This window comes from Lineus longissimus, chromosome 4 (assembly GCF_910592395.1).
Source record: "Lineus longissimus chromosome 4, tnLinLong1.2, whole genome shotgun sequence".
NCBI classification, from domain to species: Eukaryota; Metazoa; Nemertea; class Pilidiophora; order Heteronemertea; family Lineidae; genus Lineus; species Lineus longissimus.
Window position 1 is genome coordinate 12,687,620 of NC_088311.1, and position 288,358 is coordinate 12,975,977.

At 41.6% G+C, this 288,358-nt stretch overlaps 8 protein-coding genes across 8 annotated transcripts; 5 read left to right on the forward strand and 3 right to left on the reverse strand.

Moving 5' to 3' along the window:
* Positions 1 to 8,501: 8,501 nt before the first annotated feature.
* Positions 8,502 to 10,397, reverse strand: LOC135486738 (piggyBac transposable element-derived protein 4-like). Its single transcript, XM_064769832.1, has one exon. The coding sequence runs from the start codon at positions 10,395 to 10,397 to the stop codon at positions 8,502 to 8,504; it is 1,896 nt and encodes a 631-aa protein (XP_064625902.1).
* Positions 10,398 to 12,217: 1,820 nt separating this feature from the next.
* LOC135486739 (uncharacterized protein K02A2.6-like) lies at positions 12,218 to 13,573 on the forward strand. The gene has a single exon (XM_064769833.1). It carries the CDS (start codon positions 12,218 to 12,220, stop codon positions 13,571 to 13,573), a length of 1,356 nt encoding a protein of 451 aa, XP_064625903.1.
* Positions 13,574 to 22,559: 8,986 nt separating this feature from the next.
* On the forward strand, positions 22,560 to 26,208 carry LOC135487272 (ATP-dependent RNA helicase ddx54-like). The gene is made up of 8 exons (XM_064770806.1): positions 22,560 to 22,746; positions 23,103 to 23,220; positions 23,315 to 23,406; positions 23,718 to 23,835; positions 24,154 to 24,199; positions 24,910 to 25,068; positions 25,249 to 25,404; positions 25,688 to 26,208. Exons 6-8 carry the CDS (start codon positions 24,966 to 24,968, stop codon positions 25,942 to 25,944), a joined length of 516 nt encoding a protein of 171 aa, XP_064626876.1. The 5' UTR covers positions 22,560 to 22,746; positions 23,103 to 23,220; positions 23,315 to 23,406; positions 23,718 to 23,835; positions 24,154 to 24,199; positions 24,910 to 24,965; the 3' UTR covers positions 25,945 to 26,208.
* Positions 26,209 to 28,614: 2,406 nt separating this feature from the next.
* LOC135486340 (uncharacterized) lies at positions 28,615 to 36,405 on the forward strand. Its single transcript, XM_064769055.1, has 6 exons — positions 28,615 to 28,749; positions 29,148 to 29,363; positions 33,344 to 33,444; positions 33,693 to 33,778; positions 34,238 to 34,301; positions 34,531 to 36,405. Exons 1-6 carry the CDS (start codon positions 28,723 to 28,725, stop codon positions 34,934 to 34,936), a joined length of 900 nt encoding a protein of 299 aa, XP_064625125.1. The 5' UTR covers positions 28,615 to 28,722; the 3' UTR covers positions 34,937 to 36,405.
* Positions 36,406 to 36,605: 200 nt separating this feature from the next.
* Positions 36,606 to 59,956, reverse strand: LOC135486557 (uncharacterized). Its single transcript, XM_064769427.1, has 10 exons — positions 59,922 to 59,956; positions 40,394 to 40,614; positions 39,628 to 39,814; positions 39,388 to 39,459; positions 39,135 to 39,206; positions 38,879 to 38,950; positions 38,428 to 38,498; positions 37,783 to 37,862; positions 37,491 to 37,518; positions 36,606 to 36,953 (listed from the first exon to the last, which is right to left on the reverse strand). Exons 3-10 carry the CDS (start codon positions 39,686 to 39,688, stop codon positions 36,798 to 36,800), a joined length of 612 nt encoding a protein of 203 aa, XP_064625497.1. The 5' UTR covers positions 39,689 to 39,814; positions 40,394 to 40,614; positions 59,922 to 59,956; the 3' UTR covers positions 36,606 to 36,797.
* Positions 59,957 to 63,779: 3,823 nt separating this feature from the next.
* LOC135486556 (zinc transporter 7-like) lies at positions 63,780 to 208,244 on the forward strand. Its single transcript, XM_064769425.1, has 10 exons — positions 63,780 to 63,948; positions 69,010 to 69,111; positions 79,817 to 79,930; positions 80,673 to 80,760; positions 81,194 to 81,329; positions 99,411 to 99,524; positions 143,560 to 143,695; positions 148,069 to 148,159; positions 169,424 to 169,573; positions 193,645 to 208,244. The coding sequence occupies exons 1-10, from the start codon at positions 63,875 to 63,877 to the stop codon at positions 193,690 to 193,692; spliced, it is 1,053 nt and encodes a 350-aa protein (XP_064625495.1). The 5' UTR covers positions 63,780 to 63,874; the 3' UTR covers positions 193,693 to 208,244.
* Positions 208,245 to 236,923: 28,679 nt separating this feature from the next.
* LOC135486740 (uncharacterized) lies at positions 236,924 to 238,318 on the reverse strand. Its single transcript, XM_064769835.1, has one exon. It carries the CDS (start codon positions 238,316 to 238,318, stop codon positions 236,924 to 236,926), a length of 1,395 nt encoding a protein of 464 aa, XP_064625905.1.
* A 38,963-nt stretch (positions 238,319 to 277,281) lies between these two features.
* LOC135486741 (N-lysine methyltransferase KMT5A-like) lies at positions 277,282 to 279,763 on the forward strand. Its single transcript, XM_064769836.1, has 3 exons — positions 277,282 to 277,369; positions 278,111 to 278,279; positions 279,667 to 279,763. The coding sequence occupies exons 1-3, from the start codon at positions 277,282 to 277,284 to the stop codon at positions 279,761 to 279,763; spliced, it is 354 nt and encodes a 117-aa protein (XP_064625906.1).
* The last annotated feature ends 8,595 nt before the right edge of the window (positions 279,764 to 288,358 follow it).

Below are 288,358 nucleotides of genomic sequence, written 5' to 3' on the forward strand. Positions count from 1 at the left end.
CCCTTTAACCCACAAATTAATAAAATTCGTGGTAAATTCCCTTTAATATTTTACGCATAGGTCGTCCAGCTAAGGATGCGTAGAGAATTGTAATGGTTGGATCAAAAGTTTTGGGTTCAGTTCGAGACGACACCCAACCTTCCCCTAAAATAAAGTACACGCATGAGCAGTAGCCCCCCCCCCCCACCACCACACACCCACCCAAAAAGAGGAGCATTTGTTGGGAAAAAACAATCCTAAAAATAAAATGCTTACTATTACATTTACAATGGCCTACGTACTAGTGAATAACTAACGATACTGTCGATAGGCCTACTAAGTATACCTTCCATAGCCATAAACTGTTAAAAGTCTCCCCATTATGAGCGTGTTGACTAAAATCAATTTACTTTCCATGAAAATTCAAAACAGACCATAGTGGATACATACAACTTGAGCACCACCTGTGATTCGATTAAATAACCACACTATGAGTAAGTATACACCGCCGCCTGGATGCACTGAAATGACTTCCCTGATCGTGAGTTCCCTATATGTGAGATTTCCCTATGTTTGAGGTCTCCGCGCTCCAGGTACCTGCTTCTCGTTTATTCAGCTGATGATAGTGGCCATTCAAGATGAGATTAATCTGAGGAATCTAGGCAGAATAGCATTGTCTTTTTGTACGTTACAAACATGAGAACTGATTTGTTCATACAGATGCATACACGGATCTACAAAGCAGTAAAAACGAACATACCGGCACTGATGGTGGTTCACAATTGAACCACCAAAAAATGTGTGAGTGCCTGAGAAAAACAACTTGGAAAACGATAGATCAATGTATCGTAGAAATAGAACGGAGATAATTAGCTAGAATGAAGCAAAGCTACCAAGGGCTACAAAAGAGCAATGGCTAAAGCAAAAAAAACTGACAAGAAGAACTTTATGAAGGCCCAAGATTTCAATCTGAAGAGAGTTTAGTCTTGGTTGAATAAGGTATACTCGTGATAAATAAAGGTGTCTCATTCAGGTAATATCATTGATAAGTTTTACAGGCATTTTTGCTGAGTTAAAGGGGGACCGGCTTTAGGCAGGAGCAGAGGGGCTAATTTGGCCACCTTCAGGTGACTAACATACACAGTAAGGGCCCTAGGTCATGTGAGATTTAGCAAAAATTTATTCCTCGTACAAGCGTAAATCACTTCGACGTGCTATGAGATTTGAGAGACTCCTATTGGCGACTTAATGTAACTTTATTTTGCCTGCCTAGTTGCTGCTTATAATATTGTCCCCATAAGGGCAGAAGATGGACAATCTGAATAAGAAGTGGATGACACCCAATCAGTGAATATATTTGACAACACCAATCTAAATTGTCCGGGTTCTATCGAGCAAGTTAAAAAAAAGAAAAAGAAAAAAAAAAGATATTCGAGCAGTAAGAATGGAAAAGCCACTCGTATTGATAATCCTACACATGAGAAAAAAAAACTATCATCTATATCATAATACTATGAGGCGGCTCGATAAAGTGCCATTTGGGGGGTCGTGTATCGTCTCGAAATTTTGCACGTTTGCAGGTGATATGGTATCCTGATGCAACGTTATGTTTATTTTCGGAAATTTACTTCAGCGGAGCAGTAATGAGGGATTTTTAATCTGACACTGTCAATTCTCCTTACCACTCACAGAAGCCAAGTCATTGCTGTTTAGTTATGCAGGAGCTTAATCAATCACCTGCACTCCCTGTGGGGTGACTAACATTACCTTTTGAACGGCTGGCTGTAAGGGGATGATTGGAACAGCCTGTACCTGTTGACCTGCTGAACCAAGGTTAATGCTATTTTCAATCCACGATTGCAGGTCACCTGATCTTCGAGATTTCGCGGGGAAAGAAATTGTAAACAAACGCATGTGTGCAATTCAAATGTAAACAAAAATGTATTTTGGTACTTTTGGTTGCTGGACTTGGGTTTTCCCGCAGTAAGGAGCTGGGGTCAAATTGGTGGTCTATTGTTTATGGGTGCTGTGTTAGCCAGTGCTAGCCCTTGGTTATGAAGGGATTTTCAAATGAAGGTTACCATGGTCTGTTTATGTGCTCACCACAGCTTTCAATACTTGATGTATCTGAAGAGGCACTCTGAACTTGGCATGGCCTTATCAAGGAGATGCCTCACGGTGCTGAACTTCTAGCTTGCCTGTCGACTAAGTGCCTTGCCGGAGATCATGCTACATGTAGGAGGAGCACGCATTTTAAAGTTATAGTAAATGTAGTGATAGTGCAATTGGTCCCAGCCATTTTGAGGTCGACATGTAAAGGCCTATCTGGGTTCTCCTTCTTCTCCGTATAAAAAGGGGCATATTGCTGACTAAGGAACGTGGCATATTATGGTGATTTGGCATTTTGGCCAATGTATTATTGTGTATATAATGTAGGCCTACAGCATTCTTTGTGTAGCCCTTACTCAGGGTCCAAATACACGTACTGGGAATTGTCGCTGCAAGAAAGGAAGGGAGAAACTTATAATTTTGTGACAGAGGTTCCCGAAACTCGGGTTTATTTCCCCAACAAAATGGCTACTGCCTACATCTAGATTAGGCAAGAATAACATAATAACAAACACATTTTTCCACAACAAGGCATCAGTGGAGTCGGAGCCGCCCAGGGACATGGAACAGACCATGGAAATCTAAGGCACAACCAGCAGAAGCCAAACCCCGGAGACTACAAAGTCTGGATTCCCAACCGCCCCTTCTTGTGACATCAATACCCTTGACCCCCAAGTCCAATCCATAGAGGTGACTCCACCTAACACAAGTTGTAGACAAAGACATGTTAATATACAAACATGAAAATAATGGGTTAATCCCACCAACCAGGCCGAAGGAAATTATTCCTAAACTGGCCACACCTTTAAGGAGAAATGGAATGAACAGCATTTTGGTCACAGCCTAACCTAACTCACAGGGTGAAACCATAAAATAAAGGGCGCACCTTAATCGCCCAGCAACTTGGAAACAGAATATAATCTCACACTAGACTATCTGTAGCACAGAAAGGGTTAATCATTACTGGACTCACAAACAGTGACCTCACAAGCTGTTTTTGTAATCAAGTAAGTCCAAAACCTTCACTGCAAGTTATCACACAACCTTGAAACAACCTATAGAAATTTAGGTGATCTTGTCCTATACCTATACACAATGTACATTTGTACATGAACCAAAAGTTCCAAAGTTTACTCAACAGTTTACTCCATTTCAGTCTCTTTGTCTTGAAATCATACTCATTACATTTATCTACACAGCCAGGTCTAAACCATGAAAATACAGAGCATGCTCCGCTCGGAAACAGTGAACAGTTTACTGTTGATATTTTCACATGAACAGTAGACTGTTCACTGTTACTGTGTTATGTTGCCGTCTATTGGCTGTCTAGGTACGCCATTGGCTGCTACGCCATATACCATTTGCCATTACGCCATGGAATTGTTTCTGACGCCCCTCTCAAGATGGCTCCCAATAAATATGTTTATTGACATTGGTTGTCCACGTTAATCTATCGATTATATAGATTCAGATAGCAATCACCAAACATGGTGGCAGCGGTTTAAAGACCCATGAACTCTAGAACAGGTACAATAGTTTAGTTTTGTCAAAAATGGCAAAATTGAGCCCCCCAGAACCGTTTAAATTCGACAAACCATCGCATTCGCAATGGCCCGAGTGGAAAAAGCGTTTCGAGCGCTACCGGTTGGTCGCGAAAGTCAACAAAGAAGACGGCTTAGTGCAGGTTTCTACCCTCATTTATGCCATGGGAAAGGAGGCTGAGAATGTCTTTGAGTCCTTTAAGCTTTCTGAGGAAGATCAGAAGAAAATTGACGTAGTTCTGGGCAAATTTCTGGGCAAATTTCAAATGTCATTCATGAACGTGCTGTGTTCAATCAACGCATACAAAAAGGTGATGAGACTGTAGAATCGTTTGTACGTGCATTGTACGAGATGTCTGAGCACTGTGACTTTGGTACCACTCGAAATGACATGATCAGGGACAGGTTGGTCATCGGTATAAAAGACCGTGAAGTGTCGGAAGTTTTGCAACTAAAAACGAAACTGACACTTGATGATGCAATCGAGACTGCTAGACAGTCTGAGCAGGTGACCACACAGATGGAGCAGCTGACACTTGGTGGAGCCAAGTCGACCGTTAGTGAGGTCAAACGTGGGGCCCGTGGTACCGGTATGCCCCAGGGTGGATTTCGTGGTGGACATCGTCGTGGGAGTCGTGGAAATCGTCATTCGTGGAGAGGCCAGCAACGTAATAATGATCGTGGAAACTACCAAGAGTACGACCCACAGCAAACGTGCGGAAAATGTGGGTATGGTCGCCACAAGTCAACCGAAACGTGTCCAGCACGGGACGCGTTATGTAATCGGTGTCACCAAAAGGGCCACTTCAAGAGTCGATGTAGGTCCAAAACGGTGAAGGAGGTCGTTGTTTCGCAATACGAGCCTGACGAGGAATATTTCTTAGGAAACGTCGGAATTCAAGATTCGAAACCGGGAGATGACTGGACGGTCAATCTCAAAATTCACGGAAAGTCAATCGCGTTCAAAATTGATACAGGCGCTGATGTTTCAATCATAAATAAAGATATTTATGAGTCGCTGAGGCCAAAACCCGCTTTGGTCCAGCCAAATGTTATTCTTGATAGTCCTGGGGGAAAGTTAGATACCCTGGGTACGTTTATCGCGCCTGTTGTGCATTGTGGTGTTCGATATAAGTTCAAAGTTTATGTCGTGTCAGGAGCTTCGAAAAGTTGCCTGATTAGCCGTAGTGTCGCCACTGGTCTTGGTCTAGTTCAGCGAGTCGAGGAAATCAAGGAATCTGTGTTTGGCGCATGTGGTTTGATGAACTGTGACCCTGTGAAAATCAAGATACGCGATGATGCTGAGCCGTATAGCGTCAATTCTGCTAGAAAGATTGCGTTCCCTATACTACCTAAGGTAAAGGCCGAAATTGAGCATGCGGCAGATGTGATTGAGTCTGTCACTGAGCCGACCCCGTGGTGCTGTCCGATTGTTCCTGTACCCAAAAAGGATGGGTCGGTCAGAATTTGTGCAGATTTGAAAAAGTTGAATCAGGCTGTTCAACGTGAACGATATCAACTGCCAACCCTTGATGATGTTATCCACAAGTTGTCAGGAGCAACCGTCTTCACAACTCTTGACGCTTCTAGTGGATACTGGGCGGTGCCTCTTGACAAGGAGAGCCGCCTATTGACCACGTTCATAACTCCGATGGGCAGATTTTGCTTCCGTCGTTTACCGTTTGGTGTCTCCTGTGCTAGTGAGATTTTTCAGCGAATTATGAACGATTTATTAGAGGGAACTGGTGCAATTGTCTGGCAGGACGATATTCTAATTTACGGGAAAACCGTCGAGGAACACGATGCTATGCTAGACGCTGTCATGCAGCGCATTGAGAAATCTGGGTTAAAGCTGAACAAACCCAAATGTAAATTCCGAAAACCAAGCCTGAGATATGTAGGTCACAAATTCGATTCCAGCGGTGTTAGTCCTGACGAGGAAAAAGTGAAAGCGATCGCAGAGTTAGAGCCGCCGAGTGACGTTCCAGGAGTGCGACGTGTCCTCGGAATGATCAATTACCTGGGACGATATATTCCCAATTTAGCGACTGTCATAGCTCCGCTCAATGAGTTGTTACATCACGACAAAGTGTTTCAATGGGGACCGCCCCAGAGCGAAGCGTTCGAAAATGTCAAGGCCCTGATTTGCAGTGCCCCAGTCTTGGCATACTATGACGTCAACAAAGAGACAATTGTGAGCGCTGACGCGAGTAGTTACGGTATTGGAGGAATTCTGATGCAGCGACACGGCACTGAACTCAAACCCGTAGCATTTTGTTCAAGAACGCTCAGCAAGGCTGAGCAAAATTACGCTCAGATTGAAAAAGAGTGTCTCGCGTCGGTGTGGACCTGTGAGAAATTTCGAAGATACTTACAGGGACTTGAATCATTTAGATTAGAAACTGACCATAAGCCTTTGGTACCCCTCATGAACACTCGTGATCTCGATCAAGTACCATTACGTTGTCAGAGACTATTGATGCGTCTCATGCCGTTCAGCTGTCAGGCTGAGCATGTGCCAGGTAAATACCTGGTAGTCGCGGATACGCTGTCGAGACAGCCATTGAAATGCGCAGATATCGGAAGTACCCCTGAACAGGACATTACTTTTTAGCTCACCTCTTAGCAGAGGTGAGCTTATCCCATACCGTGGCGTCCGTCGTCCGTCGTCGTCGTCGTCGTCGTCGTCGTCGTCGTCCGTCGTCGTCCGTCGTCCGTTAGCAGGGCACGTTTCGTAACTGTTAGAGCTATTGAGTTGAAACTTGGTACACATGTACCCTTATGTAATGACACCTTGGAGACCAAGTTTCGGTCCGATTCGTTTCATGGTTTGGCCACCAGGGGGCCAAACGTTAAAAGTGAAAATATGCAATATCTCCCTTAATAGTAGTCGGGAAATTTTGAAAAAAATATGGTAGGTACTTCTAGCAAAGGTGCATCATATATCCTCCGGGTTTTTGATTTGACCTCCTTTTCAAGGTCACAGAGGTCAAATGGTGTAAATTGGCCGTTAGGATGTAACGATGGCACGTTTCTAAACTGCAATGACTATTGATACCAAATTTGGTACACATTTACCCCTTAGTCAGGTGATCTCAGGGACCGAAGTTTGGTCCAATATGATTCACCACTTGACCACCAGGGGGCAAGATCCAAAAACCTTAAAAATGTGATTATTCCTTAACTTCTTGCCCGATTGCCACCAATTTGATATCATGGGTACATCTAACCACCATACAGTATATGTCACACAGGTTTTTAATTTGACCTTCTTGTCAAGGTCACAGAGGTCAAATGGCGTAAATTCGCCGTCAGGCCGTAACTATGGCACGTTTCTTAACTGCAATGACTATTTATCACAAATTAAGTACACATGTACCCCTTGGTCAGGTGATCTCAGGTACCGAAGTTTGGTGCAATCTGATTTGCCGTTTGGCCTCCAGGGAGGGGCCAAATCCTAAATTCTTCAAAATGCCATTATTCCTAGTAATGACTTGCCCGATTGGCACCAATTTTATATCATAGGTACATCTAATTCTAACAACCATTCAATGTGTCACCCGGGTCTTCTTTGATTTGACCTACTTTTCAAGGTCACAGAGGTCGAATGTACTGTAAATTGGCCATTTTGGGGAAATTGTAATTGCTTGGACCTACATCAAACCTAACACTACATGACACAATACCATGCTCTTTATCCATCTTTCCTCCACATGAGGTGAGCACAATGGCCCTGGCCATTTCATAATTGAGAAGGTGCATTATAAGCGGCGTACGAAATACCGAAGCGGAGACAAAATGGCGGCATGTTGTTTACGCTATGTGCAATAATCTTGGAGCTCAATGACACTCAAGTACCCAATTTTCTGCTTAAAAAGTAGTCTGGTAGGCGATATTATCACTAGTTCGTTTTCAGTGGTAGTCATAAGGTCTTTAGGGACTAAATTCAGAAATTAGTTCTTGAATATTTGGCGACATTTCTGTGAAAACGATATCGGAAGTGCATGCTCTGTTCGCGATGACATCGCCGATGTATTTTGAAGTGGAGAATTCCCACAGTATGTGCAGTGAATCGGCATGATTCTGTTCGCCTATTATGTTTTAGTTCTACGATTCTTTCAAGAGTAAAAAGTAGACATTCTAAGCAATACAATAATGTCACTCCCATAAAAATTGATTGGAAATTGAGGGAGCTACGGCATTCTCTTCGGCAACTGGCAGCGCTGGAAAAATACATAGCATACTGTACAGTACCAAATGGTACATTTTAAAAAGCGCTCATTGGACAACGTAGGGAATCACCAGAAATGACGTCATCGCTGGTCTAAATAGAAAACTACGGTGGCGCAGTAGAGCACAAGAAAAGGTTTAGCATTAACTTCGTCATGCAAGCTTCAGCAACAAAACGATTTCTCATGAATGATTTATTTGATCATCATCAGCTTGTTTCCCCTGATAGATAAAAAAATGATTTACAATTTCCATCAAAGTTGTCTATTTTGTGTATAGTCACATGTTATTTAGGGTACCCTGTTATTTAACTGGCAAGGAGCCAAGCAGTTTTGAATATTCGCGGGAAAATATTTCGTACTTGTAAACGAGGCTATGACAATGAGTATCCTCATTCATGGCATAAACTTCATGTTTCGGTAAATATTTTCATACGATGATTTCACCCGAATTGTGGTCAGGATTGAGGAATGAACAGTGGCATAATTATGTCAACCAAAAACATTGGTACCGTAGTGAACGCAAAAGGATATCAAATACCATGGAGCATGCCATTTTCATGCATAATGAACTAAACACCGGGACGATATTAATGATATTAACTCAGCTGAGCGCCAGGCCCTTGGGCCTCTTGTTCTCACTTTACCTCCAGTATTGCACCTTTGAGTGCCAGTCTTTCCAACAGTTCTGATTTCCAGTTCCGATGCACAAGAATTTTTCACAGTATGAACACCAAAAGACAGTCTTTCTCCTTGGAGGCAAGTCCTTGTATGCCCTATTTGGACTTTGGAGTCTAGCCCTTCTGTGCTTCTCACTACACACAACACACCTATTATCCTGAGTAGCATGGGCAGGTCTCTCTACCACATGAAGTCCAACGTTTTGAAAACGCCTTTCCTCGTTCCCTCGTGCTGGCCGAACAGGGACGGGACGAACAAAGTCTCCCACAAGAAGGTTGCATAACTTCTCAACAAACTGCAGAAATGTTTGTGTCCTCATGCCATCCCTTTGATGTGGTCTATAGAATCCAATGAGAACATAAGTATTGTAGGTGGCCCACATGAAAAACTTTATCATTAGGCGGCGAGGCCACTTGTAGTGGCGACGGCTTTTATGAAGTCTCGTCATCTGATCATTTTTGTCCGTCCCACCCATATACTTATTGTACATAACAACAGCTTTGGGGCTTGGCACTGCAACTCTCCTATGCTCTCTTGCATCATACCTTTGAACATGCTCAGGAGGGTCACTAATGAACTGTGATGTTAGAAAGTAAATGGGCCTGCTATCCCGCCATGTGATGCAAGCAACCTCACCATTGTTCTTCATGATTGATTCTCCTCGGGCCATTTGATTTTTTTTCTTGATAATATCCTTTGGAAAGCCTGCCCTGTTTGTTTGTATGGTTCCCACATACCCTATCCCACACTGCCTTTTCAAGTATTGAGCAAGTTCTATCCCTGAATAGTACCTGTCACAATAAACCCTGTAGTTCTGGTCAGTGAATGGCCAAAGGAGACGGACAACAAGATTTCCTGTAACCCCCAAATTGTCAATAGCATTTGCATCATCACGGGCTCCAGTGTAGATTTCAGCATTACAAATGTATCCATTCTCACTGTCACAGACCAAGAATGACTTTATTCCCCACCTGACTGGCTTATCTTTTATGTACTGTCTAATCGACAACGAATTCTTGGTGGGAATCATCCCTTCATCCAGCGAAAGATCCTGCTCTGGTTTGTAGTAGTGTTGGAACTTTTCAAGCACTATATTGAAGATAGGCCTTGTCTTATAAATCTTGTCAGTCTTATCTAATTCAGGATCATCCTCATTTACACAGTGAAGGAATGACCAAATTGCAAGAAATCGATCACGTGTGAAGATCCTGTTGAAACCTGGGGTGATTGTTAGATCATTGTCCTTCTGCCGCCAATAATGTTCATACCTTGTCTTATGCACCAACATCTCAATAACAACCCTGCAACCAAAGAAAGCCTTCATTTCTTCCAGGGTGACAGGGTAATATGACTTTGCATAGTAATGGTCAGGCTTTGTTGCCTTCACACGGTTAGCCTGACGATTAGTTTCATCCACCAAAAGTTGCCACAGTTCTGGGGGCCAAAGTAATGAAAACCAGTCCAGAAAAGAACTTTGATCATCAGTGACATTATCAGGAATGTTCTTAGGCCCACAAGCTTCATTTGGACTAAAATCATCATCAACAAACCCTGTATTATCATCAATCCACAAATAACGAGGAGCTGCAGCACGGTTCCCCCTATTGGCAGCACCTCTGGGACGACCCCCACCTCGACGACCTCTGAGACGGCCCCTATTTTGAGCAGGCTGTGGAGGCTGTGCATTATGTACTACAGGATCGTCAGAATCACTACTACCTGCATTGGCAGCTAAATCTGGCTCAGATTCACTTTCAAAGTCACTTTCATGACGATAGTCAGAGTCAATATCGTCCTCATCATCATCTAAATCTATCATGTCCCTTACCTCCTCTGCAGTCAGCCTCCTACGCGTCATTTTTGGTCAAATTCCACGGAAAAACTTGCAAAATAATCGGAAGATATCACTTGCCGAAGAGCATATGAAAGCTGATCGCGGATTGGCCGAAATCACCGGTTAAAATAGCTTTGTTTACATGATACACGTGGTGGCCGGGAAACCGGCCTGGCGGGATATAGTAGAATAAAGTCATGGCCGGGAAACAGGCCCCGCGGGTTCAAAGGGTTAAAAGGCGGACAATCCCTGTTGCCATGCAAGTGATTAGTTGTGCAGGCTATTGTACACAATAACTCCATTAATTTAGAAACAAGCAAACTTACCATCTACTAAGAGTAGACGCATTTATCTCCATTTGTTGCAACCCAGTGTTGCCCATCACTCTGGGGTTGCCGACGATAACCTCTCTTATCTGTTTGTACTCTCTTGCCACCAGCGTCATTTGTTGGTTGATCTTATTGCCCTTCTTTACTGGAGATGGAAAGAGGTGACACAGCCTGATGACAATGGCTTCCATATAGCGGTTTGCATCTGGTTTCACGGCTGGCGCAGCATTCGGACCAAGGAAAGCTCTGAAAAACAACAAGCGTACATGTAGAATTGGTAAAGTCTGGCCCAACCTGGAAATATTGCTGACACATTTTAGGCTTTCTCTAGGTTGGCAGTGACTCAAAGTTTATTTTTAGCTCACCTCTTAGCAGAGGTGAGCTTATCCCATACCGTGGCGTCCGTCGTCCGTCGTCGTCGTCGTCGTCGTCGTCGTCGTCGTCGTCCGTCGTCCGTTAGCAGGGCACGTTTCGTAACTGTTAGAGCTATTGAGTTAAAACTTGGTACACATGTACCCTTATGTAATGACACCTTGGAGACCAAGTTTCGGTCCGATTCGTTTCATGGTTTGGCCACCAGGGGGCCAAACGTTAAAAGTGAAAATATGCAATATCTCCCCTAATAGTAGTCGGGAAATTTTGAAAAAAATATGGTAGTTACTTCTAGCAAAGGTGCATCATATATCCTCCGGGTTTTTGATTTGCCCTCCTTTTCAAGGTCACAGAGGTCAAATAGTGCAAATTGGCCGTTAGGATGTAACGATGGCACGTTTCTAAACTGCAATGACTATTGATCCCAAATTTGGTGCACATTTACCCCTTAGTCAGGTGATCTCAGGGACCGAAGTTTGGTCCAATATGATTCACCACTTGACCACCAGGGGGCAAAATCCAAAAACCTTAAAAATGTGATTATTCCTTAACTTCTTGCCCGATTGCCACCAATTTGATATCCTGGGTACATCTAACCACCATACAGTATATGTCACACAGGTTTTTAATTTGACCTTCTTTTCAAGGTCACAGAGGTCAAATGGCGTAAATTGGCCGTCAGGCCGTAACTATGGCACGTTTCTTAACTGCAATGACTATTGATCACAAATTAAGTACACATGTACCCCTTGGTCAGGTGGTCTCAGGTACCGAAGTTTGGTGCGATCTGATTTGCTGTTTGGCCTCCAGGGAGGGGGCCAAATCCTAAATTCTTCAAAATGCCATTATTCCTAGTATTACTTGCCCGATTGGCACCAATTTTATATCATAGGTACATCTAATTCTAACAACCATTCAATGTGTCATCCGGGTCTTCTTTGATTTGACCTACTTTTCAAGGTCACAGAGGTCGAATGTACTGTAAATTGGCCATTTTGGGGAAATTGTAATTGCTTGGACCTACATCAAACCTAACACTACATGACACAACACCATGCTCTTTATCCATCTTTCCTCCACATGAGGTGAGCACAATGGCCCTGGCCATTTCATTACGTGAATGCCGTTATCTCCGCAAAACCCATGACTGACCAGCGATTGGTCGAAATTCGCGAGGAAACAGCGCGTGATGAAGAACTGACTGAAGCCATGAAAATCACGCTTGAAGGCTGGCCACAACATAGCCGTAATGTGCCCGCCTCTGTACTTGAACTGTACAATGTTCGACATGGATTGTCGGTGTCCGATGGACTATTGCTCATGGGTGATCGAATCGTTATTCCGCGGAAAATGAGGTCCGATATACTAGCCCGTATTCACGATGGACATCAGGGAGTGAATAAGTGCCGCGAGCGCGCGAATATGTCTGTATTCTGGCCAGGCATAAACTATGACATTCAATGCATAGTGAAGGAATGCGAACATTGCCAGATTCGCAGTCCCACACAAAGACATGAGCCGATGATATCTACGCCTCAGCCAGATCGCCCCTGGCAGAAAATAGCAGCCGATTTCTGCGAAGTCGAGAAAGTGAAATACCTTGTGGTCATAGACTATTACTCGAAGTGGCTTGAGATAATCAAGATGAATGATACCCGAGCCGCTAGTGTGATTGCTAAGTACAAGACTCTGTTTGCTAGGTGGGGCGTGCCGCAAGAACATTTCTCTGATAACGGCCCGCCATTCGATTCAAACGCGTTCAAAGACTTTGCCAATGAATATGGCATAATGCTGACCACAAGTAGCCCGCATAATCCACAGGCCAATGGCCAAGCCGAAAGTGGAGTCGCTATCGCGGAAAGAATTCTGCCCCAGAATGATCCAGTGAAAGCACTGATGGTGTACAGGGCAACACCAGTTGTCTCAACAGGACATAGTCCTAGTCGTCTAATGATGGGACGTGAGATGAGTACAACATTGCCGATACTCTCAAAGACACTAGCACCTCATTGGCCTGATCGCGAAAGACTGTCAGAGAATGTAAAGAACACGCAAATGAACTATGAAAAACAGTACAATAGGAGGCATGGAGTTAGGCCTATGCCTGAACTAATGCCTGGTGATCGGGTCCGAGTCAAGTTGGACAATGAGTCCAAGTGGGGACAGCCCACTACCGTCGTTAGACAGCACGAAACCCCTCGATCATATGTCGTGCAGTCACAGTCAGGAAGGGAGTATCGTCGAAATCGCCGCCATTTACAACTTCTCCCGAAGACAAATGGCAGCAACAGCAAGGACAAAGCTTCGGACTCGTCCGAGTCACAACCAGCCGTACCGGTACATACAAATGTACAGCCAAGTATACAGCCGAATCCAGTACGAGAAACCCCAGCGTCGACTCCGAGTACGAATGCCGAATCGTCAATGTCACAACCAGTGACTACGAGATCCGGGAGGACTGTGAAGCCTCCAGGTTGGCAGAAAGACTTTGCGAAATAGACGCTATAACATTGACATTTTAGGCCTATTATATTTGGGTCATGCAACCGGCTGTGCTGGGTCGAAATACCCGTCGGTTTGCGGCAGGGGACGGGCAGTCTACCCCTAACCTGCAGTGTAGGCTTTGCTTTGGAGAAAGAGTTCTTTTTGTATCTTTCATACTTGTATGTTGTGTGTGTTATTTTTGTGTGCCCGTTGTAATTTCTGAGTTTAAAAGAGTTGATAAGTTTGGTTGAGAGTTAACTGGTTTCAGTTTACCAGTGTGATTTTAGGACTTTTATTATACCAAAAATCTGGTATGTTATGACATTTAGTTTTCAAGCTTAAAAACTTTAAAGGGGAGATGTCTAGGTACGCCATTGGCTGCTACGCCATATACCATTTGCCATTACGCCATGGAATTGTTTCTGACGCCCCTCTCAAGATGGCTCCCAATAAATATGTTTATTGACATTGGTTGTCCACGTTAATCTATCGATTATATAGATTCAGATAGCAATCACCAAACATTAGCAAACCAAATAACCAATATTTTGGTGTCGACCCTCTAGCGAGAAATAATGGAACTTATCGTAAACTAAGCGACCCTCTTCAGCCGTCGATATGCATTTTGCTTCTGAACCTCCTGCGGCTGTTTTTTAAAATATTAAAGGCTAAATATAGTATTCCTATCCGAAATAGATCTTTAATCCAGGTAATCCTCCCATTTAACAAGAAAACAGTGTGTTCAAAATTGGTTGCAGTGCACCCTGCATTTTTCACTGTGAGCGCAAAATACACGTGTAGTTATCAGCAGTTTATATCCTCATTATTTCGTATATTATTTTTCTTAAGAATACAGCTTTTATTTGCACTTTTACCCTATTTTATGTTTTTTTGAGAATTTTAGACGTTGATTTAACGAATGACTACGACATATGTGACCTCGTCTCCAGCCGTTAACCTTCGATTCCTACGCTAGCCGACTTTTGTCGAGATAAGGTGTGTGTGTCTCCGCTAGACTTCACTATCTTGCATTACCGGTACAGTAACTTTATTTGCTACCAGTAGGCCCTACCGTAGAGCTAAATAAAGTCACTTTCTTCGTTATTTCTTTCAAAGTCACAGGAAACTTCCTTGATGAAGAAACTCGTCTGGTTTTATGAAGAACTATATATGTTGTTGCAGAGGCCTTTGCTGCTCATTTGCATACATTCACTCCCACCACCCTGTCGGTTCTCTTTCATGTCTTTAGACACAGGATTTGTGATGCCGCCCAGTCGTTTGCCCTGGCCTACTACTATTATCATTTTTTAGGTGGAAACAGTATTTCTGGTCGCCTAAGTAGGCCTAATGCATTCTGCCGGTAAGTAAGAACTCTATTCTTAAAAACTATCGATGATAAATGCAGCATAAAATTGTTAGGGCCAGTCTATGCCATCATCTGATCATTGGTACCGTGAGTTCAGAAATGCATGGCCTCTGTGTAGTGTGTAGGCCTACATCAGTCTATGCCATCATGGTATACCGTGAAGTTAACAAGAAAATGCATTCATCGTAGAATGCGGGAAAAAAGTCCCAAGTGCTCCGGATTTTCGAGAACCCGCGTCCGGACTTTCCCGAACCAAGGCTCGATGCAATCAAATTACGGCATGCCCATACCAATGTTGGGTAGGCCTAGAAATTATACGTCGGAGGAACGTAACGTCATTTTGCTATCTCTGTTATCCGATCGGCGCTCGATGACGTCATTACGATGACGTAGACTGCGTCACGCGGGCCGGTTCTCGCGCCGTCGCCGTCTCGGAATGACGTCACATTTCCTTAGCAACGGGATTTGGCAAGATCCACCATCTTTGGTAGCCATCTTTCAGATCTCGCTAATTATTTCTGTTATAGGCCTAGTTGATACGAATTTATTTTCCAAGTTTGAAGACACGATTAGATAGGTAATTATTGTTGAAAGTTCGCTACGCGAACTTTTAACAATACTTCTAGGACGACCCGCTACGCCGGCCGTTTCTCGGGGCTGGCGCCATCCAAGATGGCGATTCAAGATGGCTGAAAATCCAAGATGGCGGAAAAGCTCAAAACATATAAAGTCCCACCTATCCGCTATCGCGGATAGGGGGCGCCTTGGGACTTTAAAAAATACATAGGCCTAGGGCCTACAATACATTTCACGCAGGCTTGTGTACAATTTACTTTTTACCTAGGCCCTTCTAGTCGACTGGTAGGCCTAGGCCTATCAGGTCGTCTCTCCCCTTTACGTTTTTGCTCCAATACAGACCTTTTCGCGGCCGGTCAAAGAGCCATAACAAACAGATGGTTTGTGTTTAATTTTGCTCCTGAGTTTCCCCCAATCTCAATGAAATCGAGCCTTGTTAGAAAAATTACACACAAACCATCACCGCATCAGATTGTTATGGCAGCCAGTGGTGCTAATTGCAATACAAACAAGCGGTCGCATGCGCTTTAGCGTAGGGTCCATCTTAAGTAGGTGTGCTAGTTCATTTGAGTGGGGCGTAGTGCCTTCTTATGGTAACTACCTTCCCAAAAGAAACTACCTATTATATTGTATTACTAGAAGTATTACTGATGATTTCTTCATAATTTTCAGTTTTCCAAGATGATTCATCCGATGATTGTGATTCTCTGGATGCAATCTCCAAATTCCTGGAGGAGGATGCTCGTAAAAAAAAGAAACGCCCAAAGAACACCAAGGTATGACCTGCAATGAGTATGACTGTCACTGGTCTCAATCGGGAACAATGCCACTTTCAGAGTGTCTCAACTTTTGTAACTAGAAGACTTGCCTTTTAGTTTTACATGTACATTCACAAACAACACAATCTCCATCTTAGGCCACACTTTTTGGCTCACCGTAGGGGAGTCTATACAATAGCTCTGTGTCCGTCGTCCGGCGTCGTATCCTGTGGCACGTTTCTGAACCACTTGGACCACATACCTGAAACTTTGTACACATCTTGCCCAAGGTCATATGTACCCTGACAATGAATATCGGTCCGTTCTGATTCTTGACTTGGCCACTAGGGGGCTGAAACTCAAAACTTAAAAAGTGTGATATCTCTCTTATTACTGATTTGTTTTTGCTAAAACTTTTATGATGGGTAGCCTACCCCTAGCAAAGATACATAATATATCATAGGGGTTTTTGATTTGACCAACAGAAATTTACATGTAATGGATTATCAAATCTCTGTATTTCAGGTCTCTGATAGTTCTGGATTCGTTAGTGCTCCACACAGGGACATGTATGGGTGTGTGGAGTCTCAGAGCAAGCCGCAAAAAAGAACCCGGTATGCCAACCTCAAAAAAGAACTTGGTATGCAATTTTATTATAATTTGCTATAAAAACAATATTATGATTGCTGTCCTCAATGTTCTTGTGAGTGCAATAGTCTGATTTATTTAAAATTAAGATATTGTTTCTTGACCTTACTCCAGTTTCATGACAATTTACATTACATGTAATAGTTTTTTGATAAGCATGCCATCATATTACTCACAACTGATAAACCGAGTAAGTTCAACTTTGCAATGTTTGCGTTTCTATATTTGTCTTAATTTTCAGGTGTCCTGGAATTTTTGTGCATCATGTCTGAGTCGTGAATTGACCGCCCCTCCCCCCTCCCAAAATAACTTGTATTGTAATTAATCTCTCTTTTCAATATTTTATTTTCAGATCAATCTTCTGTGGAATTTGAAGCAGTTGAAAACTTATCAACCTCAAATGACGTGTACATGAAGGAAAATTCATCTGTATTTGAATGAAATGGCCAGGGCCATTGTGCTCACCTCATGTGGAGGAAAGATGGATAAAGAGCATGGTATTGTGTCATGTAGTGTTAGGTTTGATGTAGGTCCAAGCAATTACAATTTCCCCAAAATGGCCAATTTACAGTACATTCGACCTCTGTGACCTTGAAAAGTAGGTCAAACCAAAGAAGTCCCGGGTGACACATTGAATGGTTGTTAGAATTAGATGTACCTATGATATAAAATCGGGCAAGTCATTACTAGGAATAATGGCATTTTGAAGAATTTAGGATTTGGCTCCCTCCCTGGAGGCCAAACGGCAAATCAGATCGCACCAAACTTCGGTACCTGAGATCACCTGACCAAGTGGTACATGTGTCCTTAATTTGTGATCAATAGTCATTGCAGTTAAGAAACGTGCCATAGTTACGGCCTGATGGCGAATTTACGCCATTTGACCTCTGTGACCTTGACAAGAAGGTCAAATTAAAAAACCTGTGCGACATATACTGTATGGTGGTTAGATGTACCCATGATATCAAATTGGTGGCAATCGGGCAAGAAGTTAAGGAATAATCACATTTTTAAGGTTTTTGGATTTTGCCCCCTGGTGGTCAAGTGGTGAATCATATTGGACCAAACTTCGGTCCCTGAGATCACCTGACTAAGGGGTAAATGTGTACCAAATTTGGTATCAATAGTCATTGCAGTTTAGAAACGTGCCATCGTTACATCCTAACGGCCAATTTACACCATTTGACCTCTGTGACCTTGAAAAGGAGGTCAAATCAAAAACCCGGAGGATATATGATGCACCTTTGCTAGAAGTACCTACCATATTTTTTTCAAAATTTCCCGACTACTATTAAGGGAGATATTGCATATTTTCACTTTTAACGTTTGGCCCCCTGGTGGCCAAACCATGAAACGAATCGGACCGAAACTTGGTCTCCAAGGTGTCATTACATAAGGGTACATGTGTACCAAGTTTCAACTCAATAGCTCTAACAGTTACGAAACGTGCCCTGCTAACGGACGACGGACGACGACGGACGACGACGACGACGACGACGACGACGACGACGACGACGACGGACGACGGACGCCACGGTATGGGATAAGCTCACCTCTGCTAAGAGGTGAGCTAAAAAGGTCTGTATCTCTCTATTTTAGGCCTATTAGACTTAAGTTCAATGCGCCAGCCTACAATGTATTCAATTGCCTGAAAGCTGACATGCATGCATAAAAACCGCAAGTGGCAAATTTTGAAAACACTTTCACAAGGTAGTCTTCAAATTTTGTTTGTAGACCCCTACATGAAATATTAGGCGGCTCTTCAGTAGTTGTTGAAAAAAAAGAAGTCGATTTGGCTGTGGCGTACTTTTCATGGTCACAGACTGACAGAGTTCACCGCAAGTTACAGGTTTTGTCATTATTTGTCCTATAGTCCCTAAAATCTGTATGTAGACATCTTATTAATATTAGGTATCTGTACATGTTGATTTAATAAGGTCAGTGTGGCCTGCTTTTCATTGTCAGAGCGGTCAAATGACATAAATGGCCTTTTAGTGTTGGGCATGTTAAATGATAATAATATTAATAATAATAATGTGAGGGCTTATAGTGCCTTTTTGCATTTAAGCGTCAAGTCACTTCACATGTAATGTGAGGGCCATTTCATTTCATTTTTTCTAAAGAACTTCACGTTACATTTAAAATTTTACAGCAAAACAGGACCTTGAAGATCTTTTGGCTGAAATTGGTGTGGATGAGGAAGAAAGTCCTGCTCCATCTAAGCATTTTCTCTCTCATTCCGAGAGGAAAAAGAGGACCGAGGAAGATTGGACGGAAATGCGGCCACTGTTACTGTCTGAGATCTTTTCAAGGACCGGATCTTTGCATGTTCAGCCCTGCCAGTGCTGTGAAGGTGAAGAGGTTGGAAAGGCTGTGATTGGGTAACTATGTTTTTGAAGCTATTGTAGGTATTGGTATTGTGCTTTGGTACAAAGAGAGGTAATAAGCTACATGTAGGCCCTACTGTCAGTACATGTATGTATGTTAGGTTTAGTCATCAATAAGATATAAATTTCTCTTATTTCAGGTGCAATGAGTGCAATACATCTTTCTGTCAGAACTGTGACATCAAGCTTCATGAGCAGATGAGGTTCTCCTGGCACAATCGTAGGCGGTATGACCAGGGATATCCTCAGCCGATAGAACCCTGTTCTATTTTGGAGTTAATGCCATCTGGTGAATACAGTCTGGTAGAAATTCAAGGTAAATGTTGTTTAACGCCTATGACATGACATTAATTTTGTTTAGCATATGTCATGAATTGACTGTCCCTATGACATGAAAGCTTTCGTCATCATGGTGTGTTAGCTTGTGTCATCACGTTTAATACAGTAGGCCTACATGTCTTAATTTATAATCCATAGCAAAAGCCATTTGAGTGTGGCGAAGATTAATAATAAACAGTGATTGAGCAAGTTCTGATATTGGATGTTGTATGATCTTTGAGGAGTATTATACTTCAGATATACAGCAGAAAGTTCATGAAAATGAGTTTTTCTTCTTCTCAATCAAAGTGGGGGAACAGAGCCTTAAAATCTTGCCAAATAATGGTTATTTTTTATTGATTTAATAACTTAATATCCGTCCCTCATAATTTCAGAGCGTTATATTGAAATGGAAATTCCTAGACAATGTGACCGCTGCCAAAGTGATACCATGACGGTTATTCCTTATGTACCATGTGCCTATATCACTATGAAAGGTAATGCTCAGTTAATATTACTATCGTGTCAAAGATAAGTTTAATACAGGTTGCGGTAAAAGGTTTGATATCAAATTTAATATTTCATCTATATGTTTTCAACATGCTCAATACAAGTTGGTGATTTTACCCTTACTCTTTTTATTGTTTTGTTTAGGGCGAGTCAACATGTTTGTCCCAAAGTTTATGTGTAGTAGATGTCTCACCCATGAAACAGTGACTTTCCAGGATATTATTCGAAATGGCTTTATGCCTGGTTCCTGCCAGGTTTCTTCAGGTACGTGTAGGGGCCTAATGGCACAGTGGCATTGTGGACAATTTGGTTGTGGCGGTGAACGCTGTTTGCTTTTAAAGTCTGTGTTTGTATTGTGGATAGCGTAGATTGGTAGTGAGTGGTTGACTCGTGTCAATATATATACCCACAAGCATGCGAGTCTAACCTTGTGTAACCCCGACACAGAGTCTATAGTTGTAAATAGAGTGATGGTATCATCTTACTTTACAAATGTTAGTTTTATTGTAAAAAATATTGTCGGCTGCAGGTTTTTCCTTTGCCTGAGCACTCATGACATTATAGGGAATCCAGTCATTGCTATTTTCTATGTCTTCCAGGAATGTATATCTTCCACCCGGAAGTTCTCCAGACCTACTACTTCTTGAAAATGGAAAGTCCGCTGTTGTCCAGACGATCATTTGTTTCAAGTTTAGATCAGCTATCTTTACTGAACGGATGTGTAAGTCTTTCAAAAACAATTCAGCAGTTGTACTTCGTATCTATTAATGTCTATGAAATACCCCCCCCCCCTTTTTAACCGATAAAACGGCACAGGAAATGGCTAAAACATTGTACTAGGTTGACATCAGAACCCAGAAGGATACAAGTTCCTTCTCAAGTAAAATACAAGTATGATTTCCTTAATTATCATGGTAATCTCTCATTCAAATATTTAATTTCTTCCTAGAATGGTTCTTGGTTCTTCCACCCCTCCACCCCCTGTACGCATTTTGTACACATTTCATAGACACCCCCTCCCCCCCTCAGTCTTGCATCTAGCAAAGAAGAGATAGTAAGAGTTTCACATAAAACAATACAGGGGAGGATGGTTTCAGTACCCTGAAATACAATTAATGAATTTTGAGCCAGAAGACATGCATTTCGTATGCCCATTTCCAGAAGTTCCAGCTGGTAGGTCTCGGCCTCTGACAGCTGGTCCTGGTTTGATAATCAACTTTGTTATTTTTGTAGCATAAGTCAAAACTTTATTTTACAGAAAAGTTCTGTCTCGCCGCATTCATTCAAGGCAGCTTACAATGAATGGCTCTATTGTCAACATGCTGTTCAACAATTCACCGGCGATGACCCGATGAAATGCCCTGGATGTCATCTTCACACCCACTCGGTCCACCTTGATGGAAACAAGAAATTGTATCGATTCAGAGGTCACAATCAGTAAGTTGATCTAGACAGACACTGTCGTTACTGTTGATTGCAGCATGAATTTTCATTTGAATAAGTTAGTGAAAGGTGGAGATGCAAAAGAAAGGTGAATATTTGGTTTTGACTGTAAACCAGGAAATTTTCGCGGCGTTAAATTTTTTGCGAATGCCAAATGATGATGGATACATTCGCGCCATTTTTTTTTCGCGAGTCAGGGCAGTTATTAAAAATATATATAATTGCCTATTTCACTGATTTTGGATTAGTGCTGTCCTATCAGCTTTGGAGTGCACATGGGTCTCCCACAAGCTAATGGCAAAAACAATTCAAGAGTTGTTAAATTTGTGTTTGTATGCAGTTATGATGTGCTAATTGATTAGTGCATGTACATGTATATATATATATATATATATATATGTATCTAAAGAGCAAGAGATATCCGCAACAGAAGATTATCGCCAATGCGAATGCGAATGTCGCAAAACTATCCTGCACGTGAAATTTTCCTCCTTTACAGTACCTACATTGTAATATCAATACAATTCTATCATGTTTTAGGACCTTAAATGAAAATCATTTTGGAGATGTCTTCATCGCCAATGATGATGATGTGGATGTATTTGTGAAGAAAGTACAGAGCACAACAGCGCAGGTACTGTTGGCTTGTTAAGCAGCATCCAAATTGACTCCCTCGGCAATCCATGGCGATCCTTTTACTACTCTCTTCATGTACTGCCACACTTCGTTTTGCCGATTTGCCAATCAGAGCCCTAGCATCTGATAGTGAATGGTCCTTAGTACTATGAAAAAAGGTCCAGGTCAAATTTTCATTTCATCTTAAATATATATATTTTTCTTACAGTTGGTGGTGGCATCATGTGGGGAAACCCACTGGAAAGCTGCTCGATCATCGAGCAAGCGACAAAAATCGCTGCTCGAAACAGGTCTTGAAGTTGGATGCTGCCGCCATGGTGTCCTCCTGAAAGCGGCGAGATATTTGCATATCCCCTGTATCTTCACTTGAAGTTACACTCAAGTACAGAACTTGAGTTTTTGTGCCAAGACGTGATATGCAAATACTGGCCGTGGATGAAAAACATCATTGCCAACTTTCCGGAGGAGTCTGCCCTGCAGAGTTTGTTGGCGACGAAACCCTTCCTGAGTGTTTTTCATGCGAAGGCTCATGATTGGACCTGCCAGGTATTATAATCTCAAATGTATCTACGTTTATATAAAATGTTGACAAGTTATATTGTGCTTTTTTTGGCTATGCTGGGTGCAATCTCAACGTTGTCGACATTCTAATTCTAAAAGTGATCACTGATGAGGGCAGTTGTTCGTATAATGTTACCATTATTACTTTAAAAAATGATATACTATGATTGCAGGTTTTAGCCGGTTGCGGGTCGCCTCTACAAAAGACCTGTTTACCTGTAATATTAATAAGCCTATGTATGTGCAGTTACATGCCTACATGTGGCACCAGCTAAAACCCAATGCTCAATGCATGTACTGTGCCCAAAAACACATCTTATAATCTACATCTGCTATTTAAGGTTGTTTGGGGAGGAAGATGGCAAGATGGCTCTGCATCTCAGGCTGGGGAGGAAATGGAGCAAGCCAACAGCTACTTGTCTCGTGCAGCCCTTACTACAAAAACAATGGACAAGGCAGGTGAGTATTAGATAAGATCCCATTCCTATTCCTATAAATATTTAGTTAAGAGCTTGTTTTGAGGTGAACCTAAATAATTTTTTATCTGCTTCAGGTAGGGAGGAGCAGCTTACAGCTCATGCTCTCTAATGGAATCGAAAGAAGATCGCATCATTCCACAGGTTTCTCTGCCTCCGTTATAAGAAGGTATGTACAAGCAAATTGCCAACTTGACTGTTGCTTATTATAATATGATTTTGAAGTTCCGAATACCAGTGTTAATGTGATTGCTAATATGACTGTATCCAAAATACTCACAGGCAGCGTAAATTTGGTTGGACAAAATTCTTGGATCTTCTCACTAGAGGAGTTCAGTCTATTTCACTCTACCAAGGATGGGCATTTATATTTATATTGCATTTCTAGCTAGGTGTTCCTTTCGTCCTATAGTATATGTATGGGCAGTGAAGCAAAACTTGTAGAATTACGCTCATTTTATTTCCGACATGTATTTTCAGAGCCATAAGAAAATTCAAGAGTTCGAGGAGGCATTAGTTAAGACCCTTGCTAAGGAGGGTGTTGAGGGTGATGTGAATTTCAAAAGTTGGAAGTTGGAAGTCCAGGAGTTTGCTGAAGGTTCGTCCATATTTACTGTATTTTACACCTATTACTTAAGGTGATAGCTGATATTATCTTTACCTTCCCCTTCTCCTTCCATTACTTGGACGCAGTCATTTTTGACCATTATGCCAAAGGAGGGCAGAATCCACTCAAGCTCCTCCCTGGAATCGAACCCGTGCCATGTTGCGCATGCTAGCCAGCAGTGTTAACCATTCGGCTATGAAACTCCTACCATGGCGAATCGGTGTCTTCATATTTACACCCTTGTTTGATTGATATTCAAAACCTATTCAACTTAGTTTTTATCAATTCATTCATTGTTTTTGATTGCAGAAGTCAAAAAGAAGAAGAGGAAGAAGCCTATCGATTCAAGTGTTGAGTAAGTTTCGCATAGCCCTCTTCGGCCCACAAAGGTCGCCTGAGGCTAAATGTGACCGCACAAGTCGAATATGGTATCAAGTCGTATTGGAAAGCATTGAGAAAAAGCAATATAATTAATAATAAAGAAATGTGTTAAAATGCCGTTAACTTTGTAACCAAATACGATACTAAGGAATGTAAAGAGGCGTCTAACTGAAGTTGGCAAAAACAAATTAACACCCGATTCGACGTGCAGGGTTATGAAAAGTACCGAAAAAATATATTGGGAATCCAGTTGAGCGCAAACTTGAATGCAAAAAAACATTATTTTTTGGCGCTAAAACAATCCAATCATCATGATTTTACCGAACTAGTACAAAAAAACCACTTTTTTTAGATTAAGTAAAAGGCAAAAAAATATTGGGACGGAGACAAATACCAGGGCTAAAAAAATTAATTTGTAATGGCCTCCTTATGCCTATCACATTTTCCCTCAAATTGGTATTTCAGCGAAACCATATTGGAGTCACTTCAGCATGAGCTTGAAGTTCTCTGCAGCAGTGTCAGAGATTTGAAAAATGATATCCGAAAAAGTGGTGGTACGTCAATTGTTGATGTTTAAGCAATCAGGCATGTAGCCTCTAGAATGGCAATCTTTACAGGACACTATGGTAGCGAATGGCAATATGCAATAATACATATGATATTACTTTTCATATCATTCTACAGATTCTGGACGACAGAGAACACATCTTCGTAGTCGCCTTGAAAAGGAACGGAAGAAGATGTGTTTAGTTGTAGATGACTATAACGCCATAGCTACACACACGGTTAAAGCTGATGAAATCACCAGTGAGGATTATATATTTCCATGGAATAGTAGTAGAGGTGAGATATTTGCATAATTGTTCAAATAAATTTTGTTCACAACAAAAACTTTCTTTTTCTAATTTATCTAACTGACGAAGATAAAGTTAGTTAAAACTAAAACACCAGCATCAGTGACAAAAATAGTTTTGGACAGCTTGGCCCTGGTCAAATGTAACACAATCGTTTTCTATTTTTAAGATATTGCCAAGAAGAGGAAAATAGTCGACCTTGTAGAGCATATTGCAAGGCATAAAGAGGAATGTCCGATTCTTCTCAGGGAAATGCAATCGGGGGTACTGTTCTATCGCCAAAAGGTGCGCCTTCTCATGGAAAGACTGTCTAAAAACAGCAACTGTGAGTACATACATGTATACAAAAAATTTAAAGATATTGGAAATCTACCTTGAAAATTACAGGTAAAGCTTTTGTACGGGCTACCCCCAACTGGCTAAAACCCATAGGCACAGTTAAATTGACGATACGTCGAGTAAGTAAAATAAAAAAGAAGCTGGCAGTATAATTAGCTTTCATCCACCAGGTGTCCTATTAATGTTGACTGAAACGCAACGAAGTCTTGGCATTGCTTTGAATAAATAACATGCTAGTTTATATTTATGTATTTATGATCTTATTTCAGCTAATGGTGAGGAGGACGATGACCCAATTAAAGTTGGTAAACGAATGCTTCTCTTGGAGGCCAAAGTTAATGCAGAGGTCCTGCTGCATGACTCAATTAAGGCCTTCAAGAATGTTCTCAACAGGAGTGATATTGAAATGGTTCAAGATTTTGAGGCAGAGGAGGAAGATGATAGGGAATATGAAGATAATGATGAAGAAGATGAAGAGGAAGATGAAGAGGAAGAGGAAGAGGATGAGCTCTGTGGCTCACCTTAGGGGTGCCTGTTTCATTGTAATTAATTGTTGTGTAGTTGTTAAATTGGATGTATACTACTATAGAAAGCTCTGCATGTTGACAGAATATTAGGCTGATGTTGGGTTTTATTCAAGGTCACAGAGGTCAACTCTAAAGTCTCACTGAATAGTTAAGTAGCACATTTTGTTTGTCATTATGTGACCCTCAGGCGAAACCAGAATAACGGCACTCTGAGATAGACTGGTTGTTCATTTTACTCTTGTCTACCTTTTTGGACATGCAAGCACAAATTTCTACTATTTTTGTCTGGTATCACTTTGAGTTATCTTCTGCAAGACTGTTGCCGGGTTTTGTCAAAGAGGGTCACATTAAGGTCTTTAAATTTGGTATGTACATGACTGTATTGTAGAGGTTTGTTCCGACAATGAACGACTCGAGATGAGATCAATTCATGACATAATGATGTGATATAAGCTTCCGGAATCCTGGGCGTTCATAATTATCATCTTATGTCACTGTATGTAATCAATCGGAATGGCGTTTTCTTTAACTCGTTTTGGGGTAGGTTCGAGTCCCGGCTAAACAAAGACAATATTTATTCTCTATTAACAATTCCGTCTCGTAGATTAGTTGGATTCTGGCATGGCAACACCTTGTGACATCATCTTTTAAGAATATTGAAGCTTGCACTTCAGCTAAGTTTTTTTAGATTGATATACACATGTATACAGTTAACCCTTTCCCTGCCAGGTAATTTTTAGAAATTTTAGCCTCAGCTACCCAACTTGGTGCAGAGATGCTATTTTGGCCAAGCAAAATGTGTAAGTTTGGTTGCAGAAATGGGCCTTTGGCAGCGAGAAGGTTGACTGATCAATATATTATATTGGTCTGCGTGAGATGATTATCAGAAATAAACTTAAAATTTTCAATTATTTGTTCGTTCAGTTTTTTTGTTCCAGCCTCCCATTTCTATAACACAAAGGGTGTACAATTGTCCCTGATTGTGAAGCAGGAGTCCAACAAGTAGAGAGAATTGAGTACAGGTACCGCACCAAGAAGTGAATGTCCCAGCTGAGACAAAGAAATCCCTGATAGTGATGGAGGATGAAACAATACTCTTCAAATGAGACAAAAAATACCATAATTGTCATGCAAGGGTCAAATTAGATGGCTATTGGCCCATAATACCGGTGATCTTGTCAAATGAGACAAAAAATACCGTAATTGTCATTCAGGGGTCAAATAAGATGGCTATTGGCCCATAATACAGGTGATCTTGTCAAATGAGACAAAAAATACCATAATTGTCATGCAAGGGTCAAATAAGATGGCTATTGGCCCATAATACAGGTGATCTTGTCAAATGAGACAAAAAATACCATAATTGTCATGCAAGGGTCAAATAAGTAGGCTATTGGCCCATAATACAGGTGATCTTGTCAAATGAGACAAAAAATACCATAATTGTCATGCAAGGGTCAAATAAGATGGCTATTGGCCCATAATACAGGTGATCTTGTCAAATGAGACAAAAAATACCATAATTGTCATGCAAGGGTCAAATAAGTAGGCTATTGGCCCATAATACAGGTGATCTTGTCAAATGAGACAAAAAATACCATAATTGTCATGCAAGGGTCAAATAAGATGGCTATTGGCCCATAATACAGGTGATCTTGTCAAATGAGACAAAAAATACCATAATTGTCATGCAAGGGTCAAATAAGATGGCTATTGGCCCATAATACAGGTGATCTTGTCAAATGAGACAAAAAATACCATAATTGTCATGCAAGGGTCAAATAAGTAGGCTATTGGCCCATAATACAGGTGATCTTGTCAAATGAGACAAAAAATACCTTAATTGTCATTCAGGGGTCAAATAAGATGGCTATTGGCCCACTAATTAATACAAAAAGGGGGTCAAAAATTGAAAATAAGTGATAAACTGTCTTTCACTCCAAAGGCAATAAAAACATGAAGACGTACTTGATTTCAATTTAAAGCTATTATATATGTATTATACATGTAGTATTAGCAATACCCTACAAATAGCGACCGATTAATTCTGTTTTTTGAGCCAAAAACTAAAAACCAATATCAGGTTAAAACACCGTTACCAGAGAGTTAACTTCCTGGATGAAGACAATTACGGCAACTGTCCACGGCAACTATGGAATCGGTCTAAGTTTATATTATTTAAAAAAAACAAAGGCACATGCAGGGCAGAGACCTGTATTCATCCGCGACCGGAAGTGTGGCATAGAGCTTATCAAAATGTCAAGTTGTGGTAAATACATGGCTGGGATGGACCAAAGTGGAATTAATTCTCAATCTGTGGTTGATTCTTAATCTACAGAGTCAGGCCATCACAGAAATATGCTTTTTGATAATATATTTAAGAAAATGTGGTCTCACTGGTCAGTTTAGAACTTGTACTTTGACAGGGCCATATCAATGCGCCAGTGACGTTTTGATGGATATTGTGTACGGAAATCTTTTTTTCTCAGGCAATCGGTATTGGAATTTTTTAAAACTTTATTATGCTATTGGCAAAGGGTTCTTCTTGACACATATAAAATTTTGTGCAGATTGATTGGTCCAATGAGTACTTTTTTTACCAAAACCTATGCACAACAATGTACACGTAATGTACACATGTTTTAATAGAGGACTCTGGCCTGCATGCATTCGCCGTTTACCAAAATCCAAAATTTTTTTAGTCGTTGTCCTCGTTCATCTAAGCATCTGCTTGTTCTCTTTATAAAAGTACGGGTGTATACAGATTCAGGCTTAAGATGTCCCGGAAAGGATATGTGACTCTGGTAATTAATTTGTTTTTTTTTCATATATAGGCTAGGCCTACATACATGATAAACCTCATGACCTATTCGCAATCAGCCCAAATAACATGGCCGACAATGCATTCAATGTACACTGAATGCTTGGCCTGGGCTTGTTGGTTGGGCTCTAAGGATCTATATCGAATTGGTCTATGTTGTAGGCTAGGCAGTATAGCCTATAGCATTGTATTTAATTGTATAGGCTTGTAGGCATGTGATGTCTGTAGGCTAGGATATTAGGCATTCCAGACTAAATTTGACAATTTGAGAGAATACACCTCTCGTGTCGGAATGACAAGAAATTGGTTCCCAATTTAAGCAACACACTCTCTCCTATAAGCGATGTCAACAGGTTTTTTTCAAATTGATTACTTTTGCAGGAAAGAGGTCCAAAAAAAGAGGGTGAATGTAGGGTAGAAGGCTGTCCCCAATATGGTCGCTTGCTGAAGAACTTGGACCAGCATTTGAAGAGGACACATCTCCAACTCTCCCGCAATGCCCATGACGCCCTCTCAGAATGTGTCATTGCTAAGATGAAGCTTAGTAAAACTATGAAAAATCGACAGATAGAGGTGTGCCTTGTTGATGGGTGCAAGGTAAGATCATTGGCATGGTGGGTTAGTGGTTAGGGTTCTACTCTGGACAGATCAGTAGTGTTTTTGTGTCATTGGGCAAGATACTTTACCTTACTAGCATAACTTGCCTCTCTTTACCCAGGAGGAATTGGGCAGGCCTACCTAGCTCAAAAGCTGGCGGAGAAGGCAGAATGTAAATGCTGGTCCTGAGCACTGAATACGCATGCAGCTTGGACATTAGACATTTCCCAGGAAGTTTAGCTTGAATCAGAATAAAGGGGTCCATAGCTAGGGGACGAATTTAGAATGAGAATGTTGTGCAAACCAGATGACTATGAGGATTTGTAGGAACTCACATTTATCTTTTTTCATTTATCTGAGTGGATGTCTGAGTGAGCGCTGGTTAGCTGCTGCTCCTTGGTCTCTTGATAATTTGTGTTTTTTCATCTGGATTGACAGTTTTTAAAGATCTGTTTCTTGGACTAACTGTTTTGTGAATAGACAGTGATTCTAGAGATGTCATTCTTGTTGAGAGGAATAACTCTGGCTTTGTGTTACTGTGTTTGTAAATTCTTGGCCCAAGCAGGGCGGGGACAGTGGCCATATTGCAGTGTGTCTAGCATTATGCATGAACATATACATACAAGTACATACTCAGCCAAACAGCTTCTAGACATGAGGAAATTGAGTACTCGTACTGTGCAATGTGAACAAGCGTCAGTTTCATTATTAAAGGACCTTTCCTTGTTCAGGAGAAACTCAACAAGGCGGAACTGTCGTGGGGGCACTCGGATTGTAAGGAAGATTCCTGTGGTGTGTGGTGGCAGTGCACGTCTGTCTATCAGAAATCGACACCCCGATCTGTTTCTACCGTCTTGGTTAAATTCCACGCTTGACCCCACTGCTCGGGACAGGAACTTAACGTCAGTGACCTTAGATGCAGGCCATGTTCCTAAATCAGATAGCAAGAACTCCATCGCAAAGTGCTTGATGGTAAATGCGCAGTCCGCTCGAAATAAGACCACTGAGATACTTGAACTTATTAACGAGAATCAGCTTGATATTCTCTTTATTACCGAGACATGGATTGTGGCAAACCAAACAGACGACCCCATCCTTGCTGCTTTAACACCACCAGGTTACATCTTTCTCAACTTCCCGCGATCAACAGCTGGCGGGGGCTTGGGAATTATCCACCGTCAGAACATAAGCGTAAAATCTGCGAAAGTTGGGCAGTATCAGACCCTGGAATTGATAGAGCTGTCAATTTCCAATAAAACCAAGGTTTTGTTGGTCTATCGCCCTCCTCCGAGCAAAAAGAACAAGCTCAATTTTGGTGGGTTCATGCGGGAAATGGCTGAGTTACTTGACTCGTATGCAACTGAGACCGCCCCTCTAACCATAATGGGGGACATCAACGTTAAAGTGAATCGAAAGGATGATCCAGAAGCCATCAAGTATCTCCACCTGTTGGCTACGCATGGGCTCATCCAAATCATCGACAAACCGACCCACCGATCAGGCAACACCCTAGACCATATCATCATCCGGTCGTCAGCTGTTCTTGTACCAACCTTCACAGTGGAACCGCTAAAAGCCATATCCGACCACTTTCCAATTTTCTTTGAACTCTGCGGTGTCTATAAGGACTGTCCCAGTAACCAGGTAGAAAAGAAAGTACGGAAGCTCAGAAAAATCGACACAGTGACTTTTGCCATGGACATTTGTGAACGGTTGAATAGCCTAAACGGTGAAGAAAATTCTGTGTTGGCCTACAATGATGCCATGTCTTCTTTGCTTGACAAGCATGCTCCGGTGACCACTGTACGTATCAAGGGTACCTCTCGTAAGTCATGGTACAATGATGATATACATGCTGCTCGTAAGACACGGCGTCACCTTGAGCGCCAGTACAAAAAGTCAGGTCTGGAGGTACATCGCCAAATGTTTGCTGAGCAGAGCAAGATAGTGGTGTCATTGATAAATAGGGCAAAGACTGGCTATCTGCATGAGAGACTTGCAGCATGTAACACTCGTGACATGTTTAAAGAGGTAAATGGGCTCCTTTCCGCTGATCAAGGGGGGAAACTTCCCGACTCTGATGACAAACAGGAGTTGGCAAATAAGTTTGCTCATTTCTTTCATGAGAAGATCGAGACCATTCGTGCTGGCTTTGTTAATGAATGTACTAGCCCGACTGTCCCACCTTTGGAAGATCGTTGTCTGACCAGTTTCAGGCCTGTGTCCTCTGATCAACTGCGAAAGGTGATCAAAGAGAGTCCTCCCAAATCATGCGGTTTGGACCCTTTGCCTACTTGGCTACTCAGGGATGATGTTGTGCTGGATGCAATTTTGCCACTGTTGGTTCGTTGTGTAAATGAATCGATTGGGACCGGTCAGGTACAGGACTGCTTAAAGAATGCCTTTGTGACACCACTGCTAAAGAAGTCAGGTTTGGATTGCAATATCCTCAAAAACTATCGCCCTGTGTCCAATCTTCCTTTTCTATCAAAAGTCATTGAAAAGGTGGTGGCGAAGCAGCTCGTGTTGCATATGAAGGTGCATGGCCTGTATGATCCGTTACAATCTGCTTATAGAGTTGGACACAGCACGGAGACGGCATTACTGCGTATCAAGGCAGACATCGATGTGGCTCTTGACAGGGGGCAGGGTGTGATTTTGATCCTCCTTGATATGTCTGCTGCTTTTGATACTATCAGCCATAAGCTTCTGATCTCACAACTTGAGGACAAGCTTGGTATCAGGGGGACAGCCTTGGAGTGGTTTAAATCCTACCTCAGCTCGAGAACTCAGTCGGTGCTCGTTCAAGGGCAAAAGTCTGACAAAATGCCTCTCCTCTCTGGGGTGCCACAGGGCTCCGTGCTTGGCCCTATACTCTTCTCTATATACATCAAACCCCTTGCGGCAATCATTGAAAATCATGACATGTGTCGTCATGGCTTCGCGGACGACATACAATTATATGATACGTTCGATGTCACACCAGAAGGGCTCCGCCTTGCCATTAAAAAGGCTGAATCATGTGTAGCAGATGTTCGGGAGTGGCTTGGCCCCAATCACTTGAAGGGCAATGATGATAAAACTGAATTCCTCATCATTGCGTCGAAGAGAAAGCTGTCAAGACTTGAGCCACTTCCTTCAATCCAGATCGGATCATCCTCTGTTACTCCCTCATCTCAGGTTCGAAATCTTGGTGCTGTTTTTGATGCAAACATGTCTATGTCACAACAGGTGTCCCAAGTGGTGAGGGGGGTTTACTATCAGATCCATAGAATAGCAAAGATCAGACGATACCTGGACAATACCACCTGTGCCAGAGTAATAAATGCGCTAATAACATCTCGCCTGGATTTCCAAAACGGTCTTTTGCTCGGATTACCGGGCTGTGAAATCCAGCGCCTTCAAAAAGCACAAAATGCTAGTGCTCGCCTCTTAACCAGGTCCAAAAAGAGAGAGCACATAACCCCTATTTTAAAATCTCTTCATTGGTTGCCGGTGACATCACGTATCGACTACAAAGTTCTTCTCACAACCCACAAGGTCATCCATCATGAGGAGAGCCCACAGTATATGAAGGAACTTCTCAGTCTCCGTGCGCCCGGCCGCAGACTTCGGTCCTCGGATGACCCTTGGCTCCTTGCCATCCCACGTTCAAATGGGGTCTTCGGGGATCGATCTCTGTGTGTCCGGGCCGCGGGGCTGTGGAACGCCCTTCCAACCTGGTTACGTGATGTCACTGTGCTAAACACTTTTAAGAGTAAACTCAAAACTCATCTTTTTATCCTAACATATTCAGAGTAGGCCATACATGTTTTAAATATTGATATTTTCCGGATGTTTTTAAACTGTTTTTTATCCTCATGAAATCACCACTTTTAATGTACTCATTTAATATTATGTACAGTGCTTAGAAAATGTATGCACCATTATTTTAGCACTTTAAATCAAATCAATTATTATTATTATTATTATTATCTAAGGTGAAAGGCGTCATGACAAGAACATTGACAAGGCATTTGAGAACTAAGCACCACATCAGCAGGAAGGAATACCTGGATTTTATTGATTTCAAGGACAATAGGTAACTAGTAGTTGAGGACATGATTATATAGCACAGACCCTTCCCAACAAATTATAGGACTATCCCAATTTGTCTATCCCAATTTGTCTCAGTGTTGGCAAACTATTCCATATTATCCGCTGGTCTTGAATTGCTATATCTAAATCTGCAATGTTTGTAGTTTGAAGTTCAGTAGGCCTTAATATAGATTACGCACTCAAAACAATCTGCTTTACCTCAACCTATCGGCAAATATTCTCGAATTTCAGGATGCAGAAAATGCTTAAAGATATTAAAGACTCGCAGTATCAACCAAGTACAGACGTTGAATGTGAAGAGTCGGACTCATGGGAAAGTAAGTACAGTGTTACAGCCATAGATATGCAATGAAAGTTACTAACATCTTCATGATGTAGTACATTGTGTCAGCCTCTAAACAATTTTTATCAAAGTAAAGAAATTCCAATAAATTTAATATGATAAGGGAAATCACTAATGGTGTAATAAGATGACTAATTGAGCAATAACATCAGCTATGTCCCTATTATTTTGTATCGAAAAAAAGAAATTATGGACTCAATGAGCTACCTGGATGGTGGGGCTAATACCTATTTTTTTTGACAGTGGGTATCATGACTTTAGTAGAATAGGCCACTTCAGACCAGCCAGTGCTTGTTCACAGAGAGCCACAACAACAGTAATAACCAAACAAACAAAAGACCATGTGGTATGCAACCATGTTCGTTTGATCTATTATTTTGTCTATGTATGTATATGCGACTCTATAAAACATTGCAATCAAATATTTTTACAGTTATGTCTGGAGTATCTGGTATCTATCCAGCAACTAATGAAACAGAGGAGCAAGATGAAGGCAAGTACATTTCATTGATTGATGACTCCTCTCCTTGGCCAAACGACCAGAGTCACTAGACTACATGTGTTTTTAAAACACAATTATTTTAGACACAGAAGTAGTAGCACTCTAAAATCATAAAGTCCTGAGGGAGTAATAATAAACCCTTGATGAGTGATTCCTCTAAATGGAAGAGTGCTTGCCGAAGACAAACTCAACATTTCATTATAAATAATTTTTGTTTTAGGCAGCTTGTCACATACAAGAGAATGGGTGGCAAAGAGGAGAGAGGATTACGTCACGGACACAGAGATGCCGAAGGACATGTGTCCTTTCGTAAGATTGACGCCTGCATCAACTCCGAAGATTCTGCGAGTGCGGTTGGATGCAGAGGAAATCTTTTTTTTAACGAAGGAGAAGTGCTATATCAGAGAGAAGTGTCAAGTGGTCAAGGAATTCAAGATAGAATACCGGTTGTCAGTGGTAACCGAGGATATTGAAGTGTTTTTTGATTGCTTTAAAGCGTCAACAATGATTTGGATTTCCAAAAAGGGAATGGACAAAAGTCTGCGTTTTCATTGCAAGGCCTGTCTCTCTTGGCATCAGGTGAAGGTGTTGAGTGAAACAAATCTTATCAAATACAATTATGTCTCTTAATTCAGAATAGTGCAACACAAAAAAGGATGACACGACCAGCCAAAGGCTCTACATTGGTTTTGTTCACTTCCATTCCTAACTTTCTAAACCTTTTTTCCTTCCTGCCTCAGCTTTGTAGAGCATGTTTATTACAACATGTGTCAAAAACAATATCTGTTTTTGCATGTGTAGATTTGTTTCAATCAACACCTTCATCTGATGCAATGAAAACGCGGACTTTTGTCCACACATCAATATCCTCGGTTACAACCGGTATTCTATCTTGAATTCCTGGACAACTTGACACTTCTCCCTTTTGTCCATTCACTTTTTGGCTCACCGTCACCGTTTTGTCATTATTTGTTGTACTGTCTTTAAATTTGGTATATAGACACCTCTTAGGCAGCTCTACATGTTGACAAAAAATCAGGTCGATGTGGCGTACTTTTCAAGGTAGAGGTCAAGCTCTGAAATTTCACCGAAAAGATGCGCGTTTTGTCATTATTTGTCCTATAGTCTTTAAATGCGATATGTAGACACCTATTAGGTATCTTCACATGTTCATCATAAATTAGGTCAGTGTGACCTACTTTTCAAGGTCAGAATGGTCAAATGAAATAAATTGCCTGTTCTTGTTGGGCTGTAAACATGGTAAACTAAGTATGTTCCTATATGTATACGGTGAGCACAATGGCCCTTGGTCGTTTCATTTTATGAATTTGCCAGTATGTCATGAGTTAAGAGGGCAAAATCAGAGATAGTAGACAGTCAATATTTTTTACGAACACAAAAATATGACAACGCAGTCATTTTGAATTTTGGGTTTCTCACTCATAAATTTCACTCATTTTTATGGCTGATTATCAGCTTGGGTTCAATTATCAAGGTTTCACCTTTTGGTATTGGGATCAATCTGGGGTTGTCACTTTATACAGTCATGTTAGTTAAGAGAAAACAAGAATTTCAAGGCAGTTTCTTCTAGCCAAATTCGATGTGAGTGAAAAATGTTTTGACAGCCAGGAAATTTCAATCTAACCCTTGAAGGGAATCAGTGGAGTAATGGTTAGAGCGCCGGCCTCATAACCGAAAGGTCGTGGGTTCGACTCCGGGTAGAACCGCAATACTGATTCAGTGTCCCTGGGCAAGACACTTAACCCTGCATTTGCTTCTCTCCACCCAGGTGTATAAATGGGTAGTCCATTAGAACCAAAACTTATACAAAACTTATTCAGTTGTCCGACGTTGTACAACTTGAAATTCGCAAATCATTGTACATTATAAAAGAGTTATCAGCATTAGGTCTTAGCCCTCTGATGGACAAGAGATCAGATTTCATCAATAAGCAATATTAGTGTTAAACTTTTTAGTTAACATTTGTTTGTGTATTTTGGTTGCCATATTGGCAAAACTTTCATGGTAAACTGCACCATATTTGGTATGTAAATATACATGTACATGGATAGTTTCGCCTTCTAGAGCAATAAATACTTTCTTATATTACTACTTACATTAAGTTTCATTTTCTATATGTCAGGATGAGTAACCGGAAGTTGAGGAGGAATACCCAGTAGAATTACCCGCTCTGATGCCAAGCGGCATGTTGTGTACTTGTTATACACTGTATTCTGAACAAAAAAATTAAAGGCATTTTCGAAATCTATAACATGATTTATTACTAAACAATGTCACAACCAAGCAATATTGATAATCTGACAGCTCTGATAACAATGAAATGTCCAATACGTTGCTAATCACAGGCAAATCACCACTGACTAGAGGCTTACAGTCTTAACAAGTTCCACTGACCAAAAGGTCATCAACGTCATACACTCTGACTCAGGGAGGACCATAGGATTATTTACATGAACAAGTTACTTCGTCTTCATGAAGAAACGGGTAACCACATCAGCGGGCAAATGACTCGCTGGCTCCCATGTGTTTTCTTCTTCAGGGAAGCCCAGCCACTTGATCTCAAACAAGTTGACCCCATCGATGGTCTGGACTCCCCTGACCTCCTCAACCATGAACTCATCGTTTCCTGAAGAAGAAAAATACAAATTGCTTTTAATTAAATATTTGGCAAACATTGGTATCTTCTTAGTATGTTAATATCATTTCAACCGCCATGAAGACCGCAAATAAAAGGATGTTTATTGTTTCAAATTGCAGCCAAACAGAGAAAATCAAAGTAATCTATACTGGATAAATACTTTAAACACTAAAATAGAACCCCACAGTGGATTACTTCAAAAAGATTTGCTACATAAGCAGCTTCCTCCTTGTGAGGTCATGATCCATCTCAAGGAAATACCACGGGAAGAATGAAACAGCCAGGGGCCATTGTGCCAACCGTATATGGCTTAAGAAGACAGGAACATGCTTAAATCTGTGGAGGGATTCTGGGAGGATAATGATCCCAGTAGCGCTTTAACAGATTCATTTATTGTCTGAGGAGCGCTATCTCAAGTAAATGCGTGACATTATTATTATTATTAGCCAATAAGGGATAACAATAAAAAAATGAAATTAGGAGCCCACATCTTTTCTGAACGCGATATGAAATGCATGCACTAACCTGTTTTCTTGCTCTTCTTAGGCCTGCCCTGTGAAATATGAACAATAAAGAATGAACTCCAGCCAAATATTGTATATAATGTAAGTCACATGATGAAAGAGGCATGTCTATTCTAGAAGAAATAATTTATGAGAACATTGCGTGTGGTGAGCATGATGCATAGAAGTTACTAGACTTTTAACTAATTGCATGGTGACCAACACTGTAGGCAAAATAATATCAAAGACATGGTGATAAGCTAAGCAACTATTAATTATGCTGGAAGGGAAGCAAAATAGTAAGTGATTTTTACCTTTGCAGTCGTTCCTCTCCCTCTCTTTCTACCTTTACCAGCAGCAGCAGCAGACTGCTGGGGACGAGCAGTGTCAGGAACTGGAAAAGAGGGAAAATGAAATGAAGATCCAGTTAAATTGAATGTACAAACAGGAACTAAAAGTTAGGATCCACTGAATTTGAAAGTGAGAGGTGTCCTCGCATCTATTTTCCTAATCATCTTCAGCCCAGGCTATAGACTAGTTCCTCCCATTAAATATTTTTCATCATCTTGCTCATCTGAGTAAATTTTAGGTAAAGAAAAATTTAAAACTTAACAAAAAACCTGGAACTACCACATTTATCAGAATAATGAGCGGAAAACACTTTAGGGTTATGTATAGATTTTGCCAAGTTTGCTTACCTAAACTTTTCATTATGGTTTCAACGCTAGAAACACCATCGAGGCTTACTACATTGCTCCTTTCAACCTGGAATTCATTTTAACATTATGGACCACCCGTAAACACACAACACGTTTTATAACGGCTAGTTGGCTAGTTACATGAAATATGTAAAAGGCCAAGGAGCAGGTTTATATGGGTCAGTAGGTGAGTAATGCTAAAATGCATTTCAAATGACTTCTACCAGGCCCTCAGCCTTTTCAACTCGACTTGTTTCCTACCTGGCAGTCAGCCTCTGAAGAACACAATTGCTGCAAAACTTCTATTTCTTCGGGTAATAGCATGTCATCAGCTAAAAAAAGGAATTCTATGGTAAAGATTGTTCTTCGTAGCAAACAGATGCTACGTAATTGACAACAGAAATCATTGTGTGCAAGACAAAATGATCCATTGGGCACCATAATACCATGACCTGACTTATGAAACATGCAAATGTGACCCACCTTGTCTGAAAGATCGCCATGTCGCCTAGAAGATACCCCAAAATGAAATCTACTTAAAACTTAAAACTAAAAGATGCAACTAAACAGTAGTGAACACGTATGGCAAAAATAGCAAAAAAGAAAACCTCACGTGCTTCTAAAAATTAAAGCAAACATACCTATCCAAGTAAGTAAACTCATTGATGTAAAATAAAATTACAATTTTAAAGAATAATTAAAAATATAATACCATTTGATGTGTTGGCTGCTTCTTGAGCTGGCATGGCTGGCATGGGCATGGGCGGAGTCAGGTCTTCTTGTGCTGAAGAGCAATAAACATACTTTGTATTATGAATGATGATGGATAAATCTATCCAATGAGACAGCCCCAGCCTCCCTCTCTCTACCCAGCCAAAAAGTGATATAAGGATCAATGGATATACATGTAAAAGTAAGAAGTTAGAGGTAGGGATAAGGTTAAGGCTTATTTTAAGAAAATATAATACCATTTGATGTGTTGGCTGCTTCTTGAGCTGGCATGGCTGGCATGGGCATGGGCGGAGTCAGGTCTTCTTGTGCTGAAGAGCAATAAACATACTTTGTATTATGAATGATGATGGATAAATCTATCTAATGAGACAGCCCCAGCCTCCCTCTCTCTAACCAGCCAAAAAGTGATATAAGGATCAATGGATATACATGTAAAAGTAAGAAGTTAAAAGGGATAAGGTTAGGGCTTATTTTAAGAAAATATAATACCATTTGATGTGTTGGCTGCTTCTTGAGCTGGCATGGCTGGCATGGGCATGGGCGGAGTCAGGTCTTCTTGTGCTGAAGAGCAATAAACATACTTTGTATCATGAATGATGATGGATAAATCTATCCAATGAGACAACATACTACTATGTATTAAAAACATATTTATACGAATGATGATAGAGAAATCTCTCATTTTTAAGTTACTTCTTTTTTTAAGAGCTTCATAAATCATAAACATACCATTTTCGTCCTTGTTATCATCATATAGGACATGAAGGCTTCGTATAATCTTCCTCCCCATTTTGGTTTTGAAACCTCTGGCCAAGACATCACAACTGGTCCTAAATCCTGTCGTGGATTGACCAGTTGGCCCTGTCTTGAACCAGATATATGCCCCGATTCTGCCAGCACCAGCCAGGGAACAAATCTGAAGAAAGGAATTTACAGTGTCGTTAGCTCTGAAGGCAGGGTTGTCTCTAGCTGATAACAGGAGGAAGAGATAGTGTTGAATCCTTCCGGCGGGGTCTTAAAACCCACCTTTTGCACGTTGCCTTTCATCCGCATTAGAGCAGTCACTGACTGGATTTTGAAGTGTCTGCTTATCTCATGTTAATTCAGAATGTACCCCCTCAAATCCACCACACAGATATCCCAGAGTATTATGCAAGCACAAGTTCTTGGCGAATAGCATTCCTTGATAGACATCATGTGACTACAAGTTTAATATAAAATAATAAAAATAGTAACATGTTGTGCGAGACAGAATCAGGAAACGTTGCATTCTGCCATATATTTTGAGGAAGTGAGGGGTTAATATTCCCTGCGATTCCTCAAGTTGTCAACATGTAAGGCCTTTTTACATTTACATGATAATTGTTAAACAATTCTGCCAAGATTAACATAACAATCTCAAGACATGTGTAGACCAACTTGGTGATTTTAAAGATTTTGCATTATTTGGCTATCACAATGAATCAGAAAGAAACAATAATAACTAAATACTAACGTTGTTTTGCAGGCTCTCCTCAATGTGATGAAGGTTAGAGGAGTCCTGATACTTTTTCCCTTTCTCGGTGGCGACCTCCTGCTTCTTCTTAGCCAACTCCAGCTTCTTCGCCTTCAGGTCAGCATTGCAATGAGCGCAGCGATTCTTCTTCGAGTGGTTAGTACCGCCGCACTTAAAGCAAGCTGACCTGAAAAGGCCCTGAAGACTGCTGGTGACACCACCTGAAGAATAACATAAAACAAATAACAATAACACAAAGGTTACTCATTTCCCCATTCCTCACATATTTTCATGTTTGCATACCGACTGGAATTTTTAACTGATCCAATGCCAAAGTTATTGTATTTGTATGGCAGACACAAACAATCACTTGAGTGGTAAACACAAGAATGATGTGTAGGCCTACACTCCATCGTCACTAGCCTAGGCGAATCCCAAACTTACACTCAGAAAGACTGAGGAGGCAGGGGGCCCAACCCAAATATTTGAGCACTTCCCAGTCAACTTTAAAAAAAAACTTTTTAAAAATAAACAAGGGCTTAGAAACATTTTATTTGGAGTTTCACAATGCATTATTCCTTTAGACCGGACCGTGGAAGGCCCTGGCCTAGGCCTTCAGGGGGCATAAGGCCTATTATGTACTAGGCTAAGTGCATTCGCTACGTCACCGTAGAGAAGGTTGGGGGCAGAACCTAGCCTAAGAGTTCAGTGAGTAGGGCAATAAGTCTATTCATGTTATTACTCACATTCGGAAGCAAGGTGAACAGCAGCCATGGCAGCGGGAGCAGGGGGAGAATTTGATTCGGCCATCTTTTTTTCTAACCTGTATTTCGCCAGTGGCCCGGTGGGATTTTCGGAGCAGAGCCGATCATAACTTCGCGGTCGGTCGTAGTACCACTGTTACTTTGTTTATTGAAAACACTGATTTCTTAGGATGTTCAGTATCAAGTCTCGTTCCCAAGCTACTATCACAAACAAGAGGCCCAAGGGCCTGGCGCTCAGCTGAGTTAATATCATTAATATCTTCCCGGTGTTTAGTTCATTATGCATGAAAATGGCATGCTCCATGGTATTTGATATCCTTTTGCGTTCACTACGGTACCAATGTTTTTGGTTGACATAATTATGCCACTGTTGGAACATTCTCATGGTTTATGGTATGCACCTGTTGATGGGCCATATGAATAAAAACTAGCATAAGCTTTTACTCCAGATTTTGAAGTATTTAGTATGCTTCAAAAATTGGAATAGTTTAGTTCTTGTGAAAGCAAAGGATTTTTAGAAATCAGTATTTGCTACCAAAACAAGTAAATGCTAGACTACATATGAACGAAAATGTAGGATGAACCTTTTACTTGGTAGTATAAATGTATTTTCTTGGAACCATGTAGCCTTTAAAAGTCGAAGTGAATGGTTGGTTGTTCCTCTTTGCCGGACTGCATTCACATTTTGTTTGGTGGACATGTCATGCAAGAATTGGTCAAACCATACATCCATTTATGGAGAATCAGAGTGCATGGATTCCGAGTCATTAAAAATGTCTAAAGAATTATTCTTGGGTCATGAAGGGAAACCTGCGTTGTTTAGTATGAAAGTGAAAAATATGACAGAGTTAAGAAAATTATGTTTTATTGAACAATAGTAAGTTTTGATTGTCTGCTTGGCTCCTTGCCAGTTAAATAACATGCGACTATACACAAAATAGAAAACTTTGGTGGAAATTGTAAATCATTTTTTTTATCTATCAGGGGAAACAAGCTGATGATGATCAAATAAATCATTCATGAGAAATCGTTTTGTTGCTGAAGCTTGCATGACGAAGTTAATGCTAAACCTTTTCTTGTGCTCTACTGCGCCACCGTAGTTTTCTATTTAGACCAGCGATGACGTCATTTCTGGTGATTCCCTACGCTATTTGGTATTGTACAGTATGCAATGTATTTTTTCAGCGCTGTCAGTTGCCGAAGAGAGTGCCGTAGCTCCCTCAATTTCCAATCAATTTTTATGGGAGTGACATTATTGTATTGCTTAGAATGTCTACTTTTTACTCATGAAATAATCGTAGAACTAAAACTTAATAGGCGAACAGAATCATGCCGATTCACTGCACATACTGTGGGAATTCTCCACTTCAAAATACATCGGCGATGTCATCGCGAATAACAGAGCATGCACTTCCGATATCGTTTTCACAGAAATGTGGCCAAATTTTCAAGAACTAATTTCTGAAAGTAGTCCCTAAAGACCTTACGACTACCACTGAAACGAACTGGTGATAATATCGCCTACCAGACTACCATCGTCATCGAGCTGAGTGTCATTGAGCTCCAAGATTATTGCACATGGATCGAGTAAACAACATGCCGCCATTTTGTCTCCGCTTCGGTATTTCGTAGGCCGCTAAAATGCACCTTCTCAATTAAAACCAACATAATAAGGCCTCACATCGTTGATTGAATAGGAACACCACACAAAACACAATAAAGTGGGGGTACAATCGATTACGAAGCTGAAGTGAACAGTGATTTATTCCTGGAGCTACTGCTGCTTTTTTGTGTAGCTGGCATGTTTTGAGAACTGGCAAATAGGAGACTTCATTGATGGCTGACGTCATCGGGCGGGAATTTGAATCAGCAGAAATAATTAAAAGGCAGGTAGCGCCCTCTCCTGTTAAAATTTTGAACTTTTTCTCAATAAAATAGTTTTTCAAGAATTCTATCTTAATATTAAAGCATATTTCGACTAATTCTGCTGCTCCTAGGCCGATATAGGCCAGTTTCCTTCATGCGCTCTCGCTCGCAGAAAGTAGGTCGAATGGCGACAAATTTTGTTTTGAAAGTAGAGTTTGACCAGAAGTATCCAGAAATGCAAAATTGAAGTCTCTAGGTCTTACAGTTACAAAATGTGCACCATGGGTTTAACGGACGGACGGACGGACGGACGGACTGACAGACGGACGCCACTGAGCAGCTTGTTTGACAAGCTCAGCTGACAAAGTCAGCTGAGCTAAAAAGGAGTGCCAACATTGTCTGGCCGTAATAACCGAGAACCAAAAATGGAATTTTGGCGAAATCCTTGTTACATGTATTAGTATAGGCCTACTATAACTTGTATCTACCAACAGTCAGGTTGGCTATATAGTTTGGTTTTTATTGATGTTAGTAACGGCCGAAAATGATTGCTAGAAAAATAAATATTTCATGTTTCATTCAACTTTGATATGGTTGTTATGATCGTCGCACTGTTGGATAGCTTTTAGAAACATTTTAAAAGTTAAATTTGAATGTTGCAAAGACCGATTTAATTAATGTTAACCATTTAGTACAATCATATGAATGAGAAAAGAAATAAATGATGGCAAAGTTTCCAATATTCTTTTATAGACATTTATAACTTATCCAAAATCTTTGTATGGATATGTCGGTTGGGAATAAAAAATTCGCGGCCCGGGCATAGGCGACGTCATAGGCCTAGTATTATCATATTATAGTAGCGAAACAGTTCATAAATAGGGAACCTGAACATTGGGAACTCCCACCCGGCATCCCATGCCACGGAGGGCATCCAGGCCAAAAAGGCAAGCCACCTCGTCGGCTATATTCACGATCTAAGCCCGTATGCGACCGAAAGTCTACTGATCTATAGGCCTATTTATTTTTGCAGGCGTACCGCCGAAGGCGTAGGACCTGCCTATCAAATAAAAAAAAGTCACGTGACATTATAATACGGTTGCGCAGAGAACATGCGCAAAGGTAAATGGACAGTGAACAGTTCACTGTTTAACGCACTTTATACAACAGTGAGTATTTCACAGTTGTATAGTAGAGAGTATGTTGGAAAATAACTAGCAATAATATCTCTTATAGTCTGGACTCACAAGTCTTTAACTCTGGCTTAGTTACTTAGAAAGAATAACAAAAAGATATTGCAGCCAAATGTAGCAAACACAATCAGCATCTCAAAATATTGTCACATCTCTGACCGTCAGCTGCTGCCACCGGGCGATTATCCGTTAAACTAAACAGCGCTCTGGCTGACCTATCTCTGTGCCCTTTCTGACCCTTATTCATGGCTAAAATCACATGAATCTGACATACCTCAGCTCGAGAACTCAGTCGGTGCTCGTTCAAGGGCAAAAGTCTGACAAAATGCCTCTCCTCTCTGGGGTGCCACAGGGCTCCGTGCTTGGCCCTATACTCTTCTCTATATACATCAAACCCCTTGCGGCAATCATTGAAAATCATGACATGTGTCGTCATGGCTTCGCGGACGACATACAATTATATGATACGTTCGATGTCACACCAGAAGGGCTCCGCCTTGCCATTAAAAAGGCTGAATCATGTGTAGCAGATGTTCGGGAGTGGCTTGGCCCCAATCACTTGAAGGGCAATGATGATAAAACTGAATTCCTCATCATTGCGTCGAAGAGAAAGCTGTCAAGACTTGAGCCACTTCCTTCAATCCAGATCGGATCATCCTCTGTTACTCCCTCATCTCAGGTTCGAAATCTTGGTGCTGTTTTTGATGCAAACATGTCTATGTCACAACAGGTGTCCCAAGTGGTGAGGGGGGTTTACTATCAGATCCATAGAATAGCAAAGATCAGACGATACCTGGACAATACCACCTGTGCCAGAGTAATAAATGCGCTAATAACATCTCGCCTGGATTTCCAAAACGGTCTTTTGCTCGGATTACCGGGCTGTGAAATCCAGCGCCTTCAAAAAGCACAAAATGCTAGTGCTCGCCTCTTAACCAGGTCCAAAAAGAGAGAGCACATAACCCCTATTTTAAAATCTCTTCATTGGTTGCCGGTGACATCACGTATCGACTACAAAGTTCTTCTCACAACCCACAAGGTCATCCATCATGAGGAGAGCCCACAGTATATGAAGGAACTTCTCAGTCTCCGTGCGCCCGGCCGCAGACTTCGGTCCTCGGATGACCCTTGGCTCCTTGCCATCCCACGTTCAAATGGGGTCTTCGGGGATCGATCTCTGTGTGTCCGGGCCGCGGGGCTGTGGAACGCCCTTCCAAGCTGGTTACGTGATGTCACTGTGCTAAACACTTTTAAGAGTAAACTCAAAACTCATCTTTTTATCCTAACATATTCAGAGTAGGCCATACATGTTTTAAATATTGATATTTTCCGGATGTTTTTAAACTGTTTTTTATCCTCATGAAATCACCACTTTTAATGTACTCATTTAATATTATGTACAGTGCTTAGAAAATGTATGCACCATTATTTTAGCACTTTAAATCAAATAAATTATTATTATTATTATTATTACGAGTACGACACACAGCTCTGGGTGGCCAAATCAACTACCACAACCACTCCAGAGTGGGCGTTACTTAGATTAACCTGACTTTAATCGGCCGAAACTAAAGCGCGGGAATAAAACCCACGAAAAGTCTGGCCGGCAACCAACCACGATTGTCACCGCCACTTCAACTGCTAAATATCGTTCAAAAACACGAAAATTGCCCAAAAACCTGGGCATCAGTTTGTACTATATACATTTATCTGTCACTTTGGCCCAGATGTTAGCTTACCTGCAAGAAAGGAAGGGAGAAACTTATAATTTTGTGACAGAGGTTCCCGAAACTCGGGTTTATTTCCCCAACAAAATGGCTACTGCACCGCGTCTTTCCCAGAACCCACCAGGCCACGCCCAGGTGCCTGTTGCTAAGAGACCGCGTGCGGCACAACTCAAATTTTAGGGTACCCCCTTTTAACCTCTCCGTCACACCGTCACACTTGTACATAACTTTCGTTGTTTGCGTCAACACATTTGACGCGCGATTTCCGGCATGACAGCTATTGTCATTGCTTACCACGTTCTAATTTGGCTTCGCCATCCTTTTCATTGTCAGTGTGCATCGGTTTCACCGCATGTTATCGCGTGTTTACTTCATATTCCTTTCTTGAAGCGCTTGTGATAAGGTCTCGTTAGGGAGTTTTTCCCAAATGAACGCGATGATGACGTGACCCATTAACAGGAGGTAACATCTATTTTAAGATGCGTTTCCAAAGTGAATGCATGAGGACAACCCATTTGTGTTGTATGTCACTGGAAACGTCCGATCCCCTGATTCTGCAGGATGTTAAATCGGCATTTTATTTCTTTAAATAAATCATAAGCGTCGCATTTGCTCCTAGCTCTGTTCACCATCCCAAAGGGCAATATTGCCAATTGGGCCGGACAATCACGAAAAAAACCAAATATTATACATTTCTTCCTGAATAATTCTTACAGAGACCATTCTCCCATGAAAGGCAGTTGCTTACGCTACACAGAAATTAAAAAAAATCGAGGGTCAACCATAGAACTTTTAACACTTTCAGCGCCATCCGACGTAATTTTACGTCTTGCAAGTTCACACGGTTGAGCCATCCGACGTAATATTACGTCGCATTTTTAAATTTCCCCCTTTGTCTTCGAGGCGACTAGCAGCGCAGTATAGGGGAAAATAATTTAACTATACAGCGCTTGAGGTGATAGTATGATGTTCAGCCAATGTGCTATTTATAGCCAAGATCGTCTGCATTCGAATAGGCGCAATGGCGGGTCGAAGATTGATGACGGGGGCAGATGTAGCCGAGAGTATGCCAAAAAGCGGGTATTTGGAAAGACACCAGATATTACTGTTCTATGTGTGGGGTACCATTGTGCAAAATCAAGTGCTTTGCTGACTATCATTCCAAATTAGCATTGTAAAGAGATCTAATAAAGAAGAACCAAAACAGAAAATTTCATGTAATTATCTTTATTCCTTCTATTGTTTTCATAATTTTGAAAAAGGGTAAAAAGGGGCGTAACCTTGGTCCCTGGGGGAAGTACGCTAAATATGGCTGGGCGCTGAAAGTGTTAAGATATGTTGAATTTTGCACAAATCAGCGAAAAACGCACCTACTGGCACTGGACGGCATTTCAACACGGGGCCGACGCACATTCCAAGTTCAGTGTACACATACGTCGGCAACAACAGTATAAATGCGTAGTTCTTGTTAGCCGCCTATTAAGTAGCGCTCTAGGTTTCAGAAACTCCAAAAAAGCATGTCTTTGCCAAAACAACTGCTGAATCAACACTGACATACTGTAAGGACCGAGAAATCAATGATTTTAGGAACTACGGTGAGGATGGGGCCGCGCATGAATAAAAAAAAAACACTCCCTAATGAGACCTAAAGTCTTGTTGACATGGCACGGCAACTCAGCCATTATCACGTGATCGTGTTGTGTCCCATTTACGCGGTTGCTAAGAATATCCATGCGCGTTGACCCAGATCGTCAATTTATAATAATTCAGTTAATGACCGTAGTTGTGCGTTTAACCGCGATTCCAGTCACTTTTATTTTTTCCGTGTGACTGATATTTAATCTGGTTTCCATGCAATAAGTTGTCCTTATTAGTTTTTAGGACCTCGTAAGCCTGTTCGTCTGCAACCGTAGTTGCTAGGGGGCGTTTCTTCTTTGTTGAGCACGTGGATTTTGTGGGCTTGACAAATTACGACCCTGGATTGAGTTTGGCGTAGCGATATCTTGTGTGGCGCGAAATATAAACCTGAAACACACAACGCTTCGGGGCGACTCTCAAGAATAATCCGAAGCAACAGCATCGGCCGAATTCTATTTCTTTCATTTATCTTCGCCATTGTAATCCGAAAATGTAAGTAAAAGTATCTCCATCGTGCGGCAAGGTAAGCCGGAATTGTAGGATATAAGAAATTACCAGTTTTACCTTTAATGCATGTTTAAACGTATTTTGTAAATATATTACCCGGACCCAATGCACCGGTCCCAGACCATAGCTGGGAGTCAACGCTTGGATTCCGACGCTGTATCGCATGTACATATTTAATATAGTCGGCTAGTATAAATAAACTGATATTCGAACAATATGCGTTGTTTCTCTTAAGTCGGCCCCGTCGCAACGGTAATAGCGCAACAATATTCACATTGCCTCACCATCTCTATCGGACCAATTGATATACTTTTATGTACACGCATACAGCACGCCACAGGGTCCGAGTCTGTGGACAAATGGTTTGTTTAATTTGTCTCTTCGATATTGCTCTTTTGATATTGCATTAGATTTTCATTGCAATTCAATATATTCAAGGTATAGCCAATTTGAACCTGCATGCGCCACGGGTATAATGCCAGTCTTGTGTTTGATATTGTTGGTAATAATTTTGAAACGGGCACCAAAAAAACCTTCTCATTTTCGTAACCTTTTATGTAAACCTAGTTCCAGGCACAACGGTTTATTTCGTTTATTTTCGGACAAATTGTCAACAACTCTTTCTATCAATTTCCTGGATGCGTCACCATTTTATCGGTCATGTGACCTGGACGGCGGCCATCGCTGTTTACAATTTTCTCGTATTTTTATTGGTTCTTCCTATCACGTGAGTGGCTGAGGGATGCCGAATGACCTCCTTTCCTACAGCACCGCTAAAGTCAAAATTACATTGTTACCTCTCTCACAAAAACTTCTTTTAACTTGCAAATTTGAAATTTATCTCAATTAATCGTAGGTTTATTTTTATCACTCCAAAGCATGTGCCTCGAACTACGGTGTTTTAAGTTATATTCAGTGCGATCTCTGCCAGGAAACGAAGGCTTTGTATCGGGTTGCTTGGTGATCTTTTCATATTTTAATTGGGGGTGTCTTTGTGTGCGCAGTGCATTGTGGATCGGAATGTCAGTTGAATTATCATGTGGTCACGTGGACTTTGGGTATTTAATGGGATAGCGTGGGTTTCCGAGCAGCATTCATCATCATTCATCATTCATCGTTGTATACTAAAGATACGTCTCACGTAATGGCGCAGCCCAAATCACCAGGATCCCAGTCGATCCATAGAAGGGCCACCAATAGCCCACCCAAAACAAGTCCAAACCGTCTGCCGGAGTTTAGACTTAGTGCGACTGCATTCCTTAAACTCGAGACGCCCATGTCTGCGATCACGATCATGAAAAAGCTCCCCGACAGTCTTCCACGCTTGAGAATTGTTCGTATAACACAGATCCACTCGAAACTCTTCAGAATAAACTTCCAGACCGAGCAAGATGTCAACTCTGCGCTCAAGAACTTCAGTGACACTATCATTCCGGGGTCACACTTGAGCCGCCTACTCGATCGGAGAAAAATCACAAGACCTCTTCAATCATCGTTAAGTCAGTCGACCCCGATATAAAAGATGAAGAATTCATCGCACACCTCAAAGAACACTCAGTCAACGCAACGGCGGCTAAACGAATTATATCAAGTAAAACGGGAAAGCCAACCTCCCTCATCCGACTCACGCTACAAGACACTGCAGACGCTCAACAGTATCTCGAACGCGGATGCCTAACTCTTGGGGCACTATCTTTTCCCGTTGAGACTCCCAAAAAACGCCATCTCCCACTTCGCTGTTTTAACTGTCAAGAATACGATCACCACCAGTCGACATGCCAGAAACCACCGCGGTGTCATAAATGTGCACAAGAACATTCAACCGACGCAATCTGCACCTCGGATGTTAGGTGCGCTAACTGCTCTGGTAATCACGAATCGTCTAGCTCCAAATGCCCGACATGGCTGTCCAAACTAGCCGAGAAAAACGAACATATCCGGATTAAATCTGTGGTAAATCGCTACGCTCCACCTACCCACCAGGACAATAACAAACCAGGACCTATCTCATCAATTAACACTGATCAAACTGTACACCGTGAAATCGTAGCTATTCGCAAACAACTGGAAAAGCAACAAACCGAAATCGAAGCCAACCGAGACGCTATTGAAAACCAACTGGTCACTAAATCTCACCTCGCCGAAGAACTCCGCACTCAACTCGACAGCTTTGCTGACAGATTCGCAAACTCGATGATAACCCTGCTCCGCCCATTAGTCCTGAACGAAGTTGATACCTACCTACAAGCCAAGCCGGCCCCGACCGATAAAGATACCAACAAAAGAAGTGCCAGCTCTCCCCCAGTTGATCCACGCCGACGCCACCAATCAGCTGTGAAGATAAGCCGCACTCAGTCACCAACTCTTCCCTCAAGTCATGTCAAACAAATGCCGACCACCACGCCGAAATCACACCATCCACACAAGTCGTCGTCCAACTCGAATTAATGCAGCATCATAAGAACGAATCTACGCTGTAATTATGATCACTGGACTAACATCATAACGTCAAGCCAATATACGAATAACTACTCGACCTACGTCACTATCACATCAACATGACCTCCACGAACAACAGATCTCTCAAAATCCTGCACGCCAACTGCCAGGGTTTCACCACTGCAAAAGCTGACATTGACCTACTTGTGCACGAACTCAATCCAGATATAATCAACATTCAGGAAACACTCAGAGACAATAGCTACCCAATCAGTTATGCAGGCTACAAAGGTTTCCACATCCCTCGAATACCAGGTCAATCACGAGGCACCTCCCTCTTCGTCAAATCAGATTTGACGTCGGAACGTATAACGGACACTCCCGCATACTTCCCAAGCGAATGTATCATTGTTAACGTATACGCTGCTAAAAAACCACTTCGCCTCATATCGCTATACTCTCCGGATAACAAACTACAGCGAGACTTTCTACACACCGAACTCACGAACCATCCTAACAGCCTACTAGTTGGGGACCTAAACGCTCGACACACCACTTTCGGAGATACGAAAATAAATCCAAACGGGATTGTACTCAACCAGCTGTACGACGACAACTTAGTCTACAGTGCAAACCCGGGCCTACCCACGCGCTTCTCTCAAAAAACTGTCAATCCGGACCCCCCATCCGTCATCGACTTCGTCATCGGCACCCACCACACCTTCCCGTGGATTTCAGACTTTAAAACCCTTGATCCTATTACCAGTGATCACTGCCCAATTCTTGCAACTATCGCCACCACGGACTTTATTCCAATCCCAGACTATAAACCTAAACCTCGTTTCGCCGATGCCAACTGGTCGGAATATCGTAATGAAATCGATCAAAAGATCCAAGAGCTCCCCGTCGTAAATAAGGATCGTACTTCCATTGACCGAGCTATCGCCACACTAACAGACATTATACAAGCCGCGGATATACACCATGTTCCCCGTACAACACACAGGGAAAAACCTCCGTTTCCGCCATGCATCGTTAACCTGATTAAGGAAAAACGCCGTATCACCAGATCATTCTACAACAAACCAACTCGCATTAAAAAAATCACGCATCAACGAATTGAACCGACAAATCAAGAAAGACATTGCCACTTACCGTGAGGACACACTCACAAACAAATGGAATAACATTTCGCCCAAAACTCCGGAAACATTCTGGCCCTCGGTTCGAAAAATAATGAAAATCAGGACAATCACACGCCGCCCAGCCTCTATCTTACAACAACAAGGTGTACAAAACCCCGGACGAACAGACGTCATGTTTCTTTGAACTATATAAAGAAATTCATAGTGTTCCCGTGGCAAGGCCTGGTTCGGATACCATTAATCACGCAGTAGATGATTTCATTAACACTCTTAACATGCGCACCCATACGAAAATTACGGAATTCAGCACCAATGTTACGCCTGAGGATATCATGACCAGTATCAAACATACACGTAACACAGCCCCCGGTGCTGACGGTCTGTACTACTCGCATATAAAGAATCTGCCGATAAACGCATTACGATATCTATCGAACATTTATGAAACCTGTCTGGACATTCAATACTTTGCCGACCCCTGGAAAAAGTGAACCACGATCCTTCTCCCCAAACCGAACAAAAACCACTCGAGCCCAAAAAATTACCGACCAATAACATTGTTACCGGCCCTTGGGAAAACCTTCGAACGGATTATCAACACCCGCCTACGCAACTACCTAGAAGAGTCCAACAAACTCAACGAACACCAGTCCGGCTACCGCAAAGGCCGCAGTACAGCCGATGCAATCACCCGACTCATGCAGCAAACCTCTCGCTACATCAACCAGAACAACGTAGTCCTCGCGGCTTTCTACGATGTTGAAAAAGCATTCGATAAAGTTTGGCATGACGGCCTGCTCTACAAACTTCGGACTCACACGAAACTATCCCTCGGGACCATACGCCTAATCCAAAGCTTTCTCACGACCCGCTCCACTCAATACAAAGTTGGCCAATCGAAAAGTGATCCGCTAGTGCTCCGTGCAGGCACGCCACAGGGCAGCGTCCTATCGCCAACACTCTTTCTACTATGGGTGAACGACCTCCCCTCCCCTCCGGGCCCTGCTCATCAGAACGGTCAAGAACAGTACGCGGACGATCTGTCTGCCTGGTCCGCTCATCGCCAGCACTACATAGCACAAGAGAAACTACAACTGCAGAATGACGAAATCGCTGACTGGAGCAACGTCTGGCGCACGACCTACAACGCAGAAAAGACCCAATTCATCACCTTCTCTAAGAAAAAACTTTTCCACTCAGTGCATGTAACCGTCCAAAACCAACGCATAAATCCAGCAAAGACCATCAAAAACCTTGACGCAAGGGCCCAACGCGCCGCGTAGCGGCAAAAAAGCGAAGCTGGCGAAACATTTATAACGGGTCACCGTCACTTATTATTGGACTTATAGCGCATTTACGGGGTTGCAACTATTTTGCTTTATAGTGTCACCAGGAAAGAAAAGCATGCGACCTAACGCCGATCTATTTGTATAAAGTGATAATTGGAAGGTATATAGTAGGAAATATCAATAAAATAATCATTCCATGTCGTCTTTTGAGGGCATTTTTGATTGTAAAAAATATATGTGTACGTCACCATAGTCTCTGCAATGATAATTTTATCAGAGCAGTCTCGCGCAAGTAGAAGTTCTTTACCTATTAGTTCTTCACTTATAGTCTCAACGTCTGGCGCAAAGCCAGACGTTTTCCATTACGATTTCACTACGATGTTTGACAAGAAGGAGCAGTGCGCGAGATATGCTAATGAGCAGACTTCCCTCGCTTGAGTTTCTGAAGAATGTTCCATATCGCGCTAAGCTCATCACTGCTGATTTATGACAGGCGTGCAACGGTAGGTATCTGCTCCCCAACTTCCACCCGAATACGGTACAATAAGTTACCATTTGATGGGAATGGGACAATGCCCTCACTGTGTATGGAGTCATAGGGATAAGAAGACATTATTCATTAGTGTTGGTACAAGTGATTTTGCCCAAAAAGCATGCGCATTCAAAAAACAAAATATGCAAGGTATCACACATGACCATGACGACGTACAGAAAGTGCACTGGCCAGTGCATACCCTATGGCTATGTACTAGTAAACATGGTAAACATGAACAACATCATTATTCATCGGCAGTTCATTTTACTCCGAGCTTTTCCTGAAACATATAGCCATGATGATTAGGCCTACCATGTACCATGACCAATAACAGCACTAGATCATGTAGATGTCAACAAGTTCACATGAACCGTATAATCCCGCATGGCGCATGTGGGGCATGCGTCTAAACCAAAGCCCCAAAATCACTTGTTTTGGTCTATTTCACTTGTGTTTCCCCCCTCTCCCAGTCCATAATACATTTACAGTTTACAATCCCCGATCATGGCCCAACAAAAGGTCATCGGTTGACTAAAGGAACACAACTGTTCAATGGATTTATAGTTGAATGCGATCAAACTACGTCTTTTCAATCGTGGATTGTAAATTTAACCCCATGGGCCTAGGGAAGGCCCTATAACAATACTTTCGACACAGTTATTATCTCCGCTGCCTCCACCATCCACCATGTTACACACAGTGCTCACTGCTGATTCTAAAATGCGCCACCTAGTCAAAACAGGACATATGTTCTTCTAGGAATAGATCTCTTTCCAATATTTCGTCATTCCACTATCGTCATCACCTCATCATACTTTCATTGACATTACAGGCACACATCCACAGAGCACTCTTCAAATCATCTACACAGTGGTTATCCAACTAGGATTATAAAGGTAATTTCTTAGCCCCGCACAGTGGGTTTCAGTCTTGATAAAGGGGCACTATTGCTAGCAGCTAGGTAGGCAAGATAAAGTTAGCCGAAGTAGCCGATAGGGGTCTCTCACCCCTCAAAGTCTGTCACAACTATTCAAGTTTGTACAAGGAATACATGCAGCGCTGACTCTAACAAGACCCAATGGGAATGTCGCACAGTCATCTGTCAAAAACAAGACCTATGTTGTAGTATGATCTCTTGCCAATATTTAATAATTGCACTATCGTCATCACCTCATCATACTTCATTGACATTACAGGCACAAATTGACATAGACCTGACCACTGTTGCAATCAACGACACAGTCGCTATCCAAGTAGCATTATAGAGGTAATTATCATTATCATACCTCATTAGCATGTGAACCAATCGCGTCGCGTCCTTTGCGATCACGGCAAAGCCTCATGGAATAATGTCTTTCACCGTTGAATAATTTTTCATATTCCATGCCTACAACTTCAATTTCTTCATTATTCCATGGCTGGAAGTTCAATACTAATATAATATCCAAGATAAAGTTACAAGAAGTAGTCAATAGGGGTCTCTGGCGCCATGCCTCAGAGACTGGCGCCATGCCTAGAGATATGACTGACCCCTATTGGCAAATTTGTATGACTTTATCTTGCCTACCTAGCTGCTGCCTATAGTCTCCCTTTAACTGCGGAACACTTCAAAGTCGATAAAATGCCATGTTCCACCTTTTAATGTGTTCAGACCGCCATTTTCAAAATAATCAAGTCAGGACACTGCCTTCTAGTCTGATAATAAATTTTGCTTTCCTCAATAATAACATTTCTTCTTCTTCAATGCTTTCATCATTCCAAACTTCTCCTCCTCTGACTTTTACAGGGGTACAGTCATGGCAATCAAAACCCAAATACTGAGACCAAATGCCTGTTGACTGTGCTTTAAGAGAGACTGGCGCCATGCCTAGTCTCTCTTAAAGCACAGTCAACAGACACCAACCCCCTCAGACTCAGAAACCACAAACGCCCAACCCTTCCTGCTACCTTAATACTTCTGGGTGTTACGATGGATAGCAAACTCAGTATGTCAGCTCATTTCAAACAAATATACGACAGAGTACGTAAACGCGTGTGCCTACTGAAAGCAATTGCGGGCAACTACGACCACCCCCGAGCTCCCCCCAGTGTCACGATTGGAATATACAATACTATGGTACGTCCAATTATGGAATATGCACCTACCGCTATGATCATGACGAGTGACCATCACTTCGACCGCCTTGAATCCTTACGTATGAAGGCATACAAAATCGCCTACGGCATCCCACTCACAATGAACTGCTCATTTGTCAAGGATAAACTTTCAATAGAAACTCCGAAGTACCGCATACACAAACTCGGAATGAACTATATCTCGAGCAATAAACGCGCCACAGACATTAAGTCAATGGCAAACGAAGTTCAGACTAAGATGCCGCTACATCACAAAAACCCACTGCACAACACGCCAATTGGCAGACTTTTTAGACTATAAACACTATGGACTAATTACCGGTATATGAGGCTAATGCAGCAGTCAATGTGAACTCTGTACCCCCCCCCCCCCTGTTCAGGCGATCGACACTTCATCACCATATCACAGGACTATGTACGTCCAGGATTCGACAATATATCCCACAACGTGTCCCGATCATTCACCAGGAAACCACCTAGCTCCAATTCTGTGGTACAGGGTTCGACTCCATAGCACTCCAGGAATTGTGATGAACGACAGGAATTCACTTCGATTCAAAGGATTATGTTCATCCACTCCATCACATTCTAAAACCAATAAAAACCATTACTTAAGCTTCAATTTATTCAAAACAACCTTTATTTCAAAAATATGAATCACTAATCACTAGTTCAACAAACACAGACGGTAGTTGATAAAGCTTGGAATCAGTGAAACCTTGGAACCAGTGATAAACCTTGTAATCAGTCCTAAAAATGCATAAAAACATGAAATAATGCCATTCGAACCTAACGTGGTTACGAATCAACATTTGGAGCTTATTCTTACATGATCAGATCGGAATTTTATGGTAATTTAGAAATCTGTCGCATATCTACGGCAGCAGATTAGTGCCATAAAAAATAAAATATTATCTCGTTATTACGAGATCTTTTCTCGTTATTACGAGATCTTTTCTCGTTATTACGCGATCTTTTCTCGTTATTACGAGATGTTATCTCGTTATTATGAGATCTTTTCTCGTTGTTACGCGATGTTATCTCGTTATTATGAGATCTTTTCTCGTTATTACGCGATGTTATCTCGTTATTACGAGATCTTTTCTCGTTATTACGAGATGTTATCTCGTTATTACGAGATCTTTTCTCGTTATTACGAGATGTTATCTCGTTATTACGAGATCTTTTCTCGTTATTACGCGATCTTTTCTCGTTATTACGCGATCTTTTCTCGTTATTACGAGATGTTATCTCGTTATTACGAGATGTTATCTCGTTATTACGAGATGCGAAAGTGCACGCAACATCGAGGATTAAGGTCTCATTAGGGAGTTGTTTTTTTTTATTCATGCGCGGCCAAGCCCTAACCGTAGTTCCTAAAATCATTGATTTCTCTGTCCTTACAGTATGTCAGCGTTGATTCATCAGTTGTTTTGGCAAAGACATGTTTTTTTGGAGTTTCTGAAACCTAGAGCGCTACTCAATTGGCGACTAACAAGAAACTACGCATTTATACTGTTGTTGCCGACGTATGTGTACACTGAACTTGGGATGTGCGTCGGCCCCGTGTTGAAATGCCGTCCAGTACCAGTTGGTGCGTTTTTCGCTGATTTGTGCAAAATTCAACATATCTCAAAAGTTCAATGGTTGACCCTCGATTTTTTTTTGATTTTTGTGTAGCGTAAGCAACTGTCTTTCATGGGAGAATGGTCTCTGTAAGAATTATTCAGGAAGAAATGTATAATATTTGGGGTTTTTCGTGATTGTCCGGCCCAATTGGCAATATTGCCATTTGGGCTGGTGAACAGAGCTAGGAGCAAATGCGACGCTTATGATTTATTTAAAGAAATAAAATGCCCGATTTAACATCCTGCAGAATCAGGGGAATCGGGCGTTTCCAGTGATATACGACACAAATGGGTTGTCCTCATGCATTCACTTTGGAAACGCATTTTAAAATAGATGTTACGTCCTGTTAATGGGGCACGTCATCATCGCGTACATTTGGGAAAAACTCCCTAACGAGACCTAAAGCTCAGGATCAAGCGCGGGAAAGGTCCGTACCATATACCATCATCGCGTAATAACGAGATAACATCTCGTAATAACGAGAAAAGATCGCGTAATAACGAGAAAAGATCTCGTAATAACGAGAAAAGATCTCGTAATAACGAGATAACATCGCGTAATAACGAGAAAAGATCTCGTAATAACGAGAAAAGATCTCGTAATAACGAGAAAAGATCGCGTAATAACGAGAAAAGATCGCGTAATAACGAGATAACATCGCGTAATAACGAGAAAAGATCTCGTAATAACGAGATAATATTTTATTTTTTATATTTTTTATGGCACTAATCTGCTGCCGTACATATCCGATTCAATAGTCTATATTTTAAAACAACCCAGTTGTACCTCGCCTCCAGTGTACAGTACTGATCTCCCAAATATGGGAAGACACGCCCACCACACACCCATAATATGGACCAATAGTACTCCGCCAGCCTACCTCTCTGTCTGGGCACCACCTCCACAGCTAGGAACCTCTCTGACCAGGAACCACACGTGACTGGTAGTATCACTTCCAACCGTTTGAAGAAATGGCGGTGCTGTTGGTTGATATGTTGGCGTGCAGCAGCAGCTCAGCTCATGCTCCGCGTGCGGGTGTAAAAGAAATGCTGGTCCCCATGAATCTAAGTCCAGTCTAGAATTCCTTTGTGAGGAATATTAGTTCTTGTGGGAAAAGGGAGATATATTGTTCCGCTGTGATAGAATCAAATGCCCTCCCTTTCCTGATGCCCGCCTGTATTGTTCTTCTTCGGATGAAGGGTCTTGGCCTCTTTAGAGTCCTATTGAATGGTGCCGGTGTTCTATTGTTGAGGGCATTTAATATCAGGGGGCATCTGATTCTATTACACCGGCACCTTTAAATCATATGTTGGGTTTCTTTGTTATAGAATATAATAGGGCCTACATGCAGCATAGCACCTTTCCTTATTGCCCTGCCCTTACTTAGAGTAAATTATACTATACACCTACAGGGCCAGGGGCGTAGCTAGCTTTTTGGTCTGGCGGGGGGGGGGGGGCAAAAGGCTCTCTGGGGGACAAAATGACCCTTTATGAAATCTTTTGGCCAAAAACACATATTTTGGTGACCTCGGGGGAGGGGGCATTTGCCCCCCCCCCCTCTGCTACCTACGCCCCTGCTTTCCCGGGCCTGCTATATACTAGTCTCGTTACTCTAAGCCTCCTCTAAGCCCTGCCCGAAATAATCACTATTGTATTAGGTATAGGCTATAGATCACTCTGAAACACTAATTACTTGAGAAGTGTTCTGAGCACATTAATATTGGGTTTGCTGCCCGATGTCCAGCTTGTTCCAGGCTTCTGTCTAGGAGTAAGGAGATAGCGACACCCGCCAGATCGAGCCAATGACTGTCGAGCACATCCTGGGAAGATGCCCAACGCTTGCAGCGTTGAGGAGGGAGACTTGACCGGCTGACGAACACCAACTCCGCTTCTGATTACTAGTAAGTCTGGAGAGTCTGTTAGATGGAAATGAACACAAAGAAGAAGAATTTCCAGGCTGAGGGTCCAAGTAATGAAATGACCACACGATTTAGTTTTAAAGATGTATTTATTAATCAATCAATAGACATCATTTGAATTACAACAATTTTGTTCAGTGGACACATTCGCATATCTATTAATAAAAAACCTCCTGATGAGAATTGAACATTTTACACTGTGACTACAATTAATGAATACCACTCTTGACTTTTTTAAGTAAAATGACTATAAAGTTATTACCACAATCCACCCAATATTAAATATTTCAAAGAAGTTTCTTCCAAACTGATCAATAACCCAATCTGTTCAATATTGGGCAAACTGTGTTAATTACAGAACATTTCATAGTCATTTCACTTGAAATGGTCGAGAGCAGGTTACCTCCACAGCCAGGCACCACCAAGTGAAAACAGCAGTCTATGTGTCCCTGGCCTTATACAATTGAATACTTGGATAAATGAAACTTTGAATCTGTTCAATATTGGGCAAACTGTGTTAATTACAGAACATTTCACAGTCATTTCACTTGAAATGGTCGTGAGCAGGTTACCTCCACAGCCAGGCACCACCAAGTGAAAACAGCAGTCTATGTGTCCCTGGCCTTATACAATTGAATACTTGGATAAATAAAACTTTGAATCTGTTCAATATTGGGTAAACTGTGTTAATTACAGAACATTTCATAGTTATTTCTCTTGAAATGGTCGAGAGCAGGTTACCTCCACAGCCAGGCACCACCAAGTGAAAAAAGCAGTGTATGTTTCCCTGGCCTTATAAAATTGATAACTTTGATAAATAAAACTTTGAATCTGTTCAATATTGGGCAAACTGCCTTAATAATCGAACAATAATATAGTCATTTCTCTTGAAATGGTAGAGAGCAGGTTACCTCCACAGCCAGGCACCACCAAGTGAAAAAAGCATTGTATGTGTCCCTGGCCTTATACATTTGATTACTTGAACAAATAAAACTTTGAGTCTGTTCAATATTGGGTAAACTGTGTTAATAACAGAACATTTCATAGTCTTTTCTCTTGAAATGGTCGAGAGCAGGTTACCTCCACAGCCAGGCACCACCATATTTTCCTTAACTTCAATGCGCCTGCGTTACCGGAAGTGATCAAAACGGAAACGGAATAGATCCAGACGGAGCATGCGCATCCGTGGTGCCTGGTCAGAGAGGTTCCTAGCTGTGGAGGTGGTGCCCAGCCAGAGAGGTAGACTGGCGAACCCTGATCGACTTTCCCGAACCCATGGTACTTGTGTTGCGTTTCGGAGCTCGAATTGTTCGCACGAAGGTTTTGACACATGGTTGTACACGTACCTAGCCGCCTACACCTGACATGTACTGTTATCCTACACATCATGACATGGATGCCGAGTGAATGTCAGAGTCGATACATGTTTCACAGACATATCAGGCAAATTATAGGTTCAAAATGCGCAATGCCTCTCACCTTTCATACCACTGTATCGGATTCTCGTTGTCTTTTGACATGTTTGAGTGTTTAGGCTATACAGGCAATCAATCACGTCGTGAAACAGAACGCATCAGAAGTACCACAGATTCTACGCTCTACGTCATCAATTTTGTGGTCACGTGCGTCTTGAATATGGTCACGTGAGTCTTGAATATGGTCACGTGAGTCTTGAATATATTTTGTTCAAGGTTGAATATATTTTGTTCAAGGTTGGACATATTTTATTCAAGGTTGAACATATTTTATTCAAGGTTGAACATATTTTATTTAAGGTTGAAAACATTTGATTCAAGGTTGAACATATTTTAGTCTTGAACATATATTTCCTTCTTGAACTTATATTTAACTTCTTGAATGGTAATTCTAAAGTCTTGAATAAATTCCGCTTTGGCTTGCCATAGTAGGCCCCGTTGAATTCGCTAAACTCATTATTGATTATTTAGTTCCAGAACTGCTCAACGCGAATTTATAGACGGCGCTTTAGTATCGCCCATCGCATGCGGTCTGCTCATCATGACAGCCAGGCGAGTGATTGCAAATCTATATCATAATACTATAAGGCGGCTCGATAAAGTGCCATTTGGGGGTAGTGTTTCGTCTCGAAATTTTGCACGTTTGCAGGTGATATGTTATCCTGATGCAACGTTATGTTTATTTTCGGAAATTTACTTCAGCGGAGCAGTAATGAGGGATTTTTAATCGGACACTGTCAATTCTCTTCACCACTCACAGAAGCCATGCCATTGCTGTTTAGTTATGCAGGGGATTAATCAATTAACTGCACTCCCTGTGGGGTGACTAACACTACCTGTTGAACAGCTGGCTGTAGGGGGATGATTGGAACAGCCTGTTCCTGTTGACCTGCTGAACCAAGGTTAATGTTATTTTCAATCCACGATTGCAGGTCACCTGATCTTCGAGATTTCGCGGGGAAAGAAATTGTAAACAAACGCATGTGTGCAGTTCTATTGCATTAGATTTTCATTGCAATTCAATCTATTCAAGGTAAAGCCCATTTGAGCCCGCCTGCGCCACGGGCACAATGCTAGTCTATATCATAATACTATAAGGCGGCTCGCTAAAGTGCCATTTGGGGGTAGTGTTTCGTCTCGAAATTTTGCACGTTTGCAGGTGATATGTTATCCTGATGCAACGTCATGTTTATTTTCGGAAATTTACTTCAGCGGAGCAGTAATGAGGGATTTTTAATCGGACACGGTCAATTCTCCTTATCACTCACGGAAGCCAAGCCATTGCTGTTCAGTTATGCAGGGGATTAATGAATCACCTGCACTCCCTGTGGGGTGACTAACACTACATGTTGAACGGCTGGCTGTAGGGGATGATTGGAACAGCCTGTACACGTGTTGACCTGCTGAACCAAGGTTAATGTTATTTTCAATCCACGATTGTAGGTCACCTGATCTTCGAGATTTCGCGGGAAAGAAATTGTAAACAAACGCATGTGTGCAGTTCAAATGTAAACAAAAATGTATTTTGATACTTTTGGTTGCTGGACTTGGGTTTTCCCGCAGTAAGGAGCTGGGGTCAAATTGATGGTCTATCGTATATTGGTACTGTATTAGCCAGAGCTAGCCCTTGATTATGAAGGGATTTTCAAATTAAGGTTACAATGGTATGTTTATGTGCTCACCACAGCTTTCAAAACTTGATGTATCTGAAGAGGCACTCTGAACTTGGCATGGCCTTATCGAGGAGCTGCTCACGGTGCTGAACTTCTAGCTTGCCTGTCGACTAAGTGCCTTGCCCGAGATCATGCTACATGTAGGAGGAGCACGCATTTTAAAGTTTTAGTAGTGATAGTGCAATTGGTCCGAGCCATTTGGAGGCCGACATGTGAAGGCCTATCTGGGTTCTCCTTCATCTCCGTATAAAAAGGGGCATATTGCTGACTAAGGAACGAGGTATATTCACATTGCCTCATCATCTCATTCGGACCAATTGATTTACTTTTATATGCACGCATACAGCACGCCACAGGGTCCGAGTCTGTGGACAAATGGTTGGTTTAATTTGTCTCTTCGATATTGCTCCTTTGATATTGCATTATATTTTCATTGCAATTCAATCTATTCAAGGTATAGCCCATTTGAACCTGCCTGCGCCACGGGTACAATGCTATCAGTCTATAGTACCAACAACATATCACGCCATCATATGATACAATCGACGAAATATCAATCAGTGACTATTGTTTTTGATGGATGATTGATTATTTCTTTTATTGTGAACTCGGGAAAGGTAGAAATATACCCGGGAATAAAAAAATTGGTAACTTCGTGAGGCAGATTGTGGCACTCACCTTCGGGAATGTTCGGTCATCTTCGAGTTTTCTCGGTAAATCTTCACTTTGGCGCTCTGGGCATGAGCCGACATCGATGTTTCGCGGTAGAAAATTGGTAGTATTAATGCTAACCACCCCCAAACTCTTCGATACTCATCAGAATTGTAGTAATACGCTATGTTTACGATGTTGTATGTCTTTCATGCTTTACTGAGCCATATTTTTCCAAATAATGATTTTTTTGGAAAATAATGAAATATTTTGGCGGGGGTTAAAACGGCATGCGGGCGGTGGACGGTAAACCGGATTATTCATTCCTATGGCCTAAATGTTGCGATTTTTTGATGGAGGAAATGATTGACAGCTAGGCGCCATGTTTCATTCATGCCTCGTTCTGATCACCCGATACGCGGGAAATGAAAACGAGGTCATACGAACTGGCTTGGCGGTTCCAGTTCGCTTTAACTCCGGAGTGATCAATATCACCCGGAGGAAATGATATACAGTGACGCGTACGGGTACGTCTGGTCTAAACATACTAGCCGTCGATAACTTTGACTCTAATCGTTTGGTAAAATCGTGATCATGGATACCTATGAATATTTTCACAATAATGACTGAATTACTTTATTTCGAGTTGAATCATAAAAATGCTCGTTGTTTTTTTTATTAGTCAGAAAGTGAGATGCAGAAAGTTAGATTTTATGGGGGCCTACTAATTTCTTGCTTAGTTTTGTCCACGCCGACAACATTTGTGTACACATGATACACTACACAAATACAATGTTGCATCCGTTTATGATTCGTATACATTTTGTATGCAATTTCAACAGCTGTTGACGAAAATGAACAATTTCTAAAGATTGGGAACTGAAATCCTCACGAAATGTTGCCTTTGCACGCTGGGGAGACCCCAACGAGGGGGTGGAAGTTAACGGAGACGATCCGAGGGTGGATTAGGTATAAAAATCCGACTTATCCGACACTATCGATACGATTACGGGGCAACTCGGCCTATTACCAACTCGGCCCACCAACTCGGCCTGGGTTATAAATCATCGGTTTATTGGCATATGTTTTCCTTATATTGTTTTTTTTTTGTTGCTATATATATATAATTTTCTTCAAATTTCCAACAGGAATGAATACATAGTAGGCCTATATAAACCAAAACTTATGCCAATAAACCAATGATTTATAACCCAGGCCGAGTTGGTAGGCCGAGTTGGTAATAGGCCGAGTTGGTAATAGGCCGAGTTGGTCATACACCATCGATACCATCAACCATGGCCATGCACGACCAACCATGAAGTTCTATTTATTCAACATCATCATCATGATTCTAAGGTTTTTCAGAAGTCGGTTTTTTAGGGTAGTATGTTAATTGGTTCTCAGCGGTTGCCCTATGTATTAGCGTGCGGGCGGCCACCAAAAACCAGTATTAACTAAATTAACTCTCGGGCAGTCACGGGATCGACAAAAAAATTCTTACCTTACGGTATCATCGTCGACCTTATCATCGTCGACCACAGGTCGACAATAGGTGTGTTCCATTAGAAGTCTTTGAATTCCCTTCGTTTCACCTGTAATTCAGCATTTTCGCATCAGCCATTCGAAAGGTGGCGCTCAGAGTCAGATGAATTGTCTGCTACCAAATGCATGCTCCCTCAGCAAATTTTGGCGCAAATCGCTTGTGAACACGCTCGCGACTCGTGAAAGACTGACAAAGACACTACCTTCGAATTCATTTTTTTTCTGCATAAATACAGGTTTCTTTGGCCAATTTGGACATGTTGTGTTTGTTTAAGGCCACAAGGTATAGAAATATAAAAGAAAGAAAGAAAAAATGATTAAATTTGTCTTTTTCTTTTTTTCCCAAGAAATCGGTAAAAAAGTGTGTTTTTGACACATTTTGGTGGATTTTACCCAAAAGCGAACCCGAGTATACACACCCAACTAGAATCACCTGAAAGAACGGAAAATATCCAAGAAACCTTTTCTTTACAGCAACATGATATGAACAGTTGTTTCTTCATGACAAGCCTTCAAAAACTAGGTATTGGAAACAGCAAATTTCCCAAAATTGAACCCCTAAGGGTAGAATTTTAAAAAAGATTTACTCCCTAAGAGTTAACGTAGTGTGCTCCTCCTGTGCAGTGCTCCTTTAAAGGGGGAATATAGGCATTGACATACTAGTAGGACGTCACACACCGCAGCCCGCCTAGCTAAAGTAGGTTTCGGTTCCCCCCCACTCCCAGGCCTTTCAATTACATCATTTTCACACCGCTATACGGTGTAGGAAATTTGGCATGTCCCCAAATTAGTCCCTGAAAAAATGTCCCCAAAATAGAAAAAAGATTTTTTTTTTTTTTTTTTTTTTCAAGGGGTAATTTGACCCCCTGAAGCGTTTTTTGACACCTTATATGACCAAATCTCATCCTAAATGGCCTAATTTGATACTTCTCACCCTAAAATTATGAGGTTTCAGGTGCATGTGACAATGTCAGTCAATAAGGACGTCGATGTTCAGGCAAATTGGCACGACGAAATATCCCCAAATTAAGCTAAAAAGAAAAAACAAACATGTCCCAGAAATAGGCTAAAAAAATACAGGGTGTAGAGGTCTCCATGTAATTGAAAGGCCTGCACTCCGATAGTCAAGGGGGCCGCAGGCGCATTCCCGATTTTTCAGGAAAAGGGGGTTAATTTTCACTCTTAATTGGGAAAAAATCCCCGAAAAATCAATAAATAGGAGTGTTATTACCACTATTTTCCCTTCAAAAACTGGAAAATGTATATTTTCTCATGTTTTCCTTCCCTGTGTATCCTTCCCCCGAAAAGATTTTTGAAACGCCAGTTTTATCAAACGCGCAGGCATGCGGTCAAGATTCTTCCCGCTCTGGCCGCACTACCCAGTTCCCACTCTTTCCACGCTGTTTCTGACGCAAGAAGAGAGAAGAAGGGTCGACAGGATGTTGGTGATCGCGTCAATTCCCTCTCCATGTCGTTGAGCTACATTCAACTCCTACTCCCGCCGGGTCTCAATAAGTCGAGAACAACATGGTTCCCGTTTTTTTCGGAGACATGTATGGGCTGACCCTTTCTTTAGGGGTAAGAATCCAAGATTCCCTTCAATTAGGGGGTTAAGATCCAGTCCTTCCTTGAAATAGGGGGTCACAATTTCCTCAGAAAAAACCCAAATAGGGGGTACTAAAAATATGCTGTTTCCTTCCATTAGGGGGTGATTTTAAAACTTCGGAACAAGCCTATCTACCCCGTAAATAAGAGGAGGGGAAGTTGGCTTTTTAAAACTCCAGACGTCGCCCCTTCAAGCAAACCCATTTCAAATCTCTGTGAACCTTGTATGCAGGGCCTGTTCCGCATCATTGCTAATGCTGCTATACACAGAATAGAATGTCATTGTCCGAGGTTATATCACTAGCGTACATGTATTGAGAGCTTTTGCATAGCGATACATAGCAGGCCTGTATTCGCCAGGACTCTGGTCATAGTATTGTCGGTTTTAGGAGAGTATGCATCGTGTTGAGGGGTGGAATACTGGAAAAGGTTAGCAAAGATGGTATTTTATAAAAATTTGTGGCACGTTTGCACGTATTTTATATAAATACGGTAATTTAATGCTAAGGCCATTTCGGCCAGGAGAAAGTGGTGCAGTAGTGGCTCTCTTGGGACCTCTCCAAAAACTTATTCCCACGATTGCCAGTGTTAGCGGAGCAAGGTTACTAGGGCTAGATGGCTAAAACTTGCTGTGATGGTAGCTTTGGGCAATATGCCCTGATTTATTTCTTTTGCGATATGACCTATTTTCTGGCCTCCAGGCGGCCATCTTGGAAAAAGATTTTTGCAGATAGTTGGCAAATTTCGTTTCTATTTGAGCTAGAAGATTCTAAACTTGCGAGGACATGTTTCTAGGGACCCTCTATTCTACTCTAAAAAATTGTCCCACTCGGACTTCTTGAAAATTAAACAAAGTCCTATTCCTCCGAAACAAATGATTGAATTGCAACCAAATTTCATGCGATTATGTATCTATGTACTCTTATCAATATCCCTAGTTTTCAGTCTAATCCCATGACAAATATGGCTGCTAGGCCGCCATCTTGAAAATCCAATGAAGTCCTACTCCTAGTCCTAAACTGCTGAACAGATGTCCACCAATTTCCATGTGACATGTACACTCTTCAATAACCCTGAAATTAACCAAGATGCTATACTTAGATGGTTATGGTAATTTTCTTTTGTGCCATTGAGCTGACAAGAAGAATATTATTCAATGGAATCAAAACTGGTGAAACTAGCCAGAAACTGTTCTCCCCATATCCACTGCAAATGACATGCATTACATTACCCGAGGTGAGCACATGGTCCCTTGACCATTTCATTTATATCAAAGATATATTTGGGGTCAGTAATAAATATTGAATAAATGAAACAGTCTTTCAGGTTCACAAATCTTCCTAATTATGAGAAACAAAGGAATTTTTTGGTGCAAAGAATAAGCAAACCTGCTCTTTTTCCTAGAGCTGCCAAAAACCTTATTGCTAGGGCAAGCTGGCATTTTAACCCTTTGCAGCCGTAATAAAATTCAGGAAATTCACCAATTTTTGACACTTTTTTTGAAAAATTATTTTAAAATATTTACAAAAAACACAGAGATGTATTTTTTTTTATAAAACTACCATATGGGTTGTACTTTATTTTCCACATAGACTACAGTTTACCAAGAGGGGCTAGGTGGGGGACTGTCAACATCCATATCACTACCATCTCCCCCAAATCTGACCCCCCCCCCCCCGATCAGCTCCCTGAGGCTGGGTAGGCCTAATGCATGTGTTTATTGTGTTTTGATTACTAGCACTAGCAGTATCATCGTCTGAATCCTCACTGCTGAATTAATCGCCATTTTCATTGTCTAAATCTTATGTATCACTGTCACTTTGGCATAAAACATCACTCAAAGACATGTGAGCCCTTCCTGAGGCCTTCCCTGCGTTTGTTCACTCACAAAAAATCAAAAGTAACAAACAATCTGACCATGCATGCATCAATTGGAAAGCGCGCATTTTCAGCTTTCTAATGGGACTAGTGGCGTTGCCGTGTAACAAACAATTTAGTCAATGGGAAAGTTAAAGAGCATGTCACATATGTGGCGATCCGGCTCCAAAGGGTTTAAGAAAAAAATCACCTGTAGTTTATGAGTATTGTGATTTTATTTGCAGCATTTTCAAACTTTTCCAATGGGCTTAATCATGAGGTTTTGAAAGGTACCAGTTTTGAACCCACCTAAATGTGCAGACATGGTCATAGGCCTACAAATTTGTATGCTGAGCATATGACAAATCTATGGCCTTTCCAGGAATTTTATAAGATAATTCTAAAGAATGGTGACTCAACTGCCAGCATAGCCAGAAACAGCGATGTAAGAGCTTGATAAAATGACACTATACTATATATGTAGCATGTTTCTTAACCAGCATGAATTCCTAACCACCAAATATCTATACGGTGAGCACAATGGCCCCTGGCCTTTTCATCTTACTAAAAATATGACATGACTTTATTGAATTATCAATTCAAATTTGAAATTGAAGTTAATTTTGAATCGTCATCCTGGGCTTTCGCACACCTGGTTCCACCTCTAGTGACGTCATTTTTGACCTCATTCAAAATCCGGGCTATGCCCTCACAGGCTTGTCGGGCCTACGTGAGGAGCTTGAGCACAACCTCGTTCCTATAAGTTAGAGAACATGAAGAGACGCACTTGGTCTTATTAATCAACTCTCATGTCATGTTTCAGTTCATTGACCCATATCAGGTACAGTTTAGTAATGTACAAGGAACATTGTCGTGGATCGGGGACAGTAATGTAACATTCCTACTCTACTCTAAGGTTCTTGAGGAACTTGGTGTCAGAAAGCATCAAACCATTCATTTGGGTTGCAATGTGGCTAATTATGATCATGCTTCATAATCATAATGGTTTTTACCTTTCATTTACAGACTCATATTTTCCGACCAGACCTCAAGGAATCTGTTTATGTTTCTGCTTCTCAACTTATCCTTCGCCTTTGTCGAGTTAACTTACGGCATTTGGACTAACAGGTAGGTCAGTATGGAATATTTTTGTTAACTGGAAAAAGCATCTTCAACCTCAGCATCAGAAATCACTACTATAATGGACGTAGAGCTGAAATAGTTTGTCACACATCTCCTCCATCAGTTCAGATCGGATGACCTCGAAACCTTTTCCTGAAAGTCGTGGTTGATATGGAGATGGTCCTCGCCGGGTTAAATGGGTAAACTTTGCAGCGATCTCGGAGAAATAGCATTTTTTGTTCTTTTTATATATGAGCATACTCATTAACATAAGGGGCCATTTCAGCAGGTCTGATTTGCATATTGGGCCATCTATTAAATCAGAAGTGTGGGATTATACAAAAATAAGCCGGGAAAGTATTGGGGCCACTATATGTTTAAAGCATTCATCCATCTCCACAATTTTCCCCCTTTATTTTGGTCGTACTCCAGTGTTCTCCACCGTATCTGGTTTAATAGGGGCCGCTGTACCAAAAAATATACTTCAAAATCATGCTAGAGCGGCCGCGAGAAGGAGCGCCTCGGCAGAAAAATTTTGAATTTAAACATGCTTAGATGCGATTTCCCAGCACCTGTTATGCAGAATTCGACTCCTCTTTGCCTACAAAACATTCAACACTTACGGCAAATCTCCGATATCAGCCGCGTAATCACGACGAACATGTACGTTGGCAATGTTTTCTAACCATTAATTCCATAATTTTTTCCATGTACCGACCTTCAGAAAGGTATATATAATCAGTCACCATATTCACCATTAGTTTCATTGAAATCTACATTGCGCAACCGACTAACTCCGCACCGCCCGCAACGTTAACAATATTTGGCGGGAAGCCCACTGCGCCGCCGGCCGTTGACGAATGCTACCATGTGTTTTGGCCATGCACATTAAAACTGCCGGCAGCAGGGTATAATGGCCTACTTCGGGAAAGGTCATGATTCTAGGACGCTTCACAATGCAGGAACTTCCGGTGCTGCAGACCCTCGCTGAGCCTGATTGGGTCATTCCCATGTCAACGGCAGGTCATAATATCAAATACTAGATAGCGCAAAGCCAAGTCAGGAGCCAGCGGTCACCTTCATAATTTATGTGAAAAGCATAAGTGATTAGTGACGTTCCTCAACTATTGGCCAATAGCAACTACGCATTCCGCCACACCTGCCAAGTTTCTGCAAGCAGCAGTTTAGTTGCAAAATTTGCCATCGGGATTTTAAAGATGGCGCTGCTGAATGCAGGGGATTTAATCTTAATTTTTTCCGTGTCTTTCAGACTGCGAACGTGGTTTCAGTTGCCTAAAACGGATTAAGACCGCAATCAGACAGGCCCTGTAGCGTTTTTGTTTATTTATTTCCCTACCATAATGGAGTAAACAGTGAAGCATGCGGGGCTGTTCCGTTTATTGCTGCGACCGACGTAGGCTGGTGCGGCCTGACATTTACGATCTTCGGAATGATGGAACACGTCATGAGTTACAAAATCTCGCGATCAGGAATGTCCGGATGTTGAAATAATGTTTTAGGACGACTAGTTCATTAGATGAAGAACGGGAATTTTGAAAGGGGCGGTCGGGAAATTAAGAGGGGCGGGTTAGTTTTGATAAAGGGGCAGGCCGCCCTAATTTTTAATGGTGTGGAGAACACTGGTACTCTTTCACCTTACGTTGTTAATCGCTCTTAATTTTTCGAAGTACCGTATGGGAATTCATCACGTGATACGGGTCACATTATAACATAACCGCCTCACCCGACCCAAGCACTGGGTGCAAAATAGCGCACAGCTCCTTATAATAATACCCGGGGCAAATATAAAATATAATATAAAATCCTGATTAACATTTCTGTACTGTCATAAAAACCGGCTAACCACTGCAGATTAACAAGTAAGTGAGTGTTCTGGAACGAGTGGAGTCCGTGCGGAGGGTGTCGAAAAAACCCTAGGTGAACTACTTCCTCCGTCTGGTGCTGCCACCCACTATGCTCGCGGCATTTGTTGTACTAAGTTCGTAACTTCACGTCATTGCCTCTTCACCATTCGCGAAATAGTTCGTCAAAATGGAGTGGAGTTTAGATTTTTCCGGTCACAACACCTCAGACCAATCAACCCATATCATCCAGATTGTCCCAATCATCAAAATCAAGACAACATCACAACCCCCAGACATATCATTTCATTTCACCCAAATTGCCCAAACCCCACAGTAAGCCAACACCCAAAAACAACCCGCGCCATGGGTATTATGCTAGTGATTCCTAACCCAGCATATACTGTTGCTACATTATCACTTAGCATGGGAATGAATTTAAGGGGAGCATATATTATTACCTATCCGCGATTTACCGTCGATGATTTACGATTCTATTATTTACACATTGTTTTTCACCTCTGTTGGATGACTTATTCTCTGTAGTTATGATCCAATCACCACCTTAAAAATAAATGTCAAAGAGTTGTCATCTCTTCTTCTTCTAAACATTGTTTTAAAAATACTTTTGCCCACCACTTACTCTAAAAACTTTAAGTTCAAAGTTGTTATGTTTTTGCAAATATTCAAATTTTTTAAAGAGCTCACCTGTTGGGAGCTTATTCGATAACATGGCGTCTGTCATCGTTGGCTGTCAGTGGAGCACGTTTCGTAACTGCTGGGGCTAGATTCCTGAAACATCGCATGATGGTAGCTTTAGGCAAAATGCCCTGACATATTGTTTACGTTTTCCCCACTTGACCTACTTTCTCGTCTCCCGCGACCATCTTGAAGATACCTTTTTGGGTCACCACAGGGGAGTCTATACAATACCGCAGTGTCTATATTCCATATTCCTTATTTAGGATTCTCCCATAATTGCCCTATCCCCAAATGTCTAATCTTTTAAAACTTTATCCAGCAAAAATATGACACTAAGCCCCAATAGAAACTTTCAAAATAATCCGAAAAACAATATTCAAATAAAAAGAATTCACAATCGAGCAATATCATGCCTTTTTAGCTCAGCTGACAAAGTCAGCATAGCTGGTAATATTACTAAGGGAATGGTGTCTGTCCTTCTTCCGTGTCACTTTTGGGCATTTTGTAACCGCAAGGCCTAGGCACTTCGTTGATGCGGCTAAATTAGGCGTAACCCAAGATGAACTCAGAAACCAAAAATCAGCGCGATCCGACCTACAGCGAATGAGGTCATCGGGAAGTTTAAACTTCATATCTTTATACCTCGGTCCACAGAGGAAAGATTGTTTTCACATCTGGCTGAATATTTTTTGATAATTTTTCATTTTTACTTGTAATGGAATTAGTTTAGTTTTCACCGCGGGTTGGCGCTACAGGCACATTTAACTGAATTTTTGACGATTCAAAAGCCCAGGCTATGATTTGAGTTGCGCAGTTGTATTCTGCGCATGGAATTGGCCAAGGAACCAGGCTATATTTTAGCATACCCACTGTGACCAGTCTAAAGATGGAAGATTGATTTTGCAACACGGTAACCAATTTTCTGCTAAAAAGAAGTCAAGTAGGCATGCCAAATGGCCCTCATTGGACAACGTAGGGAATCACTAGAAATGGCGTCATCGCTGGTCTAAATAAAAAATAGATGGGTTCCTGATCGACTCACTAGGGATACGCAGTAGAGCACAATGTCATGAAAAACGACCCTTTGTAAATTCCAATCACCTGCAGGACAGGTCAATTTCTCTCAATAAAATTAATTTTGTTGACTCCTGTAATCTCTACCTTATTTAAAAAAAAGGCAGTGGTGTTAGTCCCAAACTGGTCATTTCTATTTATTTTGACCTCTGTTAAATCAGGATACCTCTCAATTACAGACAGCATTTTGTATCCTTGTGCTGTACAACCCAGCCTGGACATACTACAGTTGTCCATGGAGAAGTCACATCCTCTCTGACACTTCTTTTCTGTAAAGCTACAGATACAACATACCGAACTAGGGATATCTTCCGTTGCCTCCTGTAATATATACATACCATGGATGATAAGTTCAATCATATTTCATCCAGCTGGCAGCTCTGCATTGGAAATTTTAGTGGTATAACGTGTTCTCTTGACCTTCAAACAGTAGTATAAAGCCGATATTTACTACTTTACACTCTCAGTCCTGTGTTATTAGGTCATCCAGCTGAGCGCCAGGCCATTGGGCCTCTTGTTGGAAAAATGTTCGATTGCACTATTTGCGCAAGGCTACGTTATTCGCGGGAGGCAACAAGAGTGAAACGGCAATTGGGACCTTCACATTTGCTTTTCCGGTGGATTTCGGACTCACGTTTTAGAATTATCGATCGGGCCGATCTGATACTTAACTTGACCACCCGAAGTGGAAACCACAGAAGTGTGATATCTCTCTAATGAGTGACTCGTTTTCGTTAAAATTTGTATTGTAGGTTCTCCAAGCAAGGATTCATTACATATCATACGGGTTTTTGATTTGACGTAATTTTTAAGGTCAGAGATCAAATGGCGTAATTGGCCGTTTGAGTGTGTAACTATGGCACATTTCTTAACCGCTAAAGTGATGGACTTGAAATTTGATACACATAATCTTCCACATCATATATAATTGCTGACATCAAATTTCAGTCTGATTTGATTCTCGACTGAAAAAGGTAAAAAGTGCAAAATCTTGCTTATTAGTCACTTGTTTTCGATGATATTTTTATGTTAGGTACTCCCTAGCAAGGATACATCACATATCTGACAGGTTTTTGATTTGACCTAATTTTCAAGGTCATGGAGGTAAAATGGTGTAAATTGGCCATTTGAGTGTAACTATGGCACGTTTCTTAACCGCTAAAGCTATGAACTTGAAATTTCGTACAAATGACTCCCTATGTCATGTAACCTCTGACACCAAATTTCGGTCTGATCTGATTCTTGACCTGGCCACCAGGAGACCAAAACTAAAAAAGACAAAAAGTGCAGTATCTCTCTTATTAGTGACTTGTTTTCGATGATATTTTTGTGGTAGGTACTCCAAGCAACGATACATCACATGTCATACCGACTTTGGTTTGACCTATACTATACCTGTAGCATGTTTGTTAACCTTGATGAATTCTTTACCACCAAATATCTACACGGTAAGCACAATGGCTCCTGGCCGTTTCATTTAAAATTACAAATGTTGAAATTTGACATCTGCAGATCCGCGAGCCAAGCTATAAAAAAAGCCTGGCCTTACATGGATAGATTTCGCGGTGTTTTAAGGCATTTAAGGGAGTACATTAAGCTGCTGAGCCATCTGACTTCGCGTGGAAACTGTCTCTGATCAAAGAGAAAACTATTTTATTAGCTCAGCTGACAAGCATTTTTTTGCCGCTTTATTCCAGCAGATAAAAGCTTGAAATAAAGTTGAAGAGGTCCGCATGATATAGAAGTTTTGATATAAAATATATAAGTTTCGATTTATATCTCCAGTTAGCAGTAGGGAGCAAAATTTCGTTTGACCACGTTTTTTTCCCGATTTGAATTTCCCACCCCGAAATAAACATAGATTTATACCCCTGCTAGAATTGGCCGCCATTATTGCCGAGTGTGCTCCAACATAATGTATAATGTACGGTGACTTTCTAACATGGAAGCTAGTGGCAGAGGATTTGCCGGGAGATCTTGTGTTGGAGAGTGTGCTTCCCGCTGACCCGTATGGTCACATGATAGAAAAATGGTGACTGTTTTATTTCGACTGCATTGATTATATAAGTGACAAATTCAATAATTTAAACCATTTCCGAAATTGATTGTGGTACGAAACTACACAAAATTAGAGGAGATATTCAACAAAATTGGTTTGTACTTTAACAACGGATTCAACTGTATTTGGTAGAAACAACCTTCGAATCGAGTCGACTTTCTCTTCGAAATGTTGAGGCGACGGTCACGATCTCATGCAATATCAGTATGATCGTAATTTATGCAGATCTGAGACGGGTGATCCGATTTGTGTTCAAAATATTGCAAACTTCGGGAATTAGTTCTACTATTCTACAGGAATATATTTTATCCATTCACTTTGACATAACAATTAGCACGAAAACTTTGATTATTTATTAAACTGTATCGAGTGTTATCGAATCGAATGGATATGTGTGGATCGCCGGAGCGGATTGATATGTTGTTGTGTGTCTGAGATGAAATAGGTCTTTCAGTTAGTTTGAGAAAGATCATGCGTGTTGATGTGTTAATAATGAATCTAGGTAATAAAGGTACAGGAAAAAAGGTATAGGAAAAAAAGGTACGGAAATAAAGGCACAGGAAATAAAGGTACAGGAAATAAAAGTACCGGAAATAAAGGTACGTGAAAAAAAGGTACTGGAAATAAAGGTACACAAAATGGCATAAATAGGTAAAAAAGTACACAATTTTTTTAAGTATCATTTGAAATCTCTCTTTTTGGCTCACTGTAAGGGGAGTCTATACGATAGCGCTGTGGTCGTCGTCGTCGTCCGTGGTATCCTGTTTCAGAAACAGTGGCACGTTTCTTAACCGCTAGGGCTATGAACTTGAAACTTTGTACACAGCACCCCCTAGGTCAGGTGAGCTCTGACACTGAATTTCGGTCTGGTGGTGGTGAGTCTGGTTGTCCTGGATCATCATTTATATCTGCTCCACTTGTAGGCCCATTGGTTTCATTTTTGTCCTGATCACTTTTATTCCCAGAAGTTGAATTTAATATCTCCACATAGTCCCAATCATAGAAATTAAAGAAACCACAAATAGCCTCCCTTTGCTCATTAGTCAGAAGAAGAGAAATCAGTTGCCTTTGTTCAGCCATTTTTTACCTAATGAAGTGAAACCCGCCAATTTTCTTGGAGCAGTCCAAATTGAGGGGTGAGTACAACTTGTTAATATGGTGTATTCATCCATCTGTCCCAAATGACATCACGGTAATCATAAGACTTTTGCACCAGGACTGGTTTTCCAACTTGTCGCCTCGGTGCTTTTGCATCAAATGTTACCTTGACTGAGGTGTGGTCCCTGCCGACATTCCAATTCCAATCAATAAGTGAAAGGTTGGTCCTCATCTTGTAAGATGTTTCCCCAAACACAATCCTTTTGTCATGGAACTGAAGCAAAGCATTGTTGAATGATTCAACATAATGAGTATCCATGGCTGTAACGTAATTATCTGGTTTCTTATAGATATCTAGTTTGCGGAGAAAATCCGAGAGAATTTTCTCTGCCACAGGGTCGGTTATCTGTTTTTTGGTTGATTCATAGTGTTGATCCTTACACCTTGATGCATGGTCACATTTGTTGTGATTTCCCTTGTAATGTTCAAGAATATTTCCAACATTTTCTTTCAACTTCTGTTCATTACGATCGCAATTTTTTATACACCAGTATACGTGTGTTTTGATAGAAGCCGCTTTATCTGCCAATTGAGGATGCCACACCTTGCCCTGGTCTTTCTTCGTACCCTTTGTGATTTTCTTTGCAGCTTTGGCTACTCCCTTGGTGGCATGCCAAATATCTTGAGCATTTCGTGTTGGCTTTCTATGTTCATTGACAAATTTGGTGACTGTAGGATTATTATCATGGCAGTGATAACGCACTGGAACTTGTTGCTCATCAAGAAAACTGTATATTTCTTTCACCCCAATTGTCTCATGTCTCTGCGTCACAGGATCATCAGCTTTTGAAAGGGTAGCAACATGAAGGGCTTTGTGGGATCGGTCACCCAAACAGACAACATCACTAAAACGGGCATTCTTGCGCCAACAATGCCTGGCATCTGTCTGAATGTCTATTTCGTCAACATCATTAGCCATTGAAAGGGCGACTTCCTCCATTATTGCATCTTTCTTGGATTCATCTGTCTGTTGTTGTACTATGGGAGCAAAGGAATCTATGAACGTGTTTAGTCTGTCCGTGGAGAGTACACCAATATCACTGCCTTCTACAATTTTATCATACTGAACGGGCAGGGCCCCTGATGTAAAAAACCCATGAGCCACTCTTGCATTCACCAGAAACTGACATATCTTGATGTGGGGAGATGAAGTCCAATGAATAGCATGTTTCTCTGTTCCTTGGCATAAAAGGTTGATACATCCTCATGTCCATCCCGTCGTAAATCCTTCGTGAACATGTTGCTCCCACAATTTATTGCATGAGACTGAACCCTGTCAATTAAATTTCTGACTGAAGTCCCTGCACATATGAACAGTGGTTCCTTCGTGTCTGTTGCGAGCTGGTAAGCTGGTGTGGTATTGGGGACAGTAGACTTACCCTCAGCAGTTTTGTTGCTCTCCTTGCTGTTGTTTTCGATGTAAAAGTCAATCACTTGGTTTAGAAATTTGTAATTCGACACCATTGAGCATTTTCCACCCCCTAACTTTGACTTCAACTTGTCCATTTTGTTGAAGAAAGAAACCTTTTCATTTTCGTCTGAACAATAGAATGTTAATTGACTTTTCAAAAGATTGGTCTTTTTGGGCTTGGTTCTTTCAGAATCATTCGTGGATCCCCTTTTTCGTTTCCTAGCATGAAGCTGACGATTTTCATCACGAAAGTGAACTAAATCATCTCTGTTATCATCAGTATAACTCATGTTGTCAATGTCTTTATCCTTCTTCTCATTTAATGAAAGTAACAAAGATTTGGGGATACTATTACCTAACCTCCCCTTCTCGCTTTAATGGTCTTTTCCACCTAGATCATCACCAAATGTTATCTTGTACCAAGAAGAGTCAGTCACCCTGTAACTTTGCACCAAGATGCGCATAGCAACTAACTTCAGAAATATTACCAAGGTATTTCTCTGTTTCTAAACCATACAAAACAAAACAAAATGTAGTATGTCTTGGAACAAGTATTATTGTTGACTAAGACACGAAACTGTGAGTTTACTTTGGCCTTTCCGTCTCTAAGAAAGGATGCTCAAGTTCATGACCTAATGGCTATTTAATTCATAAAACACAACCCCACATCTTAAAACAAAACCCCACATCATATTGTATATGAAGCCCAATATAAGACAAGAAACCATGTGCCAATTTCCCGGGAGTGATGTCACCTGTAAATATGTCAGCTGCACATCAAGCAGGAACAGCCAATCAGGCCACCGCTGATAATGCCCACTATCAGACTAATGCATCACGTTGCCAGTAGCCGCTACTGTCAATTGGGCCTTTAACACTTTGAAACCCAGGCACAGACATGTCTGTGATGGCCAAACATGGCTGAATGCCCAGTCACGGACGTACTCGTTATAGCATATTAGTCTATTTTCAATCTGTCCTGACGATCTCCTGGCTTTCAGTATCGCCTCCTGTACACAACTGATGAAACTAAAAATCACTTCCAACAAATTAACAGCTGTAACAGACGACGTTTAGTTCTTTGGCGTCTGTACAGAGGGCCTCAATGACACATGTCAAAATCCTGCATATCATAGAGTCAAACACTACCATTTGATGTTGGAGGACAATTTGGGTCTCACTAGCCAGTGGTGATCAGGTCGGGATTGTACCCTCCCCAAAAAATAGTTCTTCAATCTCAAGTGGGCCTACTCCATAAATCCCCATTGCTACTTGTTCAAATGTCAATGTCCGATGTTCTTTGTGAAGGGGTAGCTCTGACGATTATTTGAGGAAAATACAGTTCCTTCTGTGCACTTACGTGGTGAGTAGGTCCTGCATGTTGTCTATAGCTCAACAGGATGTTGACATCGACTGGTTCCTGTGAGATTGCACTTGTTCTCAAGGTAAAATTTCGAGGGCAAAAAACTCAAACAAAAGCCGCAACGACAGGCTATTTTTATATAAAAGATTGAAATTGTTGTCAGTTGGCTTTCTCAAGGTGATGAGTAGATGTGCATGACATTTTTTTTCACCACCCTTGTTAATCTTGAAGTCATAAGGCATAAAGGTGAAATTTTTCAAATTTGCGTTAACATACAGGGTGTCTCATGCATTGTGCTGTATCAGGCTATGCCTGACTGTATTTCTAGACGACGTTGAAACTTGGCCAGAAGTATTCTAGAAGTGACAAGCTTTTTAGAAATGTATAGGTTTGTGTGAGAGTAAGGTACTGCCAAGTCCACAGCTGCTGGAACAGGGGTATTCATGAAATGAAGTCGCATCATTTTTGGAGGCAGGTAGGCCTGGTCTGCACCGGCTAGTGAGACCTTGGGGGCAAAAAAAACCCCACAATAATCTTTGTGTTTGAACATTGTTTCTCTTCTCTTGGAGTTGTGTTAGGAGTTACAAAATACAATTATTTTCACAATCTGGTGACTTTATTGGCTAAAAACAGTTTCAAATTCAAATTACACAATTTCACAGGAAATTTGGACAAAACATACAGAGTGACATTGAAGGATATATAGACTTATTATACATCAACAGAAATAGCGAGGATAGCTGATTACAATGGTGTAAAGTTTTATTGGATAAGGAGAGCAGAATTTTGAAATGTTTTGTTGAATATTTAGCACTTTTTCAGAAAATCGCCCGGGAATAACTCACTGTGCTGGAAAAAGGCACCCGGGCCTGAAAGAGTTCAGAAGAGACTGAGCAAAGTCTTCATCAAACACTATATAATCCTTTCTCCTCTGATTCCATCAGTTAGAAGTAACGGCAGTGAACCTTATTCGTTAATCGGCAAGAGAAGAAACTGGACAAGGCAATTTTTCTCATTTGGTATTCCTAATCAAGTTTGCGATGGTTCATAATTCAACTGAGTAAACATCTGTTTTTTTGCAGCCTGGGGTTGATTTCTGATTCTTTTCACATGTTCTTCGACTGCACAGCTCTCTTAGCCGGTCTCGCAGCATCCGTGATATCAAGATGGAGAGCCAATGACAAATTTTCGTACGGGTAAGGAGACATCAAAATTCTTTTACCATCAGAATGTCCATATCATCATCAAAATTCTAATCACATCATCATAATTTTACCACTTATCGGTTTTATCCGCATAATGTTTGCGATTACAGTAAACGTGCATGTAGACATTGGAAAGGTGTTTGTTCCCCTGCAACTGTGCGCCGTAAAAAAAGACTAAATTAATGCGAAAACGTACTTATGAATAGAAAAGCATCTCTCATCTTAATCATGAAATATTTTCTTTTAACATTGCACTCAAATATTACAGTGTTCATTTCAGGTTTATTTAAATTGTGTAAAGTTAGATGATAACCTCTACCATTGTTGATATCAGACAATAGTAAAACCCAAACCAAAAAAGTTTATTTGAAGCATTTATCATACACTAGTTTCGCATGCCTAACGTCCACTGTATTAAGCCAGTGTATGTGTACACGACGGAAGTGAGTTTCTTCATGCGTATACTTGATTGACCAGCAGCGTCAATGTCAAAATAGAAGACCTAAAAATTATCCCATTTCGGGCCTAGAAATGTGCACTACATAAAGATCAGGCTGAACATTAGGAGAAATAAACTAGAGTATTTAAATGGGGTTTAACCCTGTAACTTATTGGTGTGAGGTTCCTGGGCCTTGCCATTCAACCCGTTTTGTGAAGGTGGTGAACACTGTGCCACTTTTGTAATTGAAGACTTTGAAACACTCCTCCTTTAATAAAATTTTTTCATTTGCAGTTATGTGAGAGCTGAGGTGCTTGCTGGGTTTGTGAATGGCCTCTTCCTCTTATTTATTTCCTTCTTTATATTTTCTGAAGCTGTAGAGGTAAGTGCTTCTCACTTATTCACAGGCAGAACAAGTGAGATTTTTGCGTGGTTTCTGCATTCTCTTAGACATTGCAACTTTTCTAGGTCACACTCACAGTGGTCAAGATGTACAAAATGCACAATCCTCCATCTTTACCGAAATATTTAAACTTGTAGAAAAAAATTGGGAATACTTACCTAAATATTTAAACTTGTAGAAAAAATTAGGAATACTTATTGAGAGATGCCATATATTGCCACAAATCTCAGTTCTATTCAGATCTAGTGGGAGGTACCTATATCCTCTCTTTATGGTATACATCATAAACTTTTCTTTGCATCAATAGCTTGATGTAAGCATCACCAATGAAAAGCTCCTTGACATTGGAGTGTCTGGGCTTATTTTATACCTCTCCTATTGTATTCCTTATTACTTTTGTTTATCTTTACAGAGAGCTGTTGAGCCTCCTGAAGTGAGGCATGAGCGCCTGTTTCTCGTATCGGTGTTAGGATTGTTTGTTAACCTTATTGGTATATTTGCATTCCAACACGGTGGCAGTCATCATGGACATTCACATGGAGGAGGGGGTATGTTCAGTTTATTTTTGCAGGGAGGGATTGTCAAAGCCAGGCCATAGGAAACCATCCTCGTACAGTAGGCTTTTCAGTACACTTACCATCTCACATATATCAAACCCTGGTGAAATGTGCACCCATTAGACACACTAGCATATACCCATGGAGCGGGCAAAGTTGAAATGTAATATACATTAGTTAAATGGGCACGATGATTGAACTACATTAAATTTCTAACGTTACTGAAGTTTTATTAAAGGTTAAACACGAAATTAACTGCATTTAGGGACTTATTGCCAATAGATTGATTGCAAAAGTACGCTATTTTGCACAATGCATTGAGACCAGTGACAGCAGGTCCTGTTCCAAATAAGGGCATCACATATTAGGCATATCACCTACCCACTCCCGTACCCAATGCCACTGTCGGACCAAAGCCAGGCGCATGGAGAGATGCAGAACGCAATTCGTCAGGATCAAATCGCCCATCGAAATGTTACCAACATCAAAATTTAATCAAATGTTGTAGCAACATCCAAATGCACATTGTGGTATTGGCACATGTAATGGTATGTCAAGTATTAATTGAAACAGCCGCTCACTCAACCATTTGAATTGAACACCTTTTCTGAAAGGCTTTTGCACTCATGGTCAAAAGTTTATGGATACCAATTTTCCTCAATTCTCTCAAAAACCACTGTGTCAAAAATTGCCTGGGTACTACCGATGTGTAGAGAAATTCCTAGGCTATAAGGTGAGGCTAGATTTACTGACGGGTATTATGATGTAATGATGCTGTGATGTAATTTGTATGGACACCCCCAATTATCTTTTTTATGAACCAATCTTCTCTGGATTTCTTTTCTCACTATTATCTGTCTCCACTGTTAAGAAGCATGGTTTGCTGCAATAATTACCAATGAAAATGTGTTTCTGTCACATTTTCCTCCTGCAATTTCCACCAGTATTCCAAGCTGACCAAGCACTAATGAAATGGTCTCCGATTGTGTGACAGACCACGGCTCATAATTGACCAAGGACACATGCCAGTAGTGGACACTTGTTACCTAAACGCTCAAGTCATACCATCATTTCTAATTAAATTACTGTCTGTTGGCTTGAACTTCATAACTTAGAATTATGAAGATGACCTGTCTTAGCCCTAGAAGTCTGACTAACTGTGGTTATCCAAACACTTGTTTCTTAACCGCTAGAGCTATGAACTTGAAACTTTGTACACAGGACCCCCCCCCCAGGCCAGGTGACCTCTGACAATCAATTACAGTCTGATCTCATTCTTGACTTGATCACCAGAGACCGGAAGTGGAAACCTAAAAATATATCTCTCTAATGAGCGACTCCTTTTTAATAAAATTTTTATGGTAGGTTATCCAAGGAAGGATACATGACACGGTTCATCCCCATTTCGCCTACACCCGTTTCGCCTACACCCATTTCGCCTACAAAATTTACCCATTTCGCCTACTCACCATTTCGCCTACTCACCATTTCGCCTACACCCATTTCGCCTATTCACCATTTCGCATATTACCCATTTCGCCTACTCACCATTTCGCCTACTCACCATTTCGCCAACACCCATTTCGCCTATTCACCATTTCGCCTATTACCCATTTCGCCTACATCATTTCAAATGTTTTATGATAGTGACTTCAAAGTCAAAAGATGTTTCAGCCTTCTAGTCTAATTTGAAATGTCTATTGGTGCCAGAATTTTGTAATGCTTTTAGAAAGATGCAGTTTATCCAACTAAATACCAACTAAATACTATCAGACGAACTGAGTAGGGCCATGAGTAGGGTCATGAGCTTGATAATCTGACATCGATGAAAATGGCTTTCATATTCTGGATGCATTTTGTGTATTGTAAGAACACTTGCCAGCATTGAGTTACGGTAAGTGTTAGTTTGAGCAAAACATCACAAAGAAACACACTCAGTGTATAATAATCAATTATGCATGTTTATTGGTTAGATTAATTGGTTTACTACTAATTGGTTTAATGTTAATTATTAAATTACAAAGTGATTACAAAGTGATTTAGCTGAATATACAGGTATCTCTTCCTCACAGCTTTCATAAATAGTTCAAGTATTAAACATTGCATATAATAGGATTCACTTGCATGTGTTTTTAAGGTTTGATGTATTGTCTCAGCCTGAAGTGAACTCAGTTGTGGGTGAACACAGTAACGTGGCTTCAGGAACAATCTTGTCATTGAATGGACTCGATGGCTTCTTGCAACTGATTCTTGCAGAATATTTGAGCATTTTGAGATGGGATTTGTCTGTATTCATGGCTTCTTCATGGAGTGTATAAATTAGCTCAGGGCCAGGGCTGCTCATTTCCAGCAAAACCTTTGCAGTGTACACGGTATAGAGACAATGGAAGACCAGGAAATTACTTTTGTTCCAACAAATAGGGGTGGACAACATCTTGTACACCGAAATGGGTGTAGGCGAAATGGGTCTAGGCGAAATGGGGATACACCCATGACACATGATACGGATTTTCAATTTGACCTACTTTTCAAGGTAACATAGGTCAAATGGCGTAAATTGGCCATTTGAGTGTAACTATGGCATGTTTCTTAACCGCTAAAGCTATGAACTTGAAATTTAGTACACTTGAGTCCCTATGTCATGTAACGTTGGACACCGAATTTGGATCTGATCTGATTCTCAACTTGGCCACCAGGAGGCCAAAACTAAAAAAAATAAAAAGTGCAATATCTCGCTTATTAGTCTCCTTCAACCTACGTATGTAGGGTTGAAAGGAGGCACTTGGTTTAGCTCTTTTTTCCCGAAAAAAAACAACCTCGTTTCAGGTGGCTCATCATGGTGTATTCAATGCATTGTCGATATCACAAGTGATTGGAGTACCCAGGTATTCGCGTCTGGGAAGTTTTGAGAAAACTATACATTAAAAAAAGCTAGCAGTGTCATGAGAGTTTTTTGTAAGGACATTGAAGGTTTGCAGTGCGAAGTTTCATAATTATTTAGCATTTGTTAACGACGTGAAGGTGCCCGATGAGATGATTTGCTGACATAGCATGCCGACATGTTTTATGGTACACGTCACAATCTCTATCCAGATCGACGAATATTTTCGACTCTACCACGCGATTTATTTTTTCACACCAGATGACGCAATTTTGTTTCCCATATTTGGCACACACGTCATAAATTATTCATATGAATGAGGTTATGGGAATCCCCATTTCGTCTCGCATGTCTCAGTGAGTGCAGCGCTGAGAGGCAACAGGCGAACGAGGTTGACAGAGATAATCAACACTAGGTACTTTGTTTCCAGATACTTTAGCCAGAGTTCACACTGAATGACCTACCTGGAGCGGTTCTTTTGTTTTAGCGCGCAATTTTTACTTGACTCTGCAGTTTGTCAGTTTCTCGTTTTTAGCCACTGGAAGGCAGCGCTTGCTAATTTTTGAACACGCACGAACACTCCACAAAGTTTTCAAATATAAGCCCTAAGATATAAACAGAAAGGAAACAATTACCATTACCATGGTTAATGACCTACAGTGATGACTGTTTTCATAACATGCAGAGTACATCAAATGGATTTTGTGATGGGAGGCCCGCCTGCGAAAGTTCATGCGACGAGGTAAAAACGCCCCGTGAAATACCCAAGGTGGTTAATTAAGATAAGGAAAGGACCTTGTCCAACCGCTGCATCAAGCACAGGTATGTCGATCTACATACATTCTACTTGCAATGACGCTGCGGCATAAACTATGCCAAATATGGGAAACAAAATGGCGTCACCTGGTGTGAAAAAATAAATCACCTCTGCCACTCAGATTTCAATTACACTACAAGATCCCGGATGTGAAACAGGCGTGTGACAATATTGAAATCAGTAGATCGATTTAGCGATCGATTACTTGCAGAAAAACGTACAGGAAATCCGCTTGAAATTTGAATTATGAAATATTAATATGTGTGGGATGTTTCAAAAGTTATTTGTATGAATAAATTCTGGCTTGATCAATTGCTGTTTTCCACTTGCCTGTGCCTATACTCCCTTAATCGTTGAATTGATGGCACTGTATGTTGGCAGGGATTCACGAGTAGGCCTAGCGACAATCGCCGAACACGTTAAGTTACATGTGAAGATTTCTGATTTCTTATCAAAGTACATTAGGGAATAGTCTTTGGCATATAAGAAACCTATAAACAAAGCACTTAACACTGTCCTCAACCAAACCTTAGGCTACAACTGCAAATACAGACCCTGAACAGTAAGGGAAAATTCAGCCCTAACACAACCCAGTGCTCCCACTACGCAGCATGGTTGAAGAAGACTCCAGAGTTTACCTGCAGACTCAACTGACAATTCTAGTTAGTTACTTGTTTTCGATGATATTTTTATGTTAAGTGCTCAAAGCAATGATACATCACATGTCATACCGACTTTGGTTTGACCTATATACTATATACTAGATATGTAGAATGTTTCTTGACCAGGATGAATTCCTAACCGCCAAATATCTATACGGTGAGCACACTGGCTCCTGGCCGTTTCATTCAACAATATGTTTCTTCTGGTGGAAGTAAACCAGAAAAAAATTGGTTGATAAAAAAATTGATAAGGGGGTGTCCATACAAATAACACAACAGCATCATTACATCATAATACCTGTCAGTAAATCTAGCCTCACCTAATAGCCTAGGAATTTCTCTACACATCGATAGTACCCAGGCAATTTTTGACCCAGTGGTGTTCGAGAAAATTGAGGGAAACTTTTGTCCATAAATTTTTGACCATGAGTCTACATGACACTGGAGTGAAAAAGCCCTGAATCTCAGAATGTAGAAAGGAGGCATAAACATTTTTTAGCTCAGCTGACAAAGTCAGCGGAGCTAGTCCTATAGTTATTTCATTGGTGCCTGTCCTTCCATCCTTCCTTCCATCCATCTGTAGACAAAGTTGGGCATTTTGTAACTGTAGGACCTTGGCACTTTAAATTTGGCTGGGTGGTAAAACTAGACTACCTCAGCAGTTTACAAAAAATTCTGCGCGATTCGACTCAAATTCAGCTCACCAGGGGGGAAAACATGTAAAGTACAAAACATTTTTGCGCCACTTTATTCCAGCAGATAAAAGCGTGAAATAAAGTTGGAAGAGGTTCGCATGATATAGAAGTTTTGATATAAAATAGGTTGGTTTCGATTTATATCACCAGTTGGCGGTAGTGAGCAAAATGTCGTTTGACCCCGTTTTTTCCCGATTGGAATTTCCCGCCCCGAAATAAACACACATTTACGTCCCTGCTAGAATTGGCCGCCATTATTGCCGAGTGTGCTCCAACGTAATGTATAATGTACGGTGACTTTCTAACATGGAAACTAGTGGCAGAGGATTTGGCTGGAGATCTTGTGTGGAGAGTGTGCTTACCCGCTGAGGCGTATGATCACATGATAGAAAAATGGCGACTGTTTTATTTCGACTAGATTGATTTTATAAGTGACAAATTTAATAATTTAAACCGTTTCTGAAATTAATTATGGTACGAAACTTTACAGAAGTAGAGAAGATATTCATCAAAATTGGTTGGTACGCTCCGTTAACGACGGATTCAACTGTATTTGGTAGAAACATCCTTCGAATTGAGTCGACTTTCTCTTCGAAATGTTGAAGTGACGGTCACGATCTCATGCTAGGCCTATATCAGAATGATCGTAATTTATGCAGATCTGAGAAGGGTGATCCGATTTGTGTTCGAAATATTGCAAACTTCGGGAATTAGTTCTACTATTCTAAAGTAGTATATTATATCTATTGATTTTGACAGAACAAAGCACGAAAACTTTGATCATTTATCAAACTGTATCGAGTGTTATCGAATCTAATGGATATGTGTGGAGAGCCGGAGCGGATTGATATGTTGTTGTGTGTCGGAGACGAAATAAGTCTTTCAGTTAGTTTGAGAAAGATCATGCGTGTTGATGTGTTAATAATAACCGAATAGTGATTCAAAGCTATTAGCGGTGTTGTCATTGCCATTTTTCATTGAATAATAGTTCGAGAGCTCACATTCACATTGACGATTGAGGGAAAGTAGGTCCAGATTTGGCAACACGCCAGCTGTCTCACGTGTTGCCCATTTGCACAGGTAAGATTTTAGAAGATTTTATCTCAATATTAACCTTGATTTTCTCCCAGCCATTGGCCATAACAACTTTTATGTGACTGATCAGATTGTAGTATGAATCTCCAAGAGTATCGGAGTATTGTAACGTAGCAATATGGTGCCGTTTGTGGCCTAATAGGCCCCTACAATACATCCTGTAAATTTAGCTTGCCGATGGCGATGTCTAACTCTAGGCCTAAATGGCGGCCGTTCTTGCGTCTTGGCAATTTTGCAACAAATCTCGCCATTTACGTTTGTTTTCTCCCTGTCTGGTCATTGGCTATGACACGTATTATTTTGAAAGTCATATTATGACATCGTAGTATGAATTCCACTGCAATTTCGTTACGCAGCAATGCTCATGTTTTTGGTTTGCAATCCTGTACTATCTGTACACTGCGCTGTGCATGGCTGTGCTGTAGGCTGTAAAAAAGACAAAAACCATAGCCTAGCCCTATATAGGCTTAGAGTATAACTCAACAGGCCCTCATGATTCATTTGATGGACACCCTATATGATAGTACCTCATCATTAAGTCCACTAGATCCTGTGCTGTCACATGTCGTAGACGATACAATTTTCAAAATGTAGTACACCACTCACTCATCTTTAAGCCCAGCTCTCGGCTCACATCATGTGGGCACGGTTGGCTGTTGAGTGTTATGGTTCAGTCTGTGAGACTAATTTAAAGAGGTTACACTTTTATTTTGAATTGGAAATCAGCCCACATGACTGATTTTTCACTGAATAATAAGTGTGCACTTCGAAGGTTAAGTCTCTTTCTGGATTTGCTTCCACAGATGCCTTGTTCAGGATATCATCTGACAAATGGCTGATCAAGCACAGACTGTATCCGGTGGTGTTCATTTCCCTGTCAATGTCACCCTTTTTATTCAGTCAGTGTTAATTTCTCTTTTTTTACAGATTAACTGTTTTTGGGTATTTCAAGAGGAGTTGTTGGCACATTTCAAGTCTAGTAAAGCACTTGCTGTTCCCACATCAGAGTAAGGTGTGCTTACTCGTTTTACTGCTTTCCATTCCCAGAGAGCGTCATCAAATATCTGCCACAAGGCTTCAAATATCTGCCGCAAGGCAACAAATATATGCCGCAAGGCATCAAATATCTGCCAAAAGGCATCCAATATCTGCCTAAAGGCATCAAATATCTGTCGCGAGGCTTCAAATATCTGCCGCCAGGCTTCAAATATCTGCCGCGAGGCACCGAATATCTGCCGCGAGGCAATGAATTACTGCTGCGAGGCGCAGAATTGCTGCCACAAGGCACCGAATAGTTGTATCAATCAAAGTATTGAATATTTGTCACAAGGCACCAAATCGCAAGGCATTTAATACTAGGTGCACTATTAGACTAGCTGCAAGGCAGCAAATACTTGCCACAGAGCATCAACTTCAATTGCTTTACTGGACTTCAAATACTTGCTGTAGTGAAAATAATGGGTAACGATCTTGTTCAATATAGGTCTGTAATTGGCCCATTTTCTTCAACTGCAAATGCATTGAGTCAGCCAGTTCAAACAACTGCATGTAGATGTTGTCCATTTCGCAGAAATCATTGTTATTTTAATGTTTATACATGTAGTTCATGTAAAGTCAATCCGTCAGAAATATTATGGATAAAAAAACAAGACGAAGATGATTTTAGATCTATGTGGTACTTCAACTCGCTCTGGCTAGTTATGATCCATGTGCATAATATGAAAAATTTCTTTCTAAAAGTCCAGGAGCTAAATAGCGTCAATAATTTAGATGATATAAATAGGGAAACTGATTCAAAGTCTGAAAAATGGTTTGCAAAAATAATGACAACTTATGAAGCCAAAAAGAACCAGAATATTTGTCATGATATGAACACTCAAACAAGTTCATCACTTGACCCTTCCATATAAGTTATTGCATAACACCATTGTGGCATTACAAGCATGTAGTTTTTAAATTGTCATTAGTGTTATTCTTTGTTTTGACTGGTGTATAAAGTGTATGCATCCAATGTTCTGAAATTGAGTAACAATATTGAAACAAATCCTGGCCCAGTTGATCATGTTGTTGACTCTCTCATAAGAAAAGTTGTCCAAGGTTCATATCAAGGTAATGAACGATACTCTGACACTTCCATGGGTAGACAGTGTGTCACAAATGCTGCATCTTCTCTTTTATATTCTGTCATTATTTCTCCAGCACACTGGCAATCGCAAGACCTTGATGACATTTTAAATGAAGGAGATTCGTGGTACAGGGAATTAAAATTGACCAAACCATCCTTCAGTTACTTGGCATTGATGAACTGCCAACTTACCATTCATGTTTTAATGAAAATTTCAGAATCAAACAAGTTGGAGTGTCATATAATTATACTTTTAATTTTGATGAAAATTCCCAAGCTTTCTCAGCAGAACAATTCCTTGCAAACATGTCAACAGAATATGGTGCTATTGTGATAGGTGCAACTCAAGCGGCTGCCTTTACTATTATTCGTATTGATGAGAGATATTATTTATTTGATTCACATAGTAGAGATAAACATGGTAAGCCATCACCTGATGGGTTTTCAATTCTACTCTCATTCTCAGATTTGAACAAGTTTGGTGCCTATTTAGAACAGCATATTGGAAATGATACTGACCGCATATTTGAAGCAACATATTATGAAGTATGTATAGTATCAAAGAGAACTTTAAAGCGTGGCCTTGAAAAATCAACAACAAATTATGTGTTAATTGATAATTATTTACATGATCAAGCTAAACAACAAAACCGAAAGTATGATAAAAAGTGTTCATACAGTTGAAAAGAAAAATATAACAATTTAACCAAAATGAGCGTGAACAACAAAAGTTGTCTAAAAAAAGGCAAGGTTGAATAAAAGTAAGCGAAATAAAATTTTAGAAATTAGGGGCCACGGGCAGGGGACGACAGGTGGGGTCTTGACGCCCCCGAGGTTCGTCGGCTCCTCGTGGGCCCTCGTCCTCGCGTGGCTCCTCCTCCTTTCATCCCCAAGGGCAGGTAGAAGCTGCGGCTCCCTCTCGCCGCTCCAATAAGCGCCACCGCTCCTCAGGCAGGGGCGGGAGCAGCGGGCAGCCCAAGCGTCTCTTCCAAGAGAAGGGTCGCAGGGGCAAGCGCTAGTGACTTTTTAGCCCTTCCTCCTGCACCTTCAGGTGGCGCCCCACAGTTGGCGTCGTGGGTGGCAGACTGCGACACTTCGCAGCCTTTTGGGACCGGTGGTGTCAAAAAGACTCCCCTGTGCCGGATATGCTCCGACACGGTGTCAAATTGGACTTTTCCCGTCCCCCGCCCCTATGACGTCGACTCCCACCCCCGTGTCCCCGCCAGTAGACCCCGTCAGGGTGCTTGCCCTTCGATCGGAGGTCCTGTCTCTCCTCGAGAAGCAGGCAGTGAGGCTGGTGGACAACCATTCCTCACCGGGGTTTTACAGCCACGTCTTCTTGGTCCCCAAGAAGTCGGGGAAGTGAAGACTGGTCATCGACCTGTCCAGCTTGAATCGGTTCCTCCGGGTTCCCAGCTTCAAGATGGAGACAACCAGGTCAGTAGTGGTCGCGGTGCAGCCCAACGATTGGGCTATCTCTCTGGACGTTCAGGACGCATACTTACTCGTCCTGGTCCATCCAGAGTTTCACCCCTTCCTTCGTTTCTTCTTCGAAGGAAAGGTTTATCAGTTTCAGGCCCTTCCTTTCGGCCTGGCTTCTGCTCCACTGATTTTCACAACAGTCGTCAAGGCGTTTGCCGTGCCTTTTCACGCCATGGGCTTAAAGCTCCATTGCTATCTCAACGACTGGCTGCTACGGCACCAGGCTCAACGCCGTCTGGGATACAGGCAAGGTTTCTGCTCGTCACAACCTGACAGGCAGGGTGGCTTTTAAATTGGGACAAATCCGAGCTGGACGCAGCTCAGGATTATGTCTTCATGGGGGTGCGATTTCGCACACGAGAGGGCCTGATGTCCCCCCTCCGGACCGACATCCCAAAATTCGGTCCTTGGTCGGGATTTTTCGCCGTCAGGACAGCGCCACAGCCCGACAGTTTCTGTCGCTGCTGGGACTGCTCAATTCGGCAGCGGACCAGGTTCCTTTCGGTCGCCTGTATATGCGCCCACTCCAGCTCCTCCTGCTGTTGAGTTGGCGTCCATTCACGGACTCCCTCGACCAGCGGATTTTTATCCCGGGGTCCTTCTGGGGGAGGTGTGGAGTTTCTGGGGATCGGAGACGGAGCTTCTCCGCGGAGTGCAGCTCAGTCCTCCGTCACCTCAGATGTCCCTGTTCACGGACGCCTCCCTTTATGGTTGGGGCGCCCATTTGAATGAAGGGGACCTGACCACCAAGGGCACGTGGTGAGAGGAGAATGCGCGTCTCTCGATCAATATCCTCAAGATGCAGGCTGTCATCCTGGCCGTGAGGGCCTTCACGTCTCATCTAAGGGGTCACAGGGTTTCTCTTTTTTCCGACAATTCGACAGTGGTCACTTATATTCGGAGACAGGGGGGGACGAGATCCGACACATTGTGCCGTCTCACTTGGGAGCTCCTGCAGCTTTGTCGCTGCTTGGATATTCAGCTCCTCCCCCGCCACATCCCCGGCAAGAGGAATATCTTGGCCGACGCCCTTTCCAGGTCGGACCGTCTCGTCCAGACAGAGTGGACCCTCCATCGCGAGGTGGTCTCTCGCCTGGGGGCCCTGTGGGTTGCTCCGGTCGTGGACTTGTTTGCGACTCAGTTGAACAAGAGGTTCCCCCTGTACTACTCACCCCTCCCGGACGAGGAGGCCTTGGGAGTGGACAGCCTGTCGGCCTCCTGGGACGGCCTCAATGCTTATGCATACCCGCCAACCCCTCTGTTGCTACCGGCACTCAACAAGGTGGCCAGTTCATGGGTCAGACTTTGTCTGATAGCACCGTGCTGGCCAAACCAGGCCTGGTTCCCGGTTCTGCTGGAGCTGCTGACGGATCATCCCCGCCGCCTGCCGGCGTGGGACCGTCTGCTTTATCACCCGATCGGCCGGGTCTATCATCAAGATCCTTCTTTTTACAGGCTTCATGCCTGGAGGCTGTCGGGTATTTCCTCCGAGAGAGAGGCTTTTCGGAAGATGTTATCCGTAAAGTCGCCCAACCTAAGTGACAGTCTACCCTTGATTCATACGATAGCAAGTGGGCTGTCTTTCGAGACTGGTGTCAGGAGCACGGAGTTTCTCCGGTCGCTCCCTCTCTTCCCAACTTCCTCGACTTCTTGAAGTGTCTATTCTCGGTCCGGAAGTTTTCGGTTCAGGGAGTGAAAGGTTATTGCTCCGCTGTTTCGGTCACCTTAAAGCTGACTGAATCGTGGCAACGGTCTTGGGATGACGCTGTTTCATCGTTGCTTCGCAATATGTCTTTGGAGCGTCCTCGCTCCATTCAGCTCTCCCCCAAGTGGGACCTCTCGGTGGTCTTAAGGGCTCTCATGAAATTTCCATTTGAGCCCATGCATCAGGCAGATTTGAAACATCTGACCTTTAAGACCGTTTTCCTGGTGGCTTTGGCCACGGCACAGCGGCGGTCTGAGCTCCATGCTTTAGCCTTTGATAAATTGGCTTTCACTGAGAGGGGCGCGGTCCTAGAATTTGTCCCAGGCTTTCTGGCTAAAAACCAGGCGCCGCACACCTCCAGGCGCCCGGTTTTTATCCCCTTGTTATCCGCTACGGTCTCTAGAGACCTTCCGGACTGAACTCTCTGCCCTGTTTGGGCATTGAAGTTCTATTCTAATAAGACTAAGGAGCCTGCTGTTCGCCTAGGCAGGAAGCGCCTCTTTTTGTCTTATAGAGAGGGGTTCACTAGGGAGATAGCTGCAGCCACGAGTCGCCAGATGGTTGGTTGCCACCATCCGGATGGCTTATTCTATGACACTCGTTTCTCCAGAGCTTCGTTGCCTAGGCGCCATTACGGCCCACGAGATTCAGGCCATCTCCACTTCGTGGGCCGAGTATAAGGGAGTGGCGCTGAACGAGGTTTTAGATGCGGCTACGTGGAGTTCTCACTCTACCTTCTCCCAGTATTATATGCGCGATTGTTCCACGTTGACAGACGGTATGCTGTCTCTTGGTCCAGTTGTCGCTGCTCAGCACATGGTCTAGGTGTTTCCCTGCCTAGACCACTCGTCGATTTTCTCTCCTGCTGGCTGTCTTTTTAAGGGGGGGGGGGGGGTGTTCCATAGACTGTCGCCGGGTCTTCGGGCCTGCGCGTTCGCCCCGTCCAGCTGTCCTAGGGTTCAGTCGCCTAGGACTTTTGAGAGTTAGTCAGTGAGGCCAGGCCGCTCCATGTTATTCTGGGGCGCGCTCTCCTTCTTTTAAAAAAAAAATAATTTCCACATTGTGTCTCTTGACGATATGTGCTGAGCTTATACCGTGTTGAGGTGGTTTTGTCCCCGTCTAGGAGGGGATGGGTTTCCCAGTTATGCTTCCCTTTGTTTTCAAAGGGCCTGTTGACCTCTAGCCCGGGTTTTCCCCAAGCATTCTTTCTCTGGGTCCCCTGGTCTCACCTGTTGGTTTCTGCTGCGCAGCTTTGGAGACAGCTCGCTTCACTACATGGTAAGTCACAGTTTACCCTCCTTCCTTTGGTTGTTGGTATTCGATGCAAAAGTCTGACCTGGGTAGAGTATGAACGACATAAAATTTCCATTTCCTGTAGAAATGTCATTTTATTAGTTCATACCTACCCAGGTCAGACTACCCGCCCTGCCTGTTGCCACAGCAACGGGACTTACTCGGTGCACTTGAGTAATAAGTACTAGTGATGGCGGCTCACATGAGGCAGAGGCTGTATAGGTGCGCCGCCTAGGTGTAGCTAACCATCCATCCGTCCATCCGTTAAACCCATGGTGCACATTTTGTAACCGTAAGACCTAGAGACTTCAATTTTGCATTTCTGGATACTTCTGGTCAAACTCTACTTTCAAAACAAAATTTGTCGCCATTCGACCTACTTCCTGCGAGCGAGAGTGCATGAAGGATATGGCCTATATCGGCCTAGGAGCAGCAGAATTAGTCGAAATATGCTCTAATATTAAGATAAAATTCTTGAAAATCTATTTTATTGAGAAAAAGTTCAAAATTTTAACAGGAGAGGGTGCTACCTGCCTTTTAATTATTTCTGCCGATTCAAATTCCCGCCCGATGACGTCAGCCATCAATGAAGTCTCCTATTTGCCAGTTCTCAAAACATGGCAGCTACACAACAAAAGCAGTAGCTCCAGGAATAAATCACTGTTCACTTCAGCTTCGTAATCGATTGTACCCCCACTTTATTGTGTTTTGTGTGGTGTTCCTATTCAATCAACGATGTAAGGCCTTATTATGTTGGTTTTTAGCTCACCTCTTAGCAGAGGTGAGCTTATCCCATACCGTGGCGTCCGTCGTCCGTCATCGTCGTCGTCGTCGTCGTCGTCCGTCGTCGTCCGTCGTCCGTTAGCAGGGCACGTTTCGTAACTGTTAGAGCTATTGAGTTGAAACTTGGTACACATGTACCCTTATGTAATGACACCTGGGAGACCAAGTTTCGGTCCGATTCGTTTCATGGTTTGGCCACCAGGGGGACAAACGTTAAAAGTGAAAATATGCAATATCTCCCTTAATAGTAGTCGGGAAATTTTGAAAAAAATATGGTAGGTACTTCTAGCAAAGGTGCATCATATATCCTCCGGGTTTTTGATTTGACCTCCTTTTCAAGGTCACAGAGGTCAAATGGTGTAAATTGGCCGTTAGGATGTAACGATGGCACGTTTCTAAACTGCAATGACTATTGATACCAAATTTGGTACACATTTACCCCTTAGTCAGGTGATCTCAGGGACCGAAGTTTGGTCCAATATGATTCACCACTTGACCACCAGGGGGCAAAATCCAAAAACCTTAAAAATGTGATTATTCCTTAACTTCTTGCCCGATTGCCACCAATTTGATATCATGGGTACATCTAACCACCATACAGTATATGTCACACAGGTTTTTAATTTGACCTTCTTGTCAAGGTCACAGAGGTCAAATGGCGTAAATTCGCCGTCAGGCCGTAACTATGGCACGTTTCTTAACTGCAATGACTATTGATCACAAATTAAGTACACATGTACCCCTTGGTCAGGTGATCTCAGGTACCGAAGTTTGGTGCGATCTGATTTGCCGTTTGGCCTCCAGGGAGGGGGCCAAATCCTAAATTCTTCAAAATGCCATTATTCCTAGTAATGACTTGCCCGATTGGCACCAATTTTATATCATAGGTACATCTAATTGTAACAACCATTCAATGTGTCACCCAGGTCTTCTTTGATTTGACCTACTTTTCAAGGTCACAGAGGTCGAATGTACTGTAAATTGGCCATTTTGGGGAAATTGTAATTGCTTGGGCCTACATCAAACCTAACACTACATGACACAAGACCATGCTCTTTATCCATCTTTCCTCCACATGAGGTGAGCACAATGGCCCTGGCCATTTCATAATTGAGAAGGTGCATTATAAGCGGCGTACGAAATACCGAAGTGGAGACAAAATGGCGGCATGTTGTTTACGCCTGGAGCTCAATGACACTCAAGTACCCAATTTTCTGCTTAAAAAGTAGTCTGGTAGGCGATATTATCACTAGTTCGTTTCAGTGGTAGTCATAAGGTCTTTAGGGACTACTTTCAGAAATTAGTTCTTGAAAATTTGGCCACATTTCTGTGAAAACGATATCGGAAGTGCATGCTCTGTTCGCGATGACATCGCCGATGTATTTTGAAGTGGAGAATTCCCACAGTATGTGCAGTGAATCGGCATGATTCTGTTCGCCTATTAAGTTTTAGTTCTACGATTCTTTCATGAGTAAAAAGTAGACATTCTAAGCAATACAATAATGTCACTCCCATAAAAATTGATTGGAAATTGAGGGAGCTACGGCATTCTGTTCGGCAACTGGCAGCGCTGAAAAAGACATTGCATACTGTACAATACCAAATGGTACATTTTAAAAAGCGCTCATTGGACAACGTAGGGAATCAACAGAAATGACGTCATCGCTGGTCTAAATCGAAAACTACGGTTGCGCAGTAGAGCACAAGAAAAGGTTTAGCATTAACTTCGTCATGCAAGCTTCAGCAACAAAACGATTTCTCATGAATGATTTATTTGATCATCATCAGCTTGTTTCCCCTTATAGATAAAAAAATGATTTACAATTTCCATCAAAGTTTTCTATTGTGTATAGTCACATGTTATTTAACTGGCAAGGAGCCAAGCAGTTTTGAATATTCGCGGGAAAATACTTCGTACTTGTAAACGAGGCTATGACAATGAGTATCCTCATTCATGGCATAAACTTCATGTTTCGGTGAATATTTTCATACGATGATTTCACCCGAATTATGGTCAGGATTGAGGAATGAACAGTGGCATAATTATGTCAACCAAAAACATTGGTACCGTAGTGAACGCAAAAGGATATCAAATACCATGGAGCATGCCATTTTCATGCATAATGAACTGAACACCGGGAAGATATTAATGATATTAACTCAGCTGAGCGCCAGGCCCTTGGGCCTCTTGTTCTTTTTCGCAATATGACGAGACATCAACGAATATTCATAGGTTGGAGGGTCGAGACCTATCAAGTACATATTTGGAGAGGTATTGTAAAAATATTTGCTGTGGCAAGTCTACAGAAGAAATTATTTGATGAAAAAATTAATTTTGAATTTTGCTGATTTTACAATAGGGGGCATGTTTTGAGATTTTTCTGCCAGTTGGCTGAAAAGAGTGGAAATATCAATATTTGTCCAATTGGTCGATTATCAAAAAATTTCTGTGGTCAACTACCAGTTTACTTTTCACCATTTACTTGCCCGACTGTCCGGAATATCTTATCAAAATTTCAGAGTCACAACCCCACACAGTATTTGATGCGTTGTGGTCAAACATTGACAATTGAACTGCTAAAAGGCTTAAAAAATCAATGGTGGTCTTGTCTCTGACCTACTTTCTGGCCTCCAGGCGGCCATCTTGGAAATTAGTTTTTCTTGCCTTTTGAAGCTAATAGTTGTACGTAGAGTGACGAAATTTTCATGCTAGGTGTATCTAGTAAGGTTAAATGACTTATCACCCAGGTTTTTGATTTGACCTACTTTTTATGTTCACAGAGGTCAAAGTTCACTAAATCACCGATAGGTGGCACGTTTCGTTTCTATTTGAGCTAGAAGGTTCTAAACTTGCGAGGACATGTATCTAGAGAACCTCTTTTCCAACCCCAAAAAGTTGTCCTGCTCGGACTTCAAATATGGCCGCAAGGCGGCCATCGTGAAAATCAAACCAAGTCGGATTGCAACCAAAATACATGTGATTGTATATCTATGTACTCTCTACAACGTCCCTGATTTTCAGTCAAATCCATTGACCAATATAGCCGCCAGGCAGCCATCTTGAAAATTAAACGAAGTCCTATTACTCCGAAACTAATGATAGGGTTGCAACCAAACTCCATGTGATTGTGTATCTATGTACTCTTATCAATATCCCAAATTATCAGTCAAATCCCATGACAAATATGGCCGTTAGGCTGCCATCTTGCAAATCCAACAAAGTCCTATTACTCCTAAACTGTTGAACAGATGTCAACCAATTTCCATGTGACATGTACACTCTTCAATAACCCTGAAATTCAGTCAACTTTATAACTAAAATTCTATACTTAGATGGTACTGGTAATTTTCTTTTGTGCCATTGAGCCGAGAGGAATGATATTATTCAATGGAATCAAAACTTGTGAAAATAGCCAGAAACTGTTCTCCCCATATTCACTGCAAATGACCTGCATCACATTACCAGAGGTGAGCACATGGTTCCTGGACCATTTCATTTTCCAATAAAATAATCTTACCTCAGCAAAAAGTTGATCAAACACCCACTTGAATGGAAAAGGATTGGGTCGGGTACGCTGGTACTCCTCTCTTTCCTCGTGCAGTTGCTCCATCCACCAATGGTGCCTCGTCTGCAATTTTGATCCTGCGCTAGAGAGATCTAGATGGCATCTCCATTCTTACTTTGTTTCCCAGAAGATTCGGTATCTGGATGACTACATGCAGGCCCACATTTTAGGGTATGCCCAAGCCCGGACCCCTACAGCTTACGCGAAACACTATTGAATTCATCCAAGGACGTTTCATGATTGGTTAGCCAACAAGGATGATATCAGAAATTTGCTCCAGCACTCGGGATGGGTGGCGGTGACGTCGTCGGCTAGAGGCAGGAAAGTTAAGACAGCTACATTACATTTAAACTCTTTCTGTGTTATAATTGAGACAATCAATTCTTGGGTTGACCAAATTTTCAAGGTCACAGAGAAAAAGATAATGATAGGTCCTTTGACTTACGACCTAACTGCTCTAACATCAGACTTGTTCAAGACTTCCTTTCATATGTGGTAAATGTGTAGCAAATGTAGGCGCTGCTGGCTAACAAAAATCTGCTCTATCCAATTCACGGTTTCAAAAATAGGAGGCATGAAAAAGGCAAAATTGCTCCTCCCTGTGTAGAATGCAACAGACTTTGATTTTCAATCACTTACCAGTGAACTGGTATATCATCACCCCATATTTCAAACTTGATGGACGCAAATTCAGCACATCTTCTTCAGTGTGCATCTGCAAAATGCACTCACCCACTCTCCAACTTTTCACCCACCTCAACTTGCTCTTGGGCTGAGGGGTTTCAGGTGCAACTAAGCACAGTATTTTCTATTTTACTGTGATAGTCCTCGTAGGATGCAACTATTCAATTGTGGGCAGACAATTGAGAAGAGTTGAATTCAAATGGTAAGAATGTGTATATGAAGCCTTCAGTGGGTTAGGCTGAATTTGATTCACTCAGTGAAATAATTTAATCACACTTTTTCAGACCATGGCCACAGTCACAGTAATAGTCATACCCATGGTGTTGGACTTGGTAGTGGACATGAGCACGGACACAGCCATGGTAAAGAATCATCAGGTCATACGCAAATAACACAAGGTAAGACCAAAAGGGTTGATTTCCATACTTTCATGGGATTTGCATACCACATTTTTTTACTTGCAGATGTTTTTTTAGCTTCAGTCATCCAGCTGAACTTGTAGAGTAGATGGATATCAGCCCTTTTAACATGATGCGTGTTAAATAGAACCGGCCTAAACCCACCGTGGGTCGGTTCCAACAAGGTCAGTTTACCTGGAGTTAAATCCCATTAAGACGGTGCGGGTAATCGGGGCCGGATCGTTTTTGCCGTGGCATATGGTGGTGTTGGCCGGTTTTAAAATGTATTAGAAGGCCTACTGTACTCACGTTCTACTCAGAAAAATTGGTGTTTTATCGGCCATTGCTATCCTCCCTGTCACAGTTGTGACTCAAGTAGAATTTACAGACGAGGTTGGTGAATCTTCGAATTTCAAAATGTATAAAGTGTATATGAACTTCCCTTGCAATATGTCCGTTGTACAGGCCCTACTAAAACCTTTTCAGTCCAAGGGGTATACCATGCCCCCTGCCCAGGGGGATTTTTAACAACAGACAGCTGCTTCTTATTCCTGGATGTGGCCATGTTTTTCAAGTGGAAATTGATGGATCATTAAATTGATGACCACTTGACACATAAATATATCAGTTTATTTTTCAAACAAAAGGCGGCAGCACCTGTCAAGATAACAAATATACAAGGCATGGTAGACGCAGGGTTGGCGCGCCCGTTTGCATTTTCGCCACTTGGGAATGCTGCAAATGAATGGCGAATGTAAAACAATGTCTGGCTAAAAATTTTGCGAATTCAATTTGAATTGCCATGATTTGGCGAGAGAGTAATCATGTTGTGCGAAAATTGGTCAAAGTCTATCAAAAAGATCCACTTCCATACCAAATGCACCAAGGCCCGATCGTCAGTCAGTCTAACTTCATCGTATTTGCGGGCGGCAGCGTTATCACACGTGGTTGCTATCGTCTGCATTGTCGTTCTACCCGTTGCTGCTACAGTGACTTTGGTGGCGCTGCTGGTCGCATTACGCATACATTATCGGCTAGTTTCGTTGCCATGGAGTCTTTGATCTCGGGTTCCTCGAATCGTTGATTTGCTAGTCTCAGTACTGGCGAGCTGCCATTCTCGCACATGTTACTGTGGGCTGGGTCGACCCCAAGATGGACAAACGATCGGCAATTGCTCGAGCTGACTCAATATGGCTAAAAGTGACAGCCACTTGGCTAAAAAGTGGCTAGGAGGAAAAAATTCACAGAGCCAACCCTGAGACGGGATGGCATCCCGCCGTGGTTAAATACAATGGTAACTTATACGGGATGCTGTCCCGCCTAAGAACTCAAAAGGTTAACTGGATATTATAGGATACACATGGTTTCATATAAACGCTTATCTGAGATATAAAACACGACTCATCACTATACAATGTACACATAAAACACTCACAGATTCAAACCGACCTGGTCGGTTCGCATTTACACGACAGCGCAAAGCCCCCTTAATCGGCCTAATTCTCCTGAACTGACCCGAGACTGTGCTATTTGGCGAGTCTCAGGTCAGTTCCCTTAAAGCTCTGTACACACTGACAACATTTTGGGAAACATGTTGGCCAACATGTTGTCCAGGTGCGATGTTATCGTAAATGTTGGCAGTGTGTACAGTTCGGAAACATTCGGCAACATGTTGGCCAAATGTTGCTCAAATGTTGTCGAAATAATACAAAATCAATTTTGTTGCCCAGTGTTGTCGAGTTTTATCTAATCAGAAATAGGCCCCAAATCACATGATCTACCTGAAGCCATGTGATTTAGTCAAAATAGCAGCCTCCAGCAAGGAATGGTTATTGAGTGAAGTGGAACAACTTATCGCAGGATGGGAAAGTTGTGCCTGTCTATGGGATGACAGTAGACAGGAGACAGTGGTAGGCCCCATGCTGGTCTCTCATATATTCATGGTCTTGTCCACACTCTTTTCTCATCTTTACGTCTTCTTTGCCGTCTTTCAATCAGGATACGTAAAATTATGGCAGAGCCCCCGACAATACATCTTCTTCTCTTGGAATCTTCCATTGTTTATGAATTTCCGTCCAAAATCCTCATTTTCTCAGAAACATTCGATAACAAGTTGCCCAACATGTTGTCGAATGTTGTCAAGTGTATACAGGGCCAAATTTTTGTCGAGATGTTTCCGAAAATGTTACCGAAAATGTTGTCAGTGTGTAAAGAGCTTCTATTTAGCAAATATTCTTTACGTTACCCTTGGACAATAACGACGTACCTCTGCATCGTCATCCCTATCAGCCTCACGGTATGTTAAAAGTGAACTGTTTGATCGTGATACCTGCCGCTGAACTATCACCATCAGACTTCGTTCCTGTAAAAATTCGCTTCAAAGCAGACTTCATGACCTTATATTTTATATTTGCCGCTACTGCTGTCAGAACTAATTGTCTATCCCTATCATCCAGTGCTGCCCCATCAAGTAACTTGAAAGCTAATACAGCATCTGGAAGGGTCATATCATGTTTTGTGCAAAGGTGATGACGTCTTTCAAATTCTATAATAAAATCTGTAATGTTTTCATGTTTTCGTTTGTACCCATCAAAGCTCGAATACGCACCGTAAGCAATATCTATCTTGTCCCTTGCGTATATAGAATCCAATGCTTTTATCAAAACTGTCATGCCCGTTTTCTCTGCCAATGTTTTCGCATCGATTTCCAGGGCCTTTGCCCGTGCTTGGCCCTTCAATGACAGTACAACAGCTAGGGCACGTTTCTCCTCTTTTAGTTCTGTTACCATTTCCCAAATATTAATTTCATTCCGCCACTGTTCATAATTATTTTCGTCCAAAACTGGCGGATTCTTGTAACCCGAACTCGTCGCCATCTTTGTTTTTTTTTTTTAACTTTTCACTTACTTCGTAGATGATTTCCGTAGATCTCTTTGCCGTCTGCTACCATGAAAATATTGGTCTTACCGTTTACCGCTGGTCTCCTCGAATCCTCTTGTTCACACGGTACACCCCAGCAACATCAACCTTTATTTGCAAACTTTTATCGCAGTTGCACTGACTGCTCCAGAGCGAAGAAATAGGAAATGGTGGAAAATCCATCCTTCAAATGGGCTATCATCCGAACTGAAATATTTTATATGGAAAGATGCATCATAACAAACAACAATAGAGATTAAAACTACAAAATCTCAAGTAGCAGTAGGGTGAGAGTATCTTTCTCTCTTGTTAATTCACTGATCCCCTCAGGAAAACCAAATTCACCAGAAACTTCTGATACATTTATGTATGCACGTTTCAACTGAGCATTTGATGCTACCTGGTGAAAAAATCTTAACAGCCTTTTATGGAGGCTGGAGTTGATCTCAATGAGACCTCCGTCTCTACCGCAACTTTTGGTGGCGGACATCAACTTCCCGGTACGTCTACAGACACGTCATTTATTACCAAAGAGCACTCGAGCTCAACTGCTCTGTTATTATCATAACCATATTTCACGGCTCTGCATTTAAATATAGGCCTTATTTCACCTACCTTATCGATCCATTGACATTTTCCAGCACGCTTTGTTTTGTAGGATCAAGAAATCTGACGAAATGTTCTCAAAAAATTACAAGCGACTTTATTTTAGCTCCGCCATTGCTGTAACAAAACAAAAGAGCCATCATATTGTTGTTTTCTCCTTGACCAATTCCATGTCAGCCGGAACAATCCTATCTTCGGCTGTCTCTCTCCAACAATTCCCCTCCTCCTGGCCATTTCCCCCAAATGCCAGTCCAAACACCTATATTAGCCAAAAACTAACTAAAATTTAGAATATAATGCTAATTACTCAAATTCAAATCTGCCTCCAAATTATGTAAGCAGCCCACTGCCTACAAAATCTCAAACTTAAACTTAGAGGCTTCTGTTCTGATACCACAGTCCAATTGTCTCTACATGTATTTCAAATGTAGTAAGTTTCTCATCAAAATGAAACACTAGTCTTCTTGACTGTCCTGATTTTAGCACAGTTCCTGGTGCAAGAGTCCTTGAATTACAGTATCCACTTAGTTTCTGAATTTAACACAAAATGAAACAACCTTTTAACCTTCCAGGACCACATCTAGTGAAAATCATCACTAGTTTGCAAGCCAAAAATCAAATACCCAATTTATGGGGTTTTTTTGTTTGTTTTTTTTTCTTATTTTTCCTGGGTCCTAGAAAGCTATGCAAAACTGTTTCCATGTCTCCGTACAGATATTCCCTGTTTTCAAGACAACCAAATTTACAGAACTAACGGGCATCAACCTACTTCTCAACTAAAGTAGCCACCGATTCCCACAAAATTTCACCAAATTCAGGTGCTCCCAAATTTTCTCTAATTTTTAACCCTTCAGCCAACGCACAAAAAGCCCTTATTTCTGATATTTGGTCACCTCCTAAATGTCACATCCTTAGAATCATTTCTAAATAATCCTTATCGTCTGAATGATTTTCGAATCCTTACAAAACGTGATTGTCCTCGGTATTCTCGATCAATTCGATAGTCTTTATGTTGCGTCTCCTGGCACTTTTGCCTCGTCTCCTCTTGTGGTCGCCGCGTCTTCTTGAGGTGCTGCTGCTGCCGATTCTAGAAACTCGGTGGGAAAGAGCCTGTGGATAGGACGAACAAACTCACCCGTCGAGGTCTTAACCTTGACAGATTTCTTGGACAGTCGCCATTCTCCACTGTCCTCGGGGTACCTTTTCATCGACTATGATGACGATATCTCCCTGCTGAAGATTGTGCTCTTTGTACAGCCATCGTTGACGGTTGTGCAACAGGGGTAGGAGTTCCTGTTGACATCTCTGCCAATACTGCTTCAGCAATGACTGGATGTGACGCCACCTGTGTCTCGGGTTGTGACGTAATTCATCTGTGGATGGTGGTGCCAGCTGCCCACCCATCTGACCATGTAGAAAATGGTTCGGCGTCAATGGTAGGTTATCATTGACGTCACTGCTGGCTACTGTGATGGGTCTAGAGTTGAGTAGACCCTCAGTCTCTACCACAAAGGTATGAAATTCTTTGTCATTGATGTCAGCCTTTCCAATTATCACCTTCAGGGCTCTCTTTGATGCCTTCACCATTATCCCGAAGTGAGATGCACCGGGTGGGTTGAACTTCCACCGAATGCCACTTGTATTCTTGTATCCCACCGTCTTCCTCTCGACCTTGTCCCAGTCAATTGCCTCCACCAATTCTCTCAATTCCCATTCTGACACTACAAAATTCGAGCCATTGTCTGTTAAGGCATCTTCATTCACACCTCTTCTGCTGATCGTGCGAGACAAGGCCATTAAAAATCCATCCGTGTCCATGGCGTAGACAGGCTCCAAATGCACGGCTCTAGTCTGTAGGCAAGTGAAGACTGCAAGATGTCGTTTGGCGGTATGCCTCCCTCTTCCCATCTTTACCATGTACGGTCGTGCAAAATCGATTCCTGACTTGCAAAAATCTCGAAGTGGTTCTCTCAGTCTGAACTTTGGGATTGGCGCCATCAATTGTTGGGCAGGTCTCGCTTTGGCCAACTTGCACATGTAGCAGTCAAGCTCATAACTCCTCACAGCTTCTCTAATGCGGAGTATCCAGTATGTCCTTCGGATTTGACAAATAGTTGCTTCTCGCCCCACTTGATGACCAATCGTCTCATGTGCTCTCTTCACAACAAATGGTGTCCCCTCTCCTGTCCTTGGCAGTATGATGGGGTACTTCTGTTTATCATTCACATAGTCGACGTGCTCTAGTCTGGAATCTTCGCTCATTATCCAAGAATGGACTCAGGCTGGCTAGTTTGCTTGATCTTGGGACTGGTTTTCCTTCTGCTAATGTCGCTATTTCTCTGTCGAATTTCTTCTTCTGGGCCATCCTTATGATACAATCCTCAGCCTGCTGCTTCTCTTCTGGTGTCAGCTCTGTTGACCAGGCCGTCAATCCAGGAGTTAGGTTTCTTCAGGAGCCAAAACATGAAGCGTCGGACAAATCCCACTCTTCTTGTCAATTTTCCAAGGTCCCTCCAGTGGCTGGGATGCAACTCAAACTCTGCTGTCTCTACTATAGCTGTCTTCTCTGTAGTAGTGAAGGTAGTCTGGGGACGCTCCTCAATCGTCTCATCAGGTGGGACTGTAACCTTCTTGGCTGGCCAGTTTGTCTCCTCCTGCTTTAGGTAGTCTGGCCCCTCCCACCATAGGTTAGACTGTGACAACTCTACCACGGTGAGTACTCTGGTTGCTAGATCAGCCGGATTTTGCTTTGACGGTACATTGCGCCACTGGTTTGGTGTTGTCTTCTCCTGGATTTCACCGACTCTGTTTGAGATGTAGGGCTTGAAGGTCTTCCCTGGTCTGCATATCCAATACATAACATTCATAGAGTCTGTCCAATACACCACCTTCAACTTTGGACCATCTTTTCCACTTTCTAGGACTTGCTTGATTCTCTCAAGTAGACGGGTACCAATAACCGACCCACACAACTCCAGTCGTGCAATCGAAATGGCTTTCAGGGGTGGTCTTGGCGGCTACCAAATGACATCTAGCGATCCCGTTTTGACTGATGCTCCTGACATAAACTGCAGCCGAGTATGCCTATGTTGCCGATATTTCTGGCCAGTGGCCAATTCACTTAACTGCAAGAATAATTTATATATGTATGTAGACATGGAGAATCTTTAATGGAATGGCCTACTAACTATATACACAATTTACACAAATCGGAACCATGAAAACCATGAACATACCTGCAAGAATAATTTATATATATATGTAGACATGAAGAATCTCTAATGGAATGGCACTGGGCCACACCAAGCATTAACTTAAATAGTATATACATGTAGTATTATATAATAATAGTAGTATGGTATAAAAGGTATAAATATATTTGAAGTAAGGAGGACCAGTTTGTGCTGCCATCTGAATCCAGGCAGCACAACAAATAATCCAAAAGGATATTAACCCATTCTCCAACATACACTCCCCACTTATAGAAATTTCTCCCGAAATTATTTAGTCTAAAAAAAAACTTGAGATAGAGATGTGAATTAGAGTGCAGGTAGTACAGTATTCTATGATGATATGACAAGAATGGCGGTATGTAGTATGATGATGAGATGATCAATAATGATGATGATACAGTGACATAATAGAAAAGTAAAGAGGCTCCAAGACACACACCCTAGCATCAACCACAGGAGATGCTTGTGGCCTTGGCAAGATGGGATACCTAGTAATCACATTACATAGTCATCCCGCGAACGCTAAACACATTGCAACTTTGTTTTAGTTACAATCATGACTTGATACTTGATAGAATATAATAATGCTAAAAAGGATAAACACGTTTAAAATACAAGCAGCATAAATCCAAACAATCTACACAAGCAAATTATCCCAACGAACAAACAAACATGTCTGATGTTGCCCACGTGACCAAAGGAACTATGGCCAAAAGGGATAACCAGCCTAGTCGGAAAAGAACTCAATCAGGAAATAGCTGCAATATAACTATCTTCAAATAATCTCTGAGTCCACACGATCTGAACCAACCAGGCACCAAATTTACAGTATATCCCACCAGCAAACTAGCATTCATGAGGGAGAGGATAACTCAATCTCAATAGATGCAGCCAACTCAAAAAATTGACCAAAGGAACAATGGCCCAAGAGGGATAACCGACCTAGCTGATCACATAGAAACATGTCAAGAAACAGAAAACAGAAACATACTAAACGGGCGACTGAAGGCAAATCGCAGCCTCCAGAGCTGTAGGATGACTCTGGTACATACTATTCCCAAGAAGGTCCATAAGCATTTCGACTTTCTGACGCCATTCTGGAACTATGTCCACATGTTGCGTAAAAACAAACCGCTCAGGAGGGCGACGTGTCCGTGTAGAACGACGTAAGAGTGCAGACTCCCGAGACGGAATAGATATAGAATCATCGGAATCTGATCCAGTATCAGAATCTCGTTTTAAAGACAAAATCGGTGGAGGTGTGTCAGGACCATCCTTATTACCAGTGTCTGGCTCCACAACCGCCTTATCAACCTTTTTCAAAGACCGTCTTGGCCTAGGAATAGGACGGGCAGGCTGAGGATCAACACTGGGATTACATGAAGAATTATCAAACTGACACAAAATGGGAAGGAGCATATTCCGGTGCAGACACTTTCGCGATCCTGAATTGGACTGAAACACGAACACAGGAATGTCCGGATTGGTCTGGCTGACGACGGTATATTCTTCATCCTCCCACTTATTGGCGAGCTTATATTTCCCACGATCCCCTACACGGCGAACCAAGACCCTGTCCCCAATGATAACAGTAGCACCACAAACCCAAATGTCATAATCCTCCTTCTGCTTCGCTCTGGAAATGTGCTTGTTAGCAAGATCATATGCTATTTCAAGACGCGAATGTAAATCGTCAACAAATTTGACCTTGGAGCCTTTCTGAGCAGAAGGAAGTAACATGCCAAAATGGACATCGATAGGAAGGCGAGGTTCTCGACCGAAGAGAAGAAAATACGGCGAGAAACCTGAAGAGTCGTGACAAGAAGAATTATACGCATGAACAAGGCTTGGCACAAAACGCTTCCAATCCTTCTTCTTCTCCGTGGGGAGTGTGCCGAGCATATTAAGCAAAGTGCGATTGAAGCCCTCGCAAACTCCATTCCCCATAGGGTGATATGGAGTTGTGCAAGATTTGGAAATATTCATGAGCTTGCACAGCTCTGCGATGACCTTCCCTACAAAATTTTGACCCTGGTCGCTGTGAAAACGCTCTGGAGTACCGTAATGAACAATATAATTATGCCCCCGCTAAAGTGGGGGCATTATGTTCTTAGGTGGTTTCCGGCTGCCGCGTCCGCCTCGTCCGCGTCCGCCGCACTGAATTCCAGACTATAACTCAAGAACCCCTTGCTCGGCTGACTTGAAATTTTTAGGGGGTGTAGGCCTAGTGTGTGTCAAAGGGTCCCTATTGTTTTTTGGCGCGTTCCAAAATGCAATATGGCCGCCAGCCGCCATCTTAGATTTTCGCATTCCGCTCGTTTACTAGAGAACCAGAGGTCCAACAGTCTTCAAACTTTTGTGGTGTGATGTTCTATGGTAGGGGAGGTTCCCTATCGATTTTGGGCCCGACCGGAAATCAAAGATGGCCGCCAGCCACCATCTTAGATTTTCGCATTCCGCTCGTTAACTGGAGAACCGGAGGTCCAACAGTCTTCAAACTTTTGTGGCGTAATGGTCTATGGTAGGGGAGGTTCCCTATCGATTTTGGGCCCGACCCGAAATCAAAGATGGCCGCCATCCACCATCTTAGATTTTCGCATTCCGCTCGTTTACTAGAGAACCGGAGGTCCAACAGTCTTCAAACTTTTGTGGCGTAATGGTCTATGGTAGGGGAGGTTCCCTATCGATTTTGGGCCCGACCCGAAATCAAAGATGGCCGCCAGCCACCATCTTAGATTTTCGCATTCCGCTCGTTAACTGGAGAACCGGAGGTCCAACAGTCTTCAAACTTTTGTGGCGTAATGGTCTATGGAAGGGGAGGTTCCCTATCGATTTTGGGCCCTACCCGAAATCAAAGATGGCCGCCAGCCACCATCTTAGATTTTGGCATTCCGCTCGTTAACTGGAGAACCAGAGGTCCAACAGTCTTCAAACTTTTGTGGTGTAATGGTCTATGGTAGGGGAGGTTCCCTATCGATTTTGGGCCAGACCCGAAATCAAAGATGGCCACCAGGTCCCCGACTTGGTGATTTGTATTCCGCCCCGTAAATTAAGAACCGAGTGAGTGACAGACCTGAAACTTATGTGGTGTTATTACCTAGTGTAGGGGAGATTCCCTATCCATTTTTGGCCCGATCTGAAATCCAAGATGGCTGCCAGGCCCGACTTGGTTTTTCACATTCTGACCTGTAACTCAAGAACCAAGTGAGTGACAGACCTGAAACTTAAATGGTGTGATGAGGTTGTGTAGGGGAGGTTCCCTGTCGATTTTGGGCCTGACCCAAAATTCAATATGGCTGCCAGCAGCCAACAAGCAGCCAACTTAGATTTTGGTATTCCAAGTTAACTGAAGAACGAGAGGTTTGACACACTTCAAACTTTTGTGGTGCAATGGTCATTCAGGGGATGCTCTCTATCAATTTTGGGCGTGTTCCAAAATCCAATATGGCTGCCAGCAGCCAACTTAGATTTTGGTATTCCGATTGTTAACTGAAGAACTAGAGGTTTGACACACTTCAAACTTTTGTGGTGTAATGGTCTTCAGTAGGGGAGTTTCTCTATCGATTTTGGGCACATTCCAGAATCCAAAATGGCCTCCAGCCGCCATCTTAGATTTTTGCTGAGATGAGATAAGATAAGAGATGAGATAAATAGCCACGCAGTTGCTATTCATTGATATCCGAGCATTGGATATTCTGTGACTGACACCAGGAGAAGGGATAAATAGCCTGACAGTTGTTATTCATTAGCATGTAAGCAATGGATATTCTGTGACTGATTCTAGCAGATTGCACTAGCTACCCGGCAGTGACTAGTCTTTAACTTCCTGAGTACCAGATATTCTGTGACTGATTCCAGGCGATCGCATAATTGATGCTGTTCCAGTAACAGGGTCAAAAGCTTGCCCACTGATCTTCTGTGTAAATTGCTAGCAGGCAATCGCCTTGGAAACGGCAAAAACTTAAAAGATCAAGGAGATGACAACGGCGAAAATAGTATAGACCACGCTTCACCTCTGTAGTGAGTAAATGGGAAAACCAACCTCTGCTGTTCACGTGCATGTCTATTGTCAGACCAACTAGCCCAGTCAACAGCCATATTATTGTGGATGTTATTTGAGAGCCTCCACAAAATTTCATAAACAGCCACAGAGAAGATATTATCGTATTTATGCGCTTATAAGCGCACTGCGCTTATATTCGAGGTGCGCTTATAGCCACAATTTCATATTTATAGGCTAAATAACGCGCGCAATGAACATATTAACACACCGAACACACCAGAGCGGGGGCATACATTCGCAATTTGCCCCAATTGCGTTATATATTTCTAGTTATCAAAGAGAACGCGTGCTGTGGTAGCAGCTGTCTGGCTTTTGGTAGGAATAGCCTGTGCATATTTAGAAAAATGATCGGTTTTGACCAGAATGTTTTCATAACATGAAACAATGAACAAAGGCGTATCTCCCGAACTGTTGATGTACCGACGATTGAGGACTGTATTATAAATTTGTTCGGACTAATCTAAGATAGGTAATCTTACCAGCTGTATCGAGTTCTTGGCAACTGGAATCCGGGTCCGGCCTCGTAAGAATATTCAGCAGGCGGTCCTCGACTCTGTTGATTCTTGACACGAATATTTCAGCAGGCGGTCCTCGATTCTGTTGTCATCATCGGTCCTCCTCGTTAGGGGCAGCTTTAGTTTAAGTCTCAGTTCGGTGTGACCTTACAGGTCATTTAACATTAATGTCTGAGTGCTCTTAACTATATGGCACTATCAATGTTTACTAACAAGCTTTTACCTTAGTAAATGCTTAAAACGTATATAACTGAATGCCAGTATGAACAACTATCTAAATGTCAAACTGGACTTATTAATAGTGAACTCGCAACATTTACTCTGTTGACCACGTCTGGCTTCTCACCGGTCTCATCAGTTCAGCAACATCTCGGAGGCTGAACAACGACTTCCATCAGCAGACGACATCTACGGCAGCGACATCTACAGCAGGCAACATCTAACATTGGTTTGACAGTACTATCGACAGGTTTACAAATGACGTTGGACTAACGGGGTACGAATCGCATCTGGTTAAACGACTAGAAATCATCTATAATGGCGACATCTATCTTCCTAAACGTGGTAAATGTATGGCAATTCTAGATGAAACGTATCCCCTCAAGACTGGGCAGCTCGAACGATAACTAACAGCTCCCAAGCGGCGACACCTTTTGGCACGGTGGGACGGGTCAACCAGTTGTGAGTCACAGGTGTTTTAAATGCACTGTGCAAATGCACTAAATACTGAGCTGCCAGCTAATTCCGACACTAACAGCGTGTAACTGAAGACGGTGTACTGTACAGTGTACATCCGCCATAATATGTTTAAAAGACTAACGAGTCAATCAAAGTCTAACTAAAGTCCTTAAAAACATGGACAATAACACATTAAAATTCAGTTCAGCTATATAATAATTTGGCCAACGTTCAGGAGAGAGGTTTTTTGAGTTTATAAGGGGATCCCCTGTCAATTAATTATGATATTATTTACGACGGAGATTTCAAAATGGCGACCACGCCTTCAAACTTGAAATGTTTCAATGCATTGATTTAAAAGTTCATTTTTTCGGTGGATACAAGCTGCTTACTCTACTCTTCTCTTCTCTGGGTGGTTGGTCTGTGAAACAGCAGGCTTCGTTCTTCTGTACTCTAGGCGTGACGTTCTCGAATTTAGGGCGTTTTCCAACCTCGTAAAAAAGGCGATCCTCTCTCCGTGAAGACTTTCTAGTGTGTGGCCAAGGTTCAACTCCGAGCGCCGCGAAGCCCGAAAAAACCAACCAATCATGGTCTCGATGTCATAGTCATAGTCATAGTCATAGTCACACATTAATTCTGTTATCTCGGATGATTTCTGACTCTAGTTCCTCATCGTCTAACGTTGTCCATTTTCCTCTAGGAGAGTTGGGGTCTACCATTAACACAATATCCCCTATTTTCAAATCTTCTCGCTCTTCCATCCACTTGGGCCGGTTTTGCAACAATGACAAATACTCCTTTTGCCATCTTATCCAAACTTTCTTTACTAAGTTTTGGATGATCTCCATCTATTTCTGGGATTGAATGCTATCTCATCTGTTACCACTGGTGCTAACTGACCTCCAGCCTGTCCCACTAAAAAATGGTTAGGGGTCAATACAGTTTCATCTTTAGGATCTTTGCTGCAATAGGTTAACGGTCTTGCGTTCAACAGCCCTTCTACTTCAGTCACTGCAGTTAATAATTCTTCATCTGTAATGCAAGCTTCACCCAATATTGCTTTCATCCCTCTCTTTGCTGCCTTGATCATGCTTTCAAAAACTCCTTTGATGTGATCCCAGGGGAGGGTTGAAGTGCCAGTGGATTCCTTGCTCTGCTAACTTTTCACCAACTTCAGTCTGCTCGATTTCTTGCAATAATTCTCTTAGTTCTCTTTCTGCACCGATGAAGTTTGTCCCATTATCGGAGACTATCTCTAAAGGACGTCCTCGCCTGGCGGTCATCCTGGTCAATGCATTTAAGAAGCTGGCTAAATCTAAACCAAAGGCGACTTCTAGGTGAACTGCTCTGGAACATAGGCAGGTAAATAGACAGATATATCTCTTGGCTCTGGTATTCCGGGTCAACCTGACTAGGAATGGTCCTCCATAATCCACTCCACAATGGGCGAACGCTCTTAAAGGAATGTTAGCTCTTAGACTTGGAAGTGGCGCCATCTTCTGTTCACACATCTGTTTTCTCTGCTTCTTACAGTCTATGCAGCCTCTTCCACTTTTCTTTACTGCTTCTCGTCCATTCACAGGCCAGAATCGCACTCTTATGTCTGCCAGTAGACCATTCACTCCTCGAATATGTCTACCTATCTTATGGTAATGACGGATAACCAACTCGGTCACATGATGGTTTTTTGGCAGTATAATGGGGGGTTTTGCATCATATGGCAAATCTGAGCGATCTAGACGGCCTCCAACTCTGATCAACCCGTCCTTATCGATAAATGGAGATAGATCTTTCAGACTGCCCCGATATTTCGTCTTGTCTTCTTTCAACGTTTTCAACTCTTCAGCTAAACACTCAGCTTGAACTTCACGAAGAATGACATTCTCTGCAATTCTGATCTTCTCAGGCGAAAAATACAATCTTCGGGTCTCTTTCCTTTTGAAGACACCTCCAAACAGCAGAACCCATGGCATCACTCTTCTGAGCTTTACCCAACTTGAGTGTCTGTCTGTAAGAATGGTTGGTTCAAACTTCCTCTGAGTAACAGTGGTGTTAGCAATCTTCCTCTCCTCTACTCCAGCCTCTTCACTCACTGAAAACCCAACTTTGGTTTTCATCACATTTATCTCTGGCCATTTGTCCTTGTCTTCTCTCAGGAACTCTGCTCCTCTGCACCACCTGTCCTGGTCTGACATCTCGTTGACATTAAGACCTCTTGTAGCATCATCTGCTGGATTGATTTTCCCAGGAACATGAGCCCACTGCTGGGGTGAAGAAACTTCATGTATCTCCGAGACTCGATTAGCCACAAAAGGCTTGTATTTCCTTGATTGCCCATGAACCCAATACAGAACGTCAGTACTATCTGTCCAAAAGTGGTGATCTTGTATGGGTACCTCTAAAACTTTGGCTGTCAACTTAGCTAATCTCACACCCACTACTGCTCCCATCAGCTCCAACCTAGGAATACTCGTTGCTCGCAGTGGCGTCACTCTCATCTTCGCTGCAACAAACGTCACTTCTATTGTTCTATCACTATACACGAACCTCAAATATGCCACTGCAGCATAAGCGTCTTTGGAAGCGTCGGTGAATATATGAATCGTGACTTCTTAGACATCTGTGATAATCCGGTGACGGTAACATCTGGGAATTGACAGATTCTTGGCTTCCTTCATCTGTGTCACCCAGCTGGCAACCAACTTTAGGACATCTGCTGGCAGTTCTTCGTCCCAGTCTCGTCCGGATAACCATGACATCTGCAGGGCGATCTTGCCTCTGACTACTAGAGGGGCCAAAAATTGAAAAGGGTCGAAGATTGAAGCCACCATGCTCAACAACTGCCTCTTGGTTGTGATGCTTTCTTGATTCAGTTTGACATTGTAATTAAACCGGTCACTCTCGGCATCCCACCAAACTCCTAGAGTTTTCATACTAGGTAAACTGTTCTCTTCGATTTTTATTCCTGCTGCTCTGTCTTCTACAGCTACACCTTCCAAAACTTCAATCTGGTTGCTTCCCCATTTTCTGATGTCAAATCCGGCTGGTTTTACTACCGTCTGCAAGTCTTCTCGTATTTCCCTGGCTACCTTTGTAGTTTCAAAACTGTCAATAATGTCGTCCATGTAAGTCGAAGATTTTTATCACTTGGCTAGCTACTGGGTATTTCTTAGACTCTCTGTCTGCTTGCTCTCTCAGTACAAACATAGCCAGATAAGGTGAAGCTCGATCTCCAAATACCACTCTAACTGCTTCATACGTATCTATGGGACGATCCAGCTGTAAATCTCTCCATAACAGTCGATGATATCTAGTAGAATGGTCCGGTTTCAAAACAAGTTGGTTGAACATCTCCACATCTCCAACCAAGGCTACAGGACGACGACGAAAATTGAGTAATATCTTAACAATGTCATTCTGCAGATTTGGTCCGGGCAACATCTCATCATTCAGACTTGTCCCTTCAAACATCGCAGCTGCATCGTATACTATTCTTACTTTAGTGGTCTCTTTATCTTTCTTCACAATGGCGAAGTGGGGCAGATACCATCTTTGGTTTTGGATATGTCTTTCTTCTCATCAGGACTAAAATTGTCTACATCTGGATTCTCTATCAAATCTTGATTCCATAGCGCTCTCATCTCTTCATCAATCTGGCTGGGTCTGGCAACTGATCGAAGAGATGTACACAGGTTGTTCCCAATCCGGGCTCTTCCTGTCTTCACTTTTCCAACACAGGTCCATCCCAATGGAGTTCTTCGGGCTATAGGCTCGCCTGGGTTTCCTTGTCGCTCCTCTAAACAAATTCCCAGCTCTGGGTAATCTGATCCAAGTACCATATCAACATTCTTTCCACCAGGATTGGTTGGAAACTGAATGCCACTCAGGTGACCATAACTCTTCTTCAAGTGATTCCAGTTCAACACCCTCAGGTTAGTGCACATCTCTGGCGTTGTCCAGACTTCTATCTTCCTTCTAAAATCCTCAGCTAAACTCTCTATAACTAACTCAGCTTTCTGGCTTTTACAAGAAACCTCACTGGAAATGGTGGCGATATCTAGTTTTCCCATTTCTCCTTTGATTCCCAAGGTCTGTAATACTTCTTCCTTCACGTAACTGGTGTCAGATCCCTCATCTAGTAAGGCATGCAGAGTCAATTTCACACCACCTGGTCCTATCACGATGACTGGAAGCAATCTCAGTGCTATAGCATCATCTAAACTTCTTGAGCTTTTTTGACTCGCTTTATTACAGGTTGTGCTGGTATACTTGACATAAGAGGATTTCTTCTTGATAGGTTTTGTTGACTTGTCTATTTTTAGCTTCCGTGCTGCATTCTGAGGTTCAGTTGAAGGGGTATGTAGATGCTGGTGATGATTATACTGACATCCATCTAATTCACACTTCTGATCTTGTTTACAATCCTTCCCAAAATGCGAAATACTAAGGCATCGATAGTAGGCTCGCTTCTCCTTAGCTAAATCCCACTTCTGGGGGAGTGTTAACGCCTTCCATTCTTTACATTCTTTACATGTTTCCGATTTATGCATCTGTCCACAAGCTAAGCAATCCTCTTTCCCAGAGGCGGTCATGGATGCAGTGGTGGCTTTGTTTTGATAACGTTGACTCTTCTGGAAGTTTCTAGATTTTGAGTAGAATTCTGAGGCTGATTTCTTCTTCGTTTCTCCACCGTCTCGCTCTTTCTGTTTCCCTTTTACTTCGGCTAGTTCCAATCTGAGAGCCACCAACTGACTCAACCAATCCGCGAAGGCAGCTATCCCATCTGGCTCAGACATCCGCTTCTCATGGAACTGTAACAAAATGGATTCAGGTATCTTCTGAATTACTAACGAGTACAAAGGGGATGGGCCGATCAACTCCAACTCTCTACCTGCATCTGCCAACTTCGCCACAGCATCACACAGACGGTCAGACAATTCTTCCAAGGCTTGGAGATTGTTCTCTTCTTTGATGACTGGGAGTCTTATAATGGAATCAATATGTCTCTGGAGCAATCTTCTCTCTCCGCCAAAACGTTGATCTAACTTGGCCAATGCTACTGTATACTGAGTGTCGGTATATCCAAGACGATCCACCAACTGCAGGGCTTTTCCAGAGAGTGACTGTTTGAGTATCAACATCTTAACATGAATAGGCAGATCCAATTTATCCACAAACAAGTCAAACTGTGCTCTCCAATCCACATACTTATGGCTTTCCCCGCCAAAAGTAGGTAAACGAGGCTTTGCCATTTGATGAAACAACGTCGGGACATTCTTCATTTTCGCTAGGTCATCATCAACATGTTCTTCAGTGGGAAATTCTGATAGGTTAAACGAAGGTGATGGTAGCTTCAAAGAAACGTCCAATTTGTCTTTAATCTTCTCTATTATCTCAGCTAAAGAAGGACGTGGATTGGAGGTAACCATTTGCTTTGAAGTTGAGGTGGGTGGCTTGCTGGTCGAAAGCTTCATAAAGGTAGGTTTACTCATCTCCGGGATCCAATAGGGGGAGGACGGCATGTTGTTGGCTCCCTCATTCCACAACTTTGTCTCATTGGCGGCTCTCTCAGCTTCATCCCTGGTACGGTTCAGCTTTAAATCTCTCTCAGCCTCTTTAATCTTATGCTCCTCAAGATAACGCAACTTTTCTTGCTTCACACGGAACTCAGCAACTTTAGTTCTTATCTCGACTTTTCTCTTGGCTCTATCTGACTCTGTTGTCTTCTCAACATTTTGGAGGTTGACTGGAAAAGTGACTTTTACTTCCTTCTTGACAGCATGAAGCTTCAATTGTGGTATCTCCTGCTGAAGCACAAAAGTCGGGGCTGTGATGGTAGTAGCTGTCATCTTAGCTCTCCCTGTATCTATCTGTAAAGGAGGGTTGTCTGGCAATGCTTGAAATTCCTCCAACTCATCTGGTTTCTGCACTTCTGGCTTGACATCAGACTCCCTAGGGCCAACATGATCTTCTGTGTTTTCGACTTCACCATTTCCACCGGGATGTTGTTCAACTTGGTTCTGTTCTCGCTGTTCACCGTTCTCCACATGAGGCTGTGTCTCTGCTCGTGGTATCTCACCAGTTGCACCAATTCCTTCTTCTTCCAAGGGCTGATAAGCTGAGGTAAGGCTCCCTACATTACTAAACTCTGTGATTGTCTCATCCGCCCTGTCATCATTATACTCGATTACTTCATCTTCTAAATCCTCAAGCTCCCTTCTCACTCCTTCATACCAGTTTGTAGCTGCCTCTACATCTTCTCGGGAAGTCAGCGAACTCACATGAACCTTCCGCAAATCATCAAGCTCCTCCATGGCCAGCGCCATTCTCACCACCAGTCTTCTCAACAGAGTTCTGCTCCCTTTCGCCTACATCTTCTCCCTGACCTTCTGGACATCTCGGACTATACGACTATGGATAGCAATCCTCGCCACTTCTACTTTCTCTAAATCCAATGGGTTGTCCTCGTCATCTCCATAAGCTTCATAGTCTCTCAGGTATGCTGGTCGCTGCTTGGCACGGACAGATTTTTTAAGCTGAAACGCCATTATAAATTACGAGGAGAAACTTTCTAAATTCAACAAACGATTATCTCGCTGGTCTTCTACTTTATCCGGTCGGAGAGACCATGTACCGACGATTGAGGACTGTATTATAAATTTGTTCTGACTAATCTAAGATAGGTAATCTTACCAGCTGTATCGAGTTCTTGGCAACTGGAATCCGGGTCCGGCCTCGTAAGAATATTCGGCAGGCGGTCCTCGACTCTGTTGATTCTTGACACGGATATTTCAGCAGGCGGTCCTCGCTTCTGTTGTCATCATCGGTCCTCCTCGTAAGGGGCAGCTTTAGTTTAAGTCTCAGTTCGGTGTGACCTTACAGGTCATTTAACATTAATATCTGAGTGCTCTTAACTATATGGCACTATCAATGTTTACTAACAAGCTTTTACCTTAGTAAATGCTTAAAACGTATATAACTAAATGCCAGTATGAACAACTATCTAAATGTCAAACTGGACTAATTAATAGTGAACTCACAACATTTACTCTGTTGACCACGTCTGGCTTCTCACCCGTCTAATCAGTTCAGCAACATCTCGGAGGCTGAACAACGACTTCCATCAGCAGACGACATCTACAGCAGCGACATCTACAGCAGGCAACATCTAACATTGGTTTGACAGTACTATCGACAGGTTTACAAATGACGTTGGACTAACGACTGGACGTCACTGAAGCATCAACGGGGTACAAATCGCATCTGGTTAAACGACTAGAAATCATCTATAATGGGGACATCTATCTTCCTAAACGTGGTAAATGTATGGCAATTCTAGATGAAACGTATCCCCTCAAGACTGGGCAGCTCGAACGATAACTAACAGCTCCCAAGCGGCGACACCTTTTGGCACGGTGGGTCGGGTCAACCAGTTGTGAGTCACAGGTGTTTTAAATGCACTGTGCAAATGCACTAAATACTGAGCTGCCGGCTAATTCCTACACTAACAGCGTGTAACTGAAGACGGTGTACTGTACAGTGTACATCCGCCATAATATGTTTAAAAGACTAACGAGTCAATCAAAGTCTAACTAAAGTCCTTAAACATGGACAATAACACATTAAAATTCAGTTCAGTTATATAATAATTTGGCCAACGTTCAGGAGAGAGGTTTTTTGAGTTTATAAGGGGATCCCCTGCCAATTAATTATGATATTGTTTACGACGGAGATTTCAAAATGGCGACCACGCCTTCAAACTTGAAATGTTTCAATGAATTGATTTAAAAGTTCATTTTTTCGGTGGATACAAGCTGCTTACTCTACTCTTCTCTTCTCTGGGTGGTTGGTCTGTGAAACAGCAGGCTTCGTTCTTCTGTACTCTAGGCATGACGTTCTCGAATTTAGGGCGTTTTCCAATCTCGTAAAAAAGGCGATCCTCTCTCCGTGAAGACTTTCTAGTGTGTGGCCAAGGTTCAACTCCGAGCGCCGCTAAGCCCGAAAAAACAAACCAATCATGGTCTCGATGACGAAACGACCTTGACCCTCATAATAATATTTACAGCAGACTACATCGTCAGCACAGTTGATGAGATTTAAGAGACTTCTGTCGATGATCATGAGTTGATTAGCATCAACCCAGAGAAGATTGGTGTAATTCTAAAGAAACTGAAGCGTAACTCCGCTCCGGGGTGCGATGGCGTCACGACGGAGCATTTGTTGTATGCTGAGTCTTATGTAATGCGGGACTGCTTAGCTCATTTATTCTCTGTCATGATTAGCTGGCGTGTCCTTCCAGACACTTTTTTAACTGGTATTATTGTCCCCGTTCTAAAGAAGGCCTCTGCCGATCCTAATGATGAGGGTAGCTATAGGCCAATAACTTTGAGCCCTATCTTGTCTAAAATGTTGGAAATGTTTCTTTTACCCCCTGATGCTAGTCATAGCAACCAGTTTGGGTTCCGGGAGGGATGCGGTACCTCTATGGCAACTAATTTTATTAACAACTTGTGTTAAACTTTTACTAGTGGTGGGTCTGCTGTGTATTTTTGTAGCTTAGATGCCCAGAAGTGCTGTGATTCTATTTGGCACTCTGGTTTATTTGTGAAGCTCTGGGGTAGAATCCCCAAGTCTACATGGCTCCTCTCGTTTACTTGGCTCCTCTCGTTTACTTGGTACAAGAAACTCAAAGCTGCTGTTAAATTTCATAACTGTTTTAGCTCGGTTTTTAGCGTTGAGAGGGGTATTAGACAGGGCAGTGTCCTCTCTCTGGTGCTTTTTAATATATTTCTCGACGATCTTCTATTCTCTCTATCAGAAATGAAGGATGGCCTTCGCTTTGGCAGTTCCCTATTCTACTCCATGGCCTATACCGATGATGTCGACCTTTTTTGCGCTACTGCGCCAGGCCTTCAGAGGCTTATTGATGTATGTAAAAAATACTCCAATACTTGGAGATTTTCTTTTGGTCTGAAGAAGACCCACTGTATGTGTATTGGTAAAAATATACTGTGTAAAGTTCCAACTTGGAACCTTGGTGGAGATACCATCCAAAATTCAGACAGCCTCATCGTTCTGGGGAGCAAGCTATGTAACGACCTAAAGAGTACATCGCATGTCAAAGATAGAATGTCTCGTTGTCGTAGAGCCGTTTTTGGCCTTTCATCTAGTGGTATGAGGTACCCCAGCCCCCTCTCGACTAAGGCAAAAATGCTGTTATGGAAATCCGTGGCTGTTCCCGCTCTCACTTTTGGTCTTGAATGCCAATACATCTCTTCAACAGACCTTCGAAGGTAGCCTGGTACCACTGGCCACCGTCAGACGACGCTGTTGTGTTTGACCTATTTTGACTTTTGTATTGACGGGACGGACAGAGGCCAGGTTCCAGCCACCGTCTATAAATAGATAATGACGTCATTGCAGGGAAGCCTGTCAACAAATCCGAAAGCGAGGTAAGTGCGAACACGTGTGTATTAGCTGTCATACATGTCAGATGCCTTGTGTCAGATGGCAGAGACGGAGTGCGTTAAAAAAAGACTATGGCTACTCCACGAAAATGTGATAGCGATTTCTGTGTGGCTTGTGGACAGCTCGCAAAGAGAAAGCTTCGTTTAGAAAGCGAGTCTGGCAAGGAAAAAGGGCTTCCCGAGTTGCTAGAGAGATTCAGTGGCCTCGTCGTATTGAGTGGTTGTATTTGCCAGAACTGTTACCGAAAACTGTGTACATTAAATGACAAATGTTTTAATAAAGGCAGATTTTATCGAAATGATGCTAGAAAATGGATGCGGAAATGAATTGTTGACAAAATGAAGCTTTAAGCGTCTATTGATAATGAGCCGTCGGTTCACAATTATACGTCCAACCCGTAATCTCACAAAGTATTCTACGAAAAAATTTTTTGTGAACATGATTACACCAGAGTCTTTCTATACAAGGGTCTGGTCACCGGCAACTTTCCTTTGATCACACGGCTCTCTCGGGCAATTAACTGGAGCCAGATGAAGACTTTAATTTTTTCTTAAATTTTGCGCAAACGTCGTAAGTCAGTTCTATCAACTTCCGATGGTGGCGCGCTTTTTCGCCGAAGCTCACCGAGTTTCTCCGAACCGTTCCGAATGAGGAAGACACTAACAACAAAAATGGCGGACGAGGGAGTTGTCTTTCAAGATTTTCCGGTTAATTTAGACGATATGCACGATAATCTTGGTCAAAATGACTTTCATTATGTTTTTTCTGATACGGAATGTGTTGAAGAACATGATGAAGAGAACATTCAGCCGAAGAAGTCATCGTGGAAGTGTCCAGTGTGTGAAAAAAAAAAATCAATACAATTTGATTTACATAAAAACATTTTATTACCGGGTAATACCAGAAACATAAAGTGAAGTAAAACCTGGCTGGCAACGGTTTCGACATCACCAAAATCTGAAAAGATCCATCATTTTGAATGACCAGACTTTTCTGCACAACTGGCACACTATTAGCGATCACAAAGTGCTGACAGAAAATGACAGAATCATCCCCGTTCAACCTGACCCAATCACGTGGAAGCGGGACACTATCAGCAACAGAAATAGCCTCGAAAAAAGTCGGCACTGTCAATATAACTTCAGCAAGTCGATCGTCCGGTTCTAGCCTTGTGCTCATAGTCATAACTGTGTTGCAGAAATTTTCGAGAACTGGATCTAACACGCTAACTGGATCTAACACTGACGCCTTCGGTAACCTATCATCTTTCTTGCTCTTGGGACGTGTAAACCTGGACCTTGAACCCTTTTTCTTATTCGGCATGATGGAACCAGACCTAAAGTGAAGAAGTGAAACAGCATAATTTATAACTGGTAAATAAAACAACAAAAATTACAACTGGTAAATAAAACAACAGAGTGAATACGTTCATTTCATCAGGTGACTCAAATCAGGAATTACAATTATAAGGCCCAGGCCTACTTAAGTTAGGTTAAAAAACAAATTAACAAATACAAATACAACACAAGCTGTTGTGTTATTGTTTACAAAAGTTATCAACACATGGCATACATTGCAGATAGCCAAGAAATAATGAGTAATGCAGGTAATGTAAACCACACACATAACACAACAGTGGATTTGAGTACTTTTGAGTATGATGCTTTGCATGACATTTTATTTCAACCTGTCATCGAACCTTTTCTAGTATCTGTCATGACCTGTGCATGAAGCCATATACATCCGGGTACTCTACACACTGAACCGCTGAATGACAGAACCAATTTGAGGAAAACGGGACCAATTTGTAATAATAATAACTCAAGATTAAAAACTTAAAAAGGTACAAGAGTTGATTATTTAGTAAGAAGACAGTTATATCTAATTAGCAAATGTACTATGATAATGAAATTTGCACGATAAACATGCTAACTGCTAACAACAACTTTTCGTCTATCCGAGAATTTTTGTTTTCTTCAGGCGTTTTTTAGGTTTTTTTTCAGAGACTCGAATAAAACCCGCTCTAACGTCAGTTTGTTCGGTTCAATTTTAACCACACGCGATTATTAAGTTAGATCAAACCATAAAGAACAATGTGAATCTTTTAAAAAGTCAAATCAACAACGACATCATACTGAACGCCTAACAACAAAAATGTGGAAAACTGCGAGAAGAAAAAAAACTATTTGGACATTTTTCGAATCGCCGTCAAAACTACAGTCTACAAAGATGACCAATTGGTGCAAACCTAATAACATATATCGCAAATTGAAACATACCTAACTGTCTGTGAGATAAAAGTTTATCTTGATTTTAGCAACTCAAAGCGATTCTTGATATCCTTCAGGCAGTAAAAACATGTTTTTGTGAGAGAGATTGAGACGATGACTTTCCGAGTGAACCAAAATGGCGGATATGGCGTAAAAAGTTGGCTTGGGTGTACCACGTGATTCGAGAGAGCGCTGTCCCACCGCACGTCGTTCGAGACGGGCGGTGTCTTTGATGTTGAAACCAGTGACCAGACCCTTTGTATAGAAAGACTCTGATTACACTTAACCCTTTCACTGCCGGAGGCGCACTTCTGCGACAATCAATATTATTCCCTTTACTGCCGGAGGCGCACTTCTGCGACAATTATCCATACACTATAAAACCATTGAAATTTCGTTATTGAGCGTGGTTAGCGTGAAGTTTGATAGATGGGGCGGTAGTATAGATGGTTCAGCAAAACATGGTGGATGGTTTTATATTTCGATGTTTGGAAGTTTATCGAGTAATTTGAAGCCAAAATGACCAAGAAGAAACTGACTGTGTCTGAGGTCCTTGATGAGCTGGATAAAGTGAACGATTCGGACTCTGGTGAGGAGTTCGTCGATGATGATGATTTAGATCCTGACTTTGATGTAAATGATGAACAAATTAGCGATAATGAGAGTGTGTATATTGTGTTTTGCCAATTACATAGTTTTTTCAAAAAAATTGTCGTCCTCATTATAAATTCAAGATGGCGGTATGCAAATTAGGGCAAATTATGGTCCCATTTTGAAGATTAGGCAACACTGAACAACTTTTATATACATTGTTTTGCTCTATCTCCAGAGGCTTTCTCTCCACAGGGTGGAGAAATATCCATACTCAAAATCATGTTAAAACAAAGAAACCTACCGGCAGGTGAGGTAGCTAAAAATTAGAAGCTACCGGCAGTGAAAGGGTTAATACACAATATTTGAGTATTTCAAGCAAGCACTACTAACTCATGTTTATTAAACACGATTTCAATATAATATAAAAAGACGTTGGAAATCATCGACTTTCGTGACTCAGAATTCCGAGTCGTGCAACAATTGGCTGGAACCTGGCCTCCGTCCATCCCGTCAATACAAAAGTCAAAATAGGTCAAACACAACAGCGTCGTCTGACGGTGGCCAGTGGTACCAGGCTATTTCGAAGGCTGAACACCATTCAGGGGAATTTTATCAAATGTCTTAATGGTATAGGGAAACGATCCCGCCTTTCCAAATTATTACGTGCATTGGATATACCCCGTATCTCAGATGTAGTTAAACGAAATAAGGTCTCCTTATATGCAAGGATTTTTAAGTGCGGGTCCATGATACCACCATGCAGAGGGTGACAAGGTGGGGGTCAAAAGTTTTTAATGAGATTTGGCATGCAAGACCCATTCACTAAGATAACAATCCACAGCAATTATGAGCTCAGCCAAGTAACTGGTTGCTGAGCTAGGGGTGGGGCTATTTTTGGGGTCACGTTAAGCCATTTTTGGTCAATTTTAGGCCATTTCTGAGGGCGACTTTGGACATGCGTACCAGGACGAAAGAGCAATTCTGGACAATACCCTTTTGTGTGGTAGTAGTACATGGTCTGTTGTGTTCACCCAAGAGAAATCATAAAGCCATGGCCTCTGCCCAGGCTACTATAGGCCTAGAAAGATTATGTAATAGGTCATGGTTGCGGAAGAGGTCAATTCAGACCAATGGTTCTCAGCCATTGCAGGGCTCTGGATGTTGCAATATGCCTCATATTGAAGGTAATTACATCACCTTTCAAAATCCAAAAGAAAAATCCAGGGAAGTCCATGGGTTTGGTCAGGGTGTCCCAATAAAAAAGTGAGATTTTTAGCAAAAGAGGAGATTTTTCACTCATTTTGAAGTGGCGCCGCCTATTGTGTATTTATGGAAATAGTCTCTTCATTGCCCAAATTGGTCCTTGACCACAATTATTTCCTTTGCGATGCTTTATGATGTTATGAAGAAGACATTTTGGGTCACCATTGCAATGCATGGGCGGGGGGGGGGGGGCACTCAGTGATCTGAAGAGATTCCACTTCCCAGGGTGTTCGTGTACCTAAGCCTCCTCTTCGAAATTTCAATCCTCGGTTGGCGGATAAGGGAGACTTTTCATAAATAATCCACTCCCAACGATGCCTGTAGCCAAGCTAACTTTTCAAACAAAATTTAAATCAATATCAATATCGTTGTATATAGGGGACATCCCCTCCTGATTCATGGTTGGTCTGCTTGGACCAACTATTTCTTTAGCGTTACATCCAGAAAAGTAAGAATTTTCACCTGCATGATCAGGCAACAAAGCCAAAGGTCAGGACAGACCTCTGCAGACAGCGAATTCTATCTAATCACACATGAACGAGAAAAGTAAACAAGCAGTCCACCAGAAGTAATGAAAATTAGTACTACAATGTATAATGTACTATGACTTCTTTTCACTATATATGACTATTAACAACATGAACACATACAAACATACAATGGCCAGCCCCCCCCCCCCCCCCACAGTTGAGTTTTAAAGCAGCTGACCTTTGACCTGGTAAATACACAATACATTGTATCTCAAAAACAAGAGCAGCCGTAATGACACCAAATGTCATCCTGGGTATACATTTGTACCTAGTGTACACATGTACCAAGGATAAAAACGGGGCAACAGTAAGGATCCTCAACTTTGACCGGATACCAGGACCAAGTTTCTGATTTCTGTAGCATTTCTGAAGTTAGGCTGGTATGGCACTGAAAGCAACCACTCACAAGAGTTCGGTCTGAATCTAAGCACCTAGTACCATAATTATATTGTACATGCAGGGTGTCCCAGAGAGTGCGCCAAAGGGCCCATTGGCTGTGATAACCATCCAGACTACAAGGCTAACAAGTTGAAAGGTCAACAAGAAACTCTATTGCCCCGTCTAAATATTGGATAATACCGTATCACTAGAGCTATCAGATTGGTACAAAAATAGCTTTTAGTCTCAGTATGAACATGGATTGATAATATTAAATACAGTCCAACTGGTGTCTCATCTGCTGTACATGTTCCAGGGTATACAAAAAATCCAGTCGTCTTATTCAAAAACATGATGCATTCTACATGGAGGCCATGAAAAGAACTTCTCATTTCTCTAAAACATACAACGTACAGGTCAGCAATCCTCTTTTCAAAGAGAGGAATTGGAACAGATGCTTATGTCTAGGTCACCATTCATTTCATGCTTCAGTAGCAATATTCTAGGTTACAAGATAAAAACTGGCCCTGAGGTCAATGTTTGACTAGATTATTTGAAAAATTGGAAATTGGGAAGTTTTTTCCAGGGTCACCATGCAGATTCAATGATCACCAAGATCCAACGTATTAGAAACCTGCCTCCTGAGCAACTTTGTTTCTGAGTCTGCGTCGCACCACAGCAGCAGATACAGCAGCAACTTCCTCCTCAGTTGATTCTTCAACAACTGGCCCACCAGGGAGATGTCCACATTTCTGCTTTGTGGACAACCTACTGAAATAGCTCATCACCTGCTGTGATGTTAGCCAGTGCTCTTTGCTGAATGTAGCCTTCAGACGTGTGGCAACATTTGAGGGATTCTCCTTGATACTGGTGTTGACACCTTTCATGAACTCTTTCTCCAGGAATTCCCGCACCTTTGGGCCATTGCGCCGTGCAGTCCGTTGGCCACGCTGAGCCCATCCTATTTTAACGAGGCTGCTTCCAGACTAAACGGTGCCCGACACTTCAATAGCACCACTGGAAACAGAAGGCTTTGCAAGGGCATCGACTTTTTCCGTCCACTTCCTCTTGACTTTATCGATTTTCGTGTCCTTCAGTGGGAGGGCATCATGAGTACCGCAAGCCATGTGCATGGTGAGTGCCTCCTGGCTAGGGAACATCCTACCGCAACCTGCTGCTGTAGACCGGCTGAACTTGCAAAGAGACTAACTACTGGTAGAAGATGAAGCCAGAAGACAAGAGTATTAATTAGAATGGTTAACTCGTACTTACAATCACAATCAGTTTGTAATCCCTAACGGCAGAGCACCCTAAAAGTCCTAGTTCAGAGGAGGTTGGCAACAGAGAGAGAGTGTGTCCCGCAACCACCGCTTTAGTATTCAGGAGCCGAGCCACGAGTCCAGAGTCCGGCATTATTATCAAAGGTTGTTAATTAAAGAACTGCCACGGCCATCTGATTTGAGGGGTTCCAGAACGAACTGACCATGTCAGGTGCCTCCCTCTGGTAGACATCTACCAGCCGAAAGCTGTGATTGGACAGCCACGTACCAGGTGACCACGACCAGGATGCTAAACAATACTTTTACGAGAGAAACTGACTAGCTATCCCTACGAAACTTCGTTTATTAGACTCCAAACGCGTGACTCTAACTCCCGAACTTTTGACCAATGAGATTACTTAAGGAAGGTGCGAAACAAAGGCGAAGAGCTTACCGAATTAAGATAAGGCCAGTCCCTATCCGTTTTACAAATTAACCCTATGAATACCATGAAGCCTATAGTTTCAGGACTTCACGTTACAATACTATAGGGTGGTACCTCTGCAATGATGCCTTATCTCTCCAGTTCATGCAAAGCTGCATTGTACCCCTTTTCTAACAAGGGTTTTTTGCTAACAAGGGTTTTTTTGCCAACTTGCGATTCAAGCCTTTCAATCTGAGTTCAGCTTGTCTCTTATTGTCTAATAGACACGGCTTCAAGTTGTCTTTCCATGGCAATGTAACTTCATACCTACCATTGACAAATTTGACAGTCTCCTTGAAGTCACACAACACCTTATCCTCGGGGGGCCTCCTCTACGGGGCTCACTCCAATCGAGATTCCAGACGTTCTGCAGGGTACTGTCAGGGGTATCTGAAAGACATATTAATTGCATAGACGTTAGACAAGGAGAGGATGTTGCGGTGGTATTTTCTTTCCACATGCCTGAAATAACCCAGCCAAACACAGTGTCGTGTACTACCAGGCCCACCTCTGGCAATCTTAACACACCTTCTTTGATGTAATCCCAGTACTTGTCCAGGCCTATCAAAATATCTACTGTGGTGTCTCTGTTTTCATCATAGCTGTCTGCTAACTCAAGATGACTTATCGACTGCAAATTCTTTTGTGAGATCCTAGGCCTATGCATTGTTGCACTTATAAGTTGTACTTCTACCTATCGAATCCCCGTGTCTTTTGCGCTTACACCTATGAATTGCCATGTCTAAATAGACCCGTGTGTCAAATCCCCGTGTCTATTAGCCCCATCGAGCTTGATGGGGCTAATCGGGGGCTAATTTAGACCCGTGTTCAACACAGGTTTTTGATAGGTGGAATCTGAATAGACACGGCAATTGCCAGTTCTAAGATCCGGCGACAGATGGCGCGGTGTAGTTGCCTCGGTATTGCGCATGCATGAACATTGTAAACATTCCCGCAAAATTTCTTAGTCTGACAGTTCCTGAATAACACGATCGTTTTGACAGTTTCAACCTAATTGTCTTGCACAAAATGCCACCTGAACGAAACCATTGGACGGAGGCAAGGAGGATTCCGCGGTGACGTCACATCACGTGATCACATCCCATATTACTGATCGCTATGGCCTATCAGATTCAGTCTACTGACAGCACCAGCACTGAACACATCTCCACGTCTCACTGTCTGGTGCGCTCCTGTACACAAAAACACCAATAGATATGAAATATGCATTACCTAGTATGAATTCTTCCTGTGTAAAATAAAATTTACAGAGTAGATTAACTTCCACGAATAAAAAAGACGTTTGGCGTTGCCAAAGTGCAGAAATAATGTCTCCGCTAAAATACACTACGAAATACACTAGGCAATGCACTACGCGATACACGGTAGAGATGCAGTTGAGTTTGTTATTGTATTGACTTAGAAGCCCGCCCATTCCATAATATATTCATGTATTCATGAAGTATGAACTCATTTCTGTCCCATTCAACACTAAGAACAGTCAATTTCTCCTTAAATCATCACCGAAACCGCGATATATGCAGGAAGATTTCGTTCTAGTGTCCGAAAATGCATGATCTTACAGGGTCCCTAACTGGACAAATAGAGGGGATCTATGGGGATCTATGCGAGTTTTAGGTCCTACAGGGGTTGAACTTGTAAAATCTGTAATCACGCCACCAAATTCCATTATGATAATGAAGATATTGCTTGGGAGACTGTTTTGAAACCATCGCTAATTTTGGAAGATCGGTGCCCGGCTATTTGGTTTTAAAAACCCTATATTTCCCCATGAAAACAGCACTTTCCATTATTCAAATGATAACTTATTGTCTGAAGACTTATTTCATAGCAGAAAAGTACTAATAACTCACACAACGTAGTGAGTGTAATGGTTACGTATGTGTATAAAGTGTAAACAAAATTCATATATCCATCATGTCCATCGAATCTGAAAAAATTTGTGCAGACCCATGACAGTTCCGGTTCCGGTGCAGTTTGTTGCATTCCATACGGGCCGCGCTTGCCGATCCTGCTTTCACGACGTACCGCAACCACAGTTACCATGATTCCCGTTGTTGACGCAATTATTTCATGACGTCATAAGCTATTGACCAATCACGCAAGATTTATTCACACCGGCGCCACTGTCTTGAAGTGTATCTAAAAATCGTCTGCTAGAACATACAGGACAACAACGTCGGCGGAGACAGTTGTGACATTTCATTGCAGACGAAGTAAACGTCCTCTTCTTCTCGATTTACGTACTTTACTTCAAAAAGTCAGTTTTAACACTACTGCACAAATATAGAGTGGTCTTAAAGTTCCATTTGGATAGAGATTTGACGGACTGATTTGGAAATTCATTCTAACCATGCAACTGTTTCAGAAATGAGAAAAAGCTCCAGGGTGTCATGACATGCATGATGTGTCTTGCCTCTGCAGTTTTGTACTCAGACATGTCAGAGGGCTTTCAACTTTCATATCATTGAAGAAATAATTCATTCCAATCTACAAGTATATCAATCACATCATTTATTTAAAAATCGTCTGCTGGGACATACAGGACAACGTCGGTGGAGACAGTTGTGACATTTCAATTTTCATTGCATAGAGATTTGACGGACTGATTTGGAAATTCATTCCAGCCATGGAACTGTTTCAGAAATGAGAAAAAGCTCCTGGGTGTCATGACATGCATTCAATTATTAACTCACCACAAACAGCTGCTTCTGTCAGCAGATATGAGACAGCTACCGGGGCGGGGACTATTTCTTTATGGGGCCTTATTGTTCAGCGTCTCCAAGGAATTCTATTTTTAGAGTCCAATGGGGGGGGGGGGGGTTGGGGGGGGCCTTCCCCCAATGTACTGACTAAAACCTGTCACTTTCAGAGAACGGGGGAGGGGGTTTGGGGGACTCATCCCCCAATGTACTGGCTAAATATGTCAGAAGGACGGGGGTTTGGGGGGCTCCCCCATGTCAAACAGTTGTGTGAGTTCACTAGAGATTGCTCTTTACATATTAACTTTGATTTGATGCGAAAAATCTAACTTTATTTGATGACTTGATTGTCCCTTGGCCGTGGATCGAGTATGTTTACAATCTGCAGCGCCATCTTGGAAAAGCCATGATGTCACCGCGGAATCCTCCTTGGGACAGAGGAGGAGTCACTGGCGCTTCTGACGATTTGGGAGCGTGAAGACATCCAAGCGCAACTGGAGGGGACCACGAAAGATGGGAAAGTTTACCGGAAAATAGCCAATGAGCTGGCCGGTGTGGATATTGAACGCACCAAGGATCAGGTGCAAGAAAAGATAAAATGATGGCGCCGGGATTACAAAAAGATCCAGGACAACAATGTGAAGTCGACCGGCCGAAAACGGTTGAACATGGATCATTACGAAAGGATCCATGCAGTCTTGGGCCATAAGCTGAGTTTTAACCCTGACCCAAGCATGATGTTCGAGGGTGGTCGTCGTCGTGAAGGTGTTGCTCGCCGTCTGCACTCGAAGTCAAAGAGACCCAGGTTTACCACCAGCCGCAATGAACATGTAATCAGCGACGACAGCGATAGTCAGGATGAGAGTGACCATGTTGACATGATCGATCCCTGTGCAGATCAGGACCACGTTCTTGAGGACGACGACAGATTGTCATCAGATATCAATGACTATGACCATCATGACCATGATGACGTCGATGATGAGCTTGTTTTCGACGGTGAGTAGCCAGTACAGTAGGCCCCCTAGGCCTACTCCCTAAAATAGGCTAGACCTAGCCCGTCTAGTGTCACGTCTGCCCTGCCCTTCCAAGTACCGTAGGTCTAGGCCTACAGCATACCAGGACTTACTAATGAGCTAAGGGCCCAGGACCAGGGGCCTAATCTCTTCCACTTCACACAAAACAGATGCAGATTGAGGCATCCCAGCTCTTAGGGGGCTAGGCCTAGCCATTATGTATATAATGTAGGCCTGCACATGAAATGTATTAAACTGACAAACTTATTATTTTTTCTCTTTTCAGGACTAGTGTCAGTAGTACTGCCTGATCCACGCAAATCTAAGAAAAGGACCAGTAAACGTGCTGGCGATGCTACCAGCAGTACTGCTAGTGGTAGGACAGCAGGAACTGGTGGATGTACTCCAGAAGATCTGGTTATCGCGCCATGGTTCCCGGATGATAGGGCAACACCACCATCAAGGTCCTCCACTCCATCTTCCAGAATGTCTGAAGGAAGGATGAATGTCAGGAGTAACAGCTTGACACTTGAAACGACGACTATGCCAGTGCCTTCAAGTGCAAGTACTCCTAAGCCGAAGGCCCCTTCACCTTTGGGAGAAGCAGCTGTACATATAGGCAGAGGTTGGTAGATCCAAGACCATTGAGCATACATGTACCGGTACTCAGGAGTCAGTCTGTTGGGTGGGTCGGGGTGGGGTGTCGCTGATGGGTGTGACAAAACAAATTAAACAGCGTTTTTCTTAAAAAGTAATGTTTTCTGGACATTCATTATATATTCATTCTTTGAGAAATGCACAATTTGAAATATTCACGTTGCTAACAGTCGTCATACAATACATTACAGGCAAAGGAAAGCGAAAAGGAAAGAAGAAAAACAAAGAAAACAAAAAAACAATGCAAGTGATGGTCTGATTAATGACACTGTTATGACAATGATGAATGCCATGATTCAATCTCAGAGGGAATCTGCTGACAAGTTCATTCCAATGGAGAAAGAACATCAAGAGCAAGAGCAGAGGGACCGGATGGCAGAGCAGATAGCAGCTGCTGAGAGGGAAGAAAGATGGGCAAGAGAGGCCAGGGCTCATGAACTCAGAGTGCTAGAGCTCCTAACTGGTAGGAATTGTAACCAGGTACAGAATCAAGGGTATGGTATGCAACCACAGCAACGTGCCCAAGCAAAGCATACTCCAATTGCTCAAAGACCAAGCGTTTTTGAGACAATTTCTTCCATGACCTCGGTTCCCACCACCGAAAACACAGCTAACACTTCCAGCTTCCCTTCAATTACAAGTCTCAGCCCTTACATATTCCAAGGTAACTGGTCGTTTTACAGAGGCATGTAGATTTCACAATACAGACCTGGAAAAAACTGTCTGGACCAGGTGACAGGTCACAAATACAGGTTTCAATTTAGAGTCACAAAACTGTCACAAAACTGTCAAAAGTACATGTAGCTCTGTATTGAATCAAGAATGATTTGATGACTCTAAACTGAAACAGGTGGTCCAGGAACTTCTTTCCAGGACTGTATACTTGTGCTTCATGCATATTCATCCAAAAGAAAATACACTAGTCAAGGGCACATTGCATGGAGCACACGTGACATCTCAAATCAGATCAAAGGGCCCATGGAATTACGTTGAGTCTAATTTATGTTGGACTGAAGTGGTCCTTCAGGGCATTCCGAATTTGCACTGCATGTGCATCATCTCTGCGCTTGCAGACTTCATCATCATCATCTACCGGAACTTCGTGAAGCCGTTTCTTTTTTAATCGCTCTTTGAATGATTCACACAAATTGTGGAGGAGTACACATGTGGCCACAATGTTGTTCATGTGACGAAGTTGCACATCACAACGCTTCAACAAAATTCTCCATCGGCCCTTCAACCTACCATAGGCATGTTCCACAACCATTCGTGCCCTACTCAACCGATAATTGAAGTAAGCCTGTTCTTTGGTAAGCCTCCCATTGTCTTGGTATGGTTTCATGCACCATGGCAACAACGGATAGGCATTGTCCCCCAGCAGAACCAATGGTACATCGGTGCCATTTATCCTCTCTATCCAGTCCGGGAACAGTTCATTATTCTCACCCCTTTCATAAATGTCGGACAATGCGAATACACGGGCATCATGAACACTTCCAGGGTGACCAAGGTTGATGTCAATAAATTTGTAATCTGCATCAACAGTACCCTGCAACACAATGCTGTAATACTGCTTCCGGCAGAAATAGTCAATTCTATTGTTCCTTGGTCCAATAATTGAAATATGGGACCATCTACCGCTCCACAACACTGGGGGAAGCCCCACTTCACCTTAACCCTTTCGCTGCGCCGCTCAAAATTATTTCAATATTGATTCCTTGCTGCCCCCAAAATACTGTAAAAGCCAATTTAACATAGGTAACTTTGAGGCCAATATACAGCCTGAAGGAGAAGAGATAGAGCTTTGGACTATTGGAAAAGGTTGTTGGGGACAGCATGGACTTTCAAATTATGCATTTGTCAATCACCTGAAATTATGTTAATTAACTAAATAACGCTAATTAGTATTAATCAACAAGGAGAAAAACACCATTTTTCATCTTGACCCAGGCTATCACTATCATCCCCCTCGGACCCTGAATCATGCACACTTTCAATCTCCATGCACGCCGTGTACATCGGCATTATGTTCAGAATCATAATCACTAATCAGACTCGTCTTCTAACGCCTCGAATTCACTATTTCATCAATTGTTGATTCTGCAGTTCGTCGAACACGTGACTGAGGCATTTAAATTTGTTTACAAAACTTTCGACTCAAAATATTGCCTAAACTTTGAATAAAAACACCGAAGTTTTCACCTAGAAATCGGAAGTTCTAGCGGTAAACAACATGGCAGGACACCTAGCGACAAGTTCCTGTAATAATTTGCTATTGAAAACATCGTCTGATTCAGGTCTCTCCCTAGTCGCAGTTCTGCGTACATCGGCACAGATCGGAAATTTTTTTTGGTTGCAAAAATGCGTACATCCGCAGCAAAAGGGTTAAACAGTTCCACAGTTCGTTTCAGTTCTGCTTCATTTGGAAGTCTAACGAATTCCCCAAAGAGAACATCCACAATTGCTCTGCAAGTGTCGTTGACAATTTTTACCACAGAACACTGAGCAACACCAAACAGGTGACCAATAGTTCTGCATTCGTTGTTTGTGGCCAGTCTCCATATCGTGATGGCCACTCTCTTCTCAGTGCTGATGGGTTTCCTCAGATGGGTGTCCGTTCTCTGGATGTGCTTCCGTAAAGCATCACAGATGAACCGAAAAATGTGAACAAAAGGTTTTGTCAGATTCAACTAGTCAAAATGAAATGCAAATCATGTAACAATCAAAGTATATTTTATATGTATAATTGTTTTTAGATGTAGGATTGATTAAAGGTGCATAATCACATGACACCGCTTTTGACACGTTTGATTTTATCTAAATAGTCTATTGTTGAAAATTGCGGCATTTTACTATTTTGATATTCTATTTTGCATGCATTGTAAATAGCCATCCGTAGTTCAGTTGCATTCTTTTTTTGTATGTGACCATTTTAACAATTAACAAAGCATATCTTCTTCTAATAAATCATAAACTGTAACTCAACTAGTCATATCAATTCATAATTAGATACATGTATGTAGGCCTTTGGTTTTAGCATGTTTAGTCAAGTTTCATAGCATAGTTTATCACAACAGATGATGCTGTTCAAGTAGTTTGACTTGTAAATTTCATTCAAATGTACTGATGTCTGCTGATGTTTGTCATTAGTTTCAATATTATACTGCTGATTATTTTTAATATCTATTTTTCCTTTCTTGATGATGATAGAGGTTGTGCCTACTGCCTAACAAACCGAACAGCGAGACCAACCATGTGCAACAGCGAAGTGCATGAGCATATGATGAGTGCAGTGCACATGACATTGGATGGTCTGATGGTGCAGTGTCATGATACGTACGTTGTATGTCCCTTGATTCATCCTGAAATTCTTATGGCAATCCCTTTCGGTCCATGTCTTAAGGACAATCTCTCGCCAGAAGTGCCCTGACCAGGCTTTCACCCATATCCCTCGTTGTACGTGTACGTTCAGACCGCCAACATCGTCATAACCTGTCCGATTCATCAACAGCATCATCATTTGGAAGATCATCATCATGAAGTTCCGCCGTTTTCTTCGCCTGAATACAACGACTTTCTACGCTTCGATGTCGTCGTTGAACATGGCAGGTTCTCCAAAGCACTGTTTTTTCTAGAAAGTATCGTCTTCACATGGAACAAAACGTTTTTTTTAACAGAAAATCGCATTTTAACTTCGGCTTGTGGTGGTCACCATTAAACTCTAATGAATCTCGAAATTCCCCTCCAACAGGTAAGAAACACAGGAGAGCTCCCTACCTACAGCGCCTGTCGCCGGGGCTATTAACCATTATCTAACACCACTGATAGGTGTAAGTGCGCCCCAGGTTTTTTGACACATGGCGAAGACACGGGTCTTGAAAAAACACGGGGTTTTATGATAGGTTGAACTACGACTATGGATATTACCTTGACTGCATTGAGGACCTCTTTAACCCCAGACTTAGTTTCCAGCCCTACATATACAGAACTTGAAGGTTTACTATCCCCAAATGCCGCGTAAGACATGTTCCCGGTTGTGACCTACAATGGATCAAGATTTTTTACCAATGCGCTGGAAATATACATGTTGTCAGATCCAGTGTTGAACATTATGGTGGCCTGCGTGCTGCTATTCTGACCACAGACCAGAACGCCCGCTGTCTGCAAAACAGTGTTGGCTGTTTGCCCTGTGTAACTGACGCCAACATGCAGCACCGAAGGCTTCTTATCAGTGCTAGAAATGTTCGAACCAACACTGTATCTCATTTCACCTTGTGGTTTACACAATAACTCATGGTGTTTACCAGAACATTTCTTACACTTTGCCAAACAACCACGGGTAATGTGATTATTTGCCAAACAACAAAAACACGCATGTGCCTTACGAAACCGTTCATGCCTGTCATTTATAGATAGTTTCAACACGCGTAACATTTATGAGATGGATGAGTCTTGGCACAAAAAACACAAGTTTCAGCACTGCTGGACAGTGTTACTTGACTGCAGAGTATGCACCTATAGTTTTCGCCTTGTCCTTAGTTGAACTATCACGGAATCCCTCCGACGGTTCGCGCCACTTGATCTCCTCCTTTAAAAATTTCAATAACCATGCAAGGTCTCGTTTTCAGCCTGAACCGTTCCTGGCCCATTCCATAGGAATTTCCTGCGGATCCTAACACTTCCAAACATTGCACGTGCACATTCAAGTCGTCACAGATTTTCTACAAGGACAACGACATGTTGAGTAATGCCTGAATGTGTGCAAAAATGATTCTTTCCTTACGACCGAACCGTTTCTTAAAGCATTTTAACACGATGATGTAGTTGCCTTCCGCGAGCGCCGGCCCCCTGATTGCTTCCAGCGCTTCACCTTCTAGTAATGACGTCAAGTATGAGAATTAAGATGTAACCGGTATATTTGATTTGTCTACGATGGCCATGAATTGGTCATTGAACGATTGCCACCTCGTAATGTCGCCTTGAATTTGGAAATCTTGAGTTTGGGAAGTCTAGCCACAGAGGTAACATGCTTACTGCCAGAACTGGGCGTTGCTCCGTTTCCAAATCCTCAAAGATAGACACTGCCTCCATCTTTACAGTCACCGCTTTTGACTGCCAATCACATGCCAGGTCCATCTCAGCTTGCCAAGTCTCGTCATTATCTATCAGCTCCTCTAGTTTCGTCTGAGACTCGTCCAGCGCTGCCAACCTTTTGTCGAATTCGGCAATTTTTTTCAACTTCAGTCCAGCCACCTTGGGTGCCTTCCAATACATATACGCTGACAACTCTTTTGCATACCGAGTGACCCAGCCGCGATAACTGTCTCTTGACTTCGCCAACTTCTCCATTGCTTCGCAGTTCATTCACTTTGACTAGTCTACGTTGACGAGGGTTTCGGCACTAATTTTATGGGAACTCTACAGGCTGGGTTTGGCGTTGACTCTAGAAGGGCTACATGGACGTAACAAGTAAAATTGCCAACGACCAGCTTGTATAAAATCTTAGTCACAACTGACTTTATTCACTAAATCCTACATATATATAAGCTGTACACGATTACATAAAATAATTACAAACACACACAACACACATAACAAACATGTAAGCACCTTATACATGCTTCCCGAAATTGGTGGCTTGCATTGGAACGAACTTTTTCCCCCTTCTCCGTCATTAAAGGCATTCAAGTGTGTTGGTCAACCATGACTATCTCCTTTGTCCATCCACCATAAGGCCTAGTTTCCCCTTATGACATCACTATTTCGGACACTCAGCGCCCCATTTCTGGAAAGGTGTATAACTAGGCCTAAATAAACAGTATGGCCTAACTCATAATGGCGCTTAAAAGGAAATGTACATGTAACTCATTGATTCCCCAACAAATTCGGTGAGGGGTGAAAACTATATTTCTTCAAAAAAATACTGTAAATCAGGTGTTTTGCCAAAATTGGAATGATATGAAGCAAAGCGAAGTTATCAAATAGACCTTTCAGGAGATATATAATGCAAGTAGCTTTGATGATAGGTTTTGTTATTTTATTTTTGTTGAAAATAGTGTTTTTCAAGAAAAATTGCACGTTCCTGGTATTGCGACGGAACAAAATTACGCGATCTCAAAAGACAAGGCCTGACCATGGCCGGGTTCTCTCAAAGAATGCCAACCTCTTGCTAAAGTCTTTGTGAGGACCCGGGCATGATTAAAAGAGCAATTCAAGACATGTGACATCGTCGAAGGCACTTAATAAACTGATAATCTGGTAAGACACTCTTCTTTCACATTTAATTCATGTTACATACTCAAAATTCACCCAGGATACGCCTGCATAACACAACATAAGAAGAATGGAACAGGTGACTTGTAATAATTAGATTTCTACATGTCATTTTCAAGACAATGGTATGCAATCATCCGTGGGTGCATGGGTGATATGAAGATATCAATGGAAACGGCCTAGCTCCTACTTTATCATACACGCAATGAAATATCCATGGCATTAATACTTATCACACAAAAGCTGTCTGTTTCAAGATTACCTTTTTATAGATCCTCCCTGTGTAGTATATAGGTCAAATCAAAATCTATATGACATGTGATGTATCCTTGCTTAGAGTACCTACCATAAAAATATCATCAAAAACAAGCCATTAATAAGAGAGATAAATGATGTTGACGTGGCAATTTGGTGTCCACTGTGCCTGCATGACCGCAACTGAATGAAGAGATCATTCAGGGACTGTCTGACAGCTGTGATTGTTGACCCGACAATAAGGGAGTTATTGCACCGTTTACCTTTTTTAATTATTGCTCCCTGGTGGCCAAGTCGAGAATCAGATCGGACCGAAATTGGGTGTCAGTGGTTATCTGACGTAGGGAGTCTTGTGTACCAAATTTAAAGTTCATAGCTTAAGGGGTTAAGAAACGTGCCATAGTTACACTCAAACGGCCAATTTACACCATTTTTGTGGTCGATGTATCTACTAATGCTACATCCTGTTATCACCTTGGTTTTTGATTTGACCCAAATTTCATGGTTACAGAGGTTAACACGTTGACTGCCAGCCACAAGTTTACTCGTAGTTGAAGGTCACCCTTGGTGGCCGACTACGAGTAAATTCGTAGTAAGACGGAGTACAGTAACTCCTCTTCAAAATCGTTAATTTCACCCATGGGACATTTTAACAGTATTTTTGCCGCTGTGACAATAGTTTTGTGTATGGGCAATGAGAATAACAAATAACATCTCACGAAAAGTTACAATAATGTCACCAGGAAGTCATGTTACAAGTAGTGACCATGAAGCTTGTATGTCCCTGAAAGGCTGTTCATGTTCCTGAAAAAGTTCTGTACTGAAGAAATGGATGGAGAACCCTTTGCATAACATCATATATTCAACAAAGTAATTCAAAAATAGTGCACATTCCTGTGCAGTTTTGCATCACCATGAAGTTTGGTATCACCAAAGATTCCAAGTGTACGCGGTTCAAAAAATATTGTGAAGGAAGTAACAATAAAATAACAAAACATTTTGAAACACGTTCAACATCTCGTACATCATGTACATAGGTAACTACTTTCTCCACTCTACCAACTTATGTCAGTCCAACAGTGTGAAAGTGCCTGAAACAAACATCCACACTGAGAGCTGGTTTGTCTTTACATTTTGGACAGAAGTACCTGGTTTCTTTTCTGATACCCCGTCGTGTGCAGACGCGGCAAGGTTTCGTTGGTCGTTGTTTTTTCTCCGATGGTGGAGTCGAATTCAAGTAGTGGAAGGGGTCCGCATCTGCAACTGCTACTGGTGGTCTCTCTATGCGTTCCATAACTTCTGGCCTAAGTAGGTGCTTGATGATGGTGTCACGAAACTTGAGTTGGCGCATTGCGGTGCCAGTTTCAGCAGAATACAACATATGGGCATTCGACACCCAAATCTCAAGCAAGTGAAGCCCAATCTTCTTGTACCATCTAATGGTTTTGCATAGAGCTGAGTAATATGACAGCATTTGATCAGATCTGTCGATACCAGACATGCCCTTATTGTAATCGCCCACAACATTGGGTTTTTGCGATGCCTTGTTATTCCGGTTGCGGACCTACACCATCTCAACGCGGTGCATATTGCTTATGGTGAATACCTCTCGTTTGTCCTTCCACTTGCAAACAACAACTGACTCAGACCATGCCCAAGTCATTTTGCCCTTCTTCAGCTTCTTGTTGATCACATGCTTAGGGTTCTCCTTCCGATCACTATGGAGGGTTCCGCAGAAGTATGTCGACCGATTGGCTAACTTCTTACAAAGGGAGACCGAATTGTAGAAGTTGTCAGTGTAGACAGCGTAGCCCTTGTCCAAGAAGTCATCACGAAGAAGATACAGGACTTTTGCTCCAGTTTGACCAAGGTCGTGGGAATCCGGGTACCCTTCACCAGTGTAGAGACTAAGCCTGAGTACAATCCCGTTGAACTCGCAGGGCTCGTACAACTTCATCCCGTATTTGTGTTTCTTGTTCTTTATGTACTGCCTGAACAGTAACCTTCCTCGCCAAAGAACCATGGAGTCGTTGCTTGCCGCATTATCAGGGGTATTAGTATCTTTATCAGAAGGATCAGCGCTCATTACCGATTCGTCTGCATTATCCATGTCAGATTCCTCCAGCATAAGCTGGTCAGCCACTTGACTCGCAGTTTGCGCCATGTTTACCGAGAAAAAAAGGCCTGACCACGCCCAAGGTCAGTTAGAAAATGTACCACATGGTGCAAAGTGAGAGCAGACGACATATCATACAGAAAAGGCGGCAATTGCGAATGTACAATTGTTTATTTCAAGATCACACTGTCGACAGTTTTCCTTCAGTGACAAGCTACGAGTCGTACGCTGGCAATGGCAGAGAACTTCCTGTCAGGAGGCCAGACTACGACTTGTAGCATGGCCTCCTGTCAGAAAATTTTCTGCCATTGCCAGAGTATGACTCGCAACTTGGCACTAGGGGAAATGGTCCTTTAGTGGTGCCAACTACGAGTATATTCGATTCTGTCTTTTTTGTACTATACATAGGTGTAGGAACCTTGTCACCATCCATTTGTAGTCTCTATGGGCTATTGTATCGACTGCACTAAAAACCTAACTTTAGCACCTGGGGTCAGAATTCAAATTTCGCCCTGGCAGTCAACGTGTTAAACTTAAATATTTCAGGGATGGTGACATGTTTCTGCACTAGTGAGAATATGCTTGCTTGAGAATATGCTTGCATAATTCGAGCGCTATATAAATTGTCTCATATTATAATTGTCATTGACTCTTTAAATTTGATATGTAGACACTTATTAGGCATCTCTACATGTTGTCAGAGATTTTGGTCAGGGTGACTTTTTTCAGGTATAAGTAGGTCAGAGTCATAAAATCCTATATGTAAACAAAATTGAGGTTGAAAGAGACCTATCAGGTTCCATAATTTGTACATTGTACCCATGTATTTCAGCTGAGCGCCAGACTCTTGCACCTCTTGTTGGCTCACCGTAAGGGGAGTCTATATGATAGCGCTGTGTACGTCGTCGTCGTCGTTGTCGTCGTCGTCGTCGTCGTCGTCGTATCCTAACAGTGGCACGTTTCTTAACTGCTAGAGCTATGAACTTGAAACTTTGTACACAGAATGCCCTAGGTCAGCTGACCTCTGACACTGATTTTCGGTCCGATCTGATTCTCTGTTTGGCCACCAGGGGGCCAAATGTCGATATCTAAAAAGTGTGATATCTCGCTTATTAGTGACTTGTTTTCGATAAAACTTTTGTTGTAGGTACTCATAGCAAATATACATTTTATATTATACGGGTTTTTAATTTGACCTTGTTTTCAAGGTCACAGAGGTCATATGGCGTAAATTGACCATTAGAGTGTAAACTATGGCACGTTTCTTAACCACTAAAGCTATGAACTTGAAACTTGGTACATATAACCCCCTATATCACATAGCCTCTGGTGCTGAATTTTGGTTCGATCTGATTCCTAACTTTGCCACCAGGGGGCCAAAAGTGGAAATCGAAAAAGTGTGATATCTCGCTTATAAGTGATTTGTTGTCGATAAAACTTTTGTTGTAGGTACTCATAGCAAATATACATTTTATATTATACGGGTTTTTAATTTGACCTTGTTTTCAAGGTCACAGAGGTCATATGGCGTAAATTGGCCATTAGAGTGTAAACTATGACACGTTTCTTAACCACTAAAGCTATGAACTTGAAACTTGGTACATATAACCCCCTATATCACATAGCCTCTGGTGCTGAATTTCAGTTAGATCTGATTCTCAACTTTGCCACCAGGGGGCCAAAAGTGGAAATCTAAAAAGTGTGATATCTCGCTTATAAGTGACTTGTTTTCGATAAAATTTTTATGGTAGGTACTCTTAGGAAGAATGCATCACATATCTTACGGGTTTTCAATTTGACCTACTTTTCAAGGTCACAGAGGTCATATGGCGTAAATTGGCCGTTAGAGTGTAAACTATGGCACGTTTCTTAACCATTAAAGCTATGAACTTGAAACTTGGTGCATATAACCCCCTACATCAGATAACCTCTGATGCCGAATTTTGGCCCGATCTGATTCTTTATTCGGCCACCAGGGGGCCATAATGGAAAAAGTAAGAAGTGCAATATCTTGCTTATTTGAGTGAATTGTTTTCGATAAATTTTTTATGGCAGGGACTTCTAGCAAGGATACACCACATGTCGTACGATTTTTGGATTTGACCTCCTTTTCTAGGTCACAGAGGTCAAATGGCGTAAATTGGCCGTTAGAGTGTAACTATGGCACGTTTTTTAACTGCTGAAGCTATGAACTTGAAAGTTGGTACATGTAACCCCCTACATCAGATAATCTCTGACGCCGAATCTTGGCCTGATCTGATTCTTGATTTGGCCACCAGGGGGTCAAAACTGAAAAGGTAGGACGTGCAATATCTCGCTTATTAATGACTTTTTTTCGATGAAATCTTTATTGCAGGGACTCTTAGCAATCACACGATATTGATCTTGTTGATGTCATAGACAATTATTGGTTGGATCATAAACTTATTTATACTGCCCTGTCTTATTACTTGACATCAATACACATCTAAAAAAAGTCTTCATGCCTGATTGTGTTCACCATATTCACCTGTAAACTAAGCATGATCCTGCCTACTAAAAGATGTATACGGTGAGCACAATGGCCCCTGGCCGTTTCATTGTAAGGAATGCAGCATGAACATGTACTTATTGCAATATAGCCCCAGGTTATTTTGGTAGCAAAGTGAAGTCTTTAGTTTCCTCAGCTAGGTTTCACTACTGTTGAGGTGGGCTTTCATTGGTGCTAATAACATTCTCTCCTTCTTCCTCTGCAGGTGTCTTCCTTCATATACTTGCTGATACCCTAGGAAGTGTAGGCGTCATCATTTCATCGCTTCTTATATACTACTTCAATTGGATGATAGCAGATCCCATTTGTTCCATGTTCATAGCTATTTTAATAGGATTCAGGTGCGTCAAAAGTGTATTTCTTCTAAAAGGAGGACTGCAGGCAGGAGCCAGGTGTCCAAAGGGTGGTGTGCAGGTGACTATTATGCGCCGCTGTGAAAGTTGGTCTTGCATAACTTGTTGATATCTTCATGCAAGTGTAAATAGTGCTGATTAATTTGTAAGGTAGAAGACACACTGCTCAGGGTTTCGTACAACTTTAGCCTACCTGGCTCCTTCCTTTAGTCTCCCTTGCATATGATCATGCAATTAATCAGAGAGGTTCAGCACCCAGGTGCTGATCAAAATATGTGTTTACATAGCATACATTGCATTTGACAGGGTATGCTCGCAGCAAAATTTCATGACTAGTGCAAGAAACTGTGATAATAGTTTGTTAGTACCTTGAAAGCAGTGCAAGCGCAGTAAGAAATATCACTAATTGCTATATGCAGGTGTTAACCCTTTCCATGCGGATGGCAAGCTATCGAGCTCTACTTGCGGTAACTAATATAGGTCTTGAAACAAAGCAGCACTGCATTGATAAAGTGTCCAGGACGTTTTTGCGATGGTTGGCCATTGATGATACACTGCTGGGGTGCATATTCAAGGCCATTCAAGATGCTGTGTGTGACCACAAACCCCACAAGACTGCAGTAAATAGGGATGTTGTATCTGGAGAAAAGGGTCTTCCTTTATTTTGTTACCCTGACCACCAGAATGGTCAACTACCACCAAATGTTTTGAATTTACCCGAGAAAGTAATGGAAGTAAAAGAAAATTGAAAGGAAAGGAAGAAAGAAGCAGATGAAATGGTTTTCTATTTTCATCAGAATAATATGTGATGACATTGTGACTTCCCTTTTACAAAATGGGGGAATTTTGGCAAGTTCAACACCCTGGCCAGACCCGTTAAGGTGCCCAACCTGAAGAAAAATATCTCTCCAATAACCCCCGGTGAGTTTTCAATCTCTGGTAAAAATTGTCTCCGCTCTTAGATAGCAGATACCATTATTTGTTAATTGCAGCACGATCAACTCCAGGCGCGAAGGATTTTGCACGAGAAGTCGTGCATGCTTAAAATGGCAAATAACCTTTTGTGTCACACAAGTGCACAATAATTTTCAACTTGGCGTCACACCGCAATTATGACGCATCATCTTTTCAATTGTCATTGCAGAAGCGGGGTAATGGAGTGCACGCACCGTGATGACATCTTCATATTCGTCCTCAGGTCCAGGCAGCCGGTCGCCATGCATCGATCTGCACTAAAATGATCACTGCACAGAGGCCTCACTCTGGTCAAATTGTGATTAAAATTGAAATAGCGTAATACTTGGGTCAGTTTCTAGCTCACCCTGGGGAGCTTATAAGATACCGTGGCATCCAGCGTCTGTTAGCAGAGTACATTTCGTAACCGCTGGTGTTAGATGGCTAAAATTTGGCATGATGGTAGCTTTGGGCAATATGCCGAGATGTAAAATGGGGTAATTGTAGCCCCTTTTTCACCTATAACTTTGGTTATGCAAGAGATTTCCAGGCAGATTTACCAAAACCGGCCTGCATCTTGTAGTGGCACTTCTTCCAATTTTACAGCCTGCAATTTAGGACACTTAATCTAAAACAATGCCTCTGAGAGACAATACAAGACTTGGGTCAGGAGCTACAAATACCCCATGGCCTTGGGGTACTTGTAGCCCCTGACTTAAATTCAAAGTTGCATGTTTTTTTATGTATGAGAACATTTTTTTACCAGGTTTAGTTTATGGTCTTCCTTGGTAATAAAACTTTCCGTATTATTCCAATCTAGGTTGACGACGACATTTTCCTGGTATCAAACAGTATTTACTGAACACATTAAGGGATGTTCAATGCAATCACTTACTAGTTACCAAAAATTTAAACAATATCGTTGCAAATCAGACTGACTTTAAACTGGTGTAAAAACACAAAGTTCTATTTATCACTTCTTTTGTACATTACACCTTGTGTTAGACAACAGCTTGATGGTCTTGTCGTGCACCATTAAACTGTAGTTTCAGTTATGGGTCATATATCAACCCCAACCATAGCTGGCATCACTTAAGTGTCTCCGAAAAATTTTATTTTGATAATTACATCAAATGTGACCCGCTCTACCAAAACTAGGCGCTTGTCACATCTGAACTTGACAGGTTGATACGGACTTGTTGTTCATTTCCCTATTGTAGACCTTTTGTGAAATGTGACCAAATAAGTTTGTAATAGATTTCACAAAAGGTCTACAATAGGGAAATGAACAACAAGTCCGTATCAACCTGTCGAGTTCAGATGCGACAAGCGCCTAGTTTTGGTAGAGCGAGTCACAAATGCCACATACAACATTCTCTACACTCAATATTGATCACCTGAACCAAGTTTGAAATATATCAATGGTCTTTAATTATGGAAAATTCATACCTGCAAAAAGTTCGATCCCAGCTCTTTTTGTGCATGTGTCTGATTTGTTTACTTCTAATAGCAAAAGCTCTTACATAACATGTTGCATAATCCAAAACGATTTATGTTGTGATACTCAAGTGTCACCTCCTTCATATCCATTCTTGCGTTGGCTGAATAATTCCATGGTTACCGGAATATGAATCAAAAACATTGCCAGGGGCTAAAATTAGACAGGGGCTACAAATACCTGATTTTACTTTATATTTGGTATTCGCTATTCTACCTACTTTCTGGTCTCTAGGCAACCATCTTGAAAATCAGTTTTTTGCCACTTTTAAACTAGTGGTTGAAGCGAGAGCAATGGCATTTTTGTGGTCTGTGTATCTAATAATGTTACATCCCATACCACCCGGGTTTTGATTTGACCTACATTTCAAGGTCACAGAGGTGAAACTTTGATATTTCACGGATGGTGGCCATTTCTTCACTATTTGTCATAGACTCTTTAAAGTTGATATGTAGACACTTATTGGGCATCGCCACGTGTTGTCAAAGATTTAGGTCAGTGTGAATTTTTTTCAGGTACAAGTAACTCGGTGTCATAAAATCCTATATCAGTCATATACCAAGAAACCTTCTTTGCGTGATCTTCTAATATATGTCATTGATTAATGTGAACAAGCTTTACATTGTGGTGGAAACGTTTTGACCTTGACCTAAATTTCTAGGTCACAGAGGTCAAACGATAAATTTTCACTGTTACTGACACATTTTGTCACTACTTGTCCCAGACTGACTCTTCAAATTCTAGATGTAGACACCAATTAGGCATCTCTACATGTTGACAAAGATTTAGGTCAATGTGTCGTAGTTTTTGGGTATAAAGAGGTAAAGGTCATCAAATTCTATGTTGGGCATATCTCAAGAAACACTTAGGTGGCACTACACAGTGTGGAGGACAGTGTCAAGGGTCAAATAGGCCCCGGGCAACCCACACGAGGTTGTATTTCAGTTGCTGCTAAGGCATAATCATACATCACAGGCACCATAATCTATACATTTCTGGGTTCGTATGAATCCGGAGAAGAAGTCTACAGCATTTTCATTGCATTTAATTCATAGGTGCACCGATAGATTGGTGGCACCACCTTCGACACCACTTGGATCCTGAAAATGGTAAATAATTGACCAAGAAATGCGTGGTGTGTGCGATCTTCAAACGGGCCTTAATCGGTTTGAAATGAATGATTTGGGAATGTCACTACCACCGGCAGTTAAGCAAATGCATCTAGTTTCTTTATTTGATGTGAAAACATGGGGTTGTCTTTGCTATTTTTTCGCTATATGGCCTAGAATTTGGACGAACATAATAGACACTCGCACAACTACGCCCAACCTCACGTGGCAGATGGAAGGTCTGTTACATATTGAGGCCAAACTGGTGATTGAGACCCGTTTCAAATGGCACAGATGCTGGGCTCATAAAATCGCCAAAGATCCCTCTGCACATGGAAACTAAGGCCAGGGCGTCAAAGTAAATAGTTTGGAACAGGATGGACCCATTCATGAACATGGAAACGGCCTGCGTCTTAAGAACTACATTTCTCTGGGGGGACAAAACAGACCCCTTCCCCACTGTTTAGTGCCACCATAATGTGTGATCTTAAATTGTATGTCATTAATTGATCCAGCTTATCATTGTGGTTGAAGCATTTTGACCTGCATCATATTTCCAAGGTCACAGATATCAAACTTGTTGTACCACAACAATACTTTCTTCATTTGATTGACAACAGGTGATCACATGACCCCTGGCCATTTCATTTTAATTGCCATTTGATGTGCTCTATTTCATGATGGGAAATGATACTGTTGAATGGAATGTGCCTGGGAAGCCAACAGTGATGTAAAGTTGCCCTTTATAATGCCATTTGTCCTTTATTAGATAATGTGGTCTCTTTTTTATCCTTTTGCAGTGTTTTACCATTGTTGCGTGATTCTATCGGTATTCTAATGCAACGACAACCTCGTGAACTTGATGGCACCTTACCAGGTTGTTACCAAAGGGTAGGTCACCTCCATTTCTAGATCAGTGTGGATATTTTGCATGCATTGTGTCATTTAGGCAATCATGCATTCCTAGCATGGGTCTGCTTTGCTTTGATGTAGTTTATGGAAAATTAGGCTGTAATACCATTGCCAATTTTTTAGCCTGTTAAAATGTCCTGAAATTATGATAATTAACGATTCTAATTACAAGCATATACCCGAGGCGCGGGCAGTTCGAGGTATAAAAATTGGATTGTGTGGGTGCTGGTATGTTGTGGGTTTGGTGTAAATGGGGTGCTGGTTTGTGATAGGTTGGAGGTGGTTGTGACTTTGTTTTCATTTTGAGGTCCTCTGGCGGGAGGTGGGGTGTAAAGTGGTCTCCAGCAAGCACATGAAATGTGTGCTGATGACACGTTTTGTTGTGAGTTCTCTGGACACTGGGCTGAAGTTTCCGTTGTTGTACTTTATGAGGTGCCCGGAGTATGATGGAACGTCTTTATGAGTGATGCTCTTGGGTTTGATGAATGCTGTCCTCAAAGGGGAGTGTTCTGTTGATAGTGGTGGAATTGTTTTGAAAGTGGACTTTGGGATGGAAGGCATTGTTCGCATTAGGATCCTGGAAAGGGGGTGTCAGCTATGATGACATGTTGATAATATCCTTGATACTTTGTACTGTAAAGACAATGGTGGCATCGTGAGAATGCTCCTTGACTTAATTAGGGGTTCCTTTGAGCATTGGGGGTTCATTTGCTGTCTTTTGAGGAGGAGCTGCATGACGTGGAGGAAGCATTTTTGTCATGAGCCTGTGTTGGACTGTTTTGAGAAAAAAGGTGGACGTCATTTTGGAGATAAAACTTTTATTCTATTGTTCTTGCAACATTAACAACAATAATAACAATGACTATAAAGAATTTAAAATTTTAAAGAGGTTCTTTGCTGTCAGCAGGAAAGGCTGTTCTATACGGATAATACAATAATACATGGGAACATGGACAAATGAACACTTGCAAGTGTTATCAAAATTTGGCTAATGAATAAGGTATTGTGCAAGACTGAAATAGATTTTGGGTTGGACATGTAAGTGCATCATTTGGCTATGTGTCTTGTAACTACATGTATATGAATATTAACAATGTGCAGATACATTGTATATCAGTTGGCACAATATGAGGTAGTTAATAAGTAGTGTTATAGACATACAATTCATGTGAACATTTTCAGCAGCAGGTTTGACTATGAATGTAGTACCCTTGGGTAATGAATTTTGGCAGGAGTTGTGTTTCTACAGAGCGGCGAGTATTAAAACAGTATGGAATTACATTGTTTTTTGCGTGATGCAAAGATAATAGTGGTGACAGCATTGTTGTGGAGAAAATATGTGCAGTGAGGTACATAGGGAGAAGGGTTTTGTTATAGTCCGAGCATTATTATAGTCCATAGAGTGAAGCGGTGTGCTGGCACACATGTATGCACGTACACTATACAGGCTAAAATTTGGTTGGGATATAAGTGTGCCTCCTTACCTTACATTCTACAACAAAATATAGTACATCATGACAAACGAACTATTGAAAGAGGCGGGTTAAAAATCATGATCCTCAGTGGAGTGGTTACTTTGTCCTTAAGGTGTGAACACGTGCAAGTATAGGCAGTTTATATACAACAGAATAAAGATTGGCAGTTTATATACAACAGAATAAAGATTGGCAGTTTATATACAACAGAATAAAGATTGGCAGTTTATATACAACAGAATAAAGATTGGCAGTTAAAATACAACAGAATAAAGATTGGCAGTTTATATACAACAGAATAAAGATTGGCAGTTTATATACAACAGAATAAAGACTGTCATGAGATTTGGCCTGAAGGCAAGGCACATCTTTTTGGCTGCTAAGTTCTACTGGAGATTCGTGAAGACAATTAGGATGACAGTAGTGTGTAATTAGAAACTGCTGTGTTATTTTGCTGTATGGTACAACTAATAAAGTTCTTAACACTGTCATAATAAATTGGGGTTGTTGGAACACAATATGAAAAGGATTTGTTATTTTTTTAGCTCTGTCGACTGGTTTCGTGAGAATGAAGAATAACCTTAGGCATCGACAGTCTTGTAGACAATGAAATTGTAATCTGTATTTACAGTTGACCGAGATTCGAAGATAGGAAAGTGGAGACAACACTGTTTCGGAGCACATAATATAACGTCAAGTGATACGCCATAGCTCCAGCACAATTAAAACCTTTTGGGGTGTGAATTTATATTGTGAAGTAGGTTTGTTGAGTGTAGGGGTGTGCTGGCAGTGCACTTGTATGCACACTGACTATACAGGCTATAATTGTCTTGGGCTATAAGTGTGGCACCTGACTTTACAACAGAATGTATTAGATCATAGGAACTTGAAAGAGCCTGGTGAAATAGTGATCAACTGCGGAGGAGTGGTACCAATGTTTCTGAGGTGTGAATTTAAAACATGCAGGTATAGCGAGTTTATTTACAATAGAATAGAGCATGTGGTAAGAAGTCATATTTGCAAAGGTCACGTAAGCCACTGGTCTTTTTGGAGAAATGTTCACTGTAAATTACATTCTTCCCTGAGATGTACTTTGTGACATAAGAGAGTACTGATTGATGATGTACAACAAAGAAAATACAATGATTACACCAGTGCTGCGATTGAAATATATCATTAGCCATTAACAGTCTTGCAGGAAATTCAAGGATGTGAAAGAATCGAGAAATCCATGGAAACCATTGGTTATTTGGGAGCAGTGCTTGCAATATATTGTTCCTGGGATCCTTGGTGACAGTGTTTTGGACATAGAGAGTACTGATTGATGATATACAACAAAGAAAACAGAGTACACTGTCATAAGCTATTGAAGTTGGTAGAGAAGAAAATATGGATCTGATATTTTCTGGTGGTGTCTGAAAGTAAAAGATATGGTATTAGGTAATTTTGATGGTATGGGTTGTGGGACGGGGTTTGTGTGGGCAAAGAAACGTTACAAATACATGTACATGTAGTGTATTGACTCGTTTCTAAAAGATGTGGTAGGATTTGGTAGTTGCTGTGGAGCCTGGGTAGGTTATTCACTGTAAGACTTCGTAGTAGACGACGTTACTGGTATAGTTGGTTTTGTTGTTGTGTGCGTCTTTGGCAAGTATTTTGATGTTTTGTCTTCTTCCTACACGGCTCATTGCCACGTACAATTGTCCGTGGGAGAACATATCTTGTAGGAGGTAAATGCCTATTCGCTGTAGAGTTTGGCCTTGAGATTTGTTTGCAGTAATTGCAAAAGCAAGTTTGACAGGAAACTGCCGTCTCTGCATTCGAAAAGGGAAGAGGTCTTCACTGGGTACTAATGGTATCCGGGGTATGAAAAGTTTCTTCCCAGCATGCGTGCCTGTGGCTATGGCGGCTTCAATGACATGTGGGCGTAGGTGGAGGACAGTATATCTTGTGCCATTGCAGTGGCCGTTGATGGGGTCGAAGTTTCTCAAGAGCATTATAGTACAGTTGGTTTTCAAGTTGAGTTTATGCGGTGGTAGTCCTGAAGGGTTTAGGCTGTTGATGAACTCTAGTGGGTATTGGTGGTCATCTTCCAGGAGGGTGTCGCAGCTTCGATATTCTGTTGGCTGGCCGGGGAAGTTGTGAATGACATTGGCGTTGACTTCTTCGACAGCTTTGTTGGTTGGGGCTATAATTGCTCTAGACGCCATCCACTCTGGGTTGGTATAGTGCTCAGTAAGGTTGTTGAAGACAAAGTGTGTGAGATCTTGTATGCTGTCAGCATTTATGGCTAGGTCATCTGAGATAAGAATCTTGTTTGGACCTACATGTGGGTGTGTGCTTTCCAGACCATTACCAATGGTCATGAGGTATGCAGCAAAGTCCTCCTCATCTGAGCTTTTGCGCATATTCTGCGTTAGGTTCAGCATTTGAACGTGTTGCAAAATTTCGGAGTTCTTTAGGCAGGCATTGACTATTTGTGGCCTGCTGCCGCGTCGTACAACCGGTAGTATTTGTTTCCAGTCTCCAGCAAACACTACTGTTAGTCCGCCGAAGTGGCTTGGGTTGCCTCGTATGTCTTGAAGTGATCGATCTATGCATTCGAATATGTAGCGGTGGCCCATGGAGACTTCGTCAATGATAAGCAGGTTTGCGCGGCGAAGGAGTTCAGCTGTGGCATCTCTGGTAGTAATATTGCAAGTGGAATGTTCTTGAATGTTGATAGGGACTTTGCAACGGGAGTGAAGTGTTCTGCCACTGTGCAGGAGCGTCGCTGCTATGCCTGACAGCGCTGTTGCCAGGGCGATGTCCTTATTTGCTCGTACTGTGTTCAAAAGAATGTTGAGGACATAGGTTTTGCCTGTACCACCACTTGCATTGAGGCAGAACATTTTTCCGCTATTATTGTTGACACTTTCTAGTATTGCTTGATATACAACTTGTTGGTCGTTATTGAGGGAGCTTATTTGCATAGGTAAGGATTCTGTTAGTGACGTCGTATCAAAATCTGTTTCTTCCTGGATAACTTGCGGGGTTGTTGCAGTCTGTAGAAGACTTAGGTCTGGAGAAGGCAGGTTGAAATCCCTATTCAGGTCCAGGTTGTCTTGATCTAAAATTCTTTGCAGGTACAGGAGAACCTCGTTTAAGATGGCATCGTTTGGTATCTGCAGTTTGTCGCGGTGCAGGAAGTCTTGGGATAGTTCAACTTGCCATTTTGCCCAGAATGCTGGTGGATCTGCTGGTCGACAGTACATCAGAAGTGTGGTGAAGAAATAGCGTAGTTGATTTCCAAATTTGATGGAGGAGGCTTCAGTCATTGCGAGGTTGATTTCATTGTCATCAGATATTGAGGCCTAGTTTGTTGCAGGTATCTCGAAAGGTGGGGCACAGTGTGTCATCTATTGTACGAATATCTTCGTAGCTGCATGGTCCTGGTTTATGGTGCAGCAACATGCGTAGGTAGTACAGTTCGGATTGGTGAGGTGTAAGGGCGATGGTGGGTATACGGCCAATTGTGTCTGCTACGAATTGATGATTTTGGTCAAGAGAAGTACCGCGTTTTCGTCGTTGCCAGGCTTTTTTTGAGGCATTCCAAGTGAAATAGCGTGGGAAGTCTGGGTAGGTGATGTTTTTAGCTTCCTTATCAGTTGCATTTGTAGTGAAGAAGGCTGTCAACTTCGTGATAGGCGGACCATTTTGAACGGTGTTTGCAGCAGCGTCGGGTTCAAATAGGACAACTTGTTCTCCTGGCAAGTGGCAGGGCAGTTTTTCGACTGGAGGGTATTTTTGGTGTAGGGGGAAGTATATTCTCCAAAAGGCCTCACTTGCAGAGATGTATCTGGCGTTTAGGTATGTTTCTATCTCATCATGAACAGTTGTCCCATCAGTCAGTTGTAGCATAACACGATCTTGACCTTTCGTTATGTATTTGTAGAGGTATTTTACAGCTTGGATGGAGTGGACTACTTCAACATTGATGTGGGCTGAATAGCGTAGGGAAAGGTAAGGGTTGTATGGTACAACAAAGGAATTGTCAACAGTGTACTCTTCACCATGGATCTGTAGTGTATGGGTGTGACCACCTTGAGTTGGAGAACGACGTTTGTACTTGGGGTAACTGTCATCTGTGACTGTTGTTGCATCAATGTAGTCTTTTGGAAAGTTTTTGCTGCACTTTCTCTCCATACCGGTACCATTCATGCATGGGCTGTGCATGTTGACTGGACCGCAGGGTCCGTGAATGTTATTGGCAGTTATGACTTTGTGGAGTTGAGGATTGGAGAGGCTGTCTGGTAATTCGGCACTGACGACGGTGTCTATCTTCTCTGGAGATTTGGGCTTATCGTCTGGTTGCATAATCAGGAGTATGTGTGCGTGGGTGAGGCCGTGTTTCTGCCATTCAATAGTGGCTGTGTGGGCTTGCACTTTACCCATGACATGTTGTTTTAGAAGATCTTTCAAGAGAGCATCGTACTTCATCTTGAAGACTCGTGCACAAAGGTCTGGTCGATCTTGGGTTTTTTCTCCTTCATGAAGTTCAGCTTGGATTTCTGGCCATTTTGGATTTGTAGTGAAGGTTATGAAGAAGTCGGGTTTGCCTAGGTGACGAACAATGGCCATGGCGTTTTGAAAGGCTTCAGAGTAAAACCGTGGTGAGCCGTAGATGGTAGGTGGTAAGATAAGTTTTCGTCCTGGGTTGTTGGTATCACCTGCTTGAACAGCATCCAGAAGGCCTCGGTACTTTTCTGCACGAATCGATTTCTGATTTTGTCTAACCCATTGTAGTCTTGAGTTCATGATTTTGGCCCATTGATCAACTGCATATTGTTGAAGGAGGCGGCGTCCTCGCATAATTGTACTGGCGACATCTCTAACCTGAAGTCTGTAAGAGTAGAAAGCAGTTGCTGTTAGCGTGCGACCATTATGCAGTGGTGGCCTAGTCAGGGCCCTTTTGTCCTCAAGTTCCCAAATATTCAGTGTGCACCATCTCAGTTATCAGAGAATACAATACTGAACCGAAATTACTACATGCATTGGTGAAAATCATTTGTGTACAGAATAAACCGTCGATAATTTTGACAAAAACCAGTTCTGGAGACAGGGGTGGAGATGAAGCTTTACTGGGGATTGAGTGAGTTCTGTGCTTGTTGTCGTGTTGTGGTCTCCACCTGCAAATAGGACTATGTTCATGAAGTTTGTCACCATGTACTGACCTTGATCTTTATCTTGGAGGTAGGCAATTGGATTGTGGTGGGCGTTAGCAGTAGGACGGCTTGATAATTGACCTGGAATCAAAGAAGGGGTGTTAAGCTGTATGCACCAAGAGGGTGTGAAGGTTGTCTATACAGGATTAAATGCAGTGGTGGCCTTGTCAGGGCCCTTTTGTCCTCAAGTTCCCAAATATTCAGTGTGCACCATCTCAGTTATCAGAGAATACAATGCTGAACCGAAATTACTACATGCATTGGTGAAAATCATTTGTGTACAAAATAAACCGTCGATAATTTTGACAAAAACCAGTTCTGGAGACAGGGGTGGAGATGAAGCTTGATTACGTTTGTGTCAAGACGACTTCCTTGCGAGTACTGTTGCAGTGGAATACTGGGGATTGAGTGAGTTCCGTGCTTCTTGTTGTGTTTTGGTGTCCACCTGCTGATAGGAGGACTATGTTAATGAAGTTTGTCACCATGTACTGACCTTGATCTTTATCTTGGAGGTAGGCGATTGGATTGTGGTGGGCGTTAGCAGTAGGACGGCTTGATAATTGACCTGGAATCAAAGAAGGGGTGTTAAGCTGTATGCACCAAGAGGGTGTGAAGGTTGTCTATACAGGAAGTTAAATGCAGTGGTGGCCAAGTCAGGGCCCTTTTGTCCTTAAGTTCCCAAATATTCAGTGTGCACCATCTCAGTTATCAGAGAATACAATACTGAACCGAAATTACTACATGCATTGGTGAAACTCATTTGTGTACAAAATAAACCGTCGATAATTTTGACAAAAACCAGTTCTGGAGACAGGGGTGGAGATGAAGCTTGATTACGTTTGTGTCAAGACGACTTCCTTGCGACTACTGTTGCAGTGGAATACTGGGGATTGAGTGAGTTCTGTGCTTGTTGTCGTGTTGTGGTCTCCACCTGCAAATAGGACTCTGTTCATGAAGTTTGTCACCATGTACTGACCTTGATCTTTATCTTGGAGGTAGGCGATTGGATTGTGGTGGGCGTTAGCAGTAGGACGGCTTGATAAATGAGCTGGAATAAAGAAGGGATGTTAAGCTGTATGCACCAAGAGGGTGTGAAGGTTGTCTATACAGGAAGTTAAATGCAGTGGTGGCCTTGTCATATTGCCCCTTTTGACTTTTGTTCAATGCTGAACCAAAATTACTACAGTACTACATGCATAATTGCATTGGTGAAACTCATTTTTGTGTACAAAATAAACTTTCGAGAATTTTTACTAAAACCAGTTCTGGAGGCAGATTAAACATTGAGGAATGTAATGGTGGGTTTAGATTTCCGAGTTACACTTTTTAGCTCACCTCTTAGCAGAGGTGAGCTTATCCCATACCGTGGCGTCCGTCGTCGTCGTCGTCCGTCGTCGTCCGTCGTCCGTTAGCAGGGCACGTTTCGTAACTGTTAGAGCTATTGAGTTGAAACTTGGTACACATGTACCCTTATGTAATGACACCTTGGAGACCAAGTTTCGGTCCGATTCGTTTCATGGTTTGGCCACCAGGGGGCCAAACGAAAATATGCAATATCTCCCTTAATAGTAGTCGGGAAATTTTGAAAAAAATATGGTAGGTACTTCTAGCAAAGGTGCATCATATATCCTCCGGGTTTTTGATTTGACCTCCTTTTCAAGGTCACAGAGGTCAAATGGTGTAAATTGGCCGTTAGGATGTAACGATGGCACATTTCTAAACTGCAATGACTATTGATACCAAATTTGGTACACATTTACCCCTTAGTCAGGTGATCTCAGGGACCGAAGTTTGGTCCAATATGATTTACCACTTGACCACCAGGGGGCAAAATCCAAAAACCTTAAAAATGTGATTATTCCTTAACTTCTTGCCCGATTGCCACCAATTTGATATCATGGGTACATCTAACCACCATACAGTATATGTCACACAGGTTTTCAATTTGACCTTCTTGTCAAGGTCACAGAGGTCGAATGACGTAAATTCGCCGTCAGGCCGTAACTATGGCACGTTTCTTAACTGCAATGACTATTGATCACAAATTAAGTACACATGTACCCCTTGGTCAGGTGATCTCAGGTACCGAAGTTTGGTGCGATCTGATTTGCCGTTTGGCCACCAGGGAGGGGGCCAAATCCTAAATTCATCAAAATGCCATTATTCCTAGTAATGACTTGCCCGATTGGCACCAATTTTATATCATAGGTACATCTAATTCTAACAACCATTCAATGTGTCACCCGGGTCTTCTTTGATTTGACCTACTTTTCAAGGTCACAGAGGTCGAATGTACTGTAAATTGGCCATTTTGGGGAAATTGTAATTGCTTGGACCTACATCAAACCTAACACTACATGACACAATATCATGCTCTTTATCCATCTTTCCTCCACATGAGGTGAGCACAATGGCCCTGGCCATTTCATTTTCATGAGTGTGATACTTCTTGAAAAGGGAAGTATGTAACCATGTACATGACATACAGGCGTCCACAATGCTAAACCAATTCTCGGAAAACCAAGATGGTGCAGACTGGTGATGTACTCGATATCAGCCAGCGATTGGCGCCAGACTGGTTTAAGTTACCGATGTGTGCGTAAATCTTTTCTCCGATGGGTACATTGTGTCCTAAGATGAGCTATTTGTGAATAAATGGCTGTCTCGAGGTGAAAAAGCAGCATTTTTCCTTCAGCTATGGGCGCCGCCATCTTGCATGCTGGCGTCAGTGACGTCGATTTTGATTGGTGGATGATGCGCGCATGGAGGGGACCATTTGAACAGGACATCTGATTAGTTGATAGCGGAGGTGGGAGGTGGCTCGGCAATTTTCTTGCGCAAGCACGTGTTGTTGAAAATATTGTGCACGCTGTGACGGCGTGTTTTTGTTGACATTATTCTATATTGGGATGGGAAGTACGTGGTTTAAGACGGGGTTTAAAAAATGGGGGGATTTATATTTGCGAATTGTTGAAAGTGAATTGAATGCCACTGTCAACGACATAATGGCAAAAACTTGACTTTTGAATCGCTCGATTCGCGATTCGATGCAATGCCAATGCCAATGTCAATGCCATACCAATCCTGAATCCATCCCATTAATGATATTAGGTCGTTATTGATATCTGATGATGATGATGATGATGTATTTTGTCTGTGCAAAGTTGTAGTAGACATCAGGAGATGCAACGCTCCGCTCATCTATCAATCACTCGCATGAAAACATGCACATGCAGTAGGCCTATAGTAATGCACGCTAGCATGCATGCATACATGCGACCAAGAATAAGAGTAAGATGCTGCAGCACAGGGCCAGTGCATTTTTTAATCGCTCGATATGAAAGCGAATTACGCGGAAAAGGCACTTTTAAGTGCATGTGAATATTGTTTATGATTACTTGAAGAGAATGAGATCATGCTGGAGAAATATAGCGTTCGTTTACCTGTAAATGTGAAGGAAAGATGCTGAATGATGAGGAGGATGAAACACACGTGCGAATCGCAAAATGGCTGATGGCGGCGCGAGGGGCGGTGGTGATGCGGTGGATCTATGAATTAACTCGCACGCCAAATTAATGCCTACATGCCGAATTAATGCCTACCAATCTATCTATGCAACCATTTTTCTATTTGTGTTTGAAGGTTAGCTTTATTTCCTTACCTTTTAATGATCTTCTGAGGATATTTCCGTATTTGAAACCTTTCGCGGATGTAGCGAGGGCGGATGTAGCGAGGCGGAATCCTTTCGCGAGTGGCAGAGAGATTACTGATGGACTTCTCGGCGAAGAGATTACTTTTACTTGGAGCTCTCCAGTTCACGGCATCCCCACAAAGTTGTTATTTATTCCAAAACCACCACGATATTTGACGTATGACACCCTCAGTGACACTCTTACTTATGATCCAGACCTACGAAACCAAAAGTTGCAAGAATTCGACGCATTTTCGAAGCCCAATTTTGAAACAAAAATCGCCTCCTATTTAGCGGCCACAACGCGCATTATAGTATAGATATCAAAATATGTATCTATAGTCGTGGCAAATTCACTTTACACGCACAGGTTGATGATCATCAATGACATTCTAAAATGTTACGAACTTAGCATCTCTTATGATACACTATAAAGTCTAATGCTCGCCATACACGATCCCATTTTATAGTATAGCAAATGCTATACCATTTTATTGGACCGTGTATGTCGGGAAACTTTGTCGAAATTTTTTAGTATAGCAAGAAATACACGAATAGGTTCTGTCCTATTTTTCTTGTACAATTAAATGCTATACAATAAAATCATACGGTGTATGTCGGGATAGCATTATTATTGTACAATTAACCCTGCATGCTTTTGGCGCGACAAGCATCGCGTGTCTATCGGGTCTACTTCATACGTGAATTTGTAGGTTTGGCCTGCGCCGGGCTGTCTGCGTGGTTCATTGCTCGAAATAAATCAAGGTTAGATAGCGCGATGTGCACGCAATTGTACTACGTGTGTTGCGGATGATGTCATCTACTCATGTCCGATTTCACAGCGATCAGGGCGACCAGGCAAACGATCAATGCGACCGTGCGACGCATCGCTATGAAGTATAAACCAGCCTTATTAACCATGGAGGTATTATTAATAATACCTCCCTGATGTAACGAAACCCTTTATATCTGGATGCGTTCATGAGCAAGGCTCACATTACTACACCAAGCCCAGTTATGGCAGCACGTAGGCCAATAACTACATGGAATCAGGTCGACGTCGACATCCTCATTGAGGAATATCGGCTCCGGGGTGAACTTTATGATGTAAAGGATCCGAATTATCATAACAGGATAAAGAAGGAGTTGGCCTACCAGGAAATTGTGGAACAGCTCCAGAATCATCATTCCGATTGCACCGTGGATGGCGTAAAGAAAAAAATTAATGGCCTTCGGAGCAGCTATTCGCAAGAGCTTGAGAAAATGAAAAGTAAAAAGAAGTCGGGCGCTGGGACAGATGACCAGTACACTCCAACTGTTTGGTGGTTTAAAAAACTACATTTTTTGAAAGACCACGTTCAACCACGAACAAGCACAAGTTCAATGGCGAAATCCCGCAAGAACGTAGACATGGTAGATGATAATGAAGAAACCACTTACGAGGTAATTTTGCTATTCGGTTCTTATTTAGGGGAGCTTGCATACATTTTACCAATTTTGAACAAGTACTGATTTTACAGATTTCAGGCCCGAAATGACCAAAGGTTTACATTAACTCTTTCAGTGCCCAGGATTTGGGCATTTTTGGGCATTGTCACTACCCAAAATCTCACAAAAATAATTGAGATACACTCATCAAAATTCTTCAAAACCTTTGTCTTTACCTCCTGTTTCAATAAAACAGCAGTAATAAGTAGGGGCATACTAGGATTATGTTCTAAATTTTTTTGAGGGAGTGGTATTTTTGGCCGATTTTCACCATTTTTCACCTAAAATGAGGGGTGGCAAACCCCACCCCACCCTCTCAGTCGAAAAAATTATTCAATTTGGACGCCCCAGGCCAGAGAAACCATATGAACCACATTTGAGTAGCTGGGGACATCTGGTGTCGTCTGGAGGAACTAAAATACCTTAATATTTAGGACGTACATGTACGTCCTTGGGCACTGAAAGAGTTAATCAGTTTTTTAGGAACACCTGTTTTATGCTACAAGAATCATAAAACCTACTAAAACATACACAACCTGCAAGCTACCTTTATAGAATGCGGGTCGGAGTAATCATTTAAATGAACTTATTCTGCCAAGGTACGCGTCCGTCATCACTGTTGACGTATCGACGCAACTCATCCCTGATATTCTGTGCTGTATAGGTCGTTCTGTTTCCACCTTGCACAGACACGTCCACATATGCATCTTTGGACTTCTTCACATTCCTCCAATGACCTTGGCATACAGTACCACGTGCAGTATCTTCCCGGTCGAGCGATCCAGGAGGATAGAATGAATTTGTTTTTTTAACACGTAGAAAATTGTGAAGGGCGCATGCAGCTAGAATGAGAATTTCAACCTTTTCTGGAGACAACAGAATTGGTGCTAAGAACACTCTGAATCTATTAGCTAGAATTCCAAAGGCGTTTTCAACAACACGTCTAGCCCTGCTCAGTCGATAATTTAAAGTCCTTTTGGAAATATCCATATCACGGAATGGGTACGGTTTCATAAGGTCTTTTTGCAATGGGAACGCGTCATCGCCCACAATGAAATAGGGGACTGCCATTTGACCACCTGTTAAACGTTCATGCGGAGGGAAATTTATGGTTCCATCTTTCATCGCCGAGTTGAGGTCACTTTTCCGAAAGACTCCACCATCTCCCACACGACCGTTGGTTCCCGCATCCACCATTAGGAATTTGTAGTCTGAATCAACAAGAGCAAACAGAACAAGACTGTGTGTACCCTTGTAGTTGTAAAAGTATGATCCCTGGTTAAGTGGTGAACGGAAGACAACATGTTTCCCGTCAAGGGCCCCAAGACAATGTGGAAAGTTCCATCGTGTTTCAAACCCTTTTGCGATCACCAGCCATTCTTCTTCCGTTGAAGGTAGCTGGAAAAGAAGAATATAGGTATTGTTGAGGAACATTGTATTTCATTGTTTAATTTTTCTCTTTAAGGGCGAGCGTACTGGTGTGTCTGACGATGAAAGCATAGTTGATGATATGGATGAAGCTTCTACGAGTGCACCTCAAACCAAGACGTCCCTAGGCCTCATTCCCCCGAGCCGTGGAAAGAAGCAAAAGAAGGGGGGAATATCTGAAGAAAATGCCATGATTCGAAAGGCTACCAACATTCTAACTGAACTTAAGGATGCTGCTTTAACAACACCAGTTGACGATCCATGCGCAACATTTGGTACATTTGTTGCTAGTGAACTAAGGGCAATTAAGTCACCTCATGTTTTGCAAAGTGTAAAGCGAAAGATTACTATAGCCCTGTTTGATGGTCAAGACCACGACTTGATGAGTAAAACCAGTAAAATTGATGGTTATGCTACCACCAGAAATTATGAAGTAGGCCTATCAGCATCACATCCTGGTACAGAAACAAATGTAGGCATATCTGGGATGCAACAACCACAATCAAGATTGTTTAGACCATATTCTCAGACTCAACATGTTACTGACCAATGTTATGAAGGCGTCAATTGTAGTCAAGTATCAGAGCCCTACGATTATAACCACATCTAATGATGTAACATTTTCATGCTGAAATACAAGATCAATCTATTGAATTAAATCTTCATTAAGAAACAATGTTTTTTTCTTCATTTTTACCTTCAGGTAGTCTTCTTTTAGGCATTCATATAAATGTCTGCACACCTCAGGCACGAATCTTCCGATAGTGGTTGCACTGACTCTGGTAGAATACTCCATACTCTGATATGTTTCACCTGTTGCGAGAAACCGGAGGGTTAATGTCAATCTCTCGCCAGGGGAAATGGCTTCCCTCATGTTGGTATCCGCTTTGGTAATCAGTGGGGACATCTTTACCAACAGTTCATTAAAGGTCTGCTCATCCATTCTCAGGTAGTTTCTGTATGAGGCAGGGTCCTCAAGACGCAACTCGTCCATTAAAAGGCTATATGCCCCTTTTAATGGCCTCCGCAATATCCATTTTCTCGTCCAGTATCTTCGCCTCCTCCTCGTCGTCCGTTTCTTCTTGCGGCAAGAAACTCCCACGGCCTACAGTACAACGGCTGCAGAAGCCGCCGAAGCCAGTTTTGATAGTACTGGTGGCATTCTGTTGTCACCAATGGCAAAGCTAGAAGTGCGAGGGCCTATATAGGCCATAAGAACAATACACTGAACAAGACATGACACTTGACATTAAAATCATTTGATGTTACTAGCCAATAAAAGGTCAATCCTACATTAAATTATAACCCCGCCATACACGATCCCATTTTTGATGTTAGGTAATATTTGCTATGAAATAATTAGGATGGTGTACGGCGGGGTAGCAAATATTTGCATCCAATTAAATTGGACGAAAAATGGTATAGCATTTGCTATACTATAAAATGGGATCGTGTATGGCGGGCATAATATATGAAGCAAATAACTAGGAAGTTATGAGGGTTGTTTGAACATGTTGAAGGTAGGGATGCAGCCACTTTCCAATATTAAGTGTTGGATTTGGCTCCACAAGTTTTGAGAACCTCTAGAAAAAGTGAAGATTTTCTTGACGCAGTGTTATAAAGTGCATTGAAGGTTATTTGACTTAGACTTTGTAGGTTTGATGTTCAAGAATAACTTAGCAAAGTACATAAAAACATAAAAAATAATACCTCCTCATTCTTTTGGCAAGTAAGTTAGGGCAACTTGGTTTGATTCATGTTATCTACTTGTCATTTCTATTTTACCGCCAAATCATTACGAATAACTATTCCCTTGCTCGAACTGAGGGTTTAGGGGAAAAAACATTTAAATTTGGAAAATTTCTCAAGAAAATTGTGGTAATTGTCGTTTCATTACGGTAGACATTGAAAACTTATGGCCATTGTAATTTGCTTTTCGGCCTTGAATTTGAGCTTTGACCATTTAATGACTTGGTATAGGTGCTACAGAGTGTAACAGTGTGCTCAAATCCACCGTCAACAGGTAGTCCAGTAAATCTACGCTGAAAACAGGTCAACCTAGAACAAATTGCAACAGAAGGTTTTCTTTTTTTATATTGTTCTATAGGTCCCCCTTAAAAACATTTCCAAAATCCTTTCACCTCCGAGGCCGGGAAAGGATCTAATTAGCATAAATTCAAAATGGCCACCAAGTCAAACTTCAATGTACAGGTAGATTTTAAATGGTTGGTTTTAGACCCCATAAATGTATTACAGACATATAGGAATATGATATCAAACTATCTAATAAGACCATTAAAAACATTCTGTGACGTCACCATGACGTAGTATTACGTCATGGTACCATCAAGGCCGCTATTTGCCATTATAAATCGGGTTATAAATGCACACAACAATTACGTCAAGTCCATACACATACACCTCCAGGATATGCTCAGACTAGAAGACACAAGGCCAGTAATCTATGAACAATTCGACGCTGGGCTTTTTGTTGTGCGCAGAAGCAGTCGCTTTTGGGCTGGTCTACCAAGTGACCTTATAATTGAGCAGGTTCTGATGCGCTCAATTAAGACAACTGGAGGTTTGACCCGTGGTCGTGGCTTCGAAGAGAAGCAACGTACATGCTGGCTGTTAGCCATGCCAGCCTGCGCTGAAGTTAATCAGGCAATGCAGGAGGTGACGGGTGCGCAATACGTCACGAGTGATCAGCACAAAACTTGACTGTTGCAAGGAAGGAAAGAGATCACAATGATACCCTTAAAATTCTTGAATACTTCCAGGAGTACAGTCCATTTGTATCGTCTGAAGCATTGCACAACATTGCCACTGGAATTACAGCCAGTACTTCATGCAATCAGCACAAAGCAGAAGATGTGGGCGTGAATATCCTACAAAAAATGGAAGGACAAAACACATTTGAGTATTCCTTCAGTAGAAAGGCCCAAATAGAGAGACTTGGACCAAAGCCAGTAGTTGTTGGTGGTGAAATTGTGGCTGTTGATCCACAGCTCCTTTTCCAGCGGTTGCTAATTGTGGCTAATAACTCTGACTGCAACCTTGGTGAACTTTTAAAATATGAACTGTCTAGCTATCCGACTGCCTTGTTTGACAAGCAGGGTTTTCGATGCGAGGCAAACAAACCACAGCTCGCTGATGCACTGACTTTAGTCTTGCCGAAGGATCATCTATCGCAGCCGCAGTCCGTGCCAGAATACCATGTGTTCGATGGAGGATCATTACTTCACCGATTTCAATGGAGGAATGGGGCTACATTTGATCAAATTGCCAACATGTATGTGGACTATACAGTGAAGAACTTTGCTAATCCTGCTGTTGTGTTCGATGGATACAAGTCGAGTGGTTCCACAAAGCATGTAACACATATGAGAAGGTCAAAGGGGGCTGTTGGGCCAACAGTTTTGTTCACAGGCAGCATGGCTCTAAAATCAAAAAAGGAACATTTTCTCGGAAACACAGAAAATAAACAGAGTTTCATACAATTCCTGTGTGAAAAGCTCCAGGCTAGTGGCGTAAGAACGTTGAATGCTGATGGCGATGCGGATCTCTTGATTGCCTTAACTGGTGTGGAATGTGCCAAACTTGGTGTGACGCATGTTATTGGGGAAGATACTGACTTGCTAGTGCTACTCTGCCACCACACAAAACCGGGAATGCACGAGTTGATCTTCAGATCTGATAAGCCGAAAAGAACAGACAAGTCCAACAAGTGTAATTGTTGGAATGTCAACATCTTACGAGACCTCTTGGGTGATAAGGTTTCTTACTTGCTGCCTCTTATCCACGCAGTAGGTGGTTATGACACAACCTCTAGGTTGTATGGCATAGGAAAGGGGGTTCCGCTAAGAAAGGTACAGACAGACGCAAACCTATGCAAACACATGGAATCCATTCTGGATGGTTCTACTTTGAAGGAAATTCAGATTGCTGGGGAAGGTGCCTTGGTGTCTTTGTATGGTGGCATTGAACATGAGACATTGGATTCCTTACGACTCCGGAAGTTCAGAGACAAAGTAGTAAAAAGTGTAGCTAGTGTTCAGATTCAAAACCTCCCACCTACATCCGATGCCGCCAAATACCACAGTTACCGTGTGATGTACCAAGCTAAATTGTGACCCGTCACAGCAAAACCAGGCGCATGTCGCACAGAAGATGATCCTAAATGACACCAGGAGATAATGGAAGAAATAGGTGTTCTCGTATTTCACAAAAGGCAGACAATAGAGTAATGAACAAACAGTCCGTCTCAACCTGCCAAGCTCAGAGCGAAATGCGCCTGATTTTGCTGTGACGGGTCACAATTGTGGATGGGCAAAGATGGTGAATTAAAACCAGATGATTGGGGATGGCAATATCAACAGGATAAGTTGGTACCACGAACAATGGACTGTCAGCCAGCACCAGAGAGTGTTCTCAAAGTTGTTCGATGTCAGTGCAAAGGAAACTGTTCTAATAATAGATGTAGCTGCAGAAAGCATGGCTTACAGTGTACCAGTGCATGCAGTGAATGTAAGGGTGTCAGTTGTACCAATACACCAAACATTGCAGAAGAACTGAGCGACATGGATATCGAGTGAACAGCTTGCCTTAAAAAACGAAGAAGATGTTACGTAGGTACATACCATGAAAATGATGTAGTACTACGTCATGACGTAGTACTACGTCATGATGAAAGCATTTATATATCGACTTGTCAAATGTCTTTATCACTTTAATGCTTGACTGTGACAGAAATCCAACAGGTTTTGTGCATTTATAATGGCAAATGGCTGCCTTGACAGTACCATGACGTAATACTACGTCATGGTGACGTCACAGAATGTTTTTTATGGTCTTATTAGAGAGTTTGATATCATATTCCTATATGTCTGTAATACATTTATGGGGTCTAAAACCAACCATTTAAAATCTACCTGTACATTGAAATTGGACTTGGCGGCCATTTTGAATTTATGCTAATTAGACCATTTCCCGGCCTCGGAGGCGAAAGGATTTTTGGATATGTTTTTAAGGGGGACCTATAGAACAACTTAAAATGAAATGGCCAGGGCCATTGTGCTCACCTGTCGATATGAAAGGGAGAGTATGAGGAAGAACTTGTCATTGTTAGGGGTTAATCATGCAATAGTTGTGGGATGGTGTGGTTTGTCTTGAAAAAGTGGAGTTAGTCGTATTGTTTTCCGCGTGCACATGTTACTGACGTTGGAATAAGTGAATCGTTATTTGTGGGAGAAGCTGAGAGATGTTTTACTGGCCAATTAAGACGGGTTTACATGTGTCTTAGCTATTCAGTGACTATTGAAAATAAACAGCGCATTTATATTTTGTAAAACCTGCTGTCATTGGCCGAAATTTCAAATGAATGGGATGTACCTGTGGAATTGCGTGTGATTACACTATCTTGAAAGGAGTATTTATCCTCGGCTTGCGATTAGAGAGAAATGTTGAAAAATATGATACAAGAACAATTGAAGCAAGGAATGCACAGTATAGAAAATGATGTACTGAGTAACTCGGTAGCAGTTTGTATTCATTTTTGAGACAATAACATAGTTACAAGACAGCCCTATAGTCGTATTCATAAGTAAATGTCACTGCCCTTTTGGGCCGCTGCGCAAAAACTACTGGGCCGATTTCTTCAAAGTTTGGTTTTTCTTGAATCTAATTTCGGGACCCAAGAGGATTTTCATATTTCAGTAACCATGGTTACGAAATAATTTTTTTGTATGTATTGGTGTACATTGACGTAGTGTATTGATTTTGACATTTTCTCCTCTGTACTGCTTATTTCTGGATGCATTTTGCTGAAATGTTCAGGTTAATTTTTTTTCGTGTGTATCTTTAAAGCTGCCAAGTTTCATTTAGAACTATTCATAAAAAAAAATCGGGCCCTCCAGATTCCCCCAAAATGGCCAAAGGGCTCCGAAGTTGACAATTTTTTTCTTTATAATTTGCAAATCTCTACCCTGGAAATTGTGTTGTGTCCTGAAATTAGATTCAAGAAAAACCAAACTTTGAAGAAATCGGCCCAATAGTTTTTGCACAGCGACCCAAAGGGCAGTCAGTGACATTTACTTATGAATCCGACTATAGGCCTAACTAGAAAAGCACTGATGACAGCTGTGCTACACTTTCATCATTATCATCATCTACTTTAGTCAACCAGCTCAGATGACCTTTCTTGGGGCAGTGATCGGTAACGGTGAACTCCTTCCGACCCAACAGGCAAATGTTTACATTCGTGTCTCCGTGGCGTGTATCATGGATTCATGTGTATACTAACACCGTTGTTGTGTTGACACACTGACCGACTCCGACTGTGTTCATTTCTACAGCGACGAAAAACGATCACAAAAATGGTTCTTTTTAAGCACTCGTGACAAGTTTACAAAAATTGTAAGCAAGTGTTTTTAGTAGAGGTTTACCTAATGAGTAGCGTCTGGGTGATTATAAACAATTAACTTGTGTTTAAAAGCCCACATTGTAACGAAAGGTTCCGGCTTGACGCTAATCTCCACTGACGGCAGCCGCCAATTTGCCATACTCTCGAAACTTTGGGATCGTCAAATGCAATGGAAATCACATAATTTCTGACACACACTGCTACAATTCATCATTTTATTGTTCTTTCACAGTGTTATTACGCCACCCCGATTCGCGAGGCAGCTTGTACCAACTGGCTCTGCATTGACTATCCCCATTCCAAGCCGAAGAACAGTGTGACAAGTTTCTCATTTTACCTTCCAATCACAGTCAAAATTTTCTAAAACAACCGGCAATCAGGACAAACTAATAATCTCAAACCAATCACAAGAATGTAATCAACACATACGACCTCATCCGAAGAGCGGGTGATTAAGTTTTAGCATTGATTCAAGGTGATTTAATTCCTTCTTCGTCTGGCTTCAAATTCATAAAATGGCTGTCTTCCATACTTGTAGTATGCAGATCTAGTGGTGCAGTACAACACTGGGCATCTGGGATACCCCGACGGATTGCCTCGAACCGCGAAATTCAAAACTGCTGGCAATGTGCCAACTGACATTTTTGCACAATACCGCCACCTAGTGATATGAAACGAAATTTATCTATTTAATATCGAAACCTCTATATCAGGCCGACCTCTTAAACTTCATTTCAAACTTCAATCTGCTGTAATAAAGAAAATGGGCTTTTTTAACCTTGACCTACTTATACCTGAATAGTAGGTCACACTGACCTAAATCTGTGTCAACATGTAGAGATGCCCAATAGGTGTCTACATATCAAATTTAGAGAGTCTATGACCAATAGCAAAAAAACGTGCCATGATCAAAGAAATTTTAGAGTTCGACCTCTGTGACCTTGAAATGAAGGTCAAATCAAAAACCCATGTGATATGTGATGTACCTTTATTAGATACACCCACCATAAAATTTTCATCGCTCTAGCTTTAACCATAAGCTTCAAAATGACAAAAATTGGTTTTCAAAGAGCACCCCCTATATGGCAGACCAGCAGTCAAATTGCGCTTATTTTTATTCTGAAGGAAGGTCTTGCCTAGGGGTACCCATACACAAAGTATGAACTTTCTGGGTCAAGCGGTTAAGAAACGTGCCAGGATTTTATCCAAAGTTAACGACGGATGACGACGACGACGGACGCCAGACGCCGCGGTATCGTATTAGCTCACCTGACAGGTGAGCTAAAAAGAAAACCTTCTGTTGCAATTTGTTCTAGGTACACTCTTATTTTTACTGGACTAAGGTATAACTTTCTGGAGTAATTAGGCATGTAGCACACAAAGATGGGCATGAATTAGATTTTCCCAGCAGATTAACGATAACTTACTGAAATCTGCACACAAAATATTTCTGTTCTACGGTAACTGATGTAGGACATAGTGATTCTTTTGTCATCAAGTGAACAACAAGAATAACTGACCTTGTCCCTATTTCAGGTAATGCAGTTGGAGGGTGTCTACAGTGTACAAGAACCACACTTCTGGACATTGTGTAGTGACGTTTACATTGGGACCATCAAATTAGAAGTTGCCAGTGATGCGGACACCAAATACATTCTTAGTCATACACATAATATTTTCACTGCGGTAAGTATTGTCTTTTAGCTAAGAGCTGTGAATTTTGCCAAAAAAGGTTTTAGAAATTCTCCATCACAAGCATTTTATCTTAACATGGTAATTTTTAGCTACGCTGGCTTTGCAGCTTTGCTTATGGTCTGTACTGGAGCTGGCCAAAAGTAGTTCCAGCAAAATAGTTGCATTTTCATCAGAATTTGCTGGGCCAGGAAATGTTCCAGGATACCAATATTTTGAACTCTTTATCATTATCATCATTACCGGCGTCGTAACCCTATTGGATTTTTGCCGGAGGTATGGAGTCCACTATAGGCTACTGTCCACCTATGTGGGATCTTTTACTTGCCCTGGCATAGACACTCAGGTACAAGGGACCACGGCTTTTAGTCTCATCCGACAGACCCTCGACTATTTCATACGTTAATGTACGTGTTGTGAAGAGCCAGGAATTTTAGTTCCTTGAAAGCCACGCCGGTTCATCCGGAAATACAATCCTGGGTTCTCCCCGGGATCGAACCCGGGCCCTATTGTGTGGTAGCCAGCAATGTTAACCACTAGGCTATTGTTTGATAGGATTAGAGCTATTTACAGCAGAAAGACGAAACGCCCGGTAATTGGCAGATTTTAAGTTGAAAACTGTTGTCTGCTCAAAACTTGCAAAACGGCCTCGATCCTACCTGTCTGTGTAATGTACTGAACGCGCTACACATAAGGCATTGCCCTAAGGCATTGCAGCCGAGGCTGATAATGTGGCTTGCCGTTTTGCGAATGTATATAGTGTGTGAGTTCATTTCAAAACGTTCTGATCTAAATTTGTCATAACAAACAGTAAGAAAGTCGTATTTCCCTATACAATGGAACCTCCCTTAGCGGACACCTCTCTATTAAGGACACTAGTTTTGGTACCAAATTGGTAGTTTCTATACAATTTGACCTCTCTAATCATGACACCTCTCTATTAAGGACAGCACTTGCCAGTCCCGAAGGTGTCCTTAATAGAGAGGTTCTACTGTATTTTGATTCTCAACTTCATTGAAACTGGTCGTTTTGTGGGGTTATTTTGTCTAATTCTAATTGATATTGCTGATAAAAGACACATAGAGAAACGCAGATTCATGCCCTCAGTTCATCTACATGTACGTGGACGTTTTGACTGAAAACCAAGGTGAGTTTTCTCTGTATTTATGGGCCCCAGACCAACAGTCTTGGGACCATATTGAGATTGCTGGAAGTTCTACATTCTTCTATCTGTTTACCCACAAACATTATTGTGAGTGTTCTCTAAAACACCTAAATAAACCAAAAATCTTTCTTCCGTATACCACCAAACATAACCCCAACCATTCAACGTCACCAAAGACTTTTCGAAATTTGGATAATTTTGATGACTTTGAAGCGTTTTTATGCGCCAATTTTTCTGATTTGCTTTCAAATCTCCAGCACGACACGTACATTAGCATATAAGCTCCGTCCCGTAATGGTGACGTCATATCCTCATGCATCATGGCGGCGGTATCTCTTTTTCGAAGTGGGGGATCCCCCGAAGTGGCGAGCTGTCGAGTATTTTGAGCAAAGAACGACGGTTGAATGTAGGAATAAAATAAAGGAATAGCCTTAAATGCTTATTGATGATCCATCCTGCCCATCTGAAAAGGTTAGGGTGTTGTTTAAATGTTATTGAGCGTGTGATTTTGAGAAAGTGCGAGCGTGTTTGTCCGGAAATAGATCATCCGCGAAACGGAATAGACTTCAATCCTCCATACGTGTACTGTGTGGGCCCGTGGGGGCTATCAAATTTGCTGACAAGCAAATTTCAAATTTCTAGTAATCTCTTGTATCTTAGTTATTCATATTCTATCAAAAGTATAAAAAAGGATTTAATTGAATTGTCATCTCAAAACAAAACGTAGTACAGTAGACCTCACCTTAGTCGAACCTATTGGGACCATAGATTTTTCTTCGACTTACACAAAGTCTACTTAGGTGATGATTATTCAAAAGAAAAGCATGACATTTGCTTCAACTTAATCAGATCTCGGCATATGCAAGTTCAACTTTGGCAAGGTTGACTGTATCTTCAATTTTCATGACACGGCATACCTTTTCAAATGACAACTCAATTATTCCTAATTGGACCAAAGCAGCTGTGCCTGCCATGAAAACCACCACAACTAGCCAATTCTGAGGAAAACCAGATGCTGCTACTATGTTAGTCCTATGGACAACTCCAAAATACAGAAGTACTTGATTTAATCCCACAAAGCAACTACCTTCTTTGCTCTTCTACCCAGGTGCCTCCCTACCTCACAACTTCCATTGTACATCTTCACACCTCCCTCAACCCTAATTAGTGGGGACCATTCAATTTGCTGCCAAGCAAATTCATAGTTCTAGTTTCTCTTGATTTGCTAAGTACGATTGGCAATGAAAACTGTTTTATTTGAAACGTCATGAGCGTGCAGCAGAAAAGCCGAAGCGCTACCATAGTTAACTTGCATACGTATCAAATGTTCACAATGTATCTCATGTCCATGGATTTGATTCAGACATGTCAGATGGCATAAATTTGACTTCAGATGGCCGCCAAAAGAGATAAACGCGCGAATGAAGCAACTGGACTATTCTGAGCTCCGAGAGAGAACCAAAATGAATATTCACACTGTTTTTTAATCAAACTTCAACTTCAGGGGGGTTCAGTGGGGTCACCCCCCGACATATGTGTTTTGATTTTTGAGACTTTAGTAATAATATCCAAAAGACGCTTAAAATGGATATAATCCCGAATTAAACAAGCAAATACCAGGCAGGTGTTTCGAGAAAACATATTTTAGAGATTTCAATAAACCTTTTGAACAAATTCCACATGGGCCGTGGTGGGACCCGAAGACACATTATGTAGGAATGTATGTTTTCATGGGGTACCATTGGTTTTGAAGATCTTCTGGTTGGCTCACCGTAGAGGAGTCTTTACAAAAGTGGTGTCCGTCGTAGCCTCTATCCTGTTTCAAAAACAGTGGCAAGTTTAACCGCTAAAGCTATGAACTTGAAACTTTGTACACAGGACCCCCCCCCCCCCCCCAGGTCAGGTGACCTCCGGCAATGAAATTCGGTCTGATCTAATCCTTGACTTGGCCACCAGGGGGCCAGAAGCGGAAACCTAAATGTATGATATCTCTCTTATGAGTGACATAGGATACATCCCATATCATACGAGTTTTTGATTTGACCTAGTTTTCAAGTTCACAGAAGTCAAATGGCGTAAATTGTCCGTTTTAGTGTAACTGTGGCACGTTTCTTAACTGATAAAGCTATGAACTTGAAATTGAGTACACATGACTCCCTACATCATATAACCTCTGACACCGAATTTCGGTCTGATCTCATTCTCGACTTGGCCACCAGGGGGCCAAAACTAAAAAAGGTAAAAAATGCAATATCTCGCTTATCAGTGACTTGTTTTCAATGATATTTTTATGGAGGTACCCCAAGCAACGATACATCACATGTCATACTGACTTTGGTTTGACCTATATACTATTCATTTAGCATGCTTCCAGGATGAATTCCTAACCACCAAATATCTATGCGGTGAGCACTATGGCCCCTGGCCATTTCATTTTTCCTAAAGACTATCAATATTCGCTACCAGGCTTTTTATGCTCCCAGATATGAAGAGGGTTCTATGTTCCTCAGGCTCTCTGGTCATCAGTCTGGTGTCCCTCAAGAGTCGAAGTGTCTTCCAGTCTCTCGGCCCACAAAAACCCTTTCCAACCAATTTTTTATGCATTTACCATTCGGCACCATGTTGGTGGGGAGAAAACCTGACTTCCTGACCCCTTGAAATGGTTGCCCAGGAACAACTTCTTGCAATTGTCTCTAGGAAGTCACCAGTGCCTACCACCTCTTGGCAGTCTTGGCAATATCATGAAAAGGAAGGGTAATGATGGTTGAGGGTTGGGGTTAGTGTACCATCAAAGGAGTTCTTCTTCCAGGCCTGGGTTAAACATGTCACAGGACTTATGGACGTACCATCATGAAGGTTTGGTTGTTCCACTCCATCGCCCTAGGGTAAGTGTCTCCTAAGGACATATTGAGAGGCCAAGGGGGCCTTTTGGGCCGTTTTGGGGCTTTCCCCCAATGCACTAGCTAAAACATGTCAGAAGGACGGCCCTTACTAAGGCACTGCACTGATAATATTGTTAGTATGGAATGACTCCCTTAGCTTGTTTACATAGGAAGTGATACTGTTTTTGGCATCCTGTCTCGTTAATTTTGCTCAGCCATTGAGTCGAAGTGGAAGATCAAAACGCCATGTACATTTTATACACAAAATGGTGTTGCAGAAAATTCTTCCCAATCATCAGAATGAAATAATCGTAATACTTCACAATTATCTAATATGGGGAAGGCTCAGGCCTCGATAGGGAGCTCTTTGTTAATAGGGCTAGTGAGCGAGAAGACACGTTGATCATGTTGGTGCACATGCGTACTACGGAAAAGTTAGCAGACTCGCAATCTTTTGCGGACGTTTGCCAGTTCAAAGCACGATTTCTTCGCGGAAAGAGAAAAATGATCTCTGGCAGCGATGCAAATTGTTGTTTAATGCATTTCGATTCGCACCAGGGTATTGTCACACTTTGATTCGCCCCTGTTTTGACCAAATCTCTAACCGAACAGCGGCTACTCTGCGTAAAAATCATCGGTCCATGTTTTTGAAAAGGAAAATCTCACCCAGGTAAATTGCTGTGCATTGGCGTACACGATTCGCGTGCAAAAATTTCACCTGGGCGTGGAGGTTTTCTGGTTCCGGGTCCACTTTTTTTCGTTGACGGTATACACACACTCTCTAACCATATAGCTCACTAAAGAGCTTCCTATTACACATTATTATAACAATTCCTGGAGAAAATCTTTGAAATCCAGACAAAAATTTGTAATAAGAATAGCCTCTTTGTATTTATAAACATCATCGACGTTATCAAAACAAACTCGAGTTATGACTCGAACGCGAGATGAACATGGCGGACCGCTCCACAAGCACTTGAAGTTTTTCTCAGGTTTCTTGTCAAAATAACAATGATGTCGTAGAACTTTGATAGTGACACTGGTCAGAGTACACAAAGAATAGCGAGGTATTTTCAACAAACAATAATACACAAAGCAGTGTTACAGAAAATTCTTCCCAATCATCAGAATGAAATAATCGTAATACTTCGAAATTATCTATTACACATTGATATAACAATTCCTGGAGAATAACTTTAAAATCCAGATAAAAATTTGTTAAAAGAATAGCCTCTTTGTATTTATAAACATCATCGACGTTATCAAAGCCTGCTTGAAATTGTCTCTTTGAGTTGCAGACATTTTTTTAGTTCCATTATTTGTTGGTGCAGTGGGTAAACACTATGCTCAGTATATTATTGCCTGACTAACTTGCCTAAACTGAACAAGCCAATTTTGGTGTTAGCTGCAGAAAAATAGATAAAAATTTGATGATGATGATAACAATCTTGGAAATCTTGGTGTCTAATGTTTTGTAGCACATTTTAAGGCGAAATTTTAATCATATATCAGTGTCAATGTCAGTTTCCTTTGGAATCTGGCTAGTTTTAGTCAACTGGAAGCCCAAAGAGTTGGCTTTCGTTCCTGTAGTCCATTCTGTAATTTGGAGCTGCCCAGTGCAATGCATTCTCCAAACTCGCACAGTGACGAAACTTGATGATATTCAAGCATATTCTCTCTGCCAGAATTCGCCTCGATGTTGGAAAGCCAATGATTCAGCGAAAATGGCGGCAAATTTAAGCAGGGGTGAAACGACGTCAAGGATAAAATGGGTTCTGGTCTTGCGCGTGGCGAGTTGACTGCGTCCAAAATGGTGGACAGCTCGGACATTTTTCAATTTTTTGGCGCTTTGGGCACGTTTTTCTCATCAATGGAGTATTTTCAATCAACAGTTCACTTATAGCGCGATGCAAAGAGTTAAAATATAAATGTCTACATTTTTTTTTAGTTGATCAACCGTATATTTCTTTCACAATATGATATTGAGTGCCGAAATTTTTGTTTCCGCTCGAGTAAGTGTGGAATGATTACGGTCTTTTAATATGTGTTAGAGCCCTTTAGGGGGCTTAGTAAATAAGGGTGAACTTTTTCAAATTTAACTTATATAAGTTCTTTTATGATTTAGACCTAGGCCAATTTTATTTATCCCCCCCCCCCCCCCCCCCAGTTCACTAGTTTTTCACACGAGTTTTTTTTGTCAATTTATGTTTTACCGTACCACCAACATGAACAGCCAGCCATACAGGGTTGTATATCCTCTCACGGTTTCACGTATTAGCACAGACTACTCATTGTTTTTGTAACATAATCCAGAATGTCAATGATAAATGTCGACAGGGTTATCTGTGATATCTTATTTTGATGGTGTTTTTTTACAAAGTGCTATTTTCCCCTTTTTTTCATGATGATGCAGTTTATAATCTACGAGTCATTCCGATGGTCTCCGCATCAAAGTGGTGTTGTTGCTGTGCATGATGTTGAGCTGGTGACACAGAACCAATCAACCAGTCAGCCGTGAAGTTCACAGGATCGCGAAAGAAGACATTGTATCTTAGCTGATTTGTCCTTCACGTTTTGGTCTTGTTTTACTGTATTATACAGCTTGATTGAATAAAGAAGCCTTGAAATTGAAAATGCATCTCTGAATTTTTATTTATTATAATTATAGAAAATAAAGCTTGCCTATTAAACCTAAACTCTTGAACATGCAACCTTTAATTGAAAGCTCAATGAAATGTAACCCTACATTGGTGGCATTGTAGAATCCAACTTCCTGCCAACAATGTAGATGAGAGTGCGTTTGGATGTACCGCCATGAAATATTGGGCCATATGAATAAAAACTAGCAATTGCTTTCTCTACCGATTTTGAAGCATTTGCTTGTACTCGTATGAATAAAACCAGAGCAAATACTAGGAAAAAGAAGATTTTGCTCCACGTATTAGCAAACACTATTTAGCTTCTAGACATTGCTTCGAAGCCAAGTAATTGCTTGTCTTCATATGAATAAAGTCTAGTTCATGCTCTTTACTTGGTAGGAAAAGCTTCGATTTTTAAAGGTTGCCTCAGACCAGACTTGAGAATTGAAGTAGATGGTTGGTATTCCAGTGGTATTCCAGTGACTAAGTCAGCCGAGCTTGTCAAATAAGTTGTTCAGTGGCGTCCGTCTGTCCATCCATCCATCCATCCATCCGTCCGTTAAACCCATGGTGCACATTTTGTAACCGTAAGACCTAGAGACTTCAATTTTGCATTTCTGGATACTTCTGGTCAAACTCTACTTTCAAAACAAAATTTGTCGCCATTTGACCTACTTCCTGCGAGCGAGAGTGCATGAAGGAAACTGGCCTATATCGGCCTAGGAGCAGCAGAATTAGTCGAAATATGCTCTAATATTAAGATAAAATTCTTGTAAATCTATTTTATTCAGAAAAAGTTCAAAATTTCAACAGGAGAGGGCGCTACCTGCCTTTTAATTATTTCTGCCGATTCAAATTCCCGCCCGATGACGTCAGCCATCAATGAAGTCTCCTATTTGCCAGTTCTCAAAACATGGCAGCTACACAACAGTAAAAAAAAAAAAGCAGTAGCTCCAGGAATAAATCACTGTTCACTTCAGCTTCGTAATCGATTGTACCCCCACTTTATTGTGTTTTGTGTGGTGTTCCTAGTCAATCAAAGATGTAAGGCCTTATTATGTTGGTTTTAATTGAGAAGGTGCATTATAAGCGGCGTACGAAATACCGAAGCGGAGACAAAATGGTGGCATGTTGTTTACGCCATGTGCAATAATCTTGGAGCTCAATGACACTCAAGTACCCAATTTTCTGCTTAAAAAGTAGTCTGGTAGGCGATATTATCACTAGTTCGTTTCAGTGGTAGTCATAAGGTCTTTAGGGACTAAATTCAGAAATTAGTTCTTGAAAATTTGGCCACATTTCTGTGAAAATGATATTGAAAGTGCATGCTCTGTTCGCGATGACATCGCCATGTATTTTGAAGTGGAGAATTCCCACAGTATGTGCAGTGAATCGGCATGATTCTGTTCGCCTATTATGTTTTAGTTCTACGATTCTTTCATGAGTAAAAAGTAGACATTCTAAGCAATACAATAATGTCACTCCCATAAAAATTGATTGGAAATTGAGGGAGCTACGGCATTCTGTTCGGCAACTGGCAGCGCTGAAAAAATACATTGCATACAGTACAATACCAAATGGCACATTTTAAAAAGCGCTCATTGGACAACGTAGGGAATCACCAGAAATGACGTCATCGCTGGTCTAAATAGAAAACTACGGTGGCGCAGTAGAGCACAAGAAAAGGTTTAGCATTAGCTTCAGCAACAAAACGATTTCTCATGAATGATTTATTTGATCATCATCAGCTTGTTTCCCCTGATAGATAAAAAAATGATTTACAATTTCCATTAAAGTTTTCTATTTTGTGTATAGTCACATGTTATTTAACTGGCAAGGAGCCAAGCAGTTTTGAATATTCGCGGGAAAATACTTCGTACTTGTAAACGAGGCTATGACAATGAGTATCCTCATTCATGGCATAAACTTCATGTTTCGGTAAATATTTTCATACGATGATTTCACCCGAATTATGGTCAGGATTGAGGAATGAACAGTGGCATAATTATGTCAACCAAAAACATTGGTACTGTAGTGAAAGCAAAAGGATATCAAATACCATGGAGCATGCCATTTTCATGCATAATGAACTAAACACCGGGAAGATATTAATGATATTAACTCAGCTGAGCGCCAGGCCCTTGGGCCTCTTGTTGCATGTTCGCCAGGAAAAGATTTACTTGCCACGAAAGGCATGTAGTCGTGCGGGGTCATATCGTTCACTTTATAGGTTTGACGAGGACCACGTCGAGTGGATGGCAGGGCATTTACTGTTGGATTCTGAGGAAACTCGTGGTGGGCGTTTAAATGCAAGGAACCAAATGGAGGTGTTTCTGCGTTACTTGGGTGACCCCGGGTTTCAGTCTGGTGTGGCGGAGGACAAAGGCATCCACCAAAGTACCATTTCCAAGACATTTGCGAAGGTGCTTCCTCAGGTGACGGCAAAGGCCGGTCTTTTGATTAAATTCCCAACCAATTCGATAGAAATACGGCAGGCTTAGCAGGTCTGGCAGCGGAATTACCAGATTCCAGGTACTGTCGGCGCATTAGATTGTACGCATGTGAAAATTCTTAAACCCGGTGGACCCCGAGGGCATGGAGATGAGTACATCAACAGAAAAGGCGCTCCCTCCATCAACGTTCAGGCGACATGTGATGCTGCCGAACAATGTACGAGCATCGATGCGCAATGGCCAGGTTCCGTGCACGACAGTAGGATATGGAAAAACTCCGACATCGGAAGATTTATGATAAACTCTCCTCATCATGGCCGAGGTGCAGTTCTCCTCGGAGACCAGGGTTACGGAATTGCACCCTGGTTGCTCACTCCGTATGCAAATCCTGTTGCACCAGAAGAAAACAGATTCAACCGTATTCATGCACATGAACGGGTTGTAATTGAGAGAAGCTTTGGGCAAGTAAAACGCAGAATCCCAATCCTAGCCGGCCATGTAAGGCTTCCTTTGGCGAAGGTTCCCAGCGTCATCGTAGCTAGCTTTATTCTGCACAACATTGCCAAGTATTTGAATGATGCACACGAGGACTTCCCAGATGTGCCAGAAGACAGTGACTGAAGACGACGAGTCAGATGATGATGATGATGATGATGATGATGATGATGATGATGATGATGATGATGATGATGATGACGACGTGGTTGACCCTAGGGTGAGGCAACGAGGCCTGGACAAACGCCGCACAATCGCGCAACTCCTGGAATAAAGCTGGGCTACAGGTAAAGCTTCGTTTATCACCTTAGCATGATTTGTGCCGCCGCCAAATGAATAGCTTACATAACATCATTGTCATTTGGAATAATAAGAAATGCTTGCTATCTTGATTAATGTTCTTTAATGATGACACTATGATGCTCATTACAACCTTAGAAAAATACAGTTATGGATTTCTGAATTATAGGCCTAACAATTCATATTCATCGATTCCCGAATTCAACTTCAGCTTACATAACATCATTGTCATTTGGAATAATAAGAAATGCTTGCTATCTTGATTAATGTTCTTTAATGATGACACTATGATGCTCATTACAACCTTAGAAAAATACAGTTATGGATTTCTGAATTATAGGCCTAACAATTCATATTCATCGATTCCCGAATTCAACTTCAGCTTTTCTTTCTGTAATCGGGGCACTTGTAGTTGCTCCAGCAGAACTAACGGTTGCAGTTCGGTCGTCGTTAGGTTTTCCGTTTCTTGAGTTTCTGCTGATAAACGTTTCTGCTTCCTTTCAGGCCTTGGGGGATGACGTCAACATTTTTCCTAGTCTTTTCGGAAGGCGGAAAATCGGTTCTTGAGGACGTGTCAGCCTTATCCACGAGATACGTGGTAGAACCCACCTCAGCAGAGGCAGTGTGCTTTTTAGCTATACCAATGGACATGCCACCTGGAAACAAATTAATGTCATTTTAAGCAACACATTTTAAATATCCCAACGTACATGCCACCTGGACATAGTGATATTTGAAGTACATGTATAAACTTCAGACATTTGTATGTAAAACGACATTTCATTTTGAATTTCAACTTACCTTTCACACAATTGATAGTTGGATTAGTGTCTGCCTGCATCAGAGACAGCAGCATCTGCTCCCACTTTTTCAGCACGATCGCTTTATTGCCCGTTCTTCTTACATCGGCCTTGTGCTTGACATCTGCCTTCATGTTTGTTAACTTTTTGGCTCACCGTAGGGGAGTCTATGTAATACCGCAGTGTCCGTCGTCCGTCGTCTGTCGTTGTATCCTATTTCAAAAACAGTGGCACGTTTCTTAACCGCTAGGGCTATGAACTTGAAACTTTGTACACAGCACCCCCTAGGTCAGGTGACCTCTGACACTGAATTTCGGTCCGATCTGATTCTCAACTTGGCCACCAGGGGTCCAAATGTCGATATCTAAAAAGTGTGATATCTCGCTTATTAGTGACTTGTTTTCGATGAAACTTGTGTTGTAGGTACTCATAGCAAATATACATCTTATATCGTACGGGTTTTTAATTTGACCTACTTTTCAAGTTCACAGAGGTCATATGGCGTAAATTGGCCGATAGAGTGTAAACTATGGCACGTTTCTTAACCACTAAAGCTATGAACTTGAAACTTAGTACATATAACCCCCTATATCACATAGCCTCTGGTGCTGAATTTCAGTTTGATCTGATTCTCAACTTTGCCACCAGGGGGCCAAAAGTGGATATGTAAAAAGTGTGATATCTCGCTTATAAGTGACTTGTTTTCGATAAAATTTTTATGGTAGGTACTCTTAGGAAGAATACATCACATGTCTTACGGGTTTTCAATTTGACCTCCTTTTCAAGGTCACAGAGGTCATATGGCATAAATTGGCCGTTAGAGTGTAAACTATGGCACGTTTCTTAACCAGTAAAGTTATGAACTTGAAACTTGGTGCATATAACCCCCTACATCAGATAACCTTTGATGCCGAATTTTGGCCTGATCTGATTCTTTATTCGGCCACCAGGGGGCCATAATTGAAAAAGGAAGAAGTGCAATATCTTGCTTATTTGAGTGAATTGTTTTTGATAAAATTTTTATGGCAGGGACTTCTAGCAAGGATACACCACATGTCCTACGATTTTTGGATTTGACCTCCTTTTCTAGGTCACAGAGGTCAAATGGCGTAAATTGGCCATTAGAGTGTAACTATGGCACGTTTCTTAACTGCTGAAGCTATGAACTTGAAAGTTGGTACATGTAACCCCCTACATCAGATAATCTCTGACACCGAATTTTGGCCTGATCTGATTCTTGATTTGGCCACCAGGGGGTCAAAACTGAAAAAGTAGGACGTGCAATATCTCGCTTATTAATGACTTTTTTTCGATGAATTTTTTATTGCAGGGACTCTTAGCAATCACACGATATTGATCTTGTTGATGTCATAGACAATTATTGGTTGGATCATAAACTTATATATACTGCCCTGTCTTATTACTTGACATCAATACACATCTAAAAAAAGTCTTCATGCCTGATTGTGTTCACCGTGTTCACCATATTCACCTCTAAACTAAGCATGATCCTGCCTACTAAAAGATGTATACGGTGAGCACAATGGCCCCTGGCCGTTTCATTCTGCAATTGCTTCTCAGTCATTTCTTGTCCAACTGCCTCTTTGTATTTCTCCAAGAATTCCTTTAGCGCAACTTTTTTCTTTTCTTTTGTTTTTGGGAGTTGAGATTTGCTCAAAAGGACTGGGAACAATCTCAAGATTGAGACAAAAGTCATTTGGAGTTCGACAGCCGCAGTATCCCCCGCAGTGTCGATGGATGAATCAGATTCCGACATCTTACCAGCAACACAGAGAGAAAACGAATGTCAGCCAATAAACATGTGCTGCAGAAAGGCCCTTTTGCCGTCAAAACATACCCTGTTGACCCCAACGAACAATGCCGAAACCGCAAGATAAAATAGATCAACAGCAGTTGAAATGTGACTTACAGCTGGGCCCCATTCATGAGAAATGCGACATCGGCATTGACCTTCAAGTATTTCCTTGAAGACATTTAGCAAAGCATTTGCAGTGAAAGGTCCACATTATTCATACGAAAACAAGCATGATCTTCTACTTTTAGCAACTACTGCTACTACTTGAAGGATTTGCTTCCAAGGAAAAGCTAGTTTTTATTCATATGGCCCATTGGCATTGAGTCCTAGCACGCACTTAACTTTCACATGAAGACTACTGTGTCTTTTTAACAAGTGTATGGGTTTGGGTTTGTTGGGCATGTTCTTAGTACATTGCCATATTTATATTGTCGCCACATCAGTGCCTTCCATATGCATGTGTTTGACTGGCCACTGCATCAACTGGATTGTTGCTTACATGCATAATGGACTGGTCTCCCCTGAAAGACCGTGTACCAAAATGGTTGGTATTGTGTAGAATGGAGTTGACCAGCCATATTGGAGGGTAGGACAATGATTCGTCATTGTTGTATGCCTGATTTGACTGAATCAAATGCCGTCATGGTCATATGGGCTTGCATTCTTTTGTCAGTTTCTCCAGCATGGCACGTGATGACATCACATGAAAGCACTCGACATGTATGAAAGATTTTATCCAGTACCACATTTTCCCCCGGGAATTTGTCCCATGTCATCATCCCAATGTGGTGACTCAATATTGTGATGTCAATTTTGGTAATCAGTTTGTACGCTGCTGGACCTAGCCTGAGGTGGTCGGAGCTTTCATGGATTTATAGTCCTACGTGTTTACTGCCTCCAAGTGGGGCTGATCATTAATGTAGTGCACTCCAACATTTGGCGCAGCTGATGCCATGTTACTGTTAGTCGAGGTCGAGGCAATATGCAGTGCGTAACATGCGCCAATTTTTAATGCGGATTTCTTACCGCTGGTAGTCTTTGGGGTCATCATGACTGATCAGGGCCCATAAGGTTACTCCGAACTTGGTTCTCTTCTGATATTTTCTCTTTACAGGTTGTTGGCCTAATTCTGCAGTTATCCTAACTGTAGACAGCAACAAGAATTTCAAGTTTTGAAAACAACTATGTCTTTATTTTTCTTCACCATCGAAAGGGTTCACTGAAAGAACAGGAACAAATTATAAAAATGTTGATACAAAGCCAAGCAAGGCCTGCGAACATTAACACACACAGTCACAACCCAGACAAATAAGTCACAACCAAGACCGACAGCACTGTACTGTGTTGCCATCATGCGATAAATGCAGTAACTTAGAATCCAACCCTGATTTGACAGGGCCTGGGGCAAAAGACAACCTGTCCCAAGCGAGGTACTCATATATAACTACAAACTAACAGAGGAAACGTCTGAACTCTTATAAAATAGCTATGAGAGCTGTTGTCTTACAAAAATTGGCTAAATAAGATGCCACGCAATAGGAACCATGCTCATCAAACACATGTCTTAGAAATAGCTGATTAAACTCAAGGTTTTTCCTGAGTTTTATACACTTCTATCATATTTTAACACTTACAAAACTTGGTGCCTTGTTTAATCTTATTTTGTTTCAAAAAACAACTGCCCACATAGGTTACGGGGCACTTAAAAAGGCCCTTTTGTCTCAAATTAGTAAATTGTTGAATGGACACAAGGGTCCCGTTGTCGTGTGCAACCATATTCCGTACACGCCGGGCACATCACCCCGGACGCCGAAGACAACCGCCTCTGCGCGGTTACACTAACCATTGTATGCTTCCCCTCGAACTCCGCTCTTCAAATAAAACTGCAGTCCAGAGGCGGCCGGTCTGTCTGGGTGATTGGCTTGTAGGCTTTGTGCATGTAAATATGTAGATGACAGGCTAAAGAAAGGCGAGTTTCATCGCCCGGTGAAGAACAACCAGATTCATGCCTGGACCATGGAGCCAATTGGTGAAATGTAAGACTAAAACTATTGGGTGGTTGTGGGAACCGCACTAACAAACTGCCAGTAACAATCAATACTGCATTGAACTTCCCTAGTATCAAACTGGTGGTTATGAAGGTATCTTTCAGCTGATATACTTACCTTAATTAAGGACCATTAGAGCCAAGCTGGTCAAGATTTGGCTCATTCACATCCAGGCAAGAGTCTGCATTGTTGCCTGATTGATATAAGAGGGTGTTGTAAGAGACTGCATCATAGCCAGTTGTCACAATCAAGTAAGGGACAGCACTGTAGCCTGATTGATATGAGATGAGGGTGATGTAAGAGATTGCATCAAGGCTTGATGTCACAATCAAGACTCTGTATTGTAGCCCAATAGATATAAGCTAAGAGGGTGATGTAAGAGACCGTGTCATAGCCTGATGTCACAATCAAGTAAGAGACATCATTGTAGCCTGATCGATATAAGAGAAGAGGGTGATGTTAGATACGTCATCATACCTCATGTCACAATCAAGTAAGAGACCGCATTGTAGTCCGATTGATATGAGAGAAGAGGGTGATGTAAGAGATGGCATTTTCACGCATTCCTCTTCGTGATAAATGAAAGTAAATAAAAGGGAAGAAAAGACGAGGTTCCTGTTCCAACAGAGTAGTGGCAAATGCCCCGAGTTTATTGTGCTCATAGATTACGTAACCAAGAACATACAAAGCACGGCCCAGATTGGCCGAGGCCTAAACAACACTTTGGACACTATGGTGACCTAGCAAAGGCCGGGCATAACAGCACTGGTCAAAATAAACCATAGGGGACCGGTAATCTACGACATTCTCCCCCTATTGGAGGATCCTCACTCCAATCCAAATTAAGGGAACAGGAACCAACTGACATAATAATAATGACCACACCGTATGCTGTAAATGCTGAACGTCTGCTAAGTAATACAAATATAATTTAATTTAATGGAATTTTCAACGATCTACCCGATGTAAACGTTGATTTAAGAGTTTACCTTGAAACAGGAATTCTTATTGCTATACTTGAAACGACTGGAATTAAACTGATGTAACAAATTACCGTTACAACCAAATGCGTACGATATTGTAACCTTACTCAAACCAATAAATCTTAAATTTCAATTTATCTTAACCTCCAAAGCTACCTCTCTACTGATTGAGAGCTTAACAAGGACTGTATACAATAAATGAAAGTCAAACGCGCAGGTTTGAAGACGACAACTTTACACAATACAATACTACATTCATTAACACTGTCCACAGATCCACAACACTCCCCGTCATGTTCCGCACTTCGAATCTAGCAGAGTAACTACACCCTCTGCACAGGCACTTATTGAAATAACAGAGTAACTACTCCCTCTGTATTTTATCGAATAACCGAATGTATACGGCAACACTGATACTGGGCAGAGCATGTCGTACACCCACATCAGTACATCGAAGTACCGAACACCGTAAACACGATCTATGTTGCCGAGCCATCGTGTATACCGCAAAGAAGCGCCGATCACATGGGCCGAACAAACTCTGTGGTGGTGAACAAAATGCCTGTAAAGTCTGTAGGTCCTAAATAAAGTATAGTTGTTAACATGCAAATACATTTACAAATCTAACCGGACAGCTGGTTTTACAATGCGTCCTGACCGAGTTGTTTTGATCACCTGATCTGTATTACAAAAGCCACCTGATGCCTGACATTCAACCATTGGAATATTATCACTGACTTCTAAGTCATACAATCGCTGTACTGAATGAGAAATTGTCCCCTTTGAAGTTTTCAACTTCACCGATCTGATCACACCATCCCTCCCTGGGAAAACCTCAATCACAACACCCATTGGCCATTTCATCCTCGACACTTTGTCCTCACTGATGAGCACTATGGAACCCAACTTCAAACTACAACGAGGTACGAATTCCTTAAGATCAGGAGGTAAATTTCTAAGATAATCTTGACTCCATCATAACTAGAATTCATTAAGCCGCTGCTGGCGCACTGTTTCCCGGGTTTCGGCACCAATTTCACGGATTCCACTTCGTGATAAATAAAAGGGAAGAAAAGACGAGGTTCCTGTTCCAACAGAGTAGTGGCAAATCCCCCGAGTTTATTGTGCTCATAGATTACGTAACCAAGAACATACAAAACACGGCCCAGATTGGCCGAGGCCTAAACAACAATATGGACACTATGGTTACCTAGCAAAGACCGGGCACAACAGCACTGGTCAAAATAAACCATAGGGGACCGGTAATCTACGACAGGCATCAGGCCTTATATCACAACCAAGTCTGCAGTCTGCATTGTAGCCTTATAGGAGGGAATAGGGCAGTGTCACAAGAACTTATCTAAACTAAAGGTAATGAAATGGCCAGGGCCATTGTGCTCACCTCATGTGGAGGAAAGATGGATAAAGAGCATGGTATTGTGTCATGTAGTGCTAGGTTTGATGTAGGTCCAAGCAATTACAATTTCCCCAAAATGGCCAATTTACAGTACATTCGACCTCTGTGACCTTGAAAAGTAGGTCAAATCAAAGAAGACCCGGGTGACACATTGAATGGTTGTTAGAATTAGATGTACCTATGATATAAAATTGGTGCCAATCGGGCAAGTCATTACTAGGAATAATGGCATTTTGATGAATTTAGGATTTGGCCCCCTCCCTGGAGGCCAAACAGCAAATCAGATCGCACCAAACTTCGGTACCTGAGATCACCTGACCAAGGGGTACATGTGTACTTAATTTGTGATCAATAGTCATTGCAGTTAAGAAACGTGCCATAGTTACGGCCTGACGGCGAATTTACGTCATTTGACCTCTGTGACCTTGACAAGAAGGTCAAATTAAAAACCTGTGTGACATATACTGTATGGTGGTTAGATGTACCCATGATATCAAATTGGTGGCAATCGGGCAAGAAGTTAAGGAATAATCACATTTTTAAGGTTTTTGGATTTTTGCCCCCTAGTGGTCAAGTGGTGAATCATATTGGACCAAACTTCGGTCCCTGAGATCACCTGACTAAGGGGTAAATGTGTACCAAATTTGGTATCAATAGTCATTGCAGTTTAGAAACGTGCCATCGTTACATCCTAACGGCCAATTTACACCATTTGACCTCTGTGACCTTGAAAAGGAGGTCAAATCAAAAACCCGGAGGATATATGATGCACCTTTGCTAGAAGTACCTACCATATTTTTTTCAAAATTTCCCGACTACTATTGAGGGAGATATTGCATATTTTCACTTTTAACGTTTGGCCCCCTGGTGGCCAAACCATGAAACGAATCGGACCGAAACTTGGTCTCCAAGGTGTCATTACATAAGGGTACATGTGTACCAAGTTTCAACTCAATAGCTTTAACAGTTACGAAACGTGCCCTGCTAACGGACGACGGACGACGACGGACGACGACGACGACGACGACGACGACGACGACGACGACGACGACGACGACGACGACGACGACGACGACGACGACGACGACGACGACGACGACGACGACGACGACGGACGACGGACGCCACAGTATGGGATAAGCTCATCTCTGCTAAGAGGTGAGCTAATGAAGGAGAGATTTGCACTGACCTACATTTATGACCTTCTGCCCTACTTAAAGACTGTTATAGCTAAAGTAGTCGTGTTTGGTATCGAACTAAAGGTAATGAACAGTATGTTTGCGCTTACCCACTTTCAATACCAACTGATCTACTTGGAAACAGTTAAAGGTAAAGGTGTCATCCGTTTTTGATATCAAAATAAAAGTGTTGAAGAGTAGGTTTGCCCCGATCTACTTTTATGACCTTCTAAACAACTTAAAGGGTAACTCGTGTCAGATTGCACCATATAATGATTTAGCTGTTTTTGACAAATGACTACGTCACTTTCTCATAAATCGGTAAGGTTTTCGAATCAAAATGCACATTTTCTAGAAATTGATGGTTTTAATCCTGCCCGGACGGCTCGCTTCGATGCCGTTGAAATTGCGCTACGCCGACGACGTTTTTGTTGATGACGTCACAACATGAACATTTTCACAGTCGTGGTTTATATTCCAGTGAAGAAAAAAAAATCTCATTCGTTTATTTACAACTGCCATTGACCATTGACATTCCATCCTGTCCTTACACAATATATACACGATAAGAACTGAAGATTATGGAGAAGAAGAAGAAAAGGGTTGTCAGGTGGCGCTGTGCTGCGATGTTTTGTGGCAACACCAGCAAAACTGAAGGTGTTGGGGTTTTCCTCTGGCCTGACCCTATCAAAGAACCGGGCCGTCACCATGAAGTTCGAGTCAAGAGGTCACCAGCCGGTGGTTCATCTTCTCCTCCTGATGCTCCGCCGGAACACAACTTCGAGAACCAACTCCAAATTCGTCTGCCGTTGGGGGTCTTCCAGCACATTTGGAAAAAATCTCGAAGTAACGAAGTAAGGGAAGGGACGGCCCCTCCCCCCAAGTCCACAGTCCTAGTCATTTCATCATAAATTTCCTTAGTCCAACCAGGAAATTCCATCGCTGACGTCATAATAATGGTATTCCTAAAACTATTTTTAGACCTCATTTGATATTCATTAGATTTTCCTGAGCGTACCCGAACTACTGCAGATATAGCTTCTTCCCAGAGCGAATAGGAAAATACTCGACGGTCTGACTTGTTCATGTTGTGACGTCATGAGGTCACGTGACTTAGTGCTGGTTTTTCAAAACGTCTTCGGCAGTTGGCCAGTCTGACGCGATTAAAACAGCGATTTTATAATAAATCTAATCAAAAATGGAAAATTTGAGCTTTACATTTGTGATCAACAATTAAAAACGGACGTATTTCCGCAAAGTTGTAAATCACATCATAGTATCACTTTAAACACCGTTAGAGGAAGGCAGTCACGTCAATGGTATCAAACTAAAGGTATTGAAAGAGCAGTTTTGTGCTGACGTGCTTAAAGCTGAACTGCATGCACAAAACCAGATCACCCCATGCGGCAATAGTAAGAAATCCAAACGACCGAAAGGCCCTTCTGAATACGGCCTGGAACATGACAGACATCTAATGCTTCGATGCACATGATTTCACAAGCCAGCAAGCCGTTGGACGATGCGAATCTTCGCAGAGAATTCTATATGGAAAAAAATAATGAAATGGTCAGGGCCATTGTGCTCACCTGTCGATATGAAAGGGAGAGTTTGAGGAAGAACTTGTCACTTTTAGGGGTTAATCATGCAATAGTTGTGGGATGGTGTGGTTTGTCTTAAACGAGAATCGACTGAAGCTCTGATGTTGGATGGGAGATGCAAGGTTTTTGTTTGATTCTGAATTGAGTGTAGCTCAGCCCTTCTCCCCAGGTGATCGCTGATTGTCATGTGGTCACTGATAATGTTGAAATCCAGCAGTCAGCCATCATGTCCCGACCATGCATGCATGCCATCACTGTTATACTTATATAGAGTTGGCTATAGTATAACATATGAAAAAACATAGTTACAAGACAGCCCTATAGTCGGATTCATAAGTAAATGTCACTGCCCTTTTGGGCTGCTGCGCAAAAACTACTGGGCCGATTTCTTCAAAGTTTGGGACCCAAGAGGATTTTCATATTTCAGTAACCATGGTTACGAAATAATTTTTTTGTATGTATTGGTGTACATTGACGTAGTGTATTGATTTTGACATTTTCTCCTCTGTACTGCTTATTTCTGGATGCATTTTGCTGAAATGTTCAGGTTAATTTTTTTTCGTGTGTATCTTTAAAGCTGCCAAGTTTCATTTAGAACTATCCATAAAAAAAATCGGGCCCCAAAATGGCCAAAGGGCTCCAAAGTTGACAATTTTTTTCTTTATAATTTGCAAATCTCTAACCTGGAAATTGTGTTGGGTCCCGAAATTAGATTCAAGAAAATGCAAACTTTGAATAAATCGGCCCAATAGTTTTTGCACAGCGACCCAAAAGGGCAGTGTCAGTGACATTTACTTATGAATCCGACTATAGGCTAGGCCTAACTATAAAAGCACTGATGACAGCTGTCCAACATTTTCATCATTATCATCATCTACTTTAGTTAACCAGCTCAGATGACCTTTCTTGGGGCAGTGATCGGTAACGGTGAACTCCTTCCGACCCAATAGGCAAATGTTTACATTCGTGTCTCCGTGTATCATGGATTCATGTGTATACTATTACTAACACCGTTGTTGTGTTGACACACTGACCGATTCTGACTGTGTACATTTCTACAGCGACGAAAAACTATCACAAAAATGGTTCTTTTTAAGCACTCGTGACATGTTTACAAAAATTGTAAGCAAGTGTTTTTAGTAGAGGTTTACCTAATGAGAAGCGTCTGGGTGATTATAAACCATTAACTTGTGTTTAAAAGCCCACATTGTAACGAAAGGTTCCGGCTTGACGCTAATCTCCAATGACGGCAGCAGCCATTTTGCCATACTCTCGAAACTTTGGGATCGTCAAATGCAATGGGAATCACATAATTTCTGACACACACTGCTAAAATTCATCATTTTATTGTTCTTTCACAGTATTATTACGCCACCCCGATTCGCAAGGCAGCTTGTACCAACTGGCTCTGCATTGACTATCCCCATTCCAAGCCGAAGAACAGTGTGACAAGTTTCTCATTTTACCTTCCAATCACAGTCAAAATTTTCTAAAACAACGGGCAATGAGGACAAACTAATAATCTCAAACCAATCACAAGAATGTAATCAACACATACGACCTCATCCGAAGAGCGGATGATTAAGTTTTAGCATTGATTCAAGGTGATTTAATTCCTTCTTCGTCTCGCTTCAAATTCATAAAATGGCTGTCTTCCATGAGGAAACCAGCCCTGTAAAAATTATCTCCTAACCATCCCCCACCAACTAATGGAAAATGCCTTAGATGCCGGGGGATGGATATTTGATGAGGGGAGAGTTTCTGAGGAATAGTTTATTGACTTTAGCTCTCAGCATATCTGAGCCAGGTAACCTCCTGCTGAGTTGCCAGACCAAAAGCTGAGGTCAACATATGTTGTTACATAACCGACCTTGCTATCACATCCTGGTTGCCTTGAAGTTGACCAAATTACTTCTAATTTTGCCTCATCACAGTAAATTAGTCATGAGTGTTATCACTGGTTACGCTGGCCATAAGGTAGATAAGGTAAATATGCCGATCATCACTGTGTGTAGTATCAGCGGGTGGTTGAAGTTGGAGGGCGACTAAATATTTTACAGGGCTGGTTTCCTCATGCCATACTTGTAGTATGCAGATCTAGTGGCGCAGTACAACACCTCGCATCTGCGATACCCCGACGGATTGCCTCGAACCGGGAAATTCAAAACTGCTGGCAATGTGCCAACTGACATTTTTGCAAAATACCGCCACCTAGTGATATGAAACGAAATTAATCCATTTAATATCGAAACCTCTATATCAGGCCTACCTCTAAAACTTCATTTCAAACTTCAATCTGCTGGAATAAAGAAAATGGGCTTTTTTAACCTTGACCTACTTATACCTGAATAGTAGGTCACACTGACCTAAATCTGTGTCAACATGTAGAGATGCCCAATAGGTGCCTACATATCAAATTTAGAGAGTCTATGACCAATAGCAAAAAAACGTGCCATGATCAAAGAAATTTTAGAGTTCGACCTCTGTGACCTTGAAATGAAGGTCAAATCAAAAACCCGTGTGATATGTGATGTACCTTTATTAGATACACCCACCATAAAATTTTCATCGCTCTAGCTTTAACCATAAGCTTCAAAATGACAAAAACAGGTTTTCAAAGAGCGCCCCCTATATGGCAGACCAGCGGTCAAATAGCGCTTATTTTCATTCTGAAGGAAGGTCTTGCCTTGGGGTACCCACACACCAAGTATGAACTTTCTGGGTCAAGCGGTTAAGAAACGTGCCACGATTTTGTCAAAAGTTAACGACGGATGACGACGACGACGACGACGGACGACGATGGACGCCAGACGCCGCGGTATCGTATAAGCTCACCTGACAGGTGAGATAAAAGGTCCTCTCATCGGGACTCGAACTCGAGACCCCTGGTTTTATTTGCCAACACTCTTATCCTTAAGGCCACTGGGCTTCTTGAAATGACTGTCGTTTGATACGCCTTTATAGAATATTCAAACATTTGTGTGTAATCTTTGTTCAACATCTTTGAGTGGCTTCCAGTGGGCAACTGCAGGAAGAAAGTCATTTTTTCTTTGCTGTGCGTGATTTTGTATGCGGAGTCTACATTTTCTCTTAGCAATGTTCACCTTTGTCTTGCTAACTTCTTCTATTACATGTACTTGAGAAAATTTCTTGTTCATCTCTCAAAAATAAAGCATAATTGCGATTTATATAAGATATATTTGCTGGCAGCAGTTCACAAGAAAGCCCCCCTAGCTCAGACGGTTAGAGCGTTCGTATTCAGAGCCCGAGTTCCCGGGTTCGAATCCCTGGAGAATATTTTTCTTCCATAATTCTCCGAGACTGTCCGCATCGTCCTGTGGCTTGTTGGTTTGTGAAATCAAGCGCATCGAAGCATTGGAGGTCTATCATGTTTCAGGCCGTATTCAGAAGGACCTTTCGATCGTTTGAATTTCTTACTATTGCAGCATGGGATGCTCTGGTTTTGTGCATGCAGTTCAGCTTTAAACACAGCTGGAGCAAACTGAAGGTAGTGAAGAGTGGATGTGACAAAATAACCCCTCAACTATTTCATACACAGCAGTTCAAATAAAACCTTCACAACTGTCATCCACCCTAAGGGCCAAATTGATTAAGGCGGTTTAAGTGTTAGACGTGTTAAACATCTCCCTAATCAGTTTCAGGGCCAATTTATATTCTGTGAAGATTTACATGAAGGACCTGAGTCAAACTATTCAGTAATTAAACACTGTTTTAAGCTAAACACCCTTTAGGAATTTGGCCCCATTTGTCTAAGCTTGATTCCATCTAGTCTGTCCACATCTACCATAAACCTACATTCTGGTACATGCATATACTACTTGTTCCATTCTCTTGTCATTCATTTCATTCCTGCCTATTCAATTCCACCTGCTTAGCTATTCAGGCCGCCAGGCCTCTAGCTTAGTTAATATATTGTAACTGTGGTGGAATGCCACATCCAGAAACATAAATTCTGCCTATTTCACCCTGGTGAATCAGTTCCCCAGATTACCAAGAATGTGGTCTATTGGAGTGGCGCCATGGTAAAGCCAGTTAGTGTGATTAACATACACCCCCTCCGATGTGTCAACTCTGATGCTAAGGGTCGGAGCATGTCCTCGCCTCATACACTTTATTACAGCAAAGGTTTCCTCTGGGCTTTGTCTGGTTTCCTTAAAAAGTTGTCCAGTTTTGTTAATACAGCTTATGGCGTCCAAGTTGATGCCGAGTTCTCAATTCAATAAGTTGCTTTCTCACCCTGAAATTAATACTTATCCCACTTGTTTTACAGTCTGGCGTGAAACAGATGTACGTGCAACTTGATCACATGGCTATGTAACTTCAACAGCAATGGAAGAAAAAAACATCATCTACACTTGCACTAGTCAGTCTTCTAAGGAAATATTATCATTTTCTGGTCTGCCGAACATGACCATGCCCTCAGAGCTCTGGTGTCATTCCCACCAAGAAAGTCAAGGGTTACTTCAGTGATCAAAGTGGACAGTTTGTCATTGCAAGCTTAAGTAGTTTTTATCTGATCATTTCAGAACCCAGCTGCTGATATAAGAAATTCTTGAGTCGATATATGACCTACACATAACCGATGAACATATCGGGTGGCCAAAAAACACATCAGTCTTCTCAAATAATTTAATTCTAGTAACTGCACCCTCAAATTGCTTGTTCAGCTACAGTTCTGGATTACCAAGTTATTCTAACATATTTATAGTAACAATCCAGAGTGAAAATGAATAGGGATCGGTACATATAACCAACTTTAAAGTGTTGTAAAAAAAATTGGGTTATATGTTATTGAATAAAACCAAGTCATTTCTTAAGTGTTCTCAGAATGGTAGAAAACAATCAAAAATGGACAAAATCAGTTGAATGTCACTAGAGGTTTCGCTTATCTATGAGATGTCCGACAATTATTTTGATTATGACTTCATTTAGAAAATAAAAAACAACAACTTTCAACATATTCTTGGGAGAAATTGACGATTGAGCTCATTGACCTGGGAGTAAAAGCAGCCACCTCTTAACACCTTCATGGCCTTGGTTTCACCCCCAGACCCCTCTTTAGACCCCCAGAAAAAAAAAGTATAAGAGATTGCTGCATGAGTCTTTTGCAGTAGCTTCTCCAAGACAAGGTATTCTTGAATCAATGGAGTTATGATAGCTACACTCCTTTCCATTTCCCCGACCCAAACAAAAGAATTCCCGAAGTCAGAATAGCTTAACGGGTTTCGTCTTTTCAGTTCCTACCTTGCCCTGAATATGGCGATGGCATAGCTCAAATAGGAGGGATTGGGGCCACATAGAGCTTTGTGTTTAGGCTGTGATGGTTTTAAGTGAATGAGGAACTGTTGGAGGATGGCTACCAGGTGACTTAAATCAAACACTAAGGGTTTCATCATTGGTAAATCTTTCTATCATAATGTAATAAACTGTCTGTGAGGAAGGTGAGCACAATAGTGAGATAACTCTTTCGGAGACAATTTTTTCTTTACCCACAATCTAGAGTATAGGTATATGTTCCCACCCATTGTTACTTGCAGTCTACTTTCAATACAAACTGTACATACACATGACATATACAAGGTTTATAAGATTTAAGTTGTGCTAAGAAGTCAAAGTACTCTTTTCAAATTCTACTAGTCTATTCGAGGTCTAGAGAAGTAGTTTTTTGCGCCAATGACGTCACCAATGGCGGATTTGCACTGGAGTTCGAGTCGATTGTCTCCAAGAATTGATTCGAAGTTCTGAGTGAACCTCTGATGCCAAAGTTAGTGCCGATCTGATTCTTGACTTGGCCAGGGAACCAATACTGAAAAAGTAAGAAGTGCAATATCTTGCTTATTAGTGACTTGTTTTCGATAATATTTTTATGGTTGGTACTCCATGCAAGGATACATCACATGTAATACTGATTTTGATTTGACCTATCTTTCAAGGTCACAGAGGTCAAATGGCGTAAGTTGGTAATTAAGAATCAGCCCTAGTTAAAGCCTAACTAGAGTGACCATTGATCTCACATTTTGTAAACATGTACGATACCTTATAGTCAGGTGATCCCAGGGACCGATTTCGGTTATCGGTTTCGGATTTCAGTTGTGAATCAGAGCGGTTAACCCCTTGACCACTTGCCCAATAGCCACCAATCTGATATCGTGGGTACATCTACCATACGGTGTATGTGTCACATGTGTTTTGACTTGACTTTCTTTTTGAGGTCACATACTAAGTTAAATGGCACATAATTTCCATTTGACTATATACTATAGCATGTTTCTAAAGCAGCATGAATTCTTAACCACCTAATATCTATACCGTGAGCATATTGGCCCCTGGCCGTTTCATTATTGACACCCTTTGTATAAATACCTTAGAAAATACTTGGTAATCATGATCCTGAGCAGAACATGCCAACAATAATGAATTAATATAGATTTTGACTCTTAGTTGTAGAAAATCAATTTCATGGGCTAAAACCTTTTTGTGACAGAAGAAATAATATCGAGTCGGGAAGATTTTCGATCCCAAAAACTACATCACCATGTTATAATGTGTTTTTTGTTAAAAGTTAAACCATTTGTTCTTGTATTCGGGACCCGTTTGTTTGGTATTTAGTAAACCGCTGTCTTAGTTTTCCGAGTTACCAGGTCTCATTCGTGATTGAACTGAGGCCCTGAAAACCCCCTCAACCTGCGGTCTCGTGGGTTTCCTGGCCAAGGTGGGAATTATTGAATTAGAATAGAAAATTTTAGGATTTAAATTGATAATAACGGTTCAAATTAACATGCATTGAAAAAGCATTTTATGAACGTATATATTAACTCTTTCTCTACCGCCGGCTTTTGGCAGTGTCCTGTACCCCTGGCCCACACCTGGTGTAGACCGGGCAGCCTGGATCTGAACTTGGCTTCGGAAAGTTTCATTGTTAAATAGCTAAAATAGCTTACCCAATCTTTAAAGGGAGGAGGTCTGTATTTGATTCAGTGCAGTGCCATCTCGTTTTTCCTTGTCTAACCAACCAATTGTGGTGACGATAAAACTTGAGGATAATTAGGTAGTATCGATTATTGCGGGCTAGTGGTATGTAGTGCACGGGCCTGGTATATGCCGGGTGTGGTAGGGGAAGCGTTAAAAGGGATAGAAATATTTTTTAAAATATGTATTCAAATTTGCATGCATTTAAAGTTTTTCGGAAAATCGCAAAGCCTTTTTAACAAAGTGGCTATTGTTATTGCAGGAAGTTATTATTCCTAAGTAGTTATTCTATCCATATGTTGTCCTTTTTAGCTCACCTCTTGGGAGCTTATAAAATAACGTGGCATCCGTCATCCGTCAGCATCCGTCAGCGGAGCACGTTTTGTCACCGCTAGGGCAGATGGCTTAAACTTGGTGTGATGGTAGCTTAGGGCAATATGCCGAGACTTGTTTTTCTTTTTTACGATATGACCCACTTTCTGGCCTCCAGGCGGCCATCTTGGAAATTGGTTTTTACCTTTATGAAGCTAATGGTTGTACGTAGAGTGGAAAATATTTTATGGTAGGTGTATCTAATAAAGTTAAATGAGATATCGCCCAAGTTTTTTATTTTACCTACTTTCATGGTCACAGAGGTCAAAGTTCACTAAACCGATAGGTGGCACATTTCGTTTCTATTTGAGCTAGAAGGTTCTGAACTTGTGAGGATATATATCTAGGGACCCTCTATTCTACCCAAAAAAATTGTCCCGCTCGGACTTCAAATACAGTGGAACCCCGGTAACACGACCACTCATGGGACCGTGGTCGGAGTGGTCGTGTTACCGGGGTGGTCGCGTTACCGGGGTTGGGAATCCCCAGACGAAATACATGATTATTTTTCCCGCCAAAATTTCCGACTGCATGGCGTGTGTACGCTGTACTACCATAGCAACGCTGCCTGATTGAGATGATGCACGCTCCAAAGTTTTGTTATCATGCCTCGCAAGAACAGTTCGTCGATAAAATTACATGTTACATTCTCAGAATGAGTTAGAAAAGGTAATTTTGTAACTCATTTTATCCACAAAGTTTCATTATCTGCCCGACGTGACGCATTTGCGGGCAATTTGGTGAATCATCCTCCATGTACCCGACTGTTTGTGACGATTGAAGTAAACTTGTTGTATGATTCCACGTGAATGATGAGTTGAGTAATGCTACAGTTTTAATCAAATCTATTTTCAGTCAAAATATTTAAAGAAATATAAAATGATACTGTAGTAAATCAACCAAGTTCTCCATATCATAAAACATTCAAACGTCTCGCAAGCTTGTTATTGTCATAAGTGTGGTCTTCAAACTACCCGCCGTTTATTATACGTTCATATGCAAATCACGCAAATCACATGATTTTGCTGCTGCTGAGTGCGCATGTCTGGTACTGAACTGGCTCAGTGATGAAAACAAACCATGAAAACGTTAGAAAAAGAAAGTTTATTTATTCATTTACACTTATACAATTGATTATACCTGCAAAATCACATTGTATTTTTTGTTTTCATATGTATTCCCATGGCCATTGTCCCCGTCTCAACAAAGCTTGGCAGCGAGGTGCTAATTACTATGCCGCGGTCGCGACCGATTACGGCAATTAGGCCTGGTGGTCGGGTTAGCGGGGTTGATTTTCAGTTTGGGACCGGCCAAGCCAGTGGTCGCGGTCGGGGTACCGGGGTGGTCGTCTTAGCGGGGGTCTCTTAATGGTAATTAGAGAGGAAACCATTCGGGACCGGAGAATCATGGTCGCGTTAGCGGGGTGGTCGCGTTACCGGGGTGGTCGCCAACCGGGGTTCCACTGTATGGCCGCCAGGCAGCCATCTTGAAAATTAAACAAAGTCAGATTGCAACCAAATTTCATGTGATTGTATATCTATGTACTCTCTACAACATCCTTGATTTTCAGTCAAATCCATCGACCAATATGGCCGCAAGGCGGCCATCTTGAAAATTAACAAAAGTTTTATTACTCCGAAACTAATGATTGGATTGCAACAAAACTTCATGTGATTATGTATCTATGTACTCTTATCAATATCCCAAATTATCAGTCAAATCCCATGACAAATATGGCTGCCAGGCCGCCATCTTGGAAATCCAACGAAGTCCTATTACTCCAGAACAGATGTCGACGAATTTCCATGTGACATGTACACTCTTCAACAGCCCTGAAATTCAGTCAACTTTATAACCAAAATGCTATACTTGGATGGAACCGGTAATTTTCTTTTGTGCCAATGAGCCGAGAAGAATGATATCATTCAATGGAATCAAAACAGGTGAAACTAGCCAGAAACTGTTCTCCCCATATCCACTGCAAATGACATGCATTACATTACCCGAGGTGAGCACATGGTCCCTGGAACATTTCATTTAATTCTGAATAATTTGTAAAAAAAAATATTGTTGTTGATTGTGGTACTGTAAACCCCATTATTTTTCGCAGCTCAAAATCTTCGGGAAAATATATTTTTCAGATTTCACATCTATCAATTTCTGCAAGTTGTCCAAAATGGTTTTTTATTCTCTGATGGTACGTTCTGGCTGGCCTTTTTATAAATTTTTTGACTATAAAACTGTTAGATCAATAATTTTTAGACACTGATATTAAATTTAACCACTTCAATACTGGTATATTTGATGTTATTCGGTTGACCACTGGACTTCACAGCGTCATTTCTGGGAATGACATACAATGTGTCATGCATCGTAGTACATGATGTCTTGATGTCACCGAACCAAAGTTCTGGTCTACAAGAGTGTGTATCTTTGCACGTTGGACTGAAATTTCGGGCTACAGTAGTGAAGTGGTAAAATGACTCCTACACTGATCTTGCAAATATAAAGAGGTTTAGGGTATTTGGTTATTAGCCTTTTCACCACCACCACCACCCCGGGAGAATGGCCAGCATACCGCCTTGCCGATAGACATGACACTTTATAGTCATGCTTTTACTGAATTTACTGAATTATTTTCAGAGCTTCTGTGAACTCCCTAATTTGAAAAAGATTTTGAAGGTCATCAGTGCTTATTCCCAGTAAATTGAATTTAGGGTGTGAATCAGGGGGAACCAGTGTACAGGGAATGGGTTGTGAAGAGGTTAATTTTGTTTATGTTTGGGATTGAGGGATTGAAGGTTATTTGAACAGCATTTTGAATCGACACTTCAGCGGTTAAGGAGTTCTATTGCAAAGCACTACATATTCTCTTTTAGGTCTCCTCATGACCACAACAACATCCGTAATTGTAGTCATCTGACACAATTGGAAACTACTTTCACTGAAACTCAAAGACCAAATTTTGTAACATAATCAATGCGTCAAATAAGAGAACTCCAATTATTTATTTTAGATAATGGCAAAGAAGGATTGAATTCTGGTACCAGTATATTCCATTGGGATTCCTGATACATTTGTCAGGCTATTCTTCAGCAAAGTGCAGTTAACAATTTTGTAGAATATTTTAGTTGAGCCTTTTGTCACCCCGGTACTTCTATTCAAAAATTTCTATTGTGAGACTGGTTGACAGGCCTTGTATTGCATAATCAGGTGCTAAAATAGTTCAAAGACCAACGAATTCTGATATGTCTTTTCTGATATGTCTTTTAAATTGTACAAAGCATCGAGAGGAGGGGGGGGGGGGCGTAAAAAATCGATATGAGCCAAGCTAATTGACAGTGTTAAATGGAATTCAATAGAAGGCAAGACCAACACTTCTATGGAGCTGCCATATTGTGGCGGTAAAGCTTGCAAATATCAGACCATTCTGAGGAAATCAGGGGTTAATGTTCGCTTTTCCGTCCTGGCATACGAACACCTGAGACATTAGTTCTCATTTGGTGAAGTACCAACGTAGGTCTACATCAACTTTAAGTCACCATTCGAGATCTAACTGTCAACCTCAGTTTCAGAATGGAAATTGCATGGTAAAACAACCAGTGTAAATGCTAGTTTGGATATCGTTGCTACAACATTATTGCGATGTCATTTCACCAAATGAGAGCGTACGTCTCAGGGTTTTGTGTGCTGGGCTGGCGAAGCGAACTGATTTAACCCCTGATTTCCTCAGGAGGATGCCGTCTTGACCAGAGCAGCATTTTGTTCTGTCTTAAACTGCGTATCCATAAATTATTCACTTGTTGCATTTGTCGTTGTTTCGTGTTGTTACCTCGTGACTCACCACTCACAAAATGTACTGTGTTTGTCCAATTGGTGGTACCAGGGAACATTCTATGGTGACAACGGAAACAGCACCATGAATTCACACAGGAACAGCCCGTTGATATGTAGCCTTATATGAAATCTGTAATATGCATTAACAGAACCATGTCCAGTTAAGAAAAGTATCATGACTTTCTTGTTACAGACATGGTCTTATTAATATCTTTTGGGAGTGACTTAACAATTCATTGCTATTTCCCAAAAACGTCCTTGATTGATGAAGCAAGTGATTTATCATTAAAAAGAGAAAGAAAGTGGTGGCCTTCAGTCAGGCCACCTATTGTAACAGCTCATAGCCTTCTGGGAAAATCATGATTGTGGCAGCGAAAGCAAGTGCAAAATATGCCAGCTGCAACTGTTGATTTATGTGTGATATAGGAGATGGTTCGATAGACAGCGTCTGTTATCTTCAGGAACATGTTTAAAAAACCAGCAACATTGCAGAACTGTCCTTTGCTTGTATGCTAAGTTTACTGTTACTACGTGTGTTAGATGGTTATTTTGTCAATAAATGGGAGTTGGGATGGCCGGAGGGTTGATGAAACACCCTACAAATGAGCAATTTGAATTGCTGCTGCATGCAATTTAAATCACATGGAAAAATAATTGTTTGTTTGCAATGGTCATTGCAGGCCCCTAGATTAGAATCGATGTATGCAGCAATCTGTGATCAATATCCAACCCAGCAATTACTTTTTTCCCCACAGTGGAGAGATCTTTTTGTTGCACATAGCAACAATTATAAATGCATGTCGCAGTGATTTAAGCTTGTTTGCTTTGTGCTTTAATCCTATTCATAAGAAAGTCGGAAAAAGGGATGATGTAATATGTCTTTAAGGGGGACTGTATTAAAGTGTCATTCATTTTCATGAAAATATAGTTGTTTTTAATTGTATGCGTAAAAAACAAGCCCAGTCATTGTACTATTTGAAATAGTTTGTCTTGATTGTCTGTTCGGTGCTCAATTAATAAGTCAGAGTTTTGGTGCTGTATTCTTCCATTGTTGTGCATCGTGTGTTTGTTAATTGTGTTTACAACAACTTTATCAGTATGTAGCCAATATTAGGTGGTGTGCATAAAAAAGAAGTAAATACTACTAGTATAAGCAAAAAGGAAGAGCATTTACTAGTAGTAAATAGTAAAAGTAAAAGGTCAATTTCATATGCATAATCTTTACCTTTTACTTCAAAGCTGATGCTTTTACTTGACTAGTATCTACTTGTTTACAACTGTGAGGTCAGCCTTTTCAGAGGCCTGGGCAGAAGTGATGTAAGCCCAGTTATGATGTGGTAAACGTGTAATGCGGCTTGTTATATCTTTGAAAGTGACGCAATCTTGTTGTTGTGCAAAATTAAACATGCATTAATTACACTGGGAACTTTTTTCAGCTGTAACCTAACACGTCCTTGCAGGATAGGAAAACGTTTCTTTAACTGTCCAAAACACCGTTCAATTATGATTCTTTCCTTCTGATGACACTTGTTGTATGATCACTGCTCTGGTAGATTTACCAGGTCCTTGAAAGGGGTCGTGGACAGGGGTCGTGGACAGATCCTGGCCAGGCTGCGACACTTGTAAATCGCTCTCCGGCATCACACGTTGCTTGTACATTCAAAGTGGCCACACCCTTTCGACAAATGTTCTCATCTCCGTGGTTTTTTGGTTTCAGAACCTGCACATGCGTACAATCCAGTGCTCCAATGGCAAAAGGAAATTGATATTTCACTTGCCACGAATCCTTAGCAGTCTGAATATCTGCTGCTTCAGTTGGAAACTGGATCCAAATATTGGCTTTCTCTACCATCTGGTCAACAATGGCAGCAAAGGGCCTTGATACTGTGCACTGATGTATCCCAATGTCTTTACCAACGCCGAGCTGAAAACCTGGATCCCCAACATGCCTCAAAAAAAATCCATTTGCTGCTTGGAGGAAGGAGTGTCACCCCTAGTCTCATTTCGCTCTCCAAGAAAATGTTCGGCCATCCAAATGATGTTTTCCTCATTAAATCGAAATACCGATTGATACGTTGGACCTGATGTTGGTTTTTGTGTGTTGTACTCCTTCCTCTTCCTCGGTACACCCATAAATGCAGCTATTTCCCAAAAATACGTCTCTCCTGTTTGACTTCCAAGGTTGGTCTGGAGCTACCTTGGAATTTTGAAGTATTTACAAGAGGATTGGTAGTAATTACTTTGTTTTATGCATACTGATTGAAGTATCTACTAATTTTGGAGTAAACGCTAGAGGAGTAAATACTTCTTGCTTCTACTAGTAGTAAACACTTTTAAGTAAAAGGTTTTACTTCATCTTTATGCATGCAGATGGCAGTAAATACTAGAAATTTCAAGTAAAACGTATTTACTAGTTTTTATGCATACCACCCAATATGCAGGAGCAGGTCTTTTTATACAAGGTTCTGTAATGTAGACATGTATTGATAAAACTGTTCTATTTCATTTTAATCGTTTAATTGGCACCAAATAAAAACTAGGATCTCGGCACCTTTGTTAGCATTTTATATTAAGTAAGTAGTGAATTCCTATCAATGGATGCATTACAGAACAGAAGTATAAAAAATAAATCCTCACAATAAATTTTATGCCTCTTGGATTTTTCATTTGACCTGAAAGGTCATCGTGGTTAATTGTGTTCATTTTGATGGCACTGTTCTGAAAGTTCAGTCTGCGGAGCGCTGTGGCAGTTACATTTATATCATCTCTAGAGTGTGACGCCTCCAAACACAGGGGAAGTTACGGTACATGTATCTGTCACTATAATAATCTTTTAAATGTGCAGCTTTCGTCACTTGTAGGAGAGAGGGGATATAATGGTGAAATGGTGAAATGGTGAAATGAACTACCTGTACGATGGCAAAAACAGATTATGTGAAAAACACTTGGATTTCCTAATTTTTTTAATGAAATTGCCAATCCCTACCTGGTGGTCCCAGTTTTCGGAGTATTGTAATGGTTAGGGTCTCAAAATGACGCTAGTGCTCTCCCCTTACAGCTGAACAGACCAATTTAAACACTGATTAAGAAACTTGATCACCAGAAGACATTATATGCACATCTTTTTTTGGCCAAAACTGCCTGTCGTGAGTGCGTGTGATGGTCATGAGGAGTACATGGTGCCAAAATATTCCAATAGAGCGCGCATATATTGATTTGCATATATGTGACCCGTCACAGCAAAACCAGGCGCATGTCGCACAGAAGATGAGCCTAAATGACACGAGGAGATATTGGAAGAAATTGATGTGCTCATGTTTCATAAAAGGCAGACAATAGAGAAATGAACAGTCCATCTCAACCTGCCAAGCTCAGAGCGAAATACGCCTCATTTTGCTGTGACGGGTCACACATACCACTAAACCAACACACATAACTCCTTCCAACAACTTGCAGTGAGGTGTTTTCCCCACCTCACACCACCAAAATTGCTGGTAGGCCTAAAAAACTATGCAAGTGGCATAAAGCTTTGGAAACCATCGATGAATGGAAAAGTCATGTAATATGAATAACATGTTAATTCACAAAGCTCTTACATCGCTGTTCTTGACCATGCTGGCTATTAAAGGGGTTGTGTGAATCAGGGGTCCAAAACAGGAATTTTGTCTTCATAAGGCCGGATATATCCAAAACGAGGTTAAGTTGCGGAAAAAATATGTACAATGATTTTCTTTTCGAAAATGACCGTGAGTTTCGAATTTTCCGCTAAATGTGCTTATTACGTCATGGTGTATCGGCTTGCGAGCCAGCGGCAGCGCGAACAATCATCGAAGATTTGCCGTTTTGCCACAGGAAGTACCGTTTAGTAATAAACATGGCTGCTTTCGCATTAGATTCGCAAAGTTCACAAAATTCAGTGTCCCATTACTCTAGGCATTCTAGTCTTTGTTTTGTTTTGTTATGGTTATCCTACGTCAGACATGTCAGACGCGATCGATCGATGTGCGAATGATCACATATCGACTGAGTCATCGCCGAATGCATTCTGCTCCACAATGATACCACGCATGCGCGAACTTCAAATCTGCGCGGGAAGTTGCGGACCTTGCTATGCGGATTACTCGGAAACTACTGGGCCGATTTAAAAAAAAATGACATTGGCATCTTCAGCTCAGTGTCTAGAAGCAGAATTTTTACTTCATAATGGCGTACCATTTACTTCACACAACTCCTCTAAGTCACCATACTTCAGGATTATCTAATAAAATTCCTGGAAAGGCCACAGATTTGTCATATGCTTTAACATATAAATTTGTAGGCCTATGCATTGTACATTGGCCTTCGGTACAAGGTGGGTTCAAAGCTGGTTCCTTTCAAAGCCTCATGATTAGGAAAAAATTGGAAAAGTTAATAAAAATAAAATCACCATTTACTCATAAACTATCTACATTTTTTCGGCAAAATGCCAGCTTGCCCTAGCAATGAACTTTATTCACGCATTGATAAGGTTTTGGGCAGAGAAAAGTCAACAGGTTGGCTTATTCCTTGGACCAGAAAATTCTTTTGTTTCTCAAATTGAGGAAGATTTGTCAACCTGAAAGACTGTTTCATTTATTTAATATTTGTTACTGACCCCAAATTTATCTTTGATATAAGTTAGCAAGCAGCATTCTTCATATTTAAGGTTCCGGACTTAAGTTTTTGAAGAGAAATTAACCCAATGTCTCTGCCTCTGAAAGCCCATCCTTGACAGATACTCCAGTTATCACAGAAGGTGCTTGTTGCTGAAATTGATGATAATAACACATGCAGTCACATTCTTTACAAAGAAAACAGAGTAAATAGCCTTGATTTTTTGAGACATTGAAGATTGCTTTGTTGTTTCAGTCATCAATAGTATAGTTGTCGTCTGAAGAGAACAGTTCTAAAATTCTAAAATCCCAGGATAGGGTATGTCATAATAAAAAGGAAGTTATGTAATAGGTCCTGTCAACAGGACATAGGCATAATGTTTCATCATGTCACTCCGGTAGAAATTGGCAGATGTCATTTTAAGTGCTGTTTAAGATTTTACCAGAGATATAGGCATACAAAATTACAAATACAAAAAGTAATCCACATTACAGAGGAAAACAATTAAATCTTGTAGGAAAAATATAAATTTTGGCCGACTTTGTCTGCAGTTTGGCAAAATCTCAATTTTGTTTGCCATGGGCTGCACAGTTATCCGACAGGATAATTCTAACCTCCAGTTGTTAGGGACATTCAGTTTGGGATATTTAGAGTGGATGAATCATCTGCCTTCCCATCATATCCCAAAAAGGTCGATATGGCGTCAGACGCCTTTCAGCCGGGTGTTATTTGGTGTAAATTCCCCAGCGTAAATCCGCCATCCGTGCGGGATAAGGGCAGCAATTTCGCTAAGAAGAACCCTATATCCCTTTGAACATCATTCTATCATCCCTCCCAGCTTTTGAGTTTGTTGTGGTATGGAACAGTTCTAGAACTGTTGAACTGTGCCGATAGACTTTGGACAGTTCTAACAATACAATAGAAGGGAATGTTCTGTCACTGTACCAACTAACATCACATTTCAATTGTTGCCTGGCCTGAAATGATGACGGGATGACAAACGGATCAAGGTCATCATCAATTATAAACTGACACACCTGCATCAAAGGGGTCTTATCCACCGAATATTGCATGCACACACAACAAAGTTTTCACATGTATTACATGTAACCTTATTGTTGAGAAGTACAAAAGGAAACTAATCAAAGTAGAATCTATTTTTGAACTCTGTGAACTATTATTGCTAGTTCCCATATTACTACCCGCCCACTGGATTGGCCTAAGCTCTACCATCAACCATGGCAACACTCATTACTTATTCATGTTTGTGTACACTAGCCGCACATAGAGGGATAAAACAACACAAAAGGACCATTGCCTCAAAATTGAGCTCAGTTATAAAAACAGCTGTACATACAATGCTATATGGTCATGAATTGCTTTACTAAAAGACTAAGAAGGAAATGCCACTGGGTAGTAGAGAGCAAATGAAGCTCAGTGGTACAAGAATCGTCTGAATCAGCTGACTGGTGCCTGATCTACAGCTGCCAAAAGAAAGGGTATATTTCTGGTTTTTAAGTTAATGGGTTTTTTTTAACTAATCTGTTTTTGACGATAGGTCATGGTCTCCTGTCGAGGTCAGATTTACCCCTCGAGCACTTGATAAAAGATCTTGGGAAGATGTCCCAATGGCCTTTTTTTGCGTCGGAAATGTAACATATTGCAACAATTGCAACAATCAGCAGTGTTTGAAGGGAATATCCCTTGCTCAATACAATGCTGCTTTAATTTTTGAATGAAACGGTTTTACTGTGGATTTCTACAACATGAGTTTCTGAATAGAACACGACCTAATCATGAGTTCAGCCGTACTGAAATTCAGCGGTATAGCCTCCATTACCTCCGCTTATACCACAGAAGAAATACATGTCCTTTTTCTGTACTTTACGGGGCACCTCAACCAAATTTGAGCTGATTCCGTCGTATGCAATGTTCACTATCTCTATGCGATAAATAAAGCAGCATATGGTGAATGGTCGGTAGCATCACGCTAACTTGTTACCATTGTATGTACAGCGATTGGGTCAAGGGTATGAGGCACGTTGTCTGTAAAGCTCAGCCAAAACTTTTAGGGTCAAGATGGAGTTCAGCAGACTGAAATAAGCTGTGTGTTTTCTACTGTGAAATAGGAAAGGATTTTTTGTCGAATGTTGTCCAAAATTATCTTTATTGTGTGATTTATTGGTTAAGGTTTTAATGATGGGATGGGGGGGGGGGTGTCTGTATGGTTTTGGTCCCAGTCAGAGCCAACATTGCAGCCTATAAATTTATATGTGAATTTTTGCTATAAGCTATGGGTAATGATAATTTTTTCTTGCTTTCAAAGTAAGATTATATTATAAATTTAGTGTTTGTGTGTTGGGGGGAGGTTGTCATTGATAGTTTTTCCGCCTTTGAAAAATTGTTTACTTGTACGTTTTCTTGAGAGAATTTTAAAAAGTTGAAATATGATCGGATATGGTTAGGTAATTGAAGTAATTAATGAAAACTGCTCGATTATTATCAGTTATTATTGCTCTGACCAATGAGAGGCATGGAAATGCAAGTGTTTACAACTCGAACAGTTGATGGTTGAATTCTGATGGTGTTGTGAATGAAGGTCACACTGATTATGAAGCTCAAGCAAGGCCAATTGGAAAGTCACATAACCATCAAACCCCCTGCATTGAGCAGAACTTTCTTTTAGAGGCTTTCTATACTCGATGAAGACCTTCTCTTAACTTGGCTATGTTCTTCATATTCTGGTTGGGGGTCATCACATAATTTTCTTGAATACAGACAGAAGAAAGTGTTGTCCTTTGACATTCTGTCTGAACTTGACATCGGCATGACACCATACAATCAGTAACATATTTTGCAAGTTACAAACCCCTAAATTTCGGGAAGTTTTTCTTTATCAACCCAATTCATGTACCTGTTAATGTTATATTCGATTCACTTCTTGATTCTGTTAAAACTTTGTCATCAACATTTTTTGACGACTATATGGTAATGGCATCCTGGGAGTAATGGTAATATTTGTGTATTCATAGAAACAATCATTCAGTTATTGTATAAAAAGTTGATTTATGTTCTTTTATTATGGTCCCGCCCAACAAAGTTGAGGTGGGGGCATTATGCTATCAGCTGGTTTCCGCGTCCAGGTCCGCACTCTATTCCACACAATAACTCAATAACCGCTCCTCTGGCGGATTTGTCACAAAGGTTCCGTATTGATTTTGGGCTCATAATTCAAGAGAAGCGTTTTAAACGTTGTAAATTCAACATTAGGGCCGACTACAAAAGCGTTTTGGTTCGAACACAAGAAAATTAAATGATATAAATGTATGATAAGGTTTATTTGATGAGCAAATATTCACAGATGTGGATGATATAGACGATCGTTACACGAAATTCTCATAGGAGCGATGAATGCAGACACACAGACCATTTAACGTTATGATGTGCAATAGAGACGGCACAGAGACCGGGGCCACAAATTAAGTTTCGTTTGACGAGAGTTCCCACAAACACTGGTTTTCTGATTGACTTGCCCACTGATTGACTCGCCCAATGTAATGTAAATTCTAGCTTTTATATCGCAAGGGAACAGTCCAGTTGACAATTGAGACAAACGACGTATCGTAAAGACAACAATCTATACAGATGACGTATCGCATCCAGCATGCCTTTTACCTAAAATTGTACGTTAACAACGTTACGACGTTACCATGCGTGAAACCCCCCCCCCTCTTTTAGAGAATGTCAAGTGACATTACTTTTTTTTCCGTGCCAACGCAACAATGATTTTCAATCAACTCCCGATGTCAATCATGTGACGCAACGCCCTTCGCGCATCTGACTGGTCGAGATACAGCGCGTCAATGACAGTAAATTTTTACCAAGAAGGAAACTGTAAACGGTGGATAAACTGACGAAATACCGCACAACTGACTGATAACAGTTCCAAATATCATCAGGATATCAAAATTAAGGCAGTACTTTATCACCTCATGCAGGTTTTGACCGATGTTATTAAACTTTATGCACGTTATAACCGATTGTAAAACGTAGCCCAAGACTGCGTGCAATATTTTCCTGGTCAAGGTTACGCCTTTTGACGAAAAACAGATCGAGCTGCTTAAAGAGGTAAATTTATCATTCGCAAGTCCATAGTTACACAAAACTTCATATAATTATTAGCTCACCTCTTAGCAGAGGTGAGCTTATCCCATACCGTGGCGTCCGTCGTCCGTCGTCGTCGTCGTCGTCGTCGTCGTCGTCCGTCGTCCGTTAGCAGGGCACGTTTCGTAACTGTTAGAGCTATTGAGTTGAAACTTGGTACACATGTACCCTTATGTAATGACACCTTGGAGACCAAGTTTCAGTCCGATTCGTTTCATGGTTTGGCCACCAGGGGGCCAAACGTTAAAAGTGAAAATATGCAATATCTCCCTTAATAGTAGTCGGGAAATTTTGAAAAAAATATGGTAGGTACTTCTAGCAAAGGTGCATCATATATCCTCCGGGTTTTTGATTTGACCTCCTTTTCAAGGTCACAGAGGTCAAATGGTGTAAATTGGCCGTTAGGATGTAACGATGGCACGTTTCTAAACTGCAATGACTATTGATACCAAATTTGGTACACATTTACCCCTTAGTCAGGTGATCTCAGGGACCGAAGTTTGGTCCAATATGATTCACCACTTGACCACCAGGGGGCAAAATCCAAAAACCTTAAAAATGTGATAATTCCTTAACTTCTTGCCCGATTGCCACCAATTTGATATCATGGGTACATCTAACCACCATACAGTATATGTCACACAGGTTTTTAATTTGACCTTCTTGTCAAGGTCACAGAGGTCAAATGACGTAAATTCGCCGTCAGGACGTAACTATGGCACGTTTCTTAACTGCAATGACTATTGATCACAAATTAAGTACACATGTACCCTTTGGTCAGGTGATCTCAGGTACCGAAGTTTGGTGCGATCTGATTTGCCGTTTGGCCTCCAGGGAGGGGGCCAAATCCTAAATTCATCAAAATGCCATTATTCCTAGTACCCGATTGGCACCAATTTTATATCATAGGTACATCTAATTCTAACAACCATTCAATGTGTCACCCGGGTCTTCTTTGATTTGACCTACTTTTCAAGGTCACAGAGGTCAAATGTACTGTAAATTGGCCATTTTGGGGAAATTGTAATTGCTTGGACCTACATCAAACCTAACACTACATGACACAATACCATGCTCTTTATCCATCTTTCCTCCACATGAGGTGAGCACAATGGCCCTGGCCATTTCATTAAAAAAATACCCTGACGTCTGTTCACAGCACTAAAAGTTACATACGACATGTATAATTTTGACAATCAGAAGTAGACGAGAAATCGTCGACTACTTGACGAAAGTGAGACCATATTATGACGTCATCAGCAAACGAAAAGTGACAGATTCGCCTTAACTTCTTTAAAATAAACGTCATGGAAGTTAACAAATGTAAATATATTGTGCCAAAAACCGAGTGTAAAGATATGTTGACCTAATGTCGAAAACTGCACGTATTTTAAATGCGTAGTTTTGGAATGACAAACTTTTGAAAAGGGACCATCATCTTGGCCCTGGACCAAGGTCATTGACCCATAGTTTAAAAAACATGGTAAACAAAGATTTGTACAGCTTCCATGGTGCACTTAAATTTTACCAGACGTCAAAGAATTTTAAGACAGCTCAGATAAATTTGTATGGACACAGATGGAATTAAAAGATGACTTAGAAAAAGGGACCAGGGACCATATTCATGAAGCCTTCGTAACTTTGTCACTAAGAACGATTTACGTGGCTCTTAGTAAGACTTTAGTAACAGCCCAGTAAGCCACTACGTATTATTCACAAAGCATTATTAACGTATTACTACCGCGTTACTTACTAAACCTCTCGTAACTACCTATATGCGTGAACGCGCTTGAGCTGAACAGTCATGGATGTGTTATGTAATCCAGTTGCACACAACCTCATTGTCTAAAACGAATATTTATACAGTTGCTTAGCCAGCAACGTGAGGAGGCAAAGGGGAATCGCTGGAAGGCCAATTTCTCGCCAGGTGAAATTATGAAGTTAGTTGATCTAGTCGAATTGAATTGGTCCGTGATTAACAACAAATTTTCCGATGTCGTAATGCTTAAGAGGAAGGCCAACACGTGGACAGAAATAACAAGGAAAATCAACAGTGTTGGAAAAGTCCTAAGGACTACCAAAGCGGTTTATCACAAATGGGATGACTTGAAGTCGAAGGCAAAGCAGAAGGCTGCCAAAAGGAAATTGGTGATGAACCGAGCCTCCATCGATTTTTCCATCTTCCAAACGTACGTTTAATGATACTTCGAACTCGCCTGTGGTGAACGTTGTATCGTCTGTCGGCTGCATCTGCCGGGCGGGATACTGGTTTCATGAGGCAGGGTCTGAGTGGATAGGCACTGTCACCTAGTAGGCAACCTTCTTCATTAAGTAGTCCACGTTCCATATTTACTTTCAAGTTGCAGTTTGACCAAATAAACGCATCGTGTGTGGCACCTGGCCTTCGGGCAACAATATTTGTGAATTTCATATCATGAGAACAAATACCCTGCACATTTATCGCAAGGCACTGTTTTCTGCACACGTATGATGCCTCGTTTACGGATGGGCACTTTACTAGAATAAGGGATCCATCTATGCAGCCGATGACATTTGGAATCCGGTGCCGTTCTGTGTAAAACCCCTCCTTTTCACGTTCTTGCTCGTCAGCCGTTCGAGGAAATGTTATTAACTGCCGTGCTTTGCGTTCTAAAGCGGCTGCAACTCTGGTGACAATCCTTGATATTGTAGGTTGACTCAAGCCACTTGCCATGTCGCCATTGGCAAGCTGCAAACTTCCGGTAGCGAAAAATCGGAGCGCAACGCAAACTTGGAGAGATGCTGGTACGGCATGGGAGCGCAAGGTGTCCGGGGCAATTTCGTCCTCCAACAGGTCGATGACTTCAAGAAGGACTGGTCTAGTCATCCGGTAGCGCTGATACTAATCTACATCATCATAGATGTCAAGAGGCTGCAATCGATCTCTAAACACACGCTGCCTTCGTAAAGCCCGTCTGGCTTCTACATCTAACAAGATCAACGCCGCTGCCATGATCGCTGCATGTGAAAGTGTCGCCAACTGTCTAAGAAAACGCTACGAAGCCAAAAACACCCCACGTAACACTAGTAACGACTTACGAAATCGATTGAAGTTACGAGTGCTTCATGAATATGACGCAACTCGCTAAGAACGACCTACGAGTACTTAAACGCTTACTAAGGCCTAAGAAGGCTTCATGAATAAGGCCCCTGATAATTACCAGGTATTTTGACTGATTTGAATCCATTTTCACACTTTGATAATCCAAATAGCAGACTTATTAAATCTTGATGAAAAGTTGCAGAGCTGACTTGAACAATTAGATTTCAAGGGGTGAAAGTGAGGCTGAACAGGGTTGAAAGGGAAAAGATGCAGAAATGGGACTCAAATGACATTAACTCTTAAATATGGACGGTAAACTCCTAAAATTTACATCCAAGGCGAAACACTTTGTCAAATTAAAGAAACACTCAAAGGAAAGGTTTTATAATGATGCAAAAGGTGAAAAAGGGCCAAAATATCTACACTAGAACCAATTGAGTTACAGATCTGAAACTTCTGTGGTGTGATGACCTAGTGTAGGGTAGGTTCCCTGTTGATTTTTGGCCCGACCCAACATCTTGGATCCGATATGGCCGCCATCTTTGTTTTCGCATTCAATCAATCAATCGATCAAACTGAGGGTGTTTATATTGCCAGTATCCACTTAAGTGATCAGTAGGTCTGTCTCATGATAGAACGTTAGGGACAGACGGGAACCTAAGAAGTACCTAATTCAACGTACCATGCTTGTTAACTTTGATGCTATTGGTTACACGAGCATTACCACCAGGGCTGCGCTGCTGTGATGAATACATATGTAAGGTCCTTCTTCTGATTGGTGGTCACCAAAGCACATTAGGAACGCCCACCTATACATACAATAGCTTTTTGACAACGTGCGTTGGTTAACTGTCAATGAAGGGAAATTGATGTTACCGATGTTACCGAATAGGCCTTGTTATAGACAAGCGGTCAATTATTGATAAAAGCCTGGTTGGCTCGTATTAACCAAATTGAGTGTCTTTTTATTATCTAAGCAGTTACTATGCAAAAGAAACTGGTGTGCAAGGGATGGTAGTCCTAGGGCTGATAGTCCGTGTAACAATAGCCCGCATTGCTAAATGTTTTGGTTAGGGTTAGCGGTACAATAGATCATGCTGCTTAATTGATCAAATACAATGCTACCGGACTATGATTCCAGGGGGACTATATCCGCTGTCACACCGGTCCATTGTTGGACTGTGGCGGAGTAACAGTAACAAGTTATGACTATGATATGGGTCTAGTTTTAGCGCGGTTTTTAGTACAGTGTTGTCGAAGTGAACGAACAGTCATGTGTGATAGAGTGCTTGTTGGCATGGAGGAGATGGCCCTTCTCCGGGAAGGGTACCAGCGGCATAGAAATAATTATGTTCGCATTCTAGGCCACATCCGGCAAAATGTCAACCGTTTGCTGGAACGCACAAGGACATTATACGCTAGGCGAACCGCAAAACAACTCCGACGAAGGATAAGAGAAGTTATTGCAAGAGAAATTGCTGAGTTAGTACATGTATCGTGTACCCCCCTCCACAAACGCACCCGCACCCCACACAACAGTAGCACAGTAACAAAGGGGCCACTTCCATATACCGATTATTCAAGGGGAGCACAACTCATTCCACAATTGTCGATAATGACCCGAGTGCTGATACAATATTCGTGGACATGGCCACTGTAGAACAGGTGGGGATCCTCAGTCTCTGGTATCTCGATTGCGTGTACCGTTCCATCTATCGCCCCAACAGCATCTGGAATAGTATCCCAGTTGCCCCGCAGTTGTTCCCACTCTTCATCGGTCGGCCATGTTATACCGTCTTGAAAATAAGTCCACAAAACATCTGTCATAAAATAAAGTTCCCTGCAAACAGATTGCTTGCTGATATCAAACATCGCAACAATGTCCGGATATTTCTTGATCCAATAGAAAAAAAGTAGTAAACGGTTCTCCACCGACAGCAAATGATATCGGTACCGTCCTGGCCTGTTTTCCAGAAGGGGCCACTGTCTCACCTGATAGATACCAAAAGTCCATCTGGTGGTTTCTAATCCTGGTAAAGACGTCGTTACCACCGTATGGACCATTTGGTTGATTGGTGAGAACTTCATCAAGTCTTGGAGGCAACGGAGGCGGACGCACTTCTAAATTATGAAATGCTGGTGTAAGCAAAACTGGTGGCGGTGGTATGGGCGGCGGAGCAGCGAACAAAAACATCCTAATTCTCTCCATGGTGAAAGTAGCGTGAGGCCAAGTGACTGCTGGCCAACACAAACCATGGCAATTAAATGTTATCAATAATCAATTCAATTTCGGACAAAGGAATGATATTTTATTGACCATTTTCAATGCGTGTCTAATCATGTCACCACAGGGATAAGGCTAGACGCATAATAAAGGAAAATTACATGAACCTTCCCATATGGGCGGTCTATTGCCATTAAATGCAATTATCCAGTAATGTTACATGGCCGGCCTCCATTCAGAACTTGGAACGCAAACGTACTCCACGAAGGCCTATTAGATTAATCCTACTACGCGTCCATGGACGTTGATTTTGGTTCCCGTCCGTCCCTAAGGCACCTTCTCCATAGAGCTATACCCTATACTACACTATACGCGAACAATGGCTTCACAAAGGGTGCATGACCATGAAACTATTGTTCGCGTATAGTATAGTATAGGGTATAGCTCTATGGAATAGGTGCCTAACGTTCTGTTATGAGACAGACCTACTGATACTTTACATTGTACCGAACAAAGAGATAGGTTTTTAAGTGACCACGAAGACAGGGGTGCTGGTCAGCATCCGCAAGCTGAATGGGAGCCGGTTCCACAGCTTGGGAGCGACGCAAGAAAAGGCTCTGTCTCCAAAGGTCACCAACCTAGCCCTTGGCTGGTCAAAAAGCAAACCATCTGAGGATCTTAAAGTGCGTGTGGGTTGCTTAACCTTCAAAAGTTCCCGGAAATACAGTACAGTGGTGCCGTCCCCATTATGCACTTGTGGCACAGCAAAAGAATTTGAATTCAATGCGTTCCAGGACGCACAACCAGTGTAAACTGTTTAAGACCGACATGATCCGACATGCGGACACCACTGATGACATTGGTTGCACAGTTTGGGACCATCTGAAGCTTTGCAATGGTGTCAGCAGAAAGGCCAACAAGTAGGGCGTTCAGATATAGTCCAGTCTGGAAACAAGTGCATAAGTAATGGTAATCGCAGCTTTGTGTGTGAGAAACTTCCAAATTAAGCCTTTTCTGTGGAGTTAAAAAAAGGCATTTCTACAAATGGAATTGACAAATGGAATTTCTCACTTTTAACGTCCAGCTAGATAAAGATCTAGTGCACATTTCTATGCCCGTAATGGGGTAATTTTTTGGCCTTCTATTCAAGCTTATATTATCATTGACGCTGCTGGTGAATCAAATAAAGAAACTCACTCCCGCCGTGGGCCCACCAAAATGTACATGTACACTGGCTTGCCACAGTGGATGTTAGGCGTGCGAAGCTAGAGTATATAAGATTGAAAGCAACACAAGACGACAACGCGAGATTTGAACTTACCCTGATACTTTTATTTCATGAATTACAATAGTTCGGGAGATCTTCTAAGGGGTTGTAAGTTTTCTAATGATAGCCAGGTAATATGATTTTTACAGTTTTGGGGGACTCATGGCAGGATGCCCAGACTCCACGAACAACTTACCAGGGTACAAGAGTTACCCTGGTGAGCTATAAGACAAGGCTGGATGACTTAGGACTGATCGATTTTATGGCGGTCAAATTGTGTAAATTTGCCGTTTGGGTGTAACTATGGCATGTTTCTCGACCGCTACAGCTATGAACTTGAAATTTGGTACACATGACTACCTATGTCATGTAACCTCTGACAATGAATTTCGGTCCAATCTGATTCTTGACTTGACTGAACACCAGGGGGGCAGAAGTGGAAATCTAGTGTGACATATCTCTTATGAGTGACTCGTTTTCGATAAAATGTTGATGGTAGGTTCTCCTAGCCAGGATACATCACATATCATACGGGTTTTGGATTTGTCCAAATTTTCAAGGCCACAAGACCAAATGGCGTAAATTGGCCGTTTCAGTGTTACGATGGCACGTTTCTTAACCGCAAAAGTTATGAACTTGAAATTTGGTACACATTACTCCCTACGTCATGTAACCTTGGACACCGAGCTTCAATCGATCTGATTCTCGACTTGGTCACCAGAACTAAAAAAGGGAAAAAGTGCAATATCTCGCTTATTAGTGACTTGTTAGAAAATTATTCCAACACACTCTCGTCTCCAAGTGGAAGTAAAGTATGTAAGTATGTATGTAAAGAAAGCAATGCATTAGAAAACGTCAATAATGCGAGGCTTGTCCGTGTTTCGATCGAGCAAATCTGGGCTCCAGTGCGAAAGTGCTATGGCTATACACAGAAGAGTACATAGAGGCAATACATAGAACAAACCTCTATCACAACCGGTACCACGGTACCTAAAAGCAGTTACACATGCTTACGGTGTATACAATGTATGCTATTTTGCAGTCTGTCTGCTGACACCGAGTCCCGGTACGAGTATGTGTACAATAATTCATGGTGTCTGTAGCCGTCAAGTCCAGAAAAGTTCACACGACCCGTAATTCCTTTTTAATGTTCGGCAAACTGTAAGAAAACCATTTATTTTTTAATCATTAACAGGCATAATGTACAGGTATTGGCTAAGAGAAAACTGAACAGAATATAATTTGAGAAATACAGGTTTAAATAACTCACCAATTCGTGGCTAGTTCACTGGGTAAAAAATACACCGCTCCAAGGCATGGCAGAAGACTAACTAAAATAGGTTCCCTCATGTGCACTCACAGCTCAGGCCCAGGTTAATTATATAAGCTATCTCATTAGGCCTACTATTATTACAGCAAGTCAGAAATTCCACAAGGGCCTGAGCCATAACTGCAACAAAAGGGAACCAAATGTAAAATATAAATAGGTAACTTAAAGAAAAAAGTAATTTGAATAGAAATTGAAAGAAAACCTTCACAGCCACCCCCCTGATAGCGTTGTCTGACAACGGTGTCTGAACAACTCCAAACGTTAAGTACTTCAAACTTATATACATACTGGTATTAAACTATATACAACACGTGTTTATCATATGATTACTTTTTGACATTCTATAATTCAAACAATATTATCCTGTTCTACCAATCAAACTATCATTTAGAACAGTGTGACAATTACATGTAACTTTCTCAATCTTTGCCTTCGTTTGTTCAAGGAGACATAGCATTGCTACAGGTCGCATCAAAATTCCATCTTTTGTTTTCACTTTCACAACTCTAACTCTAACTTCTTTTTTCCAACGACGCCAAAAATGGTCTAAGAAAACTTGTGTTTGGCACCATCTTTTTCTACTACACATATCTGATTCTGAGGACTCCACAATTTGTGAAGTGTTGTTTGGAATGCCAAGTAAGAAGTGAGCAGGAGTTAAGGGTTCCAAATCATCAGGACTAGAACTAACATGAGTCAAGGGATGGCGATTCAAAATAGCCTCAATTTCACAAAGAAACGTTTGGAGGGTATCTTCAAAGACACAGTGATTTGTCAGGACAGCATCGAGCGAACGCTTGACTGAGCGTACTAATCGCTCCCATACGCCACCCATATGTGGCGCCTTTGGTGGAATGAAATGCCACTCAATACCTCTTTCAGCGAGACTCTTATGGACTTTGTCCGAATCAATACCAGCTATTGCCTCCTTAAGCTCCCTGTTTGCTCCCACGAAGTTTGTGCCGTTGTCGCTATAGATATGCCTTGGTGAGCCATGACGAGCGATGAACCTTCTAAGTGCTAAAATGAATGCATCAGCATTCAGTGAGGATGCTAATTCTAGGTGGACAGCACGAACTGACAAACTAGTGAGGAGACAAACCAAACGTTTCTCTCGACCACGGCCCCGCTTCACCATGATTGGTCCAAAGTAATCACAACCTGTATTATACCAGACAAAATTAATTTCAAAGCGAGCCAACAGAAGCTGAGCCATCTTTGGCACCCTAGATATAATGCGACGCCTATGACAGATGCGACAAGCCTGAATTACACTTTTCACACGTGCACGAGCGCGCGTGATCCAGTATGTTTCGCGTAACCTAGCAATAGCACCTGCATGATTTACGCCAATGTGTATTTTCAGAATCAACAAAGTGGCTATTGGATGCTTGCCAGGGACAATGATTTGATGCTTACTTTCATATGGAAAGGGAGCATTGGTCAAGCGACCACCGATCCTCAGAACACCATCAACCATTACCGGAGTCAGTGATTTCAACGAACTGTCACGTGGTAATTCTTTACCCGTGGAGAGTGACGAAATTTCATTCTCATAGTATTCGGACTGTGCACATTTGATCCAATAAGTTGTCGCTGCCTCTAGTTCAGAAACTACCAAATTACCACTGCGACGAACCTGGTTCCTCAAATTATGACAAAAGCGCATGCACCAAGCAGTCACACGCAACAATCGAGGCAAGTTTGAGAAGCTGGATACATCAGCAAGAGGAGTCTCGTGAACAACCAGAGCGACAGAGACTTGCTTCAATTCACTGTCATTCGATTCCAACACGGGAACATACAGCTGTTCCGGCCACTCATTTAACCAAAGAAACTCTGGACCACGAAGCCAACGGTGATCAACACTCAAGTGATGCAACTAAAGACCTCTAGAACAATCATCAGCTGCAGGGTTCAAGACACCCGGTAAAGACCGCCATTGAGTTTTTTACCGATTTGGATCTTATATCAGACACACGGTTTGCAACGAATGTCCCGAGCCTTTTGGATTCACTGTAAATGTATTGAAGCACAATTAATGAATCTGTCCAAAGGAACGAACTTCTGATATCAAGATCCAGCTCTCTCAGAACAGTTTCATGCAACCTCACAGCCAACACAGCACCTTGGAGTTCAAGACGTGGTAACATAAGACATCTTAGTTTTTGACATGACAAGAGATCCGTACAATTCACCACTTTCTGATGATACAAACAAGTGTGAGCAGGCCGCGAACGCAGACTCAGACGCATCACAGAAGGTATGCAACACGAACGTTTCCGGGACAAACTCACATGGCCAGTAACATCGAGGGATATGAAGACCCGGGAGCTCACTTAGCTCTTCGCACCATCGGGTCCAATCACTGGAGTCCGCATCACTTACAATGCCATCCCAACCGTAACCTTTCTCCCAGAGAATCTTCATTATCATTTTTGCCCTGAGAACAAACGGTGACAACAAGCCCAAAGGGTCAAATACGGAACTGATTTTGCTCATGATTCCTCGTTTGGTGCAGACATTTTGAATCACAATTGACTCGAAGCAAAACACATCCGATTTCATATCATAATTGATACCAAGTGTTCTGTGAGAGTACGTACCATCCAGGTTCAAATCTACAACCTTTGAGATTCCCAGGCCATCATCCAGATCTTTCAAAGCGCTCAAAATTTCTGGACAATTTGAAGCCCAAGCTGTCAATTTGAAACCTCCTGAAGCAGTGATCTTAATTAGCTCCACAACAAGATCAATAGCTTCTTCAATTGTACATTTGTACAAAGCTTTCAGCATGTCATCAACATAGAAGTTGTGCAACACAGTATCAATCACCAAGGGACTAAACTCATCGATGTGGTCCAACGCACAGCGGCGCAAGCAGTAATCGGCGCAGCATGGAGACGATTTTGCACCGAATATGTGCACGACCATTTGGTATACATCAGGAGGATCATCACTTTCTAAGTCATCTTTCCAAAGAAACCTGAGAGGATCCCTGTCATCTTTGGGAACCAAGACCATGTGAAACATACTTTCTACATCGGCGGAGATTGCTATGGGACCACATCTAAATCTCAAAATTCCGATCAAATTATTTAGCAGATCAGGACCCACTAACAAGTGATCGTTCAAACTAGAACCTGCATACACACAGCAGCATCGAACACTACTCTCAATTTGTCTGGCTTTTTTGGATTGACAACTCCATGGTGTGGCAAGTAATGTGTACGGTCACTCGATTGACTAACCTCCTTCGGGGACAGTTTACGTGCAAAGCCCTTAGAAATATACTTATTGATCACATCTCTATACTTGTAATATGGGGCTGGGGGACTAGCGGGAAATAGCTTTAAATGAAGAAAAGGAGATTCCAAATTAATTACAGTTTCCAATATATTTTGCTCACTCCAAAGGCTGGTTAAAAGTCTTAGATTACATAATTTTGTTACATTATAAACAATCAATTAATATACATATCCATGTTCAATTTTGTGTTATGTAAGTTAAAGACTCTCTGATATCTGATTACAGACATCCAAATTAATGTTCATTTCTCAGAATAAACGAATACAATGTAATACAATGTTTCAAGTTCATTTAATTCAAGCTTCCAGACAAACCAGAATTAATAAACTTTTAACATCACAAATAATTTCATTCACAATACTTCTAGATTTCATAGCCAAACATACATTCAGAGTTCATAAATAGTTTCATTCACATTACTTCAAGAGTTCATAGCTAAATACACATTCAGAGTTACATAGGATATCCCAACATGGTCGGGTACACACTTCACAAAGTATAATAATAAAAGATTGGCTTACCTTTAAATGAAGAAAAGGAGATTCCAAATTAATTACAGTTTCCAATATATTTTGCTCACTCCAAAGGCTGGTTAAAAGTGCTTAGACCCAGTGGTCCCAGCACTTTATACCAAATCCGAATGGAGCTGACCAATGAAAGCTGTAGTTTGGAATCCCTTAATTCTGGTAAGAACCAATCAGCAGGCTTTTGACAGATGCCAGCTGCATCCCATGCCAAGCCCCCTTGGCTAGGCCTTGTGGATAAATATTATTCAATCATACCAAACCAATGACATAATCACAACAAGCTCGACAAGTTATAACAGTTGGCCTAATACTTCCTGAGTAGGACAAAGGTGACACTAATTACTGACATGACTGAGTGAGTTGCCCTCATAGTGCTAATCCTCCAACAAAGGCTTAGTATGATGTGGAAGCCTCTGTCTTTGTTTGGTTGCAATGTTAATGCCAATCCACAGTCTAATTAGTGACTGTGCTGTGACTTGCTATGAACAAAATTAGCTAAACAATGGTTGTCATGCAGGACAGCTGTGGCATAAGAAATCCTGAGGGAGTTTTACAATTTAGGAGTTTGTAGGCAAAACTAAAATGAAAATTAGGACTTCTTAAATGAGAAATGAATAAAGTATCAAATTAAATTTTTTTAGCTGAGAAAGTCACCATAAAATACTCCTCTTTGTTTTTAAATAATTTGCTCCGCAAATTCTACTATAAAGAAACAAAAAAAAACAACTGAACTAGCTTGAAACCTGTGTACTTAAAGCATCATAACATTGCTGCAACCTTACATAATACTTCATATTTACAAACTGATAATTTCACAGTGATAATCATATTCGAATACATATTAAATAATTACACATTCGTTTGAGATACATTTATGATGTTCAATTTCAACATTCACATTCACGATATCCAATTTCAACATTACACATTTATTTACACATTCATTTGAGATATAAACATTCATGAAAAATAATTTACAGGTAGATTGTGTCCTATCAAATGATACTCCTCTCATCTCAAGAGATTTGCTCTGACAAATTCTGAGATCCATCAAATCATACATACATAATACATGGCATAAAGTTAATTTTGTGACACATGAAAACAGATACAAGTTCTATAGGAAGTCATCTTTGCAATGCTGACATCACAACATTACTGCTCAAGTTCTTAACTAGCCTAGCAAACTCGAATAAAGCTTTGAATCACACTTTTCAGGGTTCGGTACCGTGTTGTTTGGGTTCAGGTATCGGAACATTCCACAGTGTTGGATGAGAATGTAGGCATTGAAGGGCCTCGCACAGATCTGATTTATCTGTCTTGCTTGATGTGGCCACAGTGAAACTGATGCTGGTACGAGGATCAATCCATCATTTAGAGTGTTCAATAGCCTAATGTTCATTAGTTGATAATGAAGTTTTGGAAAAAAAACAACCTTGGACCCCAATGTCTGTAATCTCTGTAGGTTTTACAATGTTTATGCTATTTGGGCAAACGGGCAATTTTATAATGGTTAAGATTATGGTTTGATGTCCAGACGATAATTCCATCATCAAATACGTTGAGTCTCTTCTTTGTTTTAACCAGATAATCAGGGTTATTATGGTGAGAACAATGATGACCAGAGTTAGAACTTGACCTACAAGAGTGATATGATCAGTAACACCCAGAGTAAGAGGGATCCCCATAGTTTACCTAGGATATAAAACGCGATATGTCAAGGAGCTGTCGGACCGGTATGATTATAAATGACGTCTCATAGATAACCTAGCACAGAGAAGAAAGCCTTACTCTCAAAGTCAAAGATCAAAGAGATATTAGGGATATTATCTTTAAAACTGTTTGTTACTGTCATGATTTGTTTCTTTTGTTTGAACTGAACTGTTTAACTCCCAACGTCGGCTGGTTTGAAGAAAGGATATGGCCGCTTTCGTTTTCTTCCAGTGTTTGTATGTTTGATGTGAAATTCTCGCTTTAGATACTCGCTAATAGCCTCTTCACATACCAATGTTGATGGTGACCTGTCTTTCCATTTTACTCGATACCACTTCTTGCCTTGTCCTCTGGACATTTTAAGTAAACGCTCAGCCTCATGCCACTCATTTGTAGTGTTTTGCAGAGTTGTGCTGGTAGGATTTTGACTTGCATTCTTACTGTCTTCAATTGTAGATGGAGTTCTAGGCTGTGCTCCTTGAGCAACATCGTCATTTACGCTCTGTTTTGTGTCTGGGGCAGGCGTTACCCTAGCAGGATCATTATCTACGCTCTGACTGTTATCAGGGGCAGGCGTTAGCTCGATTGGAATTCTGAGTCATCCTTATGTGATACCTCTGTTTCATCTTCAGTTGAGGTTACTTCTGCTCTCTCTCGCGGATCAAAGTATCTCTTTAACCTCTTCGCATTTGTCAGTCACTTCAGTAGAATGTTCGTTTCACAATTACGCAACCTGTAGGTGTAGTTTGGGCCTAATTCTGCGATATAATAAGGTCCTTGCCATTTCTTGTATAACTTAGGAGACAGACCAACTGGAACTTTAGGATTGAATAAGAGAACTAAGTCACCCACAATGAAGTCTTTAGCCTTTTTGTCATGTCTAACTTTACTGGTTTGTTGAGCATGTTGCATGTTGTCAGTGGCGATTTGCTTTGTCAGTTTCAAGCTCTCAAGGATTTCTTGCATGTGATATCTAGCCTTGGGTTTCAAATTATCCTGAGGTATCAAAGATGCATCAAAAGGCAAGCTCATTTCACGACCGAATAACATGCTGAAAGGACTCATTTGGCTAGATTGTGTGGAAGGTGACATACGCAAGGCCATCATGATACCCTGTATCAGATCATGCCAATTGGTTTGATCCTTATTAATGTAGGCCCTGATAGCTTGTTCTATGGTTGAATTGGATCTCTCACAAGTGGAATTTGTCTGTGGATGATAAGCACTGGTGTAATGATGCTTTACCTTGAAAATCTCACAGAGAGCGTTGACCAGTTGTGACATGAAATTTCTACCTCTATCTGAAATCAAAGTCTTCGGAGCTCCATACCTGGCAAATATTTCACGAAAGAGGACTCAAGCAACTTCGCTAGCTTCTTGTGTTTTCAATGGGAAGCATTCTGGCCATTTTGAATAACTGTCGACAACCAAGAGTATGTGTTTGTGACCTTCTGAACTCTCATGCAAGGGACCTATGAAATCGATGTGAAGTCTCTGAAAGACGTCTTGCACTGGCAGTGACGTGAGTGGAGGGCCCTGCTGATGACGTGAGTATTTAGACAATTGACATTCTTCACACGATTGAATGTAATCATGAATGTATTGATACATGCCAGGGAAATAGTACCTCAATCTAATGACTGCAAATGTGCGTTGAAGACCAAGATGAGCAGCTCCAGCTATGGAATCATGGAATTGTCTGAGAACTGCGGGCCTAAACTCCGTTGGCACAGCTACCTGGCGAATAAGTCGCTCATCTGCTGGTGGACGCTTCCGCCTTGGTTGATAAAAGTGATACAGAATAACATTCAACATTTCGTACTGATTTGCTACATTGGAGATTTTCTTAGCCTGATCATGGTCATCAGGCAAGATTGCATTTTCCAGAAAGTCAATGATTAGTCCCATTGTTGGACACTTCCTTTGATGTGTGCCTATGTTTGAGTCTTGCAATGCCTCAGTAGAAGACCGCGATTCATCAGTTTCAACAGTGAAAATTGCAGGGTGGTGGTCGAAGTTTCCATATTCAAAGGTGACTTCAACACGTTCAGCTGATTGAACTAGGATGAGAGGGGACAAAGTTGACATTTTGCGGGTGCAAGGCCATGGCATCATAACTACGGCAACTGAGAGCATCAGCTATTAAGTTATGCCTTCCTGGGGTGTGTGTGATGTTAAAGTTGAAAGACTGAATTTCTAGAGACCAACGATGTAAGTGTGCTGTTTTGTGACTAGTGTTCAACAACCACACCAAAGCCTGATGATCTGTGAAGATTTCGAAAAGCTGATGAGACAGATATGCCTTGAATTCACGGATACCCTCGATAACTGCTAAACATTCTTGTTCAGTGACAGTCCAGCGGCGTTCATTACCTCTCAGAGCTCGCCCTGAGTATGCTATGGGGTGATCTCGACCTTGATCATCTAACTGGCTCAAGACATAACCAATGACATGGCCTGAGGCATCTGTGGTAAGATGGAAGGTTTTCTCAAAGTTGGGATATGCCAAAATTGGAGATTCAATCAATTTCTGTCGTAATGTGCAGAATGCCTTGTCATGAGCTTCAGTCCAAACAAATGGTGAATCTTTATTTAACAGCTGATTCAGGGGAGATACAATGTTAGCATAATCTTTGACAAACTTCTTGAGAAAGTTGGTTAGACCTAAGAAAGACCGCACCTCTGTCTGATTGGTGGGTTTTGGGTATGATCGGACTGCTTCTACCTTATCAGGATCAATTTCTAAACCCTTCTTAGAAAATATGTTGCCCAGATACTTTACTGAAGTTAGAGCCCATTGACACTTTGCAGGTTTTGCTGTGAGACCAGCTTGCGTGAGTCTTCCCAAGACCATGTCTAGATGTTGTAAATGTTCATCAAAATCTTTGGCCATTATGATTAAGTCATCAACATAAACAAGGAGACATTTCCAATTGAGATGTCTGAACACATCCGCCATGAGAGATTGCCAACATGCAGGACTTCCCTGGAGCCCGAAAGGAAGCCGTTTCCAGGTGAAAACCCCTTGATGTGTTATAAATGAAGATTTGTAGGCCGTTTCAGGATCAAGGGGGTCTGCCAATAGGCATTACCCAAATCTAGGCAAGAGAAGATGGTGGCTTTGTTTTGACCTATCATGTCACTAACATCACTCATGCGAGGCAATGGAAAGCTTTGAGGAATGGTTCTCTTGTTCAACTGGCGATAGTCTATCTATAGTTCACCATTTTTCTTTTTACACAGAACCACTGGAGAGTGCCAGTGTGAAGCAGTTGGTTCGATGAGGTCATGTTCTAGTAATTGATTAGTTTGACGTTCAATTTCAGCTTTTTCTGCTGGACCTGTTCTAAAGAATGGCAATGTTACTGGTGTAGCATCAGGATAGGTGTCAATCTTGTGCTGATAGCCCTTGGCTTTACCTATATTGGTTAAGTCTGTAGCAAATGCATTTTTGTGTTTATGAAGAAGTTTGAGTAGTCGTGCTTTCTCATTGTCGTTGATCGGTGATTTAGAAAGATCGAACTTGAAGATTGTAGTCAGTTGGGTGTGGCACGTTTACCTCAAATTCAGGGGCGTTTTCTTTATTGACTGAAGAGATAGGTATTTGCTCAGGTTTGAAGTTATGTGGATGGGTTTGATTATCAGAAGTCATGTCAATAGATTCAATGCTGCTAATGTTAACCGAAGAGATGCTTGCAATAGCCCGGTTTGTTTTTATTGTGATTTGTTGTTCATTTGGATTCATGATTGTGACAAAAACCTTGTTTTGCGGCACATTAGCGATAGATTTAGCTACAAGTAAACCCAAGTGTTGGACACTGGCAATTGGTTCCACTAACATTGCATGACCAGTTTGAACGCGATATACTTTGGCTTCAATGGTTATTTCTGTTCTAGCTGGAATAATGACCTTTTTAGCTATTCTAACTATACCAGTAAGTGATGTTAAGAAACAAACCTTGATTTCACCGTCCAAGATTGAGAGTTTGTTGGTGCTGTAGTCAATGGTTGCCTTGTGTTGTTGCAAGAAGTCCATACCTATTATTAGTTGAACTGACATGGCTGGTAAGATGTGAAAGTCTTGTAAAACTGTGCAATTACCTAGTTTTAAGGGTAATTCGACTAAACCTTTAATTTTATGTTCAGCTCCACCAACTCCTACAATAGCGGTTATTTTTGATGGTTTGATCGAGTTCTTGGAAAGATTCAATTTATTGAAGTATGTATCAGAAAACAGCTAATTTGAGCACCTGTGTCAACCAAACAACGTGCTTTGTTTCCGTAAACTTCAGTCAAAATCATGTTGTCGTCTAAGTTTGTTGTTGTTTGATTTAAACAAGGTACATGGGCTACTTGCCTGGCCAGAGGTGTCTGGGTCCTGTGGACAGGCGCACACCCCTATTGGGAATAATGCTGTCATCTTTGATTGTTGTTTGGATAGGATGTCTTTTGAGATTGACGCTGATTGAATTGATGATTAGGTTGGTTGTTTGGGCGCTGTGGGAAGCTGTATTGTGAATTCTGGCCAACAGATCTACAAACCCGGCCAAAGTGATTCATTTTACCACAAGAATAGCACTGTTTACCTTAGGCAGAACATTGAGATTTAACAAAGCATGATAACTTACCACAGGCCGTGCATTTACTGTGTGGACTTGGGTTGCTCCATCTTGGCTGGTTGTGCTGATTCTGGCTGTGATTTTGCTGTTGATGTGGGGGGGGGGTCCGTTCCATCTCGGCGTGTCATTCCTTTGACTGTTCGGTCCATTTGACTTGCGAATTTCCAGCACTGCCTTTGTTAGCTGATCGATTCTACTATTTAGATCTGCGAAGTCTGTGTTTGGCGTCGACATAGCCACAACTGGTACGTGTGGTGTCTCCTGTAGCACCTGTTCCGCTATTCTAGATGACTTAAGAAGGTCCATGAATTCGCATAACTATTTCTTTGATGGAAGGTTTTAGACCTTTGATTATAACTGTCATTAGCACTTTTTCTGGAATATTATGACCATCCATGGCCATACGCATGCGGTCGAGGTATGTGGCTACTGTCTCTGTGGCGCTTTGAGTTCCAGACAAGATAGCCATATCTAACGATTGCTGTGTATAGCGGGCCTTGAAAGCTGCTTCCAACAATGTAGCATCAACCCGTGTTGCCTCAAGTAAACTGCCATACCATACCACATGGTGGCAGACTTTTCCAAATACAAAGGGAACCAGTTCGTTGCAGCTGCGGGATCCCATTTCATGGCTGCCGTTAAACGTGTCCATAATAACCACCAAAGATCTGCATTCTGGGAGCCATCAAATTTTGTGAGGCTCACTGGCGCCATTGCTGCCATATAAAAATCTCCTCCTACCTCTTGTTCCTCAGCTTCCTCTTGTTCCTCGGCTTCCTCGTATTCCTCAGCTGCAAACTCAGCTTCCTCGTGCTGTATCGTGTCCTGTTCTGCAGCTTGAGTTCCCTCCTCGTGGTTATGGTTATTCTCTCCTTCTAGGCGGACTAATCGGTTCTCTGGTTGTTTCCTCATAAACATAGGGACCCTTTGGGTTCTCCACCAATTAATATGGGGCTGGGGGACTAGCGGGAAATAGCTTTAAATGAAGAAAAGGAGATTCCAAATTAATTACAGTTTCCAATATATTTTGCTCACTCCAAAGGCTGGTTAAAAGTCTTAGATTACATAATTTTGTTACATTATAAACAATCAATTAATATACATATCCATGTTCAATTTTGTGTTATGTAAGTTAAAGACTCTCTGATATCTGATTACAGACATCCAAATTAATGTTCATTTCTCAGAATAAACGAATACAATGTAATACAATGTTTCAAGTTCATTTAATTCAAGCTTCCAGACAAACCAGAATTAATAAACTTTTAACATCACAAATAATTTCATTCACAATACTTCTAGATTTCATAGCCAAACATACATTCAGAGTTCATAAATAGTTTCATTCACATTACTTCAAGAGTTCATAGCTAAATACACATTCAGAGTTACATAGGATATCCCAACATGGTCGGGTACACACTTCACAAAGTATAATAATAAAAGATTGGCTTACCTTTAAATGAAGAAAAGGAGATTCCAAATTAATTACAGTTTCCAATATATTTTGCTCACTCCAAAGGCTGGTTAAAAGTGCTTAGACCCAGTGGTCCCAGCACTTTATACCAAATCCGAATGGAGCTGACCAATGAAAGCTGTAGTTTGGAATCCCTTAATTCTGGTAAGAACCAATCAGCAGGCTTTTGACAGATGCCAGCTGCATCCCATGCCAAGCCCCCTTGGCTAGGCCTTGTGGATAAATATTATTCAATCATACCAAACCAATGACATAATCACAACAAGCTCGACAAGTTATAACAGTTGGCCTAATACTTCCTGAGTAGGACAAAGGTGACACTAATTACTGACATGACTGAGTGAGTTGCCCTCATAGTGCTAATCCTCCAACAAAGGCTTAGTATGATGTGGAAGCCTCTGTCTTTGTTTGGTTGCAATGTTAATGCCAATCCACAGTCTAATTAGTGACTGTGCTGTGACTTGCTATGAACAAAATTAGCTAAACAATGGTTGTCATGCAGGACAGCTGTGGCATAAGAAATCCTGAGGGAGTTTTACAATTTAGGAGTTTGTAGGCAAAACTAAAATGAAAATTAGGACTTCTTAAATGAGAAATGAATAAAGTATCAAATTAAATTTTTTTAGCTGAGAAAGTCACCATAAAATACTCCTCTTTGTTTTTAAATAATTTGCTCCGCAAATTCTACTATAAAGAAACAAAAAAAAACAACTGAACTAGCTTGAAACCTGTGTACTTAAAGCATCATAACATTGCTGCAACCTTACATAATACTTCATATTTACAAACTGATAATTTCACAGTGATAATCATATTCGAATACATATTAAATAATTACACATTCGTTTGAGATACATTTATGATGTTCAATTTCAACATTCACATTCACGATATCCAATTTCAACATTACACATTTATTTACACATTCATTTGAGATATAAACATTCATGAAAAATAATTTACAGGTAGATTGTGTCCTATCAAATGATACTCCTCTCATCTCAAGAGATTTGCTCTGACAAATTCTGAGATCCATCAAATCATACATACATAATACATGGCATAAAGTTAATTTTGTGACACATGAAAACAGATACAAGTTCTATAGGAAGTCATCTTTGCAATGCTGACATCACAACATTACTGCTCAAGTTCTTAACTAGCCTAGCAAACTCGAATAAAGCTTTGAATCACACTTTTCAGGGTTCGGTACCGTGTTGTTTGGGTTCAGGTATCGGAACATTCCACAGTGTTGGATGAGAATGTAGGCATTGAAGGGCCTCGCACAGATCTGATTTATCTGTCTTGCTTGATGTGGCCACAGTGAAACTGATGCTGGTACGAGGATCAATCCATCATTTAGAGTGTTCAATAGCCTAATGTTCATTAGTTGATAATGAAGTTTTGGAAAAAAAACAACCTTGGACCCCAATGTCTGTAATCTCTGTAGGTTTTACAATGTTTATGCTATTTGGGCAAACGGGCAATTTTATAATGGTTAAGATTATGGTTTGATGTCCAGACGATAATTCCATCATCAAATACGTTGAGTCTCTTCTTTGTTTTAACCAGATAATCAGGGTTATTATGGTGAGAACAATGATGACCAGAGTTAGAACTTGACCTACAAGAGTGATATGATCAGTAACACCCAGAGTAAGAGGGATCCCCATAGTTTACCTAGGATATAAAACGCGATATGTCAAGGAGCTGTCGGACCGGTATGATTATAAATGACGTCTCATAGATAACCTAGCACAGAGAAGAAAGCCTTACTCTCAAAGTCAAAGATCAAAGAGATATTAGGGATATTATCTTTAAAACTGTTTGTTACTGTCATGATTTGTTTCTTTTGTTTGAACTGAACTGTTTAACTCCCAACGTCGGCTGGTTTGAAGAAAGGATATGGCCGCTTTCGTTTTCTTCCAGTGTTTGTATGTTTGATGTGAAATTCTCGCTTTAGATACTCGCTAATAGCCTCTTCACATACCAATGTTGATGGTGACCTGTCTTTCCATTTTACTCGATACCACTTCTTGCCTTGTCCTCTGGACATTTTAAGTAAACGCTCAGCCTCATGCCACTCATTTGTAGTGTTTTGCAGAGTTGTGCTGGTAGGATTTTGACTTGCATTCTTACTGTCTTCAATTGTAGATGGAGTTCTAGGCTGTGCTCCTTGAGCAACATCGTCATTTACGCTCTGTTTTGTGTCTGGGGCAGGCGTTACCCTAGCAGGATCATTATCTACGCTCTGACTGTTATCAGGGGCAGGCGTTAGCCCGATTGGAATTCTGAGTCATCCTTATGTGATACCTCTGTTTCATCTTCAGTTGAGGTTACTTCTGCTCTCTCTCGCGGATCAAAGTATCTCTTTAACCTCTTCGCATTTGTCAGTCACTTCAGTAGAATGTTCGTTTCACAATTACGCAACCTGTAGGTGTAGTTTGGGCCTAATTCTGCGATATAATAAGGTCCTTGCCATTTCTTGTATAACTTAGGAGACAGACCAACTGGAACTTTAGGATTGAATAAGAGAACTAAGTCACCCACAATGAAGTCTTTAGCCTTTTTGTCATGTCTAACTTTACTGGTTTGTTGAGCATGTTGCATGTTGTCAGTGGCGATTTGCTTTGTCAGTTTCAAGCTCTCAAGGATTTCTTGCATGTGATATCTAGCCTTGGGTTTCAAATTATCCTGAGGTATCAAAGATGCATCAAAAGGCAAGCTCATTTCACGACCGAATAACATGCTGAAAGGACTCATTTGGCTAGATTGTGTGGAAGGTGACATACGCAAGGCCATCATGATACCCTGTATCAGATCATGCCAATTGGTTTGATCCTTATTAATGTAGGCCCTGATAGCTTGTTCTATGGTTGAATTGGATCTCTCACAAGTGGAATTTGTCTGTGGATGATAAGCACTGGTGTAATGATGCTTTACCTTGAAAATCTCACAGAGAGCGTTGACCAGTTGTGACATGAAATTTCTACCTCTATCTGAAATCAAAGTCTTCGGAGCTCCATACCTGGCAAATATTTCACGAAAGAGGACTCAAGCAACTTCGCTAGCTTCTTGTGTTTTCAATGGGAAGCATTCTGGCCATTTTGAATAACTGTCGACAACCAAGAGTATGTGTTTGTGACCTTCTGAACTCTCATGCAAGGGACCTATGAAATCGATGTGAAGTCTCTGAAAGACGTCTTGCACTGGCAGTGACGTGAGTGGAGGGCCCTGCTGATGACGTGAGTATTTAGACAATTGACATTCTTCACACGATTGAATGTAATCATGAATGTATTGATACATGCCAGGGAAATAGTACCTCAATCTAATGACTGCAAATGTGCGTTGAAGACCAAGATGAGCAGCTCCAGCTATGGAATCATGGAATTGTCTGAGAACTGCGGGCCTAAACTCCGTTGGCACAGCTACCTGGCGAATAAGTCGCTCATCTGCTGGTGGACGCTTCCGCCTTGGTTGATAAAAGTGATACAGAATAACATTCAACATTTCGTACTGATTTGCTACATTGGAGATTTTCTTAGCCTGATCATGGTCATCAGGCAAGATTGCATTTTCCAGAAAGTCAATGATTAGTCCCATTGTTGGACACTTCCTTTGATGTGTGCCTATGTTTGAGTCTTGCAATGCCTCAGTAGAAGACCGCGATTCATCAGTTTCAACAGTGAAAATTGCAGGGTGGTGGTCGAAGTTTCCATATTCAAAGGTGACTTCAACACGTTCAGCTGATTGAACTAGGATGAGAGGGGACAAAGTTGACATTTTGCGGGTGCAAGGCCATGGCATCATAACTACGGCAACTGAGAGCATCAGCTATTAAGTTATGCCTTCCTGGGGTGTGTGTGATGTTAAAGTTGAAAGACTGAATTTCTAGAGACCAACGATGTAAGTGTGCTGTTTTGTGACTAGTGTTCAACAACCACACCAAAGCCTGATGATCTGTGAAGATTTCGAAAAGCTGATGAGACAGATATGCCTTGAATTCACGGATACCCTCGATAACTGCTAAACATTCTTGTTCAGTGACAGTCCAGCGGCGTTCATTACCTCTCAGAGCTCGCCCTGAGTATGCTATGGGGTGATCTCGACCTTGATCATCTAACTGGCTCAAGACATAACCAATGACATGGCCTGAGGCATCTGTGGTAAGATGGAAGGTTTTCTCAAAGTTGGGATATGCCAAAATTGGAGATTCAATCAATTTCTGTCGTAATGTGCAGAATGCCTTGTCATGAGCTTCAGTCCAAACAAATGGTGAATCTTTATTTAACAGCTGATTCAGGGGAGATACAATGTTAGCATAATCTTAGACAAACTTCTTGAGAAAGTTGGTTAGACCTAAGAAAGACCGCACCTCTGTCTGATTGGTGGGTTTTGGGTATGATCGGACTGCTTCTACCTTATCAGGATCAATTTCTAAACCCTTCTTAGAAAATATGTTGCCCAGATACTTTACTGAAGTTAGAGCCCATTGACACTTTGCAGGTTTTGCTGTGAGACCAGCTTGCGTGAGTCTTCCCAAGACCATGTCTAGATGTTGTAAATGTTCATCAAAATCTTTGGCCATTATGATTAAGTCATCAACATAAACAAGGAGATATTTCCAATTGAGATGTCTGAACACATCCGCCATGAGAGATTGCCAACATGCAGGACTTCCCTGGAGCCCGAAAGGAAGCCGTTTCCAGGTGAAAACCCCTTGATGTGTTATAAATGAAGATTTGTAGGCCGTTTCAGGATCAAGGGGGTCTGCCAATAGGCATTACCCAAATCTAGGCAAGAGAAGATGGTGGCTTTGTTTTGACCTATCATGTCACTAACATCACTCATGCGAGGCAATGGAAAGCTTTGAGGAATGGTTCTCTTGTTCAACTGGCGATAGTCTATCGCAAAGCGCCATTCACCATTTTTCTTTTTACACAGAACCACTGGAGAGTGCCAGTGTGAAGCAGTTGGTTCGATGAGGTCATGTTCTAGTAATTGATTAGTTTGACGTTCAATTTCAGCTTTTTCTGCTGGACCTGTTCTAAAGAATGGCAATGTTACTGGTGTAGCATCAGGATAGGTGTCAATCTTGTGCTGATAGCCCTTGGCTTTACCTATATTGGTTAAGTCTGTAGCAAATGCATTTTTGTGTTTATGAAGAAGTTTGAGTAGTCGTGCTTTCTCATTGTCGTTGATCGGTGATTTAGAAAGATCGAACTTGAAGATTGTAGTCAGTTGGGTGTGGCACGTTTACCTCAAATTCAGGGGCGTTTTCTTTATTGACTGAAGAGATAGGTATTTGCTCAGGTTTGAAGTTATGTGGATGGGTTTGATTATCAGAAGTCATGTCAATAGATTCAATGCTGCTAATGTTAACCGAAGAGATGCTTGCAATAGCCCGGTTTGTTTTTATTGTGATTTGTTGTTCATTTGGATTCATGATTGTGACAAAAACCTTGTTTTGCGGCACATTAGCGATAGATTTAGCTACAAGTAAACCCAAGTGTTGGACACTGGCAATTGGTTCCACTAACATTGCATGACCAGTTTGAACGCGATATACTTTGGCTTCAATGGTTATTTCTGTTCTAGCTGGAATAATGACCTTTTTAGCTATTCTAACTATACCAGTAAGTGATGTTAAGAAACAAACCTTGATTTCACCGTCCAAGATTGAGAGTTTGTTGGTGCTGTAGTCAATGGTTGCCTTGTGTTGTTGCAAGAAGTCCATACCTATTATTAGTTGAACTGACATGGCTGGTAAGATGTGAAAGTCTTGTAAAACTGTGCAATTACCTAGTTTTAAGGGTAATTCGACTAAACCTTTAATTTTATGTTCAGCTCCACCAACTCCTACAATAGCGGTTATTTTTGATGGTTTGATCGAGTTCTTGGAAAGATTCAATTTATTGAAGTATGTATCAGAAAACAGCTAATTTGAGCACCTGTGTCAACCAAACAACGTGCTTTGTTTCCGTAAACTTCAGTCAAAATCATGTTGTCGTCTAAGTTTGTTGTTGTTTGATTTAAACAAGGTACATGGGCTACTTGCCTGGCCAGAGGTGTCTGGGTCCTGTGGACAGGCGCACACCCCTATTGGGAATAATGCTGTCATCTTTGATTGTTGTTTGGATAGGATGTCTTTTGAGATTGACGCTGATTGAATTGATGATTAGGTTGGTTGTTTGGGCGCTGTGGGAAGCTGTATTGTGAATTCTGGCCAACAGATCTACAAACCCGGCCAAAGTGATTCATTTTACCACAAGAATAGCACTGTTTACCTTAGGCAGAACATTGAGATTTAACAAAGCATGATAACTTACCACAGGCCGTGCATTTACTGTGTGGACTTGGGTTGCTCCATCTTGGCTGGTTGTGCTGATTCTGGCTGTGATTTTGCTGTTGATGTGGGGGGGGGGTCCGTTCCATCTCGGCGTGTCATTCCTTTGACTGTTCGGTCCATTTGACTTGCGAATTTCCAGCACTGCCTTTGTTAGCTGATCGATTCTACTATTTAGATCTGCGAAGTCTGTGTTTGGCGTCGACATAGCCACAACTGGTACGTGTGGTGTCTCCTGTAGCACCTGTTCCGCTATTCTAGATGACTTAAGAAGGTCCATGAATTCGCATAACTATTTCTTTGATGGAAGGTTTTAGACCTTTGATTATAACTGTCATTAGCACTTTTTCTGGAATATTATGACCATCCATGGCCATACGCATGCGGTCGAGGTATGTGGCTACTGTCTCTGTGGCGCTTTGAGTTCCAGACAAGATAGCCATATCTAACGATTGCTGTGTATAGCGGGCCTTGAAAGCTGCTTCCAACAATGTAGCATCAACCCGTGTTGCCTCAAGTAAACTGCCATACCATACCACATGGTGGCAGACTTTTCCAAATACAAAGGGAACCAGTTCGTTGCAGCTGCGGGATCCCATTTCATGGCTGCCGTTAAACGTGTCCATAATAACCACCAAAGATCTGCATTCTGGGAGCCATCAAATTTTGTGAGGCTCACTGGCGCCATTGCTGCCATATAAAAATCTCCTCCTACCTCTTGTTCCTCAGCTTCCTCTTGTTCCTCGGCTTCCTCGTATTCCTCAGCTGCAAACTCAGCTTCCTCGTGCTGTATCGTGTCCTGTTCTGCAGCTTGAGTTCCCTCCTCGTGGTTATGGTTATTCTCTCCTTCTAGGCGGACTAATCGGTTCTCTGGTTGTTTCCTCATAAACATAGGGACCCTTTGGGTTCTCCACCAATTAATATGGGGCTGGGGGACTAGCGGGAAATAGCTTTAAATGAAGAAAAGGAGATTCCAAATTAATTACAGTTTCCAATATATTTTGCTCACTCCAAAGGCTGGTTAAAAGTGCTTAGACCCAGTGGTCCCAGCACTTTATACCAAATCCGAATGGAGCTGACCAATGAAAGCTGTAGTTTGGAATCCCTTAATTCTGGTAAGAACCAATCAGCAGGCTTTTGACAGATGCCAGCTGCATCCCATGCCAAGCCCCCTTGGCTAGGCCTTGTGGATAAATATTGTTCAGTCATACCAAACCAATGACATAATCACAACAAGCTCGACAAGTTATAACAGTTGGCCTAATACTTCCTGAGTAGGACAAAGGTGACACTAATTACTGACATGACTGAGTGAGTTGCCCTCATAGTGCTAATCCTCCAACAAAGGCTTAGTATGATGTGGAAGCCTGTCTTTGTTTGGTTGCAATGTTAATGCCAATCCACAGTCTAATTAGTGACTGTGCTGTGACTTGCTATGAACAAAATTAGCTAAACAATGGTTGTCATGCAGGACAGCAGTGGCATAAGAAATCCTGAAGGAGTTTTACAATTTAGGAGTTTGTAGGCAAAACTAAAATGAAAATTAGGACTTCTTAAATGAGAAATGAATAAAGTATCAAATTAAATTTTTTTAGCTGAGAAAGTCACCATAAAACTTGTCGCGAAAAGGAGGGTTGTTGTTCAGTTAACGTTGCAATTGTTCAAAGCGGCGCTCTGCTTATGGCTTATTATCTACAAGATCCGGGGGTTTCGACCATAACATGCTGACTTCATAATGACCATTCTCTGTAATACATGTTGTTGTGTCAAGTGTTTCTTGTGCTCTTTTATCTTCCATTGAATAGGGGACATCTGTTGCATCGAGAGTACTAAAGCTTTCGGTTTTCCAGAACCGTTCAACACTCTGTTCTAAGTCGGTGATCATGTTGATCAGAAAGTTGTTGACACTCACATCATGTTCATTACCAGAACTATCAGGTTGAGCACGATCCACACCCATTACAGTCCATCCCAAGGGGGTATGTACGGCGATTGGCAGATCTACAGGGCCTTCCCGGACTTCTAGTTGTGTGTGGGCCTTCGTAACATTAACCCCTATCAAAACCTTTATGTCTAGCGAGTCAGGTGCATGTTCCAAGTTCAAATGATGTACATGTGGCCAGGATGAGAAATCTGCATTGTTACCAGCATGAACCGAAAGACTAAAAGGCTCACTGAAAGTCCACGCTTCTTTTACTCTAATTAGTGGTTTGGAATCATTTTTGGGATCACTCAACCAAAACGATAGACACTTGGACTGTTGTTTCGATAGCTTGCCACCAACGCCACACATGCGTAACTTTGATGAGGGACCTTTCAAACCAATACTTTTTGCAAAATCTTCTTGCATGAGTGTAGCCTGACTACCACTATCAAGTAACCCGTATGTATCAACGACCTGTCCACTGGGAGTGTGAATTCGCGTCGGCAATGTCTGTAGATATACCACTGATTTTCCTTTTTTCATGAAACCAACACCAACGGAATGGACGTCTGGCTTGCTTCCTTCCTTTGGCATGCCTGCTTTAGTTTGATCTGTTGAGAAACTACTTTGAGCCAGCTTAGGAGCAGAAAAGGCTTCATGAAGGATTGTAGCATGCGATTTGCCGCAATCTTTAACTTTGCATCTTATCTTGAGGAAACATCCACTAGACCTGTGGGTAGTTTTGGTACACAGAAAACATCTGCCCTTTTCCTTAAACCAGGCTAGGCGCTCACTTAGCGTTTTACAGGAAAATTTAGCGCATGAGTCCAGCCAATGTTCACCATTGAAATAGGCACAGTATTTCTTAACCTGGGTAGAGGGTGTAGTCAATGTGGTTACTGTTTTCTTCACCTCATGTCCCTTCTTAGACTTGTCAATACTCTGATAACACGGCGGATCTGACGACAACGATGTAAAACGCAAGGCATTCCCTTTAGACTTCAGCCATTGATAGAACAACTCAACTGTTGGGTTTCCTTTGCCCTTCTTAACTACCCAATTCCCCCACGATTCTTGCATATTGTCCGGAATTTTGGAAGTCAAATCACACAGGAGACCTTTAGCTTGTAAATCTGCTTCGTAGCCCATGGTTTTAAACATTTGAATCAACTGAAACACATTTGTGAAAAAAGTACCCAAATCGCAAATACCGCGTAACTTCGGCCACTGGCGTACCTTTCTAATGAAGCCATCAATTACCAGTGCTGGGTTACCATATCTATCCCTAAGTTCAGTCATTGCTTTGGGGTAATCCTTAGCGTCCAGTAACAGACCAAATACCTTGCTGCGTGGCTCCTGGCCTAAATACGTTTTAAGATAGCCTAACCTTTACCCGTCAGTCAATGCGGGATTATCATGAATGAGGTTTTTGAATGACAGAAACCACTCAGGCCAGTCAGCCGGTTTACCACTAAAAACTTCTATCTTAAACTCAGGCAAACCTGGACCATAGTGAACAAAAAACGGAGGATTCTGACATTCATCTATAGTCATCATAGACACACTATCAGATTTTGAATTCAGTTCAAGTTCCTTTAGGTCATAACTAGCACGCACGGTTTCTAAACGTTTCTGAATATTCAATTTGCGTGTTTCAAGTTCAATCTATTCTGTCTCCAGTTCAGCACATTTTGTCTTATAACGAAGGCGCAGCTCAGCTTTCTTTAATTCAACAGAATTACATGTAGTTTGATCACTGGATGACGAGTGTTCACGGGGTTGACTACCATCAGGAACTGCCAGTGTGTCAGGTTCGTCAAATTCATTGTCAGAACCTTACGACAATCTTTTGAGTCATCTCGGGAACATATTTCGATATGCACAAGGTGATATAAAGGAGTCCCTTATGAAACTAGAACTTCAGCGTCTTGTGGAAACACCCGTGCAGCGCCAGTTGTACTATGTTCCAGCAGTACAAGGACAGTTGCTGCATTAACAGGCAGGCGAAACACAAGATTATAGACGATATCATATCGCTGGGCACCAGCCTTTTTAACCAACGTCCCACAAAGGCTCTAAACAAACGAACCGGCGACCCAAGAGTTTCAGCTTCAGGATAGCGTCATACTCGAGGAAGAGAACGTCTCCGAACTGTTAAAACAACTGTTAAATCGCTTACGCAGCTCATCCTATGCAACGGTGGTACACCAGATAACATACGGGTCATCCACAGGCTGATGATGATGACCGTATTACCAACAGTGACATGTCAGAAACCACCACAGGTAACGCATCACTTGTCAGTGAATCCGAGGACCCGCCAAGTGAGACGGATGCCGATCACTTAACCTTTGCTCTATCCAGCTGGCAAACAAGGAAGATTGCGAAAGCGAAACGGCGACGGAAAACAAATGAAACGATGATGACGCCCCAGTGGCGAACCGACTGGTAGGCGCCGAGCTGAAATCCGCCCCAACTTGAAACACATCGACACGAACATCTAGTAAGGGCCAGGCGAACAAAACTCACCTGGAAAGTGCCACGTCAAAAGCAGGGCCCCGGAATGATTCTGAACCGATATATGCCGGTGACGTTGACAGACTCGCCAACGGACGTCAGGAGGCACCTTAAATCGATCGATGTGAATGGTGTCTTCGACATTAAACCCTTTCGAGAAACTCACAGGAAATCATTTAGAGTCGACATCCTGGCCAAAGATTTTGATATGGCTTGTGCAAAGGCAACAGTCACACTCACAGGGTCACCAGTTTCGCCATCAAGGGCAGGCTAAAGACTCACAGCAACAACACGCGCAAGGACACCGTTTTCACCAGCAAGGACAGTCTATTAACACGGAGCGACAACAAAATGGGCATAAACGCAACTGCAGTAACGGATGTCGAACCGGACGTCAGTACTACAGCAACAAAACGTCAAGAAGATGAAGACGACGATGACGGTGTTGTCAAAGAAGAAGGTGCGGCCTCTAAACGGGAGGCAGACTTGTCGAAGTTGGTTCGACTGCCAAAAATAGAATTGCCCTAGTTCAAAGGAGAGGTTATGGAATGGCAGTCGTTTTGGGATAAGTTTGACGCGCTGATACACACATCTGACATGCCTCAAATTAGCAAACTCACGTACTCCGACTCTTATCTTGAGGGAGAGGCCAAGGCGACCATCGCTGGTCTCCCAGTTACCGCAGATCACTATGACGATGCACGTCAGCTACTCGCCGATCGATATGGCAGGAAGCCGAAAATAACATTCGCGCACATTCAGGCATTGCTCAAAATGAGCACTCGTTCGCAGACTAGTGGGGGTAAAGTCTCCCAACTCTCAAAACTATATGGCGAAGTAAAGTCACATGTAAGGAGCCTGGATGCTATGGATATTACTGGGGACCGGTATGGTGTATTTTAACCCCGGTGATACTCTTGTGCCTGCCAATGGTTGTCAGGCTGGAGTAGGCTCGAGAAGGAGAGAGTCACGAGGATGACCTCGACTTCCTTCTTGAATTTCTCAAGCAGGAAATACGGCAACGCGATAGTGCTGAATCCTTCAAGGACTTAAAATCCGAGGAAAAACCTGTCGCCGATGTTGCAGCGTCGATGCCCTCAGTGGGGGCTTTATATACGTCGTCTGGAAACAGCAAAGGTCAGTGTGAGATGTGTCATAAATCCCATCCCACTTCGAAATGCTGGGACCTCACCAAGGTATCCTTCGCGGAACGCAAGGAATGGGTTCACAAGAACAAATTGTGTTTCCTGTGTTTAGGGGCACATTATGCCCGGTCATGTAGTGCAGAGTGTCCCAAGTGTAGTGGGGGACACTACTGGATTCTCTGCGAGAGAACCAAGGATAAGAAATCTGATTCAACTAAGGATGGAAACGGTCGTTCCAATAGCGACACTAACGGTAGTAACGCTTACAATTCTGCGCCAGTGGAAAATGTGCGTGGTAGTTCCACGACCTTGCCCAACATGTATCAAACACCGCAAATAATATGCGTACCGTGTTGCTCGTTGCAAAGGTTTTTGTAAAGTGCGGTGACGGGTTCACTAGTGCTACACTGCTGTTTGACAGTGGCTCTGATCAGAGTTATGTGTCGTCGCGTCTGGTTCAGAAAACAAAACCAAAATGGGCTTGTGGTGTACCTATTCAGTTCGCCTCCTTTGGAGGGGGTACCTCTGGCAATGGTAAAGTTCATAATGTGTATGAGCTCGAAGTCTGCAGCCTGAAGGCCACTGAAATTTAACGTATTTCTGCTGTAGAAGTACCTCCAATCTGCACTCCCTTGCAAAAGCCACAGATACCAAGCCGGATACTGGAGGATTTCTCTGGTATCGAATTTGCTGACTCCTACACTGCGGGTGAGGAGGTCGTCTCTGTTGACATTTAGATCGGCATTGACCAGTATTGGGATCTGATGAGGTCAGGTCTCAAACGTCATAGGGAAGGTCCTATGGCCCAACAGACATCCTTTGGTTGGGTGATGTCAGGTTGTCTGAAGAATCAGAGTGTTGAATTTAATTCACATGTTAAAATTACTCATCAGTTGCTTTGCTTAGATCAAATCATGCGTAACTTCTGGGAGCTGGAGTCCTAGTCAGAGCCATAGGCATCAACCATGAAGAGAGCCACCCCCTGACCGGTGATCAAGAAGTTAGAGGAGACTGTGAAGTTCAAAAATGGTAGGTATCAAGTAGCCCTGCCCTGGAGAAGCGACTTCAGACCTGGGATGCTCCTGGACAACAAAGCCATGGCTAGGAAGCGACTAGTCACACAGAATCGCAGCTTCGAGAAGATCAAGAATTGAAAGGTAAATTCAATTCTATTGAATATGAAAACCTTGGATTCATCGCTGAAGTGTTGCCGGAGGAGTTATCGGGTCCCTACCCGGTATTTTACCTGCCTCATAGGCCGGATGTAAGAGAGCATGCTGCCAGCTCAAAGGTCAGACCGATCTTTGATGCGTCAGCTAAGTGCTACAACAAAGTATCTCTGAATGACTGCCTTGAAACTGGGCCGTCCCTGATGCCTAACTTAGTGGAGATACTGTTGAGGTTTCGCAGGTGGCAAGTAGCTCTCACTGCAGATGTGAGTAAGGCTTTTCTGCAAATTGGAGTTCGCCCAGAGTATCAGAATGTACACAGGTTCCTCTGGGATTGTAATGGGAAAGTACGTTCCATGAAGTTTCTGCGTGTACCATTTGGCAACCGGAGTTCACCATTCTTGCTGAATGCTACCATAAAGCATCACTTGGCTACCTACCCTCCATCATTGGTGGTGGAGGAGCTTTTTGAGAATGTGTGGGTTGAAGATTGGCTGTCTGGAGCCGATACTGATCTTGACTCATGTAACTTGTTTGATGAAGGTTGTGCTATTTTCAGTGCCGCTGAGATGAAATTGGCTAAGGGCCATTCCAACAGTCGTGTGTTGCTTGACAAATTCTGTCAGGACTTGGGAGACAACCACCTCCAAGATGATGCTGTGAAGGTCCTGGGAATGAAGAGGCTGAGTAAAGAAGATAGCTTTACCTTTGATGGTGCCCAGATACCTCCTATAGGTGATCTGTTTTGCTCAAAACGTACTGTTCTTAGTCTTCTTTCCAGGATATTCGACCCTGTGGGATTTGTGAGTCCCTATGTGATGACAGCTAAGATACTGCTCCAAGATGTGTGGCACTGTGGTCTAAGTTGGGATGAGGTTCTTCCTGATGATCTGCTCACCAGATTTGTGTTTTGGGTGACTGGATTGGAAGTGCTCCAAACGTGGAGAATCCCTTGCTGCAACTTTCCTGGTACAGTATGGAAGGAGACGGTTGACCAGTTAGAGTTCCATGTCTTCTCAGACGCGAGCATGAAGGCCTTTGGCGCGAACGTGTATGCAAGAATACCAGATGGTAAAGGTGGCTTCAGGGAGGCATTTGTTGCCTCTAAAGGTAAGGTAGCCCCTCTGAAAAGAGTAACACTGCCCAGGCTAGAGCTACTTGGAGCACTAGTTGGTGCTAATCTGCTTTCATTTGTCTTAAAGGCGCTGAAGTTGGATATTTCTAAAGTTTCCTACCACTGCTGGTCCGACTCGACCATTGTTCTGTCTTGGATAAACCGTCTAAGTTTAAGACATTTGTAGGCAACCGTGTGAAAGATATACAGTATTTGACAAACCCTGCCCAGTGGCGGCATGTTGAAAGTGCAGAAAAAACCCTGCCGATTTGGTGTCCAGGGGAGTACTTGCCCAGACATTGTGTGATAATCCGCTGTGGCTTCAAGGCCCAGCATGTCTGTTTTACCTCTTGTTCTTGCAGATGCTAAAGAGGAGTCTCCAATGGATGAGACCCATGAGGAAATCGGCAAGAGTACCAGTACAGGAACTAGTCTGGTGTCCGGCACACCTGAGAATAGGGACTTTGTACTGCCTACCAATTCGAAATGCTGGGGCACCTTTGGTAAGGCCCTGAGGATCACGGCCCTGGTGCTGAGGTTTATCAGAAACCTGAAGTTTAGAGTTAGGAGGGTTGCGGTCGGCCCTGTTCCGGATGATAAGGTGAGTGATAACCTTTCTCTTGATGAATTGTCTGAGGCCAAGAAGAGTGCCTATGGAGCTGAAATGGAAGCGCTGGAGAGGGGTACTAGTGTACCAAAGCATTCCTCCCTGATGATTCTCTCACCTTTCCTAGACGAGGACGGGTATGTTAGGATCAAAGGAAGACTGCAGCTGTCTAGTCTATCCTACCAGGCCAAGCATCATATTATCCTCCCCAGTCACTGGTTGACTTAGGTTGCTAGTCAGGTCTCAGCACATACTAATGAAGCATGCTGGTGTGAATGCTATACTGTCATCCATGCGTGGATGTTACTGGATTGTTGGTGTACGCAAGCCGGCCAAAGGTGTGAAACGTGAGTGTGTGAGGTGTCAGCAATAGGATGGTGCCCCCTGCAATCGCCCAGTGGCGCCACTGCCTGCACTTAGAGTGAAACAAACCTCACCCTTCACTGTGACGGGTATGGATTACTTTGGCCACCTGTATTGTGCTGACCAGCCAGGGAAGAAGAAGTATGTGCTGCTGTTAATTTGTGCTGTGGTAAGAGCCCTACACCTAGAGCTCACAGATTCACTGTCTTTGCCTGACTTTATGCTAGCCTTCTGTCGCTTTACAGCACGGAGGGGTCTGCCTTCGGTCACATTCAGTGACAACGCGATGACATTTTTGGCAGCGAAATTTGAATTGCAGAAGGAGTATGGACACCTGGCGCCCAAATGGAAGTTCATAGTGCCACGCAGCCCCTGGCATGGTGGCTGGTGGGAGCGCCTGGTGCGCTCTGTCAAGTCTGGTCTCAGGAAGTCGGTTGGTACGGCTTCCCTGACCCGTGCTGAGCTGGAAGCTCAGCTCCTTGAGATAGAGGCCTGTGTAAACTCAAGGCCACCCACCTACACTGGTGATACTGTTGACACTCCTGACCCCCTTACTCCCTCTCACTTTCTCATTGGCAGGGGATCCCATTTCCAACCGGAAGAAGGCCTTTCCTCTGATGTGGAATCTGCTGTGACCTCTGATGACCTACAGGACCGCCTGGCTTTGCAAGAATTGCGCCTGAAGCAATTCTGGAACGTTTGGACACAGGAGTATCTGAGAAATTTCCTCATGTTGTCACTAAGTTCAAAACACATGGTGAGTTGAAGGTAGGTTCTGTGGTACTTGTAAGGGAGGACAATCTAAAACGGTTTCAGTGGCCAATGGCTGTAGTTAGAGAGCTGCATCCTGGTTCTGATGGTGTTGTCAGAAGTGTTTCTAACAGCCCAGGGTGTCCTATAGAGGACTGTTCAGAGGCTGCATAGGTTGGAGCTGTGTAGTGAATGTGACGAGTCTTGTGGAACAGCGAATGGCACTAGTGAACCTGTGGACCAAGTGAATTATGTTGATTCTGTGGATCCTGTGGATATGTCTGCTGGCACCATGCCAGGAAATGCGTCTGCAAGCAGTGAACCGCCTGCCACTAAACCTGAACCTGCGCCAGTTGTTACGCGCAGAGGGCACACCATACGCGCGCCTGTGAAACTAGACCTTTAAGCGTTAAAGTGTAAAAAAACTGAACAGTGTACTAGTTCTCATAAGGACAATGTGAGAAAGACATTCAAGGATTGGCATCCAGAAAAATGGATGTTATGTGAAAGTGAGTTAAAATATCAAGTGATTTCTGATCTTGGTGTTGATTTGGATTCAGGGAAAGGATTTTTCCCCACTTTAATGATAATCAGTTCTCTGCTGAAAATGTATGCATATTTGATATAACTCACTTGCATTGTGTTCTAATAATCATTGCTCAAAATGCACCTGGCCAGAAATGAGAGATTTAGGTTTTTCTTTCCATTTGTCTCAAATTTGGAAAATTTTAATTATTTGTACTGAAAGGTTGTGAGTTTGAGCCCTTTCAGGTGGTGTTCCAGTCTCTCATGCCTGTTTCATGGTGCTTTCTTGTGCAGATAATTCCTCTGTGTAAGGTTATTTACACCTAGGAGAATTTTTTTCCCTTGTGTTCATGTATACTGTGTTTGCTAGTTCTTGCTGTACATTACAGTACTGTGCATCTTGGTAAAACTTGCATTTATTTGGATCATTCTGTAGTAGATGTTTTTATGTTGCTGGTTTCTATAGACCTTCTAGTACTATTGTACTATTTTTCCTTTTGTAAGATGCATGTCTCAGGCCTAAGATTACAATAGGCCCTCTGGAAGTTTCAGTCTAATAGCTTTTGTAAACTAGGAATCTAGTAGTTGATTCTGAGTTAAGGTTTCACTTGAAGTTGTGAGTCCTGAGCTGATTTGATAATCCCTGTGGATACTAAAGTGTATACAAGTGATTGTTTGTCTGTTTACTTTGGATGCTTAATGCTGAACTAAGTATAATCATAGCGTAAGAGGTGAAGTCTACTTGAGTTGAGTTGAGATTTCCAACTGTCTTTCTAGTGAAAGTTGTGACATTCTGGAGTTTAGTAACTGTCCTTAAATTAGGCCCAGGTTGTTTAGGCCTTTCTTGAGGTAATTGGAGTCCTCCAATGCGGGGGAGGTAATGTTGCGGCTAGTTACTGGGACACCCTGTAAATGTATGGTCGCCAGAAATGTTCTTGTGTTTTGGTCCTATGTTTATGTTAATAAACCATGTGGTTGTTGCCGCATGTTGTTTGAGTAAAAAAGTCATCTTTGTGCGTTGTCCTTCACGTTTAGAGGGTTTAGAACCCCCCTAATGCTGGCAGTCCCCGACAAATATGGTCCGAGAGCTCCCATGAAAGTTTGCAGAGACTTAACGCTCAGCTACCTAGCTCAGGTTACCTGCGGAATAACTGGTTCAAACAGAAATCTTTCAATGATAATAGTGTACTTTTATACGATTTCATGATCACTAATGACCTAAGTGTAGTTGATTTTCTGTTCAGACAAGATCTTAGGTATACATATTTTGTGCATAAAGTGAAAACCTATACCTGGATAGATCACATTTTGTCAAGCAGTTACCACGTTAATTCTGTCAGAGAGTGTAATATTCTACCTGAGACCTCTGATAATATAAGTGATCACCTTCCAATCCGGATGGAGTTTGTTGTACATGCTAAAGCCGGTCTTTCAAATCCGGTTGGTTGTTCTGAAACTGCATTTCCAAAATAAGATTGAACTAATGGCAATTTCAGGCACCTGTATAAACGTAAACTCATCGCACAACTGAAATCCATACCTGTTTTGGATTCTCATGATAGTGATACTGATGAGCTGGTCCAGGACCGCATAGACCACCTCATCCTTGACAGTAATGGTGCTATTCATTCTGCAGCTTCTGAAGCAGATCATAGGCCTAAGTCAAGACACAATGGCAGAAAATCATATTGGTGCCCCGAGCTGAGCATACTTAGGGATAGGAAAATGTGTTGGTGGCGACTATGGGCTGAGAACGGACGTCCTAGAGTCGGTGTGATTTTTGATTGTTATAAATATGTTTAACGGATATTTAGACGCACATGCATCTCGTCAATGTATTCAAGATTGCTGAACCGTGAAGTGATAGGGCTATCCTCTTGACTATAAGGGCGGCCGGTCCCATGGATTTTTGAATAGTATCAGAAATAGCAGACGACCCAATCCAACCTCGCTGCTCAAGGCAGATGACCTTTCTGATTACTATAGCGGTATAATGCATGATGATCACTGTGGTATGACTGAGTCCCAGCTAGAGGTTGAACGCAGTGTATCCAACTATTATAATGAGAATAGATTTGGTCAGACAGTCTTATTCTCACCACAAACTGTGTCTGACATTATCTCCGATCTAAGAAGGGGTTGCTCGCCAGATGCTGATGGTGTTCTAGCTGAGCACCTTTTTTATTGGTGCTCTGAGATATTATGTGAACATCTATCGCCAAAGGTAATTGGAGTCCTCCAATGCGGGGGAGGTAATGTTGCGGCTAGTTACTGGGACACCCTGTAAATGTATGGTCGCCAGAAATGTTCTTGTGTTTTGGTCCTATGTTTATGTTAATAAACCATGTGGTTGTTGCCGCATGTTGTTTGAGTAAAAAAGTCATCTTTGTGCGTTGTCCTTCACGTTTAGAGGGTTTAGAACCCCCCTAATGCTGGCAGTCCCCGACAAATATGGTCCGAGAGCTCCCATGAAAGTTTGCAGAGACTTAACGCTCAGCTACCTAGCTCAGGTTACCTGCGGAATAACTGGTTCAAACAGAAATCTTTCAATGATAATAGTGTACTTTTATACGATTTCATGATCACTAATGACCTAAGTGTAGTTGATTTTCTGTTCAGACAAGATCTTAGGTATACATATTTTGTGCATAAAGTGAAAACCTATACCTGGATAGATCACATTTTGTCAAGCAGTTACCACGTTAATTCTGTCAGAGAGTGTAATATTCTACCTGAGACCTCTGATAATATAAGTGATCACCTTCCAATCCGGATGGAGTTTGTTGTACATGCTAAAGCCGGTCTTTCAAATCCGGTTGGTTGTTCTGAAACTGCATTTCCAAAATAAGATTGAACTAATGGCAATTTCAGGCACCTGTATAAACGTAAACTCATCGCACAACTGAAATCCATACCTGTTTTGGATTCTCATGATAGTGATACTGATGAGCTGGTCCAGGACCGCATAGACCACCTCATCCTTGACAGTAATGGTGCTATTCATTCTGCAGCTTCTGAAGCAGATCATAGGCCTAAGTCAAGACACAATGGCAGAAAATCATATTGGTGCCCCGAGCTGAGCATACTTAGGGATAGGAAAATGTGTTGGTGGCGACTATGGGCTGAGAACGGACGTCCTAGAGTCGGTGTGATTTTTGATTGTTATAAATATGTTTAACGGATATTTAGACGCACATGCATCTCGTCAATGTATTCAAGATTGCTGAACCGTGAAGTGATAGGGCTATCCTCTTGACTATAAGGGCGGCCGGTCCCATGGATTTTTGAATAGTATCAGAAATAGCAGACGACCCAATCCAACCTCGCTGCTCAAGGCAGATGACCTTTCTGATTACTATAGCGGTATAATGCATGATGATCACTGTGGTATGACTGAGTCCCAGCTAGAGGTTGAACGCAGTGTATCCAACTATTATAATGAGAATAGATTTGGTCAGACAGTCTTATTCTCACCACAAACTGTGTCTGACATTATCTCCGATCTAAGAAGGGGTTGCTCGCCAGATGCTGATGGTGTTCTAGCTGAGCACCTTTTTTATTGGTGCTCTGAGATATTATGTGAACATCTATCGCCAATCCTCTCAACAGTCTTTTGGTACGGAGCTGTTTCACGACTGGCACAATCTTTTAGTAGAACTAGAACAATGCGACTCTGCCGGTGTCATGATCGCTCAGTACCTTTTTAACTCTTTTACCTATGCAGAGGATGTTAATCTGTGCACCACCACATCCACCACTGGTCTTCAGAAACTTATAGACATCTGTGACAATTATGCAAAGCTATGGAAATTCAGTTTCGGCATCAAAAAGACTAAATGTATGATTATTGGTCCTAACGTCTTTCAAGAAGAACCTAGCTGGACTCGAGGTGGTACCCCTCTCGACAATGTGCAGTCTTTAGAAACTCTTGGCGTCAAATTTGACAACAATGGTACTTTTTCAGGTCATTTAGAGGGTACGATTAGAAATTCTACCAAGTCCTATTATAGTCTAGATATCTAGTGCGGGCTATGCTATCCTAGCCATCTCTGCATTGAAGCAAAAAACTGAGTTGTGGAGAGCAGTTTGTGCTCCCTCTCTACTTTATGGCATGGCCTCAGTTAACATTAGCAAGGGTAATCTGAAGAAACTTGAGTCGACACAGGGCACATTGGTTAAAAGATGTTTTGGGCCATAGCAAAAGGCACAGACATAGTCCTCTTATTCGAGCCCTTGGCATAAAGAAACTGTCAGAAACATTCAAAAGCCAAACTGTCGGTCTTTTCAGGTGCCTTCGTTACTGTTGACTGCTCGGCTAGGGATCTGGTTTTGGCCCTGCTGAAAATAAACATAAAGGGCACTATTGTGGAGCGGATAAGGTCCTTGGGTCTCTCTCCCGTCAGGATGGCCCTGAGCGGTTTCACCTACACCGATCCCCGCTTGAGGAAAGCGGTGTATTGGACTCTCTCCGTGCCCTCCTGGCAGCGAGGGATAATAACAATCCAAAGTCCCAATCATATTAATTGAACAGATTATTGCTCAGGTCGTTCTGGTATTTCTATGCGCATATTTTAATGCTTTTATTTTTATGTGACAATTATGGAAAAAAAAATGTTATGCTCATTGTGTACCGTACTGTAAATATCTTCTTTTAGGAGGCAATAAAATATTTAATATTATTATTATCATTATAAGGGAATAGTACAGGCACTACACAAATATTGTGCACACCACCCCATAACTTGAGAACTGATTGATTGACAGATCGGAAACTTCTGTGGTGTAATAACCTAGTGTAGGGGAGGTGGCTCCTATCTTTGATTTTCTCATTCCGCCCCATAACTTGAAAACCAAGTGAGTGAGAGACCTGAAACTTCTGTGGTAAGATGTCCTAGGGGGTTGAGGTTCCCTGTTGATTTTGGGCCCGACCCAAAATCCAACATAGCCGTCATACCGCCATTTTTCTTTTTCGCATTCCACCCCATAACTCGAGAACCAAGTGAGTAACAGATCTGAAACTCTTGTGGTGTGATGTACCATTTTAGGAACTGTTAATTGTCCCTCGTTAGGTTTGGCTCATTATCATAATGCAACTTTGGAACCGAGGAGCGCCACTATCGGTGCTAAATCAAATCAGGCTGCTGGGTGAGAAATTGTTTGGCAAGAATAGTTTGTACTGCGCAAGATACACGTGGTCATGAATAAGAGAGTAAAGATAAGATCTTGCATTAAAGGGCACCCGTTTACCTAGAACAGCTTGTGAAACATCTGGATTGCCCTCGTCACACACGTTCTATGGATGTAAGTTCAAGAAACCTGGCCATAAAAAGAACAAGAACAATCTTTAGTGATCGAAGTTTTTCAGTATCCTCTGCGCAACTAAACTTCCCAAGGACATAAAGGCGATTGAGGATCCAGACACTTTTCGAACGCATTTGAAGACTTGGTTGTTCAATTGATATTATCGCTGGAAATCAGCTGTAGCGCTTTAACAGCTATAAGTTCTGATGAGCGCTATAAAAATAGCAGACAGTATTATTATTATATAAAGTTAACCCGCCTGGTTAGTGCCCGTGCTAGGGATGGGGATGGAGGATAAGGTGTTTAATCACTGTCCTATAATTACAGATTTCTTATCTATTTATCACTGCATTGGGGGCAAGAAACTTCAACTGTCTTATTACCCAGGATCTCGATTTAGGCACAGGTTTTTAGGGGTCTGTGAAGGGGAGGGGGCAACTTACTGCATGCTCTCACTTCATAAAACTTGATTCCCAAACATGTGATTTCCATGTGCTTGATGTAAATGAAAACAAACCCTTTCATTGGTCAATGACTTCGGCAATCATCGAAATTTCCGAACCAAACCAAACGAACAATCAGCACTACCTGTGGGTTTGGGCGACGAAACCATCTGCTAGACTACTCAAAAGACTCAACGAGATGAGTGTACCATTGTTACTTTGTCTTTAATACTATTCAATGTATCGTCCATGAAATCTACAACAATAGAAATTGAGTAAACATAAGCAATTTGCCTCAGTTAATCAAGGACAAGCATGAGATGCAAACTGGTGTTATACACAGAAACTAAAACCTGACCTCACTTGACCATGCAAAGGTGGGGCGATACAGGGTGTTCCAAAATGTGTCTTGCTGTAAACACTGAATTGATGATTTTTGGCTCACCGTAGGGGAGTCTATACAACACCGCAGTGTCCGTCGTCCGTCATCGTCGTCGTATCCTATTTCAAAACCAGTGGCACGTTTCTTAACCGCTAAAGCTATGACTACGAGCGACTTGTTTTGGATAACATTTTTATGGTAGGTTCTCCTAGCAAGGATACATCTCATATCATACGAGTTTATGATTTGACCTAATTTTCAAGGTCACAGAGGTCAAATAACGTATTGGTACACATGACTCCCTACGCCATATAACCGCTGACACTGAATATCGATCTGATCTGACTCTCGACTTGGCCACCAGGGGGCCAAAACTAAATGAAAAGGCCAGGGGCCATTGTGCTCACCGGTATTTAGGTAACGACTTAATTATATTGGACCTTGAAAAGTAGTTCAAATCATAAACCTGTATAATATGTAATGTATCCTTGCTGGGAGTACCAACCATAACAACTTTATCAATACGAATCACTAATGAGCGAGATATCACACTTTCTAGGTTTTCACTTTTTGCCCCCTGGTGTCCAAGTCGAAAATCAGATCAGACCAAAATTTGCTGTCAGAGGTCATCTGACCTAGGGGGTCATGCATAAAACTTCCAAGCTCATAGCCCTACCAGTTAAGAAACGTGCCACAGTTACACTCAAACGGCAAATTTACGCCATTTGACTTCTGTGACCTTGAAAAGTAGGTCAAATCAAAAACACGTATGATATGTGATATATTGTTGCTAAGAGTACCTACCATAAAAATTTCAAAAAAAATTCACTAATGAAATGGCCAGGGCCATTGTGCTCACCTCATGTGGAGGAAAGATGGATAAAGAGCATGGTATTGTGTCATGTAGTGTTAGGTTTGATGTAGGTCCAAGCAATTACAATTTCCCCAAAATGGCCAATTTACATAACATTCGACCTCTGTGACCTTGAAAAGTAGGTCAAATCAAAGAAGACCCGGGTGACACATTGAATGGTTGTTAGAATTAGATGTACCTATGATATAAAATTGGTGCCAATCGGGCAAGTCATTACTAGGAATAATGGCATTTTGAAGAATTTAGGATTTGGCCCCCTCCCTGGAGTCCAAACGGCAAATCAGATCGCACCAAACTTTGGTACCTGAGATCACCTGACCAAGGGGTACATGTGTACTTAATTTTTGATCAATAGTCATTGCAGTTAAGAAACGTGCCATAGTTACGGCCTGACGGCGAATTTACGCCATTTGACCTTTGTGACCTTGACAAGAAGGTCAAATTAAAAACCTGTGTGACATATACTGTATGGTGGTTAGATGTACCCATGATATCAAATTGGTGGCAATCGGGCAAGAAGTTAAGGAATAATCACATTTTTAAGGTTTTTGGATTTTTGCCCCCTAGTGGTCAAGTGGTGAATCATATTGGACCAAACTTCGGTCCCTGAGATCACCTGACTAAGGGGTAAATGTGTACCAAATTTGGTATCAATAGTCATTGCAGTTTAGAAACGTGCCATCGTTACATCCTAACGGCCAATTTACACCATTTGACCTCTGTGACCTTGAAGAGGACGTCAAATCAAAAACCCGGAGGATATATGATGCACCTTTGCTAGAAGTACCTACCATATTTTTTTCAAAATTTCCCGACTACTATTAAGGGAGATATTGCACATTTTCACTTTTAACGTTTGGCCCCCTGGTGGCCAAACCATGAAACGAATCGGACCGAAACTTGGTCTCCAAGGTGTCATTACATAAGGGTACATGTGTACCAAGTTTCAACTCAATAGCTCTAACAGTTACGAAACGTGCCCTGCTAACGGACGACGGACGACGACGACGACGACGGACGACGGACGCCACGGTATGGGATAAGCTCACCTCTGCTAAGAGGTGAGCTAATAAGTGAGATATCACACTTATATCATCATTATTATATATATCACATTTATGTTTTCAATTTTGGCCCCCTGGTGGCCAAGGCAAGAATCAGACTGGACCGAAATTCAGTGTCCAAAGTCATCTGACCTAGGGAGTCATGCATACAAAGTTTGGAGTCCATAGCCCCATCGGTTAAGAAATGTGCCTCTGTTTTTGAAATAGGAGAACGACGGACGATGACGATGGACGACAGACCATGACCGCCAGACCCCGTTAGCGAAAGATGAGCAAAATAGGTGGAATGCCTCTCAGCTGGATGTTTATAATAGGTCAGATAAGCTGATTGATTGCACTCCAAGGCCTTCCTCCTAGACATCTGCTATTGCACTACAGACACCACCTGCTGTGTTAGGTTTACCTGTCTTACTGGGTTCATTACACTTGGTGCAATATGGCTATGTGGATTAGTGGATTAGATCGAATGCACTCAATGTGTTGCTGAATTCGTGCCATGAATTGTTATATAATGTTATATAATGATGAGTCATGGATTGGTCAAGGAACAGTTGCTTCAATGATTGTGATGCAGAGAAGCAGTGTATGCTTCTGCATTGGTTTCTATCTGATGTCCATGAAATTTCGTTCAAAGTCACTCTACAAACCCTTGGCAGATTTGAAGCAATATTCCTGTTTGTCACTGTTACAATACACCTTGGGATTTCACCCCAGACTGACCATACAATTCCTAGGCCAAGGTCTGCATGGTCTGTGTGTTAACAGAACAGGTAAAGATGAAACAGCATGCTTCATGCTAAACTGGACATTGCATGATAGGCAGTATATCCACACCTGATGCATTGCAATTTTTTTAGCTTAAGTTGAAATTGGACGGATAGTTCTGACCTGGCTACAGGGAGTCTGTGTCAGTAAGTAGGCCACGCAATAGCATACATTATATAGGATGCAGGGATGTGTACTATTTTCAAGTTAGGTCGAGATAGAGGCAAGGCTCCTCTCCTAAGAGTAAGAGTGGGGGTGGTCAAATTCGGATGGATGACAGTGAGCCCAGGGTAATCTAGTTGTACCCCACTCTGTCCCACCGCTTTGCACACGATCACTCTTCGCAGGGCGGAACAATATTGTTTAAAGCCTTCAAGGCCCCAACGTCATTATTGTTTACAGGCCTAACTTAAAAAGCAAGGTACCTACATGTTTTAACCAATCTGATTAAAAACTATGAAAAAAAAAGAAATGTTTTTTTCACATAGGCCTACTATAAACAAACAGTCCGAAAAAGCAGTTACATCCTGCACCATGATCAACTACAATATTGCAATATAGAAACAAGCATCCGACAGGACCAATCAGGTCTTCATCTGAAGCATTGCCATTAGGCCTACATTGAGTACACTCTGATTTTGTCAGATGATGTGCCACTTACAGGCAGGAGTAACGATAACAAATTCCGTAACACCTGCTGTGGTAGGTCAGCCAGACATGCCATAGGCTAGATTGTGCTAATCTCTGATCACGCCTGATTACCCTAATAACAACATCATCGGGCAATTCAAAGAGAAACTCCAACCTCACGGCCTCAATGCATTTGCCTTTGCAACCCGAGGTTCGCTTTTTGACCTTCGCTAACGGGATCTGGCTGTAATGCACTGCGGTGTTGTATAGACCTACCGTACCGGTGAGCCAAAAAGGCAAAAGAATGCAATATGTGGCTTATTAGTGACTTGTTTTCGATGATATTTTTATGGTAGGTACTCACAGAGGTCAAATAGCGTAAATTGGGCATTTGAGTGTTAACTATGGCAAGTTTCTTAACTGCTTAAGCTATGAACTTGAAATTTGGTGCACATAGCTCACAATGTCATGTCACCTCTGTCACTGAATTTCAGTCCGATCTTATTCTGACTTGGACATGCCACCAGGGGGGCCAGAAGTGATAACCTAAAAAGTGTGATAGCCGTCTTATGACTACGAGTGATTTGTTTTCGATAGATTTTATGGTAGGTTCTCCTAGCAAGGATACATCACATATCATACGTGTAAGTGACTCGTATCTTGAGATCAAATATGAACAAATATGAAATATGTTTATTTCGACAGGCTCGTGCTACAGTGTGTGATCCACACAGGTGGCGCCTCTATCGTTACAGAGCAGAACTAATTGTCTTATGGTTGTGACGGTTCATGACCGACTTTACACACCATTTCATGTTTCCCTTTTTAAAAAGAAGAGTAATCCCTATATTAAAGGAATTGCAAGATGACTAACAATGTCTTAATTAAAGTAAAATTATCAAACTTTATGTGAACACTTAACTACTACTAAATTACACCACGTCTGGCGATTAATGCAATGATCCAAACTAACTAACACAGTATAGAAATACTGGCAAACTGTTTCCTGGTTATACTTGTTCTCAGATGATATCAACCCAAATTTAAAGATTATACCACAATGAACAGCAGATACTATCTAAAGTAATTGTCCTATGAATTGGTGAATGTTCGTCACACAACTGTCTATAGGTAATGATTGATTAAACACATCTATCTATCCAGACAAAGTCTTTGTACCTTGCAGGCGGCACAACATGACGACCACTTCTGGTGACTGATTGAGATTGTGGAGTTTGCATATTTTGATTAAGGGTACAAGTGGTTTCAGATTGAACACTTACAGGCGATTGCGGCGGATTTTTCACAGGCCGTTATGACATGACAGTCGCGGGTGACTGTGACACAGAGTTAGTCAATGGCGTTTTCATTGGTGTAGTTGATGGATTGACATTGTCTTGCACTTTGAGTAAATGTCTGTGGTTCCAACGGTATTGATATCCTCCCTGTGGTGCCTGTACATAATAGGATCTTGGCTCGTCCGCCTTCCTCACGACAATGGCGGTTTTGTTGCATCCTCACAGCGTCTCCAGGCGCAAGTGGTGATAATGGCCTGAACGATTTGTCCCCACATTTCCATTGGATTGTTCTTAGTTCAGTAAGTCTTTTTCTCACTTTTGTTGGCTCTTTTAATTCTGGCTTAAGAAGTTCCTCATCTACCGGGATTTGAGTTTTTGTGCGTCGCGATATGTTGCGTTGCGCTTGTGACCCGAGCACAGCGTCCCTAGGAATATTTCTCCAGTTCAGCAGATTCATTTGGAAATCAGAACCATCACGCATGGATTTTTCAAGCAGTCTCTTGGCAGATTGTACAGCTTTTTCAGCCAACCCATTACTACTGTGAAAGTTTGCACTGCTGTTGGTGTGCTTAAATCCCCAGTCACTGGAAAATTGTCTGCATTCCTGAGAATTGTATTGTGGCCCTGGATCCGAGATTACTAGATCAAGGACACCGAAGCGCGCAAAGTGAGTTTTGAGTCTGTCAGTTATCACCTTGGTGGTTGTGCTTTTTAACTTATCGATCTCAAACCACCCAGAGTATGAATCAACGGTAACTAGATATTGATCATTGTCCCATTGAAATAAGTTTGTTCCAATGATGGACCAAGGCCTTGTAGCCATCGGATAATGCATCATTGGCTGATACATTTTCTGGCTCAAACAGACGTTACAAGTTTTTACCATGGCCTCAATATCTCCATTCATAGTGGTCCAAAACAGAATGTCCCTGGCTCGAAGCTTGGTTGTTTCACAGCCCATATGACACCATGAGCATGTCCCATGTACTCGTTCTGTAGTTAAGCTGGAACTAAAATTTTGTGTCCTTTGAAGATCACAGCATCATTGACCATAAGTTAGTCAGAAGTAAGTTTTCAGTTCTCGCAAAACCTGATTTTCCTTGGTTGGCCAGCCTGCGAGAATTACTCTGCTCAGTTTACTCAACACTTCATCCTTGGCACTGCAATTTCGTGTTTGAGATCGGGAGAATGCTCAGAACGTCATAGTCATTTAGTTCTTCTTCCAGCTGAGCCTCGTGTTTGTCAAAGGGCAGATATGCGCGAGATAGGGTATCTGCGATGAACAGTTCTTTGCCTGGTTTATACACAAGTTCAAAGTTATACTTCTGTAGTGGGAGAAGTAGGCGTTGTAGCCTGGCAGGTGCAGCTGATAGTGGTTTTTTGACTATCCAGATTAACGGTTGATGGTCACTTTCGACGGTTATTTTCTTTCCATAAATATAATCATGGAATTTGGTGCATGTAAACACCGCGGCCAAGAGTTCCTTTTCAATTTGGGCATATCTGGTTTCCACATATAATAAGACATGGCTCTCGACACAAATGCTACAGGTCTGCCGTGTTGCAAACACGCAGCCCTGATTCCGCTTTTTGAGCTGTCACACGTGAGAGTGACTTCCTCCTTGACATTGAAAAATGCTAGTGAAGTAGCCTCAGCGATGGTATGCTTTATGTCCTGGAAAGCTTTTTCCTGTGGATGGTCCCAATGCCACATGACATCTTTACGGAGAAGCTGATTTAGCGGCGCAGTTTTTTCACTATTTCACCATTCCCATGAAACGGCGAACACCTGCAGTATCCTGAGGTTCAGGCATCTCGGTTATTGCCTTAACCTTGGCAGGATCTGGCTTTAAACCTTGATCGTTCATCAAGTGACCCATGTACGGCGCTTGCGTAACCTTATACTGCAGTTTCCTGAGTGTAGCTTTTACACCACATTCGACTAGACGTTTACAAACTTTGTCAACATTGGAATCATGATCATCTGAATCATCACCTGGCACAAACATATTGTCCATGATGGATTCTACAGGGTGACCGGCAAGCATGTGGTCTATTGTCTGTTGCCAAACATCACTGGCTGAACAGGTACCCATCGGCTTCCTGAGGTATCGAAAACGACCAAACGGAGTCCCGAATGTCGTCAAATACGATGACTCCTCGTCTAGCGGTATATGATAGTAGGCTTGGCTTACGTCATTACGGTGAAGTACTTGGCATTAGGCATGTTGGAGACAACTTGTTCGATTGTTCTTGTAGGGTAGTGTGGCCTCTTGATCGCTTTGTTCAAGTCTCCTGGATCAATGCACACTCTTATTTTATAGGTTCCTTTCTTTGTAGTCACTACTAATGACGAGACGCAATCAGTTGGTTCTTTGACGCTGGTTAGGATTCCATCCGGAACCATTTCTTTTAACTTATCTTAAGGTCTCAGGCGAATGGCAACTGGTACGTTTTTGACAGGTCGCACAACGGATGAGACACTTGGATCCAATGTTATCTTATATTCAACAGGCAATTTTCCTAGCTTCCCATCGAATAATTCAGGGTATTTTTTTAATACACCGGGTAATTCGGTTGCCTTGGCCTTGTCGACCTGGAACACCTCTGAGCTGAGAGTCAGAAGTCCCAAACGGAGACTGTCTTTCAGACTCAACAACGTTTTGACCTCTTGATCCACGATATGAAATTCAAGAGTGCTCTCCTGGTTTTTGTGTGCGCAAGACAGCTTGACGATGCCTACAGACTTTGTGGCATCACCGCCAAAACCAATCAGTCATACTGTTTTAGACACATCTAGTTTTCCTTTAAGACACCGCATTTTCACTAAGCTCATGATATTGCACTTAGCCCCAGTGTCCACTTTCATCGTTGTCTTGACATTGTTCACATCTAGCACAACATGAATGTCCTCTTTGGATCCTCATTGTTTTTCTACAGTTTCAATGTAGAGCGTATCAGGAAAACTCATTGTACATTTCGAGCTCACCGACAGTTTTTCTAGGGTTCCCGCGCGGGTTGTGGTTATTATGCAGCGTAGCGCGGCATACGGACGTGAAATGATTCCACTTAGTGCATTTGGTGCACTGTTTACCATAGGCTGGGCACACAGATCTAGACTTGTCTGTATGTTTTTGGTACCCGCAATAATCACATTTGCCTCCAGATTAAGGCATTTCTGAGCATTTCCCTTGCATGGGTTTGAATTTGCGATTAAATTGGGGCTTGGAAGTCATAGTGTCCGGTTTAGGAAACTGTTTTTTTCTAACGTAATGCACATCCTTGTCAGGGCTTATTTCCTTCACATCCTTTTCGGAGATTTCATGCACTTGGCAGAATCTTATTGCTTTTTTCGAGTGTAAGATCGTTTTCGCGCAGCAAGATCTTCCTGACATTTTCTTTCGTTATGCCAATGACAATCCGATCGCAGATCAGGTCCTTTAGTTCCCTATACTCACAATTGTTGGCTCTGGTTTTCAAATCAGACAGGAATGTAGTAAACGACTCCCCGGATTGCTGTGCACGATAATTGAACTTGAACCGCTCCATGATCAAGTTTGTTCTGGGGTTACAAAGTTCCTTGAATTTCTGTTTCAGGACAACTTGATTGTCCCTACTTTCAGCGGCGACTGCCGCAAGATGTGGACCCCCTGCTGGGTTGTCTCTCGCGGGCAGTGCTGGTGCATAAAAGAACAAGCGTTCTCTATCGATGGCTTCACTGCCAGCAAGGTTGAGCAATATGGCAGCTTTGACTGCATTCCCTTTGTCACTGTAGCCAGCATTGATGTATATATCGTTCTCTCTTTCAAACACACGCCAGTTTTCTGCGATGTTGCCCTCAAAGCTGAGAGCTGTTGGCTTCCGAAGCCTGACGTCCGCCATGTTGTTTTTGTTTACAGGTGGAGTAAGGGCGAGAAAACTGTCCTTTTCAGACCTTTCAAAAGTTCATTTTGTGTTCATAAGAGGTTGACTACCTGCTTGGGTTCTTCATTGTTCCATATTACTAGAACTGTCACTCTGACACCATGTAAATAACTCGTATCTTGAGATCAAATATGAACAAATATGAAATATGTTTATTACGACAGCCTCGTGCTACAGTGCGCGATCCACACAGGTGGCGCCTCTATCGTTACAGAGCAGAACTAATTGTCTCATGGTTGTGACGGTTCATGACCGACTTTACATACTATTACAATACAGGTTTTTTATTTGACCTAATTTTCAAGGTCACATAGGTAAAATGGCGTAAATTGGCTGTTGGAGTGTAACTATGGCACGTTTCTTAACTGCTAAAGCTATGAACTCGAAATTTGATACATATGACTCCCTACGTAATGTTACCACGGACACTGAATTTCGATCCATTCTGATTCTTGACTTGACCACCAAGAGGCCAAAACTAACAAGAAATGTTTTTAAAAAAACATAGGGCGGTTGTTTTTGATATGTAAGAAATTTATTGGTGAATGGGAAAATAAGTTTTTAGTAGGAATTTGGTAGGAAGGTAATGGAAATTACTAGTACTTGTACGGTACTTTTAATGTTTATTGTCTATCCGAGTGATGAAAATTATGTAATTTTTAAGTTGGAATACATGTAATGTAATTCAATTAGAAATTGGAATATTGCTTTGTTTCTTTCTGTTGCATAGGTTGCAGGGATCCCAGGGTAAAATTTTTGATTAGACAGTGGAAATGACATTTAAGATCATCTTAGGCATAATCCGGAAGGTCCTCTGTTATGGCGTTCTTGTGCCTAAGAGAAGATGGATAATACAATTTGTATGAAAGTCAATGCGAGCAATCTATATGGCTGCATAATGCTGCCTCGGTCCACTTAGGCAGCGATATGCGTGGCATCATCCAATTTTTCTTAGGCACAAGGACAATGTGACAGAGGAGTGTCCTGACTGAAGTAAGTTGATCTTGGATGTGGACATGCAGGTTTCAGAAGACTTTGGGTTCATAAGTGAGCATGAATTGTCAACGAGCATGATTCGCATGGGATCATGATTCATAGCCAACTAGTAAGAAGGGCTGATTTGCAGGAGAATATGATTCAAAAGTGAGCATGATCAGTAGGTACCAAGTACCCTGGTAGGATGATTTGTAAGAGATCTGGATTTGCAAGAGCATGATTTGCAATGGAGCATGAATCACAAGGGAGAATGATTCAGAAGAGACCAGGACACATAATAGTTATTTTGAATCGAGGATGAAGAGCATCTTTAACTGCTCGCATTAATTAATGCAGTTTTTGTGGAAATGGGGAAGGGAAGAGATGATGTATGACCAGTGAAAGGTCGGAAATGGAAATAGTGAATGGACATGAAACATACTTTAAGAACTTAATTTTTTTATGAAAATAAAACATGTATATGTATGGATTGATTATCTAAAAGTGACATGGCAAGTATGAAGTGGATGCTTTAGAAACAAAAATAAAATGTGTGGCTGTCTAGGAAAACCAGTCACATGGTGAAAATTGAGTTAGCTGTCATTCCGGAGTACTTTGCAATAAAGTTAAATTGTCTTTTTTCAATTTTTACAGTAGGTTTTGTTTTGTTTTGGTCCATTTTAGAGAAATAGAAGTTTTTATTCAGCAAAAAAAAAGCGTAAATGAGTAGGAATCTATGAGACAACTAGAGAGTTAGTGATTGCTCGCAATCACTGTTGATGCCTCCGCTAAACATTGCAGCTGAGCCATGGTGTCTATCAAACGTGGGAAAATAGTATGGCAATGTAACTGTTCTTGACATAAAAGCGTGATGGTGAATCTGATGGTGAACAATATTACAACAACTGCAGTTGTTGTAATATTGTTTTAGGGTGCAGTTAGAATAGACGTATAAGTAATAAATGGCTTAACAAAAGAATTAGGCCACGACCATGATGAAACCTTTTTGCCAGCACACACGTTTTTTAATGGATAACATGTTCTTACTATGATGTAACTAAAGCCATTGCGGCCATAATGGTCATCCGATGACGCCGAGTTTTGAAAGCAACGTTCCCCCAGTATGTACAAATGTACCATCCAAAAATGTAATCAATCTGCTCAATCGTTCTCTGTTTAATTGACGGACACCAAAATCAGGATGGCTGCCATGGCGGCCATACTGGTCATCCGATGACGCCGAGTTTCGAAAGCAACGTTCCCCGAGTATGTACAAATGTACCATCCAAAAATGTGATCAATCTGCTCAATCGTTATGCGTTAAATTAACGGACACCAAAATCAAGATGGCTGCCATGGTGGACATACTGGTCATCCGATGACGCTGAGTTTCGAAAGCAACGTTTCCCCAGTATGTACAAATGTACCATCCAAAAATGTAATCAATCTGCTGAATCGTTCTCCGTTTAATTGACAGACACCAAAATCAAGGTGGCTGCCATGGTGGCCATACTGGTCATCTAATGACGCCGAGTTTCAAAAGCAAAGTTCCCCCAGTATGTTCAGATGTACCATCCAAAAATGTAATCAACCTGCTCAATCGTTCTCCGTTAAATTGACGGACACCAAAATCAAGATGGCTGCCATGGCGGCCATACTGGTCATCCGATGACGCCGAGTTTCGAAAGCAACGTTCTTCCAGTATGTACAAATGTACCATCCAAAAATGTAATCAATCTGCTCAATCGTTCTCCGTTAAATTAACGGACACCAAAATCAAGATGGCTGCCATGGCGGCCATACTGGTCATCCGATGACGCCGAGTTTCGAAAGCAACGTTCCCCGAGTATGTACAAATGTACCATCCAAAATTGTAATCAATCTGCTCAATCGTTCTCCATTAAATTAATGTACACCAAAAGTTTGGTCGGGACGGCCCGACGTACGGACGGACGTATGGACGTACGGAAAACCCGAAAACATAATGCCTCCGCTTTCGCTAAAGCGGAGGCATAAAAAGGGATTTTGCAGGGTTTCATCATTTCTGACATGTGAGTGGTTTTCCTAGGCAGCCACACTATTGTCTAAGTACTATGAGAAGGAAGTATTCTGCCCCATCTGTGTGACTGTCACAAGAGATACCTTATAATACGCGTATGAAAATATACTTTGTTTTGGGGTAAGACACAAATCTTATGATAAACTAAAAATGCTGAAGTGAACACAGTCACATAGTTTACGAAATTTGGCAGATTTCCGATACTATTAGACATTTAAGAATACACAAACGAATCATTGTCACAAGACATACAATTATAATATGCGTATCAAAATATATATTTTGTTCTGACCCTGAGGTAAGACACAAACGGTATGATAAACTGAAAATGTCGAAGTGAACACAATCACATAGTTTACAAAATTTGGCAGATTTCCGATACTAAGACATTTCAGAATACACAAACGACTGATTGTCACAAAATAAAAACATTAAATTGAAATTCCAACACAAATAATGCAGAATTCAGGAAGCTGATGCATTCTCTCTCTTTGGGAAATAAAAGTTTAAAAGAGTGAGTGGGGTCACATAAAACATTAAATTGAAATTCCAACACAAATAATGCAGAATTCAGGAAGCTGATGCATTCTCTCTCTTTGGGCAATAACATTTTAAAAGGGTGAGTGGGGTCACATAAAACATTAAATTGAAATTCCAACACAAATAATGCAGAATTCAGAATACAGAAACATAAGCCTTTTATACATAGAATGCACTCCTGGCTGTAAATGTACATGACCCATGTACACCAAAACATGTGATGTGAGTGAGGACAGTACCACTGCATGCTGGCCTGTCGTCGTTGGCAGGTCCCTGTTCAAAATTGTGTGACTAGCCTACATCTTTACATGTTCTTTTTGTTGTGCCGAAGTCGTGGTAGAGCTAACCCTTTCTTTGTGCAGTTTGTGACATAGTCTAACTTTAGTACACACCACCATGACATGCATTACAAAAACATAGGACTTTTATACATAGAATGCACTGCTGGCTGTAAATGTACATGACCCATGTACACCAAAACATGTGATCTGAGGACAGTGCCGGTGCATGCTGGCCTGTCATCGTTGGCAGGTCCCTGTTCAAAATTGTGTGACTAACATCGATTTCTAGGTACTGAGATTGCTGTACTATGTCCTTATGGATAGAATGCCACAGTTATGCAAACTTACTTGTGTGCTTATTGAATGAAAATTGACCGAATTGAAATTGACATTTTTTTAACCGAATGTTTCGGATGAGTTGCGATTTGGTAAATCTCGCAAATATCGCATAAGTACAGCTCGACAATACGCTCAACAAACATCAAATTGGTTTACGATATAGTGAAAATAATTACCTTATGGTGTGTGGCTACATCCCATATCCATTGGGCTTTATGGTGGAAAATTATCATATTATGAGTTATCGAATAATTCTTAGACAAGTGTTCTTCCCCAAGGCAGAATTATATGATTGGCGTCGCTAAATCACTTGGCCTTTTTCTTTGATTGCTGAGATGGTCCCGGTCTCAGAAGAATAAAGCAGACATTTTGATGACGCTAGCTCATGTATTGATGACGTTTTATGTATTTTGTGTTCGAAAGTTGAAACATGGCAATTACAGAAGGGCGTCTAGGTATTTGAATTGTTGTAACTTTGATGGTACAAACTTTGGACGCCCTAAAAAAGGTAAAGAGTGCAATATCTTGCTTGTTTGTTATGATATTTTTATGGTAGGTACTCCAAGCAACGATGCATCACATGTAATACCGACTTTGGTTCGACTTATATACTATACATGAGGGGTTCAGGCGCAAAACCCCGTAAACGCCATTCCTATGAAAAATGAGATAGCTGTACCAATGTACAGCTTTTGGCATGTAGATGACGTTAGTCAAATCATATTGTTGCAAAATCCCGTAAGTCCCATCGTAAATGCCTACCTTAAACCCAGTTTGTTTGCAAAACCCAGTAAACGCCACCACCATATTGGTGCAGAAACACGTAAGTCCCTGAAAGCGAATCACTGATGAACTGCAGGTCACATGACGCACAAAATGGCGGTGCCCACGTTCGCAAGGCTTTCGCTGTAGAATAGCGTTTTTTTGTCAATTTCTGCTGAATTTACGCAAAATTAAGATGAATAAATTTGATTTTAAAAGTTTGGCTTTATGGGAAGGCATTGAATTGAATTGTGCAGAAATTTTCTGAGGTACCCAGTACTGATTTCATTCACTTATCACAGCAGGATGGCTTGGCCTCCCAAGTGAGGGACAGTCGGTTCGGTAGTTCCTGGCAAACAACACTAACATTCAAAACTATTCACAGACAGGAATTTGCTCTTTTATCAATCCAATTTGAGTACATTGCTAACTGTGTGTTGTGTTCTGTTACATTTTCATGCATATTTTTCCAGTGATGGACTTGCCAGGTTTTGCAAACACAGATTTTTTGGACTAACTGAATTATGCAAAAATAACGCATTTGGACTTACAGAGTTTTGCCGCCAATATCAATCAAAATTGCTTAATAACTAGTTTTCATAATAAAGGTTAATTTTTGAAATTCTGGCCTTTTGTTTACCACCCAATAACTATTTGATTACAATGAGAGTTAAACCAGTAACCAATGAACCTACTCCCAAACAAAAAGTCTTGTTTTAAAACAATAGGGGTATTGTGTGTGGACTTACTGGGTTTTGCGCCTGAACCCCTCATATATGTTTATTTCGTACTCGTCGGTACAATACAGTGCAAGGGGTGCATTACAAACACTAGTGCATTACAACGCAATATTACAAATAGAAATTAAAGAGGAAGAGAAACTGACATCATGTAAGACATGCAAAAACTATGTTCAAAGGTATAAGCAATTAAGAAACGCACAGTACAAATAATATGGCTTCAATTTCCCCCCTCGTAAGTATACACATCCCTTTATCCCGGACACATAATATGTCTTCAATTTCCCCCCTCGTAAGTATACACATCCCTTTATCCCGGACACATAATAATTCCCTAATCTGTCCCGCCAATCTTTTTGCCCCTCTGTTACATTTGACCTCCCAATGTCCTGTGTCATAAACAAGAGGCCCAAGCGCCTGGCGCTCAGCTGAGTTGTTGCTGCGTTGTTCGTATATATTACATTACTCGTCAAACTCTACTAAACTAAGGACTCAAAGCCTAAGGATATTAGCTTCTGGATGTGTAACAGTGAATTACGGTAGACTGGCGCAATCTAATTCAAGCAAGCTCCACCCTTGCAATGTGTGCGCAAACAGATAACCTAACCTATATTGGACCATCAATTCTACACACAGCAACATGATTCATCCTCAGCTGTTACCATGATGATGATGATGATGATCCTTTTCGCAAATTGGTCGTCTTCTGTCTTTCTTCCATACTTTAGTGCCACCGGATGTAGTCTGCCCTTGTGGAGGGAGCCTTTCAGCACAGGACACAAGAATCCATGCGAATTGAATCACATGGAGAGACTAGCCCAATCACCCGCTTTTGGCTGGGTAGAAATGGGTAAATCTCGCAGACTGGACCTTAAACTCTACTGCCGACGTGTGAGGTGGGTCTGACAGATGAGCAAGTAGGGTCCACCTAATGCAGAAGGCACCAGTTTCCCTAACTAAAAGGGTAACATTAACAAAATGCTCTACCCAACTCTAAGGCCTGTGTACACTAGTAAAATATTAGCAACATTTTTACAACATTTCCAGTTGCAACAAATGTTGCAAAAATGTTGCGAAGTGTGTACAGAGCAAAACGCGTCTTACATTTACAACATGTTGTAAAATTGTTGTAAAATTGTTGCAAATTAAATGTAATGCAATTCTTTGTTGCATGTTGTAAAAATGTTGCACTCTTCAGCCAATCAGAAATAGGATTTGCGTCATGTGATCTACCTGAGGTCATGTGACTTGAACAAGAAGCAGGTATAGCAACTCTCAAGTGAGTGTCTTGCTTCGTAGGGTGATGAAACCTTTTCTAGAAGTTTCATCCATTTGTAGGAAGTTTTTGTATGACGGCTTGTCAGTCAGCCGCAACTCCTTTAACAGGCAGTGGTATGCCCCATGATCCACCCTCATTTTGATCCAGGGCCTGGTCCATATTCTCTTTGGTTATTTCGCCGCCTCTTCCGTCTCTCAACAATGACAGCTAAAATTGCTGCAGAAGCACTCAAAACACATCTTCTCTCCTTGGAATCATCCATTTTCCCTCCAAAATACCTATTTCCCTTTGTTCCCACTAAAAAGTTTGCAACAATTTACCAACATGTTGTAAAAATGTTGCAAATTTGTTGCAATTTTGTTGCTAGTGTACACAGGGCCTTGAAGGGCTTGTTGCAAAATTGTTGTAAAAATGTTGGTAAAATGTTGCTAATATTTTACTAGTGTACACCCTGCTTAAGTCAAGTGAAACCCTTACAAACCTTAGCAGAATGCCACCACCATTGAAATGTTGATAGCAAGTAAAAACTTTAAACAGATAAGACTTGATTTTTTTAACCAACTGCCACATGCGGTTTTCTTTATTCAGTCAATTTTGAGGTAAGTATTACAGAATGAAATACTTGAATACTAAAATAGACTGGCTGTTCTGATGATTGCACTGGTGAACACCGAAGTCGATGGGATGTGCAAAGTCATAGCTCGATCCTCTCTCTTGGTCATCTGTGATGTGGTCACCAAATATGTTCAAATGCAGCTGCAGTAGTGCAGATCATTCCTGCAAAACATGATGAGGAGATAACATTTTAATTTTGATAGATAGCAAAGCTAGCCAAGTTTTATATCAAATACAAGGCCAACAACAACTGATCAGGCGCTAGGGCCGAATGATCGGTATCCAGTCAGAACGGTCCCTGGCCAAAACGGCCCCGCTTTAAATAGAGTCAAAACGGCCCCGAGTCAAAACGGCCCCGGGTCAAAACGGCCCTGGGTCAAAACGGCCCTTGGTAGTTCAGTGGTAGTAACATATCTGAACTAGATAACTGTTTTTACTCCGTGCGTGTAACCAGTGGTAACGAGATAAGAAAGCAGATGTTATGCACTTTTAAAACTTAGAAGTTGCGTTATCTGGTTTTTGGCCTGTTCGCCCATATCATTGTTATTATTATTAATCTTCTCTACATTATTCTCTATATGTAGGGCTAATGTAGGTCTACACCATCGAACTTTATTCAGGTCCGTGATCACACAGAAAAATATAAGATCATTAATTAAGCAAGGGGAATTAATCAAGGCTACTTTTCGTGATATTTGCTGAGGTTCCTTTTACCTTTAACTTCTAGACATCTATTTTGTTCAATAATTTTACATCTGACCAAATACATAGAGTGGAGAGGGATCGCACTGTCTCTTTAATCTTGTGACTGAGCTCATTGTGAACAGTGATCACATGCCAAAGGTGATGCGAATTCACTGTCTCTTTGATATTGCGGCTAATTAGAGCTAATTGCGAACACTAATCACATGCCAAAGGTGATGCGAATTCACTGTCTCTTTGATATTGCGGCTAATTAGAGCTAATTGCGAACACTAATTACATGCCAAAGGTGATGCGAATTCACTGTCTCTTTGATATTTCGATTAACAATAAAGGAATGATTACTTATTACAGACGGGACCTAATTCAAGAATGAGTACTGTTCATTTTATCATCTCGTCACGATGACTATATAAACCCCCAGAATTCTCAAGATCTTCATCAGTTTATTCCAAGACGTCATTGCTGCTACAACTCGACGCTACTTTCATCAACACCTTACTATGACAGAAGAGGATCCCTGCATCTCCTGCCGCAAGCAAGTGAAGAGACGACAACATGGCCTCCAGTGCGAAGGATATGACCAGTGGCAACACCGAATCTGCAACACGGGTATCAGCCAGAAAGAGTACTGTGCCGCTGTCAAGCTGGGGCATGCGATCAGCTGGAGGTGCCACTAACGGTGTCAGGCAAGAAGTTACAGCCGCCTTAGTGTTGGGGAGCCCCAGGGCGAGAGCACACGATTGTCACTGCAAAACACTTCCACGTTACAGGTCATCATGAACGAATGGGCTGAAGATCACCAAGAAGTACTGGAAGACGACGAGCCACCACCAGACGTAGACCTAGACCACGGCATGCCAAGTGAAGCAGAGCTACAGATGGCGGTCGACGAGTATATTGCCGAGCAGCACCAGGACGAGCCACCACCAGACGTAGACCTAGACCACGGCATGCCAAGTGAAGCAGAGCTGCAGATGGTGGTCGACGAGTATATTGACCCCACCCTCGGCGAATTTGATATCCCATCCGTCCTTCAAGAGTCTTCAATGCGAGAACCAGACCCATTGCCGTACGACAGAGCTGCAGCACCTGCACCGTACGAAATAATCCACAATGGCTCACAGAAAGGAAAAGAAAAGCTTGCTGACAGTCATGGTTACCTATACACAGTAAAGGCCACGAAGAGACAGAACGGGAACCGGACCTGGAGATGTAGCGTGCGTAACAAGAATGTCTGGTGCAAGGCCACGGATCGGTCTGGCACCCGCATACCTCCACGATGACGTCACGCACCAACTCTGCAAAGAACTACTCGCTTTGCCTTACCTCCCACACGAACACATTCGCCCACTCTTTGAAAAGCTTGCAAAACGTGCAACAACAGAAACCCTGGCGACGCTCGTGGACCACATTCGTAGAAACTGGATTGAGACGACACAATGGACCCCTAAAACGTGGAGTGTCTTCAACCAACCCGTTCGCACTAACAACGACTGCGAGGGTTGGCACGGTGCCCTGAATCGACACGCACGTCGGGGAAATATCACGTTCTACGTCTTGGTGAAGCTTCTCCACGAACAAGCAAGTCTCGTCGGGATCCAAGTCCGTCTTGTGCGTGCCGCCAAACTGAAACGTAGGCAACGAGCCCAATACCGCCAAATCGAGGGAAAACTCTTCGCAGTTTGGGAGGATTACATCAAAGGACGTAAAACGGTCAAATGGAATGTGCTTTGAACTTTTTCATGCGCTTGCTCTAGACTCTGTCGTCTAAGTCATGGAATGATGGTTACATTTTGGTAATAAAAACATATTGTTTTAAGATAACAAGTGCATATGAACAAGTGTGATATGGTTTTATTCTCTGCCTGTATTTTATATGTTTTGATTTGATTTGATGAACTGTAACAGTGACGACTGTATGTAAATGTTATCATTACCGGTATAATTGATAATAAACTACTAAGTATGAGTTAAAACGAAACAGGTATTCCGTATTGATTTGTCTTCAATTTGACTATGAATGATGATGCAATTCATGACTGCATGCCGACTAACCGGCGGTTCATATAGATCCTAGTCTTCTCATTTCTCATTTCTTTCTCATTTAGAAGTATGGATATACGACGGTTGATTGGCATGCATGACTGTGGCCCAGACAAAAAGCCCCTCGATCTACTAAGTACTTCTGAATAAACATTGCCAAGCATGCAAACAGTACTAAGAATGAAGACTACAAATTCTTGAGGTCTAGATCACAGGATCGAAGTTCCCACCCCTAAAAATACTTATCCCTAAACCGCCTCAACTATACACTCAACTATACCCGCCCACTTCACACGATACCCTACACTCTCCGATTCCACTCTCCGACGCTATAGGTGCCCATTTGACCCGGGGCCGTTTTGACTCTATTAAAGCGGGGGCCGTTTTGACCAGGGGCCGTTCTGACTGGTAAGCTAATGATCAAGGAAGTTCATTGAGAATACATTGTGATAAGAGTGATGAATCGGCCCCATTTGAAGCATTGTGCTATGTACAGTGTGCATGTGTCAGTGTGTATCAGCTATCGCATTTATTGTTTGTTGACATTTCAAATCGCCGGAATCGATCCTCAATTACACTGTTTATGTACATTGGCAACCTTACCCGATGATATCAGAACGATGTTTATTATTGTCTTGTTTATTAGACCATATCCACAACTCCGTGGATATGGTCTATTGTTTTTACTGAGCCGATCGCCAGGACCCGAGGGATGTGGTTTTCGACAGGTATCTCCGAAACTGCCGCACGGAACGACCTGAAATTTGGTTAGGTTACGTTTCATAACCTGCTAACGAACAACGTGTACTTTATTTTTGCAGCCGTTGCTTACTTTTTTAGTTTTCGGGTGATTTTTGATGAAAATCGCCGGTTCTGAACCGTTCCGGTAATAGCACTGCCTCCCGCGTTTTTACCAATTAGGCAAGTTGCTCAACGTTGATCTGTCCCGACCTGAACAGGTGGGAGGATACCCGCTACATGGAAGAGCCAACAGACATTTCGTCTACGCATTCTAGACTGGGTGAGTGTGATTTTTTCGTGATTGTAATCGCCCTCAAATTTGTGTTGAAACACTGCATCAGACAAAATTAACTCATCAGAGGTCAAGAAAAGGATCTTAAGAATATATATTCGCTGTTAGTTTGGGTGATTATAGGGAGCACGTCCATCTTTTGAGGCAAACTTGTCATCCGAAAGTTTCCAGATCCCCGTAATGGCGGATATACATTCATCAAAAAAATTACGAATTCGGGCAAGTTTCATCAAACTGTGCGCCTTAAACTCCTAAGAATGTCTGAAAATCACCCAGACTCTACACATGAGATATACCTTCACTGAAAATAATTGCTAAAACCTCGCTTAACGTGTCGCGAGTGCTGAAAGCAACAGTTTTGGAGATCGTTTTTCTGTACATTCTGCTCACTCCTGTAGAAATGTACAGTAAAGCACGTATACACGTGCAGTGTAAATGGACACACGAATGTACACACCTTCTGAAAATATTGGTCAGCAAAGGTGATAATTAGTGTTTGTTCTGAATTATGACAATGAAATTCATAGACTATTAGCAGGTAGTCAGTGTCTGTTGGTCTGAATAATGAATGATAAAACTTCTGGTGAAGTTAAAATATTTCCTCGCTCTGTTTTACAGCCTGACGCAGTGACGGGGATGATCAGCATCTGTTCTGTTCTGCGACCGCATCAGTCACGGATATAGGAGCCTTGACCACGAGGAGCTGATGAGGCAAAGTCGTATAACCGTCTTAACCTTGACATCGGTGCAGTGCTGAATTTGCCGTCCGAAGACTAACCAGTATAATATTCCAGCCGTATTTCGTTCTTTTCACTGTAATACTTTTACTTCAAAAAGACTGAATAAATAAACCTACTGTGGCAGTTAGTTTAAAAAGATATTATTGCATTTTACGTTTTTACTCTTAGTGCTGATCGGTCATACCCCTTGGGCCTGGCCGTAATCTTGCATACTGGTTGTCTCGATGCCGTATGCTATGACCATGTATATATCTACTGGACTGGTTTGTTGCACCATGTCGAAGGAATTTTATGTAGAGATCAAGACACTTCCCTCACATCACAATCTACACCTCAAAAGAATGGTTGTAAAAATCCTTGCCATGATTCCCGGTTGCCCCTATGTTGTGACCATGCATGCATCAATGGCCTGGGATGTTGCAACCTACACTTCAAAGGAATGCGAAGTCTAAATCACATTTATTTTTTGTCCCCAGGTTGTGACTTTCCTAACAGCAATTGCAGACCATATCCCTGGTGATAGTGTTTTGTCATCTTAAAAATGGGCACCAGGACAAAGCACCAAAAACCTGCCACTTAAGATCAGATCAGAAGTTACCTACGTGGTGCCAGTACCCACAAGTGCATGATTGACACCTAGATCATTTGAAGAAAAAATTGGCAGCAGAACCATGTGTGCATGGAGGGAGGTATTATAATATAAATACTGTGGAGACGCAATGTATTATTGGTCGTCCCAACATTGGGAGCTTTCATCCCCACCAGCCATATCAGATGGCCAACTGGTTTCCCTCACTCGACCAGAAAACTCATCAAAAGATACGAAAGATGTTGAGATTTAGATTACATTTGCTTGTTGTCTGCTGGATTCTGACCATCCATATGCTGAGTTGTTGCAGTCCCAGAACCATCGCTAATTCTAGTATTTATGATGCACCTACTGTCACAACCTAATTCAGCTGGTTATTCAGGTTATCTGGTTATATCCTGGTGCAAACCTAATTTCTCAACATGACAAAATACTTTCACCAGGGATATGGTCTGCAATTTGCTGTTAGGCGAATTGCCCAATACTAGTTCACATTAGTTCTGCTATGTGACAAGAGTTATTTGTTGAGTAATCCATGATTTAAAGCCGGACTTTGACATCGTTTCTCAGACCAAGCTGCATTTCGCAGATCGTTTTCAACGATCGTCGACGAACTATTTCAAATTAATCACATCCAATTAAACAATCCAAGCCTTCCCTAATGTCATCAACATGCAATAACACAAGCAGCCAAATATTATCGGCTATGAAATTGTGCATAATGAGAACTTACCTCCGAATTGACAGAACGCGATCTATTCCATAGCATGGTCTCCTTACGTCTGAACTGCGCGACTCCGAGACGTGACGTTCGCTGCACGTGGGATAACTCGCGCGAAATTTAAAATGCTCTTCTTGGGGGGTGCTCACTAAATTGTGCCAGTAACACCACCTGGTGAGAAATTCATGAACCACGCCTATTGATAATGAAGAGAAAGCTTTGCTCTATAAGATTGGATTTGATTCATGATCCCCAACTTAAAGAATTAGGAGAAATCAGCTGCTGGAAAAGTTTTTGGAAAATTTCCCTCGGTGTCACCTAGTGGCCAAACCGCTTATCCTGCCGGACCCACATTTGGTCTATTCAGGAGTCCTGAAGGGTCTCAACGCCTCAGAGGGAAAATCTATCGCCTATCCGCAATAGTTTTGAAACGTGCCTGTTTAACGGACAGACAGACAGACAGACAGACAGACAGACGGACATTCATTCTACCATTTACTCATATGAATAGCTCAGCTTGTCAGCTGAGCTAAAAATACATTTGGCAAATTCCCCCTATCCCAACCATACTTAGCTAACAAATGAAATGGCCAGGGCCATTGTGCTCACCTGTCGATATGAAATGGAGAGTATGAGGAAGAACTTGTCATTGTTAGGGGTTAATCAAGCAATAGTTGTGGGATGGTGTGGTTTGTCTTGAAAAAGTGGAGTTAGTCGTATTGTTTTCTGCGTGCACATGTTACTGACGTTGGAATAAGTGAATCGTTATTTGTGGGAGAAGCTGAGAGATGTTTTCTGGCCAATTAAGACGGGTTTACATGTGTCTTAGCTATTCAGTGACTATTGAAAATTAACAGCGCATTTACATTTTGTAAAACCTGCTGTCATTGGCCGAAATTTCAAATGAGAAATGTTGAAAAATATGATACAAGAACAATTGAAGCAAGGAATGCACAGTATAGAATATGATGTACTGAGTAACCGGGTAGCAGTTTGTATTCATTTTTGAGACAATAACATAGTTACAAGACATCCCTATAGTCGGATTCATAAGTAAATGTCACTGCCCTTTTGGGCCGCTGCGCAAAAACTACTGGGCCGATTTCTTCAAAGTTTGGTTTTTCTTGAATCTAATTTCGGGACCCAAGAGGATTTTCATATTTCAGTAACCATGGTTACGAAATAATTTTTTTGTATGTATTGGTGTACATTGACGTAGTGTATTGATTTTGACATTTTCTCCTCTGTACTGCTTATTTCTGGATGCATTTTGCTGAAATGTTCAGGTTAATTTTTTTTCGTGTGTATCTTTAAAGCTGCCAAGTTTCATTTAGAACTATCCATCAAAAAAATCGGGCCCTCCAGATTCCCCCAAAATGGCCAAAGGGCTCCAAAGTTGAAAATTTTTTTCTTTATAGTTTGCAAATCTCTAACCTGGAAATTGTGTTGGGTCCCGAAATTAGATTCAAGAAAAACCAAACTTTGAAGAAATCAGCCCAATAGTTTTTGCACAGCGACCCAAAAGGGCAGTCAGTGCCATTTACTTATGAATCCGACTATAGCCTAGGCCTAACTATAAAAGCACTGATGACAGCTGCGCTACACTTTCATCATTATCATCATCTACTTTAGTCAACCAGCTCAGATGACCTTTCTTGGGGCAGTGATCGGTAACGGTGAACTCCTTCCGACCCAACAGGCAAATGTTTACATTCGTGTCTCCGTGTATCATGGATTCATGTGTATACTAACACCGTTGTTGTGTTGACACACTGACTGACTCTGACTGTGTACATTTCTACAGCGACGAAAAACGATCACAAAAATGGTTCTTTTTAAGCACTCGTGACATGTTTACAAAAATTAAAGCAAGTGTTTTTTGTAGAGGTTTACCTAATGAGTAGCGTCTGGGTGATTATAAACCATTAACTTGTGTTTAAAAGCCCACATTGTAACGAAAGGTTCCGGCTTGACGCTAATCTCCAATGACGGCAGCCGCCATTTTGCCATACTCTCGAAACTTTGGGATCGTCAAATGCAATGGAAATCACATAATTTCTGACACACACTGCTACAATTCATCATTTTATTGTTCTTTCACAGTATTATTACGCCACCCCGATTCGCAAGGCAGCTTGTACCAACTGGCTCTGCATTGACTATCCCCATTCCAAGCCGAAGAACAGTGTGACAAGTTTCTCATTTTACCTTCCAATGAAAGTCGAAATTTTCTAAAACAACCGGCAATGAGGACAAACTGATAATCTCAAACCAATCACAAGAATGTAATCAACACATACGACCTCATCCGAAGAGCGGATGATTAAGTTTTAGCATTGACTCAAGGTGATTTAATTCCTTCTTCGTCTCGCTTCAAATTCATAAAATGGCTGTCTTCCATACTTGTAGTATGCAGATCTAGTGGCGCAGTACAACACTGCGCATCTTGGATACCCCGACGGATTGCCTCGAACCGCGAAATTCAAAACTGCTGGCAATGTGCCAACTGACATTTTTGCACAATACCGCCACCTAGTGATATGAAACGAAATTAATCTTTTTAATATCGAAACCTCTATATCAGGCCGACCTCTAAAACTTCATTTCAAACTTCAATCTGCTGGAATAAAGAAAATGGGCTTTTTTAACCTTGACCTACTTATACCTGAATAGTAGGTCACACTGACCTAAATCTGTGTCAACATGTAGAGATGCCCAATAGGTGTCTACATATAAAATTTATAGAGTCTATGACCAATAGCAAAAAACGTGCCATGATCAAAGATATTTTAGAGTTCGACCTCTGTGACCTTGAAATGAAGGTCAAATCAAAAACCCGTGTGATATGTGATGTACCTTTATTAGATACACCCACCATAAAGTTTTCATCGCTCTAGCTTTAACCATAGCTTCAAAATGACAAAAATAGGTTTTCAAAGAGCGTCCCCTATATGGCAGACCAGCAGTTAAATTGCGCTGATTTTCATTCTGAAGGAAGGTCTTGCCTAGGGGTACCCATACACAAAGTATGAACTTTCTGGGTCAATCGGTTAAGAAACGTGCCACGATTTTGTCAAAAGTTAACGACGGACGACGACGACGCCGACGACAGACTCCAGACGCCGCGGTATCGTTTTAGCTCACCTGACAGGTGAGCTAAAAAGAAAACCTTCTGTTGCAATTTGTTCTAGGTACACTCTTATTTTTACTGGACTAAGGTATAACTTTCTGGAGTAATTAGGCATGTAGCACACAAAGATGGGCATATATTAGATTTTCCCAGCAGATTAACGATAACTTACTGAAATCTGCACACAAAATATTTCTGTTCTACGGTAACTGATGTAGGACATAGTTATTCTTTTGTCATCAAGTAAACAACAAGAATAACTGACCTTGTCCCTATTTCAGGTAATGCAGTTGGAGGGTGTCTACAGTGTACAAGAACCACACTTCTGGACATTGTGTAGTGACGTTTACATTGGGACCATCAAATTAGAAGTTGCCAGTGATGCGGACACCAAATACATTCTTAGTCATACACATAATATTTTCACTGCGGTAAGTATTGTCTTTTAGCGACGGTGACGGTGACGCTGCGGTATTGTATAAGCTCACCTGACAGGTGAGCTAAAAAGTTCAAAATGTCCAAAAAAGGCCTGGAGTCTATTATCTTTACATGAAGGAAAACACTACAGCCATTTTTGTGGAGTTCAGTGACTTTTAGAATGATTCTCAATTGTTGTCCCATTTTTTTAATTTTTAGCATTTGGCCTCCTATGTATTCAAAATCGAAAAACTGCTTCCTTTCAGTTGAAATATGGCTAGAAGAAGAAGAGCAGGGCAGATGGAGCCTCTAAGCTCTCTTTGTACCAAGCTTGAGGTTAAAGAAGTTAATGAATATGTTGGTAAGTGATCAAGCATATTACTGTTTACCTCATTCTTTTGAATCTTCACTCAAATGTGAATACTTTCTGCTGCTCAGATGTAACTGTTGACAAGGAATCGGCTTATTGGAAAAATGGATTGTAATTTCCAATTCCCACAAACCAGCTAACGGACCATAATCATTTGCATCTTTTATTATGATCCGTTCTCGATATGGTACCTCAAAATAAGAAATTGATCACTAAAAGAAAATGATGTATATCAGGCTTCTTGTCAATTTTCATATTAATTAGACCAGTGGAACTCTTGAGATGCTGTAATGGTGGTCTATGGTCTGTGACAATTGGTGGCTTTGGTGGTTGTTGTCACTTAGGTTGTGTGTATGTTTTTCATAGTCTGTTTTCTTAGGTGGTTGAATTTGGTCTAATATGCACTCCATTCACCACACAAGTAGGATAGTACTTTATGTGCTAAACTACTTACAGTGTTGGCTTTTATGTGGATATTTCTTCCAATGATGTCTAGAGTGTTCACTGGATGCCCAATTCACATGTCCATGTTCAACCATTTATTGATAAAAGATCTCTGAAAGTACTCCTTTGGGTGAGTTTGAGAGGTTGCAACTCTGTAAAACCACCTAAGTGAAAACAACCCAAAGTAGATGCAAATAACCACCTAAGACACCATTTGCAATACGTTGATCTTTACATATTCATGACATTCATTTGCTGTTCACTATAATTACTTCTCTTTTTATGCAGGAAAAGGACTGTTTGCCGCAAAACCGTTTGCCCCTGGAGACTTTGTAGTTGAATATGAAGGAGATCTGATCACGGCAAGTGAGGCAACCAGAAGAGAAATAACAAAGAAGTATACACAGAACAGGCACAAATTCCTGTATGATTTTGTTCATAATGGTGAACAGCTCTGGTGAGTGTATTCTTCAGTCCTCCATCCTAATGTTTCCCACTTTTAAATCATTATAATGGGAACCCACTTGCGGATATGTTCGAAAGATGGTGCAGGGAACGTTCAGCCTGGAAGGCATAAACAATATCTTTTTTCATCTGTTGATGTCCCATCATGGAGAGCACGGCAAAATTTCTCTGCACATTTTGAATAGGAGTTCAGTGAATAAGAATTAACTGGAATCTTTCTAATACTTTCCAAACAAATTCTTTACATATTTGAGGCTCTTGATAGCCACTGCAGATTGATACAAATCATAAATACTCCAGAGGAATATCTGTCACCCGCTACTTTGAGGCCAAATTGAGCTGCCTTATGATTCCTGGTTTGGCCACCAGGGGGTGTTATGTGAAAAAAGCAAAAATGCAATAGCTCCCTTAATAATGGTCCCAGCCAGCTGAAATGTTTATGGTAGGTACTCCTAGGGAGGAGACATCAAATATCCCCGGGTTTTTGATTTGACTTTCATTTCAAGGTCACATAGGTCAAAATGCATCATCAGCATTGCCCTTCAACAATGGTGGCACATTTTGTAACCACTGGAGGTACTGAACTGAAACTTTGTACATATTAATCTAGGGTGACCTATACTTGGAGACAAGATCGTGTCACTTTAGATTCCTGGTTTGGCCACCAGGGGGCATTATGTGAAAACAGAAAATATGCAATAGCTCCCTAATATTGATGGCCCTAGCTGGCTGAAATTCATATGGTAGGTACTCCTACAGAGGAGACATCACTTGACCTCCGGGTTATTGATTTGACCTTCATTTCAAGGTCACAGTGGTCAAAGTGCATCATCGGCATCACCCTTCAACGATGGTGGCACGGTTCGGAATCACTGAAGGTACTGACCTGAATCTTTGTACATATGTAACTGTTGGTGACCACTACCTAATTGCGGTGCCATACGATTCCTGGTTTGGCCAGTAGGGGGCATTTTGTGACAAACAGTAAAGATGTGACATCTCCCTTAACACAGGTTAGCACATGGTCCCAGGACCATTTCATTCATGGAAAATACTAGGGATATGATGAAAATTGCTGTAAACATCGGCAATGTTGATTGGAACCTTCACAACTCCCAATGCTCCTAACTGGCTAGAATGCCAATCACTACTAGTACATACACGAAGTGCTGCTCCCGATAAAATTTTGATTATCCCAGACTGCAGTTTCTTTCAGCTGAGTGCCAGGCACTTGGGCCTCTTGTTATGGCCTGCAGCTCAAAGTTGTGTGATTTCGGGAAAGGGCTATAAGGCTTTTGAATTGAGAAGAGGTATAGAAGATGGTTTGGTTCATTATCCTTTTTTTTTCTTCTCACCTCATGCTTTCTTTCTTTTTCCAGCATTGATTCTACAAATAATACAGAGACGTTTGGAAGATATGCCAACGATGCACCACAACGTTTGGCCAATACATTATGTGAAGAAGGTGTGTCATGAGGATAACACCCCACATCTCATACTCATTGCCAAGAAGAGAATAGATATAGGTGAAGAAGTCAGGTATGACTACAGAATGAGGCACGCTCCATGGAGAATGAAAAATGTAAGTTTCAACTTGTTGCCACATTCATGCTGTTAGGATATAGGATATCCATCCCGAAGGAGTTAAGTGTCATTGCATGAGTGGACCATGCAAAAACCAAAAGGAGGTGATAACCCACTGGATCACGGATCTGGCTTATATTTGCCCCAAAGTTTGGTCTTAGGGTAGGGTGTGGGCAGGTAAAGCCTTTCGGCAAAAAAACACACTGGTCCGGTTTTAGGGGTCAAATTCTGTTTTGTTCATTTCCCCTATAATGAAACGGCCAGGGGCCATTGTGCTCACCGTATACATCTTTTAGTAGGCAGGATCATGCTTAGTTTAGAGGTGAATATGGTGAACACAATCAGGCATGAAGACTTTTTTTAGATGTGTATTGATTTTTAGATGTGTATTGATGTCAAGTAATAAGACAGGGCAGTATATATAAATTTATGATCCAACCAATAATTGTCTATGACATCAACAAGATCAATATCGTGTGATTGCTAAGAGTCCCTGCAATAAAAAATTCATCGAAAAAAAGTCATTAATAAGCAAGATATTGCACGTCCTACTTTTTCAGTTTTGACCCCCTGGTGGCCAAATCAAGAATCAGATGAGGCCAAAATTCGGTGTCAGAGATTATCTGATGTAGGGGGTTACATGTACCAACTTTCAAGTTCATAGCTTCAGCAGTTAAGAAACGTGCCATAGTTACACTCTAATGGCCAATTTACGCCATTTGACCTCTGTGACCTAGAAAAGGAGGTCAAATCCAAAAATCGTAGGACATGTGGTGTATCCTTGCTAGAAGTCCCTGCCATAAAATTTTTATCGAAAACAATTCACTCAAATAAGCAAGATATTGCACTTCTTCCTTTTTCCATTATGGCCCCCTGGTGGCCGAATAAAGAATCAGATCAGGCCAAAATTCGGCATCAAAGGTTATCTGATGTAGGGGGTTATATGCACCAAGTTTCAAGTTCATAGCTTTACTGGTTAAGAAACGTGCCATAGTTTACACTCCAACGGCCAATTTACGCCATATGACCTCTGTGACCTTGAAAAGTAGGTCAAATTGAAAACCCGTAAGACATGTGATGTATTCTTCCTAAGAGTACCTACCATAAAAATTTTATCGAAAACAAGTCACTTAATATAAGCGAGATATCACACTTTTTAGATATCCACTTTTGGCCCCCTGGTGGCAAAGTTGAGAATCAGATCAAACTGAAATTCAGCACCAGAGGCTATGTGATATAGGGGGTTATATGTACCAAGTTTCAAGTTCATAGCTTTAGTGGTTAAGAAACGTGCCATAGTTTACACTCTAACGGCCAATTTAAGCCATATGACCTCTGTGAACTTGAAAAGTAGGTCAAATTAAAAACCCGTATGATATAAGATGTATATTTGCTATGAGTACCTACAACACAAGTTTCATCGAAAACAAGTCACTAATAAGCGAGATATCACACTTTTTAGATATCGACATTTGGCCCCCTGGTGGCCAAGTTGAGAATCAGATCGGACCGAAATTCAGTGTCAGAGGTCACCTGACCTAGGGGTGCTCTGTACAAAGTTTTAAGTTCATAGCCCTAGCGGTTAAGAAACGTGCCACTGTTTTTTAAATAGGATACGACGACGGACGACGGACGACGACGACGGACGACGGACACTGCGGTATTACATAAGACTCCCCTACGGTGAGCCAAAAATCAAGAAAATGTAAGATACAAGTCAGAAAAGACAAAAGGGAAAAGATAAAAAATAATAAAATAAAAAAATATTTTTGGCCGTCCCTGACCGGGGTTTGAACTCACGACCTTTGGATTGCCACAACACGAAAAACACAAAACATGCAATTTCGGCTATATCTGTGTCTGCGTTGTGACCTCTGTGACCTCGACAAGTAGGTCAAATTAAAAACCCATATGATATATGATGTATCCTTGCTATGAGTACCTACCACAAAAGTTTTATCGAAAACAAGTCATCAATAAGCGAATTATCACACTTTTTAGATATCCACATTCGGCCCCCTGGTGGCCAAATTAAGAATCAGATCGGACCGAAATTCAGCACCAGAGGTTATCTGGTATAGGGGGTTATATGTACAAAGTTTCAAGTTCATAGCTGTGGAGGTTGAAAAACGTGCCATAGTTACACTGAAACAGCCAATTTACGCCATTTGACCTCTGTGACCTTGAAAAGTAGGTCAAATTAAAAACCCGTATGATATATGATGTATCCTTGCTATGAGTACCTACCACAAAAATTTCATTCCAAACAAGTCATTAATAAGCGAGATATCACACTTTTTAGATATCTACATTCAGCCCCCTGGTGGCCAAATTAAGAATCAGATCGGACCGAAATTTAGTGTCACAGGTCATCTGACCAAGGGAGTCCTGTGTACAAAGTTACAAGTTCATAGGCTTAGCGGTTAAGAAACGTGCCACTGTTTTTGAAACAGGATACGACGACGACGATGGACGACGACGACGGACGACGACGACGGCGACGACGGACGACGGACACTGCGGTATCGTATAGACTCCCCTACGGTGAGCCAAAAATACTGACTGTATCTTCTTTGCACAGTACTTAAAAGAATTAGACCAAGTAAATTCAAGTGTCTCAATTGCACTAAGGAAAGGAAAAGAAGGTGGTCCCGGCCAGAAAGTAACTCTTCAGTCAATCCGAGACAAAGAAAAATTGAACGAAATTTTTAACACTGACCAAGGATATAAATTTTTGAAACCAGTTCGTGGTACACCACCTTATTGGCATGCAGTACAAAAAGATTTATTTGCAATGCTACGACAGCTTGGACTTCCAACTTGGTTCTGTTCATTTTCATCAGCAGATTTAAGGTGGCCTGAAATGATTGATGTGATACTTCGACAACAAGGAGACAAACGCAAAGCAAAAGATATGGACTGGGATGGCAAGACTGAAGTACTACGCAGTAATCCTGTATCAGTTGCAAGAATGTTTGATCATAGATTCCATTATTTCATTACAAATGTTATCAAGTGTGAAGCAAATCCCATTGGCAAAGTTATTGACTACTTCTATAGAGTTGAATTCCAACAACGAGGTTCGCCCCATACACACTGTTTATTCTGGATAGAAAATGCACCAAAGCTAGTCATTAATTCTGATGAAGAAGTAGTGCAGTTCATTGACAGATATGTAACATGTGAAATGCCAGATTCAGAACTTGATGAAGAACTTCATGAAATTGTATCCAAAGTGCAAACACATAGTCGCACACACTCAAAGTCTTGCAAAAAGAAAAATACTGTTTGTCGATTTAACTTCCCACGACCAGCGTCAGAATCCACATTTATTGCTAGACCTCCTCAAGACACAGAAGTTGGTGTCGATGCTGTTGATACACCAGAAAAAGTTGATGAAATCACAAGGAATATGACTGAAAAAGATGAAAAGAAAAAATCATCACAAATCCTGTTAGAGAAGTACTGGAAAACTTTAATTGATGAAAACATATCATTTGAAACAATCAATGAATTATTTCGGCAACTTCAAATAAACCAAAATATGTTTGAAGATGCATATTCACAATTGACAAAGAAACCAAGCATTGTTCTCCACCGCAATGTAAAAGACATCTGGGTAAATCAGTATAACCGTGACCTTTTGAGATGTTGGAATGGCAACCTTGACATTCAGTATGTGACCGATGCATATGCGTGTGTTGTTTACATTGTCTATTACATATCCAAAGCTGAAAAGAAAATGGGTATTTTGCTGTCACAAGCACATCGAGAGGCTTAATAGTGAAGGCAATGTGGAAGCAAAAGAGGTTCTGAAAAAGGTTAGCAAAGTCTATCTTCATAATCGAGAAGTCAGTGCTCAGGAATCTGTCTATCGTGCCTGTAGTCTAAGACTGAAAGAAGCATCACGTTATGTGCAATTTATCCCAACTGGAGAAAATCCAATCCGCATGAGCAAGCCTTTAAAAGCACTTGGCAATACTGATGATGATAATGATATCTGGATGACCAATTTGAATGACAGGTATTTAGCACGTCCAGCTGATGATAGTCATTTTGAAAACATGTGCATGGCAACATTCTGTTCGGAGTACAGGATAGTAGCAAAACCTTCAAATAGTGACTGATTGAAAACTCCAGTTTTCACATTGCAAAACAATTTGGGTTTCATTAAAAAAAGATCAAATTCTGAACCAGCTGTGATTCGCTTTGCACGATTTTCTGAAGAAAGTCAACCTGAACAACACTTTCGAACAATTCTGGAACTCTACCTACCACACAGAACCATAGCCAACTTAAAACCCCATCCATTTCAATCTTATGAAGCCTATTACAGACATGGACAAGTAAAAATTGATGACATATTCATCGAAGTGAAACAAATTGTAAATGATAATAGGCAAATCTATGAAAAGGCATTTGAGCTGCTTAATAGAGCACAAACAGACTTGCATGAAAATGGCATACAGGAAGATGCATGGGCTCAGCTTTGTCCAGAAACTGAACAGCAACGGATAGAATGTCTCAAGGAAAGAGAACAAAATACAGAAAATGATGAAGACAAAGACAATGAAGATAATATTCCAGATTTGGTAACAAATCGGCTTGAATCAAACATAGAGAAAAATACATCACTAATTCCAAAACACATGGCACTGACACTTCTCAGATCCATGAACGAAATGCAAACATCAATCTTCTATAAAATAAGACAATGGTGCCTTCAAAAACGTCAAGATCAAAATACACCAGCCTTTTGCCTGTTTTTAACTGGAGAAGGTGGGTGTGGTAAGAGCCATCTAATAAAATGTATCTATTATGAAGCTTCCCGTATATTTTCTGAATGCCAAGAAAGCCCTGATGATTTATCAGTTATGCTTACAGCTCCGACTGGTGTTGCAGCTTTTCACATTGGAGGTACTACAATCCACCATGCATTTTCTCTAAGCAAAAACATTAGTCTTCCTTATGTACCTTTAGGGGAAGATAAACTTAACACCCTACGCTCCAAATTGTCACAATTGTGAATTCTGATTATTGATGAAATATCCATGGTTGATCATAAACTGTTGGCCTATATCCATGGCAGACTAAGACAAATCAAAAGAACAGGAACAAACACACTCTTTGGAAACGTATCCATTCTTGCAGTTGGTGACTTTTATCAGTTACAACCTGCTAAGGGTAAAGCATTGTATACAGAATCTGAAATGGACTTCTGAACAGGTGAATTCCAGATTGCAGAATTAACTGCCAATGAAAGACATTCCAACGATGAGTGTTATGCTAAATTGTTGAATAGAATACGTACTAGAACCAAAAAAGATGCACTGCAAAAAGCTGACATAGACTTGCTACAGTCGCGTGAAACTGGAGAAAACCCTGATGCCCTGCACATATATCCTACAAGAGCTCAAGTCAACAATTACAACTTAAATGCTATTCAAACAAATTGCACAGACTTGATTAAAATAAATGCTCAAGACTTTCAACGCGATAAGACATCAGGTAAACTCACATTACGCCACTCAACCACACTACTTAAAGACAGTTATCTATTGTCATCACTGGTTTTAGCAATTGGTGCTCGTGTTCAATTGACTTGCAACATAGATGTATCTGATGGTCTTGTTAATGGTGTAGTTGGAAAAGTAACTAACATAGAATGCCAGAATGAAAATGAATTGCCAAAAGTCTATATTAATTTTGACGAAAAAAGAGTTGGGCAGAAATATCGATCTTCACATAACAACAGTTATTTCCCTAGCATTCCAATAGAGCCTCAAGATGATCGTCTACAGAACCACAATATAGTCAGGAGACAACTACCATTGAAACTTGCATGGGCAAGTACTTGCCACAGTGTACAAGGTCTAACAATGTCAACAGCTGTAGTATCAATGAAAAAGATATTTATGCCAGGACAAACATATGTTGCCCTAAGTCGTGTGTCTACTTCGAACGGACTTGTTGTTGAAGATTTTGATGAAAACAATATCTACTGTGATCAAAGAATTGCACCTTCAATAGCTTCAATGCCCAAACTTTTGCCCTCCACAACTACTCCACAACATTTAACATCTTACTCCACAACATAGAAGGCCTGCAAAATCACTATGAAGATTTAAATGAAATGGCCAGGGCCATTGTGCTCACCTCATGTGGAGGAAAGATGGATAAAGAGCATGGTATTGTGTCATGTAGTGTTAGGTTTGATGTAGGTCCAAGCAATTACAATTTCCCCAAAATGGCCAATTTACATAACATTCGACCTCTGTGACCTTGAGAAGTAGGTCAAATCAAAGAAGACCCGGGTGACACATTGAATGGTTGTTAGAATTAGATGTACCTATGATATAAAATTGGTGCCAATCGGGCAAGTCATTACCAGGAATAATGGCATTTTGAAGAATTTAGGATTTGGCCCCCTCCCTGGAGGCCGAACGGCAAATCAGATCGCACCAAACTTCGGTACCTGAGATCACCTGACCAAGGGGTACATGTGTACTTAATTTGTGATCAATAGTCATTGCAGTTAAGAAACGTGCCATAGTTACGGCCTGAAGGCGAATTTACGCCATTTGACCTCTGTGACCTTGACAAGAAGGTCAAATTAAAAACCTGTGTGACATATACTGTATGGTGGTTAGATGTACCCATGATATCAAATTGGTGGCAATCGGGCAAGAAGTTAAGGAATAATCACATTTTTAAGGTTTTTGGATTTTGCCCCCTGGTGGTCAAGTGGTGAATCATATTGGACCAAACTTCGGTCCCTGAGATCACCTGACTAAGGGGTAAATGTGTACCAAATTTGGTATCAATAGTCATTGCAGTTTAGAAACGTGCCATCGTTACATCCTAACGGCCAATTTACACCATTTGACCTCTGTGACCTTGAAAAGGAGGTCAAATCAAAAACCCAGAGGATATATGATGCACCTTTGCTAGAAGTACCTACCATATTTTTTTCAAAATTTCCCGACTACTATTAAGGGAGATATTGCATATTTTCACTTTTAACGTTTGGCCCCCTGGTGGCCAAACCATGAAACGAATCGGACCGAAACTTGGTCTCCAAGGTGTCATTACATAAGGGTACATGTGTACCAAGTTTCAACTCAATAGCTCTAACAGTTACGAAACGTGCCCTGCTAACGGACGACGGACGACGACGACGACGACGACGACGACGACGATGACGACGACGGACGACGGACGCCACGGTATGGGATAAGCTCACCTCTGCTAAGAGGTGAGCTAAAAATGACAAACGTCTTCTAAACAGTGACATTATTTGTTTGACAGAAACATGGTGTAATCACAGGAACAATACATGCCAATTGAATCATTTTAATTCCTTTCATAAAACACAAGCAGAATCTTTTGATGATAATCAGGAATATGTTCATTTTAAAAATCAGAAACATGGGGGTGTTGCTATTTATAATGACCAAATGTTGGAATGGTTTCAAACAATCCCAACTGATACCAGAAATATTGAACATGCTGCATGTGCCATAGCAGATGTGCTAATAATAGTTATCTACCGATCACCTCATTATGCAATTCAGTCATTCAAAACAAATCTTGCAATGCTATTGGAAGAAACCGATCAACATTACCAAAAGGCAATTTTTGTAGGTGATTTTAATGAAAATATCAGTCAGTCTTCAATACTATCTCTGTTCAGACAGTATGGATACAAACAATGGGTAAATGAGCCAACTACTGAAGGATACACAACCATAGATCATGTTTACTCTAAAAACATAAAATGCCAGACTCAAATTCTACAGACATATTACAGTTACCATCATGCAGTAGGCATATCACTCCACACTTTTTAGGGCGTCCAAAGTCTGTACATCAATACATGTAGTCATATACTATACGCCCTAGCTATAAAAAATGTTCAACCAACTTTGTGAAAAATGTCATCGATACATGCGCAACCTCTATAAAAGAAAATTAGCAAATTTGACAGGTGAAGTGAAGATTGCCGGGGAATACAACAAAAATTTCGAGTTGTATGAATGCACTGTTCGGAAAATGCCGTAAAAAAAATTAAAAATAGTAAACAACAATATTTAAAGATTGATACGAACGAATTTCTAGTTTTTCCAATGTAATACAATAAGAAAACGGCACTCGTGTGTTTTTTGAGTGGAAATATCACACTCGTGCTTTTCTTGGTCGGGAAACCCACTCGACCGAAACACACGAGTGCCGTTTTCTGTTTATCACATGTCACCATATTTGACTTTTTAGGCAAATCGAACGTGTTAGAAGGCGGACCGTGTGATACGGAAAAATATCGCATGGTTGGATCGCACGCTTGACTACGGCAAAACTTGGTTTAAAAAATGGGTTTTAACTGTTTTGGCACGTCTGAAATTCCCGTAAATGATGCTGGGTAGATGGATTTATGAATTCTCCGGGATTTTTGCTTAGTTTTTGGCAACTTCGCTGTCTTTGTATGACATT

Excerpts from the sequence above, each read along its gene's own strand:
- LOC135486557 (XM_064769427.1), bottom strand. The coding sequence starts at position 39,688 with ATGGGGAGGAAGATTATACGAAGCCTTCATGTCCTATATGATGATAAC. Across the intron at positions 39,460-39,627 it reads TGATAACAAGGACGAAAATG|CACAAGAAGACCTGACTCCG; the intron begins GTATGTTTATGA and ends ATTGCTCTTCAG. Across the intron at positions 38,499-38,878 it reads AGCAGCCAACACATCAAATG|CTGATGACATGCTATTACCC; the intron begins GTATTATATTTT and ends TCCTTTTTTTAG.
- LOC135486556 (XM_064769425.1), top strand. The coding sequence starts at position 63,875 with ATGTTGCCTTTGCACGCTGGGGAGACCCCAACGAGGGGGTGGAAGTTA. Across the intron at positions 63,949-69,009 it reads ACGATCCGAGGGTGGATTAG|ACTCATATTTTCCGACCAGA; the intron begins GTATAAAAATCC and ends TTTCATTTACAG. Across the intron at positions 81,330-99,410 it reads ACATTCACATGGAGGAGGGG|ACCATGGCCACAGTCACAGT; the intron begins GTATGTTCAGTT and ends ACACTTTTTCAG.
- LOC135486738 (XM_064769832.1), bottom strand. The coding sequence starts at position 10,397 with ATGACGCGTAGGAGGCTGACTGCAGAGGAGGTAAGGGACATGATAGAT.
- LOC135486741 (XM_064769836.1), top strand. The coding sequence starts at position 277,282 with ATGGCTAGAAGAAGAAGAGCAGGGCAGATGGAGCCTCTAAGCTCTCTT. Across the intron at positions 277,370-278,110 it reads AGAAGTTAATGAATATGTTG|GAAAAGGACTGTTTGCCGCA; the intron begins GTAAGTGATCAA and ends CTTTTTATGCAG. Across the intron at positions 278,280-279,666 it reads CATAATGGTGAACAGCTCTG|CATTGATTCTACAAATAATA; the intron begins GTGAGTGTATTC and ends TTCTTTTTCCAG.
- LOC135486739 (XM_064769833.1), top strand. The coding sequence starts at position 12,218 with ATGACTGACCAGCGATTGGTCGAAATTCGCGAGGAAACAGCGCGTGAT.
- LOC135487272 (XM_064770806.1), top strand. The coding sequence starts at position 24,966 with ATGTGTTTAGTTGTAGATGACTATAACGCCATAGCTACACACACGGTT. Across the intron at positions 25,069-25,248 it reads TCCATGGAATAGTAGTAGAG|ATATTGCCAAGAAGAGGAAA; the intron begins GTGAGATATTTG and ends TCTATTTTTAAG. Across the intron at positions 25,405-25,687 it reads ACTGTCTAAAAACAGCAACT|CTAATGGTGAGGAGGACGAT; the intron begins GTGAGTACATAC and ends ATCTTATTTCAG.
- LOC135486340 (XM_064769055.1), top strand. The coding sequence starts at position 28,723 with ATGTCCCGGAAAGGATATGTGACTCTG. Across the intron at positions 29,364-33,343 it reads GCCTTGTTGATGGGTGCAAG|GTGAAAGGCGTCATGACAAG; the intron begins GTAAGATCATTG and ends TTATTATCTAAG. Across the intron at positions 34,302-34,530 it reads GAGGAGCAAGATGAAGGCAA|CTTGTCACATACAAGAGAAT; the intron begins GTACATTTCATT and ends TGTTTTAGGCAG.
- LOC135486740 (XM_064769835.1), bottom strand. The coding sequence starts at position 238,318 with ATGGGCTACGAAGCAGATTTACAAGCTAAAGGTCTCCTGTGTGATTTG.